General features: G+C 47.4%; 5 protein-coding genes and 2 long non-coding RNA genes across 18 annotated transcripts; 2 read left to right on the forward strand and 5 right to left on the reverse strand.

The window, feature by feature from the left end:
* Positions 1 to 5,675: 5,675 nt before the first annotated feature.
* On the reverse strand, positions 5,676 to 158,792 carry rerea (arginine-glutamic acid dipeptide (RE) repeats a). Of its 6 annotated transcripts, none has more exons than XM_069183826.1 (23): positions 158,515 to 158,792; positions 135,675 to 135,755; positions 103,799 to 104,255; positions 90,975 to 91,045; positions 67,710 to 67,815; positions 66,334 to 66,430; positions 65,057 to 65,161; positions 56,239 to 56,287; positions 53,787 to 53,911; positions 52,839 to 52,938; positions 49,107 to 49,205; positions 39,050 to 39,130; positions 19,876 to 20,038; positions 19,263 to 19,355; positions 18,281 to 18,480; positions 16,710 to 16,871; positions 15,815 to 15,928; positions 13,998 to 15,439; positions 11,714 to 11,936; positions 10,658 to 11,378; positions 9,514 to 9,654; positions 8,662 to 8,842; positions 5,676 to 8,059 (listed from the first exon to the last, which is right to left on the reverse strand). In XM_069183826.1, the coding sequence occupies exons 3-23, from the start codon at positions 104,109 to 104,111 to the stop codon at positions 8,026 to 8,028; spliced, it is 4,620 nt and encodes a 1,539-aa protein (XP_069039927.1). In that variant the 5' UTR covers positions 104,112 to 104,255; positions 135,675 to 135,755; positions 158,515 to 158,792; the 3' UTR covers positions 5,676 to 8,025. The 6 variants fall into 6 exon arrangements, with proteins under 6 accessions (XP_069039927.1, XP_069039924.1, XP_069039926.1 ...); XM_069183823.1 differs by having other exon boundaries at positions 10,562 to 11,378; XM_069183825.1 differs by lacking the exon at positions 135,675 to 135,755 and having other exon boundaries at positions 10,562 to 11,378.
* LOC138225062 (uncharacterized) lies at positions 39,955 to 52,729 on the forward strand. 2 transcript variants are annotated; one of them, XR_011183624.1, is made up of 3 exons: positions 39,955 to 40,095; positions 47,990 to 49,355; positions 51,591 to 52,729. It is a non-coding gene; the product is annotated as an uncharacterized lncRNA (long non-coding RNA). The 2 variants fall into 2 exon arrangements; XR_011183623.1 differs by having other exon boundaries at positions 47,990 to 48,168.
* A 10,173-nt stretch (positions 158,793 to 168,965) lies between the features above and the next one.
* eno1a (enolase 1a, (alpha)) lies at positions 168,966 to 183,300 on the reverse strand. Of its 2 annotated transcripts, none has more exons than XM_015337189.2 (12): positions 183,190 to 183,300; positions 179,157 to 179,251; positions 176,947 to 177,042; positions 175,880 to 175,938; positions 174,881 to 174,950; positions 174,517 to 174,650; positions 173,894 to 174,116; positions 172,342 to 172,539; positions 171,442 to 171,643; positions 170,755 to 170,863; positions 170,216 to 170,274; positions 168,966 to 169,448 (listed from the first exon to the last, which is right to left on the reverse strand). In XM_015337189.2, exons 2-12 carry the CDS (start codon positions 179,239 to 179,241, stop codon positions 169,379 to 169,381), a joined length of 1,305 nt encoding a protein of 434 aa, XP_015192675.1. In that variant the 5' UTR covers positions 179,242 to 179,251; positions 183,190 to 183,300; the 3' UTR covers positions 168,966 to 169,378. The 2 variants fall into 2 exon arrangements, with proteins under 2 accessions (XP_015192675.1, XP_015192676.1); XM_015337190.2 differs by lacking the exon at positions 175,880 to 175,938 and adding an exon at positions 176,300 to 176,358.
* A 5,712-nt stretch (positions 183,301 to 189,012) lies between these two features.
* Positions 189,013 to 198,660, forward strand: ca6 (carbonic anhydrase VI). 2 transcript variants are annotated; one of them, XM_015336881.2, is made up of 10 exons: positions 189,013 to 189,209; positions 190,064 to 190,246; positions 192,075 to 192,223; positions 193,313 to 193,408; positions 194,494 to 194,560; positions 194,664 to 194,821; positions 195,545 to 195,671; positions 196,136 to 196,222; positions 197,255 to 197,287; positions 197,750 to 198,660. In XM_015336881.2, exons 1-10 carry the CDS (start codon positions 189,089 to 189,091, stop codon positions 198,364 to 198,366), a joined length of 1,638 nt encoding a protein of 545 aa, XP_015192367.2. In that variant the 5' UTR covers positions 189,013 to 189,088; the 3' UTR covers positions 198,367 to 198,660. The 2 variants fall into 2 exon arrangements, with proteins under 2 accessions (XP_015192367.2, XP_015192368.2); XM_015336882.2 differs by having other exon boundaries at positions 196,139 to 196,222.
* A 1,089-nt stretch (positions 198,661 to 199,749) lies between these two features.
* On the reverse strand, positions 199,750 to 214,464 carry slc2a5 (solute carrier family 2 member 5). The gene is made up of 12 exons (XM_006642100.3): positions 209,790 to 214,464; positions 208,972 to 209,070; positions 207,828 to 207,988; positions 207,291 to 207,415; positions 206,409 to 206,561; positions 205,315 to 205,440; positions 203,995 to 204,182; positions 203,451 to 203,561; positions 202,786 to 202,887; positions 202,188 to 202,263; positions 201,941 to 202,068; positions 199,750 to 200,092 (listed from the first exon to the last, which is right to left on the reverse strand). The coding sequence occupies exons 1-12, from the start codon at positions 209,832 to 209,834 to the stop codon at positions 199,850 to 199,852; spliced, it is 1,557 nt and encodes a 518-aa protein (XP_006642163.2). The 5' UTR covers positions 209,835 to 214,464; the 3' UTR covers positions 199,750 to 199,849.
* A 434-nt stretch (positions 214,465 to 214,898) lies between these two features.
* Positions 214,899 to 222,519, reverse strand: gpr157 (G protein-coupled receptor 157). Of its 4 annotated transcripts, XM_069184045.1 has the most exons (6): positions 221,198 to 222,519; positions 218,310 to 218,523; positions 217,503 to 217,697; positions 217,013 to 217,113; positions 215,364 to 215,451; positions 215,126 to 215,275 (listed from the first exon to the last, which is right to left on the reverse strand). In XM_069184045.1, the coding sequence occupies exons 1-6, from the start codon at positions 221,569 to 221,571 to the stop codon at positions 215,270 to 215,272; spliced, it is 978 nt and encodes a 325-aa protein (XP_069040146.1). In that variant the 5' UTR covers positions 221,572 to 222,519; the 3' UTR covers positions 215,126 to 215,269. The 4 variants fall into 4 exon arrangements, with proteins under 4 accessions (XP_069040143.1, XP_069040146.1, XP_069040145.1 ...); XM_069184044.1 differs by lacking the exon at positions 217,013 to 217,113; XM_069184043.1 differs by having other exon boundaries at positions 215,126 to 215,451; positions 221,198 to 222,516.
* A 5,101-nt stretch (positions 222,520 to 227,620) lies between these two features.
* On the reverse strand, positions 227,621 to 229,166 carry LOC138225060 (uncharacterized). Its single transcript, XR_011183622.1, has 2 exons — positions 228,761 to 229,166; positions 227,621 to 228,238 (listed from the first exon to the last, which is right to left on the reverse strand). It is a non-coding gene; the product is annotated as an uncharacterized lncRNA (long non-coding RNA).
* Between the last annotated feature and the right edge of the window lie 35,158 nt (positions 229,167 to 264,324).

Below are 264,324 nucleotides of genomic sequence, written 5' to 3' on the forward strand. Positions count from 1 at the left end.
AACCTTCAGCAGCTGTCACTATTTGGAATGGGGATTTTAATGGTACGGATGAAGGAATTTCCCGGAACAGTATTTTCAACATAAATCAGACTTCCAAAAATCCTAATCAGCGAACGAGCTGATCTTCACCGAGTGTGCTTGCTGCCTCATGACGATGAGGTATGTGATGAGATGAGATGAGATACAATACAATAAAGTCAGGGGCGGAGCAGTGGCAGTGCGGCTAAGGATCTGCGCCTGTGGCTGGAAAGTTGCTGGTTCAAATCCCATGGCTGGCAGAGGAATCCTACTCCGTTGGAAATATCAGTTTTTAGTGAGTCACAACAATGATTCATTATGACAGATAAGACTTTTTATCAAGGTATCAGAGTGGCACTCTAATCACTCTAGACAATCACTCTAATGCCCCGTCAGATACCCCGTGTATTGTAAAATAAACAAAAGAGCACACATACTAAACACAAATAATACTGACACAGGTAGCGCTCATCATCTCTCTGGAGCAGAAGAGAGCCACACAACTCTTTCCCTCCCTCTACCGTTAGAAGCAGCGGCCGGTTGGTTCGGCAAATGCCGTGTTCAAACGCGAGGGCTTTCAGATCGGCTCTGCCCGAAGCTCCCCGGCGCAGCGCCTGCCAGGACGCAGTACCGGGGCGCCGTGCAGCGAACAGCGGGGCTGCACAAGCGCAGTCCTGCTCCACCCTCCTCCTGCTACGCAGCTCTTCTGCCTGCGTCCTCCGGGCCCGGTCACGTGGCCTGGCCCAGCGCAACCCTCGAGCTCCAAGTCCCCCCTCTAAAGAGCCCTCCCATTCAAAACCATCAGACCCGACAGGGGAGCACAGCACCCAGCAGACGCCAGTACAGCACGGCCCTGGGCAGCACTCAGGACTCCAGCCCTGACCTGGAAGCATGACATACTGCACACGGGTGTAGTGGGAAAAACTGGACAGCAACGGTTTCAGGAGGAGTGTGAATTCTAATGAATGAGTAATGAAGCCAATTCATAGATGGGGATTATTAGGAGGCCATGACTGGTAAGGGCCAGAGGGAAATTTGGCCAGGGTTACACCCCTACTCTTTTCGAGAAACACCCTGGGATTTTTAATGACCACAGAGAGTCAGGACCTCGGTTTTACGTCTCATACGAAGGATGGTGCCTGTTTACAGTACAGTGTCCACATCACTATACTGGAGCATTAGGACCTACATGAACTGCAGGGTGAGCGCTCCCTGCTGGCCCCACTAACACCTCTTCCAGCAGCAACCTTAGTTTTTCCCAGGAGGTCTCCCATCCAGGTACTGACCAGGCTCACACCTGCTGAGCTCCAGTGGGCTGCCAGTTAGATGAATTAAGCTAACTTAAGGTAACCACAAAAGTGAAACAGTTCAGGTGGGGTGAAGAAACAAACAAGCAACACCTGCAATGTGTCCTCTTTCCCTGACTGACTGGGATATCGAGGTGTTCTTATTTTTTCCCCCTCACAAAACAGGGCTTAAAAAAGGCTCACTTGAAATTGCTCCAGATGGTTCACTTGACGTTGCATGAATTTCAAGCCCGCAATGAGAAAAGAAAATCGAAAGAAGAAGCCAGCGTTGAAACGGGAGGCTCGTGATGTTGCCTCTCATCAAAACATCATAATGAGATGCTACTCTGCAATGGGTGTCATTAGCCTGGAGTCAAGACCAAACACTCAATAAGCGACATGTTCTGAAATGCTGCACTGAATCCTTCAAAGGCTCTGAAAAGGAGATAAAAAGCCTGAGATATGACAGACTGCCTCTTGAATCTCGTGCTCCAGTGGGACCACACACTCCTCGCTTCCCTTTATCAGTATGAAACACCAATGGTTTCTAAACCACCATAGACCACAGCAGCACTCTTTAATTAAAGACCAGCTCTTATTTGAAGTGTCCTTTTTAATAAATACTGTACACAAACAAGTATTCTCTCATTCCAAACACTGGACTTAATTAATGAACCTCAACGTGCAGCCCAATTTAATAGGAAAGTCAAGTTGCTTACTTTAAATCCTTGCATAATTGCAACGCAGGCTGCTGGTTTTTAATTTTTTAAAGATATAATGCCATACCCAGCGTAATTATCCGTGCTTGTCATGAACAGATCTCTTTTTTTTTTTCCGGCGCTGACACCAACTGTAGAAGAAAGACTGTGTTATGTAAATGTGCATTTCGTTCCCGGCCCATCTAGCACAAGAATTATACATAGCAGCAGAACATAATACAAAGACAAAAATTAGGTTCAGAGTCACACCATTAAAGGACACTATTGTAATCAGGGTCACCTTTGAACACTGGTGATTGGACAATTAAGGTTTTAGACGCAATAGAACATAAAAACATAACAAAGATGAGCCATTTCCACCCTTCAAAGTCCACCTATTTTCCAGTACTGTACGTAACCTTTCATTCATTTTCAACCACATTATCCAATACAGGATGCAGCCGGAACCTATCTCAGCAAGAGAGACACAGACACACTTACTATAAGTAACCCTTCTTTGTTTACCTGAATTTGGGGGAATCTACAGTTCGACTCGTCCATCTTTTGCAAGGCAATAGCATCAGAAGTAAAAAACGTTCAAACAGCATTATCGCAGGGACGTACAGCGAACACACCTCCCTGTCTTTCTCGATGACACAGGTCAAGGAATTGGACTGGAAGTGCGGTTCGCTCATTCGCGCTCCAGGTGACTCTCTATGTGTGAAAGCAAATATCTACAGTACCTATATTCACCCGCTGTTCGGAAAAAACCCCTTCAAGCCATAAAAAGCTGGTGGGCTGTATCGGTAGACACACCCGTATTACACCTCTGACAAATTTTTAAATCGTACCAGAGCGAGAAAAAGCTACTGAGCACAGCAGATCGTGGACTGTCAACAAATAAAAAAAATAAAAATATGCCCAGACAGGTCAAAACTGCAAATGGATGGAGTCCAACCATGGTACTTTTGTCATTTTATGGTACATTTAAGACAATCCCCGCAGATTTCTTGCACTTTGCCGTTGACGTGTGTAGTGATCTAAGGTTTTAAAACCTTGCACACCGAGGACAGTGCTTGCAGTGCTGTGCACAACTATTTGAAAGATTTTTTTCCTCGCAATAATAGTATACGGTTTCTTTTTGTTCATAATTAATATTATTATGATGAACCATTTAGGCTTGTATTGGACAGCTCCGTCCTACAACCGCCTTGCATTTCATCAATTAGCCTCCAGTTTGTATAGACCACCATTACCGTGGCTCATTAAATATAAAACTATAAGCAGTACGTCTCAAACTGGGCAATAAGGCAATGAATTTGCTACGACACGCCGCCACCTCCGTTTTATCGGGTAATTTCATCACATTGACGACCCCATCAAACAACAGGCGAAACTACGAACCTTGAGCGCCGCCATGTTGATGAACCGCCGACAGTCCGCTGCCAAACGAGAAACTTCAGCGAGGCCCGAATACTGGTGCTTTTATTCCAAAACAACCCAAGTTTCTTATTTTTTAAAGTGCTTTTTCCCTCAAGTTTTTTCAAAATCGTGTTAATTTCTACAGTTTAGACCGATTTTTGTGGGGGGAAAATACCGCCTGTTAGTCTCCAGCCCTGCAGGGGGGTGCAGGCCGCAGTCCGGATTAACCAACCGTCCGAAAAAGCGATTTTACCGCCTTTTTTTTAAAAAAAAAAGGCCTTCACGTATTTGGTAAACAAAAGTTTTTTTTTAAATGAACATCTTACTCGAATATAATATAATGAAACAGGGAGTAAAACAAAAAAGACTCACCGCTTTACCGAAACGTCCGGCGCAAGACAAGGGGGGACGGGGTCGTTATCAAATTGGCATCCGTAGAAAAAGAAACATTGCCAAATCTGAGGCATATTAAATCTTAATCGCTAAAATTACCGCTTTTTGACTCTTTCAACGATGTTCAAGTTGTGACCATAACTTGTTCACCGGCGCCGCTACAAGACCGTCGGCGGCGCGGAGGAAGCGGAGCGGCTCCGTTCCTCTCCGCCAGGACCCCGGACTTGAAGGAAAAACACGCACTTCTCTCAGAAACACGGGTTTGTGTCGTGTGCGTAGCTCTGCTGCTTTTTTCACGGGCCCCGGGTGCCACTGTGGACTGTGGACTGGAGCGCCTTCTGTGTGGAGTTTGCATGTTCTTCTTGCGCTCACGCGGGTCTTTGGTTCCCTCTTCCAGGCCTCGAACATGCGGTCTGACCACGTGGTCAGCTCTGGCTCGTAAAATAAATGCAAGATCCCCCCCCCACCCACACACACACAGGGCCCAGTGAAGGTGGAAGAGATTTTAAACGGCTGACTACAACAATAAAGGGTGAAATGTATTTGCAGCTCAGTGGCAGTTCGTTGGGAGGTCCTAACCCACTCAGAAGTTGCTGCTAGGAAACTCGGCTATGTCAGCCACTCTCACTGGCCCCCCAAGAAAGAGCATTTTCACTCCCAGGCATGACCCCTGCCCCCCTCCATCAAGGCTGGTCTATCCAGACTCGATCGCCAGCTGTTGAAGCCAGATGTTACCAGGTAACTCGAAGCAAGGCACGGTCAGGTCGTCTTCTGTTCTGGCATGAGTGGAAAGCATCCCTTCTCAAAGGGCGATTTCTGTAGATTGTCCATGAGCTCATTTTGGAAAATGTATAATATCAAAATATTGCAAACCTGTTTTTTATGAAGTCATATGACTTAAGCTCATTATTGTTATCCTAAGGAAAAATTCCTCTCCAGCAATAAAAAAAAAGAGCTATTGATGTGAAACTTGAAACGTCTCCATTTTCATTGTGCATTAGCAAATTCTTCTGGATTTAAGTTTTATCTTCTCTCCTGGCTAGAGGGCCAGCTGGATCCAAGTTTGTTTTTGATATAGAGTTCAAGTACTGTAAATTGTTCCCCCGCCCGAAACCTCCAGATTACTCAGCTGCATGACTTGTTTGTAACAAATGTTACCATGGAAAACAAAGCCTCTCCCCGTCTATAAAGGATTCTGATGTTTTACAATCCTTGGATTGCCATTAATCCCTCTGCTGTACCCTGGAGATGGCATCCACGAGTGTGAAATGCTTTGATTTAATCCTTACATGGTAAAATCCCCAGTCGTGCTGTTGGTAAATGAGCATGCCCTTAATTTAACTACTGTACACAGCAATCTAGATCACCTGTTCCACAAGCTGAAGAACTGGGGATATCGCATATAACACAGACATGTTGCAAACAATTGTCTCCAACAATAGTGTAATAGTTTTTGCTGACAGAGATGTCTCTTAAAGTTTATTGAACACTCACTCATCTTAAGACTTTTAGGGAGCACCGGTAATCATTACTTACACTTGTTTTTTGGATAACATTTACAAGAAATCCCAAAGCCCCCTTGCTAGGAAAAACAAGAAATCAAAGCCCCTCGGACAAAAAAAAAAATAATACAGAGAGTTTAAAAATATAGCACTTGCAGAAACAGGAAATAGCATTGATGGACATGAAGGATGACAATCTGGTTCACAAGTGGCTGCTTCACATGCAGCAACACAGTTGAAGGCACTTCTGCCAGCGTGCAGGTAGTGGGGAAATCAAGTTCTTTTAAACACCTTGAATAGTATTGTCAAAATCCAGCCAGGGTACAAAAAGCAAAAACACATGGGAAGCCCAGATGTGCTGTGGTGTAACTTAAGTTTATTTTTAATTCCACAAATTTTTCAAAAAAATTACAAAATACTCAAATGGAGAAAACACAGGACTCACAATTGTTTTAATTGTTTCTACTTTGTTTACATTGTGTTATCCCATGGCAAACTACTCATATATACAATAAGCTTCAAGATACCATTATATATATAAATTTAGCAGTCAGAATTTACATTCTGCTATTGCCAGTTTGAAACAAGAAGCTAAACCATTGACAACACTTAACATCATAGGTTTGATACACGGAAGCAAAAAAAAAACGAACTGAAATCTGATGCCAATTCATGGTACTGGACACAGTGACAGGGAAGTGGCCATGTAAAATTCAGGATGTAGCGCTCATCAACTCACAGCTTCTCCATTCTGTGAGGAAAAATAGTTGTAAAACGTAAAAATCAGACGGGCGTGCATCTCTTGCCCAGGTCTTTCAAGAATCTAGGTAGTGTTCAGACTGACTCAAGAACGACCTTCGGGTCGGTCTTTTCCACTGAGGAAGTCAGAGATGCACACAATTCCCTTGGGGGTTAATAAACATTTCTGATGTTCATGAAAATCACCCAGAGGGGCTCAAAAACGAACAACTGGAACGGGAACAAAACAAAACAAAAAACAGGGCAACGGCCCATGAATTATTCTACACGTTCTGACGTTAAGTCACGTGAAAGCGATCACACTGAAACCTAAGAAGCCTACAACGGCAAATAAAGCCCTCGACTCCGAAGACGCGAGAGCCCTGGTCAGCCCTGCGCCTCGGGAACTCTCAGGCCCCCAGACCCACAAACCCGAGACTCGAGTCTCTCCGCCAGCCCATGCTGCCGCCCCCGCTGATCCACTGAGCCTACATTCACTCAACCGCCCACATCATCACTGCCCCTCCCACCAGCCAGCAGGGTGCCCGAGGGGCTCTTCTGGGGGGAACCCTGGAGCTGGGGACACCCAGAGGGGATTAAAACCTACTTCTAGGAAAGAAAAGGTCCTCACCGTAGTCTTTAAAGAATCACAGTACAACACAAAGAAATGCCATGAGACCAAAGCCGACAGACTGAAATGAAGTTAAGTTGTAATGGATCTGCTTTGTGAAGAGATCTTGACTTCACATTCCACTACTCACCTTCTCCCTCGCTGAAAAGGGACTGAAGGATGACTAGCCTTAAAAATAATTCTTTGCTCCTTTCCTTAAAATAACCTATTAATAACCTAAATAATCTGATGGATTTCTTTTTTAAAAAAAACAACTTTGGTACTGGGAATATCTCCAAGCAAGGTATCAAATCGCAGACAATTTAAAAGTGCATTTTCTTTTTGTAAACCCAATTCTGCATTCCGTCTATGACCACTTCATAAAGATCCGAACCACAGACTGCGTGGCCTGTCAGTGCAATTCACCCCTCCTGACAACCTTCCCATGAGCCTCTCGGAGCGAGTTCCAGCTGGAAACCTGCCCTCCTCGACTCTCACAGAACGTTAAAGATGTAAAAGAAGACATGAACATGTGCTTGGGTTGTTTGGAAATGAATACAAAGGATGGCAGTCATGTACAATGGGAAAAAAAACCTGCATTTTTGACTGCAAAGCATGACGTCTTTAAGGATGACAGGAAAACAATTACAAAAATAATTTACAGAGTTGTTGATCAAGACGTACTGTACCGTTATGCCTGTAACCCTCTACTGCACACCAACAGCTTCAGAAACCATTTTTCCTGCTGAAATAATGCCATCGTGCTCCCCTTTGAAACAAAGGGATAATGCTTTAGAACAATAATATTTGAGGTCTAACACCTTGGTTAGGAGTCCACACCTAATAATAATAACAATAATAATAATATATATTTATATTTTTATTTACAGACTCAAAAAAAGCCATGCTGCAGAATTGAGCTCTCTTTAAAATTATGAAAAACTTCCTACAATGTATTAAAATAACTGTTGAATTTTAGATAGCACTTGAAGATTTAGGATATACTGCCTAACTGCTTTTTTATTTTTTTCTTTCGTTAAGCACAGTGACAAAGTGACTTGTATTCTAGCACCTACAAGAACTGCCAGGAGGTTCTCCAAATATCGTCATGCAGGGAGTCGCAACCAGTCTTGAGAAAGTGTCTTTACTCAATGAATATCGTATATGAAATAAAGTCCTGTTTCTGTTAAAAAAAAATAAAAAACCGAAAAAAGATCAAAAAATCTTCAGAAGATCTGTCAATCTTTTTTTTTTCTTCTTAATTTAAATTGTTCATAGGATATTGACTGGAGATCCTTCCACAGAACCTTGTCCATAAAGGTGTGTCCCACACTCACGGCACCGCCTTCCCTCGCCGATTACAGCTGCTTGTCACTTTCTTTCTTCAGGCGGCTAGAACAAAAACAGACGGTTACAGCGAAACGTTAGTGCCTGCTCCGTGGCCATCCTGAAGGCTGACATCTGAACGCACAGAAGACATGGTTCCTTGGACACAGGCCCAAGCACAGCCAGGACGGCGACACTATACTGTAACGAGGCGCTGTTCTTCGGATGAGACATATAACCGAGGTCCAGACTCTCCGTGGTCATTAAAAACCCCAGGGTGTTTCTCGAAATAGTAGGGATGTTACCCCTGGCGCTCTGACCAAATCTTCCCCTGCCCTTTACCAATCATGGCCTCCTAATAACCCCCGTCTCTGAACTGGCGACATCACTCTGCTCTCCTCCCCACTGAGAGCTGGTGTGTGGGGAGCGTTCTGGCGCACTATGGCTGCCGTCACATCACCCAGGTGGGGCTGCACACTGGGGGTGGTGGAGGGGATCCCCACGACCTGTAAAGTGCTTTGAGTGGAGTGTCCAGAAAGGCGCTATAACAGGTGTGAGGAATGATTATTTATGATGTTTGTAATGGACTGTCTACATTGTGTGGTGCTGCCTGGTGCACTGGGCACTGTAAGAACTGCTCTCCTCCGCTGTCCGCAGGCTGGCCTCACCTGTAGTAGTCCTCCTGGCCGGGCAGGGGCCCCCCGTGCACGTGGTGGTGGCCGTGGAGCCACTGCTGCTCCATGGCCAGCCTCTGCAGCTCCGCGGACTGGGCATGCATGGCCTGCAGCTGGTGGGCCGCAGACATGGGGGGCGGCAGCGCTCCCGGCAGGTCTCGGGGATACGGGGTGCCTACGGAGAGACGCGGGAAAAAAAAGCCTTTTGGAAAAGTCACCCATAAAGGATGAAAGAGTACATTAATAGAGGTTTATCACTGGGTGAAAGTATAGTTTAAACTGTGCCACGCATGATGTGAGGGGTCTTTTATACCAGCAGGATTATCTTTCATTTAAGTCATAAACCAGGTTTCTACTGTATAAACTTCCAGAGATATTACAAAATGTTTGAGGGGACATCATACTAGGTGGAAATGGACTCTTTTTCCGATGAAGTGTCTTAAACTCTCCTAGAAAGTTCTCAACTACGTAGGGAGGGAAAAAGCATCACTTCCCATATTCATTAACAAAGTCCCAGCTCCCTCCGCAACACAGGAACAGTTATTTCTATTTCACACATCCACTTCGGGGTGGGTGTAAGATCTCAAGACGAGCTGCAGCAGACGAGGCTCAAAGCTTGCGGAGGAGATCATCCCTCGGAGAGAGAGAAACAAAGCGGAGGAACTGGGGCAGAGCCAGCTGTTCTGGGGGCTCGTGGGCTCTGTAGCCGGGGAGTCCTGGGAGGGAGGCCGGGTCGAGCTGCACAGCCACCTGAGCCAATTCAGCGCAACACTCACCAAGTCCAAGCTCTGAGCACATCTGCTTTAACGGGTAGCTAAAAAAATGAAACAGCACGCATGTCCTTACCAAACACAGGATGCCGGAGCATCTCATGCTCGTGGGGGGGCTGTCCCAGCAGCGGGTTGGGGATGGTTCCGGGAGGGTAGGGGAAGCGGGCCAGGTGGGGTCCTGCTGCCAGGGGGTCCACCAGGGGGTGAGCACCAGAACCTGCAGCACACAGCACAGCCGGGTCAGTACAGAGCGCCGGGATCCACGCTGCACAGAACCCCACACACACAGCGGCAGACAGCAGGACCGACTGCCTGTCCCATCGGCTCTCACTCGCTTAGGACAGACTCTTCAATTAACTCCCCAAGAGCCATCAGTACCAGACACGGACACCATCTCCTGAACAGAAACCGCACCAAGAGAACACATGCAAGTACAAGCACAAGGAATACAAAAGAACATGATCTGAAATACAGTGTAACTGTCAAAGACTGGTACATACGTTAATCAGATGAGTACAGTTTTTATAAGCTGAATTAATGAAGGAGTCGATGCATAAACACCCCCACCGTGAACGGAGGTGGCAAAGGTAAGCAGGGTTATCATCCATTACACACATCTTGCATGAAGCACGGACGAGCCGTTTAAAAACACCGAAGCATCTCTACGGTTTTTAGGAGAGCTGGACAGTTTCACCGAGGTGCTGTGAGGCAAAACCATTCTAAAAAAAAAAGCACTGACGCACACTTGATCATGCCGGTCAGATGCAAACCGACCACAGGCGCATCTCCGGCTTCCTCTATTGCAGAGTTGCAGGTTTAAACAGCCCGAGGGACTGGGAAACCAGAACCCTCCCCCCCACCCTCCTCTCCCACAGCAAGCTCTCCTCAAACCAGGCTCTTCGAGGTCCATTACCAGTGCCGACTTTTTTTTTTTGGAGTCGCCTTCCTCCCCGCTACGGAAGGCTTTTTGCTTTGATAAGAGGAGCCACCCCCCCACGTCGCCTTCACGCGCGTGACACCGCTCACCGCTCAGGATGTATCATCGCCAAGGACAAAAATAAATAAATATAAATAAAAAGAAACAAAGAGTCACCAGAATCAAAAATGTAAGCTTAGGAACTAACCCTCAAAGTGCCTGGTTATGGGGGAGCAGGTCCCACATTTCTGAACCATGTGCTGCTTTCCCGCTCTGATCCGTGCTGGGGAGTCAGTGCCCTCACCTTGATGCAGCGGGTCCTGCTGGTGCAGGTGCAGGTGCGAGTGGATGTGCGAGTGCTGGTGGTGGTGGGGGGTGACGTTGAACATCTGCAACCGGGCGATGGGGTCGTTGGCCACGGAGGCCATGCGCTCGGCGTGCAGCCTCTCGGCCGCCAGTCTGTCGGGGTAGCTCATCTCCGGCCGCAGCTGGGGGCCGGCCAGCGCCAGTCTCTCCCTCTCCAGAGGGTTCAAGCCCGGGTGGAAGGAGGCGAAGGGGTGCGGACCCGCCATGGGGGGGAGGGTGATGGCCCCGTGCCGGGCAAAGTGCTCCATGGGGTTGGCGGCGGGGTGCAGACTGTCCAGCTCGGGGGGCTTGACCTCGAACCCGGGCTTCATCCTCTCGCGCAGCTCGCGCTCCCGGATCTCGCGCTCCCGGATCTCGCGCTCGCGCAGCTCCCGCTCGCGCATGCCGGGGTCCGCGTTGTAGAGGCCGGGCATGTGGTAGGCGAGGAGGGGGTCGGCGGGGTTGAGCGACACGAAGAAGGGGTGGTTGCGGTTGGTGGGCGACATGACGTGGGGCCGGGCGTACTCGCTGAGCGTGCGCAGCGCGGGCGTGTCGGGGCCGATGTAGGGCGGCACGGCGGCGATGGTCGTGGGCGGCGGCTCGAAGGGCGGCCGCAGGTGGGCCGGGCCGGCCATGGGGGCGTCGCCCATCCGGCCCTCGTGGGAAGAGCTGGAGGCCTTCTGCGGGGAGAACAGGGGACAAGACGGACACGCCGCCATCAGACACCGCGAGCTTCCCGGCGGAGGACTACCGCTGCAGGCCGCCCAGCTACAGCCGTTCAGTACGGCGTGAAGGCAATGCCTTGACGGCAACCAGGGCGTTAAGTTACCTGCAAAGTTACCGATCGGTATCGCGCTGGGGGAAAATGAAAGAAAACAGGGCTCCGACAAACAGGCAAAACGGAAATGACGACGGGCAGCGGGACGCAGACCAACGGCTTCTCGCCGCTGGCGAGCTGCCGCATCCAAGCCGCGCCCGCGGGGGAGTTAGGGAAGGAGGAAAGGAAGATACGTACGGCAGCTCTCTCCACCTCCCTCTCCCTCTCGCGCTCCCTCTCCCGCTCCTTCTCCTTCTCCCGCTCCTTCTCCTTCTCCTCCCGGGCCTTCTGCTCCGCCTCCCGCTTCGCCCGCTCCAGCGCCTCCTCCCTCTTCTTCGCCAGCTTGGACGCCGCCAGGGGCGTGAAGTACAGGTCTGACCGGGCGCAGGAGTTGTACCCCCGGTCCAGGTGCTTGTAGAACCTGGAAGGCAGGGAGGCGCCCCGTTAAAGCAATGCCCCTTCCCTTCCCGGGATCTCCGGAATGCAGACCCGACACGCGCGACAGAGGTCCCTCGTTTTTCGGGATCGGGGAGAAACGGGGAACCATCTGGTACTGAAACCTCTCCTCGGCGATCGGGTCACCGCTCCGCTTAATAATGCGATATTCTTTAGATGACCGCGAGCACAAGGGTGGACTAAGGCAAGTCACCTGAGACCAGCCGCCACCTCCTGCACCCTTTCCGATGCCCAAGCGCTCCTGACCTGCCCTGTTCCTGGACTAAGGCTTGCATTTAAATGTCCCCTCACGGCCCGCTGAAAAGTACCGCGGCTCACCATGTGAATAAGGTTCTCCAAGGGCTCCGTATGCATTTAAAATTTTAAATGCAATTACTTTAAAATAAATAAAATAACCTTAGGTATGTTACCTCGTTATTTAAGCTGAAAACCAATCAGTCTCTACACTACGGTCTCCGCAATACGCTTTGTCTCCTTGCACTTAGGAGTTTATTAGTATTCATTACTAGTCTCTCCAGCACTTAAGGGATATCAGCCACCCAGACTTGACAAAACATTCATATTCCATAGGAATCAATCAGTGGAATAATACTATAATTAATCTTTTGTTCTATATAAATTCCAGCAGTAAAAGCACACTTGTTATTTTACTGTTTGGCTCCACAATGTAATTTTTTATGCATTTAAATCCAAATCTAGCACTCAAGATAGCTGAATCCATTAAGGATCCCTGAAATAACATCCAAACCATTCATCTCCGTGCTACTCGGTTACAGCACAGTAACTTTCCATTGTTTATGAGGTTGTCAAGAGACTAAAAATGGGGAGAGAAAGTTCAGAAACAATCAATCCGTTTCTCAGAAGGATGCGGATGAACCGCAGTGCAGAAGACTCCATGAATCGTGAAGGTTGATCACACTGAGCAAACACAAGCCCATCAAGCACACAACTCCATAATTTGGTCATCTTTCCTCTGGAAAATAAAGCTGACAGAACATACCCTTATACCTCCATTACATCCTTCCAACCTTCAGTTTTCCTTAGGAAAGCTGACAGCACAGGGAGGTCACATAAAGGAAGGGTTCTCACACAGCGCAGAAATACTAAGTCAGTGTTAGAGGGCTTGCACGTGCTTGGGTCTATTCGAGACCAGACGTCTAAAAACAAGAAGCCAGTATGAATCACTAAGGAGCCACGCCATACAAAGCACACAAACTGCAAGGGTTTAGGAAAGAAAACGCTGAAGCAGACTAGCCCAGGCTAACACATCATGTATGATGGGTCACAGCTGAGCTTGTGATTAGATTTTAAGAAGGCTGTGGATTCACATCCCAGGTGGGACGTTGTTGTTGGACTTTAGGAAGGTACTTCACTGCAGTAAATATGCAATTGCTCCATAAAGTCTTTAACTCTATGTAGGGGTATCAATTTAAGTCCCTTTCACCCCTTATTTTTGTGTGTTTATTTCCAGATTCGATCTGGAGAGGCAAACCAGGAACGGACAGAAGGAAAACTGAACTGAAACAAAAGCTGTCTTTTCAATGTCAATCCCCACCTCAAGCGGCCGCCTCGTGTGCGATTCATGAGCTTGAGGCCCCAGCCGGGAGGAGGATGGGTGCTCCCTTCAGACTAGCCCTGCCTGCACATCCAAACAAACTGGGCTTTGCCTCCTTCCCCACTCATGTTCAATTGAGAAGAGTGGCCGCTTACAGATAGAAGTGTATCAAAACAACTGAGAAACTCAGCGGAATACAGAAAAGGGATAGTTACACCGAGGTTAACGATGACAAAACCTTTTCACGCGCATCACTCGGTGCTTGCTTCGCTACTGACGTACTCGAGAGCTTATTCCTCCGGGATGAGATGTTTTTGAGCGGAGAAAGAAAGGGGACAGAACACCTCCAGCAACAAGAGCAAAACAGCTGGCTGGCAAAGCCTGAAGGGCGCACACCCCGAAAAAAACAAGTCAGAAAACCTCGTTAAAAACCTGGAGACCCCCCACCCCAGAGCCGGCTCCTGAACCTACCTTGCCGACTGGCTGGCGTGGCTGGGCGTGTTGACCACGGTGGGCTCGGGAGACGGGCTCCTTTGGGGCGGGGGGGGGCTCTCGGGCTCCTCCGTCTCATCCAGGGGCTCCTCCTTGATCTGAATGGGCGGCCCCCCCGGGGGCCCGGGGCAGGACGTGCCGACGGAGGGGGGCAGGGGCGTGGAGATGGAGGCCGAGGGCGGCTGCAGGCCGGGCGGCAGGGCAGCGGAGGAGGAGGAGGAGGACGAGGACGAGGAGGAGGAACTGGTGGGCGCCGAGGAGGGGGGCAGGACCGGGGAGCCCCCGGGGATGAAGGGGTGCTGGGAGAAGGGGGGCTGGGCCGGGACGGGGTGGGGGGCGGAGGCGGAGGGGGGCGGGGCAGAGGGCGGGGGCAGGGGCAGCGTCTGGGACTGCGTGAGGACGGGCGGCTGGGCGGGGGGGGCCTGCAGCTGCTGCCCCTGGGGCATGAGCTGCAGGGGGGGCGGGTGGGGCGGCGGGGGGTGGTGGGTGGACAGGGAGCTCAGCGGCTTCAGGGCCGGCGGCGGGGGCAGGTTGGAGGGCATCTGGGGGAAGGGAGGGGGCGCGGACAGGTGAGGGGGGTGCTTGTGCGGCTGCGGCGTGGCCATCTGGGGGATGGGCGTGGTGGGCGGGGGCTTGATGTGGGGCATGGCCAGGGGCGCCGGGGGCAGCGGCTGCTCGCGGGGGGGCTGGGGCGCAGCGGCAGCCTGCAGAGGGGGCTGCCCCTGGGAGGGCGGGGTGTGGGGCGGCGGCAGGGGCTGCGAGTGCCCCGGGGCCAGGGGCTGGCTGGGGAGCGGGGGGGCCGGGGGCACCTGAGACTGAGAGGAGGCGGCGGCGGCCATGCCGTACGGCTGAGGGGGCAGAGGGTGCTGCAGGAGGGAGGGGCCGCCCTGCAGCGGGTGGGGCAGCGGCACGTGCAAGGGGGGCTGCGAGGACTGCGGGGGGGCCTGGGGCGCGGCCTGTGCCTGAGACAGCCCCTGCAGGGGCGAGTGGGGGGAGGGCAGCCTCTGGGGAAGCAGCACGGGTCCGGGCTGCATGAGCGACAGCGGGGAGGGCTGGGGCTGCTGCTGGCCCGGGACCGAGGGGGGCTGGGGGATGGGGGGGGACACCTGGGGGGGCGCGGAGGGAGGGGTGGAGGCGGGCAGCTGCGCAGGGCAGGCCTGAGGGGCAGCCGCGGCCTGCAGGGGGCCGCCCTGAGACTGGATGACGGGCGGGTGCTGCGCCTGCAGCACCTGCTGCTGGGCCGAAGAGTCGGAGTCGCTCTCGTTGTCCCGGGGGCTGGGAATGCTGGGGGAGGAGCTGCGGTTGTCCTGGTCGATGTCCTTGGGGTCGCTGCTGCCCTCGTCGTTGACGCTGCGGCTGTCCGAGCTCTCCCCCTCGCCCTCCCCCTCGCACTCGGACGGGGAGTCAGGCCGGCTCATCTCCTGGAAGACCCAACCGCAATGTCAGTGTGGCCGCGAGCCGGCTCCCTGCCTCCTGCGCGGACACGGCGGTTTCTGACATCGCCACGAGGCCGCTCTGCTGAACCTTTTCATTTTCTGAACAAAACTGTGCACGTGCTATAAACATCAACTCAAGGACCACGAACAAGGCTTCTTGCTTTCCTCCAGCGTAATCAACTAAAACTACACAGACCCCGCAGCTCTAGGAGGTCAAATTAAATTCGCTCAATAAAATGCGAGGTTTGGGGTTAGAAAGGCAGCAGATGGCAGCACCGCGCTCAAGCTTCGTGCTTCTAGAGCAGCACCTGTCAGCCAATCACCGTGCCCGTGAGTCTCCCAGCGCCCCTTCCTCCTCACCTGAGTTTTTGATTTCTTTGTGGTCGACCTCTCTGGCTCCTCGGTGTCCGACGCCACTTTCTCCCTCTGTCGTTTGGCACTCTTCAGTGGCGAGGGCACCTCTTCTTTCATCTTCTGCGGGAAAACAAAGACGCCCCAAGATATAAAAGCCATTACCCTCGCCTGGCGACCTGCGCTAACCCCTGGCATGTGGGCGCATGCAGGAGATCATCAAGCTCAAACCACAACCCCCAGATTCCATATTAAAAAAGCAATCGTGTTAAACTCAGTCATTTGGCTAAGGAAGAGAAATCTCGGCCTTCTTTAATTACCCTGTAAAAATCATTCTCAAGGGAGTCATCTGAACAAATGAGAGCAGTTGAGTCTTCATCATTTTCAAATGAAATGTTTTTCAGCCTTAAATGCTTAATTGCTGGCCTTGCTTGTGACAAAAACGCATTACTTACACAGCTCTGTAGACAACTGAGCTCAAATATATTCATTTGGCCTGCAGTTCCATGAGCTACAGAACTGAGACCGTGAGTGTGCTGGGCACTGGTCTTCTGGTCACTCTACAACTCCACAGGCCAGAGCGCTGGCAGCTCCTGCTCACTTTAATCTTCTATTGCACCACCCCCGTACAACCACACTGTCTCGTTCTTCCCGACTGCCCTATTCATCCAACCTGTTTCTTGCACTTCGTTTTTGCACTCAGTGTCCAATTAAAAATATGGCACGACTGCCCCTGCGATGCTTCAAAGCGAATACATGTTTAGACTGAATTTCAGATGCTCTTATCCACAACGACGTGGAGAAAGTCAGGCCCCCTACTGAGGAGGATCCATGAACAAGACCTTCAGCGCAATGAGGCTGAGGCCCTGCAAGAGGAGCAGTGGGAAGAGTCTGGGAAGGGTACCTTGCTGGGCTTCTTCATGGAGTCCGCCTTGCTGTCGGTGCTGGAGGTGCTGGCGGCGCTGGGGGAGGCTCGCCCACTGGAGCGCATGTCCTCATTGGGGGGCGAGGCTCTGCCATCAGGGCTGGCTGTCTGCTTTTTACGGCCACTCCGGAGCGTCGACATCTGAAAGGATCCGGGAGCACAGCAGCGAGGCGTGAGCAGTGAGGCGTGAGCTACTGCCGGCGGTAACTGAGCCACTGCTCCCAATCGTGAAATACCAAGAGTGGCTTAGAGTGACCTATAAGAACAAGTGAAGTGGGGCTCTCCAGGACCAGGGCTGGGCCCCCCTGATTTAGAGTGACCTACAGGAATAAACAAGACTGTGGCTCTCCAGGACCAGGGCTGGACACCCCTGATTTAGAGTGACCTATAGGAATAAACAAGACTGTGGCTCTCGAGGACCAGGGCTGGACACCCCTGATGCAGTGATTATGTAAAACATCCCTAGCAGCTGCTGATGAATCTGTACGACTCCCTACAGAACACTGCATGCTCATTTTCTACCCGGCTCCAGACAGCGGTGCACCTGCGGTTTTACGTCGAGAGCCATCCAGTAAGAAATCAGTGGCAATAATAAGCAGATGAGACCGATATCTTTAACTGAAGAGCCTCAACTGGGAGAGCAAGTGTTCTGAAACACAAGCTTGAGCTTTCTGACAGGTTAGTGCTCACTGTCCCCGTGATGCAAACGCGCAGGTAGCTCGCTAACAAGAGCCCGCAGCTCGTTAAGTGCCCACTTTCCAAATGGCCTCTTCTCGGAAAAGGTTTGGGGTTGGCATCACGGGCAGTCTGCTCTAGACTGACAAGAAGCATGCCAAAGAAATCCCGCAGGAGTATTACACAGAACTCTCTTTGGCCTCGTGTTGATGCGAGACAAAACAGCAGAGCTACTAAAACTGGAATCTACCTGTTAAACTAAACGGTTAATAAACACTGAGGTTTTCAGATTTGAAATCACTCAGGAACCCAAAAAAAATCTTATATATCTACGAGGGAATATTGCCTTGACAGCCGCTAAAAAAGACTAACGGAAAAAGTAGGCTACGGTGTGGTTCTGCGATGCACTTGGGAATTGTCTAAGATTACGCCGTAATAAGGAACGCTGTTTACAGCTGTTTCTTATTAATCTAGCAGCTGTTTTGATTAATGACTCAAGGAAAGCTGATGAGGCCTGTCAAGCTCAGGTCGTCAGGCAGGACTGACAGAGCGGGCTTCTGGGGAGGCGGAGCTGCCTTCGCCGCCCAGTGAAACGCACACCCGCCCCTGGAGCGGGTCTGGCGGAGAGGCCGCGCCGCCCAGCTCTTCAGCGACCGCCTACGGCTACGATGTGCCCGTGAAAGATCGGGAGGAGCAGATGAGCGCTTTCACCCGAGCCTACAGGTGGCCCGCGGAGAGCGTCATCCGACCTTTTCTTTTAAAAAAATACAACGGGCTAAGAACGGCCTCGTGTTTGGATTTTACTCTAGCTGAGGATTCCGGAAAAGCAGGGGACTTTTGGCATTTTGCTGGTGTTTTCCAGGACAGGTATTTACCGAGCCTCTGTTCCGTCGGGTCCTCATGCTATGCTTGCCGCTAAGTCCATCGTCTTCCTCTTTGACGGGTTTGAACATAAAAGGCGGAGGGTCGACGGGCTTCTCGATGGGCGGCAGCTCCCCGTACTTCTTGAAGTGGATCCGGCAGTCCGTGCACAGCAAGATGTTCTCCCGCCCGCCGTGGTGCCAGTCCTTGGATGCTGGAAGGGGGGGGGTGAAAAAAACAAGCGCCGAAGTCTCAGGTGAGTCCGTCCCGGCTCCTGCGTGCCGCCAGGCCACACATCTCACGCGCACACGCACGCGCAGAGGAAGCACAAGCCATAGCCCAGGCCCTGACCCCACGCGCAGGAGCTCAAGAAGCAGCACACAAACGCGGGCACACGCGCACACACACTCCCTTCTGTCCAGACCCATCGGCGGCCTGTTACACACACGCGCACGCCGCCTGACGCAGGAGCCTTCTTTTAGGATCCTTGCTCTCATTCAGCTCGTTACTAAAAACGTACTTTACACCCGACGGCCAAATCGGCAATGGATTTGTCCCACTGCCATGTTGGGGAAAAAAAAACAGGAACCAGGGAAAAATAAAACAGCACGCACTGCGAGACCCAAGCTGTCACGGCTTCAGAGACGTGCTGGTACGGTTCTAACCCACCGGGGCAGAACGAAGACTGGTCTGGGTGCTCTGAACGCCAGAGACTGCACCAGAACACTGACACTGCTCAGGGATGTAAAGACTGCAGCAGAGCCTAATTAAATTAAATAAACAGCTGTACACGCTAATCACACAACCATTCGCACATCCTTAAGTCCCACTGTCAGAGAAAGCTATGATCAGTTTCCACTTCGTTAGAGAAAAAAAGGCTTGTGGGTGACCTAAATATGACAAACTTAAATCTGAAATTACTGCAATGTAGGATCCACCCTACCCCCCTTTAAAGGTAGCGGCATGCTTATTCTTTAAAGGAATAACAAAGCTTACTGGTTGTGAAACAATGACGGCAGGCGTAGCCTTTCAACTCCTGCTCGCTGTCTTCGCTGTCGAAGTCATCCTCGCTCGCAGAACTGAGGTCCACTGGAAGAGGAGGGAAGAAACAAAACACTGAGTCCTCCTCCCCGCGCGGAAACGCCTCTGCTGCTCTCTGCCCATCAACCAGGGGCGCAGGAGGGACACAGAGAAACGGGCACCCACTGATATCGGCCCCCTGCGCACCGGGTCATTATCTCTCAGAGCTTTCAGTGCAAAGAAGCCAGAGGGCGAGGAGCAGGCTGGTCTGGACTGAGGGCAGTGCAGGCTTGTCCCCTGCAGGGGGGGCAACAGTGATTACTGAGGTCCCTGTTCCTTATTTTGGATTAATCTGGCACTGCCAGCCATGTGAGACTATGCCACTTTGGGCCCTCTCCTGTAGCTCAGGGCTCCCTGGCGTGTCTCCTGCACTCCACACAGGGGAGAGGAAGAGGAGGAGGAGGAGCAGACACGATTCCCCAGCTCCGACTGGTCAGAGCAGCCCAGCCTTCACCAAGCCTCCCGGCCCACGTCGCTGCAGGCCTGTCCCGTCTCACAGCGTTCCCCTGCCCAGCCCCGGCACACTCACAGAACTCGCTGGAGGGCGGTCTGGAGGGGGTGTTGACGGGCGTGGAGGCGGTGCGCGTCTTGATCCGGCGGAAGACGGGCTGCCGGCGATGTCTGCGGTGGGCCCGCGAGCTGGCGGCCTCGGGGGTCTTCTTCCAGTAGTAATAAAACGTTATCAACTCGCCCTGCAGATGGGGAAAAGAGGAAGTCAACAAATCGCTCACTCTCAGTTTCTCTAGAGGGGGCCATACACCAGCATAAACCTGCATAAATCACATGCATATTTTCTAAATATTCTTAATTCACAACAGCAAAGAAAGGACTTTCAAAAATGGCAAATATGTTCCTTAAGTAAACAGAATAACCTAAGGCCAAATCAGTCGGTGGATGGCTCTCTAGTTTCCTTCCACTCAAGTGCTGTACAAACACACAAAACTCCAAACTAATGCAGACCCATCAAACTTAAAATAGTTTTGATGGCTTACAATGCAGTGAGCATTTCAGCAAAAACTAGACAGAAAGTGAAATCACTTGTGAAACAACTTGCAACAGAACACCTTTCTTTTAAAATGCTGTCAGCCTGCACAGCTTCTAGCTCTGGTGAATGTCTTGTAGCATTCTGGCAGCCTACGATAACATTTCTCCAATACAGATTACAATGAGCCAATAATATTGTCGAGCTCCTTTTCAAAGAACAAGGACATTTCACAAACTAGCACATGTGGAAGAAATTAGTTAAGAACGAGTTTTCCATCCCTTCTCTAGAAGATAATTTCTGCGATTTAGCTGGGACAATGGGTGTGGTCACTTGCAAGTTCTGCTCACTGAGAACTTGTTTTATTTTTGGCATGAGCAAGTTTAATACTACAGGAGAAATGTCATCAGAAAAGCAAATATAGACCGAAACGTTTTTTTAGAACATAAAAACAGTGATGCCCATTTAAAACGTCATCTTATCTAAACATACCGCTGTTGAAACACAGTAAAAACACAGTGGAAATTGCTCCAATGTCCAACCTTGTTCAAAAAACCTCTAAATTAAAAAAAAACGACATGCTCTTCCAAAACCAGAGATCACTTCAGAGCAGTAAAAGAGATTCGAACCTTTCCAGTTCTACAGAACTGCACAATTCAAACTTCCGCACAGAAAAAGCCAGAATCAAGCTTTAGAATTGTGAAAGGGTTTAGAAAATGCACCTTTAAACTGCCTAAGTTGCAAAAAAAAAGGGGAAAGGAAAAAAAATTCAGCACGTTTGAAGACAAAGAGGTCAGGGGTTGGCCGGGGAAGCAGCAGTGAGTCAGACACTGCTGGACTGGGAACGGCAGGTACAAATCCAGGGCAGGTTTTATCAGCGGGTCTGCACGCTGCTGCAGAAGTGCCTGTCCGCGGATTAGGCTCTGGGGCGCAGTGACTATCGCAGGATTAGGATGAGCGCGTTGGGAGACTGCATGGGTGGCAGAAGCTTGAATGGAAACAAAAGAACATGTCGGTAGAGCTTTGGTGCTACAAATCGGGAGCGAAATGGCTCCTGGCCTCCTCGCTGGCAAAGTCAATTGAACTTTAATCAAACATGCACAGCGTGCACTGCCAGAGCCCAGAGCGTATAAATTTAACGAACAAAAGCTAGCGAGGAAATCAATACCCTACTGAAACATTAACACATGCAATCACGGATCAAAAAGTGCTTAAGTGAGTCAGCCCACAAAAATTAACAGCCACTTCTGACAACACTCCAAATAATAAGCATAAAACAGTTGATTCGAGTGGGTGTAATTATTCTGTTTCCGGATTAGAATTTTTTCGAGGTTTTCTTTTTTTTCTCGTGTAAATGGCTATATTTTCTTGGTAGTCAACGAGACAACACAGTGGTAGCCAAATCGAATCAGCCGAACACCCTGTGTGCTTACTGTTCACAAAATAGGTACGGAAACTAATTTGTCTGTTTCCTTAACAAGATCTAAACCCTGCTAATCTCATTTACCACTGGATTGTTTTCGCTGAAATAGTGTTTTTATTTCGTACTTTATTTCCGTTAAGCACGTCTGAATGCCATTTCAACACGAGCCACACTCTATCAATAAAATAAAGATGAGAGGAAGAGGACTTGCCTTTCCCTCTTGACAAAAAAACCTCCATAAAAGACCAATTAAAGCACTGCCAGAGCAGACGTGTTTATAGCTGTGGCATCTCACACACTCTAATATGTACTATTTAGCCTTTAAATAATAAGAAAATAAAACACTTCAACATCCTTCAAAGTTATTTTTTGTAGCATTTGGAAAGCACTTGTTTTTTTAAAGAGCAAAGCTACTCAATGTTGCACAAGAAGGTGCACGTAAAAATTTCAAACGCAGGTTCAAGTTATTCACCAATCAAGAGGGAAACGTGGTGAACTGTAATCTGTAGGGTGTATAGCTGAGGAGCTGTGATCAGGTTTCTGCCCAGGGCTCAACTTGCCTGCAGCTATTCTGTCTGCACACACAGTTTAATATATCTAGTCCAAAGCCCAGCGTCAGCCGTCTCTCCAAAGAAATAGAAAAAAAACGCTTCTCGTTATCCCAGAGGTGGTGCAGTGTTCTGCACACACAGGCACAGGCTTATTAATGGGAACCTGGTGGAAAAGCTGGCCCAGGCAGGCAGACCTGCACAGTAACACTGCTGTAGGTGATACTGTGACTACTGCCTTTCCTCCTCAGTCCCCTTATCTCAGTCTGTGAAACGTTAAATACACAGAACAGGCTGCGCTTGTGTGTTTAGCGCCAAGCCTGTTCTTTGCCTTCAGTAAACAAAGGATTAACATCATGTGGCTTATTGTAATCAAAGGACCTGACAGCACCAGTGACATCAGACAAATGGAGAGCAGGACAGGAGTTGCACAAGACTGCGCAAACAGAGCAGATTTATCAACAGGCAAGGTAAAGTTAAAATTACACCAGCAGACAATAGGCCCCGTGTTTCCTGCGGCTATTCAATACAGATTCTGGCATGGTGGATACACGTTCCCCAAACGCTGTACAGGGCCCTCGTTTAAATAAGCCAGACAGGAGCATTTGCGTATCAAGTGTCCATTATGAAAGCAGTCACATGCAGCTTCTTGTTGAATTCTAGATCAGGACATGCCTTTTCATTGCACAGCTATAATAATTAACCTTTCAAGTGTTTCCTACTTTACCACCACAATTAATTTTTGCTCCCTATTGATTCTACCCCCCCCCAAGGTTCGCCGAGCTTTTCTTATACACTCTCCTGGCACAAGAGCATTAATTCCTCCTTTAGCGGCTCGCGAGAAGGATTTAACTTTTCTCAGCAGACAAGATGTCAAAAGAGACGCGACAGGCAAATCCGCAAGCTTGCAGCGTTTCCCCCGCCGGCAACGGGGAGCATCTCGTTAATGAAGAGATGACCACGTGCTCTCCCCAGCTGCACCCCTTTTGCAACCCACCGATGTGTTAACGAGTGCTAACGAGTTAACGCGTGCTAGAGGAGCCAAGTCAGTAAAGATTGCCATCGCTTGCACACACAGGCCAACCTGCATTATTCAGGGGTTCATCTTAGACACTGCTGTGCCATGCCTCACGATTTATCTGCACTTACAAAAAAAACCTCGCCGCCCCCTTCCCAATTGCCGCGGACTATTTATGAAAGCAATAGAAAACAGCGGAACAAGTCATCAAAACGTTAAACCGCTCGGGGCTGAAAGGTACAACTGCTCCAATTTGTGGCTTAAAAGGCCTGTTTGCAGAAGAGCAACAGATCAATCGCTCCTGTCCACTGTTGCAATTTCTTGACTCAATTAATGAGCTCTTCTCAAAACACTGGCGGGGCAGACTCCACACTCCGATGGCCAATTATACAGCTGACAGTGTACAACAGTGGCTGTGTACCTAGCACGGGTGAGCTCAGCGGAGACCATGCAAGAGGCTTCCTCATTGCTCTGCGAGATAATTCGCACAGCCATTCAACTAAGATATTGTCCCCCGCAGCAGCTACAGCTCCACAGGGGAACAAAGATTAGCATTAAGGAGCTAAAGAGTCTTCACGTACTACTCACACTTGCACATGTGTGCGTGAGGCAGGGTTTTCAGCAAGATGCTGCTTTGGCTTTGCACACCTATAAATTATGCATTTTTTTTGCACTGTGTACAGTCACTCTGGCTAAACAAGTGCCCGAGCAAGAAACAAAAGCAGCCACAGCTCCTTGTGCTCCTAGGGGGAAACGCGCTGTCAACACCCAAAATTGGGTTATGGTGCAACCATAAGAATCTCTGTGGTGTGGAACTGGAGTAGCAGACTGCCCCCGAAAAGCACAACTTGGCTTGGACAGTCTTACCAAATCGCTCATGGTCTCTAAGAAATGGCAAAAAAAAACTGAATAAAAAAATCAGAAAAATTATTTCCAAAACAACCAATCAGCTGTTATTGCTATTTTTCTTTGCATTAACAATAGTGCACGCTGCTGGAGCCTGGGCCTTTCATTTTAAGGCGCTGACACATTAGTGAGCGCTTCCGCACTCCCAGGCAGCTGCAGGTAGGAATAAGAGGCCGCCAGGTGCGCCTCAGCCACAGCCAGGCACAAGCAAGGAGCATGGCCGGCTGGAATCCCAGTGTGAAGCCCCACTCCAGAACGCAGATAAAGACTGTTCCGACGGGGCATGCTGCCTCTGCTCCCAAGCTAATGACTGCTCCCAGCACACCACAGGCTCCCTACCGCTCCAGAACACGGGACTCTGAACCCAAAGGAAGAGAAAGACAGAAAAGAAAGAAGATGGATCGAACAAAAACAGGATGGGGGAGGAGGGGGGCTTGGTGCAGCGGCGGCGAACAGCCTTGCTGTTGCATCTATTCCATCATTCACCCTCTGTATTTTACCAACGCGCTTCCTATTAAACACATAGCAGCAACACGCAGACGTACACAAGCCAAAACTGCTTCTATAACAGTGCCGACTTTCCTAACCAGGAAAAGAGCAAGGTGGGCGGTTTTCTCTCATTTGTGACCGGGCTTATGTTCCTGACTCACTGATCCTTCAAGGGGGACAAGGACTTCACCACCCATCAGCCCATCTGGGCTGCTTCAGGCCAGCGGGTCTCTCGGCGGTGGGTTACTTACAGTCAACATCTCCTGCTCCTTCCGTTCAGATCTAACATACAAAAGCAAAACCCCTCTCCCCACGGTAAACCATTTTATTTTTCTGGCTTTCGTCTCACTCACAATCCTATCAACCGTACACGGCGCTGAACTGACAGGTGTCGGGATCGCCCCATAAAATATACAGCAGCAAGCGGATGTTGGCGGGAGAGAGGGAGGAGGGGGGGGGGGCAGATGAAAGATAGGGAATGAATGCCAGGGAACTGTTTTAAGGGGTATCATCTGTTATGTCGCCAAATTTCCCGAGGTGATAATTGAATGACAGCAGCTCCAGGAAAATCCATTTTCAAGCCACAGAAAAGGATAGTTAAGAAAAAAAACACATCCCTCTCGGAGGCATGTAATGGCTGTCAGAAAACGAAGAGGCTGTCTGCTTCTCCCCGATTTTTTTTTTCCTGGTTATTTTTCTTCCGGTTTTGTCGTGCGGCATTCGACGATCCTCTTTCTCGAGACAGAAATAACGCAGATGATAACGCTCCGGATAATCCAATTTTGGAGCCCCTCCCCCAGGAATAACATGGATCCCAGAAGGAGAAAAGGAAATTGTGATTCCAGATGTGTGCAAGGATCTTGTGAACGTCCGCACATACAGATGCGCACAGACCGAGCCGGAGGAAATGCATCTTCCACACGATTCGACTGAAAGAACTGTAGGTCTGTTCAGAATGTTTCTTTAACGTCAAACACGGATCTTATAATTTGACAGAAGCTTCCCGATTCCTTATCTTGACATCAAAATGTCAGAGGATCTTAGGAGGCAGGCAGGAAGCTCAGGATATGCTGGGGGCTATGCAGCTAAATTAAATGGAATTCACTGCAGTGCTTTCTGTGGCTTTTCAGCTGTCGACTTAGTGAACAAGAATTTCCCTTTTCCAAATTCCTAAATTACAAGATAACCCACACAGCAAGAAGTCATATTTCTCTGATTATGTTAGTTTTGTTTTATGGCTAGCGGCACAGTAAGTCATGTGCCACACTAACACTTTCCTCTGTGGCAGCGGGGATGCAGGAGAGTGTGGGTAAGGCATGGGACAGTGGCCGGCCAGCCACCAGCCCTCTCTCTCAGCTCTGGGCAGCGTTACACAGGACTGCTAATAACAGGGAGGCAGACTCCTTAAGAAAATCATAGTCGCTAAAAGAAACATTCATAAAACTGATGAGCATACCAACTTGAAAATCTGTTCTGAGCACAGTGTCTGGGTACAACGTAAGATGTTGAACACTTAAGGAAACATTTCTCCCTCTGGAATTTGAAAACCGGTTTGGAATTTTGACATGACTTACAGTTTCAGGTATGTTGAACTCCATATACAGCTGGATCCCAAGTTACGCATCCCCCTTCAAACCACGTACTGGCAACCTGATTGTAACAAAAACTCCAGTGCATATTCAGTTTTTGCGGCATAAATAAGAATCAGAATGTGAAAAACGAATCGTCAGTACCGGATATGAAAAACTAACCTGTAAGGACATAAAGTTTAGAAACCAGAGGAGACCACGTGCTTGTTAGGAGCTAACTGGTCCTTACAGGTTAATGAAAGCCCTGCTAAAGTCACCTTGACCAATACTGATGGTCCATTTCCATGACCTTATGTTGTAAATAACATGAATGTGCACGATTTTATTATTGCTAAAGCCTTCAGTTACATTGTATCATGGTCATGAATTACATTTTATACAGCGGACGAACTGCTGCACTGAAACGGTCGACACACCCAAGAACACAGTGTCATGATCTATCAAGTCTTAAAATGTGCACATCAGTACAGAACAAATACGGATTTTAGTCAATTTGTCACTGCACTCATATTCATAACCTTGAGGTCCCAAGGAATCAGCCTTAATTTATAACCTGTGATTACACAGACGCACACGCCAGGATCGAAAACCTACCTTTTTTTATACCAAGGTCACAGCAGCCAAGTTGGCAAAATTTAAATTCGACATTACAATGTTTAAATTGGCATTTGAAGACGGACATCCATCCTTCCACTTTCCAACCGCTTCAGGGTCTGGCGGGGGGAGCCGGAGCCTATCCCAACAAGCAACAGGAGGGAGGCAGGGTCCGCACAGGACGGGACGCCAGCCCATCTCAGGGCAGGGCCCCGACGCCTGCAGGAGAAGGCTTGAGAAATCTAAAGGCCCTTTAGCGGAGGTCACTCAAAAATCAAATCCAGGTCTCCGACGGGCTCTTCCCGCCAGCCCCGACAGTGTCCTCCCGAGCCTTCCCGCCCCCTGGTCCCGCGTCAGGCCACGGCGCAAGGCAGCGTGTCGCTGGGGGTACCCCACCTCCCAAAGCAACTCCCTGCCACCACTTAGCTCCTCGCAGGTGAGCACCGTGGAGGCACAGCAAGCATTCCAGCGGCTGAATCGTGTGTTAACAGTCTTATCTCCACTCCGAGCTGTGCTGGGAACAGATGGTTTTTGTTTTCCTTACAGATTTGTGACGAACCACACAAGGCCCCTGCTTTGACTCGGAGCCAACGGTTAAGGCAACAGCTTTGCAAGAGGACATGAAGGGGGGGAGGGGAGGGGGGGGGGGGGTGGAATTACTGTCTTAAGCACAACTCCACAGAAAAAAGTCAGAAATCAGTGTTTTTAACATCCTAGCCTACGTCCCGGAGCTGCAGGGACAGAGGTTTCTCCAGCACGTTGGCCTCATGGAGCATAAAAATGTGGGCGTCAATAGTCAACTGTCCCGAATCAAACATGGGATTCGGTTAATTTAATAAAAAGCTGTTGTTCGTCCATCCTGCAAGCCACAGAGAGGGGTTTAGGAAGCTGAAGGCAGGAGAGTGCTGCAGCAGGGCCAGAAAAGAAGATTCTGGTTCAGCTCGAGTGACTGGAGGTCTGAGCACAGCCCACGAGAGCAGCCAAAGCCGAAGTCTATAGAGAGAGAGTCATTCGGGAAAGCCAGAGGTACACATCTGCTTCGGGCCCTGGCCAGGACGTTCATTCTGGAGCATGCTGGGGCAGATGGAGGCTGAAAGTGTCACAGAACGTCATGCGTGAGGGCGTCCGAGCCCTGTGCTCGATTTCTGCCAAGTCTGTGCATGCAGAGCCTATATTTCATAGGCCGTACTGCATACTGGGGTACGCACATTGCCAAGGAAAATGACCGCGCCTATAAATGAACGAATTCCTCCTAATAGCTCCTTTTTTAAGGTTTGGCATATCAATAACATACAAAAGCCCTGTGGTGAAATCAAGACTTAGGGATGGCCCATGTTCTGAGATGGGATTAAGTCCCCATGTCCTAATCTTATCACACCCAGAAAGCGTACATGAACCTATCACAGCAGCATCGCTCAGCACACAGACAGTGTCTGGATGTGAGGTTCACGGTTTTTAAGGGCACAAATGATGAGTGCATGCGTGATACTGTGGAGGAAAGAAATTCCAAGCAGACCATTTTAGTTCTGAAGTCACTTGGCAGTAACCTGCCATCAACTAGCACGCCAATTTTAATTTTCAGCAGCCCATTAAAAATTCAAGAGCTGAGATTTTAAATTATTCAGAACGTTAGCTCAGGAATTTTCCAGCTGAGTTATGGGTGCCCTCTCGCGTATTTTTGTCAGGGGATAAAAGAGGAAGTGGCTACAAGCTTCCAGTACTGCAACTGATACTGTTTGCTTTAACACCCACACCTACAATCTCAGACAAATGCCTGCTAAGACTTAGGTAAAATGAAGCTGGAGCTACCAACAGCAGACTCCAACAATAACGAAACCAGTTTTACAGAGCTGAGGAGATGGGGAATCATGTACAGAATGTGTTTAATGAGAACCTGAAGACTACATTAAAAATAAGCAAAACTGACATGAACCCAGTAACCAGCCAGCATGTTACATGAGCACTTTGGGAACTGAAATTGAGTTCTTCTGGCCCAATAAAAACAACTACTTGCTTGGTTGTTTTTTTTCCAAGGACATCGTCATCATTTAATTTTAAGACCCGGCTTTTTAAATTGTGAAGGCAATTGAAGTATCTCGTGTTAGTATGGTCTGTGTCACACTCCAGAGGCTTTGCCAAGTGCATTCAGACCGGGACGTGAAGCAGATGATGGGATAGGCAGACACCACCTCACAGGTGAATGCCTGTGACCTGTGTGCGCCGCGACAGACTAGCGTGGGTTGCAGAGCGCTTGTCCTCGGGGTAAAAATAACAGCGACTGTGGTAGATACCTTTGCCGAGGAAAAAAGTCAATTAAGGACCAGTTCACACAGCAGTTCCGACTTGTGTTTAAATAATGAGAACAACGTGCTTCCTCAGGTTAGAAGCGGCACAGAGAGTGCTTTCGCTGTAGCAAGTGCTTTTCCAAAATCACAACGACCATCTGCTCTTCCTGCAAACGCACAGTCTCGTACTTTATCTTTTTCAGGGTGTGGAGACATGATATCAAAGTACAAATCTTCCTCAGTGACTCACGTCTTACATGCGTTGCAGAAAATCGTACAAAAGTGAAAAAATAAATCTTGGTTTTTACAGTCTGCAAACAGGTCTTTATCGTGCAAAATGAAAACTTGGGGAAACACAGAGCCAGGGATGGAAAAAAAAAACTTGCCTGCCCACACAGGCTGAGATCTCGCCTCTATTTTTGCTGAAAAACAAGCTGTGATACAGGATATCGGCAGTTGTCCTCGTCTCTAACAGAGACGAAACCTAAACAATCGGCCTATTCTGTCAGTTTCAGCCAGCTGCCGCCACTGTACACAAGCCCCCCTCCCTCCCCCAGCCAATTTAATTAATGCCTGAAACAAAATATTTATAATCGAGGCAGTGACGGGCTCCTAGCTGAAGGGACGAGGAGGCAGCGATGAATTATGTTTGACGTTTGCCGGGCCTGCACTGGGGCAAACATCTGCTACAAGGTTGCAGTGAAAACATTTCTATCATCCCGGCCATCTTGTCTGGAAAATCACACTGCCTGGGGGGACGTGCTCTGGCAAAGGTAGTTTCAGAGGTCCGGCTCACATTTACAGCCTCTACTGACCCAAACCCCCCTCCAACACCCGCGCCATAACCCAGGCCTCCAGCTCTGCAGCCCAACCCTTCAGTGCTTCGCTGAACCTACTGAAGCCACCACCGGCCTCCCAACTCCCTTCTCCCTCCTTCCCTTCTCTTCAAGCAGCAGAGGAAAACGAGGAGCAATTTGAAAGAAGCCGATGACCCCCCAAACCGGGCACTGTGGCCCAGGTGCCCCCCCTTAAGTACCTTCTTGATCGAAACATGGAAATGACCCGCGTCAGAACCCACACCACGCCACCACTCTGTCCCTGCGTGTGCTCACAAACAGCGCAGGTTTAATGCATGAAATGTGTTTATATCCTGCCTTGACAAAGGCCTACAGGGAAGAGAAAAGGTTAACCAACTTTTAAGCGAAAGCCAGTCGGAGGCAATACTTCACATTCAACTGACAAAGTGTTTTCCCCCCGGAGACTGCTTTTCTATTTTATGTATTACCTGGATTCTAAAAGTAAAGATTCTAAGTAAAGACGACAGCTGAAAAGGACAAGTAATTTACTTCTTATTGTCTGAAAGAGTCACCAACATCTGCAGGAAAGAAGCTGGGTTTCTGTCCAGCTGTGGACTTAAGGCAAAAATTACAAACTGCTGCTACAAACACAACCAGATTGGGACTCTGACAAGCCAATCTCTTTCACTAATGAGCTGCATATTTAGCCGTTTTCTTAAATGTCAAAATGCTCTCCAAAGATTTTTCGCATCCGTTTTAGTGGTATTTTTTTAATTCTCAAAAATCGAAATAGCAGAAACGGCACAGGACAAGTCACTTCTTTGACGTTTCTCGCCGCACATCGCGATTCATTTCACAAGAGATTATTCAAATCCCATGATTCTGAGTATTACTCAGGCGACGCTCTTATGCAAAGCAAATTAGATCTGTACCAATATCCATGTTATACGACCATCCTGAGTGAGGCCCCTGGCCCCCAGCCCCCCAAGGCTCTAACCCACAACAATCCTGCCCACTCTTCACCCTGCTGCCTGGTTGTTGACCTGCGTTCATTCTACACTCTGCTCCATGCACATCTTGCCCCAAAGTGCACCCTGGACACAAAACTTCCAACAATTACTTACAGCCACACACCAATCTGAAGAATGTAGAGCTGACAATGGTATAAACTCAGGCTCACAAGGAACCAACTCTAACACAAGCGTTCAATTTTCTTTTAGATGTTAACGGCTGCAAACAGTGAAAGTGAGATTCAACCACTTTTTTTAAAACCTATTACTTGCATTCCACAAGTAATTGGTACACTTGCATTCCACAAGTACAACAGGCAGAACTTTTTGATGCTGCCTCACAACATCTCATACCAGTCAGTGGAGCAGTGACCGAGAGCACTTAAGATATGCAAGGATCGTGCCCCTGATCCTTAAAGAAACCAGACAAAGTTTTGTAAACACAGCAGAGAGATCAGGACAGTTTACTTATCCCTTGGTAATCCGCACAGCAGTCACCTTGAGAGCTGTCACACTACTGTATGCAATTAACAAAGAACTCTTAAATATGTATAATGCCTGTTAGCGTCACTAAAACGAGGGACTATTTTTAGGGTCTATAAAAATAAGCCTACCGTGACAGTATTACAATATAGCAGTTTTACAAGGGTTTTCTAGAAAAAGGACAACAGGCATACAGATAACATGCAGTACTGCAAGCATGGCTTGAAAACATACTTGAACATAAAAATGTAAATTTAAAATGCACTGTTAAAATACAGAAATACTCCAGGCAGAAAATGTATTCAAAATTGTGCAAAAAGAAAAATAAAACCACTAAGTCGTTCTAATTTTAACTCGACAGCTTTAAAATCATGACAATCTACGGAAAGAAAAATACTTCTTTGGCGCAATGAGGCGTTTAGATCTAAGCAAAACGAATTCTGCTGTGTCAAGGAAAAAAAAAGTTTCCGACAAAAGATAAATATAGATGAAGAAATAAAGGCATAAAAACCCACGAATCCTACGGAATTTCTGAAGTCAGCTCCATCAGCAGACAGCGCTGACTGTGCTACTGGACTGCTTTAAAGATAAACAGGAGAAAATGGAGGGTGCACTACAGTCAACAGCAAAGAAAGCAAACAACCTGCCCCCACCTCTCGGTCTTTTTTAGATTTTATATAAAGCATTCCTAAAACGCAGCCAGGCTCAGCGTGTTTACACAGCAGCGGAAGCTTACTTTTGGCACAGACCCTGCGATCAGGCCAGCGCTTTACTGGAAACAAAGCTAATCAGGGCTTGAAAAATAACAAAGGGCAGCGATGTCGTTTTCACTGTATCTACATCTTCAACACTGGCCACAGGCCCAGGGTTTTGTTGCTTCTTTTCAATATTATCACAATGGCGATATCAAGGTCCAGACTGGGGCGTCGTGCAGCAACAGCCACGTTTACGTGAGGTCAGCCTTTCACAAGGTCAAGAGCTCAGCATGTGGAAAGTGTTAAGACTTTCCCCTTGTCTTTCCCCCCATGAAGGAGCAGACTTTTTTTTTTTTTAAAGAGAAAAGGGGCTACTACTGCGCGCTCGCTCTCTCTCTCTCTCCCAGGGCTGTAAGATTCTTGAAAGATTTGCTGGAGCCACTGCACGGTATAAAAACGAAAAGGCGCTGTTAGGAAAATAAATCAACTATTCCTCGAGGGTACGAGCCAGCACTTACTCAGAGAACAGGCTTTCGGCACAAAAACGAGTTCAATCTTAAGCAAAAGGGAGGGCTGTTTTAGCTGGAAGAGAAGGCTGACTTTTCATTATGTCTAAAGTGCTTCTCGCTCCTTCCTCGGTGCTTAAAGGGCAGTTTTTCGATTTGGTGCAGAAAAACGAATCTCTCCTTCCCTCTCGCAAGAGGTGGACTTAATCAATCGTGTGGAAGGAACATGCACCATATTCCCCAGCCTAGTGGCTCTCTTTTGAAAGCTAATTCATACTCCGATTCATCTACCCCTCTAACAGGAGATTAACTGGGCTTATTTCTTCTTCGACAACATTTACAAACAAAACCTGAAGCCAGAGAAGGAGGAGGGGGGAGGAATGGCGATCACAAAAGAAATGGGCTTAGGACAGTGCTGGAGAGGAATGTTGTCCATTTCAGCATAATAAAGAAAGCTGTTTTTCCTTCACATTGATGGGAGTAGGGACTCTCAAAACTGTTACCCTCTGTTAACAAGAAAAAAAAAAACGATTTCAAATGTTTTACGTTAGAAGTATTTAACATACACAAGGGCAAAAAAGTCAACAATACTCAAAAGGGATATTTTTAAAACCTTACACTTAGAACTAAAAACAAGCTAGCTATAACAGGGCTGTATGTGAACTGTGGATTAAACCACAAGTAAAGAATACTAGCACTACAGTAGTACTATAATCTAAAAACCAGTCCGTGCATAAATTACAAAGACCTCATATCCCCTGAAATTTATTTTAAACTGTTTAAAAAAAATTGACAAATACAACGTTAGCAAATGCTCCATTCATGTCCGAACAGCTAAGTTAACATTTCAGGGAAAATGGAAAATAAAGAACCAAAACTATGAAATGTTTACTTTCCATGGATTTTGGAGAAACAGAGAACACCAGGTGCCTGCAGTATTTTTAATCTTGCACAGCTGCTTTCTGTAATGAGTACCCACACAACAGAACTAAATTCCCCTGCTTCCTGGACACAGAGTCATCACTCAAAACTACCGGCCATTTGAAAATGTGAAAGGATGAGAAGCTTTTGAGAAAGGTTTATTACGAATAAAACTACTTTCGCTGAACATTTAACAGAATTAAGAAATGGCTCTGCATCAAGAGCACCACCAAAACAAAACCACTGCAGTGCTATTTATCAATCACTGCTAATCTCGCACTGTTACGATATCTGGATTTGATGTCTGCTGTTCACCGAAAGAGAAAGGTTAAAAGTCTTCCAGCCCTTTACAGCAGCTGCTTGCTGGTTCGGAGGTGGTGGGGGTCTGCGTTACAGCTGTACATGTGCCAACTACCCACTTCAAGAGATGCCATCAGCCTGTGCATTTGGCTATGTAAACCAACTCCAGCTCATCACGGAGGTGTGCACTATATTTGAACCTGGTGTGTTACATTTATCTGATGATGCAGCTGCAGGCTCCCATGAATTATACAAAAGCACTTACAAAATGCAGTTTAAACACATTCAGAACAGCTAACCCACTTCATGACAACCTTATAAGCCAAGGGGGGAAAAAAGACAACAGCCCCACAGGCAAAGTTTCCACAACAATATTGCTCCTGACAGATGTTGGAAGGCCATACCACAGATTTATATATCTCTTTTTTAAAGAATGTTGTAATATTTAATGTCTTGTCTTTTCACCAGTGCTGAATCTGTTCAACAATAACCCAGACAGCTTGTGCAATTTTTATAGTGCCATGGACACAAAGCCCGAGTAAAGAGTACAGCCAGAATGCCAGTTTAAAAAGCTGTAATGTGGAAACAGCAGTACAATAAAAAACCACCAGCGCTACCGCAGTAAAAACGCAGTACTTCCACGGTTCTTGTCAGTTGGGTATACTCTGAATAAGCACCGTCAGCAGCCTCACCTAGTTTAACACACTGCAAGATCAGAACAAGCCGACAGCACACATGGCAATCGGAGATCACACACCTTCACAGATTACAGTGAATACAATTAAAGCACTCACTCCAATTTACTGGAAATGATTAATCCAGAAACACTCTAAACAACTTAAAAAAACCGAGAGGACACAGAAAGTATGGCCTCAAATCATTCTGGTTGTATTTCTTCCTCCCCCAGAGAAAGCTGGAATACTCGTCAAAAGTATAAACTTATATTTCACTGACGGAGCTCTGCCAGGCAGTGGCCCTGCATTAGGTGGGATCAAGCACACAAAGCAGGAAAGGCTGATCCACACTGCCCACAAAGAGCATCAGGTTTTTATCTCCACCACACAAGATCAGATGCTTTGAGTTTTAACAATGACCGCGTAGTCTAACAACTCCCATGGTTTCAAGTGTCGGCGCACAGCCTCACGGATTCTACATGTCCCGCCACCGTTAGTCTGAACACGACATTACATCACAGTCTCCCGTTTGACTGCGTTGTCACTTGCCATGGGGGCAAAAACTAGCTCTGTGTGGCTCAGACGAGGAGGGAGAGGAGGGCGCTTCCTGCTTACGCACGTGCACTCACTCGCACGCCTCACCAAAAACCACGCGAGCACTGCTCTCGGCCAAACAGGCCTCACCCTGCCCCCCTGTCCCTTCTCCAGGCAGGTGGGATATAACCGGGATCCGGGCGGACCTCCACCAGCGCTCCTTTTAGACTGAACCCGTCCCGTCCGGCGGAAGACTGCGGAGACGTGCCTAAAGGAATCGCACGCGCTGCTCCGTCACTTCTTCTCCCTTTTGAGGGATGCGGTTTTCTGACTGACAGGAAGCGGACGGAGGGAAGAAGTTTAGTGCTGCACAAAGTCGAAGACCTCAAAAAGACTGACAAAGAAAGGGAACACGACGCCACTCTGGATACAGATCCTGATTTTCCAGAGCACGATTTTTTTATTTTTGTGAATTTTGACATAGTTGCTCCTCCTCTTCGATGGGATAGTCAGTCCAGATGATGCACAGTTACTCATCACGATGAGCATCATCCCAAGGAGCAGAGATACTAAAAAAACATTCCACGTAGACAGCAGTTACCCAGAAAGAGCTATTTTTACTTTTCTACGTTTTTTTGGTATACTGACCATGAATGTTGCACAGAAAGGCCTGGTTCCGAGCAGTGAGCACGCATTCACACAATCACGTGAACTTTAGACATTGGAGAGAAACTGTTCACACTTTTAAACAACACTGCTAAACAATTACCTAGACTTTAAGAAAAGCACTTAAAAAGGATTTAGAATTGACAATACGTTATAACAATAAGCATGACAGCTAGCCAACACATCTGTTCCTTTGTGCATATCAGGAACAGAAAAGTGTAAGAAGGTGAGCATTCAGAATTAATTTCAGGTGCAGAGAGATGAAAATGAGAGCAGAGCACAGCAAGTTACAACCACGGTATGCCGGACTCGACAGCCAACAGCACAGCAGTGCAGACAACACAAAGACAGAAGAGAAGGAAGTGAGCAGCTGGAAAGAGAGACAGAGCAAACTCAGAGGGGGGAGATTCCAGTGTCAAGGTCAGGCCCAGGGAACCAAAAACAGCTACACAGAGGAGGGGAGTCCGAAGAGCAGAATCTGTGGCCTGGCCCGGGAGGCAAGTGGGAAGACTAAAGTCTGGGAGCCTGGAAAACAGGCTCCGGGTGCTGAGAGCGGGGAGAGCAGGGGGAGACGGGGGGCAGATGCCGCGGAGCAGCAGTCTCGGATCTGGGTCTCTAGTCGGAAGGCCGTCCCCTCGAACCCCAGGCTGCTACACCCTGGAGCAAGGTCCCTCACTCACATGGATCTAGTGCAACACCTAGCTGCAGAAACAGGTACACATGCCAGTCGCTTTGGATCCGAGGCGACCAAATAAATAACTGCTACCCTGCCCGCAAGGAATTAAAAGGGAAAAGGAACTTGTGTCCCATTCCGAACCCCCAAACACACGTCAGCACTCGTGCCAGGTGGGCTAGGAGGAAAACTAGGGGGGCCTCCCCAGACCGGGAAAGACAAGATCTCAAAAAGTACAGAAGGCTTGGAACTAGCGTCCCAGCTGAGTGTAAGAAATGTGAAATCTGAGGATGAATGAAGGAAAAACCCGCAGGAAACTGAACAAGACTGAGTCAGGCGCCTGACATAAACAGGAGAGTAATTATGAGGAAGAAGAAAGCACTGCAAACAAGTTAAAAGGGGAGGCCACACAAAACAGAAAATCGACAATAAAAGATACTTGTGAGAAAATAATTATGAGCCTGTCTATCTTTCACAACTGCTGGGGGGAGAATATCTTTGCTTAGAAATAGAACAAAACGTTAGAGTTTAATTTAGGTCTGCTCTTTGCCTGGACAAAAATGATAAAATGAAGTCCATGCAAAAACTAAATCAAACGCAATATTGCCACCCCCACCCACTGCCAAAAAAGGAAGCCATGGGGCACAGCATAACAGGAAATCAGAAAGGTGAGAAACGAGTCCTCGCTGGTCCACTGACAGTTCAATTTTGAGCAGCAGTCACTCTGCAGCCAGAAAAGAAGACATTTTAGAAATATTTCCCCACAAAGCATGCGAACAAAATGCATCCAAAACATACGAAAAGGCTTCTCAGCGACTCAGTGCACTTTGAGCCAAACAAAATACCACAACACACTGCACTCACGCTGCACAATCAGTGCTCTCTGGAACAAGGTTTCAACCGCTTACTACAACACATTGCTTAAGAAGTGAAACAGACCTGGTCTAGCAGTCAGCGCTGAGGATTATGTAACATTTGATTAAACATTAATGAGCTTGGGGGTGGCGGTGGGGAGTTTATCTTAGGTTTCACAAATCATGTTTGTAATTAAGGAACACAAAATGCTTTCACATCTAGAGAACCCCTTACATGCACAGTCTCCTTCCCTCTATTAAAGGAGCTGCAGTTCGGAGATATTTTCCAGGCCATGTGCATAAACGCGGCTCTTTTATATTACTCATTCGCTAGCGTTTTTGTAAGGGGTGGGCTTGCAAGACGTACCCCAGAAATTAAAAAGAAACAATGGGTAAAAACTGGAAACCCTCGACTACTGGCAAAAGAATTTCTCAAAACACCCTGGTTTTATGATTGAAGTGGTAATTGAGTGAAAGGTGCTAAGCAGGAGCTAGGAAAACAGCATTGCCCACAACAAACCACCTGACATTACTTTCTTACGACAAGCCAGGCTCAGTACGATGTGTTGGTCTGCTTCTAGATTGGAGAGCGAGCACAGGAAAGAAACAGCTGCTCTGGCACAGGAGTGGGGATCAGAGGTGGGCTTGCGAATCGAGGGCAGGCCCCCAACAGGGACAGCACCTTTCCTGAAATATGGCCACGAGCGTACCATTTCTCGAAATCTGCGCACTGTAAGGTACGCACGCCTCCTCCGCGCCAGAGAAATTACCCTGCTACCGTTTCCCGGGGAAAAAATTAAAGTCTTTGCGAAAAACCCTACGCTAGATTCCAAGCCAGGCGTCAGGTTGCCACAAGACGTGAATTACTTTAGTCCCGAAAATAAAGTTTCATGGAGACATGACAGAAATGCTCACTAATGCCACCTTCTTCCGTATCGGGCAGTTTCGTCTTTTAAAGACTATTCCCCCTGTCTGTTCCTGTTCGTAACGGAGCCCAGTGACCTTTGACCTGTCCTCCCACTCCTTATCTTCAGTCCAAAATTAGCTGAGATGTCAGGAGTGCAGCAATCACATCTGACTGACAGGCCTCAGCGCAGCCTGTCGGAGGGGTCTGTAAACACCTCTGGGGAAGGAGGGGTTACCAATAGGGAAACAAAAAGCCAAATCAAACCTTTCCAGGTCAAAGGTTACCATCAGGTTTGTTTGGGAGGCACAACAGGGAGCCTAACGCTTCACGTGGGTGTGTAGTGTAGTTCACACAGCACAGAGCGACTTCATTCTTACAACACCCAGAAAGCCTGCATTAAAATAATTTAAAGGTTAACTCCTTCGTAGAAAAAAAATCCACCAAGTGATTTAAAGGCTTCTAGAACTAGCTACGTCGTAAAAAAAAAAAGCACAGGAAGAAAAAAAGACCTCCGATTCTCTCCACTTCAGACCGAGTTGTCAAGTCCGGTACAACAAAAGCTAAAATAAAAACCGTCCTCTCTCGCCCTCGCTCGCTTGAGACCAAGTCTGTTAAAGCCCCGATAGTTTTTATTTAAAAAAAAAAACGAGGAGCGCTTTAAGCTTTGCTCCCTTGAAAACGCAAGCAGGTCCAGCGAGCTCAGATGGCGACTGCATGAGATAATGCAGACACCTACTTAAAGACAGCTTTCCCCGGCGGCCGCGGGACACAGCGGAGGCCTGGACTTTCAAACTATTTCCCGACGCCAAAATGACAGGGCTCGGCGCCCGGATACAGAGCCGGACTCACCGTCTCCTTGCTGGGCAGCAGGTCCTTGCGGATCCTGAAGAAGTTCTTGCCGTACTGCCTCAGACCCTTGATGAACCGCTTCTGTCGATTCAAGACAAAAACAACACAACAGCCGCAAGTCAGCACGGATAGACTGTACACAAACACACACACACAGAGAGAGACGCGCACAATATTTAACAAGCCGCGAATTGTTTTCAAACTTGTCTTGAGGTCTCCCCGGTCGCTCTCGATCGTAATCTAGACTCGGCTTTTAGAGAAAACGCGTTGTTGTTGTTGTTGGGGTTTTTTCTTTACGGAAAAAAAGGAGAAATAACAGAAGCAGGAAACGGGTTTTGACTATTTAAAAACCTCACGGCGAACCACAATTTAGAGAGAGAGAGAGAAAAAACCTGAGCAGGAGATGTCTCATTTTTAATGAAGAAAATCTCGGCTGATCCCAACTAAGTTCGCCGGCATGAAATAACTTTGTTAGGTCGCCGCTCGGCATTTCGGAGAGCCAGGAAAAAAAAACGTCGCCCTGAATGCATTCAATTCTTCTGCTTGTTCGGCGCACCGCTCCGGCACGAAAGTGCGGCTCCGGGCTTCATCCACGCCGCCGAGACCGGAGAGAGACGCACACGGACACCTGATCGCAGACCACGTCCGACGGGAGACTAGCTCCAGCAGCACCCCAGGCGGACGGGGGCCGATCCCCCTCCCCAGAAAAATAACTTTAATTGCGGGGGGGTAGGGGAGCGGGAGGCAAGCCAGTATTTGAATCCCAGGGACAGAATAAAATACAACCAGGAGCGGAGGGGGGGAGGTAGACGGAGGGGAGAGAGAGGAGAGGGGGGAGGAGGAGGAGGAGGAGGGGGGTAAGATCAGGGTTTCTTCTCCTTTAAGAGCCGCCGACGGAGAAAAAGAGGCTCAAAATCGCGAAAGCCGAGCTGCGCTGCGGAAGCCAGAGAGCTGCACCCTTTACCCGGCTCCTCGGCGCGGCAGATCCACGGCAGCCGCGGCGTGGGGGGGGGGGCGGAGATCTCCTGGGCGATCCACAGCCACAGGTACAGTGTGCTCCTGCTGCTGCTGCTGCTGGTGGTGGTGGTGGTGGTGGTGGTGAAGGAGGGGGGCAGGAAAAAAAATCCAGGCGAAATCCGCAAAGTCTCCGAAGGTGGGCAGCCCTCGCTCCCGTTTTTTTTTTTTACAAGCAAAGAAATAGCTTGTCACTCTCTGCTCTTTCACTACAAAGGGGAAGGCTCGTTACATGTGATCTTTCTGCTGGAGAGCCTTCTGGGCTGCGGCGCGTCGGAAAACCCGGCGTGGAGCCGCGGGGCTCCATCGCCGGCATCGGAGCAGGAGCAGGAGGAGGAGGGGGGGGTGGGGGACCGAGATCGCGTCTCGTTTTACACGACCACCCTCCCTCCCTGCCTGTAAACCGATTAACTGGCCGTTTCGTTAAATGCAGCCGGAGCCCAGCCTACACAGGAGCACACGACGGCAGGCAGGGGCTGTTTCAGCTGGGGGGAGGTCCCGGTTTACTGCAAGAGGAGGTCTGCGCGCAGTAAAACCCGGCATGGACCCCAACCGGGAGCGGGGACGGGAGAGCTTAAAACCGGGATTCGTCTCCACACGGGTGGAGGCGCTGACCCCGATTAGGAAAGAAACGCTGGTTTTATTTTAATTTTATTTTTCGTCTCACTTAACGTGCTCAGGAACCGGCAGTCGAGCCCGCAGTCCCGCTCAAACGAAATGCAAAATCGAGTTGTTTTGTTTTTTTTAAAGTTTTAAAGCAACTATTGAACGTTTTAAGACGGCACGAAGTAAAACAAACGGCGGACGGGTCGGGTCCGGTCCATGCACATGAAAGAGCAGCTCCAGGGAGCTTGAGGGGGCAGGAGGCTCACAGTCTCTGTTCAGCATTAAAAATTACAATTTACCTTGGCTACAATGTACAATCCCTCGCAGTAACAGGAGAACTTCAGTGCCTCCTGCATTGAAATATGCCCTTTGAAGGCCTCAGTCCACACAATTAGTAAAGATTACGGACTTGTATTCAGAAGGTTGTAGCTTCAAATCCTGTTTTATCCTGGAGGACTACAAGCTTTAAGCAGGCTGATTCAGTACAATACCCAACGGTTAGGATAAAATGTTAAACTTTAATTAACTTGGCAATAATTCTTAAAGTCAATGAGTGCACCGTTTGATAACTCCATTTTGGAGACCACGATGTATAATCCCATTTTCTGGGGCTACTTCCACCACTCAGTGTTATAGGTCAATGCAGTGCAACAGTTTTACCGGATTTGAGCATTTTCAGGAATCCTGACTATCTAAAAATGGTCCCTTTCCCACAATTAACTATTTCAATTTCACTCCACCTCCAGCAGTGCTACAGACTCCCAGTAGAGGGAGCTCTGTCCTACCTCAGGGGTATTGCACAGTCAAAACTACCTTTATACTTCAGCTTTATTAGTGCCCGAGCATTCCTAGCTGAAAGCAGAGGAGCGCATTACCAATACATACCTGAAGAGGCCATTATTAAGCAAGTCATCTTGGCACTGCGATTCATAAATTCAAGCATCGTCAAGGAAACCTCTTAGTGTGTTTTGAATTAAGGACAAGCAAAAACGATTTCAAGACCCTTGGGGGAAAAAAAAACCCTGATCCTTACATTTGGGTCTTCAGCTGCTAACGTGCAGAGGCCCCACTGCACGGTTTGTACATTTACTTTTTTCCCAGATTATCTGTGGAATATCTTTTTCCTTCCACATACAAACCCCGCAATCCCAGAATCCCTGAAGGCAAGGTCAGCCCAACCCACCCTCTGTCCTGCACATGTAACCCTGCAAGCCAGTTCATAAACCAATGGCCTCGCTCACTCGGTGAGCCTGCTCCTGCTGGACTTACCCAATGAGAGGGAGACAGCGCTCCAATGGGAGGCTCTATACAAGTGGAAACTACACAGGGGGCGGGCTTCTTTACTCCAAGAGTTGTGGGTGTATGGAACAAGCAACACAACCATGCAGTTCAAGCCGATACCCTGGCTTCTTTCAACAGACAGCTGCAGAAGATCCTGGGATCAGCTGGCTGAAAGTCTGAACTCCAACACCAGTGTGACATCTCTTTATATGCATGTAACATTTGTATATATAGCAATACATATTTTTTATTTAACCACATGATTTTATTTTTCTAATTAACAATGGCTGTTGACAGTTACCGATGCTTTAGCAAACCCAAAATGCGTCCATTTTCAACATCTGAAGCACCAAACTTAAATTTCTAGAACATCGTCAATTCCTCAGCGACACGCATGTCCTCCCAATTGGAGCTGTAAACAAGTTAGCAACTCGACATGCCTAAACACGGCTAAATAAACATCATTCATCTGTGTGTGTGTGTGTGTCGCGTACTACTTACTGGCTTTGAGCTAACCAAATCGCCAAAACCCATTTTTTATAGAAAAATGACAGCCATCTTGATTATAAGTGTATAACTTTCAGGAGCGAGAACGACACATCGGCTGCAATTGTCAGGTTATTGCGAGATTATCACATCTTCAGCAGGGCGAGGGCGCAACAAAACCAATTACATCCGCGACCACCACCTGTACTTTACTCTAATTGCTGCACCCTAATTATTGCCTCAGTAATATTTACGCTGCCGGCCCGGTTTCTCTGCTTTGCTGCCGGAGCGCTGCTCTCTCCCTCCTCTCTCGTTTTTTTTTTTTTTTTTCCACGTCGACTCCTGTTTAAGGCTCCATTTCAGCAGCCTGGGCTCACCATGCACACAGCCCCTGCTAATAAATCATCCACCAATCTGCTCTCGGAGCTGCTCTGGCCCCACGCTCTGATTGCTCCAGCCCTTCTGTTGCTAGGCGACCGCGCAAGTAGGGAAGTCTGAGGAGCCGCTGACGAATAGCCAGGGCCTGCCCGAAACAACAGGCTTCTCTCTGTCTGAAACCGCTCGGACAGAAACCGGCCCTTCTCCCTCGCCGCTGCTCTTTGCTTAACACTGCGCGCTTGCAAAGAAGGGGAAGAAAGGGAGAAAAAGAGAACCAAAAAAAGAGAACTCGGAAGGGCATTGTAATATATACACACTTCCTGCTCCACAGCTAATTGCTGAAAGCTGCACGGGGCTGCGAGTTCATTCTAGCGTGTGGCAACAGCCCTGTGACACCGCGAAGGAGCTCCCGTGCAGCAGAGCCGTGACTGAGGAAGGTGCCGCAGAGATCAAATCACAAAGCGGGTTCAACGCTTGGTTACGCACCCTCAGACAGATTGAGCAGAAAGAAAAACAGGTTACGAGTTTAACCAGTACAGTGAGGGGGGGGGTAAGGTCGAAACCGCCGATTTCCGCTGCTCTGGCTTCAGATGTCGCGCGCTTCACGTCTGATGGAAGACGAACTTCGGCGCTGGCTCGTCTCACACGCCCCCCGCCGCCCAGTCACAAGTTTCACAAGCCCGGCAGCAGCAAGCAAACTTTTTCAGAGCGGCCGTACAAAATACAAAATAAACAGCACAAGTTAGCCCGGCCCTAGATAAAGACTCCCGGAAACCGTCACTACAGATTCAGGACTGCAGTCTCAAAAAACAAAATAAAGTAAGAAAACCACACGAGCTGTAACAGCAGACGGCGAAGTCAACATTTCCTGTTTAAACTTGCACGTAGTAGCACTTGTGGAACAAAAGCTCACCTAAGACTTAAGCCAGCTGGGTCTAACGGGGTAAAGGGCGAGTTGGCTCAGTTAGAGGAGTCTCTCTCTGCGGGGCCTGGAGGCACGGCTCAGCTCAGCGCCGCCTTTCCTGCGAGGCCTCTGCTGCGAGCACGGAGGCAGGCAGCGCCAGGAAGCTCCGCTCACCGGCCACGGCCCCGTGCTGTAAACACGCCAGCACGCCCTTCCTGCCATCTACCAGCTGCGAACTCAAATAATCTGCCCAGGGCTCAAACTGGAGCAAAAGAACCTGCCTGACAAATGTTCGCTCTTATCCTTAAACGTGCAGTTAAGGAGAATAGGCCCAAAACATAACCGATAACTTACACTACTCTACATCTGTTTAGGCCTCCAAATATATATATAGGAGTTACATCAATACAGTGAGCAGCGCTACTTGAAACACTAGACTTCTTCCAGACCATTGTTGCTACAATGACCTTCATGCTTCCTTCCTCTCTCCCCACATTCCTACAAAGCAAAAAACCACAGACGGTCCAGAGGACCTTAGTATGTGTTTAGCTGCAGCAGCCAGAGGGGCCGAAGGCAGCAGCAATGTAAATAACGTACAATAATGTCTGTTCAGAGCAAGCTGGTAAACCGCAGTGCCTCATGTTACAGTCCACAGGGTGCACAGCAACATGTTTCGTTTAGAAATCATTAACCATACTGTAATTCACAGACAACTGCAGACGACAGAAGTGCACCACCTACTGCTAGCTGGGCTAAGGCAGAAGATAATGATTGACCCCGACTGGTGAAGTGCCTCCTTCACGAGACTCCAAAAACAGGGTCTCGGGACTTCAGTTGCCTGTGTTGCTGGTGACTCTACAGCACACAGTTCTCTGAAACTAGCAGAACCCCAAGCTGTGCATTATGGTTCTTCAAAACCGTCCTGAACCATGATGCTCAAATATTGAACTTAAGATCTGAGCAAAATTTCTGGGGCAGGAAAAACTCTGATTCCTAAAAATAATAATAATTCCTTACACTTATATAGCTATTTTCTGGACACTCCACAGAGCTTTACAGGTAATGGGGATCCCCTCCATCACCCCCAGTGTGGGGAGGAGTACAGAGGGATATAGCCATTTCAGATGGTTTTAGATGGAGATTATGAGGAGGCCGTGATTGGTAAAGGTGAGGGGGGACATATGACCAGGACACCTGAAGTAACGCCCCTACTCTCTTCAAGAAACGTGCAAGGACTTTTAATGACCACAGAGAATCAGGAACTCGGTTTTACATTTCACCCAAAGGACAGCTACTTTCTTTTTTACAATACAGCGTCCCCATCTCTACAGCGGGGCATCAGGACGAGACAGACCGCAGGTGAGCACCCCCTACAGGTGGCACTGACACCTCTTCCAGCAGCAGCCTAAGCTTTCCCAGAAGGTCTCCCATCCAGGTACTGGCCAGGCTCAGACCTGCTGAGCTCAAGTGGGCTGCCAGCTGTGAGCTGCAGGGCAATATGGCTGCTGGCACTTCCAGGAAGCTGTCCGTAGGCCTGGAAACAAGCCTGGGTGAGACCCAGTTGGCGACTAACAACCAAACAGGCCAGATGGGCCGAAAGGCCTCCTCTCGTTTGCAATCCGCTCTGAAGTTCTCAAGCATGACTTAAGCTGCAAAAGACAAAAACACAGCTCAGTCGACAGCACGGCACAGAAGGAACTTCAAGCGATTTAGAGATCAGTCACTCAGGAAGAGAGATGACATCTGTACAGCGAGCGACTGGCCGCTTTCTAGTACATGTTCTTCCCTGCACGGGAGAAACGGACCCCATGGCCAGAGCTGGCGCCGGTCACACTGCAGAGCCGTCAGCTCCAGCGGGAGAGGTCGCTGCAAGTCCAGCCACGGACACTGGGTGGCGCTGTTCTTTGCCAGCACCAACGTCCCCTTTGTGGCAGACCACCATGTCAGCCCCTAGGCCTGGTGTTTCTGCTTACCCTGAGCGGACAAAGTCAAGAAATGGGACAATACTGGTTATGGACCAGGTGCACAAACCAAGCTACAGCAGACCTGCCCAAATGGAATTCTCCCCCTTTCTGACAAGGTTCCAACGTTAAAATAAAAGTAGCACAACAGTCACAGTATTGTTCATTACAGCTGCAGTATATTCACAGACACAGGCGAGTTAGAGATCACATTCACCCACTGAGGGAGAGAGCGGATCCAAATTTGAATAGGAGCCGACTGAACGTGTTGCCTTTTCTCTCCCTCCATGGCAGTACAAAACGAGGCCCAAATGACAGCAATGCAATCCTGTCGAGAGCTTCTTCCTAGCAGCTGCAGTACAATCTAGCGCAGGAATGTGGTTGTTTTCCCACCCTCTGATTTCCGCCTTGGCGCAGTTTGGGTCGCCTGCAAAGGAGGGAGGCAGCCGGGAGAAATCTGGGAGGCCTCTCTGCTCCACTTTTTCCAAAATTCTGGAAAGACCATCGAGATCAGCAAAAAAAAAAAAAGGCTTCTGAACTGTTCAGCAATGTCCTTGGAAACCGTAATCACACAGGATGCATTTTTTTTGCCTCCGAAAATAGAGCATTCCTTCACTTGAGCCAGCATTGAAAGTTAAAATAACAATGGAATCGAGTTAGCTTATTTTTCACAGATCAGGTTTCATCTATCAGCATATAATGAACAGAAGTTTTAACAAACAGGGGAGGGAGAGAAAGAAAAGGTTTAGCAAGTAAGCGTATAAAAACTTGAACAATAATCTATAAATATACAGAAAGCTGTTAAAAGACCTCTCAGTGTACTGTTTTAAGAGGCTCTTCAATAATCTCATTCCAGCCGTACTTCAGATTAACTGCTTGTCTGTTACTCCTCATGCTCTTCATCACTCATCAAAAGGGATTATGTAAAGATTTCCTGAAACAGGCAGAAATGAGAATCCCACACCCTGCACGATAATTTATTCCCGCTAAAGAGACTGCATCAATCACATCCGGGTAACTCTGAACAAATAAAAACAAAAACATTAAAAACTGCACCGGCAGTGTCTGGGCTAATTAGACCCGACACGCCTGGACGGTCTGGAAAGGGGAAAAAATGAAGCAGCAGTTGACCCCAGCTACAGAAAGGATGTCATTGAGAAGAAAGTAGCTATCATATTTATTCATGTTTCCCAAGCGGAGGAAAAAAAAAACAAGAGAGGAGGGGGGGGACATGAAGAGGAATAAATAAGTAAATCAGACCCATCTCCCAGTCAAGGTCAATGATAAATTTACACACGTCCCTCAAGGCAACAGAGCTGTAAAGGCACAACCTGAAATCAGATCATCTTCAGCAGCACAGTGGCCTTGGCTGTGTGAGACTAACAAAGAGCACATGACAACACATGAGCTATTTAACACCTCACCCGCCCCACCTGCCTCTTCAGCTTTTCCAGTCTTCTGACCTCATTTCCTTCTGGAGGGTTTCTTCTGCTTTTGCTATGGGCTCCAAGTAATCTTTTTGTGCCTCACAGTATGAAGAAATAAACGCAGGGGCTGGCAAGCAGGCAGCAAGTACAGATGCCCAGAAACGAACAGCTCGAACTGCAGAAAGGACCTTGGTGCACAGATCTCCCTATTACATCTACCCAGTTCTACAAACCCCAACAATCTGGGCTGAATGTTTTAATTTTATGTGGCCTTAGCAATTTAAGTGCAGAGTTCTATAATTTGTCAAAAACCCTGATAAAATGCAGTGAAAAAAGAACTGTCGACATAATACCCCACATCTTCAAAGCAAAAGCCTGTCTATCGTTCAGTCTGAATATGGTCAAAATTTAACAACTGCAAGAAATCAAACAAAATCAGCCACATTCCAATTCAGTGCCGCCAAGTCACGCCTCCACTCGACAGGAAGGCTGTTCGATTTTTTTTAAGCTCCACCTCCAAACACCATAAAAAAACACCTTACTGGCCGGAGTGCTGCTAATTTCCGAAGGATAAGCAAAGGGCTGTGTTTTAAAGGCGATTCAATTACCATCTCCAGCGCTCCAGTAATCAACCATCTGAATGCTAATGAACAGCTTGGCAGCATGTGGTGACAACATCCCAGCACAATAAGCTGTACAGCACAGCAGCGAACTTTGCCTTCAGCTAGCATGCATAAATAAACAGAATTAATAACTATCTGAGTACGGACGGGTGACTTAATCTGTTTCGATTAGCTGCAGCCCTGCCCTGGGCTTCCTCTCTATTTAAATGTGCCCATCATGTTTAATTAAAAAGCTAATAAACTTTTTCTTCTTTATATAGGGGTTGGTTGGCGATCTTGCAAAAGAGGTCTGGAGGCCCCGGCTGAACGGTGCCATGCTGTGGACACAGGTAGGCTCTACTACCGGGGGGGGAGAGATTTCAGAACAAACCCGCTGGCTGGGCTGGGCTTGTTCTGCCCCGCCCCCAGAAAACCCAGTGGCAACTGCAAGACATCCCAGGTGGGTGACGGGAAAAAAACAGGAACAAAGATCCACCCGTCTCTCCTCTGCGGGTAACTAATGGGTAATCTTTTAAAGTCCCCAAACCCAGAGCACGACTTCTAGAGCGGCAAAAAAAAGACTTCTTGCAGAAAAAAAAAGTTCTGCTCGGGCCAGCCACTTATTATGCTACAGTCCCCACCCTCTCCCACGTCCTGCAGAAATAAAATTTCCGCCGCGGCTTAACTCCTTGAAGAAGTACCCCCTATATCAGTGACTGCACAGGCTGGCGCCCAGCCAGGTGGTTACCCGTCACATTCCCACACGGAAACTCCCAGCACTGCCTGGTCCTCAGGAGCAAGCTGTGGAATCCCAGTCTTGAGGAACCGGCTCCAGATTGGCCTCCCCCTTTTCAGCCACACGCCAGTAAAGCACAGCCAGGATTTGAAGTTACTTAGCTGCAGCCCAATCTGGTATTCACGCAGCACAAAATAACGAGCGTCCGCGATCGCCGCCCCCTCTTCTCAGAGCAAATTTATGCCGCCAGGTGTGGCTCGAGCCCGTAAACAGGAAGCAGCTGCTCGGAGCGCCTGGATCCGAGAAGTGCGCTTCGGCACGCCAGCCACACCAAACAAACCGCAGGGACCTCGCGGGCTCCCGATATTTGAGATTGTTTAGTGAAAGCAAGAAAAAAAAACCTCCAGCAGGCCTACGTGTGTGCTGGGGCACCCTAAAGAACACCGCAAACGCAAACGCCCGCATTCCCAGACCCGGCAGTTATACAACAGCCCACGGATTGGACCGGCCGCTTTGCGACAGTGAAACGATCGCAGCTGTCAAGTCTTAAGATCTGAAAAGGTATGGAAACTGAAATGGGGGAGGAGCGTTAAAGTTTGCAGCAGGGAAACGGAAGGAACGGCGCACCGTTGCATCGAACGTCGGACAGACCACGGACTTACCACTTCATCCTCCGACCAGCACTTCTCGATGAGCTTGGGCACGGGCTTCTTCACCAGCCTCTGCAGCGCCTTCCCCGCGTCGTAGTTGCTCTCGTGAAGCTGTTTCGAGCAAGAGGGGGAAAAGAGGGAGACTAATTTGCAAGGGAAATGAAGCATTCCTGGTCAACAGTTACACAGTTAAACACTGGTCCACCCCCGTCGGGCTCCAGCAGACATAATAAAATTAAACATTTACTCCAGTCTCAACAGGTGAGTCTGAAAGAAAATTACCACCAACTTTTCAGTCCTGACTGACTTAATTTCAAAGGCATCTTTGTGATTTACAAGCCAAGAGCAGGGAGCAGCTCCAAGAAATGTGGAAAGGAAACCCATACTAGAAGTCAGGGTTCCAGCCCGAAGCAAACGTTAAGTGGGTGTGGCACTGGCAAGGATATAGCACCTAGAAAGGTAACTTTCCCGAACCCCAAGAACTGCTGGGGACCGAGTGACCACTTGCTATATGGAATAAAGTAGAATTTAAATTCCTGTCAATGATATGAGTGAGCAATGAGGCATTGAGCATATGAAGATCAAGAAAGTGAGCAAGTCTGAAGCGTACTGTTATCATTTGAAGTGCAAAAAAACATTAACAGCCACTAACAGTTGTATCAGAAAGGGTTTTTGGCTACAAAAAATTCATTTGACCTTTATAATCCTGAAAGGGATCAGACGTGAAACAGGGCGCCTTTTAGGACAGCTGGAATCAAAACCAGTAACCAAATAACCAAACCAGTAACAAGAGTGATGCTGCCGCTGAGATGCACCAAGTTAAAGCAAAATAACGCACAGATGTGCTCAGCTGCTCCCACAATAACATTACAGCTCTAAATCATGAATTGTAATAAATCACGTACTGAGCGAACCCTCTAGAATTTGGATGGCTGTGACACAAGGGTAAAATATAAGAATTGCTTAAGGGACTGTATGAAAATCCTATTTGTACTTCTAGGTCTTCAAAGGTGTAGCATTTTCCCCCTTGTTTTTAGGTTTTGTACAAACTAAAGCTCAGTGGGTTTCGACAGTGTCTCACTTGATGACTTTCCCGAAGGGGATTTGTCTTTTAAAGATGCAGACTGTAGAGCTCGTCACACTAAGACAGCTCGCATCTGGTCTACAACAGGGCTGGGGTCCATTACTCTTACTACCCTAAAGAAACGGTCCAAGAGCTCGGGCCATTTTTTCCTGAGTTTTATTTCTGAACCGGTGTGAGCAATCCATGTGCGAGTCCCACTTACCACACCCTACTGTACCCCCCCCAAAGAACCCCAAACATCCATTGTTATGCGGCGCGCGTTTCTGTAAAAGCATGGTAGGGCCTGATTAGCATACCCCTACAATTTCTACTGCAAGGCCCCTCATTCCCGCTCCGGTTACTCATCTGATCTGCCAGAGTCTGTCAGTGCAATGCTGCAAATAAATTCTCCTCTTGGCATGGCTCAGCTGTCAGGCACCTCCGTGCTGTAATGAACCCATGAATTACATCTTGCCTTTCTGACATCTCCCATCTCACACATCAAAATATTGTTCTTCAGTCGTAATTTATAACTTCATTGAAATGCCCCTCTCTCACGGTGACCTTCCACTGACTCCCGAACCACTGAATTTCAACCAACAGATTCTGCTCAACACAAGAACTGCGAAGACATTATTAGTAATTACAATTAGACCTACTGGCTGCCAGGAATATATCTTATTTCATCTTCACACCAACAGGCTAAATAATTGGTGAAGATGAATTGTAATGCGCATTTTATCACAGAACATAAATTGCAGAACGACAGTGGCTGAACAGACAAACCCAACACAAAAGCAGTGTTAAAGCAGGCTATGCAATGCTTTATTCTCCTTTGGAGGAAAGAAGAATCACCTCCTCTGGAATATGAAGTGGTAACTGTGATGGGCATCTCGCGGTTCAATGGGTTACGGTCTCTGACGACTATTCCACCATCGCGTCAGGTTGTTTAGTAAACCTGCTAACTGATATAACCTGAAGTTAATTCTGCCTGCTTGAAACACACAGCACTGCTAAAGCAATCATCCCTGTAAAACCATACTCCCACAAGATCAATTACTGAAAAATGACTATTCCCAGTGGCTGTGTACAAACACTAAAGCCACCCCAAAAGTCTTACAGATGTCTTCTGATGTGTAACACCCAATGCTACTGATTCTTTTATTAAAAAAAGGAGTATACAACTTAAATTAATTACCCTTTGTGCATAAAAACAGGCCCTGACCTTGGCATTAGTGCATCCAGCTCATTCGAGGGCAGGGCAAGAGGAAAAGACAACTGCCTGTAGGCCGCAATTACAGCCACTTTATAAACAATCACATGATGGGAATCCTGGGCTTAAAAGAGCCAAATAACACAACAGCAATTTAAGGGGGGAGTGGGGGGTGATTTTTGAAGCTTTGTGCTCACATGGGACCCTCCTCTCTTTCCAGACTCGAATCTGAATCGGCGTTCCGGCTCAGGTCTGCCTGGGAGGCTGGCGTGTCGCGGAGCTCCTGAAAAGCGGCGCGTAATTCCCATGGGATTACACGGATAAAGCAGGAGCAGGTTGCCCTTCCTGTGAAACGTATCCCATCACCGAACTTTCTCCACACACTAACGCCGCCAGCCGCTGTCTTTACAGAGAGGCTCCAACTCAAACAGCAGAACTCTCCTCGTGCACAGGGCGCCAGGTTAAGACACTTAACGTCTTGTGCAGAACAGAAAGAAATCACAAAACGCAGCAACATCTTGCAGAAGAGATTTAGTGATCAAAAACAGTCCTGAAGTCTTTTGAAAGTGTTTTATTAAACCCATTCTTCCTAGCAAGAAAGTTTAATATTAAGCACAGCAAAATGAGCTTGAGTTATGCTCTCAAGCTTCGGCATTTACAGCAGCTATTCATGGAATAGGACAGCTTTTTATTCAATTTCACAATACAACAAACAGCCGTGATTTTTGCGTCCGTGTGAACAGAGCACCTGACGAGTGGCAACACTTCTGAATTTTTCACAGGCAAGTAGTCATTAAAGAGAAATTACATTTATAACCCATAATGGCTAACGCACAGCACTGACACCAGCAATTTATGGATGTTATTAAGCAAACACTCGTTTGTAGGCGCTTGTTATAATATTTGAAAACCCAGAGTACACATCTTATTTTTCATTCTTTTTTTCTTAGTCTGGTGCAATTAACAATAAATCGCCGCGCCGGCTACAGTGAGCAGTTATTACATAAATAAAACATCTTGGGAGATGCCTGTCTGCTTTGATTTATCCCAAGTGTTGCAACGCTACTGATAACTTCTCACTGGATTTCTGAAACGGGAAAAAAAAAATAGCTTTATCAAACCTTTCCTAGTTATAACTCCTGAGCTTTAAATCAACATCTTCACACATGCAAAAACACATTTTCCAGCGAATCGCTGGCCCTTCGAGGAAAGCAGAGCCCCTAAACACTCAGATGACTGTCGGCACCAGAGAATTGGAAGAAAATCTTAAATCTGGAGAGAGACAGATGGAGGAGAGTCATATCCCCCCCCATATAAAGTCCCATTATTAACCCCCACACTGTTTCTGCAAAACCAAAACCCTAAGGTTAAGAAAATAAATCCATGTGTTTTAGTTTAAGTATACAATGTATATATACATATATATAGTGTTGTCTGCTAAAGGGATTCACATGCAACTTGTACTTACAGTGTTTAATGCATTAAGTGTAGTGTCATCACGAGAAGCAGCTAAGCATCCATCTTCTGTAGATCCTCCATCACACATCCCAGCAAAGGCAGCCATGCTCCTGGATGCAGCAGATAAGAGAAATTTAGTATCCACCTCCAGTTCCTGAATCTGCAGATCCCATACACACTGGGAGTTCCCAATTCCACTCCAAACAGACCGAAACGCCACAGATCTGCCTTCCATATTGAGACACATTGATTCTTGAGAGAACGCTAAAACTGGCCTGAGTAAGTTAACTTCTCGCCACAGCTTTCAGACTATGGATCCAAGGACACCTGGAAAATACAAAGGGCATTCAGGACTGAGAACAGGACGCCCTCCTTTGCACAGAAGGTGGTTGTTTTCTGGAACAAGCCACTCGGCAGAGTTCCTGGGACCTTGCGAGAAATGTCGGCAAACGAGCTGAATCGCGTCACTTTGTATTTTTTTCCTCCGATTACCCCAAAATAAAAACAGCTGTGCACCTACAGAATTGATGGCGTCAGAACCTGGAGTACCTGTCAAGGCAAAACCTGTTCAGTGCTGGGATAAAAGGCTTCAGAGACGCCCAGCCAGCACGAGAGACAGAAAAAGTATTAAAACAAAAGACCCTGCGCCTCTCCTGGCCCAGGCAAGAACACTTGAAACACAGGACTCCGGTTCGGAGGGAAAAAAAAGGGGGGAAGACTGAAACACAGGACTTGGTTTACATGGCCTTAGCTCTACCAACGGATCTTTGTACACCTGTGCTCTTATGCATATATAAAGAGATGCATCTGTGTTTAAGATATTACGTCTTAATGGTATCCATCTCTAGCGTTAAGATTTTTTTTGCACTGAAAGAATCTGTTGAAAAGACGGCCTCCGCAGTGTCTCGTCTCCGCTACAGCAGTCCCCCTGCGGGGACACCTGGGGCCAGGTCCTCACCTGGCTGCCCGCAGGTACATCAGGAGGTCACAGTCGTTGACCCCTGGCATCCAAACCAGCTCCTCGTTCTCCGTCACCGTCTGCCCGTCCGGAGAGGGGAAGGGCTGCAGCTCTGGGAGTTTGGCCTTGCGACAAAGTAGGAAGACAAAAAAAAACGAGACAAAAAATAATTAACCCAGAACACCGTTATAGAGATACACAGCACATCCTTTTCATTTACTCTCAAATGCCTGGCGGGAAAACTCGGCAGTCTGTTTGGGCAGCCAGAAGGCACAGAGAAGGAGGGTTGGGCTGTCTTTCGGTTAGTTGCTGTGGTTTCCACTAGTTTAGGTGGTAGCACATCCGCGCTGCACATGGGCGAGAGGCCTGGCAAGGCCCTGGGCGAACAGGCCACTGTGCGTGTGATCGGTATCGTGTTGCTGTGTGCTGTGGCTGGCCAGTACAGAAACACATTTTAATTGGCGTGTGGGAGGAAAGAGAAAGAGATGCAGCAAGTGCTGGCATGACCCACACCCTGAAATTATTCAGGCATTAAAAGGCGCAGCTGCTGTACTTCCTGTACGAGCTTCCCCACACAACTCTCCGAAAGCGCTTGAAGCAGAACATCCTTAAAACATCACACAATCTTATTAGATTTGCAACCTCCTATTGAGAGGAGACTTTATCCGATGTAACTGTCTTTACAGATCCCATTGCCCACTGTGAGAAGTTCTACTTTAACACAAGGGGACTATATCAGTACTATGATTCACTTTAGACAGCTATTGGCTCTGTAGTTCATTCAACAGCGTGATTTGAACCTTCTTTTCCAAAATAGGAAACATCTGTTCTTCCATTTTGTCAAAAAAAAAGCCTTTTTCATGCTGCTGCTGCTGTTTTCGTGGCTTTGAAAATTGAAAGCTTAACGTTCTAATGATTCTCTCGGAACGCGTGACGACATCGCTGCTGCTTGAACTCTATGAAACCGATACCAGTGGGTACCTAGAGACCTCATTACCAGTTCTTTCTATCTGTGGCGGCAACATCCGATAGCGCGTCTTTCAGGCAGCACCGGGCTTCAAGCCTAATAATTATTCCACATGGCTGCATTTTCAAAATATGTTTGCAAAGAAACATTACACGCAGACAGTAATTACGAACGTCGCCTCATTAGCAGGCCTATTGGAAGTTCGTCTGAATAATGCCTTCGGTGCAACAGGCCGGCTGTGCTCTCTTTCTGCTCGGAGTGCTCTCTCTCTCTCTCCACCGCGTAAACATCGGATCACGAAGCTGCTCATCGCTGGCTCGCGGCGCCTGTGATCTCCACACTGTCGCTTCGTTTCTCATTTCTCCTCCTCACCACGAGCAACCGAGGTCTCGCCTTGGGTGGGTGGGATCCGTACACGAGCCTTGCCAAGGACAAAAAAACCTGCCCTGGCTACGCAGAGTGCTGATGGGATTTTTTTCCCTCCCCTTCAAGCCTGCGGCGCTGCTGGGATGAGCTCTGAAAGCCCAGTCGAGACCTTGCTGCGACACCAAAGTGCCGATTCCTATTCAGTCAGCAGGGTACACGCTGCAACGACCTGGTTAATAAAACACAGGGATGACTGAAGAGCTCATTTCCAGCTCTGTCTGCAAACGCCACAAGCCTCCCCACTGCCCCCACAACATGCAGTAAAATATTCCAAATTTGGCCGATTTCTGCCTTCCTCGCCCAGTTCCACAGCACAGACTGCTGTTTCATGTTCGGTTCTGCCAAGAGCAAACTGCAAATGTAACGAATCAACATAAGCACAGCCATTATGTGACTAGACGGCATTCTGTAATTGTACGTTACGAACACAAAATACCAGGGCTTTTTGCGGCATCTGCAGTTTAAGGGCACAACCTGCTGAAAACACAGGAAGCACAGAAAGGTATGTTTCTGAAACTGTCTAAACCTTGTAAATTATAAAGAACTAGCCTTTATATTAATTTCTGATCTGTGCTTAACCTCCACATTTTTGGTCACCAAAGGGAACAGCATTATGTTAATGCCTGGCATTTACCAAACTAAGTTTTCAAGGAACGTCTCTTGTTGTACTATAATGACTGCTTAAACCCCCCCAAAAATGTGATTGTCATATGCCAAGTTGTTTAGGGAGGCACTACATGAGCAAAATAAGCAATGTAACTTCACATTCTAGACAATGGTAATAGAGAGGAAATTGACTGAGGGAATAAAGTGCTGAATACAGATTAAAAAGTTCTGACAGAACCAGAGGAAGAACAGGAACCCAGATCTACTATGGGCGCGGAGGGGAAACGGTCTCTCATCTCTCCCCTAGTCACATGGAGGTTGGAGAAGCTCTCGGGCTTGCGCAATCCAGGCCAATGTGTGAAAGAAAACTCCACCCAATTCAACTACGACGCCTGTGCAAGGGGCTCCGTCGACACTGATGCTGCCCAGGCTCCTTGCAGGTAAGACACCCACCTGGTGACTGGGCCCAACGCGGATCTCCCCCTGCGTGCTGTTTAGTCGCCTGGAAACGAGAAAAAAAAAGTAAGGGTAGACATCAACGCCGATAACCGAGAGAGCAAAAGCCTTTGAAAGCAGGAAACTGATAATACAGCGAAAGGACTTCAACCTCCCTGTTCGGAAAAATGAACTGAAAATCTGAAGCCTGTGGTTAGCAGCGGTCTAGACGCCCCCGTGTAGCGCAGAGAGATGGGAGACAATTCACCACACTGCTGCGCGCCGAGTTTCTGGTGGTCAGAAAACTGGACCGCCGACATCACAAAGTCTGCCTGGGTGCCATCGCGACAAAGACATGCTAGCAGAGACCCACAGCTATCTCCCGAGTGACAGTTTAATGACGTGTTGGTTTTTTCCCTGTCGCTCAGGTGTTTAAGGAAGATGTCAACCTGGTGCCGGCAACAGACTGAGGCTACCCAGAGCGGTTAGTTATCGGCTGCTCCATACTGTCACACGAAAGCTTTTGTTTTCCTTAAGGAAGATGCGTGGCCTTCCACAGAGGTACCCACAGAGAGGGCACAATCTGTTCGACTCTGTAAGACGGTAGAGAAAGAGGGTATAAACTAGAATCACGACATTTAAGCTTTTTCATCTGCCAATACCTCCCGAACTGCAGGAAGATTTAAACTGGTCCGATAGGGGTTAATGGGCCCAGTCGACCTATTTGCAACAGGTAAAAGCCGTTGGTGACTTTAAGCAGCGGAAAATCCACGGGCGTGCTCAAGGTCTAGGAAACGGGACTTTTATAAAATCCATTCCGAGAAAACACTGCTTAACCTGTACATTTCAGTCTTCTGCAGAGGCAGGGATGGGACTGCATGTGTAGACATTTTCGTAGCAGCTTCTCTGACGTGGAATGCAGGGGTGAAGCACTTCGCCCTCACTTGCTGAACTGCTGAATCCCGCACTCTCAACGACAGCAGCCATCATGATATGGAGAACTATACATATATTTTTTTTTTAAATAAAGCTTTGATCGTGACGAGCCACCTGCAAGGCAAGCTGTTACTCTCGGATCCTTCGGGGAGAAGCCTTGCGGAGGCAAAACGGCAACAAAACGAAAGCAAACCGAACGGCGAAATGGTTGCTGTAACAAATGCACGTAACCATAGTAACAACAATTTAATAATAGTGTTCAGATCTCCCAGCTGCAGCGGATTAAAGAAAATGACAAGATGTTCCTTTTCAGAAGTAGCCCGTTGCCATGGGGACGGTGTGGATTCCACACAGCAAAGCAGAGCGCGCTGCCCAGAAACTGTCACGATGATTTGCATTCAAAATCTTTCTCCATCATGGCCGTCTGACCAGACTTAGAAAGGAGAAACCCTAGAGGGACTGTCCTGTTGCCATTTTAATGGTCTTTAAATCCGTCCTCTCTCCATCCCGGCCTGCTAGAGCCCTCTCCTCGCGCTGGGACACCCCGACCACCGCGCACTGCTGGACTACAGTTGAGGTGCCGTGTTCATTTCCCCCCCCACTTAGCGATTCTCCATCTCCATCAAGGGTACTGTAACCCTAAAGGCTGAGCCATTAGCCAGAATCACTGCCAAGCTTTAAATATTTTCAACAGCCATATCAGGTTTTTCGTCCACTTTATTATTTTGCACGGGGAAACCAGAAACGTACAGCTCAGGAGAGAGAGAGAGAGAGAGGGTGCAACAGTAATCCCATTCTGAAGAGTAAAGGTCACAGTCTGTTAAAATAGAAAACCATCTCTAAACCTTTTACTGACGTACTTTTTTTTTTAAGACGTGTCGTTGCAGCGCAAGGTAAATGCCTGCAGACCGAATATATTCCGACACCCGTTCAGCTGAAACAATATAGAAAACAAGACTGCAACCGAGACGGGGAAAAAGTAAAGTTTCGCCGACCTTTAGCGGAGAATGCACAGCGCATCGCTGCTGTTGGGTGGTGGGGGGGGGGGGGGTCACGCCTTCTACACCGCCCCCCACACGACACTTTCACTGCAAGCGAAGGCACTCAACACGGCACTTCCTGTCAACAGGATTCGCCTGCAGCGTGCCGAGAGATGCACAGGAAAACCAAAGCTGTCCGGCATCGGAGGCATCAACGTCTCTCGCCTTTCAACACACCAAGAACACTCATTTTGCGGTTTCCGTTTTCCTCAAGACGGCTCTGCCGCTGTGGCCTCTGTTCACACCTAGAACCCCCCCTGCAGATCCGCTTGAGTGCCTCCCGCAGGTTCCCGACCGACCCCCTGGTGTGCCGGACACTGTGAGCGGCAGGAAGCGCCCTGTCCCGACCAGACCGATCTCGTGGGGCGTGCGATTCCTAGTTTGCAAACAAAACAAGACCCTCTGCCCTCTTCCTAAACCAGAAACCCTTAAGGAAAGTGGTCTTCAAACTGCGCTTACTGCACTAACCCGGGACAGCAAGCATCTTTAACCTAGGGCACAGTCACATGAAAACGTTAAAGACACTAAATGGATGGATTAAGCAACTAAAAGCCAAGCTGGAACTAAAACCACAGGAGCCCCTGTCTGCCCAGGACCAGGGTTGAAATTGAGAACCCCAGCTTCAGGTTTCCGCACTATTGAGACAGCAGAGCATGAGACAAGAAATACAAACACCCCATTTTGCTGCCATGCGATAATGTGCAGTCTGCAGCTGTACGGTATCGAGCCCAAATGAATATTTTGTCAAATCTGCATCTCAGTCTTTGCAAAGTTACACACCCACCACCTTCTGCTAGCTTTGAGTACAATGAGCAGCACCTCCGATATCCTGTATCCGTGCAATCGGCTGTTCAACAGGAACATTACTTCTGAGCAAACACCACAACAGACTAGGTGTGCATGCGTGCTGGGACATGCATGCTTTACAGCCACATGACAAGGAGTTCCACAGCAGGACCCAGCACAACTAGACACCAGAAGGCCCGATTAGGTGATAATTAAAATCGCAAAGATGAGGCTTGGATCCGGGACCTGCAACAGGACAGACCGCCAAGCCAGATATCAGCGAGCACTGGGGGGGCGCTTCCTAACAGAGAGAGCATCCACCCAGCAACACTGCATCCTCTCTACTGGGGAACCTGGGTTTTGGGAACACGTCCCTTCTCCTGACTACTCAGACCAACCACAGGGTTTCCCTCCAGCCCTGTCTCCCCTGTCATCGCCCCGAGATCTCTAAAGGCGCCCCCCTAGCTGCTCAGCAACACACCCCAGAACTGGTTTCCTACCTCCTACCAAACCAGCTCCAACAGCTGGCCTGGTGAAATTTTTTTTCCCCTCCCTTTCCGACGCAGGTATGGATTGAGAAGAGATGCAAGAGAAGAGTTCATTCTGACTTCAAACTAAAACAAAACAATCATTCCACGGCAATGATTACGACATCAACCACGGGGAACATATTTTTCCAACACCCAGAAAAAAAAACGCGTTCCTAGATCATTTGAATAAAATGTGAAAAACGAGCTCGCCAGTGTGGCATATTGAGCGACGCTTCTATAATGTAATAATGTTTCTTTATTAGCCCTATACAATTTCTTGCATTAGGAATTCGTCTTTTCGCATACCCCAGCTTGCTCTCCATGGAGACACAGACACACAGACAGGGAGAGAAGCTGGGGGTCAGAGCGCAGGGTCTGCCATTGTACGGCGCCCCTGGAGCAGTTGGGGTGAAGGGCCTTGCTCAGGGGCCCAACGGAGTAGGATTCCTCTGCCGGCCGCGGGATTTGAACTGGCAACCTTTCCAGCCACGGGTGCAGATCCTGAGCCAGAGAGCCACCCCACCACTCCTTCTCCAGCGGCCTGCGCAGTCCAAAGCAGAGGCTGAACCACGGCTGTGAAGCACAGCTAGAACTCCAGCCCGGCTACAGCCAGTGCGCTGCCAGGCAAATGGGTCAGAACCCCGGGGATTGACACGGCTCCAGCACCCAGATCCGGACAGCAGACCCTGAGGCAGGTGACCACAGCGCGGCCTCATCCTCGACTGGGCAACGCTGGACTGCAGACCTGCATTCCCAACTGGAATGAAAGAACTTGTGCAGACACTGAAGACTCTGGTCCCCCCCCCCCACTAACCCCAAAAATAAAATTAGAAAAATAAATGAATGCAGATATTGCACGGTTCATTTAATTTGCATGCACATTTTAATTCAGGACCGTGTCTTTAATAAGCCCCCTTAAAAAACAAAAAAATAAACAATATCAGAACCAGGACAAGCCCTTCACTGCCCAAGGCATTAACATTACTCCAGAACTAAGAAAACCGTGGCTGTCAGACTACGTTTGCGAGACTGCACGGTGCTTTGATAAGCTAGTGCAAAAGGCGGCCCAGTAAAACGTTTCGTTATTAATAACTCAACGTTATAACACGCAGTTACCATCACAAACGGGGAGGGTGGCTATACCCATTTCCTGGGCTAGACCCCAGGTTTGTCAAAACACCGCCAACCGCGGCCTCCCATTGGCCGAGCGGGCCAGCAGTCACGACTCGGCCCGCCCCTCCGTCAGAGGCAGCCAATCCCCGCCCGCACGCAACACTCCCCCCCCACCCTGCAAACATTACATAAACGCAGCTCCTACAGGCCCTGACAGCCCCACGCAGCCACATCGGCACGGCTCCGACCCACGGGCGCCGCTCGGACAGCCGGTGCCAACGAGACGGAGCGCCCGGCCCGGCCTCGCTCCCTGCCGCCGCGCTTAACACACCACGTCGCAGGAACAGCGAAAGGATGCAAAATGGAGTCCTGGCATCCAGCGCCTTGCAAATTTACCCCCCTCCCCTCCTCTCCCTCCCCTCCTCGGCAAAACACGGGAGGGGGGGAAACTTAGTAAACAAATCGGTGACAAGTGTTTACACACGCACGACCCCCCCAGCGCCCCGCGCGCACAGCCCTCGGACCTGCGGGGTCCGGCGACGGGACGGGAAACCGCGGCGCTTCTGCAAGCAGGCTCGCTCGCCGAGGAACACGGCAGCCGGCGCTCAGCGCGCCCCCCGGCCTCGCTGTACCACATTTCATCCAGACCTGCATGCAGGCGGGCGCAGGCGAGACGAGGAGAGGGAGGGCGAGAGCAAAACGTAAACAGCGCGGTTTGAATTAAAAGGCAAGGCCAGGGGACAGGCGAGCCTACCTGCGAGGGCTGAACAGGTCGTCCATGTCGGGAAGCCGAGCTCTTGCCTTCTTCCAATGTTGACAGTTTGCCCGCTCTCAGCGCAGAAACAAACAAACTCCCTCTTTTTTTTCCCCCTGCCTATTCTAAGTACTCAAAATGGAGGTGCACGCAGTCTGTCACGGAGGTTTGCACTGAGCTTGTGCTATGACCTCAGCCTTTCACGCACAGCGTACAAAGTTCCCGTTTCTCCACAGGCACGGAACTGAGCATGCGCCGCGACCCTGCGCGCACACGCCCGCTCGCTCGCTCGCACACACCACACAGAGACACGCGCGCACACGCTCAGCGCGAGCCATCTCCCCGCTCCAGCGCTCCGCCGCCGCCGCGCCGCACTGCATACAGAGCAGGGGGGCCGGGGCCTGCGCAAGGGGGTTCGTGACATGCAACAGCCAGGAGCAAGGAAGAGCAGGGGGGCTGCAAGGGGGGTGCCAAGGTGAAAACCTGCCCTGTTCACGGAGATTCACGCAGCGCCCTCTGCGCTGGGAGGGGAGGGGGGGTATTTTGTTTTTATCTTATTGCAGGATTGTTGCTTTTCTTCTCATTCAACTGGTGCCACCACTTACAAAAAAAACAATAACTAAGAGCTGAATAAGACTGGGAGTTTGCCAGCCTTTTCATGCAAGAGGTAAAGTGGTCACTAGCACCACAGGCGACCTGTCAATGTGGGGGCAAAGACCTCTTCTCCGAGAGTAAAAGGAGCTTTTCACCCGAAATGTTCCGATTAAAATTACCACTCCAAAATTAAATACTGTACCACAATACCTGGTTACTACGCTCTAACTTTTGCTGAAAAGAGCTTGCTGCTCTATTTCAGACCTCTAGCACCTCTTGTTTATAAAGATGAAAGACCAGGGTGCCAAAAGATTTTACTCTCGTTACCATGGTCACCCTGCTCCTACTGAATACCATCAGACACAACATAACGGTGGCGTTTTCTCGAAGTGCACAACATAAAACAGCCAGCAGCCATATCACACCCTGCAGCTCACAACTGGCAGCCCACTGAAGCTCAGCAGGTGTGAGCCTGGTCAGGCTGGAGACAAACGTACAAATACGCCCCAAAGAGAACACGTAAATCAGCTAATCAGCCTGTGATTAAGAACTTGGCTGGAGCGATCACAAGACCATGATCCTCCAGGACCAGAGCTGGGAGCTGCTGTTCTATGGCTCCATGACTAAACCATTTTCTTTTACTTATTTGATACTAATCTATAAAGAGGATTTGTCAGATACTTGTAATACTTTGCAATACTTATAGCACACATGCAGCATCTGTGAAAAAGCACAGATGACCATGTAGTGTCTAATATTGGTCATTCCCACTGATACACCTCTGAACTCCATGTCAGAAGCCCGACCAAACCCCATCGCCCCAGGATCCCAATCCCATCGATACAAACAGAATGGGCATAAAAGCCGATTTACTGCCCAACAACATCTGCAAACCTTTGTCCATCTCTGTCATAAACTGCAACAATGTTTTGGCTGAAATAAGCAATACTACTTTTTGTACCACCAGTTCTAAGGATCTGGGTGGAAGAGGGTTTGGACTTTTCTTCTTCATAAACAGGGTTTCTATGCATCGGTCTCCAAAAACCTCTGAATGATACATGCTGATGCTTCTGCAACAGTTTCTATCCTTCATACCCATCAATTAAAATTGTAAATATGAGGAAGTAACCCAGGGAAGGTAAATGACTTGTACATAGCTCAACAACAGGGGCTGATATTCACAGCCTCGTGCTTCACTAACTTGATCCTCCTTGACGTATGCAGTGTGGTGTATGGAGAGTCCTCAGCAGCTTTAGGTCCTAAGTAAGGACAAGGCAAAAGCCACAAGAATGGGCCCATCTTGTCAACAGATGACTAAAAAGAAAAGTCTAGGCTGCGTGGACATGGGGTAAATTTGCCAAATACACGGGTGTTTCCAGATCAGTGCCAGCGCCTGGAAAAAAAGTGACTTGATCAAAGCGTGCCCCGCCCCCCACTTTTCTGCCCTAGACGAGCTACACTAAACAAAACCATGCAGCTGACCAAACAGGTGGAACGTCCAACACCCACTGGCGGATGGATCAGAAGACCAGCCCACAAGGGATCATGGGTAACGAGAAGCGTCTCGAGGGCAGTGAGCCACTGAGCTCCAGGAGTGCACGAATTGCACAGAGAAGGGGAATGGGCTAGAGACCATCGCCAGCACCTGGCCACCTAGTGAAAGAGCCAAGGGAAATGGTGGAGTAGCCCCTTGCAATGCAGGTGACTCAGTTTTCATACTGGACACTAGCTTAATAACAGGCAAGCGATTTAGAAAACTGCTCCACTACACTCTGGGACAACCTCACACAAAACACAAAGCTCCACTCGCACGCCAGCCTGGCCTGATGGGATGAGCCGGTGACAAAGGAGATCAGGACAGTGCAAGGTTTGCCTCACATTATTATTAACAACAAAGGAAAGACATACAGTAGCAAGCCTCATGGTGAAGTGCAGTTACACACAACAAGTAGATAAATCACGAAAAAGGGAAATCGCAATATTTTTAAAGCACTGATATCAGTTCACATCCGATGAAGACAAATTCACTCCATTTCATTCACATTTCAGAATCCTCTTGCATCCACCATAGATTCAAACTTATTCACAGACTATGATCTGCAAGCTTGTCAACCTTTGCAATATACATTACGCAGAGCTACCGATAAAGTCTGTGAACCCCTTTTGTAAACCAGCGAAGCCCTGGTCATATGGCCCGTCATCTGTTTCAGTGCATGCATCTATTTTTCTAGCAGGGCTATTTACTGATCTAGAGGCAGTGAGGTGGAGGGAGGACACTAATGTCAAATTACCCTCCAGATGGAAACACCAATAACAGGCATGAAGACAAATGAACCAAAGGGAAACAGGCCATCAAACAGCTGGGCACATGTGCGACTTCAAGGTCAGTGACGTGCCACTCGCCTTCTGAATTTTAGACATCTAAATCCTAGAACCTCAATGTGGTTGCAAAAACAGTAAGTACAATCCTGCAGATGTATTCTTCACCTTCAAGACTGTAGTCACATTTCTGTTTAGGATACAAGATCCACTCTCCCACAATCATGCCAGTTACATGCATAATGCGTTGACCCGTTAAGAGACGCTAGACCTGACATTTTTTAGTGCAAATACAGCTTTTTGAAGTCAGGGGAACGTGCAGGAAAAGCAACTCGTTGTGGAAGGTAACATTCCTAGAGAAAAGGTCATGCCTACGAATGGCCAGGCAACACTTCAATGTCACGTGCACACAAGCTGTGTGTTTTTTTTACTGGAGAAATCCTGGTGCATGTTTCAGATTTCTTTAGATCACTCAAAGAATCCAAGACAAAAAAAGTGCCTTGAGCCTGTGTTTAAATGTAATTAGCTTGTGTGTTGCTTGGCTTCCTGATGCAATAAGGAGCTAATTATGCTACAAATAGCTGAATAAGCTCAAACATTATACAGGCTTCTCTCCACACTTAATCACAATAATTAACTTCCATCACACTGTAAGCTCTGGGCCTTTTCATGCAGGTAATCAGCTAGGAGTTTTTCTTTCATGCCCAACTGTGACTGGAACAGATTTGTCAAGAGATCTCCACAAAACGGGGTCGAATTCTTACCTGGTCTCTGGATTGTAGCCAAGTATGTAGAAAAATGAGTCGATACGGGCTTTGAACTCTCTCGCAGCAAAAATGTCAGAAAAATGGGAAATATGGCATTTTCCTCTGAAAACAACACAAAAAAACAAATTCCCTGGATTAATACAACTGTAATATGCGTCAGTGCCTACAGGACCTAGTATAAATAAAACAAATAGGAATGACATCCTCACGAATCTAATGCAATCTGAAAGTAGCTACTGGCCCCATCAGCCCTATCCCTCATTAACTGGACTACCAGGTAGGATCCAGTCAAATCGCATCAGAAAAACAAATGAACAGCTGTAAGCTGTATCTTTGATGGGACTTGTAGATATTTGACATCAGGTGAAGCGGCAAGGGGAATGTTGCAATGCCTGAACCCCACATCTTGGTTTCATTTTAACCGTCTTATTTCATTTCTTCATGTCTAGCTCCGTAAGAATAACAGGCATCACACTTTGTTTGCTTTCATTTCTCTTCCAGCACCCAGAATCACACTGGAAAGCTACCTTCTCAAGAAGATGAAAGGGATGTGGAGTTTGGATGGGGAATTACAGCACACCACTGGAATTTAGTAAGTTTATCTAAAGCCCTCTAATAAGTCAAATCAAAAGCTCTCTGTGTAGCAGAAGTAGCAGCTAATTTGCCCTGAAATCAGTGGCTTCAGTGATGTGGCTTTGAAGGCTTCAGTGCCATTTCCAGATGGTTTTGGTTAAAAAGTCATATGAGCAAAATTGTTAAAGAAAGGAAACGATCTGGTTTCAAACTCAAGATAATAGTCCTGCAGTTGCAATTTTTTTTCTCTTCACCATGGTCAGTAAAGCACTACTTTATTTTTTTTTAAACGTGAAGTAATGTATGATACAATGATTCACATATCACATGAGCAGGCGAGAGCACAAACGATTAGCATCTGTTTTGATTTTTTTTTTTTAAAAAAAGCTCTGCATGGCCCTTAATACCAAACGCAGAAAAGGGCAAGAGGGACAGATGTGCTGAGACAAATGTACGCCCGTCTACGGATGTAAATCTAACAGTTCACCTAAAATTAGAGCTTACAGGGTACAGCCCCATTCCTTGCACATGTTCCCATTTTTTTTTAAAGACTTGTCATCCAATTACACCAAAAAATCTAACATTCCTCTGTTGCACGAAACAAAGGTAACACAAAGAGAACTCTGCTTCAATCCCAACTCCCTCCGCCTTCAAGCACATTTCACCCGTGTGCCGGCCACTGGATGATCCCTTTCACTTGCCTCAGAGCGGCAGCATGGTACGTGTCCACGTAATCCGAAATGAAGAGCTCTCTGCTCTTGACGACAGGGTCGGTGATGACGAGCTCCCGGCCAGAGTCTGGGAAAAGAAGAAGCGTTTTGCAAGTGGTCAGCCCCCAGCAGAGCTTGGGTCAGTCCAGCACTTCAATCGCACCAGAAGCAAGAGACGGACAGAGACGGGGATGGGGTGGGAGAGATCGTGGGGTCTCTGGAAGCTGAAAAACCAAGATCTCTGAGGAACATCCAGGGGCGAGACTGCAGAAACGTAGGAGGTTCCCTCACCGGGAGAGCATTAGCACAGTCTACAGGAAAAAATAATGGTTAAAGCCTCCAGCACCTAGACAGGAGAAAAGAAAATGGTAAAAACGAAGAGCTGGCACGCTTTCACCACAGGAAAGAAAAATCCTGTAAAACCGTTGTATTGAGCAAGACAAACTTTCAATAAATGTTCCAATCACCCTTTGGGAGACACCTATAACCTATACTTTAAGCTACAGCAGTCATGGGATAAGGGTGGAAGGTGACCGTGTCAAAGGGTTTAACCCGCAGGGAAAGTCTTTTTTCTCGGGCCTGCCAGGACAGACGTCAAGCACAATCCCTCGTGTGGTTCTGGTTTCTGGCGTTTGTCAAAGTGCTTCCTCGTGCAGCAGAGCCACTGTTGCAGGCCCGGCTGTCAGCTAGCGGTCTTCAGGTTAAAGCAGTGCCACTGTTCTACAAAGCCGGGGCAGTCGAGTCGTGACACAGACAAGGAAACAGTTTAGCAAATTTGTTTTCAACACCGGCACAGTGCGCATGTACATCAAACAGGGCTCCAGGGGGCTTGAGCCTGGGATCGTACACAGCCTGCTGTAGACAGGTCCATATTGCACCAGAAGAACAAAGTACCACTGACATCCCGATATGAAAAATGTCGTCTTCTGCAGAAGATGAGGCCGGGGGGGGGGGGGGGGGAGGTGGGGGGGGGATGGGGGGTCTAGGGAGGCCAACCATCGGAGAAACGTTTCAGGGAAGGATCCCTCAAATGTCGCCCCAAACGAAGTGTTCAGAACTCTTTGTGCCCTGTCCTTCGGACGAGACGCTAAACCGAGATCCCGCTGCCTGCAACCCTGCAGGGGGCAACAAAGCCTTTGCAAGCTGCACTGGATAGAAAACATAAAGACGACTTTGGTTCTGTGCAAAATTAACCAGGCAAGAACGGTCTTGTAATTTTGGCTCCGTTTTTTTTTTTTTACTCTGTACCTCCTCTAGTTTACGGTTGTGCCCCGTTTCTTAGAAAAAGGGAAAAACAATTAACGGCAACCCACACACAGGACAAAGTCATGAGGTCCTCTTGGGCTGAAATAAACAAGGAAACGCACCGTTTTCATTGTTGCGATCCTGGACCAGGTGTTGGTACACGGAATCCGGCACTTCAGACTGGCGGTAGTACCATTTCACACTCATCAGCAGATGGTCCCGTTTACTCTGGGGGAAAAAAATAAAAACATTCAGCACACTTGCAAGCTTTTTCAAATGACTGTTGCACAGCATAGAGCCCAGTATAACCTACAGTCATTGATTAATGTTCCACTAGGCAAATGAAGGCGTCCTTAAGTTCTACATAAAGCACAGTGATAGAAATACAACCGCATCTTCAGTGCATATGACTAATTTTGTTTATATACGCGACTAATTTTATTAACCACACATTTACATAAAACCATCAAAACATCCCAAGAAGCTTTCCATCACCATGTTTGCCTTAACCCTGTCCTGTGTGGAGAACAGCTCTTGGCTGTGGTGTTCTGGAGGGAGTGGGTGACTTAGTACACTGCCACCTGCTGTCACTCTGTGGCATTGCACCCCTGCAAAACCCAGTGTGGAAATTCAAGAGAAGTAACAGTGGGTGGCAGCACTGAGTCAGAGATCAGTGTTACAGGCTAAGGAAAGGAAAACAAATGTTTTCATTCATTCACATGAAATATTTATTATTCCTCCACACAAACCTGGCTGACCATTGAGACGGTTTAAAGAACATTAGGGGAACCACAGCTCTGTATAACAGAGGCAATGGAGCTTTTCTATTACAGCCAGAAATCACTGCTGCCTTCAACATTAACTGTACATCATACCCTTTCAAGCAAAGCTGGCTGTATTTATTGTGCCAAAAAAAGGTATTAATTTCACCCTGGAATGATTCTAGAAACCAAATGCTTTTAAGAGCTACAATACTAGCTTTGCCCACTGCTTTTATGGGACAATATAAAGTTATTCTTAAATTTCTGATATCGGGGGTCCTTTTCCAAGCGCTGCGACCCCAGCTGAGGGAGTGCGCACAGAAAAGAGGGGTCTGGTCCCGAGCCGCTGATCCCCAAGGCCTTGTCTGTGGGCTGTAGCTCACACAAGGAGCGGGGGAGCCCAAGCAGGACGGGGCGGCCTCTTCCTCGACAGCGATAAAACGCGGAGGGAAACGCCAGCACCGAACACACCCGCGCCCGCAAAAATAAACCCCGGTTCTAAAACAACATCGCTACATTGGATAGAAAAAAAAAACAACTGCCTCCGTAAAGGGAGAAGAAAAAAAACGCTTGCACTGACAACGCAGTTTATTCCACTCCCCCTCCCCGTCAATCACTGCTTTCGGACCGCCACACAGCTCCAACCCTCCCAGATCCAAAAAAATGCCCGTCTTGTCCGATTACTGTCAGGGCACACGTCCGCCATCTACCTCCTCGTTAGGGGAAGACTCACGGTCACCCCGCGCACATCAGCCACCGCCACACACCAGGAGCACTGGAAGAGGCTTATTAGCGCAAGATCAACGATTTCAATTTCAAAATTTAAGGTCCCCCCCCCCCAACAGGGGCCTCTAATTAAAAATGATTTTGCTTTCAGTTATTTGGAATTCATATTTGGAGCTAAACCTTCTTAAATAATACAGGGACAGGGTAGCTGCAGCCCTCCATCAGAGGGATTAGAGCTGAACTCTGGCTCAATTAATTTACTGGAAGCCACTGGCTCTCCGCCCCCTCGCCTTCCCCACTGCAGCCGCTGCTGTGTAATTTGCTAGATAAAGTTATTAAAGCACTGGTCTACAGCGCTGTAAAACATGTTAATGGCATATTAACCGCTTGCAATTTTCCTTCTCTCTTCGGCATGATTAAAAAAAAATAAACACGCTATATTTTCATGGCTTTCCCTCTTAATCCAGTGCTTAAGTCCTTGCACTCAAGCAAGCTTCTGGAAGAAAAGAGTGAAACCTGAAAACACCCCAGGCACAAACGGAGACTTTTTTTAACCATAAAAATAAATGAACCTGAAACCCCTGACCTTTCCTTACTAAGTCTAAAAGACTGGAAATGACTGTTTCATTATTAAACCCTAATTATGTTTGCATGTTGCATGGACCAGATCATTGCACAGAATCAAATTATCGAGATAAGTACTCTTAAGCACAAAGGAAGGAGAGAGAGGGAGAAGCAGCAATTCCATTAGAATTACAATGCTGAATTGATTAGTGGCATTCCAAACTACATTAGAGCAGCGAGCACTGCTCGCTTTGATAGAGCTCCTGTCTGCCTCTCTTTCCCCCATCGTTGTTAAATTCTCAAACCGTGTTTTGTTTTTTTTTGAAGATGCTACAGTAACGTAGCAAAAACTCACACTTCACTTCAGAAGGGTGGTGTTTTATCTGTAGCTCGCCTCAATCCGCTTGGCGCAGACCTCCTCAGCTGGACGCAGGCCGTGCGGGGCGCCGAGGCTCTGCCGCGGACAATGGCCGACAGTCTTACCCCCAGCAGATCCCCGAAGGGGGAGACGGCGCTGACACATTCCTCTTTGAGCCGGCGGGCAGCCCCACTTGTAACTACCTCTGCTGAATCGGCCCCCTTCTGTCTCCATTCCCCTGCCTTCTACACACAGTGTGTTAACCTGCCCTCTGCAGAGCCACAGCGCTGTTAAGAGAGCAGCTGCCCAATGAATTGCGAATAAAAACAACAGGCCATTTTGGGGTTTAACACTGAGGGGGGGCCAAGAAAGTACAGAATTGGCAACCTGCCTTTGTGCTGGTTAACAATGTCCCTGGATTCACCTAATAACACAGCCTCCCAGAGCCAAGGACCTTAAGACGGGAATATGGCTGCTATCCCTGACCGGTGCACTGAACTGTCTGCAAAGACAAATTGAAAGCAGCAATCCCATGCACTAATGTGGTGTGTGTCCGATGTGTATATTGTCACTGGAAGGAGAAGCGTTCGATATTTCACAGGCAGATCCCTCCGCGCGCATGTCTTTTCAATATAATCACTGAAGCATGCCCATCGCGCTGATGACGGCAGATCTGATTTGAACTGAGTAATCCGGCTGCCCCCCCCCCCATCCTTACAACAAGCCATGTGATCTCCAAACTGCTCGTCAAACAAAAGGGGGGTGTTGGGGGGGGGGGGCGGGGGTTCGGGCAGTGCGTGCAGTCAAAACCGAAAAATAAAAACCACAACCAAAGGACCAGCGGTTAAGCAGGGAGCTGCTTGTTCTCAGAAGAAAATGAATGGAAGTTAAGCAAAGCCAGACTTTTTTCCCCCCCAACACATTAACAGGAAACCATTGTTTATTTTTAAATGCTGAACTGAGCTTCTCGCACACTGCTGTAACTTGTATAAAACAGCATGCTGTTTAACAGTGAAGCATGAATAAAATCATGCATTAAAAATTAAATCAGCAATGCAGAAATCTCATGTTTTTAAATACTGAGGGTGGAATAATCGTTTTTAAACCCAGGACGTCAAGAACAGGCTGTGTACTGAGTACAGAAACTCTCCAGAGGGAGTGAAGCAGGAAAGGGAAGAGCATACCAATTTACCAAAACTCTTCTAGAAAACCACCAGTCAACCAAGGCGGCACTTCAAGACCAAGTTACACATCTAGATGCTAAAGCCGTATTTAAAACAAGATCACACACCACTCTTACTAAATGAACATTGCAAAGTACTATGCAAAGTACTTGTAAAGATCACTACAGTATTTAAAACCATTTGGCTGCAGCATTTCAGTATTTAACTGTGAAAAACTGCATACATCTTGGTGAAACTGGTACCTCGTTATCCTAGCCTGTACTTAATTATCCAAGACAAACCCAGGGATTAGCGTGATCTAAACCCATGTAATACAAAAGCAAACAGTGTATAACACGGTAAGGATGGACAGAGAAAACAGGTTCCCCGGCAACCTTATGGAAGACAAATGTTTGAACAAGAGCTTTTCTCTCTTTTTTCCTCAGCACTGCCAGCTAAGAGCTACACTACATCTACTCTGTAAGCAATTCCATATGGATTTTAGCAAACCATGAACCACAGCACAAAGACAGACCTATAAAGAGCACAAACAGCTCAGTGTCAGACCACTTCTGCATTTCACTTCCTAAAATGCAACTCATCCTTGTCCCCTGCCAAGGGAGAATAAAATCTCAAAATTAAAATGCATTATGAATGATCTCCAGCATATACCAACACTCGACGAACTCACAAATGATGGCAGTTGGTCAACTAATTCTCCCGTATTTATCTTTAGCGACGCAGTGTTTTAAACAAGAACACCCACTCAAATTCAGAAACAAAATCGTTTAAAAAAGGGAAACGACGGCAGCAATGCAAATTTGGATCAAACGGGTTTTTTTTGCCTCCTGCCTTCTCCTTTTGTAGTAAGAGCTATCAAAAATAAAAGCAAAATCTCTTCAAGGTTATGAGCTTCTGACACACTGCTGACGGGGCTTAAAATAATTGTAAACAACTGTTAATTACAAGGCTTTTTTTTTTGTTCTCTGAAAGCCTCCCCCCTCCCCCCAGCCCCGGCAATACAGAACAAATGGAGTGAGTGGTCACAGATGTTAGCCAGACTCTGACAAGCCCTTTGTGCAGTTTAGCCCATGTCTGTCTCGCTGCTCGCACTATTTAGATATTAAATCGCAGCTCTCTTTGAAGACAATCTGCCCATCTGTCATCCCCAGCTCTGTACTGGGTTTGATGAGCTTTAGCCAGTTCAAAGTAGCGATTTTCACTGTAACGAAACCCGGCATATTTCTAGGATTCTTGTTTTCGTCGTCGCTGAAGCGATCACCGAGTGAGCGAGAGGGGTGGGGGCGGGGGAGGGGGTCAGTGCTCCATATGGATCTGCTGGTGCCGGTTCAGACCGAGCCGATTGTCTTTCAGGCCACACGGGCAGGAGAGACGGGGAAGGGGATCGGGGATGCTTTAATTTTCTTTGCAATGCGACACGTTAACAAGCCAGGCTAGATAAACCGCTCAAACAGAAGAGGCAGCCCCCCCCCTTCTCCTTGATCCCGTAAATTAGTTTCAATCGAGTTCGAAGCAGGGCCTTTTCGAATGGTCTTTTGAGGGGGTGTCCCCCGCCCTGGTCCTGGAGTCTCAGTGGGTTTCCACTCCCACTCAGATCTCAGCAGCTCCTGTGAGCCCGTTATCGACTTGGTGGGGAAAATCGAACAGCATCTCCCAGCTCTTCAGGTGCTGCTGCTTTAAATAAAAAAAAAAACAGAAAACCTACAGCCACCAGCCCCAGCCCTCTGGACCAGAACTGCACCCTCTGTTAAGTTAAAAACAACGTCATTGCCACCAGGAATTCAAGATCAAACGCTACATCTGAACTGACCTCCCAAAATAACATCTACCTTGTGTTTGCTTTCTCAACGTCAATAGATGGCCCAGATAACCACTTCCACACTGGCACACAATACTGCTTGGGGATGCTAGGAGAATATTTTGCTTAATACAACAAAAAAAATCAATTGAAGTCTCCACTGCAACTTGAGCTCTGACAGACAATCGTTAAGTAGCCTGCTTGGTATTAACATTTCATTGCTTGAAGAAAATGACAAGATAGATTTCAAAAGCAGCCGGTTCTCTAGGAATCTGTTGTGATTTCACCTCACATGTCAGAAGGAGGGGGGGGGTGGGGGGTGGCTCCCATCTCTCAAAGCACCCTGGTTCAGTGTGGAACCAATCCAGGAGCGTCAGCAGTGTGATTGCACTGCTCTGCTCCAGCTGCAGAGGGCAGTGTCCCGGGTGCTCTCGACCTGCACCAGGCATGTCCTGTTGGTGGTGGAGGCTGTCGACAAAGCATGGCTGTGCCTGTGATATTGCAACCGAGACTAGGCAAGGAGAGAAAAATGATTGAAACAACGGCCATCTTCTTGCAGAAAACTGACTGTTTGGGAAGGCGTGAATGTGTGTGTTTGGGCGAGTTGTCCCCTTCATATACTTGCAATAATCTTTAACCACGGGTGCACCGCATGTGTCCGTCTGTTCATTTTCATATGCAAAAGAAAGATGCTGCCAGTGCAAAGTCGCCTCCCAGTGTCAACACACAAAAGGCAGAATTCACACCTGTCATTCAGCTCCTTTGTTACAGGCTGAACGAACAGGTTTTGTCACATCCTGCAGTCAGACCTAACGCCTGGGGGAGGGGGGGCAGCAAGATCTGCCTCTTCGAAGTTAAAAAACTAAAGGTGAAAGAGAAACATCACCCTGGCACTGTGGATTCCTGATAAAAAGCCAGAGCGGTAAGAGAATGAATTTCAAAGCCTGGCGGTTTCTCAGCAGGTGAAGCGAATTAAAAGAAACATTTAGCTCTCGTTGTGCTTTTGCTATTGGCAACTCTTTACAGGGCATTTAGAACGTGGCAAAAAAATATGAAAACAATTTCCAAATTGTCAAAATATACTCTTACCCCAGAACTAAAAGTACAAAATACTGCCAGAAAAAAAAAAGTTTCAACAGACCAACAGAGTGTTTCCACACTTCAGAACGAAAAACAAAATCAGGGTTTTCCAGCGCAGTGTGGTAACTTTTTAAAAATATAATCACCCATTAAAATGCTCACTGGGGAAAAAAATGGCTAGGTTACCACTGAGAGCATCATTGCAAAACAACTTCCTCTACCATGAACACATCATGAAGTCACTGGGGTGCATCATCACGATAAGAGGACCTCAATCTCCCAGGACAGCAGACCGGACTCGCACAGCTTTAGAAAGACTTGGGGACAAGCTCATCTGCCACATGCGTCTCGAAGAAACCAAGAATGACAGCAATGGCCATGTGTAAGGCTCAGTATTACGGAGTGTGAAAGAGTGGAATGTAATCTCACCCTGCAATATCAGTGAGGCGATAAAAACAGCACAGACACTGGTGGCGTGTAAATTCAATCTGAACAGGAACTACACTTGCCACAATTCAGATCACACCGCAGAAGGGTGCCAAGCTGTAGCCTTATTCTTCTCAAATCATTCAAAGCAGGTGACTAAAAGATGTAACAAAATGGAAAGAGAAAAGACTTCGAAAAAAGCTGAGCATTTTCCCCCGTACACAAAGCTACAGTCTATCAGCTGCAAAATTCATTGCAACGATATTGGCAGCTACTTCAGAATCACCTGTCAGAACTTCCCCTTCATGACTACTGATTGATAAGGTAATTATCCAGATCTGGGAAAAGCACAAATGACAGAAAAAAAGCTACTAGGAACGCAAGTAGGTGTAAACTCCTCAGGGGAGAACGTCCACACTCCTGCTGCCTGTGGCTGGTCACCAACACGAAAAGCCACGCTACAGTGCAGAGAACCGGCGGTGATGTCTTCACTACATGTCAACCAGACAGTCCCAAACACAAGCAGGAGTCAATATGAAGAGACCGCTGCAAACCAAGGGCAGTGTCCTGAGGAGGTCCCTGGGAGTGTCTGGGAGCCCCAGAGCACAGCTGGAAGGAGTGAACTCGGCACCCCAGTGAGTGAGTTTAATACTTCAGGTGTTGTCTGTGGTCAGGGCCTCGGCGGTTCTTACTGCAGAAACGGCTGCTTTTTTTTTAAAAAAAGGCCCCTGTCAGGACAGGACTTCAAACAAGTCTTGCAAGAGACTGGGGTGGGCCATTAAGAAAATAAGCAGCATTCAAAGATGCTGGATTTCCAACTGAAACGCAAGCGGGCGCTAGCTCTCCCACACAGCGCCCCGGCATGTACCCTCGCCGTTGCCTCGTTTCCAAAGCTGGATTCCCCCCCCATTTTCCTCGTCTCCCCAATCTGTCCCAACACAAAAAGCCACATCTTCTAAACCTGTTAGTGCTATCTAATGACCGAGCCATGTGAGGAGAGAGCTTTTCAAATCGAAACATGCCTTGATGGCTTATCTCGGCGCAGAAACCCCAGCCACAAAGAGCCAGCGGCTTGATTGAGCGCTGTAATGGAAGACAGGAAATGAGAAGTCTTGGTTAAGCCACAGATAATCGATCAGTATATTCAGTCAAGTGTGAGCTGAGCTGCGAGTAAGCGGCTTGGAGGTATCAAATATTGCTGCCAGGACAAAGCAGCGCTCTATGATCGGTCTAGTATAAACAACGCGGTATCTGTCAACAGAACAATGAGAAGAGCAGAGTGCTTTTTCTTTGCGCTGTTTAATTGTTCAGGTTCTTTTTTTTTTTTTAAACCCACTTGCACAATGCTCACCTCCGAGGTCGAGGCAGCCTGAAACAGCCCAGGAGTCATCTTTTCTGAAGGGGAACGGGCTGCGTTGATGAAATGGCTTAAGACTCAGGGTTTTTTTTTATTAAAACAGCAGCTGTCAGGGGTCTCTTCTGGAAAAAAACAAAAAGCTCTCTTGTGGTGTCTAGTCAGCCTGCTGCAATACAGCACAGCTGAAGGCAGTGTTTATAAAATACTGTTACAAAGAATAATGTACACATGTAAAGAATGCCAAACTGATTAAGTCGGGATGGGAGTGAATTCCGGGCTAAACCTCAGTAAACCAGCTGCAGCACTTGAGCAAGCTGACAGCTCACCCCTCACCTTGCTGTCTGACGAGTTTACAGATCCCAACCTCTTTCGGTCTCAAGGTGACCCTCCTCGTTAAAACCGCAAATCTATAGGGTCTACAGGGCTGCTGCACAGAAAACCGCTTTGATCCATTCGAAAGCCCCCCCCACCCCATGAAGAATCCAAGGAACTGCTTACATCCTGTACATGCAGGAGAGTGAGCAGAAACACAGACGTAATCAAGCGTCTGACTGAAAAACAGCCAAACGGAATACAAAAACAAAAAAAAAAGACCAGCTTTGCGTTCTTGTGTTTAACCGGCGACGCACACTGAACAGCTGACATAACACTGCAGTGATACGAGTGGGTTCTACATTTACAGAGGTCTTGACCACGGCCTCTTGATCTGGACAGCCTGTAATAAAAGTGTCTTTCCCTGGACACTGGCCCGTGCCCCACACCAACCGGCACAGTCTCCAAGTCTGACATATGCATCACACACAGCTAATCCAGCACAACCTCCACGATGGGAGAGCATTAAACAAAAAACCATCAATGCCAGGAAAAAGAACTAGCCAGTTCGGTTTTATATTCTGGGTTCAACAAAGGAAAGAGGAAAGAAAAAGGCTTGTTCTTCCACACACAGCTTATGACACGGTCATCCAGAGTACACAAGGACACAGGAAAATGCTTGCTTTAGAGAACTCGGGAGATGAAAATGTACCCCGGAAACATCACGCAACCATTAACACAGAATGATTGCAACCTTTCTTTAAGAACTGTGGACAAGGTAGCTACACGCCTGCCCAATGGGCCATGACTGGCGGAGTTAAAGCACTGCAGAAGCAGCTCCGTGCTCCTGTGTCCCTGCGCTTGGCTTTTAATAAGAATGTCATCTCCCGGCTGTGAACGCTACATTTCCCCTCACTCTCGCTGCATTACTAAACGGTGTTCAGCTGTAAAGAATGGATGAGCCTGACCCCAGCGAGACTGAGAAGAGAGCACGAATCTCGTTATCTCCGCTTCAGAGCCAGGATGCAAATTATTTTTTTTCCCCACATCGCTGTTGAAATGTTTAGAAGCAGAAAAGGGACGATCATCAGTCTAGCTCTTCCCCTCCCGTAGTTAATTATACAAATGTGCAGGCACACATACAGCACGGAAAACAGACATCTCCGACAGGGAAGACAAAAGATTAACACCCCCCCCTCGCACGCACACACACACACACACCCACCCCCCACCGTGCACATTAATGCTGCAGGCCAGCCACATCTGAAAAGAAGGGATTGTTTGCAAAGCAGCAAGGTGCGTTAAAAAAATAAATGCGCATTTGGATGTTGAGGAAGGTCAAGGGTCACTCCTTCTCCCTCCCTCGTGTGCTCACAGCGCAGCACCTTTCAGCTCCGCTGGGCTTTTCATCTGGGATTCAGGTCAGGCATGTTTCTCCAGGAGCCAGCCACAGAATCCGACTTGGCACATGTGTCTGACGCTCATCTCCCGACACCCCGACCTAAAAGCAGCCCAGGTCCTTCTCATGTTCACAGAGGGCAGTCGGCACCAACCCTCGAGATGAAAGGCTCGTGTCGCTCTTTAATCACTCAGTCAAGATGGCTGGCCCTTTGTCAAAAGAAAAGTCCTAATACAAAGAATTAGGAGCCTCGTTGTCGAACTGGTAGATACTCTTTCAGCATCTCTTTTGGCCAAAACTTAAAAGGTGACCATCTTCATTCGGGGGAATACGCAGCGGTATCCCTAGTTGTTCCAGCTGAGTGCAGTTGATTCTCCAGCAACATAATGCACATTTCAAATGCAACATGTGCTGCAAACAAAGGATGGGTGAAGGGCACGCACTAAAACCTTGGAATAAAAAATATTACTATACGCAAAACCATATTGCAGAAAATGGCTGAAAATTTGCAAGGCAAATGAAACGGTTACATCAATTGGGGTGGGGGGGGGGGGGGGAGAGATGGAGACAAAGATCAACTAGACAGTACAGGAAAGACTAATTCTTCTATGTATAATGCATTACATCAGCCTTTGATTACAGATAATGGTTATTTTTTAAACCAGCGTATATACGCTGGTTGCTGGTTGACGTATTATTGATAGCCCTCCAGAACACTGGTCCTCATTAGCATTTCTATGGCTGCGGAGCATGAAGCCAGCATTGTAAATTACACACCCCTTCTGTCAGGCATAATAAGCTAGCAGTTGCCTAACAGCGCTTTCACAAACATCCATCCTCCCTGGTCATTCATTTCTATTAAAGTCTCAAACCAGTCTGCAAATATATAAAATTTTATTTACATCAACATGAGATTACTGCTTTTTTTTGTCAAACTGTCTATCTTTACGACACACACACACACCCCCACCACAACGATCGCCACCTCCTCCAGCTCTAGAAAGCTCAATCTGTGAAAAATTTCCATCTCACTGTTCCAGTATTGATCCTCAATCTCACCGATTCTGCTGAGCCCAGAGAAACGCATGGACTGGATCCGTACGCTCCTGAGCAGCAGTCCTGATCAATCTCAACACCGAGCTGCTCGGATAAACACGCTCAGAAAAGCTAAACAAAAGACAGTCAAAAGACTGTCAAAACACATAACGGCGTCTGTCTCCAATCTCTTTCCAGGATGGATAGGAACAGGATAACCCGAACAATTAGATGTCAGCTACACTGATCTAAGTCTTCAGTAAATCTACCTGACTAATCTCAGTGTTACTTTTCCTTATTGCTATGATTATACACAGATGCAATCTTTGTGGACAAACTCAAGGTGTCAAAGAAGGCTTTCTCTTTTCTTAGGTACCTTACAAGCACAACAAAAATATGAACTGACATCATGTCAGGAATAAAAAAGCTTGGAGGATCTTGATGGCTGTATATTCACAACAACAACAACAAAAAAAAAGACTCTCAAGCCTGCACCATAAAACATTACTGCTGTCTGTCTTCAGAATTCTTCCTGTGAACCGCGACCACCCACATTTGACCGATGTGTTGTTTACAGCGTTCGCTTTTCTTGCAAAACTTTAGGCACATGGACCCCTACAAGCCACCATGCTGTACACATCAAAAATATCACCCTTTGGCAATATTTACCAGCAAATCACTAAAACGTTTTTTTAAAATACACAGGTTCTTAACCTGGTGAATTCATTCTCCTGATTATGACTTGCTGTTTACTTAATTGGTTTCATACAGGACTGTTGCTGATAGTAATAAGGAGCTGATGACAGTATGGTTTGTATGTCTGCACAGCACAAAGCACGATTACACACGGCACAAAATGACTGGCATTTAGCAAGCTCTGCCCCTGTTTCTCTCTCTCCTGGCACCCTTTAACAACAAACCTGCTACCATGCAGAAAAACACGCTATAAGCCCTGATATTATATACAAACGTGCTACCATTTGGCATTTAAAAGCCATTTATAGAACTGAGTTCACACCCAATTACTGAACACAGCCAGCTACAATATCTATCGCTTACATTAAAACAAGCAGAGCACAGCAGTCCAGCCCTTTCAAGTCATGGTGCCGTTTAAACAGAAACCTCACCTTTTAAATACCAGGGGGCAGTTTGCTCAGAAACGCTCAGCAAGGGGCCAGGTCTGCCTGCAAACACACTACAGCCTCCCTCTAAGCTCTGCACCCACAGAGGTTTCAGCTGGGCACACACTGAACTAGACTGGGAATCCAGTTCCAGAAAAACAACTAGGAAAATAAAACCTAATGCTTTTACAGCTTGGGCACTTTCACCTGTTGGTACAGCACATCACACATCCCTGACAGGCAGGGGGAGTGGTGGAGATGCCCCCAAACTGTAATAAAAGAAGCCTGTGGTCAACTTCAGAGACACAGACACTAAATCTAGCTGAAATCCATTACTCGCCCAAGTGCTTGAGAAACCTATTAACGACCGATCAAAAACCCTGGGACTGTGCAACTTTGTTCGCTTACCACTTCCACAGATTTAAAGACATCAAAGCGCTTTCTGACTGCGTTCGGCGTTTATTTATGGAGTTGACAGCTCAGGCTGTGAAGTTCCAAACAGTCTGGATTTCCAGGGACCGAACAGAGAGGGAGAATGGCAGCGTGTCAGCGCTGCGTGTGTGGGTGGAGGGAGGCATTTGATCACATTTAATCAATTTATTCTTTTAATCGGTTTATTAATGCGAGGACGGCTAATTAGGTAAACAGAAGTTGCTGAATCCTTAGGATTCAGTTGTGAACAAAGTAGTTAAGCCCAAATATCTTCCACGACATGTTTTCTGCAGAGCGTGGATAGTAGCTTTGCAGAAGCCATCCAGATGCTGCAGAAAAGCCTTCAGCAGCCGCGTGTGGATGTCATGGAACATTACCTGTTTCATGGCAGTAACATCTGTAATTCTTTGCCTTTTTTGCCTCCCCTGAGGAGAGATTTCAGAGGGGCGTAATTCACGTCACTCACACTTTAAGCGCTTAAAAGCTTCCCATAAACACCTCTCTCCTAACTTTCACATGGGTTTATTAGGCGCGTCTTTTCAAAAACAAAGCAGTGCACTGCCGCCCACACCAAAAACATCCAGCACAATTTCTTTTAGTTGGGCAGTGCATAAAATATTCAGGAACACAGGCTCTCTGAAAATCTGCAACATTTTCGTCAGCCACGTTCGCCTACTGTCTAAAATTAAAGATGACAAATGAATTGAAGACTAAGTAATACGACATGATTAATGGACAGACGTTACACAAACAAGACCTGAGAAATCACAGTCTTCGACCTTGTGAATCAACTCTGGGTGTGAGCACTGCTGCACCGGTGATATAAATTAACTCCAAGCTCTGTATTCCCAGCATGCCTTGGGGCAAAGATTCATCAATACCACCAGACAGCAAAATTGCCTCTTTAAAGGCAGAATATGAAAGTACAGTAAATGATCTGGGCTTAGCACTTAGTACTTTATCTTAAACCTATAAAGAGTTATTCTCTTACAAATGGGGAGGACATTCCAGCAACCTATAAGGAATGTTAAGTTCAACAAACCAAGGTTAGCGTTCTCAAACCTATTGTGTACCTTTCTGCACCCTTTCTGTACACCAGACTGCCACAAACTGAGACGAATCGTGCCCTTCCAAGGCGGACTCTAACAAAAATCACACCTGTTATTTTAGAAGGAAGGGGGCAATGAACCCAGGTTTCAAAAACGCTATCCATTTAAGAAAGCGCCTGGAGTTTTTTTAATAACAGATCTCTCTCAACAATTGACCCAAAGGAGCTTTCACAGAAGAAAAACAGATCAAGTACAGCTAAGTGCTCATGTGGTCCTGGTCTTTAATGCAAGCACTCGTGTCATAAAATCCATTAGGAAAGGAATTAGTTTCTGCACTACATACTGTGCAGAATCTCATGCAAGTACAAGAACAGCCCTACTACCAGAACAAAAACTGGATTTCAACACCACAAAGTAATGAATAGTTAATCACTGCTGCCGTTACATTTTTTTCCAAAGAACAGGAAATCTTTTGACAGCCTACAAACGCGTTCTTAACTGTAGCATTCTGTAATAATGTTGAGATGCAAATGACTACATTGATAATGCCAACATACAATAACCTTACTTGCTGCTGCAGCAGAAGGTCTTAATCGTTTAAAGAAAGTTGTTTTTGACAGTAACAATGTAGCGTTCTGAAGAGAGGCAAGAAAATGACGACAAGGTTGAGTTACTAGTTTGTGTCAAGAGCTGCTGTAAGCGAAGTTATTTCAGTTCATGTTGGCTGTGAATTCGAAACCGTGGAGCACACAGCACGAGAAGTGTAGCCAAGCAGTGTCCCTACGACGCCCTCATTCTGCTCGGCGCAACCTTATTCCTGAAAAAGCTGCAAAACCTCCGGGCGAGACTATCCGGAATAAAGGCAGCCAGCCAAGACAAAACGCAAAACTCCCAGCTGGCAGCCCACTGAAGCTCAGCGGGTGTGAGCCTGGTCAGTACCTGGATGGGAGACTCCTGGGAAAGCTAAGGTTGCTGCTGGAAGAGGTGTTAGTGGGGTAGGGGGTGCTCACCCCGCGGTCTGTGTGGTCCTAACGCCCCAGTATAGTGACGGGGACACTGTACTGTAAAAAGGTGGTGTCCTTCGGATGAGATGTAAAACCGAGGTCGTGATTCTCTCTGGTCATTAAAAATCCCAGGGCATTTCTCGAAAAGAGTAGAGGCATTACCCCAGTGTTCTGGTAAAGGCCAAAAGTTTTTGGCCAATAGTGGCCTCCCAATAATCCCCATCTCTGAACTGGCTTCACTGAGAGCTGGTGTGTGGGGAGCGTACTGGTGCACTACGGGTGTTGTTGCATCATTCAAGTAGTGCTGCACACTGGTGGGGGTGGTGAAGAGTCCCCATTACCTGTAAAGCCCTTTGAGTGGAGTGTCCAGAAAAGCGCTAGGCAAGTGTAAGGAACTACTACTACTAACTAATAGTGTAATCACTGAAAGAATGCCACTCAAATCACTTTTAAACATATGTGCATCTTAACAGAAGATGTACATTGAAATATTAAAAGATGCATCAACACGCAAACATATCCATGAGCAACACAAATGCTTCAGACCGTGTCGCCATCTTAAATGAAGACGGCAACCAGGCTTGACAGGGACAGCACAGATTCCCCAAGCAGACTGCACTGGTCTCCTTTCAAAGCCATGTGATGTGGCTTTGAGCCAAAGAGGTGCTCAAGGTCCATGCACACATTGAGTAAACCCTTGGTTTAATAGACAAAATCAGCTGAAGACGAATCTGGTCTATAAAATCTGTAATACCGGACCTTCCCCACCATAACAGACGAGAAGGCTAGGATTACTCTTAAAAACAGAAGAAACTATAAAAGCACATAGTGACTGTCACCATTTGACACTGAATAACTGTGTACACAAAATGATGAAATACATTATGCACTGACAACAGTCACAGTAATGAGAAATATGTAAGAAATCTCAGTAAAATAAAACAACATCTTTTGTAAGACATAGATTTAAATAGGCACGAATACCAATAAAGCCCTATAAGGGTAGACGAATAGTTTACGGAGGGCATTAGGGTTGAGTGTGCTTTATTGAATTTTATACAGTCCATTTACAACACATAAAACAAGAGTGAGTATATTTATGATAAAGGCACAGGAATGATTTACAGTGACGGTGCTGATTGTAATTGTTAAAAATAGGTGTAAGGAATTATTATTCTATATTTAGGATAAGTCATTTTCATATAATATTGTGTTCTGGGGCAGAAATCCCTGATTTAGAAGACATTTAGACACAATGGGCCCCCCAACTTGTGCATGACACGGGGGGCTCTCTGTCCTGCACGCTTCGCACCAGGACCACGGCCATCAGTCTCCACCGCCACGGCTGGTTATTTTTTGCCCCCCCCCCGTGAAAAGTTGCGCTTCGGACAGACGTGAAAACGAGGCCTTCGGCGCGAACCCCGCCGCAGCCCGGGAGACGCGGGCGGAGATGGTGAACCCGGGAGAGCGTGCCAGCCGAGGGAAGCAGAGAACCGCGGGGGGAAACGCTGGGTTCCCCCCCCGACAGACACGCCATTAGCAGCTAAACCAATCGCACCCGAGGCAGGCAAATCACTTGAATGAATTATCCTAAGGAGTCGACCTTTGGAAATTGCTCTAATGGATCTTGGAAGCACTCCTGTACTGACAGACATGATGGAAAGCCTCAGATCTCCGTCCGAGGGCCACAGAGAAGATTTCATTTCCAATAATCCAAAAGGTCAGCAGTGTTATTAAAAATGACTAATACTGTTACCGCGCAGTCGGTAAGAGAAAGAGAAGGATAACAGGAAGGCTAACAGGGTGTTAGACCTTGTCAACCGTCGGATGGTGGAGAATTAGTTAAAAACACAGCAGTGCAAACCCGCGTCTGCTCAGAAAGCCCGTCAGCGATGATGCCACGGCACTACAGTTTGTTGAAAGGATTTTGAAAATGTCTTTGAACCCCGTTCAAAAGACACCGCGTGTCAGCTGAGAGGGGAGAGACAACCCCAGCAGTGTCATTAAAATTCCAGTGATTAGCTCTTTACAATGGGTGGTTTTATTACAGTAAAGCAATACGACTTCAAATATTCTGAGTTACCTTCTGTGACAGATCACATCTTACTCCACTTATTAGAGAACAAGCCAAAAAAAAACAGTGCTTGCTTTTGAAAAGAGGAAGCCGTTTTAATTCTATTTAACTCTTAATTCTAATTCCGTCACGAAATACACCAGAAAGCTTTATTTAAGACATCACAGGATCCAATTTGTTCATTATGTGCCAAAACAGCTAGTGCGGGCAAACTGACATTTTTTTGAAGGTTCTAAGACAAGGGACAAAATTTACCTAAGGGGATTCATGTGGTCTGAATAATTTGAATACATAAATACCCAACCAATCTCCCCCCCCCCAGCTGACAAAGCAGGAGCAGGGGGAGGTAAAACTGGGATAATGAAACAGCACAAGAGGCTGTGTTTAATAATTTAGCCCTGCGTCAAGGAGATGGTATTGATCCACGTTCCCAGCTCAGTATGAAAACATTATCTTCAGCCTTGCAGCCAGAACGATCCCCCAGCCAGCAGGTTAAATCACTGCAACGATTCAGCCACATGATCCCAAGCTCGGCCACTCCGGATCTGGTGTCCCCCCCCCAGTATCCCTACGGCACGCAGAATTCCTTCTGGCCTCGCTAACGGTTGCCATAGCAGCTCACACATGCTGCATTTGATCTAAGCCGGTAAAGACTTTAATTCTAATTTAAATAATTTAGTCAAGATCCTTGAGTCGGAGGAGAGGGGGAGGTGGGGGGGTTCTGGGCTCGGGCCCCTCCAGGTCTCTGCCCGTGCTCGTGTGAATTCATACCTTCTCTTCTCATCTTTCCCCACGAGCGAAACCCCAAAACACGCCCCCCGTCGGAAACGTGCTGCACCCATCCGAAGGGAACGGAGGTCTGCCTGGGGGAAAAAAAAAGGCGATCCGGCAGCCAACCAGGAGGAGGGAGCTTCCTTCACCCCTGGAACAGCGGCGCGATTTGCAAAACGCACCCAGCCAAGGACCTCCTGTCGTTACAAAGAACGACACTAACGTTTCCTTCAGCGGTACACCAAGTGGATCGGGGAGGGGGGGGGGGACAAGCCGTGTGTCCCATTCAAGAATATCCCCATTAGCAAACATTTGGAATCTTACAACAGCTTGGGATCTAGCATGAGTGCTGGCAAAACAAGCCTGGAATGTTTCCGCAAATGGGCACGGGACGTATCCCCAGCGTAAGCAGTTTGAATTGCACGGCACACACGAGCCGAACACGAGCCGGCAGAAGATGAGGACGAGCCAATACCTACAGCCTGAACAAAGCTCAAGTACACTCATGGGCGGAAGTGAGGAGGCCTTACTGGTCACAACCTATTATTAATGGTTTAACTATGCAGGCAGCAAATGCATATTTTCAAAGGCAGCACATGCGAAACACACACCAGCTCCGCTTTAAATGAGCGGAGAGAACTATACATCTGTTGCATTGTGCACAATAGATACCAAACAAATTAAGGTTTTTGATTTAATTACCATGTAATTACAGCAGATAAATCCTATCGGACAAGGAAACTAAAAAATGCAAGAGCATTTATTTTCTTTCTTTAATCACAGGACACCAGTGGCATTTCTCAGCTGTCTTTTTATACACTCCAGCCTTTCTATCCAGACTATAAATTGTTACAAGGCCCCAGGGCCCTACAGCTGTATACTCCATTCAGATCAGGCTTCAAGGAGACAGCGTCAGTGTCAAGATGCTTCAATCAAGTAAACATGCAGGCTCAGAAGGGCATCTGAATCACAAACCATACTTTTATTTTCCTTTGATATTGCAGGCTGGAAAAAAAGCACCATTTCCAGTATTAAAAGGTTCATTTTCTCCAGCTTGCTCACAGAGCTCCTGAGCAGTATATAGTCATCTATATCATCTCATCACAAATTTTCACTTGTGCAACTGGCTCTTGGAGCTTTAAGGGGAGAAATGTCAAAAGATGACAAAACCTTCTCTTTCTAAGCAGCAGCAACAACCTGGCTCACTAAATAACATCAGGAACTGCAACTGGTAATACGTACATCTGATCCAGGTATTGCACATCAGTACTTAGGAGAGTGCACTAGACCAATGTTATAAGTCTTAGAATCATCTCTATTTGGATATGTCGACAAAAGCTTGCATGCTCAATTTACAGACAGGCAGGAACTTAATCCCAGGTGCCAAGCCCTTGAAAACTGATAACAAGAAAACTGTTCAATCTAAAAACTGAAAAAGCACCCTTTGAGAAAGGTGCGTTTAGCGGCTCAGCCTGGTTTTTGCATAACTGATTCCCTGCCACACGCAGTGTGCAGCTGAGAATCCTATTTAAATAAACTTTTGTTAGGTCACACATTAATGCAAATTTATTTGCATCTTTATCACACAGTTTTTAATTAAAGTTTTGAATCATTAGCTTATGAAGGCTTCATGATAAGCACTGCAACACATTATGGTAAAACCGTGCATAAGTGCATTTCCATTTCAGGCATAAAAGAGGGACACATTTTAGTCTGGACTTCTTTTAACTACTCTTCTAAATAACACTGGCACAAAAATCTTTTTTAGTTTTAAATTCCACCAGCCATTTCTGTAGAAGGCCTCAGGATGTGTAGTTTGGGATATGGATAACGTGACTTGTTTTATTGTTGGTTTCACTGTGCTTCACCTTAAAGAAATATCACTCAAAGGGGAAATGATTGCTTGAAAATACCAAATACGATATTAACCACACAGTTTGTCTGGCTATTGACAAAGATAGAGTGCACACTAAGACAACCCAAACAGAGCTGGATATGTAAGAATACTGATTACTTACATATTTATGATGCAAACATCTGATTCTCTTGGGTTTAATGTTGAATTAAGACGCCTGAATTCTCACCTTTCGTTAGTACTGATGTGATCTGCTTCACAAGCAACCCAAAGACCTCAGACAATTACCTTTGCCAGAGATTTAAGAAAAAGAAATCAACACTACATTCACTCCCTTGTTCCCTCCCTCTTCTCTTCCACCACTATTTCCAGCATTTGGGAATCTGAATCCTTGAAGACAAGTGTATTGTACATCACACCTAATTAAATGTCCATAAGCGAAAATCCCAGGAAGAGCGAGGTGCCCTTCTCTCTGGCGAGAGCCCCCAGAGAAAGCAGCAATCACCCCATTAGTGGAAAAGCCATCCAGCAGCTGATGCAGCCAATATCTGCAAATGAGTTTGGCCACAGGGAAAGATCGGAGAAAAACAAAAAGACTGGGGGTTGGAGGGGGGGGACAGGCCTCAAACTGACAGGAGCTTGACCTACTCCTAGGGCTCACAAACAGCAGGCCTGGAGCGAAGGGGGTCATGAAAACGAACAGGGGACGGGTGACGACAGCCTCCCTGCACTGTATCGTCTTGTGGAGACTGACAGCGTGTCACTGCGCCGCCACTGACATCGGCCGGCTGCGAGGCGCAGATCTCGCTTCATCGGACAAAAGGTGTTCCTTCATTCCAAAGAGGCCAGGTCACACACAGAGAGCAGGTTAAAAAGAAAAACTTGAGTGAAAGCAATCGGACAGGCTGAGCACGCTAGCTTATATTACATACAGGCCTTCGGGAGGCTTTTAAAAAAAAATGTACAACGCAGCAGTTAAATTTTATGAATATCAAAAGACACATAATGGACATAAGCCAGGATGTACATATCCTAATGGGCGCAGGCTGCCTTGAAATCAATATGCGTTTCTAGCCGGAGGAGACTGTTGCAATATTTATTGAGAATATGCTCAACTCGGTTTGTTAACTTCAGTTCGAAACGGGAGGCCTTAATCGCAACCACATCAATCACGCGCACATCATCCCTGACTGCGGGAAGGGTTTAAAAGAACAGACGGGTTCGTGTCACGCACCAAATTACTACTTCTTGGATAACGTGGACACGTTTAAGTTTTTGGAAGCTTTAAGCAGTTGATTTCCACTCCTAGCTTGCAAGCTTCAGGAGTGATTATGATCGCAGCGTGGCTGTTTGCTGAGAGGGAGCTCTGCATAAGAAGCAGCATCATTACAGCCAACAGGCAGGGAGGAAGTGGCACTGGGTCACAGGAGTACAGCGGTGTGGTCTGCTGCTCCAGACGGCGGCCGCACCGGTCAGGATGCTCTCCATGTTCCAGACCAAACACGCGCACAAGGTGTCCGACCTCCTCAGCCCTGAATGTAACACCCTGCGGTGAGCAGTCTGTCTCATCACAGACACCTCGGCACAGAGCTTACTGCACCAGCCCTGTTGTAGATGCAGAGAGCACCTCCAGTGCCAGCAAGCCAAGCTCCCACAGAGCTGCACTGAAGGGGAGAAAGACTACACACTACAAGAATACTGCAGAGACGAGCCGTGGAATCGCTGCATAACCGACACTATTTATCTGACTAATACCTGGAACCTTAAACAAGCAAAAAAATAAACATTCACACAAACAGCAATGCTAAAATGAAGTCACTTACACCAACTCGCAGACTACTAGAAAATGCTTCTCCTGCTGAACCTCCCCGAAACCCATTATTGCCACAAAAAGCTTTTGAAACTGCAGCCATACCTTAAAAGTCACCCCCTGTCTCAGAACCCATGAGCAACACTCTGTAGACAATACCGACGACTCAGTAAGAGCTGTTTCATTCCATTTTTTTAAGCGATTGAAACAATCAGTTCTTAACCGGAGAGGAAGGGACCCATTCCGCTCTCCACAGACCGCCACACACCATCAGCAGTCAGACGCGCCCGACACTGTCCCACTCGCTTGGACAAATGTTTGCTGTCTAATTATGGAAGATGAGTGACAGCCGAGGTCAGAGGTCACCACCGGGGGCCCCCTGCTCTGCCACTCCTGCTGGTAGCTGAAGACAATCTAACTAACAGCACGATCGGCCCTGCAAAGAGTAAGTCATTTTGCAGGCCTTGTGATAAAACAAAGCGTGTATTAAGGAACAGAAGTGCATCCAGCAGCCATGTAACTGTATACTACACTGCACACAGCACTCATGAAGCCAATGCTTATGCACAAATAATTCTGTCGGATGTCCATTAATTACAGATGGATAAAAAAAGAGATCTTATAACAGATCCCTGGTTTTCTCCAGCAATTCTACACTGCTGCACACAGGCCCTTAAACCACACTTAATCAACGAGCGGATTAGCACACAATACTATATGTTTTTATTGGCAGGCCGAGCCAACTGATCATACGTTCCTGCCATCCTCAGCATTCTTTCCAGCAATCCGATTAGCGTTACAGAGCTGCTTTCCCAACTGTAACACAGCTGCGCCTCTCTAATGCACTATGTAGTTCATAACACAGCCTGCATCTTTTGCCTTGTGACCTGAGATTATAACTCTTAATGTCCTCTGCCATTAAGGCTGTCCCAGTGGGTGGTCTGCCACGTTAAGAGTGTGGATTTATATGTGCACTTCAGTCCCAATTTACTGATTAATGAGTTTATAATCACCTTTATCTCTCAGCAGAAATGTACATAGGGCCGATATTAAGATGTGATTATTCCGCTGTGATATCCCCGTGAATTGACAAAAAACGCATCCTAATTCGAGAGTGCATTTACACGGCACCGTCCTGTAACGGACAGAGCCCAGCTTCCAGGGAAAGAAAAATAAGAAAAGTCAAAGAACGGCTTGTTACACATGCTCTGGCTGCAGCCTAAGGGCTATTTATATGCATGGGATTCAATGCAACCTTTCACGGTGCTTCATTTCTGTGTACAAATGTTCTTAAACGGTCTTCTACGAACAAGTAAACCATGATAAACTTTATACTCTGCATCAGGAAAAAAAAAAAATCGATCCTGTTCCCTACTGTTGTTTTTAAGCCTATGAACATTTATCGTTTTCTTCCCAAGCTTGTATTTAATGCAGAGGTAGGATTCAAGTTAAGCACAAACGGTAACGAGGTGGGAGACGGGGGGGGGGGGGGGGGAATCTCTGATTAATGGGCCTGCTCCGCCGATATATACATTTCTTTCCTTAAAACTAATTCCTCAGCATTTAACATAAAACCACAAGGTGTGAAAGCAATGTAATATATATCGTTCCATTAACTCTGAAACCAGTGAAATCCTTGTGTTTCAGGCCGTTCTCTTCCTTGGCAATGTGCGAAGCACGGCACAGCTCATAACCACTTATTTCAACCCCTGTAATAAAAGAGGGAACTGTCAGCTGTTCTCACAGGCAAGGCTGACGGCTGTAACTAATGTGCGCTACATTTGCTAAAGGTTAAACAGACGCAGTAAAGGAGTGGCCCACTTCAACGGGGCACGATCGTGCGCTATCGTTTCCATGTAGTGAATTTCTAACACTTCCACGCAGCTGCTTTCGAAAAAGGAGAGAGGATTTACCCCCCCACCTTCTAAGATAAATATTTTTTTTCAGGACTGGGTTATAAATTATATCAAGCTTTTCCCCCTCGTTTTAATTTATTCACAAACAATTATCAAGCTTCTGAACTGAGGCCACTGCCTCACCGTTTTCACCTTTTTTGGTTTCCTGCAAGAACCGTGAAGTGGGGGGAAGCAAAAAAAAAAAGACTTCTTTCCTTCATCGCAAGCACAGCCCGGCATCTCGACTACACAGCAAATTATTCTGCATCAAAGATCTGTTTGATCTCGCTTTCACAGAACGTACAAAACAATTCTGAAACCTCCTGATAAGAACCAAACTGATCATGAAGGCAAGACCACAGCACAAGGTACTTACCAGTTTGAAATCTTGAATGCTGCAGATGAAGTAGGGAGTGTTGGGACGCCGGCTCTCAATATACACACAATCTTAAGGAAAGAGAGAACAGAGGAGATTAAAGTTAAACAGGAATGACCTCAAAAGTGGAATAAACTGCAATTTATTGTTCGACTCAATTCACATTCGTGGTAAGTTTAGACAAAGGCATGTTCTGAGCGTTTTGCAACAAAGCTTTTCCAGCAACCCAGAGAAGCTGATGCTCGAGTTCTACATGAATTGGGCTAGGCCTTTCCAGGGAAGCCAAGTGGAGGATCGGCATGAGGTCTCAGGACGACAAACTAGCAGGTTGTGGGTTCAAATCCCAGGTAGGACACAGCGACTCTCGAGAAAGGTACTGCACTCTGGTTGTTCCAGTAAATGCTCTGCTGTATTAATGGGCACTTTCCAGGTCACTGCAAACCAGAACTTCTCAGTTGACTAAACTGGTTAAATAAAGGATTTAAAATAAACAGGAACAGATTTAAGACAACATTTTCTTTTTTACTAAATAACAGGGCAATAAATCAGTTCCATTCATTGTTCTTACATTCACAAATGGTAGCTGCAAGGTATTTAGGCAGAGCAGCCAAAAGAGAGCAAACAAGACATCTACTTTCTCAGCATGAGACTCCTCCCCCCCACCCTTAGTGTGCAATAAATAGATCAACAGCTGATTCCTGCAAACAGAAAAACTTAATGCTGCCAAATTACATAACCTTTCAGTTACAGCATCCAACCCGGATTACCATGCAGTTAAATGAAAGCAGGCCGGGCTGGCTGTGTTGTTAAATTGAATGCGACCAGTGGTATAACCAGGTCATGAACCCTCAACTCCTTAAAAACCTTCACACTTCTGAGTGCCAACACTCAGATGGGCCCCTCTCCTCGCCTGGCCATTCTAAAGGTACAAAAAAAGAGGTTTGCTATAAGGAGAATAGAGAAACAGCAGACATACACTTACAGCTGTGAAACACTAAACCAGATCACAGTTTTCCTCTGGGCTTTTAAGTGTATTCTTAATCTATGCTTGACACTTTGGAAAAGCTATAATCATCTTCATGCTACAGCAACTGCCTAACCGTAATTTGACTTACCTGTAGCACAGTCTCAAGGGGAATCTATTTTTAAGTACAAGGAAAAGACAATCAATTTGATACATAAACCTTTTTGCAGATGTTCACTTCACTAACCCTCTGCAATGTAGTTACAGACAAGTACTGGCCCCCCAGTTCTGACATCAGTGAATTTACTGCAACGTCTGAGATATCTTCAGACTTAAAGATCATATAAGAACTTATATCACGTATCACTAAAACACTTACAGACTAAGCTGGTAGGTTAGGAAATTAATGAACCCGATTTTGTGTACAAAACTGCTGTACATTCCCTATGTATCGATAAAACGAAACAAAAAATGTTTATTATTGCACACAGCAGTTTATGTACACGACTAACCACGGGGTTGTCTGCACCCCAGCAGTCGAAACCACATGAAGTCAGTACCTCTGCGGACCCCATGAGCCAGAAGAAAGTTTACTCCCTGGACAAGATGCCCGGGGGCAGGGGTGTTGCTGCACTATAACCAGTCATGAAAATCCCCCCCTTTGCATCCCCTTCTGAATAGCTACGTGCACTGAAATCCACAACTCCAACCTGCCTTCTCACAAAACCAAGGGGCTTTCCCACCGCAGACGCTGTGGAGCGCCCGAGACGGCGGCGGAATTCACCAGGACCTGTTTATTAGGATCCAGCTGGTTCGATACGAGAAGACGCTGTTGCACCCTTGGGAAACCCGAGGCAGGTTAGAGGAGCCACTCTCTTAAGTCTCTCTGCCTTCAGTACAGACAGAAAAAGAAGCGCCTCTTGGAGAGTTCGCCACCAATTAAGCCTTCGAAAAACCCTCTATAAAAGAAAGAAATAGATGCAAACAACTAAATGCATCCTCATTGCCTGAAGAACGAGCAGGAAATAGAAGCTTCTTTCTGAGATATAATTCTCAGTATAATTTAATTCAAAAGGCATTACAACACGATGCGAACCAAAAAATTTGTCCTAATTGAGTGTTTTGCATGATGTGTCACAAAATAAAATAGCAACTATTATGCAGGGTTTAGTTAAATAGGTAAATTTTAGACAACAGATAGAAGGAATCAAACATCCAGAACAGCTACAACTACTGAATCATACTTTGTAAGGATCACATGCCCAATTGTAGGTCCTACATTTTTGCCCAAATTACCCCCCCAAGCGCAAGTCGATCTTAGGCTGGACAGTTTATAGCCTTGACGCGCCACAGCTTTCATGCTTTTTTTAAAAAGCTTGTGCCAGAAAGGAAAGGCAAAAGATCGCATACAAAATAGAAAAGTCTACAAATATTTTTTGCAGCAAATAAAATCAGAACTGAAATCACTCATCATGATTTGGCACAACGAGCAGCATTTGGAGCGACATTAAACCAAGGTCCCATTAGTGTTGGCATTCATGCTCCCCGCTGTGCTACCACCGATATGGGGTCCCTGAGTTATCACTATACCCCTTATCTCCCAGAACCTCAAACAGTTTGTGTGCATTTCATATTAGCATCACGTTAAACCTGCTAGCTGTAACTAAATTCGCACAAACAGTGGCAATCCGGGCAAACCTCAATCAGTAAATCCATACAAATGCACTTCACTGCATTCATAGCTTTTACAGAAAGGGAATACTTAATCCAACTATATTCACTCCTTTACGCACTGATCTGTTGTCACAGATTTTCCATGTAGGGTTTTACAACAGCAGAAGGAAGATTTAAACAAGTTTAACACAATCTGGAGCCATAATGCCCACAAACAGGTAACATAAAAAAAGCAGAGAACAGATTATGTAGTGGAATGCGAATTAAGAAATAACTTGTCCTCCCAGGTCCGCGCTGACACCAACCACAATCACTCATTTACAAGAGAACATAAGGAGGATGTTTTCCAGCTCCACAGAGATAACAGCATTCGTCACAGGATGAATGAGACATTCCCAGTCACAGCCACCTAATGGCAGCCAGAGTCAAAGTGGAACGTGCAGAGCCGTTCAGAAACAGCCAAAGACACACCCACATACCTGCTCATATAGCCATATGCAGCCATGTTCTAACACTTTCATCCAGTACAGGGTTGTGGGGGAGCCAGAGCCTATCCCATCAAGCAACAGGTATAAGGCAGGATACACCCTGGATGGGACACCAGTCCACCACAGTACACACACATACACTGGTGCCAATTTCCACAAAAGGCCACTAACCTACTAGTATGTCTTCGGACTATGGGAGGAAATCGGAGCACCCAGAGGAAACCTACGCAAACTCCGTACAGATGAGACCCCAGTTCCCAAATTAAACACAGGATCCCAGCGCTGTGAAGCAACAATGTACCACATACAACTGGGGAGGATTTCTGTAAGGCATTCAGTCCCCAAGGGCAGTAGGAATCTCTTGATTTTCATTCCACCCCTGATCTTAGAGACTTAACTAAACAGCCCAGTGCTCCTGGACTTCAAAGTCCTGATGATTTGTTTACACCTTCATCAAGTCTGTCTGCAAAGCCAGTATTTCCCCAGCCCTCAAGGACTGTTACAGACAGCTTGTAATAAAAACTGACTCAGCGTTTTGTACAGCAATTTAGACATAGGTGGGGGAGCCACTTCATCCACCAACACCACTACCAGCAGCAGCCTGATCATCGTCCACAGAGGCTGTTCGCCCCAGGACCGAGCAGGCCCAACCTTACACAGTTTCTAGACATCAAGAAAAGCAGGATACAAGGTTGAACATTCAATAAGTTGCGTCCTCTTAACTGCCTGAAGCCTGCAACTAGTCATTTAACATTCAGACAACCTCCTCCTGATGTCAGAAATCACACATCAAAACTCAGGCTAGAAGGTTGATCAAATTTAACTCAATACGTCAACCGTTTAGACCTCTGAGATTGCAATGTCTAGCTTGTTCCACATACTTTGGGCTGAATGGGTCTGACAGAAGAGAGGAACTCGACTTCATTTTTAAGTCCAACCTGCCGCTCTGTACTTCACAGCACACAGTGCACTGAGGACCGTTTTCAAATTGCCGAGCTCTAATTCTGTGAACGGAAATAAATTCCTATTGAATGCAAGCAGATTGAGGTTTTTGAGTTCTTTCAAAAGGCTGGTGGATTAAAAGCCAAGTAAAACTCTGCAATGTTTTATTAGTCATGTTGCTAATAAGCTCCTGGTGGAAAAAAATAAACATTATGTTCTTGGGAGGCTCTACACTTGTTTTAATGTAGCTTTTAATCACTTTATGAAGCCCAGATTTTTATTAAAATCTCATTTAGATCGGGGTGTCAAATTCAGTTCCCGGGGGGGGGGGGGGGGGGGGGGGGGGGGCACTCTTCTGGTTTCGTTCCACCCAAGTTCTCTGTTGCATAGTTGTCCTAATCCTTTAACTGCGTAATTGCAATACTTGTAACCAAGCTCTGAGGAGATTCATTACACCTTTTCTGAACTGAAAGATTTGAGTAAACAGCAGCAGCAGGAGGCAAAATCCTAAACATCTAAGAAAATCCGCCTAGTTGACCGCCTTCTCAGGTTGGAACAAGAAACAGAAGACAAGGCCAGGTGCACTGATCCCTCAAACAGTAAGCAAAGGTACAGACAGATCAGACCGAATCCGATTTCTTACAAGCAGTCTACGCAACTTCTAAAACGAGCAGGGATCTTTACGGAAAGGAAGAGTAAATTTGAACGCTTATCTAGGCTGCCTTGGACTAAAACTAAACTGGCTGGCCTACTTGAGAATCAGCTGGCCACCTGTAGATCAGCATGTGGTTAACGCAAGGAGACTTATAAGGTCAACGACACCCCACGTGGACGTCTCCCTTCTCGGAGACGACCGCCCTACGGCGTCCGCTCTTCTTCCATGGCAGGCAGAGGGCCCCCGCAGCAAGCGTGCGCTTGCTCTTGGGAAAACACCACCACACGAACGTCACACCAGACAACCCTGCATAAGCTGTTTACAAGATTTCACCCCTAATTGTGCCGGCGTGGCGGGGCTCAGAGCGGTGGAGTTTTTCCCACGGACCGCAGTGGCGCCAGCAGGCAAGCCGCCTCCCTGCACAGACCCTGCAATGCCAAGCTTCAGGCTAACAGCCTTTTATAAACAACCTTAAAGTAAGGGCAGGAGTATGGAGCAGCGCTGGGGCTTCTGGGAAAGAAACTGGAAGGCCGTGTGTTTGAATCCCAGGTGAGGCAGCGCTGTTGCATCCCGGATCAAGGGACTTCACCTGAACAGCTCCAGGAAACCACCTAGTTGGAAAAGGGGCCACAAAAGTAAGGCGCTTTGGAGAAAAGCATCAGCCAGACATTAGTGAGCAGCAGGAACCTACCACTGCTTATTTCACAACCTCACAACGCTTCCATACTCATTTATCTCCGTTGCCTTCTGAACTAGAGCCCAGGTTTGCCTGGCAAAGTTGGAAACTATAAAGCTACAAAACACCTGCACTGCATTCCTGGTTGTCAGATAGTGTCTGATCGAATTTAGCGCTAGATTCCGATTCTCTGCGCAGTAAAGTGGACACGCTGCCTCCAGCCTACCTCCACTAATGTCGGAAAACCGCCAGGGTTTTGTCAGACAAAGCTTTTACACTACAGTACCTGACACTGCACAGATCATAAACGCGTACGATTTGCATTAACATCCATTCACTGGTCAGAATGACTTACAATAACAGATCATTTTGCAGGAGGAAAAGGGGGAGTACAATTTGATACCGAGATATTTAGCTTAGATATGGGTCTCCATGGAGTCGATAAATGCCAATCAGCAGGGAAGGGGTTCATAATTTTTTTTTTTTTACAGCCATCATGTCCAGCCTGGTGTGTGAAAAGGAATGAACCAATCAACAACAAAAAAATCCATGCGGTTTAAGCACCCAGAACCAGACCAGAACATTCGGGGGTTTTACCCAGTCCAGAATATTTAGGATCTGCGCCTGTGGCTGGGGGGTTGCCGGTTCACATCCCGCGGCCGGCAGAGGAATCCTACTCCGCCGGGCCCCCGAGCAAGGCCCTTCACCCCAGCTGCTCCAGGGGCGCCGTATAAATGGCTGACCCTGCGCTCTGACCCCCAGCTTCTCTCCCTGTCTTGGTGTCTCATGGAGAGCGAGTTGGGGTACGCAAAAAAGACAAATTCCTTATGCAAGACACGGTATATAGCTAATAAAGTGATCTAATCTTACTTGCAGATGTTTTAAAAGTTACCCCCCCATCCACTGATTTGAACAGTCAGCACTTGCCACCCCCCAACACACACAACCCTGTTCCCCGATGGCTCCAGCAGGCAGAGGCCGGGGGCCGCACCGCCAGGCCAAGGGAGTGGACGTGTGGCCTGTAGTCTTCCTGGTGGCCTGGCCCACCCCCAGGTGCGCCCCCTCCACCAGGGCTTCGTCAAGACAGGAATCCAGACTTTACATCTTATTAGACCCAACAGTTCATTTTCAGCTCCAGCTTAAGGCTGTTACTGAACTGTCCCTGGCCCCGAAAATCAGATTCTTTCCAAAACCCTGAAACCTAATATTTGCTTTTATTACTGTTGATGGTTCTGCAGCGCAGTACCAGCAGAACAGTTATTTAGACAATTTAAACCCCTTTCCTTGGTTCAAGCTCAGCTCATTTTAGCTCATTTTCCTGAGGTTTTCAGTTACACCTCAAGCACTGGCAATTTAAAACACTTAACAATTCTGGGGGGACACCCATATTGTGTTTTTTTTTCCCTGAACACAACAGGGAAAATTAGCAAGACATTTGCAAGGTAATGAAACGTCCTCTGCATGCCAAGGCCTCGGGTACCAAATAAGATAAAGAAAAACCAGTGAATTCATGTGCAAACCATTCAGTGAACAACAAACGAGCAACCCAGGAACATTGAGATCATTCCGCGGATTATGCAGGGAAAACCCACAGTTAACAGGTCCACATTAACAGGACGGCTAACACAAGGAATAAAAGATACAGCAATACTAGGCCAACATTTTTCACAAACAAAATCCAACCCCCAGCCATTTTAAACCACACAACTTAAAGGTTCTTATCAGGACCTCAACATTATCTAAAAATACCGAACAACAATCTTAAAATGGTAAAAACAATCTAAAGAATTATTTACAGAATAGTAGATTAAATAATTCATTTCTGTATAAATTAGACACAGTAGTGAATTAAAACTGTTTCTGAACAACAACCCCCCCACCACATCCACAGTGAGATCTCCTAATTAAACCGCGCAGCGGGCGTGATAATTAAACTCCGGGAGGCCACAGTCGCAGTCAGGCTGCGACCACTGTCGGGGCCGCTGGGTCAGCGTTCACACCCCCATCTTCCCACATGCCCGACAGCGGACAAACCGTCTGCCTGCTCTGCCTATGTCACTTCCTGCTGAGAGCAGGCAGGCTCGCTCCCTGTAAACACAATGTGTCGAGGTTTCAGCTGAACAATAAACCCTTCATCCCATTTACGCTGCTCACTTCAGAGGCGCCGAGCCGCTGAAGAAAAACTGATTTCTGTCCTTTTTTGGCCCAACGATTACACTCCGAACTGAAGTCTTTTTCTTCTTCACAGTGCAAGAAAACGACACTTTGTAAGACACAGCTCTAAAAAACTCTAGGGGACAAAGTGCTCAATAACCGGAGACGATTATCTCCAAGTGTCTGGTCTCAGCCTGGTGCCTTACAGTTGGGCTTTACCAACGGGACATCCTCTCAGATTGTCTCAAGCGACTGCGTTTTAAATGATGCATAGGCACTTTACTCGCAGCCTGAAAACCTCGATTCAAATTCAGCACTGGAAAATGATTTGAAACTTCACATAAAACGTCCCAAAAAAACATGTGAATAATTGCAGGGCGATGTCCTTCCTTCTCCCCGGTTCTGAAGCAGAAGACGTGGAATGATTAGCGGGGAATACCAAGGCTGACTGGGATCACAAGGGGCTGGTGGAAAGCAGAGAGACAACACTATACAGGCAAAACCACTGCCCAAGTCCTTTCACTCATAACCTGGGCAAAAAATGGGTCGTGCTGCACAAAGCCCAGCAAGGGGGTGTTTTGTCACTGGCTTTCATTTCCACAACTGGAAACGTCAGCGTGAGACCGGGATGCGTTCACCAGACACAGCGTGCCAACGTGTGGGAAAGGGAAACTCAGAAACTGTCAGGAGGACAGAAGTTAGACCAGTGCCGAGGGCGCTCGGGAGAGTGGCACGGCGGTACTGGTCTTAACGCCAGTGAGAGGCGTATTTATAAATCCAAGGGGTGACTTGACCTCCATGACTCGTTGGCTCCAGCACCAGTGAGCGGCTGCCTGCGCAAAGCCCGGCCCAGGAGGGAAAACGAGACCAGCAGCGCCCCCAGGAAACTCGCAGGCCCCACACCTTGCGTCCACAAGCTCGTCTGCAACAATGCATGGTTTTTTTTTTTATTAAAACGCCCGTTCAAATTCCTTGTCAAGTGCTCAGGGACACAAGCCCAGTGGACAGCGGAGCCGTCAGCTCCTGACAGCCCCAGTTCCCACAGCAACCCCAAAACGCGTGCGGCTTCCCTGTTGCTGAGCCACTTCGCTCAATGGGCTTCCTGCAGCACATAGAGCAGAGCTACAAGAATAGCCGAGCACCGCCTGTGGGTCCAGATCGCTCCATGAGCTCTTCCCAAGCCAAGGGAAGTTTACCTTTTAGACCTCTGCAGGTTTCTTTTAAAACGTACAGCTTGGAAATCTGATCCCACCCCACCATACAAACTGGGCTGGGAAACTCAGGGGTGTGGCTCACTGGGGTAGCTGGCTTGTACCCAGGGAATGGCAGAATCCCATATCCTCACACGGAGAGGCCTCACCAGCTAATGAACTTGCTGTCATTCAAACTTGGAAATCCACTTACAAGCCATAAAAAAAAAAACGGAGACATTCAAATGACACGCCAAGCATGCGAGAACATTTTGCTCTCTGACCGCAGAGTCGCAAGAACCCCCGGCTGATCTGAAAAATGCAGAGCCCCATGATCACACAGATCAGGAGACTCCAAGCATCTGCAGTTCTTCCCTGATCTCCAGCCTCATCTCTCTCACTGCTCGGGGTTAAAGGTTTCTTAGAACTTTGGGAAAAAGTTCTCCCCTCCCCCTCCTCCCCAGTACACCAAAAACCTGAGCAAAACGAACAAGCCCTTAACACCTTTGACACTAAGGTGCCACCTGAGACCTTGGTCTTTTTCCACTTACTGCGAAAGCAGAGATGAAGCAATGATTGCGTGTGTATTCAGGGGAAAGAAAGAAGGAGCCAAAACATTTTTTGGGTTGACAAGGCTGCTAATTCGATCGCGTGATTCCCGGGATCTCTGCAGTTCAGTGGATTTTGCGTCGTTCAGTGCCCGCTCTGACTGATTCCGAGTCGTGGCGCCCAGGAGCTGAACGAAAGCGTTCACCTGCTCCATGCGCTCGTGTTGGATGGACACTTTGAAGCCTCGTCCAGTTTACGACCCCGATTTCTTCATTTTGCCTTTTCAGCGGAAGAGGCGAGGCTGCCAAACGGTAGCGTTCCAGCTGGGGTCTGGAGGAAACGTGGAGAAACCTAGCAAGAGCCCCGGTCCTCGGCAATGCCAGAAGGCAGGTCCTAGTGAGCGGAATAAGTAGGCAACAGCTGCCCAGGCTGCCGGAGAGAGCGGTAGAAAAGAAAGTCAAGCCCTGTGGGTAAAACGAGTGGATAATTTAAACGCAGAGCAGCCCAGACTAGACTCCATGACGATATTTGCCTAGAAGGGATGCATATTAGACACACTGAAGCTAATGGCCAAATCAGAATTTTAGAAGAGTCCAACTTCTTATAAACACAGATTTGAAAAGCTAAAGCTGTTAGGTATGACTGGTGGTGATTGGTCTTAAGGAAGAGGAAGGAGGGGGGGAGGGTGTCCTGTTTCTTGCAGATGGTTCTAGGGACAGGGGGAAGGGGGCTAAAGCAGAAAATGGGATTTGATGTAGCAAGTTTCGCATTGTTTATACCCTGAAAAAAGAAGAACAAAAAAAAACGCTCAAGCCGTATCAGACTGGAGAGGAGCGGTGCATGGTGGGAAGGTCTGCTCAAATAGCACAGAGCAAAGCATCACATGGCAGCTGTGCAGAGTGACCAGTGGACTTCAGCTACAAACAGGAAAAGCTGTTTAATGTGTGCTGGAGCCCAGTAAATTATTTTCCCTGGTTGCATGTTTAGAATCTCTTCTCCTAATCCATGAACTGCCTCTTTGGAGGAAATATCTTACATAGCTATTGAGCAGCAGGACAGGAGAACACAGCATTTAAAGTCTGCTTCAATTTAGGTAGCTGGTGAACTTTGTCCACCAAGCCAATGCCCAACACTGGCTGTATTCCTGCACAGCACTGCATATCAGCGAAATGAGGAGCAGTATCTATTCAGGCACGTCTTTAAATCAAGGCATGCTGAGCAGCCGAAAAAGACTGCTCCCACCTCAAAGGATCAACAGATAAGCAGCTACTCTGAGAATCTGTGTGCAAATCCAGATTCTGTGCCATAATCTTCAGAAATCCTTGCATGTTCGTCATACCTCAGCACGCCACTCCCTACCAACAAGGGGTGGGGAGGGGGCAGCTCACACAGTATCACTAGACAAAATATCAGGTTTTTGTTTTATTTCATTAGACAAAATCCGTCTCTCTCAAAGAGTTTCACGCCGGCATCGCATTACAGACCGATGCACATAAATCATCTAAAGGGGTGAGCTGTCTAGGCCACTGAATCCCTTGCCAAACACACCCCAATAATCACCCCACAAACAAGTCACCTCTTGACAACATGCTGGCCATCATTACACGCAACCAGATCTGTCCAGCACGTCTCCGCGCCACGAAGCATGCTGGGAAGCTATCTGCTGGATTAAAGCATGAGCCACACCTGGGTGGAAGCCTTTGCTTTCACTAGACTGGCCTACCAGGAGAGCCTGTTTCTACTGGTTAACGTCTAACACCGCCAGCTAACAGAGCACATGTAACAATTCAGAACTGGCATGGAACTGTCTCTCTTGAGAGCCTGTTCATGGACAAGGAGTGCCACTTGCTGTTTTATCAGGAGACTGTTTCAGTCGTTTAAAAATAAAAAAACCCAACCAGAGAAAGAAAAAACAGTCAATAGTATTTTAGGGAACAAACTTTGGCAGGAATGAGACCCTTGTCAAGCACGGTGCAAAAGGACAGCCTTTTTGAAAGGACTTCCGATACCTACAGAGAGCACTTTATCAAATCTGACAGACACCTGGCTTTGCAATTCCTCTGCATACTTCACATACTTCACCATAACCACTTCCCTCTGAAATGCACAGACAGACTTGGTTTTAAACAAGGAAAAAGTCATTCTGCAAGATGACGAAGCCAGCAACACTGTTATCCTCACATGGTCTTAAGATTGAATAAGGAAGAACTACAACCAAGCTTCTACTTGACCTTTAAATTCCTGGAAGATAAATGAAAGACACGACAAAAGATTTAGTTTCAATAGCACAGTCTGTAACTTCACAGAAGGCAACAGGGCTAAGCACAGTCTTTGTTTTTAAGTGTTGACATTTTCCAAGTCTGGTATAAAATCATTTTATGTATGAAAAAGTAGCCCAGTGGAAACAAGCCTATATTATGGTTTCAGAAAGGTTATGCTCCTCTTTCATCTCAATCTGTACCTGGAACAAACACATGGCACCGAGGATGCATTATGTCTGCTCTGTCTTTATTAGCATTAAGGCTATAATCTTTTCAAATGTAACCTATTATATTTAAAATAAAATTCAAGTAACTGAAGGCCATTGACATTTTTCTTCACAGTGGATCTGACTTGACAGCTCAAATCTCTGCCCTTACAACTAACAACATTATGATTCAGCCACAACAGCTGCTGCAGACTGGCAGGCTGTGACCACATGGCATTTGCAGCAATGATCACAACTGAAAATCACACTACAGGTCGATTTTGCATCCAAGACCGATGGGTAGGACTGGGCAGGACCCACCAGGAAGGCTGAATCTATGGCGTTAGTCTCACCAGGTCCACCACCTGGATCAGTGTCTTGCAACTGGCAGACCTATTAGGGCAAAAACTAGTCCTCTGGAGAAGGAATTCCCTCCTATATCTATACAGGCCTTGCTGTGTCGGGGCTCATGCCATTTCCTACAATCATCTATATAGAAAGAGCCATGTGATTTTTTTTTTTGGCATGGAGGCAAGTCCGTTTATCATGAACCTGCTGGGCTAACGATACATAGCTCACACTTTTGCAACAGGTCAAGAAACTGGCTGCTTCCTTGCTACATTTTAACATGATGTTGCCATGCATGCCTGATGCATCTCAGTCCCGGGTTCCCCTTTCTCATTTCCACTACCTGGCTCCCGTCACCTCTAACCCACCTCACCCTCGTACAACTCCCTCTCGTGGGCTCCAGTAAGCTGAGGCTGGTCCTTTACTCACTGTGCCTTGAAGGCAGACCTTCCCTTCCCGCAGACTGCATGAACGACAAATTCTCCGACTCAAATCTTAAATCAAAGCTGATCTCTCTCCTAAAGCCCACTCCTTGTGACATGACCTACATTCCATCTGTTTGAACTTGTATGCTCTTGTTATTTTTTTTTTCCTTATTGTACTCATTTACTCCTTTTCTTATCCGCTACGTACAGCCTCACTGGGTTTGGAAAGGCGCTTTAGGGATCACTCAGGACCGCTCGGCCTCCGAGCCCCCGGAGGCAGGACAGCGCTTACCGCCAGGCCTGTAGACGACGTCGTCCTCTGTGATGAAGGAGGTGATCTCTCCGTTCTCCGTGCGCTCGTACTGGGACTTCTTCTTGGGCGGCTTCTTCTTGCTCTTCTTGGTGGACTCCTCGGTGGTGGCGCTGGCGTTGTCGTTGTCCTCGTCGTCGCTGTGGTCGCTCTCGGCGTAGTTCCTGGCGCCGCCCTCCAGCGTGCAGCTGCGGCGCGGCCGGGAGCTCTCGTTCTCCCGCGCCTTGTCCCGCTTGTCCCGGTCCCTGTCCCTGTCCCGGTCCCTGTCCTTCTCCTTCTCCTTGTCGGCCGTCATGATTCGCCACGTGCCTTCCTCCGTCCTCTCACGGCTGGGCCTCCGTGAAAGGTAGACAGTGAGCCTGGGCTTCAGTCTTCTGAATTTACCACTCAGATCCAGGAAAAATTCAGCCACACCAACAACCCCAGTGTTTCAGAAGAGCTGTAGCAGGAAGAGGGACAGAGAAACAAGCGGGTTAAAACCAGTGAAAACCACTCTTGTCTGGACCACAAGAGCACGATCCTTCATCACGGACAAGTGAAGATGGGGGGGGGAAACAGGGCAGGAGGAAAAGATAATCACATGCAGGAAGGAGTGTCTAGGGCTCCGTGACAAACCGAAAACCAGGACTACTGAAAAACCAGAACACAACACGCATGGCTTCTCAGTTCAGTTTTTTTTTTTTGGAGCTGGACATCTCTATACATCAAGCAGGGAGCTGCGCCAGCATGCGTAGGCTGCAAAGGAACAAGTAAAGGTTTATTCCCAGATGAAAATAGAAGAAACAACATTTCAGCCGTGGAGCCTTCTTTGGGTGTGTTCTTTACCTGTTCCTTTGCATTTCTATATATGTTTCCACAACTTAAAAAAAATAAATGAAACAAAAAAAAAAATGCAAGCCTCGTTTGCAAATCCCTGGCGCACACACACCGAAACGTTCCCTACATGGGAGCCAGGCGAGACTCCCACTGTGTAAACTCCCAAAACATTCTGGAGCCGGCTTGCTCGTGATCTCGATCAAAAGTTTTTCCTCGTCTCAGAGCTTCATTTTTCCTCTCCCGCCTCGAGCAAAATAAAACGAAGCCCAGCAATGCCTACAAGACAGTCTCCCTACAACAGCCACGACACAGTAAATTAAAATGCTTAAGACAGAGCGAGTTGCTGGGCTTTGGAATTCATCTGGAATGGAGAGATTACATCCTGTGCCGAGAAGGAGCCTCAGTGGACTCTAACAATTATGGCAGGTGCATCTCTCCGCCTTAATATGAGGAAGCAGATCCCCCAGAGCTCTGCTCTTTGAGGTCCATTTTCAGTGCAAGCTTTCGTATTACTGAAAGGATCTAAAAATCACGTTAAAGCAGCCATTTTCCCACACACAAGGCCTCACAAAATTAGGTTCAAAAACCAAAGCTCGTATCTATTTTTAAAAAGCAGCACCCTACTATTGAACCCTGGCTTGCGTCTCTGGTTCATTAGGAATGCCCCATCCATCTCAGAGCTGAAGAAGTACAAATGAGGTTAGGAGGAGCCGACCGGATGCCAGTTTTCATTTCTTTGCGCAAGGCAAACCACACCTGTGATTACGGCACTTGCGCGAGACCAAACCCAGCAATCACCTCGGATGTTTATGGAGACAGATTTAGAAAACGGGGGGCCAGAAAGAAGAAAGGGACAGAGGCACGAGAAGACGAGCGTTTGAAAAACACGCTCAGAGTGCTTCTTGGCAGCCATGGCAATAACATTACTCACTGGCAGCCTGTCATCTCCAGTGTGGAGAGCAGCTGCTTCTGTCGTCATACATAATACAAATAATACCCCCTGATTACAGCTCTGCAGGTCAACCAATATTAATCACCTAATGATAAGTTACCCAGGCGCCCAGCAGGACTTTTCTTGCACGTTCGTTGTTGCTCATTGAGGACGAGACAAAAAAAAAAAGCCTATCCCAGTCCTGTAACAGGCCAAAAACAGACCGGACTGATGGCAGGGCGCTGAGCTCCTGGCTGAAAGCTTGATAAACACACGAGCTCCGCTCCACAGCAACATTTGATACAGCTGATCACAAAATACAATATAAAGCGACTGTTGGCGATAATGCGGGAAGTCTGGACCCAATTGGTACCTCCACACCAAACAGCCGGGTGACAACTGCCTGCCAGCTGGGAACAAGCATCCCAGTGCCCACTCACAGCATGGCTCTCTGAAAGCTGCAGCACTGCTACAAATAAGCACTGACACTTATTTTTTGATAATTAAACTTGACACTCGCTTCCTGGAACAAATGGCCAGTGTGTTAACACGGGAGAAGTGAAACATTCAAAAAAGTATAGTTTCTTTTTTTTTTTTACTTGCCAAGTGTTGTAAATAGCCGCACTGCAGAGAGTGGATGTGAATGCTTGCCTTCAGCGATATGAATGACTCTGGACCGAAGCCGCCACCTCCCCCCACCGACTGCCTGCAGTTTTAAAAGCATTTACACCCCAGACCATCCCAGAGTGCTGCCCCCACCCAGGTAACACTGCAGCCATTCTGCACCAGCAGCTCCACTACAGAGCAGATCTGGGGGAGGAGCGAGAAACCGCTCCAGCACTCCATCTTTAGAGGGGGAAATTTTGGGGAGGCCAGGCTCTGCAAACCCAACGAGTTACAAACTTCGCCAGGGCACTCTGATTAACACCCCTACTTTTATGAACAGTGCTCTGCGATTTTTAATGACTAATTAGTTAATCAGACGTCCTGAAATCTCATGAGAAGGACCGCACTTCCTACATTAGAGTATGCCCCATGTCAGCCTACCGGGTTATCGATTTGTGACTTCTGGTGTGGGGGGGGGACACTGCCTACTGCCCCAGCAAAAAATCTGGTTTGCCCCCGATCAAACCAGTACTAACGGGGCTGTATCAAACGCAAATGCAGCACACACCAAATAAAGCAATTTGTATTTCTTTCTTTCCAAGACAGGAGCTGTTGAGGGCTGGGGGAGGGCAAGGCAGGAATAAATGGAGCATTCAACACCACTCAGTCATGCCTCCTTGCAGGAAAAGTCCTGGAAATTGATTCAAATGCCTTGGTTGTTTGTTCCCCGTCTTCAAAAGGATTGGTCACACTTAACACCTCTAGCTTATGCTGTTGGCGCCGATTACTTATTGCAGCTTTTGTAGAACCTCTGTTCAGGACAAACCCCTAAACCTCTTCTTTGAGAAAGAGGCCAGCTGTCTTAAGGCATAAAAAAACCCAAATGAAAAGCTCCTGGGTATTCAAAGGCCAGTGCCTAACTTTACCAGTCACAATCCTTACTCACTAAAATCAAAAGGTGTGAGCAAAGAGTTTAGAGACAGATTCCTGAACCTACTCGAGGTTTGCCTTCCATTAAGAGGCCTGAAATAGGGCTTTCTTCATGTTATAAAGAGCCATATCTATATCCAGTGGTTGAAACAGGAATTTACAAGTCCCAAAATGAAACCTAGTAAAAATATTAGGGGGTGGGGGGAGATGTGAACGAAAAATTTGGAAGGACACACAGATGCAAACAATATAAAACCCGAACACTGGGGCTTTGTACAACATTCAGCGTGTTACATTTGGCACAAGTCGGGCACTGTTTCGAGAAGAACAGAAAGGGAGCCTAGAAAATAATGAACCACAGTAGAATTATTCAGTTTTATATTCACCACGATGAAGTCACTGTCCACTGCTCTAACAGCTCAGGCGGACGTTTATGAGTTTCGTACTTTGGAGAGAGCAGTTTGCACAGCGGGCGTGCAGTCAGGTGACCACAGCACATGAGGGCCTGTTTACAGCGCACTACTTGAGCAGACGTGGAATAAACAACTCGCCTAATTACAGTACAGAGGAGCGCTTATCAGCCGTCTCCCCAGCGCTGAACAGGGCCTGGCGAAAGTACAGTCAGTGGGCGGACGAAAGCCGATCTCCCAACATTTTCCCCCAACAATACTTCCAGTCACGATGCCACATCTTTACAAAACAGTGCAATCTGACACCGTCGTAACACTGACTAACACTCCATTTTCATGCACTGGAGATCATTTCTCTGCTCTCGAAGTGTTCACGAGTGGGGGGGGGTGGATGAAACGCTGTACACGTCTGTGCAGACTTTGGTCAGCGTGATAAGAGCGAGGAGGGTGACTAACATTTCAGCGGGAAGAGGCAAGCCTCTATCCGTCTGGGACATTTCTCCTCTCCCTAGTCCTTCAAACTCCCCAGCTGGAGCTGTTCACCACACACAGGTGTGGGTTTCGAGGGGAGCGGGGCAGGTTGTGACCATGACCAAACGGCAACAGGAAACCATAACCCTGTTGCTGTGCTCTGCATCTAGCAGCCTGGCCTTTTTTATCAGGTAAACTCGCTTATCTTCAGGCGTCAGCACGCAAAACCAGCGTTGCTGACAATGAAAACATTCTGCAAAGCGTCACTCTACACAGCACACAGGCCCGCACAGAGGATCAAGGGCTGGCGATAAACCTCTCCGATTTCAGAGAAGAGGCACCCCTCAGTTTTCACTTTTTAATTTTTGACCAAACGCAAATGCTCACGAGATTTTATTCAAGCGCACCCTTTTCAGATAAGAAAGGCGATATACAAGTACCCTTTTCTACCACGTGCAGTCGTGTAAAAAAAAAAAGAATGAAACCCCACACTACAAAAGCCTGATGCTGTTTCTCTATCAAGTCAAAAATGCGGTTCACCGGGAGAGAAAAACAACACCAGGCCGTGCCAGGACGGAAAAACGAAGTGTAAGAGCTGCGAAAACCTCAAACTGAGAATTATAAAATGTCAATTTTTGCGATCGCAGATGCTAGAAATGATTTTTAATCCGAGTTATTAAGAAAATATATGACTGCCACACACATTTGCACTGGCTTTCCGGAAGAGCTCCAGAGCGCCGAAATACTCTAAATTGATTAAAAGCAGAATTAGGCTAATCTTCCCTTCTTTCTTGGGACTGTTACAGGGACTGAACTCCAAGAATCTGACAAAAAGCCAAACCCATTACGTCAACTTGCATTTCACTGTGCATTTCACAAAGGCAAAGCAAGGGGCACTGCTGGAGAAGGAATTTATTCTTTTTTTAAACTAAGCTGGTTCCAGAACAGCGTTTCAGAACGCAGATGTCTGCCTCACTAGGACCGGCTCCAGTCCCAGTTTCTGTACTGTTCCATGCACTGACAACACAGGGCTTCTCCCTCACAGCCTGACCGGTGAGCCTAGTGTCCAGTCGAACAGTTGGGCACAGTACGGCACCTCCCACACGGGCCCACTGCGGGTCCACACAGGAAGCACAGGCTCCCAGCTCTTGTAATGAGTCCAAAAGCACTGGCCCCACAAGCAAATCACAAAGCCTTACAAACACCATTCCATCCACCACATTGCTTTGGTAGGCCTTTCTATGCTGGTGTTCGCTCAGAGGCCATGTCTGGACCAAGCTGGTCCTTGCTGGATGTAGGTTAGGGTCACCAGAGGTCAGTCCAGCTCTGCAGGGAAAAACCTGTCACCAAAACCTCATCGTACAGGACTGCCTTCCTTCACATCTGTTGAAGGTTTAGTCTTTTGTCTGCTCGTGAATACAGCTCACATTACTCAGCGACTCCTACATATTGATTTATGAACTTGGGAGTAAGAAGTATGAAACGCTTAGCAAACGAACGCGGTCTAACTCTTGAGAGCTGCCCGACGCACAGATACAATTTAAAAAAAAACTGGGAGTTCCACTACAAGCCTCCACATTAACATCTAGCACGGCGACAGTACCTCTTGTGAAAACCATCTAGCCCTCAGATTCAAGCCAGGAACACAGTCTGCACATGAAGAAACATTGCATAATTCCTTGTAAAGACTCGACGCGCGCACCAAGAACAGTATTTTGTGCAACAATGAATCACTAAGCACTAAGCTAATTTTTTTTACATCACTCCTGCATTACTTCATAACCTAAGGGCAGAAACACTTGTCTGCAACAGCTGTTGAATTCACTAAAAAAAGTCTCTTAAGACAACTTTGCAAAAGTCATGTTCAAGACTCCTGAACAAATAATTTGCCAGGTAGCTAAACAATGCCATACAACGTGTGGAATCAGACTTGGGTAGCGATGAACCGAGTCCACTACTATGTGGTGCTTCACAAGGCTTCTCTCCCCAAATGCTGCTCTAAAGACTAAAGCAAGCAACATCCACAAAGAGTTCAAAAACTATTTCCTTCATCTCTCACTGGAGAAGACCACGAAAAACCTAAAAGGATAAACACAGGTTGCTGTACGTATTATAATTCCATGTGTTTAATTTTAAAACAAGCAACCAGCTGGCCCAGTACTGCTGCTGACTGTATTACAGTGTCACTGCTCTGAGGGATCAGGGGATTTCTGCACGGACATATAAACATGTGTAAATAGGAAGGTATGACTAAGCACAAGCAGTATAGGCCAATGAGTGAAACCACTTCCATTCCTGATAACGTGGGCCGAGCTGGCATTAAAGACACCACAGGCACACCTCAGCTCAATGTAAAATCTGAAATAAAAACATTTTAAAAGGATACTGGACTTTCAGGTGATGGTAAACAAATTTCAAATGGCTTCAGGACAGCAAACATTTAGTTTGCCCCTCAGCCTTACACAGCTGAAATGAAGGGCTCTTTCACACTCCAGGATAATCACACTCTCAGCGTTTCAACTTCCACATGCTTCACATGAGGCCACACTGAAGCACAATCTGCCCCACTCATGTTGCACGAGTACTAGAGAGAGAAAAACACCTACCAGCCATCTTCTCACCACAAACAGAAAACAGAATATGCTGTAAAATCTTAGCTTGCACATATACCAATCTCTTTCTAGATACTCCAGGCATGTGTGAAAACTGAACCTACTGTATTACATCCCTTTGCTTTGAGTGCAGAGGCCTCACAATCACCTCATGCACCGCAGCTGTGCCACAGCATCTGGACTCTGAACACTGCCTGTTCCCAAGCCAACACGAGACACACAACACAATAACATCAAACTGCAACACCTTGAACAAGGCCGCGCGACGCACACCTAGTTTTAAAAAGCCTTGGGGACGTCTTACTGAGTGCAATCGCCACCTCCCCACATATGAAACTGCCACAGGTACCGTTGCCTAAAACGTAAAAGAGCTGAAAATTAACAGCTGAAAAGAGCTGCATTTCCAAACGGCTCCCGACAAGTGCCACCACACGGCGAGCCTTCCACAGGCACCACAGCTCGAAGCCCACTGGTGACCAGTACGGACGTACGTGGAGCAGCACCGGGATTCCGGGACCCGGGGTCTAATTGCCACTGCACCCGTTTCATTGCTCCTTTCCACACTCACCAGCCCCTCGGGGCACACAGACAGAAGCACCGCCCTGGTTAAAACGGATCGACCTGCACAGCAAAGGAAGAAAAAAAAGAACACGAGTCCAGATATTAAAAAAAAAACAGACCAGATACAGAAAGTAAATTGAAATAATTGCAGCTCTTTAATGACTCCCTGTGGAGACCTATTATCTAGAATGCAAGGGAATTTCTAAGCCGCTGTTAAAAATCATTAACTTGGGGATTCGCGTGTGCACACATAACATCGGCCTCAGCTCCAGCTCCGCTCCTATATGCATGTCAGAAAATGGCGATTGTTTACCGTGTGATCCAAAGCACCCACTCCAGCCTCCTCAACAGACACGTGTTTTCAATCACCCCGCCCCCAAAGCATTTTTGGAAATCTTTTCAGGCACGTATGTCTAGTGCATGTATTTAGCAACGTTGCCCCCCTCACGTTCTGTTAACATACGGCAAGAAAAAAAAACCACACAAGAACATTGCTCCTTCCATTTCGGCTTGCAACGTAATTAATCTCTCTAAACATAACACACCGACATGAGAATGAACTTCCAGACAGACAGCAGTGCATGTAACAGCTCAATAAAAAGAGCCTTACAGCCCAGCGAATTTCGCAATGAACCTCAGTCAGGCCAATCAGTTTCATGATGAATACAATGTGAAATCAAGTTTGCTGGAGTGTATGCAATCCAAAAAAGTAGGGACAGTCACATGTATACTAGCAGGTGAGGAGACACCGAGCATCAACTTATTCTTAAAGGGGTAGTCCAAACTCAACTACTCTTCCAACCTGCTTTGGAGATTGGCATTGAAAAATGGATGCTCCAGAACTGGAGTCTCTTGTGGTCTGCAATGCTCATGAGCTCAGAAAGAGTGCTGAAGTCCCTGCACGGTCTTTATAATTCTGAAAGATTTCAGGGGGGGGGTGAGGAAAATAAACGGGTATTCTGTATAACAGCAAACAGCAAGTCCCAGAGGAACCCATCCATTTTCATTTTCTGCTCCTCTTTTCGTCTTGTTCCATAACATCATACCTCATTTGCCCTCAAACCCTGGCTGAGAGGAAACACGAGCAGCAAAGCCATTAGGTCAGCACATATAAACATTTGCCGACTAAATTATTTACAGTTATCTGGTGGCCTTTTACTCAGCATCTCCTAGCAGATGGTCCTGGAACAAGCCCTGCATTCAAAAAGCCACTGCAGCTCTGCCAAAAGCACCTCCACCCTAGATACCACAGGATGGTATTACCTCTAATTAGGCAAGGGCTTTGTTTCTGAAACGGCCGTCTCTCCTACAGCTCACTGAGCAACTGTCTTTCAGGAGCCTCAAGCTCGGTGAAAACCATTCCATGAAACATTGTGTTTTCACTGCGCTATTGTTTAATAAATTAGACGTTTTCCAGCCATTAATGTAACAAAAACAGACGCGCACAGGGCAAAAGCTCAGAAACTGTGCCGCTGTCCATTTTTCATTCATTTCGTTTTGCACCTCCCCCTGTGTTGCAGCCCTAGATGCTGGCACCATTACCGACCCTCCTCACTCACACCAGTCCAAAAGACCCTCTTGAAAAGTGGAATGGTCTTTTTAAACAGCCTACGCAATCACTGGCTCCAGTTATAGCCTCAGACAAATGCCTATCCTACAAAAGAACAGGAAAGGTAATGAAACAGATGTAGGGACTAGTAGTCGAAGGTCCCTGTGCTCTCTGGATTGCTCATAAAACACACTTCCCTGTTCCTGACTCTTCCCTGTAGCTCGCCGAGCCAAAACACCGGGAAAAACAGACAGATGACTTTAAAAAAAACTTACCCTGAAAATGCGCTTTTTAATCTAGCATTACCTGAAGATGCTGATGTTTGCTACCATTATTTTTTAAAAAGGAGGTCAGAACAAAGGGAGGCTTATGTTATCTAAATTCAGGTCCAAGTTTTTAAGCAGTGTACAGTAGCGCTGTTGCAATCAGGAGATTAACTCTGCTCCTTCATGTGTGAAATGGAGACTTGATCCCTGACTGATACAGTATGCTGCCTAGAGCAAACACAGGCTGCATATTTTTCATAATTTCATAATGCCTAACAACTGTAATATATTAGATTACATATCGCATCCCTCACTGCATCGGCAGAAAGCAGCCCTATAAATACCTTGTGTTAAACATGACAGAAACTGGCTTTAGGAAGCACAACCCCTGCACTTGGATTTTGAACCATATAACCACCTCCCTCTCGGCACCACAGTCTGTCAAATACGGACATGGAAAGCCCAGGCACCTCGGAGCATGTGCCAGTCCCAGGAGGACACAGACTGGGTGCAGAGACCAACGGACAGAGCCACAAGTCCCTTCTCTGCCCCGCCTTCTTTACACTGGTAAACCACACTTTCTGCAAAACACGCCGCCCTCCCTTTCAAATTCTGTATTTTTAATTTCAAGCAAACAAGAGCAGTCCTGCCCCATACTGTGTGCGCGCTCAGAGATGGAACACAACTCTACGCTCACGCAAGGAGGACGCCCATTGTCCCCAGTCTCTCTCTCTCACAGCAAGGAGCTGCCCAGAAAAACCAGACATCACAGAATTACTGATTACAGCATTGGGACAAAGCAGCTTCATCAAAAGCAAACGCCACCTCCCAAAGCAACGCAAATAAACGCCAAATGGATTTCAAGCTCTTGAGCTGGGAGACAATGTCTCTCCTTCTCTATGTCAAACCATGTCAGTTTTATCCCAACATGCATATAAACTGGGTGTTTATATGATTTGCACTTGGTTTTGAAATCCAGTCATCAATAACTTTGGTCAGCAGAAACAACTGCATGTCTGGCCATGGAAAACACCTCTAACTATATCAGTCTAGTTCATCCTGGTTTAACGAAAGAGTGCCAGCATCTCAGGGCTGCAGTCGGGGCACAGTGGACAGATATGAATCTTTAACCAGAATATTTTTAGATGTTACAACTGGCTGGTGGTCTGAGACAGCGGTCACAGGGGAACGCTGTCTCAAGCCCCCAAATATATTTATCCAAGTCCAGGACACAGACAGTTCAGATCCCCATAAGGGTCATTTCTATCTGCGTCACACAGCAGGAAAATCCCCCAGTTGAAGCAGATTACGCGCGAGTCAGAGGCCGTCTGGACATCCAGAGCATGTCGCCTGGAGAAGAAGGTTCTTAACCCAAACAGCCAGACCAGCACATGCGCCGTCTATTTGTCGACAGACTAAAAGAAGCCTCTTCTTCTAAGCTCATGCTTTCTTGCAGAGTCTCGTGGGGGGTATTCTGTATGTGCTCTGCTTTGACAGCCAAGGCATTGGGCCTGGAAAATAAAGTGTAATGCAGGGCAACACCAACAACTTAAACGAGGACCCTAAGGCAAAAGGAAAAGTATACATGTTAACATGCACGTGATGCATACATACAGTGCACATCACTCAGCTGTGAAAAGGTCCGTTTTTAGTTGGGGGGGGAGGGACAGTCTTGATATTAATATCAGGCTAATGAAAGACCCATTTATAAAACAGCAGCACTGCAATTATATAAAAAATAAGTAACTCAAGAGTCTTATAGGACTATGTATTTTTGTTAACCACAGCATGGTCAAATAAAAGTTAACAACAAGGCCCTCACTCTATGTTTACACAGTATATATATAAAAAGTGAGGTGGTATTTTTAGAACTGAAAATATCCCTCAAACTCTCCACCGAGTACCCCTATCCATTGAAACCGTATTTTGAGCTGGTGGGCTGACAGGGCTCAAACAGCCACCAGTGTTCTGACCTGAATCTGTCTGGGGCCATTCAGGACCACCCCCGTCATGGAAAGCAGACTTGAGACTTGGTAACGTACCTCATACCAGGTATATTGTTGCAGGAACACTCGTCATACCTGATTTAACTCAAGAGAAAAAATGCACAAACTGGTAATGATCAACATAATGCAGTCTTTTACCAGGCTAATATTTATATTGTGCCAGTTTACCAATGTCATTTTACCATTAAAACTTTGACTGAAATAGACCTTATCTACAGTACTCAAAGACAACAACACAGGACTGAGTAAGTAAGAGGGGAATGAAGGGAGATGTTTCTCATTTTGTGACCTTTGGGATCTTTGGTCCAAATCATTCCAGAAAAACCCATTTCCAGCCTGACATCTAGAACAGTTACTGTTTCCAGTCTGACAGCACTGGTCTGTGCACATCTGCTCAAGAGCGAAGTCAGGATCATGTCGTCTGGTGCAGGCTTGACCGTTTCTGGTCCCCAATGGACCAGCAGAGCAAGTCCATGCTGGTATGCATCAGGAACCTTACCGGTCTCTCTGGAATCCTCCCTTGCTCTTCCACAAACCATAAAAGTCGATCAAAACAAAATCCCAAATTGTGCTCCATATGCACAACACAAGCAACCAATTGCTCATGTCGGTTGTCACACCCTGTGCCAGGAATAAGCAGCTTTTTTGGATGAATATTTCATATCTGAATGAAAGGGAATCCAGTTTTGCTGCTGGTGGGCTACATGATAGAAATGGAACAAAAATAATAAAAGCATCAGACAGCATCGAGCTTGTATTTTTTTAACAAATGCTATTATGCATTAAATTACTGCAATTTCCATTTTATATTAAAGACGTACCCTGGGGAACTCACACTTGATAACAGTAATCGAGACAACGATTGGGGAAATGACATAAATTGGAAGAGATCTTTGCACCGACATCCATAAAGACAGGAGAAAAAAAAACTATTTCAAGCCTAATCATTTCTGTGGAGTCAGAAACATCCCAGTGACAGTCAGCAATTAATTTACTTCAGGGCTGATTCCAAATCGCAGCTCTTAAGCACAGGTTCCCCATTCGCAGAAACACGTTGTGAAAACTCTGTTACCTTGGTGCCATTGCGCCCAAGCTCCGGACTCAAGTTTGATCCCCGTTTCCCCAAGGCAAGTTGGATCTCAGGCACCAGAACCAGAAGTGATTGTGAGAGCACCCGTGGTATTACTACAGCTGAGAAAGTTGAAAGGTTCTGACCCAACAGGCCGCGAGGGCAAGCCCACCCGCATGGCAAATGGTTAATGATAAAGCAAAACGGCACCTGCAAAACCTAAACAGGCCAAAACAGTTTCAGGTCTGCTTTCATCCCCTGTACAGTCTCATTTTAGGGGAGGACGGAAGTCTAAAAACTAAACCAGTGTCAGTGAGAGGTCCTCGTCACCACAGAAAAGAGGAAACGCGCGTGCGCTGAGCACATGGCCTGGTTAGAAGACTGAGCCCTCAATAATCCAGAATCGAAGTCAGCACCCAAACACTGTGAAGTTACCCTATGCGACATTCTAACCATGACAGGGTAACTGCGACAGAGTGCCGACTTCAGAAGGTCCGCCACCACAAAACAGCTTTAACCAAAAAATGTAAAAAGCAAAACTGTTCTTCTGTACTGACGGACACAAAAATCACTTGTGTGCCTGCTCGTTTTGCCAACTCGCTAACAGAAACAAACTGAGCAATACTTAAGGACAACAAAAATGACCAATTATTCCTGCTGCTGTAGCAACTGGGCCCAAAGCTCAGGGCTCACCAGGCAAGCTAGACAAGACAGATCTTTAACACAGAAGCACTGAGCAAGACTGATAATACAGAAAAGGCTGAAGTTCCTCCTAACCTCACTTTTCACGGACTGCAAGACTCCTGTTTTCAAATGCAAAGAGACTTGCCCTTGCTGGAATAACAGATCACTCGAGATGACCTGGGCAGACCTGCAAAATGTAACCTCAGCCCTGCCGTTAGCAATCAGGCCAGAAAAAGACAGCTCTCTCCCTGGTTCATTATTGCTGACAGTAATTTAGGTGAAGGCGCAGGGCAGTCCGCGACTATGCCCGCTTTTTCTCCTTGCAGTAAGTCAGCGATCTGACCTCTGTTTTACTCTAAAGCCATGAAAGGAACAGCTTCTGTTTTAATGTGTATTCTAAACCGATTTATTCCCTGGAGAGGCGGGCTGATGTCAACCTAAGCGCAATACATTTTCAGGACGACTCTCAACGGCCGTTATTACAAAACAAACACGGCTGCAAAAGTCAAGAACAAAATGTATAAAGACGTCCTGTATTTTTTTTTTAAAACCTTCCTGATCAGTGTTATAAAGTAAAGGCCAAGGCGAACAAGAGGAAAACCCTGCAGCGGGTATTTCTCAATGCTGACTGGAACACCAGTTTTCCTAAAGGGCAACCAACCACATTTGGACATTTGGGAAATGTAAACAAAAAAATACCTACTTCAATTGTTAAGGTTGTTCTAAGATAGTTTAAGACCTCCACGTGGGAGCTGCTCCGAGCCCAAAGCCTGAAAGCATTAGTGCTGGCGAGCTGTCCTGAAGGTGGACGCCATGACAAGATTGATCTCCACAGACGGGGTGTTTTATTACAGCGCAGTCATCTGGATTGAGCTTCAGCAGCCCAATCTGCTTATCTGATCTTGTTCATGTGAATGAAAAAAACCTATGAAAAGTGTCAAGTGGGCGTACAACAGGCATTTGGGTCCGGTAAAATTCAGGCAGTTACAACACTCACTTCAGGGTGGCAAGCCCATTTAAAAAAAAAACAGATGAGCAGACGGAGAAAGAGAGAAAGAATGGATCAACAAGAAACAGGTACAGGTAAAATACCCAGAGTACAATTGTGAAATACTTCACGTCTCGTCTTTTTGCTCATTTTCACAGGAAGCACTCTGAACCACACTGCAACCTAAACCAACAACAAACAGGATAGAAAACCTTCTGCTTCCCCTGCGTGAAGTTTCATGGGCTCCTTCAGCAGGCAGTAAAACTGGGAAGCACTCGCTAAAGAAACAAGAGAAGGGGCAAAAAAAAGTCTTGCAGTGCTGCTAAGGTTCAGCACAAGTAATTGAGAGAATGTGGAGAACAATAACGCCCATTAACATCAAATCCGAAAACAGGCGCCAACACTTGCTTTCTCCCCTTCGTCAACTATTTGCCCCACTATTAATGAATCTTCAAAACATGTTCTACATCCTGCAACTTTGGGTACTGAAGAATCGATTTTAAAAAAAGTCTCAAATTGAGGCCTCCACTGGCCAAAAAGGTCAATCCCCACGGATTTGTTTTTCTTTTAAACTTTCAGATCTCAGATGAGTTTAAGAGGTGCAAAAAGCCGAATGAATCCGTTCTCATTTTACAGACACGGCCTCGTGACATCAAGATTGAGCCAGGCAGGAAAAAAACTTCCGAATTAATCCCAAAGAGCGGGGGATTAGGTTTCGGCAGGTCACGTTATGACTGTAGCGAAGACTGGGGGGCTCAAAGGCCAACCTCCAGAAGGGACCGAACTGACGTGCGCGACAGCCTTTCGGCTGGCATCAAAAAAAGCAAGATGACACACCAGCCTGAAAGCCTTTTCAACACATGCATTTCTTCAGAGCACAGAGACACGCTTGCAAGCAAGTGAACAGCTAATCTCAAACGCACTAATAACCTTGGGCTGTCTATTAAATCCATTACTTTATGGAACGTTATGGTGTATAAATAGAAGTTCCATTTCTCACCATCAGTCTGTTATAACCATTTCAGTTCCCTGCCCCCCCACTCTCCGCCTCCCATCATTAAATATTTATCCTTGCACAGTGGCGGATCACGCAGAGGTGATAAGCGTTCAGAAACTGAAATCTTTTTTTTTTTACAACAAAGGCACGTTTATTCAGAAGGATTATCTACAAGTGTTCATTTAATCAGCACAAGCCAGGACTGCGGAGAAATCCTTTTCCAACACTGACTCTCAAAGGAATGCATTTTTTTTTAACGCTTCTTCTCGTGGAGCTCCATCAGGAAGGAAAATCACATTACTGGGGTATTTGTTGGAGAGGGAGGAAGTATGGGGGCAGGGGGGGTGGGGTATTCAAATAGGGAACTGAGCGCCTACAGTGTGTTTTGACTGCTTGTAAAAGTAATCTCAGTGGGGATTTGTTAGTCTGTCAGATTTTTAGGATAGGACTATTTTTTTCCACTCTCCTGATTACAGCTCTTGCTCTCCTGGCTCAGATATTACTCTGCTTCCTATCACTGCTTTCTAGTACAAACACCTGCAACTGATGCCTAAAATAATGCCTGAGCAGAACCTGTTATTAAGTTATCTTCTATTCCCACAGCTATTAACCTGCTTCATTTGGACAACTGATCGTATACTTTACTTGTATATTATTTTTTCTTTCATCATACATGCCTGTTTCCTGTTTGTCAGTGGGTTCACGTTGTGTTAAATGCATTGCGTATTGTGAAGTCTTTTACCAGCCCGCAAAGCAAATTCTCCATCTGGACAGTAAAGGATACAAGTGTTTAAACCTGATGAAAGGCAGAATCTTCACAAGGTAAAAACTCCATTCAGAAGCCACAGCAAAAAAAAAAGAGAACGCTTGGGGAAAAAAAGCATTCAGCTGTGCTGCAGAGGCAGATATTATTTACACAGTCAGGGTGTTTTGACTTCTCTGTCCTGCTTTTACACCTTTTCTTAGAGAGGCACATCTTGGGTTCCTTAACAAGACTGTCCTTGCCAATAATCTCAATACCACAATGGCGAAAGAAATGCCCAGTTTGTGGTGGCTGAAGTGAGGCCCACATGACAAATACCCCTAATGAAGTGGATCAGGCTTTCTGTGGGCTTCACGATACAGCGTCTAATTCAATTGTATCAACAGGGCTGCAAACGGTAGCGCCACCGTCAATAATCAAAGGACAGGCTTCAGCTAAAAAGGTAAACTGCAAGCAGTGAGGTGTAAATCTGGTACTGATAAGGTACATTTTACCCACAGTGCTCTCTAGCAGGCGGTGGTTGTTTTCCGAAATATACAACTCTGGCAAAGCCTCAACAAGCTTACCGGGGCACATCAACACCATGTGGGTCTGTACAGTAAGCATGCAAGCACAAAAAGACAGCAGGAAACGGAAAGGTTCTGTAAGCTTGCCGAGAGTTCAGCAAAGACAGCGGAGATGGCAAGACAGCACGAATTAGCACCAGCTTTGAGCTGGAAATGTTTTGGAAACGCAATCTTGTAAACAGTTTGCTGCCGGGTAAAGGAGAAAAATCCTGTTTGTGGCCAGCTCCCTGAACGCCTCCATTCAGGGCGATAAGAAAAGCAGGAGAAAAAAAAAGCTGTTGGCAGGGGCGCCTTTCAGTGTTTAACACTGGTTATTTCTGACCTTTATTAAAAAATAGCTCCTCCTCTCGGGGTCAGTGCTAAACTGTGAAATCTCTTCCCATAGCTCGTCTCCGTTTGAACTTTTAATAGTTTGCAAGCAGCTCGCACTGTGGCAATGCACACCTTCTCTGAAATAACAGGCTGAGAATGAGAGAGCAATCCACCACTCCCCCCTCCCGTCTCTTTTCTCTTCCTGCTTATATCCCCCCCAATTAACACAGCTGTAAAGGGGTCCAGTCACATTTCATTTCAGTCACACAAAGCCATTTCAGTCCACAGAGCCAAGCTGCCACATTCTCAAAACCGGAGACATGTTAACAGATAAGGCAGACTGCAGATCAAAAATAAACACACTCCGGTAACCTGCAAACAAGCTGCCTCTGCTTGTTTTTGAAGGGGAAAAACAGTTGATAAACAGAGCAGCAAAGTGCATAGAACAAAACGTTTACCGACTGTCTGCCGTCTTAGATTGCAGCAACAGAGTGAGAAGAGAAGAAAAAAACCTAACCAGGATGCCAGAATTACTGAAAAACAGGGGTGTTCAGGAAACGCACCATGCAACTAGACTTCAGCGTTCATTCATGTGGGCTTAGTGCAGGTCCTGAAAGTCCGGATTGAGACTTGCACAGGAAATCGACGAATCTCCATTTGTATTTTCACCTTTCACCTTTGGTGATGCAAATTAGCTACAGTAATCTGGGGGGTTCCTCCATGGAGCTCTCTAATGCTATAGCTGTGCACCGGTTTAAAGTCCAAAGAAGGTAAAAAAAAAAAGCAATTGAATGAATGAAAGCTTTGCAAGAATGGAAAAATTAACAACTGGGCAACTGCTGCCCGTGATCTACAGTGAGTGGCTAAAAACCTGCACATGGATTTGATAAGCAGGGACGTTTTTAATACAAAACCATTAGGGCTAAATTACCCCCATTCTGCAGTCTTGAAAAAGAGTGACAAACTAAAGAAGCCTAGTATTTATTTTCAGGGCAGAATGGAGTTCAATCTCCATGTTGTCCTGGAAGAAAAAGTCTTGGCAAATTCTAGGTGCTTATCAATTTAATTGCTTTGTACTCCATATAAGAGTGAGAGGAGTCCTCATGTTTGCCTCTGATGAACAACAGCTGTAGAGGAGATGGTTGTAAATTTTGCATTAGCACAAGGTAGCTGAACACAGCTCTGCTTTCTCAAGGGGGGGTAGCTGTTGCATCTTTAAAAAGGGAGACAATCCCATGGGACATCCAAGAGGAGCTCAGGATCTGTGTAAGGATTGTTGAGGGTGCAGAAACATTTTCAGGAATGTTCATCTTTCTAACAGTTTCAGGTTTATTTATCCACACTGGTGCTTTTAAATTTACCAGAACACGGTCCTTCTTTGGACCCATTTTCTCTTTTGCAAAACTTCCACAGATGTACTTAAAAGGCCAGGTGACTCCCTTTCTGGTTGAAGAGAAGTGTACAGTGCCTGGTTCAGGTTGAGCACAGAAGGCACTTTACCCTAAAGCTGGTAGGAGCATGGAATAATGTACCCAACCATGTTGAATTAGATACCCTGGATCTTTCCAAGAAACAGCTGGATGAGATCCTGGGATCAATTAGCTATCGACTACAAAAGGGGCTGAACGTCTCCTCTCCTTTGTAAACTGTCTTGTTGTTACAGTCCTGCAACATTCAGACAACTGCCTGCATGACACGAAATCACCAGCTAATAGCTCATCACCTACTAGCGTTACTCACTTCTGATCCATTAACTCATATTACTCAATGCAAAACCAGTACTCTCCTCCTTAACTGTGAAGACCTGCAATGTTCAGGCTGGTCTGACTAAAGACTAACAACTTTTTCTGTTAACATGAGACTATTGTTCCCGCTACCAACAAGATAATTACCGTGAAGACGAGTGGATCCGTTTTCATTTCTGCAACTCCTGAACCTTCGTACTGTGACACTGCAATTGACATTACTCTGTCTGTTAATTTCTCAGTTCGAAAGGGGTCCCCATCTACCAGAGAGGCCTTGGGCATCTCCTGTCAGAGTACTAATTAATGTGAAGAATGAGATCACATTCCAATCAGAGAGCAATGTGTTAAAGTGACTTTAATGATCGTTTAGCTCAATAAGGCTGCAAAGTGTTAAAACTACAGTCTTGCAATACAAGATCTGGCTCCATGGAGAAAATCTGGAAGAGTTTTTCAGAAAAGCATGACAAGGTGCTGTGCTCTACCTACAGAGAGGGTCCCCATCTTATCTATGCAGAGCTGCAAAGGACGTTTGTTTGGTCACTCCATGTAAAACATCTTAAAACAAAGAGAACACTATGATTTTCAAGATCGATAAGGCCTATTTAGACCATCTATAAATATGGTAAAAAACTGTCTATAAGTTGTTAGATGCAAATGAACATTACGGCATCAATATACCTGATTACTGCAGAAAGCATTCATATTCTGCATTTAACACGGCAGACAGCTATCATTAAGGCATGTGACAGTGCATCAGTTCAGCACATGTATAATTATTAAACATCGGGCCTGAATGAATCTACAAACCAAGGAATGAGAAAAGCCTATATCCCCCCCACCCCACCACCAGAGTTTATACTTTAATCCTACAGTTTAAAACACCGAAATTCGAAGAATTTTGCATCTGCGCTCATTTGCCAATTTGCGCGTCTGGCTCACTCGGGCCGCCCCACAGCAGCTGGCCTCTGCAGCCCAGCGGTTGCGATGCGAAGACTTTTCTTTCTGCTGCCCACACGGAAGGGCCCGGGCACAGTCGACGCTACCTCCCCGGCATCGGGCACACAGGCCTGCAAGGAGCCTTCGCTTTTAAAATCTATGGTTGGATTAACGAGTCCAGATGTCCGCACGGGCTCAGCTGTTCGGGAGTGAAAAACGGGAGGGTGCCTGCATTCCGGCGTTCCGGTTGAAACCGAGACGATCACCAAGCTCTGATTCACGGGTCTGCGTGCAGAAATGAACTGGGGCGGGGGGGGGGGGGGGGGGGATGCTTTACTTATTGATTAACGCACTTGAAAGCGTGGCAGAGCGGCTGAGTTAAGTGATCACTGCACCGCCGACAGCAGCCACAACAAACAGCACAGGAAGTCGCAATGAGCATGACATTAATTACATCTGTCCTTCCTCTAATTCATTAACGGCTACAGCTGGCCCTACGGGCTCCAGCCTGGCTCCAGCATGCATCACTTCCCGGGCTGAGCCACTCGCTGAAGCATCGCTTCCCAGCCATCTCTGTGGGGGGGGGTCTTTCAAAAAAACAAAAGTATAATCCTGGAAAATTCTACCCCGAGAACCGATTAAATAACATTCCTTCCACGCCCCATCAATCACTCAACTGCCACTACACGAGCGATTTTCCACACAACGCTTAAGAAAAACACCTGTCCTAAGGAAAACGAGGACTTCCTCAGATCTGACTTCTCTCCCTTGGTTCTGTGAACGCTGGATTTCGGGAAATGTGAAAAGCATTAATGCTTAAGGGCTCTCGTTTCTGAAACGGGGCTCAAGTTTTTTTGCCACCTCATTTTTTCAGAAGCCTCTGCTGAGTAACAGCAGTTGAGCCTCCCTGGGAGGTGGCCTGGGGGGGGGAGCTCAGTCAGGTGTTTTAAATATCATCCTGTGCTGTAAGAATGCGTCTGTTCACACACCCACACAGACAGTACAGAGAAACACAGGCACACCAGCTCTCTCATTTAGTCACAGGCAGCAGAGAGGGAAAAAAAAAAACTAAACGTGGTTCATTCATTATTTCACACAACACGGCGCATATCTGAATCCACCGAGACCTTCTTAACGACACCCCCCGGAGCCACCTGCGCAGCAACACCCTCCACTCCAGAGCTCTGGAGAAAAGGATTTCAAGACCTTAAGGAGCCAGGGTCCAGTTCAAAAACATTGAAACGCCTTTAAACAATAAAATGGTGTTTTTAACATCTGTGTATATCTCATATTTCAATACTTTCGTGCAATGATTAATGATGACGTCCCGACTGGGGCCTGAACTTCCACCGTGCGACAGCTGAATCAAACAGGTTTTTGCCACGATCGGAGCTGCTGACCTTTCAGAGGATATCTCAGGGGACGAACAACCACATTAACTCAGGCCGTCGAAGAATTAAACAGCCCTCCCCAACTCCCCTATCTTCTTCCTGGGAGTCACCTCTCCTCGGGCCAAGCCACAGCCTCCAGGATGACACATTCCAAAACCCTGAAAGCACCAAGTGCAAGAAAACCACGCCAGCCTCCTCTACCCCTCAGCCAGGACAGCTGTCCCAGGAAAGGTTCCAGGGAAACCTCCACAACAGGAAAGCCTGCTCCCTAACTACAGTCACGGGTGACCTTTGACCCCCCTCTCTGAAAATGGCCGCCCTGTTCTCACAGTGGCTGCACATGCTGGTCTTCAGAAGCCCAGTTTCTCCAAGTGCCGGGAAACACTGCAAGTGAATTTCAGGGGCAAGAAAAAAAAGACTCCAGAAGTCTTAAGACACCAGTGTTCAAGCAATTATCTCCACCGGCAACAGGGCACAGAATTAGCAAACCGATGTCCTCCCAATTAAGCACATTAATCCCATCTGAATCATTAATCCAGAGGTCACAGATTCTGGCTCACAAAAGCTCAGAGACACTGGGCTGAAGAGCACTAAATCCTTACCACCACGCGATTCTTCTACGTTATGATTCATTAAAAACCCGACCCCCCCCAAAAAAACTAAAAATGTAAGAGACCCGCAATAAAAAAAGGAATAAAAAACAGAAAGGTTAACTAAAGATGTTACAATTCTAAACTACCCCGCAAACCTTCAATGGTCGAGTCTGATGAAAGATCAGCCCCAGTTCGACACTACAGACGCGTCCTGTATTCGCGAGTCCTGACACACTCGGAGGTCAGAAGGCAGCCCGTTAAAAACACAGTAAGAGCTCTTGTTCCCCCCCGAGAAAAAAAAAACTCCCAAGATTTCCCCTTACGCGTGCAACGCGTACGTGTTTCACCACACGGGAGAGCAAGCCGTCGCAGCGCCTTTTAACCACAACACAATAGCAAAACCCTGAACACCAATCCTTCCTCACAAACACCACCCCCCAGTGCCTTATCAGGAGGGCAGCTGCACGCACAGCCCCCCCCCCCGGAGGGCCGCGAGTCGCTCAGTCCTGCACGTGCTGCCCGGTGCGCACCGGCGGCAGGGGGCTCCTCTGCACGGGGGGCATTTCGGGGAACCCCGGCTCGCCAGTCAACCACACGCACCGGCATTAGAAACCTGTTTTTTTATTATTTCAGGATCGTTGAAACGTTTCGAGAAACGCACTCGCGACCCTCCCCCCCTCTTTCCTTTCAAACATCAGTGTTTTGTTGTTGTGGAGGAAAAAAAACTTTTCGTTTTTAACCAACGTGCACGGATGCAAATGAATAGCTTCGGGCTGTAGTTACGCTTACGCCCGACGGAGCTTTACAAACAGATACTTTAAGCCCGAAGTCAAACGTACAGACCGGATCCGGCAACAACAACAACAATAAAAAAAAAAAAACTTGAGCACACACGTTAAAAAAAAAAAGTTTTGCTCCGCTCCTGGTGCGATGTCGTGAAACACGTCCTGAACGGCAGCACGCCTCCGTGCCGGGTGCCGTCGGTGCGAAAAGTGAAACACTCCACAAGCGAGCTCGGCGTGCACTCCTCCGAACTCATCAGCGAAGCGGCGTAATTGCGAACAGTAGGTTTTTAATTAAAGCCCTCGCTGCCGTGCCACCGTCTCCAACCCCCAGAAGCACCCCCCCCACCGTCCTCCTCCTCCTCTTCCCGCTCCCCCATCCGTTCCTCCTGTCCTTTAATTCCCAGGAACAATACTCACCCGCCAGCCTGCCGATGCCGAAGTTCCGCGAGGTGCCTTGCAAACTAGTTCACCGCGATCCCGGGCCAGCCGCTCCGCACTGACCCCTCCGCTCCCTGGGCCGGATCCAACAACAAGAGGGAGGCTAAACAGACGGACCCCCGCGCCTCTGAGGCACTCTTTTTAATCCTCTGCCCGTTACCAGCCGCTGCCCCGCACAAAATGGGAGAAGGAGCGGGAGGAGGTGGTGGTGGTGGTGGTGTTGGTGCTGGGGGGGGGTTAAGCCACTTGCCTAACAAAAAGGCGGTCCTGTTTCGTTATTTATTCTCACACGCACGGACCGCCAGAGACCCGAGTGCGGGGACTAACACACACACACACAAAATAAAGAAACGACAATCAGTTCTCACACAACTCCTCTGCAGCCCGGTGTGTGCAGCGCGCCGGCGGTAGCCGCAGCAGTAGTAGATGAGACTGTAGTTTGCGTAAAGGAAATCACTGAGTTCACCGTTTACTGACTCCCCCTTCCTCCTCTCTCTCTCTCTCACACATTCACTCTCTCTCCTCCTCAGCTGTTCGGCAGACACACACACACGCCTGACCTAGTCTCCTTATCCAGACACTAGTGAAGGAGAACAACTACATCACCACCACCACCCCCTTCAACACACACATACACACACACACCCCAACACTACAAAAACAGCTGCCAGCAAAACCCGGACTGGAATCCTGCCTTTTCCGCTCCTCGGGACAGCGTGTGTGTGTGTGTTTTGGGAAGGAGAGGGGGGGGTATCTTGATTGATGGGCGAACCGTAAGAACGCAGTCTGCGCGAAAATGCATCGGTAAGCAATATATTAAACTCAGGCCAGGCAAACCGGGAGCTATCAACCGTTCAACATCCGCGGCTGCTGCGAGGAATATTAACTACAGCGGCCCTGACGCGAAACTGCAGATCAAAGGGGTATTCGGCGGGGGAGAAGGAAACGCTTTTTGTCTAGGTTAATTAAACACATCAAGAACGGATATCCGTCTCCACTCTAAAAATGTAGGTCTTACGAACCTAACGTAAGGAGAGAGAAAAAAAAACAGGGTTTCAGCGCATGTCTGGTGAATCTAAACACGAACTTGTTTTGGTGGGGGGTCTTTATTTGTCTATAATAAAGACGATCGATAAGACGTGGTGGACCCGCGCTCTTCTGGCGTGTCAGGAACAGCACGCCTCCCATTACTTGCGAGAGAGAGGACAAGCACCGCCAACTGCAGGGATGGATGACTAGTGCATAGAAAAATAAGCTGGTTTTGACACGGTTTGTACACAATCGCGGATATTGATCCTCAGAGAAAGCACATAAGAGGCGGGCGGGCGGCATCTCTTTATAACTTAAAATGCTGCATTAACTTAAAACCGCTTAATGATCTTCTTTAAGAAGCGCTAGGTGTTGAGCTACAGGCTAATGTGCATCCATTTATATCGTCTATTGATCTCCCCAGCGTTACCACGACCAGGAGAAAAAATGCACAATTTACCCTGAACTCCGTCCGGGACTGTGTTCCACTTCGTGCAGTTAAGTAGAGGACTGGTGCTCTTTGATTTTAACATCCCAGTAAGTGCCAGCATTAAAAATTAAACCACTTAGTTCACCCTTTGTAAACAAGCCATGGTGCCACACAAGACGTCAGTGATGAATCAGTACATTTACATTTATTTAAGGCTGTCCTCAAAGCTCATAATACATGACCGTCAAGTTCAAAATAAAGGAAACACAATCCCCAGGTACTGTAATGCACACACATTTTACCTGTCAACTACTGCTTTGAGAACAGGGCTCATTTCGCAGAACTAAACAAATACTGCCCAGCTTCAAAAATGCAAAACTCATATTGTCCCTCACTGGTTAGCTGCAGGGTTTAAAGCAACTAACTGGAAGATCCTATTGCACAACCGCCCAAGCAACCTGCTCATTTTAAATGACCTTCAAGATCGTGGAAAACAACAACAACAAAAAAATCTCCATGAATCTCCCCAGCCACGGACAAATATGGAGGGACATAACCGTAATCTCATCCAGATACTTGGTCCACATTAACGGCTCATTATTCAGAAAGGCTTAATCGATCAATACAAACTGAATCTGTTTTGCGGGGTGTTTGTTGCTCCACGACCTGATGCTGCACATTGGGTTTTCAATAAGAGGGTTTCCCTGGTGATTACATCACTCGAAAACACGATCCCCTCCAAGCAAGCAAGGCTGGAGCTTGCATTTCGCAGCTTGCAAGGAGGAGCGCAGATGCACAGGTCCTTCCAGCTCCCCTGCGGACCCTATGCCAGTTCAGTGTCCATTTCTAGTCGCAGGAAAGGAGTGTGTATTGAGCCCGTACAGCACTGTCCCTTTTTTATACAGCTCCCCCTCTCAACTCAGAAGGGCAGACCTCCCAGTTGTGTGCAAATGCACGCCTTATGAGCTCCTTTGGGGCAGCCCCAGCTGGCCTTTAAAGGAAAAAGAGCTTCTCCCCCTGTCACAGGGGAAAGGTGGAACATCGGGCCAGCAGGATGAAGAGGACAGTGTCGAGGAACGTCTAGCCACTCATCTTGGAAAATAAATCGACCTCCCGCAGATCCCACTGTGTCAGCCGGATGTCCTGGAGTCGGGACGCGTCACCTGGGATAAAACCCCTTGACTGGAATATTGGCACATCCACTCCATACCTCATCGCCCCAGCTACAGACTGCACTTTCAGGACACACGGCCTCAAAACGCGTCCCATCTATCTGGACTCAAAACTGGGAAGGTTGTAGGTTCGAATCCCCCATGGGGCATTAACTGTTACACCCCTGAGCAAGGTTCTAGTAACGCGCACATCAACGCACATGAGTGCAAATAGAAACCGCTCCGGATAAAAGCGTCTGCCAAACAATCACGGCAAATTGTTTCCTGAAGCTACACAGACCAGGGTTATTGTATTTTTTAACATTAATGTCAGGGACAAGAACTTCACTCTCTGAGCTGTAAAAAAAAAAAAAAAAAGGCACCAGGTCTGTCTAACAGAACGATCTGCTAAGGAGCTTGACACAGTTTCACTGGAGCCGTGTCATGGATCCCATTCCCGGGCCGCTGAGCTGGAACTCCACCTCCAGGATTTCACACAGCCCCTGTTTATCACACAGCCCTGTCATGTTGAGCGCCATTAACAGATAATGAAAGGAGACAACGGGTGCAGTTACAAGCAAAGCACTCTACATTCTACAGGCCTAAGCATGTGTCTGGGAAGCCGACTGTCTATTCAGCCCTGTTTAGTATCCAACACCACCACCACCCCCAATCCCTCCCTTTACCCCCTTGAGGAAGAAAAATATCCTAAAAATCAATTAGCTGCCACTGTTTTGCTTGCTTTAAAAAAAAACTTAATATCATACAATGACCCCCTTCAAAACAAAAACAAGTACTCAAGTCAGGCAGGATCAGAATCCTTCACTACGTAAGGAAAGGGATCATTTCTCAAAACCCGAATTCCACAGCAGGGGACACAACCTAGGGGACCCCATCTGAGGAGATTAAACTCACACAAACCCCTTACATCCTTGATAGTTGGAAGCCGGAGATAACAGCATAAATTAAAAATGCAAAAGAGAATTTAATCCCGATTATTTAAGCAGTCCAAAAAGTACAGGCTGTATTGTAATGAAAAAAAATACTTCTCTAAGTCAGCCGTCATTTCGCTGGTAAAAGCTGAAGCCCTGCTCCTGTGCATTTGGACCTGGCTGAGAGACCATGCTGTATAATGCATAAATACATAAAACGCACAGAGAGACTCTGAAGGAAATGGTCTGCAAGAAAAATGTCAGGCAGCTCACAGAGGGGACTTGAAGTCACATGGATGAACGAGCTGAGCATCTGAGAGACTTGGCACTGTGTTCAGGCACCGGCCCCTCAAGTACTTAGCTATCTAGTAACAATTTAATAAATACAGCGGGGGTATGGAGACAAGTCACAAGGAGGCGAGCTCAGAGGAGAACAGAGCCTGTAAAAAAAAAAAAAAAAAAAGCTGGGAACTTTCAGAGCAGGACGCAACCTAAATGAATAAAGCCAGCGCGGGCCAGGGTGAGCAGAACCAGCACAGAAGGCAGGTCGCACATGGGCGGAAAGATCAGCAGACCCTCGCCACCGTCTGATTACGGGTTCTGCTTCCCGGTTTCCAAACCTCACCGCCACACAACTGCAGCGGCGTTTAAGGGAATGTGGGAGCCTTTCAGGAAAGGAGTGGAATCTGTCAGGAGAAGGGGGGGGAAGTACATCTTAGCACAGATGGCCAAGAGACTTTTTTTTTCTGTTCCCCGAGGCCGACAGGAAAACCAATGGGAACGCAAACTGACGGGATTTCAAGGATGATCTCAGCCCCGGCCTCTTTTATTACTCTTGCTTTCTCTTGAGGTCACTGCCATGCACTGCTGCTGCCGTGAGGAACACACAAATGTTCTCCTTCAAGAACCTTGCATCCCCCCCCGACTTCCCCCAACATGCACTCCCCCTCTTAGCCCTCTTGATCTTTTAATTAGTATTAGACAAGCACACAGCACCCCAAGAGGGACATACAGTAGGTCAGGAAAACTTGGAAGCCAACCCAAGCTATTTATATATATATAAAAAAAGCTGATGCTTGAAACTGTGGAAATGGCTGGAAAATAAACGAAGATGGAAGGGATTTTTTTTTTTTGCCATACCAGCCTCATCCAGGGAAGGAAAACATCGAATGCACGACATCTGCATTTGCACTCGAATCTGCACTTCAATTGTTATTTTAAAGGAAGCCCTTTCTCTCAAGCTCAAGGAAGCGCCTGACATTAGTTTCCTCCAAAGCCTATCCCAAATAAGGAAAACATTTTTTACGCACACTGTTCTCTTGTCATACTTAACCCAGGAGGCAATATACTAACTTGCAGATGCTCAGGCATCTTTTGAGAGACCACAATGGGATTTAATATACTTACATGAAGCTCTGCCTACATCAGAAATTACTTTGAAGACTTATCATTATAATTGTACCAGAACTCCCCCTGAAAGAATGTCAGGAATTTTTCATTACTTAGGTTATCAATTTAAAGCACAGCTGAAAAGTTCCTCTATTTACTTTGCTACTGATCCACATTTGGCAAAGCCCTCAAGCCTGAGAGTATGAACTCTTGTATTTACATTCTGTTCATGGCCAGCTATATACATGCATGCACATAGGCCTTCTTCAGCACTTCCTTAAAATTGTCAACTGTCGCAAATCAAACACATTAAACCAGCCACACAGAGACCTGTTTTAGGGGTTCTGACCCCACAAAAAAGGACATTTACAAATGGATGGGCCACTATTTTCCATTCCTTGTCGTTCACATGCTTGAAAGCCGCGGAGGAAAAAAATCTGCAGCTCAGAAAGAAGCTGACACACTCCCTCACAGACTGACGGATCTCAATTAGAATCAACCTGTTTAAAGGAAAACACTTTTTTCTCCCTCAGACTATACAGACTAAGCGGCTCCTGTCTGCAAAACCTTGTGAAGCGAGATCTGTTAAATGCCGTGTAGTAGGAGGAAGTGATTTATAGCAGATACACGAAGATAAACCACTGCCGGTGTTTTTCCTCCCCATGAGGAGACAATGTAATGCTGTAAAACTTTCAGGGAGTCTCAGATGGGGAGGTCTTGAAAGAGCTCTCATCCTCATCCAGTTCTCTCGGAATAACACAGGTAGCACTTCAGACAGGCCTCTGGGCGTCTACCCTCCCGCTCAGCAGCTCACCAAAAACGCGTCTTTTTAAAGACTGAATCTTTAAAACATCGCTTAACGAGCAAGAATCCTTTTGGAAAAAAAAATTCTGCTCAAAGAGATTTTAAAAAAGTTTTTTTTTTTCTTACACAGGAACTTAGTAGTTCAGAAAATCAGAATCACCTGATGCAAAAGATTTCGGTAAAGCCACACGTACTGAAATGTGGTTTATGTGGAAGGTTGTAGGTCCAAATTCCAGGTGAGACACTGCAGTTGTACCCTGATCACTATACTACACCTGGATTGCTCCATTAAAATACCCAGATATACATGTCTAAATGTAAGTTGCGTTGGATAAAAATATGAGCCAAATAAATTAGTAGTTAGTAGCAATATGTAATATTTCCATGCACTGGAGCTCTTCTTATGGAGCTTAATGACGATTCCACTTAAAAAGCTAAACGCTGCAGTCGATCCACAGAGGAAACATGGGAAACACAGATTTAGTGTTCACAATTACCAATGTTAATCCCAAACTGCCCCATCTGCTGGATACACAGCAGAAGAGCAAGTTTAATCATCTCAGATGTCTTGTGCACAAGACAGTAATTACCGTTGCTGGTGAGCAATGGCCCCGTGTTCAGAAACTGGTGTAGCGATAAAGGACGAAGAGATATCCGACCCGAGCCCTCGTCCTTCAATTTCATTTACATTCAAACTATAATCACAATACCGCTGTCACACTGGCTGACTCCTGTTACAATGAAGAACATCATATGACGAGAGGCTCAGCTCAACTGCTTTTAACATTTATAAAATCTAGCATGAACCCAGGAGCAGCTGAGAGGAAAAAAAAGCATGAACACATCCTTTTAAGATATTTTTTTTGCACCAAATGAAATCCTCATCTCTGTTAGGATCCCTTTCTCCAACACTCCGATGTTCAAATATGACACCTGTCTTTAGTCAGCCCACTCCGAGATCAAGTTGTTGAGTTTTAATGGGAAATGTTTTGTCAATATTATTCACTTACTCTTCCCCTACTTCATTAATAATCCATTAGCAGAACTTAAAATATAACTTGGCAGCCTGCCCCTCGAAACAGAATCGGCTTCCTGTGTTTTCCAAAGACAAGTGTCAGTGGTTGCAGAAGGCGGCGAGGAGAGGGAATTCTAAACTGGTTTTGTACAAGAGAGTACATTAAAATAAACACTAAATCCCATCTGCGTGCCAGGATTAAAAAAAAATGAAAAGGATTTTTCACGTCTTTCCCTCTAGAATAATTTCATAGGGAGAGAAAAAAAATGCATCAGTGCAGCTTGTGCAAATCCGCATCGGCCCAGGAATCAGCGATTCAGGAGATGCCCACGTCTGGCACTCAGTTCTCAGAGCCAGCTACTGTCGTGGAGCTCTTCCACTTGTGCTTCATTACAGGAAGCACTTGCATATTAAAATCCTGATGGTTTTCGGCTGAAAGAGGAGATCAGATTTCCATTCGAGATTCAGATGGTAACTCTCAAAAGAGAAGACTTATCAACAAGAAAGAATAATCCATCTAGAGATATGGAGATGGGCTCAGTCCCTGCTTATGGACTGCAGATGCTGAAACGCAAGAGGCAGAGTGAGCGCTATCACATTATATGCTTTAAAAATTGAGTGTTCCCAGTAAAACAAATAGAGCATTTAAAAGCACTCTTCACATTCTCATATATTTCAGATGACATCAGCTGGAAAGGCCAAGGGCTTTTAAAATGCTCTCGATTTGGTAAGAAAGGCCTTTTTACTCATCAGCAAACGTGCAAAGGGTCAGTGTTTTTTTTAAAAAGCGCTGAATGCAGACAGGTAAATTTTTTTTTAGCTTGTGAAGGATATTGACCAGGCAAGAAGACTGTGTGATTGAGGGTCCCATTAACAAATGGGAAAGTGCTTGCAGCAGTGCTCCAACTTCATTTGCAGTGCAGCATTAGAGGGGACTAGGGCCAGATTAACTATGATAATGTAAGTCTGTACTTGCAGCTTTGATTGAAAACACAGCCATGGGTAGTGGTTGGAACATATGGCCATAACTGCACTTCCTCTAGAAGGGGGGTGGGAGGGGGGGGGGGGGGAAGAACATCTGTTTTAACTGTGGTATCCTTCTTGTGTTCTTATCCCTACAGCCACAGTGCTCAGAGAGCAGCTCAGCACAGTGCAAGAACTGTGCCTGCATTTGTGCAAAACATTCCTACTCAGTTAGACTTTTTTTTTTAAAAAAACAGCAAAAAATATTACAATAACTAACCCCAGGCCACTTCTCCACCCCCAGCTGTGAAATTGCAGGGAATAAATTCTACCCAGCCTGTATTTTGTAAATCACAACTCTTAAGCCTCTCAACTAAATATAATGCTAAGAAAAAAAAACTTTTAACAAATGTTCCAGTGTTTTTTTTGTGGAACGCTTCCACACCTCACCAACATACACCTGACACTTACATTTGTGTGCATCTGTACAGCCCAGTACAACTCCTGGAGCCTTCCTGCAGCGAACAAGTCCAGATAACAGCCCAGTACAGACAGGGACCACTTTCCCCTGACTTTCAAGTGCGTCTTTCTGAGGGGATCAAGCCGGCTTCAGCGCCTTGTAAGACCCCTCAGCGAAGCCCGTTTCAACATCTAACTCTCGCTGCTCAATTGACAGGGGAAGCAGCAGTAAATCTGCTCTCGACTTGTTCACTGGGTGACCACCTAAGGGGCAACCACCCCCCTGCGAATGTTGAGAAAGAACTTGGATGCTTCCCTGACGATTCTCGCTGCAGAAAACCCAGGCTGAAACGAAATCGTCCACGCCGCTCGGACACGTGATGAGGGCCCGCCGTAATGAACAGCAGCTCGTTTCATCCATTTTATCGGACAGCTGCAACCATGAACCACTAACGCGCACAGCCTGAAGAATGAGCACCGCTGTATTCCAGTGGCTCCGCAACTAAAAGGCCGACTGGAAAATGAGGAACAACAGCTCCATTCATTGCCAACCAGCGACTCTGCATTGAAAGCCTCTTTACATGCACTCAACCTATATTTACATCAATGTTAATTTATCAGAATCTTACTTCACAAAATGAAAACAGTGTGACAAATCGCTAAAGAAATCGCCCCCTCGCCCCAGCTCGAGTTCAGAGGCCTCTGGAAGAAAGTGCAACTTTTAACACATTCACACACCACAATGGCACTTTTCAGAACATTTGTGTCACGGCAGAAAAGCAGGACTTGGAAGTTTTGCATTCGTCTGCCCCCCCCCCCCACACACACACACACACACACACACAAATACTCAGATATAAATGCTTCAGATAAGGTCACCATACAAATTACAGCACTTGTTACCAGGCAAACAAACACTTGATAGCTCGGAAAATAAATGCCAAGGTAGAAGAGCACGAAAACATTACAGAACGTTTCACAGATAGAGAGAGAAATATTTAGGTCAGAAAGGAAGTGATGCCAGATGTGTGCATTGTTAATGGAGACGAGACAGGGCACATCTGCACACTGCAGAGGGGACAGGAGTGTCGCATGATGGACACCACACAGAGCAGCAGGCAGTTCGGGGGGGGGAGGGGGGGGTGACAGGCAGGGAGATGGTGGAGAGAGAGGTCTGGTTGTTAATCTGGAAGGTCAGGGAAGTGGGGGGGGGGGGGTGAGAGTGATCTCCTGCTCATATCACTGTCGCACGTTAACTAACCTTGACTGCATTCAAGTATTTCCTCAGTACTTCAACATCTCCCCATCCAAATCCTAACAAGCACTGAAACACAACGAGATTCTGAAGGGGAAAAAAAAAGAAAAAAAGCAAAAGCATGAATCAAACAAGCCAGACCAGCAATCGTACCTTGACGGCATTTGCACGACGTATTTACATAGCTGCTGCGTGACAAATCAGTGTCTCCCTACTAGAACTTCATTAGACTGCTTTGTTTCAACATGCCAGGGAAGCGTTCAAGGCTGTATCACCCTTTTACACCATTCAAGATTTCATTTTATGTTATCATAAAAAAAAACAGCCTTTTGATTTGATGACCCCACATTGTTATGTGACATTTCAGCAGGCCTGCCAGTAATTGTGTTGTAAAGATGAGTTTCGCAGATATTTACAGTGCCCTCTAGAGCTCACTGGCTCTCTCCCCTCCTCCCCTCGCACAGCTTGGAAATGAAAACATCACCATCCTGCCTTGCAGCACCCGTTCAATAACACTGACATTTTACATTCGCCGTCCACAGCCAGGAGAGATTCGGAGCGCTTAGGAAGGAGCCCGCTCTCAAACACCCCCCCAAAAAACATGAAAACAGCTTGCAGAAGCTGATTTATGTGCGGAATGGTGCACTCCGGCTCAAAACCAGAATTTCATTAGGAAATCCTGCAATTATTTTAATGTGCCCCTGGGAAACGGACAAGCTTTTCTTCTCTTCTGCGTTTTTTACATCTTTGTTGACTTTAGACAAAAAAAAAAGATCACCGTTTTCATCGCACATCACACATCCTCGATCTGTCAGTAGGGACATCTGTCTGATGCCACTGAAGCATTCAGACCTATGCAATTACCAGAGCTAAGGGTTATTAAGTCTCTGGATTAGACCACTGCATTAAAACATTGATTTTTCCCAGCAGCAGGCGTTTCATAATAACTTACCCAAAAAAGGAGCCGAGTACGTCAAAGTACCAGTGGACAGATTTTGTGTGTCACTAATAATGACTTAATCATCAAAATGCTGTAATCATAATATCACCATTTTTCAGGAATACACTTACTAGCCTAAACAAGGCATGAGATTTCTGAGGCTTTGGGGTTGTTTTTACAGATTAGTTATCAAGAAATTAAAAAAGCCTAACGTACACGAACAAAAACAGAATGAATTACTTCCCCTCGGGCACACACACACACCCTATATGTAAAATCAGATTCCCCCCAACCCCCAGAAACAATAGACAGCAAAGACAGGATGGGAATGGCACTCTGGTATCATGGGAACTGTCTGTATTCTCAAGGTGTTAAGTGGTAGGCAGAGCAGTGGGGAGATAAAGACATCTATTCCTTTGCAGATTCAGACTTATTGCACAATCTCCACAGGCTCTGCTCCCTCGCGCTGCCTGTGCCTAAAGTCGAAATTAAGTCACCCTGAAGGCAAAAACTAAAACTGTTGTGTCGCCATCCCCACCAGCTCCCACAGACACTGTACAGTTTAAAACACGACACTGGCAGCTTTAATGACTCAGCCTTGACACCCCCAATGTATTACACGCAAATATAAGTCTCTCTTAAAAAGGCTCTCATTCCCTCAAATGCAGGTACAGTGATAGATTATGATAATTACAAAGCTGTAAAATATGTTCCTTCTCATTATTTTTAGCATGAACGCACATGCAGTTTGTGAGCACACACAAAAAAACAACCAAAAAAACAGTGGTGAGCAGGAAAGAAAAAACAGTTGAGTTTAAAAGCACATTATGCCTGCTTGTTCTCATGCACTTGCAGGACTCCGCGCATTTCAGATACATGATAACGCGCTCACAAAATATTTATGAACTGCTTTTATTTATGCTTCTGGGGAAAAAAAAAATATTGTTCAATTTCGGTGTACGTTTCGGTTTGCCTTTTCACAAACGAGGCAGGCTTTTTCTGCCGAAGCTGGAAGGACACAGATCCTCAGACTCATTATTCAGCCCACTTGATAGCTGTAATACAAACATTGCATGCAGCTTTCAGCCTTAATAATCACCCCATCACCACCCCCAGCCCTCACACCTTTGTTGCCTAAACACGGCCGCTATTTATATTTCTGCAGGACAGTGGATCTGCACATAACAGCAGAGGATCAACCATGCCGGGCCTGCTGTCATCATCCAGGACTTGGCTGGATCACAGCGAGATTAGTCAGGTGATTACTGCATATACATCACTAGGCGAGAGCGCATTAGCCTTCCCGAAATGGGAAGGCAGTGGCATGCTTAGCCAAGTACGACCCCTTTACCCTGACAGCCACTCCGCAGCCAGATCACCGCAGCGGAGCCAGAGCAGGAGGCCAAGCAGGCCGGCCGGAGGGACAGGGCGAAGGCCTGTGGGTCTGCCTCACCCACTCCACACCAAGAGGCCACGTCTCAGCACAGAACTCCCCAGAACGCACCCGAACGCGACCGATTCGCCACAGCATGCCGTTTCCTTGCACATCGCAAGCAGGCCAGCACTTAAGCACTGTGTACAGCTTGGAGGGACTGTATAATGTTTCCAGTCTGCACGCATTTTAATCCATAATTAAAGACCTTAAAGCAGGTGCACAACTGTTACATAATAGCAATAACTGTAGCTTTATTTATGGAAAACGTGAGGTTGTATCACTCCATACACCCACGGCAAAGCAATTTCAATTTCAATTCTAAGCTCATCTGAAAGTGACCTTATTTTAATTGCCTAGAGTTTAAGTCCTGTGTTTCTGCCCTACAAAAGAGCACTTGTGCCCCTACCAGCGACAACACCTCGGCTTCGCTACTCTGTAATAGAAATACTGTGTCCAGACATCTAAAACCAAAACAAGACCTGACAAACAGCTCGGTCATCTGACAAAGTGCAACCACTTCCCAGTCTTCTGTATCTGAGCTGATGACTACTCGTTTATTCCAAAAATCCAGACTCGGTCGCCTTTTTACCAACCTCAGTAACACTGCGCACGAACATCAAACACAGGGCTCTTCATAATAACACAATAATAGAGACAAGAGGACAGATATCTGCTACGTTCAACATTTAATTCATCCTCGTTTAATAGTTTTCCGAACTAAAACGTTTAGTAAGAACTAATGTATCCTTATGAGTGGCATTTAATAACCTAAAAAACAGGGTTTCCGCAACATGCTTTCGCTCATACACCAAGTACTGGCTCCACCTATACGGGTATAAAAATCCTCAAATGGTACTAGACTGCTAAGCGGTCTCTCTCCTGGAAAAATAAAATAATTTTGTAATCCTTCTTGACTTCCCCGACCTGCACAGGGAAATAAAAACATGCCTTTCACTTACCGAGCATCTCGGCAGCCAAACCATACATCAGCATTATACTGAGAAGGGGAGAGACCAAGGTCAGCTCAATTTCCTCAAAAAGTTATTTTCTATCAAAACCAAAGGAAGAGGAGAAATCCGAAGGCTTAAGAAATAACTCATAAAACAGAGAATGACATATAGAGAAGGCAGGGAGGGAGAGAAAGCAGGGGGTTGGAGGTTCAAATAATACTAGAATCCTCAAATGTTGCAGGAAATGTATCTGGAAACTGGAAAAAAACAATAAAAACTAACAGTACCGAAAACAGAAGGTAGGGAGATAGTGAGAAAAGGCGAGAGTTGAGGAGAGAAGTCACAGAAAAACGTGTTTTTAACTGTAAATAACTGAACCATGAGAGAGTTTTTACGTGGGAAAAACTGTTTTAAGAAGGTCAGTTCTGTTATACTTATTATTCAGCAAATATTAACTAAGAAATGAAATCCTTCTAATAGAGCTCAATTTAGTTCTCCTTAATTATCTCCAGTAGATAGGGGAGCTGGAACTATACATAAATTAATTTTTCATTTCTATGCATGTTCTGAAGATTAATGAGGAAATGGAAAGCATGTAATATTTATATTACATAAGGGGTTGTGCGTGTGCGTGTGTACGGGGGCGCAGGCTTATTTAACCACATGTGGGGAGCAACAGTATAGGCACCTGTGACAGGTACGCTCAGCAGCTGGGAGAAAACAGGCCGGGATTAATTGGAAAAAGACCGCTTCTCAAATGCCAAACCCAAGCTTTCCGTTTTCTTCTCCGTATACATCTCCCTTAATCCATTTTTACGCTGTGCGTTTCCCTAACAAGCGAGGGTTTACAAGAGGAGGGCAAAAGCTGGCCTCCATCTTCCACCATTTTCTAACCATTTCTTCCAACTCAGGGAAGCATCCCAGCAAGCAAGAGGCACAAGGCAGGGCGCTCCCTAGACGGGATGCCAGACTATCGCAGGATACACACAGACACACACCCACTCACACCAGGGCCTTTCCCAGAAGCCAGCAGACCCATCAGTACCAGTTATACCGGAGCACCTGGAGGAGACCCAGGCGAACACGGGGAGAGCAGGCCCTTTTCTTGACAGACTGCGATGTCTCTGTACCAAGGTAAAGAAAAAAAGGCCGTTCGTTAGAGGCCGACTAGTTCACACACCCTAATGCTGTAATGTTTAAAAACCCTGAAACGAACTGGTGAGCCAGTAAAACATCCCACCACCAAGCTTGCTCTGCATTTCCAAGGAACAAATGTCAAGTCTTCTTCTGCCCACGTATGACGACACAGCACACCCATCTAGGATTCGTATATTCAGTCTGCACCTCCTTTTTCTCCTGCGATACTTGACAGATATCAGCACCTTCCCCATGCTGTCCTGCCGAGGCTTAATCTGCTCTTTCTCCAAAGGAACTCTGCGTCCCAGGCCCAGCAGGTACTCCGCCCGGATGGGACAACACTGCTTCCCCGGAGCAGCAGTCAGGCGCTGGGAACATGGGCAGGGCAAAGGTCAGCACTCAGCCATGGGAGAGGGGCGAAGGGGTATAAACAAACATCACTAAGTCCCGTAAATCAAAGGGGATGTATTTCTGCACATCAACGCATTAAATTTCTCAAAGGGCCTACAATTATTTCACATACGATTTACTGAGCAGGTCCGGATACGAGAAAAGCAAATTACCCCTCCGCTTAAATAAGACTGATTGTCTGGCTCATTTCGGCCAAGTGTTATTACAGGGCGATATTTTGCAGAATCACCAAATCAATCCAGGGCCAAAGAATTAACGGTCACGTTTCAATCAATGCCCCCAAACCGTTCTTCCTAAACCAGGTTTCATGGGCTGATGTGTTGCACACTGTAGCTCAGCTGGTGTGCTGAGATTACCAAACACACACACCTGATGTGGGTTGGTCATTTTCTACCTTGCTGCCCTTGATTGACCTCCGTTCTCTTGCCCCCTTTCAGTAATGGATGTCAAATCCATCTACACGGTTTCTCCTTTTATAGGGCTATCTCTCTGACACTGAAAGCCCTGAAATATTTACTACTGCCATTTCAGAACTACTGTATTGAACCAATACTGTGGTATCCTCTTTATTTGGACCTTGTCTGAATCATACCAATGTGTGTTTTTTTTAACTCTGCCATGTCGGCATTATTTAATTTCCAATTACAGGTCTCGTGCTCTACAAAGCATCCTCCCCCTGATTCCTCTCTATCTGCTCTGTTTTGGTGCCCCTGGTTCAGCAAATTCTTTCTGATTAAAACAATAGAAAGATACACCAAGCAAGTGTTGGAGGGGAGTTTCCCTTCAATTAAGCAAAGGTAGGGTTATGCCTAAGGAACAGACCTGAATGCACTACAGTCCTCTGTAGCCTCCTAGAGCCTACAACACTTTCAAGCAGGGACACGACAGGACACCACAGACACTGTGGACGTGCACGGTGCGATACCAACACTTAACGGAAACCATTCCTTCAGAGAAATCGGCTGTTTCCCTAAATGATGGACAGCTTTCCGCCAACAGCACCTCCCTCCCACCACCCTTTCTCTCCCCCCTCCAACAACCTTCGACGCCACATCCCTCCAGCCGACTACAACATAAACACAGATGTGCAGCACGTTGTAGGACAGCATTTTATCTGCGGTGACAGTTTTGACAGTGTAGAAATCTAATATACGGTGCAGGAAGCAAGTATTTCTTTTAATAAACTGCCAGGGTAGGAGAGTATAAAAAGAGCTGCTTGCAAGCTGAGGACATATTGATGGGTACAGAATCCTCCAGGCATTAGCCGGTATTATGCGGCTCACGCGAGCTTAAGAATCAGTATCATTGCAGCTACCTGTATCCGTCAAAGCCAATTACTCCTGGGAGTTCCCAGCAGAAGGAGCACTGGCCCTTGTGAACATGCATATAGCCATCCTGCGCTGCAAAGACCCTAAGCAACACATCTGGGTGTCTGTCAAAGCCTATTAACAGTACCCTGCTTCTAATACTCTCATTTAAAAGCAAAAAAAAAACAACAACAACTTGATGGCATTGCAATATGCTTGACTATTACAGATGTCATGATGTCATGTTAACAGTGTGATCTCGCAAAGCCGGGTCATAAACAGAGCCTGCCTGGACAGCGAAGAGGAGCGGAGCCGTTAGAAACGGGGCGCTTTTTTTGGGGGGGGGGATCAGAATCAGCATTTGGAACAAGGCTCTCAAGTACGTGGCTAGCTGCCCTCTCACGTTATTGACATCGTGAGCAGGGAGGGCCGAGGACAGGCCGAGGCCCGACGGGCAGTGGGAATGCAAACTGCAGGGAGGCGTCTTTGGGCCAGGGGAGGGTGGGCTGTGGGGGCGAGACAGCACCAGCATTCCACTATTTACCCCACCCCTCCAAAAAGCAACAATGATCTAATAAGATATGTCTGCGTGGGTGAGTATGCATATTGTACGTACTTTACATAATTGATTAACACCCAGCTCTAAAAACCTAAAGGAGGGGGGAGAGAAAATGAAAACGCCAAAATACAGGAAGACCTAAACAAATGTACGATGACACTACAGGGCAGACAAACAGATGCGCACGACAAGACGAAGGATATTTAAACAAGACAGTTCTAGTCATCTTACTATGACATAAGCCACCCCCCCCCAACACACACAATTAATGTGATATGCAGGAGAACAGAAGCATGCTCTAGAGAGAAATGCAGCATGCTGTATTTGCAGATGCTTAAGCAGCCCGATTCCCTAATGTGGAGAGGAAACAGATTATGTTTGTATCAAACGCTGCCTAAGAAGGGGCTAATTATGGTAGAAGCCTGCCTTGTCAGGATTTTTATTCTTATATCCAAATATAATCTATGGGAAAACAAATCCTCCTGTTATTCAACATTCTGTCTAGTTTCCAGCTTCTGAGTGACAGGTGCAGCGTTGTCGGTGTAAATCACCCATTTAAAGGGTATTCTGGTCTCCCGCGGAACCAAGCAGGGGAAAATATCGAATTTTTAAAGGCGCTCAGAGAATTCGTAAGGAAATGACCCCCTATCACTCTTGATTCCACACTGGTTCCCCATTTAACACATTCCGATATCAAAGGAGAACAAAAGTATCAATACCTTCGCTCGGAAGGTCAAGTTATCTCTTTAAGCCCATGCATTTAAAAAGAAAAAATTCACATCCCTTAACCAGACAGGGGGAAAGCGAACCCCGAAGAGGTCGCGCTTTTTAAATCCTTTTATAATGTGGCCAAATGAACAGCGGATCGGTATTATTTTAATTTTTAAAGTCTGTTTATGAAATGCAATCATCCTTCATTAAAAATGCAAGCCGTGCTTCAGTGCAAGGGTAGCGTAAATGATTCATGGTTTGATATCTCTCCTGTATAATCTCCTTCTCGAGGGAGCCTCCTCTGGCTGCTTCGTCACACTCCTCAAGCTGCTATTATTAAAAACGATTCCCCGTGATAAAAGGAACGGCGCTGCAAAACAGAAGGATGCAGAAGAGGGAGAAAAGGAATAAAATAAAACAGAACCTCTGAAGTATAAAAACTCATCTGCACAGCTATTTATTCTGCACAAACGTTTAGTGTGAAGATTGCATTTGCTTTATGTCGTATGTCATCTACAGCTTGGGAGATTGATGTGGCAGTGAGCGCGCTTCTGATTTAGGAAAACTAGCTAATCATAATGTACAGTTTAGCGCAATCTTGCATAATTAACCGCTTTGCACTAACCGTCTAATGCATGCTAATTTGAAAAAACCTTCTCCTGTTACACACACACACACAGCCCCCACCCCCAGCAGATCGCCTCTGAAGCGAGGCTTTGTTGCCGTTCTTTCTGCAACAACAGCGGGGATAAAACTCACATTTTATGGGACACAGCGACCCAAACATCATTTGTGTTATCCCATCTCCCGTGAGGACATCAAAGCCTCAGCTCGGCTCAGCTCGTACACACATGAATATTTTTTTTTTCTGCATGAAAAATAGAAAGGAGCCGTGTTAAAGGTCAACCTAGGCATCAAATCAAAACGGCTGTACTTCATTAGGGCACGAGTAAATAAAGCATTCGCATCCAGACCCCGCAACAGCCGCTGCATGAGCCCTCCTGCACGTCTCTTCCACGCCCAATTTCATCTTTCCTTTTTTTTTTTCCCTTTTCGACACCACATTAGGATTATAATCCCCTACACTGATCCCAGGCCAAGGGCATCTTCATTGCTTATTCCACACCAAGTCACAAGGATCAAACCACTTACCCGGGTTTTAAAGGAGCATTAATTCTAATTGTGCCAGTTTCTAATGTGACAATGAAGCAAAGACGCAACTGTGCAAAAGCCAATTTAGTGCAACATCTTTTATTTTTGTGTGTATATTCACCACAAAATGCCTCAGCAGCCATACTTCAAGGATAAAAATGCTTTTTGTTAAAAAAAAGAAAATCCCATGTTACTGTCTGAGCTACTGTATAATCTGTCTTTTACTGCCTGGATTGAAGGTTCACTGAACAGGAGAGAGAAGAATGCATTAGATCAACATCAATAAAAAGGAATTCTAAAACCTATCAGTGGCCATAATAAAATACCCTAATCTAAAGTGCTTGGGGCCTTTCCTTTAACATCCCAGCTAACAGTATTCAATATTCTTCCTTATTGCTTTGAATAATGAAGGCTTCCCCCTTCTTTTAATTCTCCTCGACAGCTCATCATGATGAAAACATGACATATTTGTACAGACAAATCTTTTCCTTTGCTTTCCTGGCTAATAAAAATACGTTATCCTGGAGGGAAAGAATATTCCTCAGACTTTACACTCAACCTGCACCTTTCAGGTACCCCAGGACTTCACCTGCTCCACGCATGGCATTTATGAATCGGGATCAGGAAACAGACATTCGAAACTGCATTTTTTTTTTTACAGTGCATTTGTGCTTGTTCACGCTATTTCCCACAAGATTCATTATTGCGGCATTACCAAGTCTAATCAGGTAACTCTGCAGTGTTCACCGAAACACACTCTACATAGATTTAAGAGGAATAATACGTACAAGAATTTGGTTTTAAATGAGGGTTTTCTGGGACCCTCCACTGAAGCCATTAGGAGCTCGAGACTATTTTGCAGTCTAGATTTCACGCTTACTTTAAATTCAATTCTGTTACACTGCACCTCTTTTGAGGAAGATTGTTTGATATGAGGCCTGCTATAACCACATCAGTGTTTTCAGCTCTCACATGTCAAGGAGAATTAAAGCGCACTTGTCATTTTTCATATTATAACTCGCCCGTTTAGACAGTACATCTCGCACTCCCTCCCTCGGTTTTCCAGCGCAAATATCCACCTATCATTGGCTTTTATCACCCTCATCACAGCTGCAATCATTCAAAATGTTTATGAGCTTTAAATCAGCTTTTTAATAAAATCAGAAAAATGGCTAAAAGATGCATTTTTACACACTGCAGAGAAACAGGAGCAGGAGTACACTGCAGTCTTCTACAACACGTTGATTAAATTCAACAGCACAGTGGCAATCACAGCCATACCCATGGTTTAAAATAAACTCCACTTTGCATGGCGTACAGAGCAGGGATTCTGAATCCGAAACAGCAACAGGGATGAATACAAGGCAATTGGGCTCATGTCTCACTAGTGTAATAATGTGCCAGGGTTCAAAGAAACAAACGTGCAGTTCCTTTTATAAAGACAATCCCCACATACCACTGAGGGGAAATGAAGAGCTGGAGGGGTTGATTTGAAACTGCTTTTAACAGTAAACTGCCTGAAATATTGACTTATAAGGTAAAAATCATTTTCAAGATGAGCAATTATCAATCGGGCTGCAAACACCGTTTTACACCTAGTAAGTTACTGTCCTCGTGCTTTTTATTAGGAAAAAAACACCATCCGTTATTTTGTCTGGTTTCAAGATAGAGGAGGAATCTCTCGCTCTACGGTCATCTGCACCAGGATTTGCAGCTTGTGCCTGGACCGGGACAGCTGCACGGGAAGAGTGTCTTATTTCTACGCCGACTAATCTTTTACCTGGAACTGAACATAAAACACTAGTTTTGAAGTTCCCCACAGAAATGGATACACCTTCTGCATTTAGTCCTCGTGTGCGGTACTGCCTCAATAAGATTTGAATCGAACGGTCGACCATTTTCCTTCATGGAGGCAGGGACTTTACATGTATTTGCGTGAAGCAGCCTCCTTCCTCCTGTACACATTCTTCAGGAGTAAGACAAAACAAAAGAAAGATCACGTCCACCCAGGGTCCAGCAACTACAACAGAAAAAAACTGTCTTGCAGAAGCTCAGCTGAAGGATCGTTGACCTGTGCAAAATGCACCAGGAGAAAATCCCAGATCACCTGTCAGCTTTCTAGAGTTACATCTTTATAAAATGTAAAAATAAACCATTTGCAACAACAACAGCACTGGCAAGTGGCAGCATGATGCCTGACTGTTCCCCAAAACGTTTTTCAAACATCCCACCCACACAAAAAGGGGTCTTCCTCCATTACTGCGACCAAACATCCACAGGAAGAAAAAAAAAACTGCTGCTGGCTACATCAGGTCTGGGCTTCACAGAACCCTCTATTATGACAGGAGGTTGTTATGAAGAACAATAGAGGGCAGCAAATCAAGTCAGGCAGATACAGGCCATAATCTGAAAATCAATGTAAACCACCATCCTATCAAGATGAGAAGAGAAACTGGCAGGAAAACCCTTTACATAAGCATTGATAACTATCGCAAAAGCCATGCTCTCCACTGGCTTAATGTGCTGCTTGGGAGGACTGCGACAGCTTACCTCACGCACTCGGGCCAGAGCGGCCTAACCCAGCACTTCAGAGAGACCTTCATACACAGTGGATGGGACTTATTATTATTATTATAATATCTTACACTTATATAGCGCTTTTCTGGACACTCCACTCAAAGCGCTTTACTGGTAATGGGGATCCCCTCCACCACCACCAGTGTGCAGCCCCACCTGGATGATGTGACAGCAGCCATAGTGCACCAGAACACTCACCACACACCAGCTCTCAGTGGGGAGGAGAGCAGAGTAATGAAGCCAATTTATAGATGGGGGTAATTAGGAGGCCATGACTGGTGAGGGCCAATGGGAAATGTGGCCAGGACGCCGGGGTTACACCCATACTCTTTTCTTTATCAGCATTTTGGCTGCATTTAGTTTTGACATGGCGGTGAAGGAACACAGACGATCTGGTCAGAGCATCTCCATCTCCAACACTTTCAGCTCGGTACAATCGCCCTAAAACAGACCAAGGCGGGTGGGGTAAGGGAGGGACATCTTCTTGCGCTTTTAATGCTGGATACACGGCTTCGTCCGCTCGTCCGACGCCCTTTTCCCTTCAAGGCAAACGTGTTGCCCTTGGAAATGGTCACCAAGGATCACTCTCAATGCGAGGCTGCCTTTGATGCAGGCTTTTGCATACACATGCGACAGTAACCAGCAAAAAATGTTTTAATGGACTTTGTTGGCCTGACTCTTTATACATGGGGAGACGGGGACAAAGGCAAGGACTGGAAAAACAACCAGGCAAACAGGAGTGTCCTCTAAAGCAATAGAGCAGGGTGTCCAATTCTGATCCCGGACAGCCAGCCAGTCTGCTGGTTTTAAAGGTCTCTTGAAGGCACCAGGACGTAAAGAGCCAGAAACAGCTGTTAAAACTGACCCAGTCAAGCCAGTGATCAGCTGATTTAGCTTGTTAAGAGCCAAGGTGGAAAGACACCCCAAAGCCAACTTCACTACCTAAAAACAGAGCTGAAAATACTTTGTTGCCCAAAAGGTCATCTTCCAGTTCTAAGTTTTTTACCGAGAACAACAGTAGATGCATACAAATAAAAGGGCTTTTGACAAAAAATACAGTTTACAGATCAATGTCTCAGTGTTCAATGGTTTCAACAAAGGAACAGATCTGCAGGTATATTAGTTCTTTATCAAACAAATGAATTCAGCAGATTATGGTCCTTGTCCAAAAAAGTTTTAAAAAATCCTTTAAATTCAGGGATACAGAATAAAAAAGACTAAGTCAATCTCAAACATAAAAAACTGACATTGTCTTTAGAAGACAGACAACAACATTCCTTGTTCAGGCACTGTTCCTGTGCCAATATATGACAAATTGTCACCTTATCTGGTTCTGTTTGAACAGGGACGATGAATGCTTCCTTAGAGCAGTATGTTTACTGAGCCATTTGTGAGCAAACAGTGGAGAAATCTCAATTTAAAATGCTTTCCTAGAGAAGAATGAAAATGTTTAGCCTATCACTGTCCCGCGCCCAGAAGAAATCCAAGCTTATATTATGCATCAGTAAATTCACTAACAAACTGCTTTCTGTTCCCATTCAAGCAAGTGCTGTAAATGCAACTAAAAGCATAAATCCATCAATTACGAGCTGGCTCAAATCAGTACATAAATCCACAGAAGTGCTGGTATTCTTCTGCCTGACCAACAATGTCTTTTTTCTATTACAGGAACAAGACTCTTTTCATAAGAAAAACACCCAGGGTCTGTAATAAACAAGCACAGCATTAGGACACATCATCTAATTTAGGAGAAAGCAATTGAACTACACAAGTGGCCCTGCGATTCTGCACCACAAACGCCTGATAAAACAAGTCAGCTCTTTATATAATCTCGGTCTCCTAAATGGCACTTACTGGAAGGTGCTGTGCCATTATGCAAGAGCACTTTTCTTGTTTTTCCTGATAAAATCTCCCAACAATTATCCCAGCAATAAAGTGTACATCAAATGGATCCATATTTTGTGCATTACAAAGCATACAAAATACTTTATACTTTTTAGAATAAAATGTACCTCCAGATGCAACACATTGATTGAATGTAGACTGTTATAACCATGTCATGGTTTGTTTGGCTTTTGTTTGTTAGGCTCCTTAACAAATGCTGTGCAGATTCAAATGACCGGGATATAAAATGACAGACCTGAGACACTCAGCAGTCCAGCTGTCCTCTTAACACTTCAGTCTGCAGTATTACTGCAGTATTAATCAATATCATTGATTGGACTCCCTGTGACCCGAAATGCATTGCACGGGATAAACTAGCCTGCTCATTCTTTAAATCAGTCAAATATTGGGTATTGATCACCAATTACTTTTTATTAAGATGTCAGAAAAAATTCTGTAGAGCACGACCTTTTCAATGGAAAAGTAGGAAAAAAAGCAAGGATCGATCTGAGCTGATTTACAACATATCCAGCACACCAAAAAGAACAAGAAAGGAAGAAAAACAGCAGACAAATAAGGCAATGAAATTCAAGTGATCAAATGATTTATTAGTTCTATAGGACTAAAACTTTCTCACCATCTTATTTACTTATGAAATGGCCATTACAGCAAATCTGCAGGGCATTTTTCACAGAGGAAAAACATTCTTCTTACGCGCTCGAGTCTGGCTGTGTCCTCTGCAAAATAAACACACGGACTGGGCAGGTGGACTTTACATACAAACTCCACTGGTGCTTTTCTTGTTAAGAACAGGGATGCACAGAAGCCTGAATCCTGCTCCAAGGTGATGCAGCGCATCAATACTAAAGGTAAAAGCACACAGAGCAACCAATGCAAACCTAACACCACCCCCAGCCCTCCCCCCGGGATCAGATTACTCCCAAACATATTCCTAGTGGAAAACCTAAAACACACACAACACACACTTAACCCTTCCTCTTTTCTCCCTACCCCCAACCTACCGTCTGAATTAATACCTCCAAGTTGCAGAAAAGGAGAAGTCTGAGAGAAGACAAAAGCACAGCCTACGTGCAAATTTGCCAGAAAACCGCTGCAAATGTAAGAGTGGTGAAGGGAGGAGGGGGTCATCCATTTTTTTTCCTCCTTTTTGTTTCCCCTTCACAGCAAACAATCAGACAGCCATGGCTAGAACACAGATTTAAACTAATGCACCATCCAGCTGTATAAAACATGATAGAATGACAAGGTGTGCACTCAGTATAAATCAAGGAACTGTCTCAGGAAGCGACTACTGAGGGCATTATTTAAAGATGGTGCAATATTACAGGAGACTTAACAAAAACAGCTCCAGGCAACCATGGGGGAGAAGTAATAAAGCACCGGTATGCATTGTGTGTTTATGCACTGCACATGCAATGGTTTGTCATTCAAGATGACTCAACCTTCCCTTTGCAACACAGTATTGTTCTAAATCGCTTTTTCTCCTCCGAATGTAAAGGGTGGTATGTCATTCTTCTTTTACGGCTGAATATTCAATTCTGGGGTCCTAATAAGGCACTTGGCTCTTCGTAGCTGAAAAGGAAAACTGTCCTCAGCAGAGAAAACCATTTCTCAGTCCTTTGTCTTTTTACTGTGGCTAGAATGGCTTAGCATTGCAATTAAATCAGGCGCATGGTTAAAACAGAAACATCAGCTTGTTAATAGTTTTCATAACCAAAATAATCCCATGGCACTGTAATTTCCAGGCATCTGCTTTTGTTTTGCTTTAAAATTACAAATGTTCTTTTCCCAATCCCGCAAGTTGACTCCCAAGCTTGTATTTGTCTGATCTCAGATGACATCTTGGAGCGATCTAGTAAAATTCCTCACAGCTCTCTTATTAATTTTAAAGCGCTGGCTGGCACACACAGCCTAACATCTTTAACGCAGTGTGTCAGGACATGCTTTACGCTAGAGAAACACAAGCTGGAGCAAATAAAAACACCCATGTTTCTGGAAAAAAGACCTGTATGCTCAGAAACACCAGCTTTATCTGGAGAGGGGATTTATTTTTTTTATTGTAAATACGCTGAGCAGAGCCCTGTCACTTTTGATTAACCAATCTCCCTCTGTCACTGTCCTGCCTTTGTAAGGGCTGCACAAAAAAAAAAACATTTCAGCAATCTAGAAAGTGCAGGGTGATTTTACTGAGCAGTCCAGGAGGATGAATTGGAAAGAGGGCTTCATTCACAGTTCAGGGAAAAAGACAACTAACCGCAGTCCTCCAGTCTTAGAAAATGCACCGCCACCGCAAGTCAGAAAGCCTACTCTGCAATTTGGCAAGCCTAGTGCAATCTTTTTTACTGTGTGCGCACAAAAAAAGCGTACACGATAATGACACAAAAAAATTAAACCAAAACCTTCCCAGCTACCGCATAATGAAATCCCTTCCGGTCCACTCTGGGACTTCATAAAAAGACACGCCTGACAGTTCAGGAATCCTTCATAATATAATTGAGGTCCTAGCAGCGATAATCACCTGCAGAGCAACAGACATGGAGCTTGCAAATCCCTCATACTTGAAGCTGCAAATGCGCCAAAGAACGACTGGCATTTCACAGGGCGGAGTTCGGGTTCTGGTTTCACACAAGTTTAATATCTTCGTCTTCAGGTCACGTCCCCCCGAGGACAGCACAAGCACAGCAGCAGTATACTACAGCCCAGCGGGCGGCACAAGCCCAGAACGGACTGAAAGGCACAAAGAAACTCAATAAAGGCTGGCCACTGCCAACCACAGGCCAGAGTGCGCCTCTCCACGTCAAAAGAGCTCTGTTTTTGGTAGCGTACTCACTGCAGTATGTCAGGCTAATATCTTAAAACACACCACAGAGGCCTACACGGAAAAAGCTGTAGTCAGTTACAACTGTTTTGGCATGTGCAGGATAAAACCTCCTTTGAAACGAAGAAGGAACTGACATGTCATGTGCACGACTGTCAGCAAGTGTTGACAGACTGTTCAATTTAATGAGAGCACCGCACCTGAATAGCCTATCAAGCGTTGTTTGAAACAGCATTGTTACTTTGTCCAAAGAATTAACTTCTACTGCAACGAGTGAAAAGAATACATCCAAGACAGGTTATTTTTTTTGTTAAAAAAAAAGCATTAAGGGCAAACCAGGTATCCTAGAAGGTTGCTTTAATTTTTAATAACTCCTGTAACAACAGCACATGGAGGCTTCTGCACATGGCTGTATAGTCTTACAACCGAAAGTGGGTTAATAGGGATGATCCAAGTAAGGAATAAAGGAAACTTAAATTAAAACAGACGGCCCTGGCCTCACTCACATTAGCATGATCATTGGTGAGGCCAGTTCCAGCTGTATTTACACACACGGCACTCAGCAGCACAAGAGGGTCAATAGCTGGGATACATGGTGTGTTTTAAAAATGCAATAAACGATGCACACCATTTTAGCTTAATGGGTGTCGACAGAACCCTACAAGAGAACAGGATTTTGTTGCAAGGAGAAAGGCGGCCTCCCTCGCCTGTGGGCAGGATGTCACACTATTAGTGGCTGAACTGCACAAGCAGGAGGGAGCACTCGCTCCTGACGAGCCGAAGACAAACAAAAAACTCGGACCTATCGAGGGCGACTCAACACTACACGATCCTCGGTGCAAAAGCCACAGCCTAAGGAAAAGCCTTTTTTAAATCGGGAAGCTGCAAGATAGCAAAATTGCCAGTGCCCTACAAGCCTGTTCATTTTTCTTAAAAACCAGAACAGGTCTGGAATTAGTGCCGTATGAATTGCATACAGATCCCTCGTCCCCCCCCCCCCCCACCACCAATATTCACCACTACTGCCTATCTCATCATTTTATACTGGAGTGTACAACCTCTTTGTGGAATATTGATCAAGTGATACACCGATATAGCTAACATACTGTAGGTAGAAGTGATTAGTGTACAAATCCCAGAACCTTTAGAGGAGAACAGCTTCATACCAGCGTATTTTAAAGGCTGGGGAAAAAAATCCTGCCTTTATATTAAACGCAATGAGATTACACAAATCAAAAACAGCAACAGCACGCCAGTCCTTCACATGGGACACCCTACAGTGTCAGGAAATGTGACAGGAATAGACCTCCAGTGACAAGCTACTGTTTGTCACAAAGCCTGCCATGCAAGCGGATTGTGTTACCTATGAATAGGTATATAAATGTATGACACACATTTATGTCAAAGACCTGGATCAAGACTGCAAAAATCCTCAGGATAGCAGCCTGAATCTATTTTATTGCCTCAGGTTTGGCTGATATTGCAGAAATGCGTTTTGGGTTGGTTGTGATGCCCGGAATTGATATATAAGGAAAACCCAAATGTTAACTGGGATTATTTAATGGATTCCCCCCCTCCCCCAAAGCAGGGTTACATCTATTTGCACAGAAATTAAAAGCCAGACTCTGCACTCCACACCTGTAAAATCTGGATAAAGGGACGCATGTGTATTTATACAATGTGCACACTGATGCATACAAACGTTCAAAAACAATGTAACACGTCTACTTTAATTATTAACCAACCATCTGTTTAACATCACTGGGCCCTGATGTTCACAGGGCTACAGGGTCATCTTTCTAGTGATTTATGGGCTCCATGTGCTCTCGGTTACTGTTAAAACAGCCCCCCCTTCCTTCTCATTTGAAAATCCTTTGCAAAAACAAAAGGCCTTGGTACCAACAGCTACGTCACCGTGTCTACGCAGATGGATAATTAATTCAATTTTATTATATACTTACAGGCGACGTCCGACAAAATTAAAAGTCGGTTTGGATGAATTAGGTTTAATTGAAGCTTACGTTAGGAGTAAACCTGCAAGACTTTCAACCAAACCTTCAGATCTTGATCACAGCACTACAAAGTGAATTCTATAATGGTGCCCACAGATTATTTACATTAGACTGTGCAGACAAGACTATGTACTCTTTTACACAAAGGTATGTGGAAGGATGGCACAAGCTCCACATGAGGAAAGGTGATATCCTGGCTTCTTTCGAAACAAGTAAATTAGATCCGCAGATCAATTAGCTACTAGCAACCAAATAAACTAGATAGGACGAACGACCTCTTTGTTTGCAACCTGTCTTGTGTTCTCTATTTGTGAAACCAAAAGCACAGCAAGATCAGTCCAGCATCAAATGGCTCCCAGAAGATAAACTTCATTACTGTGTTCATACGAATAAATTACCCTGTGTAATCTGATTAAGGCTTGCTTTTTCACAAAGCCTTCAAAAATGGCTCGCAGCTCAGTGACGCCATTTAACAACCCCTAGCTATTTTATACTACAGAAAATGTTCTCAATAATCTCTGTATGAAAGCCAGTCTGTAACAGTGCCTTGACAGAAATATTGATTGTTGTGACGTGGTAAATATGTTAACCGCAACAAAAAATACAGATGATTTTTTTTTTTTAAATTAAGTCACTTACCAGTTTGTCAATGCTTCCAGAATGTGATCTCATGACACAATTTAAGTGCAGTTTTCCACAGTCCCATTAAAATGTGCCTCCATGCCCTTAAGCAAATCTAGAATGGTCAATAATGGGTGCGCACTAATGCATCCAATTCATTTTACCCTTCTTAACAAACGCGTAAACAGCCTGTTGATTTGCAAAAGCAAAACAATGCCAACAAAATAGCTTCGCAGGGTTGATGTAAAAAAACGGCATCCTTGTCAAGCTTACTTTAAATTAAACTTTCGACTCACACATTTCCTGCAACAACATTGGAAATTAAGCAAGAAAAATAAATAGATTTTCATTATTTATTAAAAGGCCAACAGATGCTTATCCAAACTGTAACAGTTGTTTGCAAAGCAGATTGGAGGTGTCTTTGCCAGAGACAATGCTATTTCTGTACACTGCTATAGCACGAACCATAAAGCAAAACAGGCACAGTGCAGGCTACTCAAGCACAACAAAACTTGTTAATGGATTTCAATGACAGCATCAGCCATCTACTCCATGTGTTATTACCGCTACAACATATTTCATACATAATACTAGAAAGATGTGTGAGCGCAGTAATACCAGTGTTATGCAATTCATTATTTATCACTATAAAGGTCGAACAAACACACCTCATGATTCCTCAGCTGCATAATTAAACAGCACACCTGTCAAGAGCCTTTTCTTGTATGCTAAACAGTACACTTGCTCAATTTGCTGCCTTTAACAGGCTACATGCCTGAACATTAAAACAGCGCAAACCCAGCAGTACTGCAAGGTGATGGACGTACTCCAAAGAAAACTGCCTGCGCTCAGGAGAAAGAACCAAGAAACTCCTTTTAAAAAGACAGTGGGGATGTTCAAATTAAGCCACACTGCTCTTTGCAAATGAATTTTAACGCGTTTCGCTGTCTTGCTCATGTGTGAAAAACACAGCTTCTCCTTGGGCGCACTTCAACAGGTTTGCTTAACATCCGCTTACCGGCTTTTGAAAACAGCAACTTAAAAATCACATCTCGCTGCTAGCTAGCACAGCAGGAGCATTCACTAGCTCCACTTACTGCCTTTTCATTAATGGCAGCTCAAGACTGGCCACTACAGTTCCATCCCATTTCTTGCCTCCTCCTACATACCAGAGGTCAGATTTAAAAAAAGGCATGAAGTCAACACCCTCCACACAAACCAGATTTAGTCTTCCAGAGATAAATACAAACCGAAATTTTCGACAACCGTTCCGAACAACTGTTCTCCTCCGATTTCCCTTTCCCCTCCAACAAGCCTCTATGTTTCACAGCACGATGCCGTCGCCACAGGCTACATGTGGCACGGACAGCCCCAGAGCCGAAATTAAGAGGGGCTCCTTCGCACACGAAGAAGAGGTGTCCCAGCCGAGCTGCCAGGCCAAGCCGGTGAATCCCAACACGCTACAGTCCTTCAGCCCACACCTGGATGAGCTGCAGGCAACCAAAACAAAGCAAGACAGGCCAAAGAGCCTTTGTGGTTCCGGACTTCTTCTTGCCTTGCAATAGCACTAAATTAAACTGGTCTCAGCAAAAACCTTTTCCTTCAAAGAGGATCCACGGAAATGTTTACACACTGGCTCACTTAGTCTTGTAGCAGAAGCAAAGAGTAGCAGAAGCCTGACTAGTCGAATTCTCTGATGTATACTACCACCAGGCTCATTTTGCACGCAGCGCCTTGTGAAGTATTTTTTTCTGTTCTGTAACAATAACTTACTGCTTAGTCAAATACACAGAGGAAAGCGCGAAAGTTTCCCATGGGAAATACAAACTCAACCCAAAGCACTGCTTCAGGTTCAAAAGTGAAACAGACCAGAGGACACCACTGCCAACTAAGCACATTTTAGCTCGAGACCACGAGGATGACGACAAAGAGATGTGGGAGTACGGAACAAGCTAGCTTGTCATGCTGTTGGGCTTCTGGAAATCTTATATGTGAAGGTGGATTTAAAACCGAGAAGGTAGAAGCACTTCTTTACACTAAGGGCTGTGGGGGCGTGGAACAAGCAGCTCAGTCATGTTGTTGGAAGCCCATACCGTGACTTCTTTCAAGAAACAGCAGGGGGAGATCCTGGGAACAGTTCACTAACTACCAAAAGGGCTGGCTGGACCCAACGAACTGTCTCCTCTCGTTTGTAAAACAAACAAGCGCTGTTGAAAGTTCCAGTACCAGCAAGTGTCTCCTCAACGGCCTGGTCTCTGCACATCCCGGAAGAGACTGTGTGCATAAACAAACAAAAAAATACTGGGGGCCCAGGATCTTACAATAATCTCACGGGGGGTTGTAAAGGCTTGTTTTAGCAGGAAACAGCGGGAAACCGTCCTTCACTAAAATAAGACGCAGAGTTCTTCATTCCTGCGTGCTGTAATTTTACTCCTCTCCCCTAAACCACAGGTTCTCGGTGCGGTTTAGCACATTGCAAGTGTTAAAACTCAAAATCGGCCCGTCCCCTCCTCGCTTAACAACAGAACTTTGTGAACAAAGCCCTTCATCCTCTCACTGTCCCAGCACGTTTCATTAAAGAAAAGGTGAAAAAAAATAGGTTTGTTTCTATAACACTGACACATGAGGGCAAAAAATTACATCAGTGCACACACACACCCCCAAACATACAAACACACAAGTCTGAGTGAGTAAACTTTTAAAAAATAAGCTTGGGAGAAGCAAGGCAAGCGAGCAAGAGAATATCCCGATGCAACCTTATCCTGGACACAACTGGGGGGGGGGGGGAACTGGAACAATAGAACATCAGATCGACTCCACGATTTAATATCTTTCACACAAACGATCCACCATCTTTAAACTGTTGACTTTAATGATCTCAGAGACTACTCATGAGGCAGCTCCAGTTTCCGTAGGCAAGGAGGGTCTGGACTAAAGGCAGCGGAGGGCGTCTTAAGGACTTTTCCTTTTTTTTTCCCACCCCCAACAGCCCAGACACTTATTGACACGATCAATACGCTTCTCGCCCTCCGCGATGGGGAACAGGGAGCTGAGATTGTTTTAAACCGCACAGCGCGTTTGTCTTACGCTATCTCCTCCCCCCGTGAGCCGGCTCACAATGGCAATCGTGCGCAGCATGCGTGAGGGGTGAAACCGAGTGCACGCAGCCATTCATAATATACACAAAACACAACGGCGTTTCGCTCAGACACCTCCCGGCCGGTGGCTTGGCCGGGCTTGGCTCCCTTCCAGAGAGCGAATACCGTCCTGTTCCCGTCCAGCCCCCCCAGTAACGTCAACCGGACGGACCCCGTCCGTCTCTGGACCCCGGCTTAGCGCTGCCGAACAATGACTGAGCCATCGTGTGAAGAAACTGACAAGGGGACCATTTAACAACACTGACATCAGCACCAGCCTGCCAGGGCCAATTAACACGGGGTTCGGACAACCTGGCTCTTGTGTTTGGTTGGTTTTGAAGGAATTTTTCTTCTTCTATTTCGATTTAAGTGAGGGCTTAAGACGTCTCGAAAAAAACATGCGGCTGCTCTTCACACGACTTCCCAAGAAACGAGTTTTACCAAATGTTTCCAAGCACGTTCAAGGCACTGGGGGGGGGTGTCGCACAGTTCAAAGACTGATTTCTGTTCTGTTTTTGTCCGGGTTGTACAACAAAATGCTTTGGTCCCCCCCCCCCCCCTTAAAAAAACCCACGAGGTGATAAAAATAAAAATAAATAAATAAAACACCGAAATTCACCTCGTGGGTGCGCAAGACTCGCAGGTCAATGTAACAATTACCCAGCAGAAGTGCGTTTGACTGTTACTACTGACAAACCAGGCGACCAAAAAAAATAAATAAAACTAAAACCTTCCAAAACCACTAAACGGAAAACATTCCCCGGCTGACCCGCTTTAACACATGTCAGAAAGATGGATCGGTTTATTTTATTTATTTTTTTTTGGTACCACCGTGCCGATTCTATCAAAAGCTTGCTTCTTTTGTCGCCGTTTCTGAGGGCAAACAAACCACAAAAACACAGTTTCCCCAAAGAAGAAGAAGAAGAAGAAGAAGAAGATGAGGAGGATGATCATAACAATACAGAGAGAGGGGTCTGGTCCCTTTCATTCAAACTAGCACACCAGCCTGAATTGTAAAAGAAAAACACGGATCTCTCCCCCGCCACCACCACCACTACCACTACCGCTGGCGAGCCCTTATTTTCAATGAAACCAGCCGGAAATTCACCGTCTCGTCCTCCCCAGACTGCCCACCGTTCGCCAAGTACACACGCTGGTGAATTTGAAGACTTACCTTTTCGCTTGTTCTACAACATCAGTGTTTTGGGAGCGCTCACCGCAACAACGTCAAAAAAAAAACAAGGCAGGGAACTAGAGGCAAGGGGGAAGTATGTGCCACTTTTTTGCGTGTTTTTTTTGTATAAAACGTCAGCGACCGTTCCCGATGATCCGTGTTTTTGTCATAAATATTTATGGTTCGGAATTAAGTGTGGCGTGTGTGTGTGTAAATATCAATGTTAGGAGATTTTTTTTTTCCTCTCCTCTCTCCGGATAAGACAGAAACCACCTTCCTGCGGGGAGGGTCGGAGTAACACAAAAAAAAAGAGGCGGGGGGGGGGTGCTTAGCCCACCTCTCAGTATCGGGCGCTCCGATTGGCCGCCTGGGTGGTCTGGGCGCGATCCCAGCCAATGAGGTGAGAGCGTGTAGTGATTTAAAAGAGTGTCTGTGCGTGCCACAGTGTGTGTGCACCCGTGATGTGTAAAAAAAAAAAGAGCCGAGCGCTTTACAATAAGGTATCGATTGTGTGTTTTTGAAACGTGAAGATGCGGTTGGAGAGATAGGTTCCAACCTTTATTTCCCCCCAGTGGACTCCTAACCGCTCTTTTCGAGAAATCACTCGCACTAAGGAACCCCCCACACACACACACACCATCACCACCTCTCAGATTAGACATCGATTTGAAGTGCATTATATATCCAGCGCTTCTGGATTTCAAATATGAAAAGGCGGACCTGTTCATCTACGGTTCCGCTGGGAGCTGCTACCTGCGAGTGTGCCTTGTTGTGCAAAAAAAAACCCAAACATTTCTGACCTGCCAGTTTGCGAATGATGTCTCTTTGTTTCGATTTTAACACCACTCCCCCCCCTCCCCAGTTGAAAATCACTGAATTGAGGTGTTAACTGTAGAAATTACCCGCCGCAGTCAATTCTGCGGCTACAAGGTGAGTGCGTGGTTTATTGAACAGCTCCGGCGATCACCGGGATGTCTGAGGCTCAACACACAATGCGAGACCGTGTCAACACTGCCGTTGCTCCTGAGAGATAAGAAGATTGCTTGGATGGGGAGAAGGGGAGATTAATTTGCGTCAGCGAAACCCATCTCCAGCTAATGGTCACCCGAGGGAATGTGGAAAAAGTAGCCCTTGGTGTGTCTCCCTTCTCTCTCGCCGACCCAACCAGCGACAGTGCAAAGTCTTCTCCGTTTATTACAATGTACATCACCTCCCGTGATTTAAACCCGGCCGCGGCTTCCAATCGCGTCTCGATTGTCGAGCAAACTGCCACAAGATTACAGCCTGCTTAGGCAGGAGTTATAAAGGGTTCCCTAGCAGACCAGCCAATAACACTACAGAAATCGATGGCGTCGTTTGCAACCAGTGCTACTGGACCGGTGTAAACGTGCAACTGCGGGAGACTGCGACCAAACCCATCTTGTGACCGTTTCATTTCAAGAGGTCTCATCAGTTGCATTCGAGAAATGGCGAGAGTTTCCGATTCTAGTTCGACGGTAACTGTGAGAACCCCATTTGGGCGATAAGCTTGTCAATCACCTGAAAATCGGAACAAATCAGATTTTACGGGCACCCTGGACCGCCAAACGTCCTTGCGGAAGCTCGGGTGATTTTTATTCAGATTCACTTGGGGGTTTTTCAAGTTGTCTTACATAAAGCGGGGGGGCGTTTGGGAATTGAACAGGCAAAAGATGATTCTGGGTAAAGCGACTTGATTTGATCGGAACTCGTGTATTTATTCGGGGCACAGGTGAAAGGGGGAGTTCAAAGTGTCGCAGCACTGGAGTCTCCGCCGCCATCTTCTCGCCGGTCCGGCACGGCCACCCTACCCTGCTCGTGGCTGTGGTCACTCCTCGTGTCCGGCGGACCCACTCGGGTGACCGCCCCCAGACCCCAGCGGAGGGGGTACCTTGCAACTCACCCAGGAAGTGTCCTGAGTCTCGTGTGCGGACCGTCTGTACCGCATCCTTCCCCATCGGGGCAGCTATCTTAGGCGGCATAACTAAAATGCCACACACAAAAAAGCGAAGAAGATGTATCAGTCTAGGGTCATTTCTACCCATTTAGGGTCTATCACCCCAACAGAAATGAACCTTCTCCGTTCCATGTAGCACTCCTATAGAGGTAATAATTATCTTTCCGTTTCTCACAGACTCAAACCCAGAGTACGACTTATTCTGTTCTGACAACAAAGGCGGCGTCTGTGCCCCTTCTAGAGATATTCCACTAGCACATCCCGAGTTTAAAAAAAAAACGAATCCAGGAATACTGTACCTCCGTCGACACATATGCATCAAAACTGAGCTTGTTTTCACACCAGCAGAATTATCAACTACCGTAAAAAGGGATGAACTCGCTGGAAAAGTGACTTAAAATGCGCTTCATTTGTAATACGCTAACAGCTGAAGGCAGAAGTCTAGGGAAAACACGGGACACGTGAAATATATCGGGTTATTTTTAGCTCATCAGGTAAACAGCTCTGAAATCGTAGACGGATCTTTCAAAACGGAGCAAATTGCGGCAGAGCACGGGGAAGCTTCCTCAGCTAATTTGCGAATTTTTCATTCGACAGCAGACTTTGCACGCCAGCTCTCGTAGGAAGTGTGCCGGGGAAGGAATACGCTGTGACAACTCTGTACAGCGGCAGGCATGAGGCTCTAGTGTCAAGTGTTTCGCGTCTCGATTCTCGCAGGCTTGGCGCGCCTCCGTGCCGGACCTGAGCGAGCTCCAGCTGGACGGCATGAGCTGCAGGCGAGCCCCGTGCTGCCGTTTGTGGTTTAAGGAGAGGAAAACGATAAGACTGCGGTCAAGTGTGCAACCCATTCCGCCGGGCCCCAGTGTGCATGAGCAATTCTGCTTCCCAGGGAAAGAAAAAAAAACCGTTCAAAGCGGTTTCTTAAACATTTTTTATCGCTTCCGAAATGCCTTCCGGTATTGTCTTAGTACGTGCTTTTTGTTTTGTTTTGGAACTCGGCATACAGAGAAACACAAAGCGACGACCTCCGCAGGTGGATGGGGCTCACAGTGCCGCCCGCGGTCCCGGGTGCGAGCTGGGCGCACAGCGAGCTGAGCAAGAGCTCTCGAGACGTGGTCGTTGTCACGGACGGAACGGGTCGACCCTGTCTGTGAAGCGCGGGGTGGGAGTCATTAGGACAAGGGTACCCGGAGGCCCGCCCTGCTGGCGAGGGTGGGCTGCTCTGTTCTACAGGCACACCACAGGGCGAAGGAACGGCGGAAACAAAACCAGGTGAAGCGTCCTCGCCCTAGTGAAGCAAAGAAGCCCAGACCCGTCGTGAAGGGGGACCGAGCGAGAGCGGAGCCTCGGAGAGACTGGCAGGAACTGCTACAGCTCCGGGGCAAGACACTGGACTGCGGAAAGGGGGAAAAAAAAAACAGGCTTCGACCTGATCGAAGGAAGCAACACAACCTTCGTCTGTAACTTGAAAGGTGCGCGTGTGTAATTGACATTCTGCGAATCCAATTCAATACCCCCGTCACTGCTGCCAGCACCAGGCAGATGGCCCGCATCTCATTTCAACGGCAGAGCTCCAGTATTTTGGCAGCCCTGCGAAAACCACCACATTAGTCATCCTTTATGTGCAAAACACAGTAATCTAAGGGATACTGAATCAGCGCGTCGTTTGTGATTATAATTACTATTATTGAAAATGAAAACATGATCTAAAGTATCCCGACAGTGTGCGCTCCACTGCAGTAATGTGTGTAGGCCCAAGCCATGAAAACTCCCGGTTTCTCACGGACGGAAGTCATAGCGCCCAGACCCAGGAGTCCCGTGGAATCGCCTGACCCCCTGCACACTCGTGGGGCTCGGACCCACGCTGCAGGCCTCGCGGTCACGGGACGGCAGCGATTGATGGGGGCCGCCAGACACGCCCCCGTTCAGCCGGGCACGACCTGGACTGACGTTCGGATAAATCAACATGCTTGTGTTTGCGCTGCTGCCCCAGCGACACAGTATCAAACCTGAAATGTCCAGGCAGGTGGAAAGAAATTAGCGGCCCTTTTGGGGGGAGGGGAGGGGCCCTCGCCTCTCATTGGTTTTCCGCAGGTCATGTGACAGGAAGCCCCATGAAGGCACGTGCCAGGCTGAGTCGCCCGCAGCCGCAGGCAGCAGGCAGCGGGTGTCTGCAGGGCACGGCGTGCGTCGTGTGCGATCTCCTCACATCAATGTGTCTTCTCGGAGACTTGAGCAGCACCGAGAGCCCTGTCGTTATATATTGAGAGAGCGATCACACGTGAGATACCCCAGGTCGCCGGTGGCGTTTCTGTTTGACCGCTCCTGTGGTGCAGTGTTCGATAATTAAGTTGTGTTTGTGTGTTTATATATACACACACACTCTGTATGTCCCGTCGGGGGTATACCCTGCCTCGCACCCGCTGCGCCTGCTCCTCCACGACGCTGTACTGGGTGAAGCGGTCAGGAAGTGGTATCAGACACACAAACAGTACAGTAGTGTGGCAACTTTCAAAACCTTCACAGAAATCACACACTACTGAGACACGGCCATTTGCGGAAAACACCGTTACAGATAAAGATGACTGAATATTGGGTATTATGACTGTGAGTTTAAGAAGTAAGGCAACTAGCCAAGGCATTGGATCAGATTACACATAATCTTTTGTGTAAGAATATCGTCATCCATTAGGGAAATTATTTTTAAACAGCCTATTTATAGGATGTCTATCCACCATGCATTCACAGGGACAATAAGACCCAAGACACCGCAGCGAGCACCGAGATAGATCAGCGATTATTTTTCTGTAAAGGAACCGAAAACCCGTTCTGTCCAGCCCCCGTCCTGGGGAGCCACAGTCCTTTCATTCCTAGAGGTCACCCTAAATCAGTGGGGTGCAGCGCTGGTTCTGGAGACCCCAAGACTGTCTCGCGAGTCACTCGTTTCGAACACCATGGCAAAAGTCACGCGAGAGTTTTCCCACGTGAGGCTGGGTCTCTGTTGAGTGACAACGGAGGCCCGGGTCCGACTCCCCCGGCGGTGGGGGGCCGACCTGATGCGGCAGCGACAAGGGCGCCCACCTGAACCCCGAAGTGTTACATTGGACTGATATGTACTTGTAACCTGCTCACGCCTCCATCGCTGAAGTGTGTTCACATGTTGGTCCCAAACAAGTGCCAAGGAGACTCTTAACAGCTCCCGTCCTTAACTGTTCACAGAAGTGTTCCCAAGTCCCAGGGATGGGAGACCCCAGATTTCATTAGTGGAGTCTTCCTAACCCCTGATCTTCTTCATGGGTGTCGCGTACCGTTCAGCTATTTACCCTGAAAAGACCATCCACGTACCGCCCATCGCAAAGATGCCCGTGGAAAGGAACGCGGGTGTTTGTTTTCTACAGTGTGGGTCATTTCCGTCTTCTGGCGCTTAACCGATTGGCAATTGGCAGGACAGAAACGTCACATCAGCTTCTAAACACAAATCGCACGTCAATGAACCGTACAGGGGGGAAAAAATGAAAGGGTGGGAGAGGATCTAATTTTAATACAAATAAGACGGGGGATTGGTCGCCTCGTCACGGCATCGCATTGCGAAAAGACCACAAGTGGGCTCGCTGCAAGCCGAGTCATAAACAGCGCTTCTCCGCCGGTTGCAGCCAGCGGTAGTGTGACGATGCCGAGTTAACTGTGCTGGGAATTTACCGCTGAGAGATGTGTCTTTCACGGGACCGGGGACACACGTCCAGTCGGGAAACAAAAGTATGTCCGGACAGCGGTGGTGTGTCTTAAACGTGCGCTCTCGCTGTTGCCACCTCAAAACTTTCCAGGCCCTTTTACACGGAGAAACGAGACTTAAAGAAAGCGAACCCCGACCACAAGCGTGATGATCGCTGAACGTGATTGATCCGTCTTTGGCTGATTTGTAACCTCATCTGGCGTGTTTACAAGTCGTGCCCCCGGTGTCCCTATAATTAACTCATTTTTCTCATCTGTACGCCGACAGCCCGTCTCTTATTATCGGACTGCACCGGGTAGCACTCTGTGTGGAGCAGAGCTTCACATTACAATAACTGATGTTGATTTCACACGCGGCGTATATGCGCTTCCTAGGTATTTAAATTAAATTTTAATAAAAAGGTGACTGTTTCAAGTGGGGTGTGATCAGCCTATTAATATAACCAAAACGCGCCTAAATTGAAATGATATGGTTATTGAAATCCTGCTTGAATCACTTTTTTTTTACTGGACTGCAAAATAATATATATATCTAATTATTATTGATTACTAAAATCACATCCTCGCTTCATGTGATCGATTAGATTGGATGGAGCACGTTTTTTACTTTCAGCCGTTCTACAAAGCCGTTAAAGGCACTTTCTACACCACCACAGTACTGCCACCTCATGAGGAAAAAAATACATTTTCTTTAAATCCTCGAAGTTGAGATGTTAAACATGTTTCCGAATTTAATTCGGAATTTAGCCAGCAGCCATATCACCCTGCAACTCACAACTGGCAGCCCACTGAAGCTCAGCAGGTGTGAGCCTGGTCAGTACCTGGAGGGGAGACTCCTGGGAAAAACTAAGGTTGCTGCTGGAAGAGGTGTTAGTGGGGCCAGCAGGGGGTGCTCACCCTGTGGTCCATGTGGGTCCTAATGCCCCAGTATAGTGACGTGGACACTATACTGTAAACAGGCACCGTCCTTCGGATGAGATGTAAAACCGAGGTCCTTACTCTCTGTGGTCATTAAAAATCCCAGGGTGTCTCTCGGAAAGAGTAGGAGTGTAACCCCGGCGTCCTGGCCAAATTTCCCATCGGGCCTTACCAATCATGGCCTCCTAATAATCCCGCTTCATCACTCTGCTCTCCTCCCCACTGATAGCTGATTATCCAGAAAAGCGCTATATAAGTGTAAGCAATTATTATTAATATTCTGTGCATTGACATGAATCTCGAAAGCTGCTCCTGTTACACGCTCCTCGCGTGTTTCTGCGGTGTCACCACCAGAGGGCGCTGTTTGGCAGGCCAGGGCGGCGGCAGAATCGCGTTGATCTCCCACCTGAAAGGTGAGGAACACGTGCAGAAAAGTAGTATAACACACAATATTACACGGAACACGGGACTCTGAGAAACACACCCTCTGACACACCTGGGCACATCATCAGCGATGTTGTTTCGGGTCTTTGAACCTCCTCCAGGTGGTTTCAGGTTGGTCGAGCCCCGGCTGGTGTCCAGGTGGCGCTGGCGCCTGCAGATCACCTGGATCCACAGCCATCTTGAGGCGCTTTCTGCGGTGGTTTCGAGTGCCGGCGTCTCCCTTCACCCCTGCTCACCTGCCGCACCGCGCCCTCCCCCGGAAACAGACGTGTGCTCAAGGTGTTGAACTGACCAGGCACACGGGCGCCCGTGCGATGGCAGGGGAAAGCATGAGCTACAAGAGGAAAATCAATTCATCGACGGAAAAGCCTATGTCCTCCTGTGGCCGCCGGTGCAAATGAACTGCGTTGTTGCATTGCTTAATTCCAGTCTTTACCGTTCTTTTACTTCCGGCGTGTGGGCATTTTCGTATGTTGTCTCACCCGCCTGCGACACCCGAGGCTTCACCCCGATTCCGCGGCGTTAAAAGCCTGGCCGTCGCAGTAGTGCTTGAGCGCCACAAGGTGGCGCCCCTCACAGCACCAGCAGTACAGCCAATAGCCAACGGTCAATATTTAAGATTTTCGTCCAGATTTACCGGGTTTACAGCCCCTAGTGTCTCGTACAGTCGTGGTGCCATTTCCGTTTTCATTAGATATTCAATTAGGTGTAAAAAGAGTATAAAACACAGCTCTGTACCAGACTGGCATTTCACATCTGTGCCAATCTTCTGTGATGCTCTGCAGGCTCCCAGTGTAACCAAACGAACACAATGAATAAATGCAATTTGCCCACCCTGTGGTTAAAGACTGAAAGCTTTCACTTTTTATGAACTATAATACAGGGAGGGAAAAAGACCTCATTAGATCAGCTGGGCTTTTTCTCGCAGCAACAAAATGACAGCTGTCTGACTGAAGGTTTGTCATGATGTAACAAGGACTGCCGATTCCCGGAAGGTCAGCTTTCAAAGTGTAAAGAAAGCACACAGATGCAGCTCCTCGGCCATTAGGACACTCCAGCTATTTATTAAACTAGAGCAGGAGGAAATATCCCGACTCCATAGGGATCTGACTAACATCCACAAGGATACTCAGCCCCCAAACACAGACAGCCACTATCCAGGGGTGCTTCGGTCTGAACTGCACACTGGCAAACTAATAAGCCAAAGTAAGTCAGGAAGCTTCAAGAAAACAACCTTCTCGGCTGTCTATTTTGGTGGGGATTTTCTCTCTGCGCTTTTCTATTTTTACTCAACACCAAACGCCTTGATAAATCCTGGCACCGGTTTAGGCTAGCTAGAGCCTCTGCCCCCTAATCCATCGACTGGCATCCCAAATCATGAAACAAAAGCAGGTTCATTCAAGTTTGTGGTGTCTGTGGCCCTGGTTTGAAGAGCAATAGGGCTTTTAATATCAACTGAGCTGCACTTAAACAAATTGAACAAATCTGTTTCATTTGTGCAGCATTAATAGACTTTTCATGCCCTATCTCATCATCCGTTAAAAAAAACTCCCAATAAAACCTTTAGGCTCACTCTAGAACCACAGTTTCAAACTCCTTCTGCTACTGTAAAAATACTCATGTCCCCTCATGCCAGAGTACAGTTCAAGAGTTCACCCAGATGTGGATGTGACAACACTGTCAGAACTACACACAGAATTTAGGACTACATTGTTATGACAGCACTGAACTCTGGAACCAGACGCATTTCATTCAGGAAAAATACTCAGAAATACACAGGGCAGCTAAATACTGCACATAGCAACCCTCCTTCCTTAGCCACCTAAATAATTACAGGATTTTTTAGCAGGGTCTGAAAAAAACTGTTGTCATAACCCATGAAATATGGAATGGATCTGTGCAATTCTGTTCTCTGTCCATCAACATGAAGGAGGTTGTGCACTCAGTCATTCCTAGGGCCAGTTTTCCCAGAAGCCAATTAACCAACCAGTTTGTCTTTGGAATGGGGGAGGAAACTGAACCCAGGGCACCAGCGCTGCAAGACAAGTCTTCAGTTCCTAACTGCCCCTGCAGGCGAGCAGTTTTAACAGTCAAGGTGATGGAGCAGCTTTTGTCTGTATTACCCATTAAGGTGAAAGCACAACGCTTTGTCTTAATTGCCCCCGATCCATCTCGCCATGATACATTACTATTGCAAGAAAAAAAAAAATTGAAATGAGCAGAAATGAGAGAAAATGAGTACTGCATTATTCTTGTGTAGCAGAGATGTTCTTTCTATACCTCCTCTACATCACTGGCCATACATGTTCCTTGGGAAACTGAACTGGTTTACAAAGCCGAGAAAGTTAATTTTACCAGTTAATGGAAAACAAATTATCAGAAGAAAAGTAACAGCAGGCTTTTTCCCTCCCCGAGCAGACTGACTATGCTGTGTAAACTAAAAAACTTTAGTCCAACTTAATTTTCCGGCCTAGCCCACATGGGTTAAAAATTATATTCTCGAGTATCTGCAGGCATGGTTAAAATAGCAGAGGTATACCAAGTCTCTGACATCTTTGTAAATAAGTACTAATGCATTCAATGAGGTACCCTTACACATGAACACTGAGGGAGCTATACCACCGCCACCCAGATCATCTGTATTCACGATCATTAAATTGCCAAATTTGTTATTCCCACCTGACAGACCCCTTGGAAGAGTCAGAGTTGTGCACTCCATACTTCCTGCTACAAGCACTGCAAGATCCGCATGGGAGAAGGAGAACCTACCCACCTTTGAGCCTCTGGACATGACCCACAGGCAACACAGCCCTGGCCTGGAGAAGTGCCACTTAGAAAACAGGCTCGTCCCCCCAACCCCTGCAAGCACCCAGCTGGCCACAGGGGGGCACTGTGCTGCTCTAAGGGCCCTGTCTGGATAATCCCACCTGACCCTATGCAGAGCTGTAGGACATGCAGTCAGTTGAAAAGCATCAGTAGGGGAATCACACAGTCACAGCGCGCTGGCGATACAACCAGACTTGAACCCGTGATCAGGGAGATCCTGCTGTGCACAAGGCAGTGCCTGCACCAGCTGAGTGTCTCATTCTTCAGACCCTCCTAAAACATTAACAGGGCAGCGCAGCTGAAACAAGTCTGGGGACTGCAGACTCAGCTTGGGCAGATCCAGCAAGTCTATAATCCAGTGCTTCTTAGTTTGGTCTCAACACTTGCAGTTCCCAGAGGAACACGGCTTTGTTCGAAACTGGACTGTTTTTGTGATGACAGAATCTTCCCTACGTTACAACTTTTTCAAAGCACTCTGTAGCGCTGAATCAAGCCTCCCTGTCCATCAGCAAAAACAGGGCTGCAGGGATGGGCGAAAAAAAACAACAAACAAGCATTTTTGTTTTGGACATAACCGTTCAAGGGAGGGTAGATTTTATTCGCCACACATACAGCAACACTACAACTTCTCCGATAGGCGGGCACATTGCACATAAATCTCTTTTACTATAATAGGTCATCAAGAGACAAATCACAACAGCTGACGAAGAAACAAGGACCTGTCGCACAGTTACGGAGTTACACACATTACAGGGCTGATCCCGGCATCAGGAAGCTGGAGCACGAATGGGGACCGCAGACGTCGATGCTTGGCCCTCTTCAGCGCGCCCCTCTCTCCGGGAAGAAAGTGAACTATGCTGGGGGGGGCGTGAGCGAGTGAGGTGGGCTGGGTGGGGGGGGCGGGGCTTTGTGTGCGGGCGTGTGGTGCCAGGAAAGACCGGGCAGGCCCCAAGGAAGCGGCAGCACACCTTAGTTGGTGAGGGGGTTTCTGAAGTTCTTGCCTGCAAAGCGAGCCTTGTCTCCGAGCTCCTCCTCAATCCTGTCAAAGAGACGGCACAAAAAAATATCGTCTGTCACTCCGACGCCTGAAACCGCCCACCCAAGTCAGGATTTCATTCAGCACAAAACTGCCAAGGTATCAGTGGGTTGGCTGCCAGCGCTACAAAAACTGTGACGAACGGATTTAAAACCACTCCCTCTCAGTCGGGCAGTGCAGTGAGATCCGTCTCACTGATGGTTTGCCAACAGCAGATTAGATTAGGTATTTTAATTCTGGAATATTTCATTATTTGCTAAAGAAACTTGCACGGAAGTAGAGGTGCAGCTTTTCAGCACTGCGGCCCGTGAGCTCTACCTTAATAGAATTCAACAGCCCTTTTCTGGACACTCCACTCAAAGCGCTTTACACCCCCAGTGTGCAGCCCCACCTGCATGATGCTCCAGTCCGCTCCCAACACAGCAGCTCTCAGTGGGGAGGAGAGCAGAGGGATGAAGCCAGTTCAGAGGTGGGGAGTATCTGGAGGCCATTGTTGGTAAAGGCCTAATGCTCACACCAAAGTCCTGCCAATCTGAGGGACAGGACTATGAGGGCATTTCAAAAACCCACAGGGCAGCTTGAATCCAGTGCAGAGATCATCAAGCAGGGATTCCAGGTCAAAAAGAAGGGAAGCTCTTCAAGGCTGCAGGTCTCGTCCAGTACTCTTCCCCGAGACCTCCAACATGCTCCTTCGCTTTGCGCACCCTGCTTCACACAATTCCTGCATTCAATTTTAAACCCTTCGGAGCCGAGACGCCCAGCGCCCTTACCTGAGAATCTGGTTATACTTGGCCAGACGCTCTGACCGGCAAGGAGCCCCAGTTTTGATCTGCAGGAAAAAAAAAAAATTGGTTTGCAAAACGTCATGTTGACCATAGTGCACCCTGAATTCTCGTGCATGTTAAGATGCTTACGTTTAACTGCACCACAAAGAAGTGCTTTACAACAGTGTTGTCGTTAATACATTGTGAAAATGTTGTAGATAAGACACTAGCTTCTCAATCATATTGCAACACGGTCAGTGAAAGGCTAAAAATTTCAAACAGTGTTTAACAGTGTCTGACTGCATACAAATTATTGAACATTTATGGGAAAAAAGTTACCTTCTTGTATCTTTGTGAATTTTATCTTACACAAAACAATCATGCAGGGCACAATTTCGGCAAACCCTGTGCTGGAAGGCGTGTTTAACAGCTGACCGCGATAAGTCTGTGGCACTTCTATAAGCAGAACCTGTACGGGTTTGGTTTCACCGTTTCCCTTCACGAATCTGTCCCTAGATCAGGTTCAGAAAGACAAAGTCCCTTGCCTGGCCAGTGCAGAGTCCAACCACCAGGTCAGCGATGAAGGTGTCCTCCGTCTCCCCCGAGCGGTGACTGACCATCACTCCCCAGCCGCTGGACTGAGCCATCTTGCAGCTGCACGTGGAAGAAAAGACGCAAGATCTTACACGACGGTTTGAAAGGCCGGCAAAGCTACAGGGATTTGTTCCCCAGTCAGCCTGTGCAGCTGCTGTGGTAACTCACCCTGGAAACACAGTACGCTTCACCAGGGCTTTATGCTGGACAATGACCACACTGAACCAAGAATGCAAAGATAGCGGAGTCAGTACTGAAAGACGATGGCCCACTGGCTTAAGGGGACCCTGTAGATCCTCTCCCCGCCCCAAAAAAAAAAAAAAAAAAAAAAAAATCAACCAACAATTCTGAAAAAAGTACACAGGAAGCGGACAGCAGTACATCTCTCGGCTGAACCCTCTGTTCTGGGTTTCATTCCGGAACGGAAACAAAGAGCAGCCCTGCGTGGAGGGAGTCCCACATGACCAACTCAACGGACAAGGGGCTGCGTCCATCCAGAAAGCCTCCAGCCTCGGGTGAAGTCCACCGCTTTTTGTAAAGAAAGCTTCCCCCTCTTCCCCAAAAAAATCTCAGCTCCCTTGCAGCTCGGCCCAGCGCCGTGAAACCGAGGGGGGGGGGCGGCCGGAGGGGACACTCACGCCTGCAGCGACTCGGTGACGGAGCCGATCTGGTTGACCTTCAGCAGCAGGCAGTTGCAGGCCTTGTCCTCCACGGCCTTCTTGATGCGCTTGGGGTTCGTCACCGTCAGGTCGTCGCCCACCACCTGGATGGTGGTGCTGCCGGTGAACTTGGACCAGGCCGCCCAGTCGTCCTGGTCGAAGGGGTCCTCGATGGAGACAACTGTGGGGGGGGTTGAGCACATGCGTTACACACACGCCAAGACGCTGCCAAACCCAGGGCCCCAAAACCAGAGAGTCACCCCATTTCTGCAACCCTACAGTTCAAGACGAGCGTCACCCACCCACCCTCTAACTGAGAGAAATAAAAGCCATGCAGGGTGCCAACTCAATCTGAGATATTCCACCCACGGGCCCCTCGACCACACATTCGAAATGCATCGGAAACAATCCCCCAGGGAATGAAAGGACCGGAGCGCCAGGCCGGGAGCTAGACACGGCGCCGCTCAACTGGGGAGGTCTTCCGAAGGGGGAGACACACAGGCTGGGGGACAAGCCGGCCAGCGAGGCGCGGGAACGGACACCCCGATATCCTTCACAAGACTGGGGGCGACGCCGGCAGCCACACGAGCCGACCGGGCCTCGCAACCTCCCGTCGTTCAGAGCCACGGCGGTGCAAGACGGTCTCGGACGGGGAAACGGAATTATAAAAGAAAGCTGGATTTTAGACGTGGCGCATCCTTGTCTCACAATACATCCTGGCCCTTGTTTGTTTGTTTTAGAATCTTTGTTTTAAGACACAACAGACGGCTGTGCGAGAGTAAACTTGGGAAAAGAAAAAAAAACGTGCTTCGGCAGGGGCAGGGAGAACTCGGGCGTGCGAGGAGGGAACCCTATTGCGTTAGCAGGGCAGAACCTTACCTGGGTAGTCCTTGATGAAGCCCTTGTACAGGTCAGCCAGCTGGTCCGGGGTGATGTACCTGCTGGGGTTGTCTGGGGACTTGAAGTCCAGGTCGTACTTCCCGTCTCTGTAGAACTCGGAGGCGGCGACGTCCATCCCGATGACGATCTTGTCCGTGTAGCCGGCCTTGCCGATGGCATTCTTCAGGAGCTCCAGGGCTGAGGAACAAAAGCCGCGGTCAATGCCGCAGACAAACTTTCACACAGGAAGTGCCCCGAGTGACACAGGACCACGTGCCTCCGAGATGGGTGGACAAAGATGCGAGTAACGACATGCTGGGGTGAGGTGCCTGAAAAACACCCTCCATTTGAAAAAAACAAGTGCAGTTCTTGTATGAGAGGACCGTAACACAGCTTACAGCATGAAAAAACTAACAATGTGCCTGAACAACGGCCCCTGGGTCTTTCTGGGCGACTGCTCTACAGCACCTCCCTCCAGATCAGTCACCTGCAGCTGCAAATCCAGACATCACTGGATCCTAATCTGGTAAAACCTACTTCAGGCTGAGTAACTACTTTAAACATTGGATCCACTGCCGCAAACAGCAGCCTCAATGGGCTGAAGAGGTGTGGATGATTCATTCTGCTGCTGTCCGGCAATTACAACACTGCACAGGCTGATCTTGGAAACTACAGGGCTGAGCTGCACATCAGGCTGGTTCTGGGAGGACTGGAGCTCCGCACGGCCTGGGAGCAGCTCTTCAAGAAGGGACGAGCAGCTGCCCCACCCCTCAGCGAGAGTATCCGTCCCGCCCTATTTCAGCGTTTCTGAACGGGGAAACGGCGTCGGCTGAAGTGAAAACCGGAGGTCATCGTGAACATACAGAACTCAACACCTCGAACGCCGGCTGCAAACAGCGAGGCGTTTCCGATGGGAGCTGGCTCCTGGGGCGCCGGCAGCAGTCAGATGGCCGGGCCCCTAACTCCTGTCTGCCGCCCCGCAGAGCTCGATCTCTGGGCCCCCAGCCCCCCGGGGCAGCAGCTGCTCTTCTTGCTTGTTCAGCACCCCCCCCCCACCCCTCCCCCTGAGCAGGGCGGGTCACAGTTGGCTAATTTAGGGGCACCCCCCCCTGCTCAGCTGACGGTATCAAGTTGAGGGCCTTAATTTGGAAACCATCTGCCTCCCTGGATCTGCCTGCTTGCTCTCGGGCTGCTGACCTTCCTGCTAGCGAAGACCCCTGGCCACTGAACCAGGAGGCTTACTGGGGGGCGGGGTGACCCGAGCCGGACACGCAGTCAATGGACACGAGTTTTAGATCCTCTTCAGAGCCAGGGACGAAACAAAGCAAAGGGGGGGGTGCGATTAATAAAAAATGAAAAAGGAAGCAGGCGGCCTCTTCTCCCAAGGCTTTATCCCCCAGCGCCCCACACCGCACAGGAAGTAAAACCTCCGACCTCCTCCACTTCCCCCCGGCGCCTTCACTGACCCCGGCCGTCCCCACGCCGAGTACCCCAGACTTCGCCCAGCCTGATCCCCGGCCAGGGCAGCCGGGAGAGAGGTTCCTTCCCTCACCTTCCTTGTTCTCCAGGATGTTGGGGGCGAAGCCGCCCTCGTCGCCCACGTTGGTGGCGTCCTTGCCGTACTTCTCCTTGATGACGTTCTTCAGGTTGTGGTAGACCTCGGCCCCGATGCGCATGGCCTCCTTGAAGCTCTTCGCCCCCACGGGCAGGATCATGAACTCCTGCATCGCCAACTTGTTGCCTGCGTGGGAGCCACCGTTGATGACGTTAAAGGCCTGCGGAAAACCCGGAGGAAAGAAAAGGCGATTGGCGATTGGCGATTGGCGATTGGCGATTGGCGATTGGCGATTGGCGATTGGCGATTGGCGATTGGCGATTGGCGATTGGCGATTGGCCGACTCCTCCGACCACCCCCCCCCCCCCGCTCCCTGCAAATGTTCTGCAAGAAGTCTTCATGCAGTTTAAGAAAACGCGTCACTGAGGAGGCGTGCGCCCCTTTCAGTTGCCAACGGACAATGGCGCACAGGGAACGTCACGTGAGCAAAAACGACCCCCGCCGAAAAAACAGCCAACTGCTGCCGAGAAGCTCCCAGGGGTGCAAGCCCGCTAAGGGGCGCAGTGGGCGACATCTCGAACAGTGCACGTCGGCGCCAGGCCTCTCCGCCGCGCACTCACGGGGACTGGGAGGATGACCTCGGGGTTCCCGGCCAGGTCGGCGATGTGGCGGTACAGGGGCACCTCCTTCTCGGCGGCGCCGGCCTTGCACACCGCCAGAGACACGCCGAGGATGGCGTTGGCGCCGAACTTGGCTGCGATGTGGGCAAGGGGAAAGGAAAGAAAAGAAAAGAAAATCACTGAAATGAGCAAGGCTTTCATCGTCGTGCACGAAGGGTTCCCTCTTCACTGTTTAAGGGCGCTGAAAACTTCACGCGCATTCAGATTCACAACCTTTCCAAGGCTACGGGTCGTTCTAGTTCCCCCCCAGTCACTGCTCTGATTCATTCTGAGGATTTCTTGGCACGCACACACTAAAACTCACATTTGTTTTCAGTGCCGTCCATCTCCAACATCAGCTTGTCGATCTTCTCTTGCTCGGTGACGGACACATTCTGGGGGAGAAACGGACGAGGCTGAAGCGAAGCAGCGACACGAAACCCCTCCGGCGCGTCTTGTGCGAGAGCGAACCAGCCTCTGTGCCCAGGCTGGTTTTCTAAGCGTCTACTTTTATTTTAGTGCAAAATGTTTCAGCTTTTCTTAAACTCGGGAGGACGAGAGCCCTCTTTAAGAAGATCCTCCTCCTTCAGTGTCTTCTGTACAACCGGTTTTCTGACACACATTTAACATTTCAAAGGATAAAACCCAAAAGAGATATGAAGGAAATAAACACCTCTTAACTCTCACCCTTACTCAACTAATTAAACTGATAGCTAGAAATGGATTAGGATTTGAAGAAAATGGTTCATATTGGGTACTTTTAACAGCTGCCCAGAAGCATATCCAAAACATCTGATCATGCAGTGAGATTAAGTGTTAAGATAATTGATCACGCAGACCATCAGTATTGCTTTGTACTTATCCAGTTCCAGCTCAGAGCAGCCTGAATACAGCACAGAGATCCATTATTGCTGTGGCTCACCTGCACAATGTCTCAGTTCACCACCTGCATTCATTTAAAATCAGGGGTCACAATTGGCTTTGACAAGGCCTTGATCTCAGAAACCAGGCCAATTTGGAATCAACATGAACCGAGACATTCAGCATGCTGGTTAGAAAACAAATCCATCATTGTGCTTTAAGTTGTTACTTTTATGCACCACTGATTAAACTGTTAAAATCCCAAAACCGTGCCCTTAAAGATTTCTTTGTTCCTAGCAGACTAGCTCACTCAGAGACCACCTCAGTCTGCGGAAAACCACTTGCTCATAAAGATACTAAACAAAAAAAAAACATATGCTCTGCCTTGCAAGAGGTGTTGCACATAACCTTCATCATTGCATGGTTAAAAGAAAATGTTAGTTCAAACAATAAATGTTCCTACCTTGCTAATCAGTGCAGGTGCAATTGTTTTATTGATATGCTCAACAGCTTTTGAGACACCTGCAAGGAACAAGCAAATCCATCACTGATCCCCAAAACGGACGACACACCCATGCGCAGCAGGCAAGACTAGACGATCACCGCACGCCCTCGCCACCCCCCTCCGTCTCCTTCCTTAATGTTAATCATTCTGATGCATTACAAAACAAAATATGGAGATGCATGGGGTAGAGGAGTGATGACGTTGATTCACGAAAATGATATAGGTGAAGACGAATGATTGAAAACGTGATCGTCTAAGACTGCCTGCGTTAAGGTTAGTGGTCAGAGCACAGTCCCTTTGCATGCTTTTGTGAATTACTGTAATCCAGCCAACCCCTGCCCCCCCCCCCTCACCCACAACACCACACACTTTAATTACCTGATTACACAAAGCTGGTCCCAAGAAATCATTAACATATTTAACGGCTCTGCCCACCCCTGACAGAAGGGAAAAAAAAAGATGAAGGACGCACAGAGCAAGCAGAGTAGGAGAGCAAAGTTACAGGAAATGAGAGAAAAACGCTCCCCACCCAGCCAGAAAACAAGCTTTTGTACAGCGATTCGAGATGAGGTGCGTTCTGAAAAACCTACTGGTGACAAACGTCTGTGTTTCCTCATTACAGTGCAGAAAAGCCTTGGCTGACTGATGTCACAACACTGCATAAGCCATTCACAAAAGAGATCACTGAATTAGAAGCTTAAATTAAGGATTTGGCAGAAAAGCTCAGCTGAGTGATTTTACTGGAAGGCCTACAAAAGAGGCTCGATTCTCCTCACAGCTCTGCTGCATCACGGCGTTTAGGCCATGACGTTCCGTCCTGCGCTCAACCGGGTTTTCAGAACTACAGGAGGATGCAAAGCACTTCATTTCTCATCTGCTGAGCTAGCAAGACAAATGGTGGCGCTGGAGACAAAGTGTCCCCTTTTCTACACAAAAGACAACAGTCTTGTAGCTCCGTCCCGCAGAGGACGAAGAGAAACAGCGTTTTGGGGCTCCCCCCGTCCCCGTCCTCTCCCCCAACGCACCCTTTCCCAAGTAGCGAGTCTTGTCGTTGTCGCGCAGCTCCAGAGCTTCATAGATCCCAGTAGAGGCTCCGCTGGGCACGGCGGCTCGGAAGAGACCTGAGGACGACCAACACAAGGGGGCAATGAAGGGCCAGAGGTGGGGAGAGACATGACCCGAAATTACCTTTCAACGGGAGGGCGCCGGTCTGGATATTTCACGGCGGGCGCCACGCACAACCGCAGGAAACTGAACTCGGGCGATCTTGCTCGCGGGCTGCCCGTGACGATTCGATTGCACAGATCCTTAGGATCGCCAGTCGAAGAATCACCCGCAATTTAAAGAACCCCAGCGGCACGCTGTCCCCACTTCCACCAGCACACCGAGATGTGAGCCAGAGACGTGGAACCAAGCGCCAGCCCTCTGTGACCTAAACCGAGCTCGTCGGCTGAAACCCCACGGCTCCCCCGACCCCCGGCCGAGGAGAACGAGCACCCAATAAGATGAGAGGCGCAGCTGTCGAGGAGCATCTCGGCTGACAGCACAGAGCCTGGTCGCCGTGGAGACGAGATGCCCGAGCTGGGCTGCAATTGCTTTCCCAGCTGTTCCCGGAGGAACAGCCGTGCCCCAGGTCCAGAGCGACAGCGGAGCCGATTGTGATGTCGGCAGGAGGCAGATCCAACGCCCAGCATTCCGCAAGGCCTGCTGCGGGAATAACGGGGAAAACACCTCACTCGGGAAGCGGGAGCTCTTTTCTTACGGCTCTCTCAAGCCCTGCAGAGACAAACACGCCCACGAATCTGCTATCCCGCGCGACAGCGGTGGTTTTTACTTCCTTTCAGGGTGCTCAGCTGCCCGAGAGCACATTGCTGCGTGATGTCAGGTCACTGAATTGATGCGACACAGCAGCTTCAACGGGGATTCATGAGGGATTTAAAACAGCGGGGCTAAGCTTTAAAGGATTACTTCCACCAGCAAAGCTCTCCAGATGGGAATGTCTGCCTTTCAAAACCGGCATTGTTCTTGAATGCCTTGAAAAACAAAAAATTCATCTGCGTTTCACAGAGCAGATCCACACACAGAAGCTGGCAGAAGCCTTCAGATTACGTTTCGGTTTTGTGCGGCAGTAATGTCAAATTCCTAGTTGCTCTTGCATCACGGATGACGACGCTTGCCAAGCACGTACAAGTGCTAACAGAAGGAGTATGAAGCCATTCTAAGCAGCGTCTGGAGAGGAGGGGGGGGGGGGGGGTTCCCCTCTGATGCAGTAGGTATGCAGGGTCTGACGAGTCACGCTCCTGCTTCAGGTGGGCTAGTACCTACACGGCTCTTCTCGCCCGCTGCCGCAGCCTGCCTGGCAGACGTGTGGACGTCTGGGCGCGTGCAGACAGCCACGTGCGAGAACGGAGCACGCCCGATACGTGACTTCCAGCAACTCGCAGCTCGGCTCGCAGACGATCCCCCCCCAAGATTTCCACGGACATGCAAAGCCCTTCCTCTCTCTGCTGCTTCTCCCGGCTCGCCGGCTGACTCACTGTCCCCTCCCCGAACCCTCCCTGGAGAGGTAGCTGGCTCCTCTTCAGAAATGATCTATTCGGATTTAGCCCCTCCACGAGTGAGTCACTGAAGAGTCTCGCCGCAGTCCGAGGAGTGTAATGTTACAGACTATTTTTATACACCAACAACCTGATCCCTCATTTCCACTCTACTGTACTGTACTTTATACGAGAGGCCTGAAAGGAGAGTTTCAACAGACCAGCTCTTTGGCTCTCAAATGGAAGAAATACCATCCCTTCGAACGGCAGACTAACAGCATCGTCAATCCTTGATTCACGAAACTCCCAGGCATGACCGAAGGCTTGAACCCTGTATTTTCTTCCCCTGCTAAAGCTCATACCTGTGCCTCAGCAGAATATTTCAGGAAAATGACACTAAAGGCATAAGGAGATGGGGTTCTGCATGAATCTGCTTAATTCGTCTCCCATACCAGAATCTAGAACCTGTGATTATTTACAAACTTGAGTCCATTACTGCGAAGAGGATTCTTCACTTCCTACCAGTGGACCTGACACGGCACGTGGAACCGATCCCTCATGACGCTGATAAGGGCTCAGGGTTAAGCCAAGCAGGACCTGACCTGCGGCTCTTCCACACAAACTCACGAAACATGCCTCCTTATCTCTCTCTCTCATGATAATTATGTCAACTCCTGCCCCCTCCCCACTCATTTTACCTTTCTTAGTGTAGAGGTCCACTTCCACAGTGGGGTTTCCACGGGAGTCAAAAATCTCACGGGCGTGGATCTTCAGGATGGACATGATGGCGGCTCTGGAACGAAAGGGGGGGGGGGGGGGACAAACGCCGGTGACCAAACCGATCTGCCTGGTGGGGCGCCCCCTGACCACGCTGCTGCCCCCGGTTTAAAACAAGCTCATGCAACAAGACCAGGGGGCAGCGAAACCTCCGAGCGAGTTTCCCCACGGCCCCCTCCTGGGGGAAAGGGGCATCGCATAAGGGCTACCTGCCTTCGGAAGAACAACCGAACGAGCCACGAGACAACTTAAAAAAAAAACCTTTGTGCTCCGAGAAGGAGCACAGATCCACCTGGAGCCAGAGGGGGGGTCTGCCCCCAGTTCTCCCCATGGCTGTGCAGGTCTTCCTCTCCTCGGCGGGCAGCTGGGTCTCCACCGGTCCTGTATTCCTACAGAAGCTCTGGCAGCAGCCTTGCTCTGGAAAGAGCAGCCCTGCCTTGGGCCCTCGCTCAGCAGGTTCTCCCCAGTCCGCGCTGGGGAGACCGCAGAGACACCCCCTCCCCCAGCACACCAGCGCGTTCCCTCCCAGCGCTCCACGGCACGACCCGACCAGCACCAGCACCCGGACAGACGTCTCTTCTGCCCCAACGGGCCGAGCGGTGGAACGCGGTGGAGACGACGCTCTTAAGCGCTCATGCAAACTCATTGTGAATAAAACAAAAACTGTTGCAATTCGTTTACAATCAAAAACTACACTGCTACATCCCAACTTTCAAGGATTATCGTCTATAGAGAGCCTCAAAGACACAGCCTCAGCTCAACAATTGATCCCGATTTGCGTTTTTCAAGAACTGGGTTCAGCGTCCAGTTTTAGATGTCTTCAGACGGACCTTCTCCACGTCAGCCGTCTGTCAGTGTACAACCTGGTAACAGGTGGCCAGCAGCCTATTTCCAGAACAGCGGTAAAGCCTAGATCAGATCGCCAATGTGCTATAAATCATCTTATCGATGCACTAATCAATCATCCTTTTCATTCTGACATGCTTCTATTGTTGTTTAAAACTAAACTGTCCTGATCCAAGGGCAACAGGACACCCTCAACACTGCATCTGAAAATGAGTCTAACTTTGCCAAATGAGACACCTCAGCTTAGTCCCTACAGCAACACATCAGGCATCAAAACTGGGGCCCTTTAACCTTAAGGCACTAGGGGCCAGGGAGACTAAAGTGCTTATTGGTAAGGATACCGATTTAGTTTAGGCTTCGTGGGCTAATACCTTTCAAGCTCACAAAATGAGTCAGTGCTCAGATGTCAAGTGAGGCGCACCCAACCAATAAAAGCCTATTTAGACTTTTAGCGAGATGCCCTGCGCAGCACTCCCTCTCGATCCATTAATGTCTGCGCGATGGAGATGGACCACTGGAAAACTGCCCCCGGCTGTCCCTAGGAGCTAGCAGACCCGTGCTGTCCTTCCCTCGTCCACACGATCGAGTGGGACGGCTGTTTGAATGGAGCCACAGGCTTTTAGTCGAGTTCAGCTTTTGGCCAGCCGGGGTTAAAAACAAACAAACTTGCTATTCACAGCGAGTCTATTCTAGCCAAGGTGCTCTTGGTTACAAAGCTGTAGGACAGGGGTCTCTGCTCTCGGAGGAAACAGCCAGGAAGAGAGACTGTTAAACTGATCAAACTGCATCAGGATGGCTAAGAAATGCACTTCCGAGTAAAGAACAAAAAAATAAGCTGTTGCATAGTAAATCTAGTTTTTGAGTTAGAAGCCTACAAGAAGCTTATCTTTTGTACCCTGATCTGTACCCACGGCCAGTGCAGGTCTCCGTGTCAACATTACGGTGTCTGCAATGGGCTTTCCTTCACAGCCAAGACTTCAATATTCCTCACCAACGCGGACAGCCTGAGAGGCCTGTATATAACGACTCGCAGCCTCGGCAACAGGCCGCCCGTGCTATCGAAAAACTTATTTCCAGGACCAAGTGACTTATTTCCTTAAACGCCAATTGCGCTGCATGAATCAGACATCTGCAATTTCACAGGAAAGAGCATTAATCATGGCCAGTACTAACAGAGTCATAACCCCCAAAGCACATTTTCAGGTGCACCCTCTGTCCTTTGGGTTTTATAGGCATTTATAACTAGTGGTTAGGGTTGAAGCTTGTTATATCAACACTTAGCTTCACTTCAACTTAGCCAATTACCAGAAGGTCCTACAGCTTTCCTGGACCAGGATGGGAGATCCCCCCTACTCAATATGCAGCCATTCCAGTGCTCTCCAGTAGTGAGCAGTCCTGCTCATAGATAAGATAAGATCACTTTATGAGCCCATTTCTTGCACTGTCTTTTCACATACCCCAATTCGCAAACAACCGGGGGGTCGCAAGAACTGAGGGACACAGACTGGGGTCCCGTGATGTTAATGAAAATAAAACTACTGGGGTCTCCCAAACGGTGCTGGTGGAAAGCAGTCTGAGTGGCTGAGAGGACAGCCCTTTCACCGCAAGAAACGTGGTTTCTGCTTCACATTGAGGAATCAGACCGCTAGAGACCTGAGTGGGCGGGAGGGACGTGTCCCCATTTACTGAACGCGCCGAGCATTTCCAGTTCCTGGCACACTGCCTCTGGAGGCAACGTGGTTTTCAATGTCGATCTGGGTTTCGGGGTCACCCCCGAAAAGTCCACTCGACACCCCTTTTTTTCCTCTCAGACACGCACGATGTCGTGTTTTTTCCACCCCCACCCTCCCGGGTGGTGCCGGGGACTCCGCACAGGTGCGGCGCTCGCAGCGCCTCGGGGAGGACGTGGGTGTTGAGGGTGACCCCAAAACCCCGAAAACACGATTGACATTGGAACCGCTACCTCCGAAAGCGGCGTTGCCTCCAAAGGTCGTGTCCTGGGAGCTGGAAATACTCGGCTTGTTCAGTAAATCAGAAAGCGTCGCCCGTCCCCTCCAGCCGGGTGTGTTAAGCGAGGCAGCCCGGAAGGCCTCGAGTCTTATATTCGCTCCAATTATAGTGTTTCTGCGTCTCTAAACCGGGATCTCGTCTCTTTCCCTCCCCACCTCCAGAAGTGGTCTTTTTTTTAGGAAAAAAACCCCCAACAACAATTAAAAAAAATTAACAGGAGGAGGAGATGAAAGTTACGTTTTAAACGCATTAAAAAAACTCACGTAAAAAAAACGCTACAGACAGACTGGCGTTTCCCAGGAAGCAGAAAAAAAGCCAGTCTATTTAAAGTTCCGACACGGACAACATGGATGTCCCTGGGATTAAAGACCCGCTTGAGAAGCGTTTTACTCCCGAGATACAGTTAACCAGGAACTACGAGCTACAGAGCAGAGTTCAGAACGACAGGAAAATTGCACAATGATATCAAACGTTGGTCTTGTAACAGAATGATCTCAGCATTTCTATACGGCTTTGTCAAGAGAGGAAACGGCGACCGCTTAGCGACAGACCCGTTTCAAACCGCCGGCAGCCCCGATATGACGCTCTCCGCTGGGGCTGAACTTGAACCCGATACCCCTAATTGAATTACACCCCCGGCGGTGCACCGAGCGAACCCTTCACGCTCCGCCCCCCAGACGGGCAAAACCTTTAAGATAATTAACAGGTTTAAAGAGAAATCGCCTAAAATGGGCGATTAAAACCTTCCAACTAAAATGACAAAACTTCCTCTCTGACACAATGTACTGCCGGGCCCCCTATTAATTAGCTGCAGCCCCATAGCGTCTCGACACCCGCTTACCTCCCGGAGCTTTCCAGGGGAAAGCAGGGTATAGAGAGAGACACTGATTCAGGTCACAGCATGTGAATTAATTCGGAACTTTCGGGAAATCAAAAATATTAAAGACGACGCGTGCATAGAAAGCGCACGAGATGGGGAACCCCCCCCCCCACACACACACACACCCCAGAAACGAATAAAACAGAGCTTACAAAACGGGGCCCGCTCATGATTAAACTGGGCTAAAGGCTTTATACGTGGTGCTGAGCCGCTCTTACCTGACTGTGCGGCGGTGAAGGAGAAGGAGAAGGACAGGGGCTCGCGCTGGCTGGCAGACGGAGAGAAGCAGGGCTCGCGCAGGGCAGCGCTATCAGGAAGAGGGCTCGCGCCTGATTGGCTCCTGCGGGGCTCACGCGACACGCCCGCAACTCGGGGTGGGGGGGGGAGAGGAGGAGGAGGAGGAGGAGGAGGCCGGTGCACGCGAGGCTGGAAGTTTCCACCGAGCGCAGCGGCGCCCGCCGGGCGGATGCGGAACACGTTACTGTTACCGTCTGCGTCAGATTTCTTTTTAAAAAGTCGCGTTTTCTTTCCAAACGAAACGAACGAAGCCCCCACTTTAGCGTCCCCTCGTTTCGCAGCATCTCCACAGGCCGAGGTGAAACCCGTTATCGGAAGCAATGCACGTATTTGTAACATTAAAAAAACCGCAGATAACGCCTGGAGCCGAACTGGGGCCGCCGTCGTGAGCTTTGTCGGGGCTCACCGCCTGTTGCGCACGTGGGTAGGGGATGGGTCCTTTATTTCGGGGTGCTGCACGGGTTTCAAGGATGTAACCAGATCCCAGGATGAAAGGTGCTTCTCCAGGGACAGTCCCGACCCAGCCCCCCCCCCGCTCGGGATGCGGTGGCGCAGTGAGGACTACGTGCCGGGAATCAGCAACGCTTTCCGCGCGACGGCGCTGCGTCACTGCACAGGGAGCAGACCGCCGCCCGAGCCAGGCTTTCCACGGCCGATTCACGATTCAGTCATCCCCAAACCACTCAGGGTGACCCGCAGATTGATACAGAACAGTCATTCTCCTTCGCCAGACACCCGCCGCAGCCCCGAGTGCGAGCTGACATTTTCCTCATCTTTATTTTCTCTTTACGTAGCCGAACACATAACATAGGTGCACATACACATGCTATAATACACACGGGAGATAGGCTGAGTGCCCCCATTATTCTTACACCCGAAGAAGGGTCCACAGCCGAAACGTTGTGTTTTCTTTCTTCTCCTTTCGGCAGGGAATAAACCCATGACCTGTTCCATGATGCATATCACTCGCGCATTTTCTCTGTCACGATCATTAGAAAAACGGTTCAAGAATAAGAAGGCGAGGGGAGATTCTCAAGCCCTGTAAAACTAATGCTATAATAAAGAGATACGTCAGTGATGAAATATTCTTCTTGTTCCTTTTTTTTAAAATAAATGAATACGTCCCAAGTCTAGGGGCGTGGGTGTCAGCCTTGGAGCTGTTGCGGTCTGGGCTCGACTGTGGGGTCGGGGCTCCTTCTGCGTGGAGTCCGCGTGGTCCTCCGGCATTCACGTGGGGTTTCCAGCGAGAGGCGGGCGGCCACGAACGAGGCGCCGTCTCCTCCCTTTCCCTGTCCCAGCCGGTAATAAACCCTCACCTGGTCCCCTCCAACAAGCCTGACGCAGCTCCCTGCCCCGACCTCTCTCACCCGGGGGGTCTGCGGCTTTCTGGTGGCGGGTGGGCGCCGGTTCAGCGCTTTCGGGGTGAACCCACGCTGCCGTGAACTGAGGGACAGACAGCTCCCGGGCCCCGTGTGTGGAGACGCCGAGGGGCTGCCTGGTGTGCTAGCGAGCAATGCGGAGGGATGGCGCTTCTGCAAACAGGGAACTGGAATCAGAAAACGCGCAAACCTTGTCTTTCCTAACGAGCTCGGCTCCGGGCGGAGAGACCTGTTACCCAATACCTGCAGCTTGCATAATTTATAACCGTGTTCGCCTCGGCGGCGTGTCTCGCTCACAGGCGCCCTTCATCAGAGCGATTGGAAGACAAAATGTCACTTTTTTTAGGTTTTTTTTCCGTCTCGGCAGGCAGGCGATGATGAGCAGATCTGCGCAAACAGCAGCACGGAATGGAGGACAGGGGTGTCCGGTCCTGATCCCGGCAGGCCCGTGTGTCTGGGTTTCGGTCCAGCTCGGCTAAACCGGCTGGTCCCTGGCTTAACCGGGCCGACCCACACCAGGGCCAGTCTTCCCAGAAGCCAATTAAGCTACCAGCATGTCTTTGGACGGACTGTGGGAGGAAACCGGAGCGCCTACAGGAAAACCACACGAACCCGGGGAGAACATGCAGACTCCACACAGACAGCACCCCAGGGCTGGAATTCAACCCTGGGGCCCAGCACTGCGGGGCAGCAATGCTATCCTCAATGTCCCTTCGGGATCAATAAAGTCTTGTCTATCTAACAACTGCACCACCCTGCTGCCCTTTTCGGTACCGACCTGTAGACATATATAAACACATTTGTAACGCACAAAATCTGAACAGAAATTGTAACCGTGCACAAGCATTCCTGAACACGGGGCTGATTCATTCTCAAAACGTCCTTTTTTTCCGCCATTGAATGATCAGCGGCAGTCATCCACCCCCCCACCCCCCCTCGAGGCCCTGTTGCCATGGCGAGGGCCCGTCCCCCGTCACCATGGCAGCCGGAGGAGTGCAGAACGGAGCATCAGCAATGGCGGACGCGCGCGGTGACCTTGAGGACGGCGGGACGCGGGAGCGCGCCGCCTGGTGGTTCGCCTGCGCCACGTCACGGACAGAGGCGGAAGAAAATGCGTTTCCAGGCAGGAACCCACATCATGACGTCCCAGGGCTTTCTGAGGGTAGAACAGTAGTCAGAAAATGATTCACTGAGATATTAGGAAGCAGTCGTGTTTTATTGAGACAGTTGTTCCATTCATTCTAACTTAACTTTGAATGAAACTCGTTTTGAGGCTTCAGAAGTAAGAACAACTACTGCCTGAATAAAAGAGCCCTTGTTTACTCTGGAGTCATTCCCAGCGTGTGTTCTAATATTAATGCACTCAATTAAAAAAACGCACACACACAATTGCAGCGGCACCCAATCTTTGCTCTCTTTGCCAGCTGTAGAAGACTCTTCCAGAGAAGTGGGGCACTGTTTGTATTAGTGTACCAGCATCCTGGTCTGGTCAGCCTGGACTGCATCAGCCCCACCACAGCACTGACACAAGCTTTCTGAGTCACTGCCATGTGATGGCTTCATTGTTCCAGCACGCCTACTCTGTAATCCGTTAAAAAGAAAAAAACAGTTTGAAGTTTTGTTTGCCTTGGAAGTTTAATGAAAGATGCCCATGGCTGTCTTGTGAGGGCAGGGGAGCTGACCCCAGTGCCTGAACTCTGAAGTCTGTCTGGGCTCTGGCCAATCAGACCAGGCTCTGCTGGGTACTGGGACCGCTGGTAGATAGCGGCTGCTGTGTGTCACCCAGCTGGGTCTCCTCCCAGGTGCAGAACACTTTGGGCTGCCAGGCGCAATCAGTCGTAAAGCTACTATTCATTTTTATTTATTCTCTACAAGGCTGGAAGCAAAATATTAGTTTTTTCCTCTCACCCAGTTCCAACCAGGCCAGCCCACTATTTCTTTCTCAAAGGTTTCAGTGAGGGTCTACACTGCCTCCTACTGGTCAGACGAAGAAGTGCAGCATCAGGGTCTCACTGTTCTGCCAGTGCCAACACCGCACAGCCCGGAGTTTCAGTGTACTTCTACGTCAGGGGGAAGCTCTTTTTTTTTTTTGAATGGAGTGTTCCATTAATTTAGTTCCCGAGGCAATATTTGCAAATAAGTTATGCCTCAGTGGTGCGTTTCTCACATTTGCCACCTCGTTTGAAAAAAGAAATAGTCATGTTCAATTCAGGCGTGGGGCTGGAAGACAAATACACGGCGAGAGGTGATCTATAAATCTATACCCGAGCCAGCCATGCCTGCGGCCCGACTCAAGTTTGTAAATAATTAATTTTATTGACTCCGGAAAACCCACACATTGCATAAAGGTTGATCCTTCAACCGATCAATACCCCCCTCCCCTTCCCAAATCAATTTCCATTCTAGACCAAATGAAAGCAGTGACCTTTGTCACCAGATGCAGGCTGAACATGGGTGGATATGACAAGATCACTCTATTGGCCACATACAATGTCTTGCAATAGGAGTTTGTCTTTTCGCAGACCCCAGCATGCTCTCCATGAGACACACAGATGGGAAGAGAAGCTGGGGGTCAGAGCACAGGGTCAGCCATTGTACAGCACCCCTGGAGCAGTTGGGGGTAAGGGCCTTGCTCTGGGGCCCTCCTCTACTGGCCGCGGGATTTGAACCAGCAACGTTCCAGCCACAGGCACAGATCCTGAGCCACAGAGCCACCACTCCGCCGCGGGGTGTCTGGGACCGTGAACAGTCGTGCATGCGACAGTACCGCATCTAGATGCTAGGAGGCATCCGAAAAGGCTCTCTGCGGTTAGAAGCAGAAGGGAACCCCGATACCCTGATTTGCTCACACAGGCCATTTCAGCCTCATGGTATTCATTTGCGAGGGGGAAGCCAAGACTACCTATAACCCATACAGGCCACATCCAGAGCTCGACTGAGAAAGCTTACAGCAGCAGTATAACCCAGCGGCATCTCTCGGAGAGAGCTTTCAAGATCTGGGTCCCAACTCAGCCAATTAACTAATTAAGCTAGTTAGGGGCAAAGAGGAGAGAATGGCGAGCTGCGCTGGTTTGCTGGCGAGAAGCACAAAACGTCAGCGATACATCTACGCTTCCATCCATAGGGTTGCGGAGCAGGCAGAGTGCAAGGCTGGATACACCCTGGATGGGATGCCAGTCCATCGCAGGGCAGGATACACCCTGGACGGGACACCAATCCATCGCAGTGATCTAAGCCTATAGGCCTTTAATAACTGACAGCCATGAGCCTAAGATCCAGGACAACATACAGTACTGCACTCATTTCTCCATTCTTACCCAGAACGCACCAGCTGCAAAAACTACACTCCGTGGTGCCAACGCTTGCAGTAATTCTTTCAGTGGGAACTGTTTCAGAACCATCAGTCGCTTGCCTGCTGCCTGCACAGTTCTCATACCTGGGGCGGGAGGAGGGATTGAGACAGGAGGTCTGGGGTCCGTGCATGCCTTTCTCTCAATCATTCTTCAGGACTTTCCCTTTCTGTCTCTGTGTGGGAGCATGTGACTCCCCGCTCCTGACCAGATGCCAGTCTGGTCAGGGGCTCCTGGCCGATGCCCATTCATGCAGCTGTGTGGATTGGGGGTGGGGCGGGTTCAAGTCACAGATGTCGGGTCACGAGTTCCTGCAAATAAACAATTAAAAATTAACATCATGTGTTGCCTAACGATGAACACAAAGGCTCATCCTACTCCACCGCGTATAGTATTCGTACACTGAAGGACATGAAAAACACCACACACGCATCGAAGCCACTGACCTTTCTTGTGTTTTTAATGTCTCTCAGTATATACTCATGTAGAGAGAAATAGGTTCATGCACATATTAAACCACTTTAATTTTAAACAACCAGTCTAAAAAAAAGAAACAGTTAAAATCATTTAAAATGAACTTTTGCAACAGCAGCAGGAATAGTCTCTTGCTGGAATTATTCCGGGTTTAAGGACGCCTAGAGAAAACAGAATGGCCCTGTCATGGTTGGGGCTCACAGATCACTAGCAATTTAAAAAAAAAGCCTGTAAAGTCAAATGCCTTTGGACCAACACGGCCTATAAAAAAGCTTCATTTTGTACTTATTCGTACCCTGGGAGGCTTGTGTCACGTGGCAAACCTAAAAACATGGAAAAATGTATGTTGTTTTGTAAAATGGACTTACAGGATCTCTGCAACATGTGCATAGACAAACAGCTATTGCCCTCAGTTCCTGTTTACTTTCCATAAACTCATAAAAGAGCATGCCTTCAGCATGCTGTGTGTAAACTATTAGCTAACCAGCCAGAGGGGGAATCAATATCCGATTCCCGGTCTTCACAAACTTATCCACAAGGCCAAAGGCTATCTCATCTGAGCATGCAGAGCGATTTCCCCCTAAACGCTCTCTCACACACTCAAAGCACAAGGCTGGATGTACAGGCTGTTGTTGTTTCGAAGCTCAGCCATGACATGGGAATTCTGTCTCTGCTTCTGTTTTCTGCTGGCGCGAGTCAGCTGTGACAAAATTCAAGGAATACACTGGTCCTACAAAGGTAAAAAAATATTTCCTTCAGTTTTTTTACTAGTGTTTAAAACAATGTAAAGGATGGATAACTTTCAGACTCGGCACTCGTACACAGAAGTTTCTTTGCATGAGTCTGGACCTCTCTGTAAGTTTCTGATATGACACAGTGTCTAGGCACTGCTCAATGCACAGGGAAGCAATACAGCACAGCAATCCAAAGCAAACAACAGAGGTGAACTTTACAACACTATTTACAGCTAGAGCACGTTTCACCTCACACAATAGTAAGAAAAGTAAGCTCCTTTTCTTTTTTCAGTAGTTTCCTTCGGCTAATGAATGTAAAACAACATTTCACACATTTTGAATTCCGTCTCACTCTTGATTAATAGCATAGGATGAAATGACGGGATGAGTAATAAGATGCGTTCTTATTTGCACTTGCGTGCCATGTGTGTGTCAAATACGTTTGCAAAGTGGAATTTTCCTGCATCTCAGACTTGTTTTTGAAAATGCATCAACTAAATCAATTCTAAATTCGTGCAAATTAACTCACTAATAGCGGGGGGAAATCCCCGAGTTCCCACGGTGTTCTGTTCTCCCACAGGTTTATCTCAGAGCCACCAGGTTCCCGGGTGGGTCAGAATTTTAATTCTACATATTGATAGAGTGATATAATCGATGTTAAGACTGCGCCCCGCGACTCGGGCGAGTCATCTTCTATGGAATCGTATTAAAAAAAAAAAACCCGACCTCGGTGCGGTGCCAGGTCTTTCTCACGATACAGGAAATTAACGCGAACTCCTGCCAGGCTGCGGTGAGCTCGAAGCAGCTCCGTATCCTCTCTTTCAAGAGTCACGCGTGTCTTTTTTCCCTGTCCGCAAGAGGGCAGCCTGGACGAGGCGCACTGGGCGGAGAAGTACCCGGCTTGCGGCGGCCTGAAACAGTCGCCCATCGACATCCAGAGGAAGAGGGTCCGATACAACCCCAAGATGCTGCAGCTGGAGCTGACGGGCTACGACGGCCCGCAGAAGGGAAACTCCCTCATGACCAACAACGGCCACTCAGGTGCAGTAGCGCCCAAGACCGAGCAGGCGACCCCACGCGTGACAGCCCCAACAAATAATCTCCCGTTTATTCTGGGACCACGGCGCCGGCTGAACACGGCTCCGTGTAGCCCGTGAGCTCATGCTCGTGATCCACAGCTGGGTCCAGTGGCCCGGTTCTGCAGTCCCATACCTGCTCCCTCGCGCTGGCCAGGGGCTAGCGTGGTCTCAGAGTAAAGGCGTTTTTGTTCTTGTTTTTTTTTTTAAATGACTGTTTACATGAGCTTTAAACACGCGCGCTGGAAATAAGTTCCTCTATCTGCTTTTAGTGTTGGTGTGGCGCCGCCTGGTGGGAAAACGCATCCAAAGATGCAGCAGGAAACGCAGAAGGATGTTGTTGGTGTGGAGCTTGTTATAGCCCTTGATGTGTTTATTTGACGTGTATAATTTGTACCATAGTGGTGCACTGGTTAGAGCAAGGTCCCTTGGTTCAGTTCTGGGGTGCTATCTGTATGGAGTTTGCATGTTCTCCCTGTGTTTAAGTGGGTTTCCTCTGGATGCTCTGGTGGCACTCGGTATGAGTGTGTGTCTGCCCTACAATGAACTGGTGTCCCATTCAGCGTGTATCTTGCCTTGCGCCTATTACCTACTGGGATAGACTCCAGCTCCCAGCTGGAATAGAGTATATGTATGTATCTGGAAACAAAAATCAAAATGTTGCTGCACAGGGGCCCTGGGTTCAATCCTGAACCTGGGTGCTGTCTGTGTGGAGTTTGCATGTTCTCCTTGTGTTCGTGTGCATTTCCTCCAGGTGCTCCGGTCTTCTCCCACAGTCCAAAGACATTTTGGTAGGTCAGTTGGCTCCTGAAAAGGTTGACCATGATGTGATTTTGTGTGTTTGTGTCCGCGTGTGTGTGATGGACTGGCGTCCTGTCCAGGGTGTACCCTGCACTGCGCACGTTGCTTGCTGGGGTAGACTTCGGCTCCCCCCGTGTGACCACAGCCTTCAAGGCCTTGTTCACTGAGCTCGTGCTGTTGCCGTGGTCTCGTGACTCTGCTGAAGTCCTCCAAGCTGGCAAGGAGTATTTAAAAAGCCTTGGACTGCCTGTTTGCTCTCCTGGTCCGCAGTGTTGTGGAACCCGCCGACCTGTAACATCGCGCCTCTCCTGTCCCCGGTCCAACACACACACACACACACACACACGGATCACTCCAATACTTACCAGAGCCATCGCTGGTGACCCTGGGCTCCTTTCCACACGCCCCTGTGTCGAATCAACAGCAGAAGGGCGGCCGATCTCTTTCCAAAACGCACTTTCGTTCAACTTTGACATAGCAAGCGACCCCAGGAGAAACACTGTCTAATCCGATTTGAAATGCTAACCTGGAGTAGGACAGGGACAGATTCTTGAAAGCGCAGGGACGTTTCCGCAGGATCGTGCTGTTTTGGTTCGGCAGGACTAAAGCCCTAATCCTTGTGTCGGGATCGGTCACTTGGCAACCAGGTACAACTGGCACAATGTTATGGGAGGAAACGAATAGCAGGGCTCAGGGCTTCTGTTCCTAAGTTACATTTTCCTCCTGGATAAAATCCCAAAACATTCAGTCACAAAAGGGGGAGGAGGAAGAAGGAGAGGGGGGAGTACATTACTAATCGTTCTGGGATACTGTCTCCAATGTTATTGATATCCATTAAACACCTCTTCATGTGTGCGCGTTGAACTCGTTAGCGTATTGCCCTCACGCTCCTGATTGAGTCCCAGTCCAGGCTGCTCCCGCTCATGCTTCCCAGAAGCCTTTGCACAGGCGACAGCAGGAGCTGAGGCCTTTTCTCCTCTCTGCTCCCACAGTCCAGATTAACCTGCCGCCCAGCATGGTGATCACCCAGGGCCTGCCCGGCCGCTACACCGCGGTCCAGATGCACCTGCACTGGGGGGGTATGGACCTGGAGGCCAGCGGGTCGGAGCACACCATGGACGGCATCCGGTTCATGGCGGAGGTACGGCGCGATCGGACGAACACGCAGCCAGCGCGGCTCAGCGCGGCTCAGGCCTCCCCATGCCTCCCCATGCCAGCCCCTTTCCCGTTTTTGCCTTGATCCCGCCACGGGGCCCCCGGACTTATTCCTGCTCTGCATCTGTGGAAAGCCAGGTGTCAAAATGCTCATTAACACGGAAATACTAAAGTTGAATAAGGGAATCCCAGCTGCCCTCTCTGCCATGATACCCAATTTCCCTACGGGATTAATAAAGTATTATCTATCTATCTACAATGGCATGGTGGTGATGCCCCTTACAACAACCTGTTGCCTAGTATTGGTAGGAGGAATTATGGTGGATTCTAGATGCAATTGCTGTTTTTAACTTGGGGTGCAAACCAGTCGACCGTACAAACAGAGTCAGTAATTCTCTGTACAAACCGTACAAACAGAGCTCTCACCAGCGTTGCCCGGCGCGGTCTGGCTCCTCACGGAGATACTCCTTCCTGGATAGCCAGCACGGCACGGGGAACTCTTGGAACGGGATTTCAGTTTTCCTCTCATGTGCAGTCGGGCTTGTTTGTCTGCTCAGTGACTACGGTGCCACAGAGGACGTTGCTCTCTGCTGCTGGAGAGCAGAGCAGCCCTGACCTACAGGGCTTGTGCCAAAGGTAGCATCTGGATTGTTTCCACACACATTAAGGCTAACGAACTATAAAAGCAATGCTTTATGACCCCCCAGAACCAAAATCTATTATTTTTATAAATGATTAGACTCATTCATCTTTACAATTTCCCCCTAATTTAACTGTTATGTTAGTACATCGATACAGGATAGTTTGCACTGTGCCGTCACTGCCGGTAGATGATTCTGGACTCTTCCTGTCCCTGGAGAATTCATTGAAACAGGTAGGAGTTTAAACAGACGATGTTTCAGTTCCTCAGCGTTTGAAATAGCCGTGAAATCACCGTCTTTCCTAAAGGTGTCTCGGATTGCATAGCAGGAGAGCCACACAGAAGTGTCGCACTCTGAATGAGTGACGCACAATTGGAAAGAGTTCTTGAGTATGCCTTTTTATTTTTAAAATGTTGTTTTTGCTTTTGTTGCAGTTGCATGTTGTCCACTACAACTCCGACAAATATAAGAGCTTTGCCGAAGCTGTAGACAAACCTGACGGATTAGCTGTGCTTGCATTTTTCTATGAGGTAAACTCACCTTAAGTCTTCTGCTTTCTCTCTCTATATAGATTATATGCTCAAAGTGCTAAGGCTACAATAGTCAGCCCTTATTCCCTCATGACCTGCTTGTGTGTATTGAAAAGGACTATGCACTCAGTTATCCACAGGCCCCTCGAGTTAAAGGAGAGATGAAGATAATTCATCACACTCCACACATACACACACACAGAAACAGCAGTATGCAGCATTGCTCTACATATAGTACTTCATGCCCCAGCAAACAATTATAGTAAAAACAGGGAACACACAAGCTGAAGACAAAATTCAATGACTGAAGCAACGTGCTTGTCTGCTGATTTCAAAAAGCAACAATTAAAAGCATGTCTGCCAAAGGGGTACATTCTTCCAGATGGAAATTTCAGAACACAGAGAGGCTGCGAGAGGGGGAAAGAGTCTGCAGGCTGTGAGCTGGAGAGTTTTGACATACATAATGCAACAGGAGAGAATCTGATCGCTGACCTGGCTGTGATTGGGTCAGCTGTGCTGCGTGGCCTTCAGAGTAACCCAGCACACGGAAGTGTTTGGTGACACACGAAGAAGTTTAGATTCAGTGACGCTAACGTTAACAGGCAGCAGCAAAGCTCCCAGACAACCACTGATCAACTAATCCGGGCCTGTATTCCGTTTGACAGCTGCTTCCCTCCAGGATGTGCTCAGGCTGTTAATAGCAGCTGGTGTAATACAGTTAGAGAGAGGTCAGAGAATGCATCAGCTCTGTAACGCACAGCATCATTTCTTAGATATTGCAACTCAGGGTGACAGCTGTAGCCTGAGTGCTTCTGAATACCACAGTATTAAACAGGCTTCAGTGACAGGCAGAAGGCAGACTAATTAAATGCATAGCCATACTGTGATGGACTATTTGTTTCATTTTTTTTATTTCGGAAATGTATTATTAATGCACAGCGTGAGCAAGGTAGGAGATCTCAGACTAGTTAAGTCCAGCTCCTGCTGCGACACTGCGCACATCTACTGCCATGTACCTGGTGTTCCATATTGATCAGGATTACTCCATTGTATAAAAATTGAACACAATCTTCCTTCCCTTCCAGGACGGGCATTTTGAAAACACTTACTACAGTGATTTCATCTCGAACCTGAAATATATCAGGTATGCAGGTGAGGCAATGTCCTTCGACAAGTGTTTGTTTGCGGTGTACCTCTCTGTGTCTCTCCGCTAGCAGCGGCGGTTTCCCTTGTCCTGTGCTCTGCCTCCTCGCAGGCCAGTCCATGATCATCTCGTCGGTCAACGTGCGCTCCATGCTCCCGGAAAACCTCTCCCATTTCTTCCGCTACCAGGGCTCTCTCACCACTCCCCCGTGCTATGAGAGCATCCTGTGGACGGTGTTCGACACCCCCATCACCCTCTCCCACAGCCAGGTACAGACCGCGGTCCGCCCCTCTCCAGCCGGCCTCCCTGCAGGTCTCCCAGGACCAAAAGCAACAGCCAGCATTTCAGCAGCTGTGTGTGAGCTGTGTAAATGCTTTACTTGAGCTCAGCACTCATTAAATGTGAAGTCCAGTTCGACGCCGTCATGGCGACTTGACACCCATGAGAAGGATGAGCAGGGGGGAGGCCTTTGCCCCATCGAGCTGTCTGGTCCCAGGATTTCATCCGGCCATTTCTGGGAGAATCCCACAGTAACAGCTTCACCAACGTGGGCGAGGTGGTCTGTTCCAGACCCTCACAACCCACCCCCCACAGTCCAGGCTCCTTTACAAGGGGAACATAGAGGGAGGTGAACTATAGGAGCTGTGGGTACGTGCACATGCACATCAATCCATTAGCTTCATTCTCTGCATTGTTCCCCCCTGCTCCCTGTAAGTACCGAATCTATGAACTGGCTTCATTACTCTGCTCTCCTCCCCACTGAGAGCTGGTGTGTGGGGAGCGTTCTGGCGCACTATGGCTGCCGTCGCATCATGCAGGTGGGGCTACAGACTGGTGGAGGTGGAGGGGATCCCCATTACCTGTGAAAGCGCTTTGAGTGGAGTGTCCAGAAAAGCGCTATATACAGTAAGTGTAAGCAATGATAATTCTAATAATTATTGGCCTCTGGCATCACAGCAGTCTGGTCTCCTTCGCTTTCTTGTGTTTGAAAGATCAGAAAGCTGGAAAGCACCCTGATGGACTATCGCAACCAGACGCTGTGGAATGATTACAGGGTGGCCCAGTCCCTGAACGACAGGGTGGTGGAGTCCTCCTTCCTGCCACGGCTGGGCAAAGGCAGTGAGTATGTGGGCACAGAGGCACCTCGGGCTCCAGTCACTAAACCGGCCTGGTCGGTAGCTAATTTCCCAGCATGTACCGGGAAGGGCACTGTTTGACTTTGTGCTGCTGTCTCACTGCGCAGCACTCTCTGGCGCCACCTAGTGGTGCCATCACTGCAACAACACAGAAGACCGACCAGTGTCGGGAATAGGTTTGCGATTAAAAAAAACAAAACACGATAGTTGTGTTTTGAAAAAAAAAAAACACTTGACTTTCCCAAAACACTGAACATTGTAAAGATAAAAAAGCTGTCACAAAAAAGTAATCTTGTATTCATGTGTTATGAATATTTTAGGACTCATAAGGAACACAAAGGGGATGTTTTAAAATGATCCCCTAAACATTTTTGCCATGCTGAATACTTTACTGTATTTTCCAACAGTTACCAGTGCTCAGCCACTGCTTTGATTTTCTTCTAAAAGCAGCTTTCTGCCGCCAAGAGGAGATTGAGTCCAAGTTACTGAAGATCGAGGGAATGATCAACTCCTTGGGGAAGCAGATCCAGACAGGTGAAGACACTTCTGCTGCTTTTGTGTGTCCAGTCTTGAGGAGGTTCACGTCATGTGCTCAGGACGTGCCAGTCACAGGGAGGAGGTGCTGTTAGGAGCATCAGAAAGGTTAGAAATGGGAAGTGATCTTGGTGGCCCTTTTGGTCGACAGCAGCTTGTCGATCCTTGAGATCTCACCCAGATGTTCCTCAAAGTAATCCCCCGGGAACTGTCTGCAACAGCGCAGCCAGGTGGCTTGATCCAGGCACCCTCAACTTCCTGCGTAAGGAAGTGTCTCCTGTTCCCAGGTTAAAGTGCACACCCCTTCACGATACAAACTCCTGGAGAAAAAGAGGTCATATAAGCTCACGAGGAAACTGGGACACAAGTCGTGAGCCTGCTGGGTTTTTGTGGTTCAGCAGAGATGCTGCTGTAACACCTGCGACTTAACACAACAGTGATGCACGACAGGGTTAGGGATGGTTTCGGTGTAACCGAGAGATGAGTTCTGAGGACCAGGAGTCTTTCTTTTAAGAACTGATAAGACGGATGTTTTAAGATCGCACTGGCTCGCCCAAAGCCGCCAACTTGACAACACAGACATACCGAAACACAGAAGGGCCCCCCAGCGGGCAGGGATTCTTCAGGAATAAGCGTGTCTGTGTGTGGTGATACCCAGCCCCACCAGGGATAGAAACACCCCTGGATTCTATTGTAGTCACCCGTTACAATCATTCCTGTACCCAGCTGGTCAAACCCAGCTTATTCGGGCACATGTGGCCGAGCAGCTGCTAATTAAACATAGGGACCTCGTACTCAAGTCATAGGATCTCTTAGGAGTCATTGAGCACTGCCAGAAAAGTGCTGCCATTCAATTATATAAGAAATATAAAAAGAGCTGTATCTTCTACTCGGAATGATCTTGGTGCTGGCTGATGGCGGCCAGCAAAGCGACTGTCTGTGACTGCCTGCCTGTGCATAGTCGTGTGGCACGAAGCTCCGGGCTGCAGCGGCGTGCTCACTCGCACCCTCTCTCCCTCTCCTGTCTCCCAGGCTCCCTCCCAGGACTCCAGCAGCATGACTGTGGTGAGCCCCTCCCTTTCTCTTCGCCGAAGAGCACGTTCCCTCCCGAGACTGCCCTGCACGTGCGCTCGCGAGGCCGAGACATCTCTGACTACTGGCAAAGGCCACAGGCCAGACTCGAGTCAGACTGTGTAGGCGATCACGTGACTAATAACAACCCCGCCCAGCTGGGGAGTCAGCCACAGCAGCCGTACAGGCAGAATAAACAGGACTTTATTAAGGTTCCCCTTGCCCACTGGTGTTAGTTCCGAGCTTTTAAGTGGAAGCTCTTGTCTCGTACATCTTGGTGTTGGAGAGGGCTAATGGACTCTGCTGAGTTTCATCCTCTTTTCATCCAGCACAGTGACTGTCCCATTGCAAGCACGGCCCGTCTGGGCTGTACCTTCCCCACTGTTAGTGCCACGGCGGGCTTGAGCGAGAGGCTGACCCCCTGCCTGCGACGTTAATTCTGTCCCTTGTGCCCAGGCAAGAAACCTCACGCCCCCTTGGTCTTCCACTTCCCCGAGAGGAACACGAAGAGCTACGCCGAGGTGCACCACGAGCACGGCATGGCGCTGTCCTCCTTCACGGCCTGCATGCACATCAAGCTGAAGGCCAGCGGCGTGCACACGGTGCTCTCCTACTCCAGCGCCGGCCACGACAACGAGCTGCTCATCACCGCCGGCTACGAGGTGGGGCTGTGGGTGGGCAACGAGTTCGTCAACTTCCCCCACAGCTTCCGCTCCCAGAACTGGGGCAGCTACTGCCTGACCTGGGCCTCGCACTCGGGGGGCGCGGAGCTGTGGCTCAACGGCCTGGTGAGCGAGGAGCAGTACCTGAGGAGCGGCTACGTGCTGCGGCCCGGGGGCACCCTGATCCTGGGCAAGGACCAGGACGGCCTGCTGGGCATCTCCGACGCCGACGCCTTCGTGGGCCACATGACCGACGTCCACGTGTGGGACTACGTCCTGAGCTCCTCCGAGATCCGGGAGCAGATGTCGTGCCGGAACGGCACCCAGAAGGGGAACGTCTTCAGCTGGGGGGCGACCGCCGTCAGCCTCCACGGAGGGGTGCGGCTCGAATCGGAGGACAGGTGCCCCTAGCCTCGGGACTGGACATTCCTCGGCGCGGCGCTGTTTCAGAACCAGGCAGGTACAGTAGATGACGTGAGCTACGGTAGGCAAACAGAGCAGGAAAGCGAACTTCCGTCAGGTGTGTCATGTCCTCACTAACAGAGGTTAGCTGTCCGCGCACGGCCCGGCTCTCCAACGGGAACGTGCCGCATGGCATCCAGGGATGTGAGGAATCATTACGGTGTTAAATACACTTTGATTTTATCTGCATACGTCTCTAAATCATATCTCTGCATCAACAATAATAAATACAGCTTCAGCAAAGTTTTTTTATGACGGCTCTGCTTTTTATGACTGTTAATGTTTGGCCTCCCGACTTTTAAAATCCAAAAAAGGTGTTGGTATTCAGGTGACGTGCTTTTTGTTAAGTGTGTCAGCAAACACATGCCAGTAATTACATGGTGAGGTGAAGAGTTGAGTTCACAGTATTGACTCAGTTGAGCTGGGAATTGAATTTGATATCAATGAACAGCTCCTAGGTTTTGCTTAATTACTTTTGGCTATTTTGTACACATTGGATACAAATCAATCTGATGTGATTATTTCTGCATGTTCAGCTTTGGAAAACCAGCAATTCATTTTGACATGTGCATGCACACCACGTAGAGGCACACACAAACATACACACATCACGCACAGGCACGCAAAAACATACAGACACACGACACACACAAACATACAGACACAGGCACACACAAACATACACACACACAAACTTACAGACACACACTACATACAGGCACAGTCAAATGTGGACACACACTACATACACAGACACACAAATGTGAACACACATCATATACAGAGGACACACACCACATTTGCATCACATACACAGACATCACACACACACACTCATGTTCTCTTTTGCAAGTTTGCACGGTGACCGACGCTCCATGGTGTGCGTTGAGATGGGACAACAGACCATCTTTCAGGGTTGCCCTCTCTCTCTCACAAGCATCTCTTTGAGACAGTTCAAATGAAAAAGAAACTTTCAAAAGGCAAGCAATAAAGTTTAATGAGGAAATAGGATATTCACAGTTATTTTTAGCGTGATCTCATTTGTGGGAGTGCTTCATGTAATAAGCCTTAGACACTACAGGCAGTTAAAAAGCTATTAAAGTGTTTTCACTTGGTGCTAAAGCAGGAAAGAGAAGAGCTCCTCACTTTTCCAATGTAGTGAACAGGTCTCGTTTGCGTGTTCAAGCCGGAAGTTTTGATAGCGCCGTCTAAGATGTCTTGGGAACAGAAAATGAGTGATCTTGAATAATGTTGCTCCCGTTTATGAAAACATGAGACACTGAAACAGCCGTGCAATTTAGAGCGTGATTCTGACGGAAAAATAAGTTCTCGTTTCTTCCTTTGCCATCACTTTAATATTGTTCACCTGCAATCAATGCAGAGGTCATCATCCAGACAGAGGACACCCCAAAGAGACGACAGGGGTTCAGGTTCACAGTCTGCTCGTTTTGAGCTCGTCTGGGTTCGATTCTTGCGCGCCGCAGACCGGTCTCGGGCTGCTGGCCTCGGGCCCTGCGGTCTCCATCTCCATGTCGGTCTTGTTCCTCTCGGCGAACAGCTGGCTGACTTCCTGGAAGGTTTTGTTTTTGGTCTCCGGCACCACGATGAAAATATAGACCAGCGTCGCCAAGCAGATGAGGGAGAAGATGATGAAGCTGTACGCGCCGAGCCCTTTCTGAAAAGACACAGATGTGAACGCTGGAGAGAGCAGCTTGTGAAATGTGCGTGGTGTTCTCTGAGCTTCCTTGTGCTTGTGGCCAAGCCCAGTCCCGGGTCACCCTGCACCAAGTTTTCATTGCAGCCAAGCTGAACGACCTCACCGAAGCCTTAATTGAGCTAGCAAGCTGGATTATGTGCAAGTTTTATCCCACTTGGAAGTTTGGGATTCTATTTCACTGGCAAAATGCAATAGATAAAAGCCAATCTTGGACGTGTTTAAGAGCTGGAAAAAATTAAAAGAGGTCAAACTAAACCAATTAAGAAGTCAATTAAGTGTTCCACTGAGTTAGCGAGAGCTTGGCTGGAATGAAAACCCGGCAGGTGGCGTGCCTCCAGGAGCCGGACTGGGAAAGCCTGTCTGAGTGGCTTTGTTTTCTTTCTAATGGCTCAACCCTGCATTCACAGGCCTGGGTGGGCTACTGTGCTTAAACCCACCACCCTGGTCTCCTCGCACTGTCCCTCAGCGCGAGCCCAGCGCCATGTCACACTCGTGAAAGAGCAGTGCCACCAGTTTCCATATAAACACGCTTCCCTGCTGCCTGCATGCTGCAAACCTTTTTTTTCTGCCGCTATAAAAATCAGATTGTCCGCCGTCTCGTTTCAAACAGTCAATCTTTCGCTGAGAGGGAAGTATTGATTTTTCAGAGGCTCTTGGGCTCCTTCTCACTTTCTCTCCCAGGATAGTGGAGAACAATTTTATATCTATTACAGATTTTTGATTGTTTTATTTATCTTTTCATTGCATCTGCCTTTGTTAAAAAAAACAAACATCCCCTGTGCTCTCTCTTCCTACAGCACTTCTGGTTTCTTTCCTGAGTCTGTGCACTCGGTGTACTTTATGAGTTCTCTCTCCAGCGGTAAAGTGCACAAGTTTGTCAATGTAAACTCCTTATGTTTCCAAACAGGATGTGACAAAGGGGGCTTTGGTGTTCGGCTGATTTCCCTCCTGGATTTGTCCTCTCGTACAGGATAATGACTGAACAGCCAATTTTCCTTATCAACCAATTAAAATAAGACGGTACCAAACAAATTAGCATCGGAACAGGGATGTATTCCCCCAAATTCTAAATTTCAGTGCCTTTCACAGGTCTCTAAGGGAGCTGATTGTGTCAGAAGACAGAAGACCAGTGACCTTTATGAAGTGACCTCCACATGGAGATGTGGAAAGTGTTTAGTTGTGGTTTTAAAATGAGGTGTAGTTAATAAACCATAAGCAGAGAGCAAAATATAAAATAATTATTTATCAAATAAAATTCCCTCATAGTTAGCAAAAAAAAACATGCGATGGAAATGTTCCTGGACATTACATAAACAATTTTAATTATCCCCATTGGCGGTTTGAAGATTCTTCACACTGCAAGGAGATTTTTGTCTTGGCTAGGAAATGGCTGACAGGTTGGTGACCCCCGCTGGTCACCCTGATCCCATACGTCCATTTTCTAACCTCTTTATCCAATTCAGGGTGGTGGGGGAGCTGGCTCCTATCCCAGCATGCAACGGTAGCAGGGCAGGCTATATCCTGGATGGGATGCCAGTCCATCGCAGGGCAGACGGACACAAACACAGGCACACACACACACTCGCTCCAGGGCCTATTTAACCCACCAGCATGTCTCTGGACTGTGGGAGGAAACCAGAACAAATTGAGAACATACTGACTCCACACAGATGGCATCCCAGGTCTGGAACTGTGCCCAGGGCCCCAGGCAGGCAGTAATATTCACCACTGCCCCACCCTGCTGCCCCCTGAGCCCAACACACCCCTCCCCCTCCCTTTTATTTGAGTGGCCTGGGAAGCCCTGACCTCCAGGAAGGGGAACAGCAGCCCGACGGTGAAGTTGGAGAGCCAGTGCACTGAGCCGGCCACCATGAATGCTGCCGGGCGAGAGGCCTGCCGGAATATCTCCGTCGTCACCACGTAGGGAATGGGACCTGGGGAGAAGGGAGGAAGGGGAAATAAGGAGAAACTCTCGCGGGCTGGTTTGCCTTCTTGCAGAAGTAACTAAAAATGAAAGCAGTGCTGTTCCTAACGTGGGAGGAGTTGTACTTACTGGGTCCAATGGCATGCCCGATCACATAGATAACTACACAGGCAATGCTGAGATAAGGCATCCACTGGACTGTTTCCTGTGAACACAGTGCAACAGCCTTTATCAGTCTCCCCTGTAATGATTATTAATTTGGAGTAATTACAGTGCTTCACAGGGGGGGATTAGGCAAAGACCTCCGGTCATACACGTATCGTAGGGCTGTGGGCAGCTGTTCCAAGGTTCAGACATAGCTACTTTACTGAATGGTGGGAATTCAAGAACATAAGAAGAATTTAAGAATAGAGGAACATTTAGCTGAATGGGCCAGACGTCCCCGTCTCGTTCACATGTGTTCTTAGGAAAGGTTTCAAACGAAAGGGGGCCGTTCAACCTTCTGTATGAAGCTTGGTGAACTGCTAGGAGTTAGCAGGATTTCAGGATCACACCCAGATGCTTCCTGAAGCCAGTGTATCGCCTTTGAACCCTGGGCAGCTCGTTCTAGACTCCGGCATCCACGGCGCTCTGTTCCTGCCCACGTGGGTCGCACAGCTTCGCTGAGCCAAGGAAGAACTCTTGTCCCTCCTCGGTGCTCCTGAGCCTCGGCGAGTGTGGAGCTCACCTGGAGGATGAGCGCCGCCGTCAGCACGGCACAGGCCCCACAGCAGATCCCAAAACCCACGAGGAGCAGCAGCCTCCGGCCCGCGGCCTCCACGACGAACACCTGCGGCGGAGAAGCCAGAGCACCGCACACACCATCACCAGGAGCAAGCAGGGGAGGGCGTGAAACACAGTTTTCATGGGCGCAGTACCCAGATGAGTCTCATCCTCGCTGAGCCATGGAAGGAGAGATTTGAAACGGGAGGCAGCGAGGCGTCAGCATGTATCTGGACCTGCTTTTTACTGGCCAGCGTTCTGTTTGACGCAATTAAGCTGCAGTGCAAAGATGGCAACGCTGATGATGCTCCTATAAATAAATACGTGGATCGTGTCTATAAACTCTGTCTAAATGGCTGTCGTCTCTCATTGTGCTCCCATAATGTGGGACAAGACAGCCTGAAAGATGGATTAATGATACAATTCATTGCACTCCCAAATTGCACGGCAGGATATTTCCAGGATAAGTCGGTTCCTGTGAGCTACACATCATGAAAATTGCTTTGTCGCTTTGGAGAATGGGCTGCCTTCGCCGTTATTTCCTGAGGGAGACCGTGCGCTGCCAAGACACTTGACACGCCGCACGTGTTGTGAATGAGATCAGCCGTACAGCCCGTTCCGAACTCTTACCGCTGCCACAGTCATGAAGACGTTCACCGCCCCCGTTCCAGCTGTGACGTACTGTATCTGGCTGCCCTTCACGCCTGCCGAGCTGTAAATGCTGTCGGCGTAGTAGTAAATCTGGAACAGGAGCACACAGGATGCTCTTTACTGGTTTTTCCCCGGGTTGGGAAGGAGATAATCCAGACGCTCCCTTCGCCACATCACATCACTGATCCAATTCAGGGTCCCGGGATAGAGCCTGGGACACCAGTCCATCACAGGGCACACAGGGACACAGACACACACTCACTCCCACCAGCACCGATTTACAGAATCAACTGACCTACCAGCATCAACCCCTGCACCCCCCGGCCGCCTCACTCCCTGCGTATAAATGCTAAATCCCTGTCTGTCGCTCCTGCTGCCATGTTCCCGGATAGACCCCGGAAGCAGGCCCAAGCACAGGACAGGACGAGGACAGAACTTCCCAGCTCATCGGAGCAGCTGGGAATTGCAGCAGGCGCGGCCGGGAAGCGCGTCCGGGGGAAGGAGGTGCACCGCTGCGCCTCACCGCGTTGATGCCGGACAGCTGCTGGCCCACGTTCACGGCGACGACGGAGAGGAGCTGCCAGCGCAGCGAGCGGACGCAGCACAGCCGCCAGGTGGACAGGCGGCCCTCCGACCTCTCCGACCGGTCCTCCAGGCGCATCTCCGCCAGCTCGCCGTCCACGTCCTCCCAGCCGCGCAGCCTCCTCAGCGCTGGGCGGAGAGAGCACCGGGGGTCAGGCCGTTCGCCGAGGCTCCTCCCACCAGCGGGACTCGTCCGCTAGCCTTTCCCACTCATTCTGGGATTCCGCAGCCCCCCCGCTGGTTTGACCCACGATACAGCCTGGCAGGTCGGCAGCAGCCGCTGGTACTGCGTTCAGGTCAAGATGAGCCTCTCGTGGGTCTGCCTGAGAGCGACCAGCAGCACTACTGCAAGCTCCTTACCCAGCATGCACAGGGCCTTCTTCGCCCCTTTCGCAGTTACAGCGGCCCTGAATCTCTTCGATCCACGTCCGCCGTCCAAGAACCTGCGCTCACGGCAAACAGGCTGATGTGACGTGGCAAGACCAGCCTGTTGATCACGGATGTTGTTTCTTTAAAGGAGTCAGGCCATGCTCAAGGAGAGCAAACCCCAATGAAGGTCTGAAAGGCTGCAGCGTTAACACTGATTAACATGTAAAGTTTACTGCCAACCCATAAAAATACAGCTGTTAGGAGGCCATGACTGGTAAAGGCAAGGGAGAAATATGGTCAGGGTGCCAGGCCAAACACCCCTACTCTTTTCGAAAAAAATCCCTGGGATTTTTAAAGACCACGGAGAGTCAGGACCTCAGTTTTCTGTCTCATCTGAAGGACGGCATCTTCTTTTACAGTATAGTGTCCCCGTCACTATACTGGGGCATTAGGACCCACACAGACTGCAGGGTGAGCGCCCCCTGCTGGCCCCACTAACACCTCTTCCAGCAGCAGCCTCAGCTCTCCCCAGTAGGTCTCCCATCCAGGTGCTGAGCTTCTGTGGGCTGCCAGCTGTGAGTTGCAGGGTGACGTGTGTGCTGGCCTATATCACTGTGGGTGTGTTGGCCCCAAGGGGACAGTGCAGGAAGAGGCATCATGCGGCCCCGCTGCTCCAAGGAGACGGAAGGCCGAGCGGACACAAGCACACAGGGAGCCAAACTGACTGTCTTTCACTGCACAGCGAGCGCCGAGCACGTCACCATGTGACCAGACCAGGCCTTTACAGTCCCGACCGGTCAGCCCGTCAGAGAGGTTAAAGAGGCCTCAGCAGAGGGACACCTCTCCTGCCGGGCCTTGTGTCACCTGCACAGTGCAAGTAAGGGCTCTTTACCTCTCCTGGCTTCTTCCTCGTCCTCCCTCTGGATGAGGCTGTAGCGGGGGCTCTCGGGGAAGAAGGGCAGGCACAGGAGCTCGAGCAGGGCCGGGACCCCGGTCAGGGCCAGCATGAGCGGCCAGCCTGCCACAGAGACAGAGACCTTCGCTGAGCCCGAGGCCCGTCGGACAGATGGAACCGGACGATGGCACCAGAGCCCCTGGCGTGAACAGGGGCAGACCATCTTCCTACCCCACTCCATAACGCTCCCCGTCAGCCTGGGAGCACGCACCCTGCTCCTGACCTGTTAGAGAGAGCGGCTGGACGGGAGGTGTGCTTTTATTCCTAGTTGTAGGGAGAAGGAAGAGGGCTGCTCTGCTTTAATCTCCCACAGGATAGACCAAAGAGGCCGTGATTCTTATTAACATCAAAAGGGTGCGAGTCCATTCAGAGGGTTTGACACAAACTAACAGCCTTTCCTTTCCCCCCTTGGCTCTGCTGCCAGCTAATTATTTCAATTTCTTTGATCACCTTTTCTGTCTCTCTGCCTTTGTGCTGTTGAAATCCCGTTAGGCTTTCGTTCACTTCCAAAGGATTTTGTTTGTTCTTCCTCTGGAAAGGGGGCAGTGAGGAGTAGTGGTCAGAGCTCTGGGGTGTCAGCTGGAAGGCTGTGTGTTGTCCCCCATCATAAGTTTGCATAAAGCTATGAAAACTGGGATAAGCACCAGCCTGATTAGTAACTAGGCTTGAGTGTGGACTCTATGTACCACACCTGAAAATAACAGGATAACAAAAGGCTTTAAGACTGCTATGGTTTAATGAGATCCCGTCTGAGATCATCTTAGAGAGCCAGATCTGTTATGATAAACCCTCAGACACTGCCAAGTCTGTCTCAGCCTGTTTCTTTCTCACTGGACACAAAGAGCCCAAGTAACCCAAGCATTCTTCTCCAAGGTACAGTGCGCATTCGAAAAGGAAAGACAAATGCTACAAAATCAAACAGAAACTGTTTAACCTGCCTATAGGAACTTTTGCATGACATTTCGAGAGATCAAGGAGACACATTACAGCATCACTGGGTCTTGTTGTGAAACACAAGAACGTTCGGGTACCTCTGGTGTTACCCAGGATGCTTCTGATGCCCAGTATCTGCGCTGTGAGGATCCCGATGGTGATGAAGAGCTGCGGCACGATCCCGATGGCCCCTCGCAGGTTCCTCGGGGAGAGCTCCCCCAGATACATTGGCACCACATTGGAGGACAGACCTGCAGGGCGTTAGAGAGGAAGGCATGGGGACGTCATGCATCCCAAAACCTTTTATCACGCCTGCCCGGCTGGTTCCTCCCCTGTCTTATTGATCCTTCCTCTTCCTTCAGTTCACTAGAAACGATGAGCAAAGCTGCCGGCTCATCCGAGCCCTTAGATCTGCTCTCAGCTCTGCCAGAGGGTCCTCTGTCCCGATGTCACCACTAGCACCACACAGAGGGGCCAGGACAGGGCGCCAGTTTCACCACAGCTGCCGAGCTCTCCTTGCGTGGACGCGAGCTTCAAGAACGCTGTGGTAGTTTCGTGGTTGAGACAAAGTCACTTCACGGGGTGGCGAGCGTGCAGGGCCAAGTGGCTCCAGATTCCTGAGCACATGATACTCACACGAGACACAGTGTAAGAAGGCTTTATTCTCCAATCACCCACCAACACCACGTCACGAGTTCCTTGATATCCCAAACAAAAATGATCTAAATTATCCCCATGTGGGAATGTGAATCTTAACCCTCCACCAATCAGCCTAATGAATCAAAACATGAACCTTATGTGAACCTCTCTGAACACACAGTGGTTCAGTTTGTCAACAGCCAGCACCATCGTCACTACAGCTGGCCTGCCCCAGTAAGAGACTGATTAAGGACACTGTGGATTTTGCATTTTGCTGTGCACAAGAACACAACTTTAGCTTTGCATTGCAGTTTCCAAGGCAGTCCAATTCTCTTCCTCACCTGCGCATATTCCCACAAACACCCGCGCGGCTATGATGATCTCGTAGGACTCGGCTGCCTCGCTGGCCCCCATGAGAACAGCCGGGACGACGGAGAAGATGTTGTTAAACAGGAGAGTCCCTCTCCTGAGGCGCAGGGGAAGGAGGATGTGAAAAACATTTAAACCTCAGTTATCGCAAAATCAAAACGCCTACCACCTCGATAGGAAAAATGCCTATGTAATGACACAGTCCCAGACTGGTGTCCACATAGCATGGTACCTGGTCCAGTAGAGCCTGCATGTCAGAGAACTTGTATCTCAGCTCAGTCAGCTTGTTACTGGCTTAACTGAACCAATGAAATAGCACCTCAGAGGCTGGAGCTTTAGAGAGACCTAGAAAGCATGAAGACACAGTAGATACTACACAGCACCACTGTGCTTGGTGTTTCCAGCCTCCCGCATCAAGAGCAACGCTGTGGACGAATGAGTAAGGCGCCAGACCACAACCTCCACTGCCCACACCCAGGGGCTTAAAAGCCCTCGACCTGTTCTCCTACCTTCCCAGCTTGTTTACCAGCGGCGCCACCATGAGGGAGCCGAGAAACCCGCCCAGGGGGAACATGGACACGGTCAGCGACCACAGCAGGGTCAGGAAGCTGTCGTCGATGGGGGCCCCAAACCGCTCGGAGTACGTCCTGTTGTAGAACTGCTGCATGAACTGCAAGAGGAACAGCCAACGGCCTCCCGTGAGCCTGCAGTCCGGGCTCCCGAGCTCAGAGGCCAGCCGGGGCTCAGATCTTCGCCTGGACTCCCCTTTCCGAAACGCTGCACTGCCAAGCAAACCCAGAACATGACCGCTCGCTTCGAATTTGACCGTTGAGTCTTTCAGTGCCTGCCTCCGAGTTTTCAAACCCGTCTTCACTGTCCGGTAATTGCTAAAGCCCTTAACTGGAAAAACTGGGGTTCCTGAATCCGCGAATCTTGACGATCTGCCTGGCCCCTGTGACTGACCTGTAGGTAAGTTCTCTGGCCCCTGTGTACCCCAGTTTACTGTAACTGCAAAGGGGGCACAGCAGGGGTCACAAACCCAATTCCTGCAGGCTCTACTGTCTTCTAGTTTCCATTTCAGCTGTCTTCTCTGCTACACGGCTGGTCTAATTTTTCAATTAGCTGCACAATCTTGCCTCCTCGCCAGGCCCAAAGGTGATTATAACCGTGCGTTTGTGAATATCTTGGGTGATCAACTGTAAAAAGGACCTTGAGAAAAATCGCTAGGTGGGTCCAATTTAGAAAACGATGAAGTTAAGTGTTTAGTTGACTATTCCTTTAGACCAGGAGGCACAAGGCCCTGCCGGTGTTTGAGACCCTGAGGGCAGAGTTTTCACTCAATGGCTACAGTGAGAAACTTGCACTAAAAATCTCTGCAGATTCTTCGTCTCTTGTGAAAATCTCTGCTGTAGTTCACCTCAGATTCTTCATCTCTCGGAAGCCTTTAAGTCACCATACAGGACATATTTTAGGATTTGAATGTCTCTCCTGTCAACAAACAGCCATAAAACAATAAGAACGATCATCTCGTCGTCTAATTTCCAGGCACTCCAGCCTCCTAACTACCGCCAGGCTTCAGCCCCTACAGCCCCTGTCTGCACGAAGATGCTGAAAGCCCGTTTATTGCCACGTCGGGGAGGGACGGCGCTGTACCGGGGCCGGCGAGTTCACCACCGCGATGTTGTAGCCATACTGGAAAGAGGACCCAAACGCCGAGATGAGGGTAGCCAAGGCCAGGACCGGAGTCAGCTTCTAGAGCAGAGAAGAGAAGCAAAGTGCTGAGTCCTCCGGCTCGCTCCGTGCCCCTCCGCAAATAACTAACAAGCTCCACGTCTGAGACGGCAGCGTTGTGCAGTTCAGATGCAACCCACAGGACTTACATAGCCCACGCAAGCTCAGGAAAGCATTATAAGGCGCCGTAACACATCAGTGTTCTGTTTTTAAGGTGAAACATGCAAAACCGAGAGAGCAAAGTCCCAGCCCTGGCAGCGCTCATCGAGGCTCTCCATTCACCAGGAGCAGTGCAAATTGAAATCAAATTGTAAAATACAATCCCACTGCAGCTGGCGTTTCGTTTTAAACAGTCTGTGAGTCTGTGGACAGTGGTGGCCTCATCGGTTTGGTACCAAGAGATTCGTGCTTCCACCAAGAATTGATCATTTTTCCCCTTCTTCAGGATTTCCGTTAATATACACATATGTAATATTAATTAATATTACAATATAATATAATGGTAATATACCCATTATATAATGGTAATATAACCATTCACACATTTATACTTAACTTCAACATTATTTGCATGTGCAAAATTCAATTAAGAACCTTATGCATGATCCTAACTGCAGGTTACAGCACCAGTCTGTCCTGGTGCTGAATCCATGTACATCCTCTCCCGTCACTCCTGCTAGCAGGAGTAATTCCAAATATAAAAAACAAACTCGGAGCGCTAATGAATCCAGCCGACTCACCCCTTTCCTTAGATCGGGGTTTTCCAAGATGTTTGTACCTGCCATTGTCTCGCCGTAGCTCTCAGGAAAAAAATCAATTTGTGCTTCGGGTGCACTTTGGACACTGTATCAGAGTTTGCCATGATCGGCAGTAATAATTACTGTCGGCGCTGCCCACAAATGTGCCTGAACAGTGACACACAGCTCAGACAATTATTGACTAGCCAGTGCTCAGGAAAGCTCGGTGGCTGCTGTAAATAGTGTTGATGGACCTGTAGGTGGCGCTCTTCGTAGTCAGGACCTAATTAAACATGAAGTAAAGAATTAAACATGAAGTAAAGAAACATCAGAGATCTGGAATTTTATAGTTGATAAATATTTCTCCCTGAGTTATATGTATACTATATTATGATTAATGTATTTGTACTGGTGGTGTCAACCACTGGAGAACTCTGCTCTTTGTTTTTCTCATGAACCTCATTGCAGAGTAATTCTGCAGCTGCAGGTTGAGAGATGAAGCACAATTCAACACGGCGCTTTGACATCAGCGTGCTTGCTGTCAGTAGAGGCACGCAGAGCCCAGCGCGCACTGGAAGCCATCTGCGCTGATCCAGGACATTTCAAATCACAGCACAGAAACGCTCCCACAAACACGGCCCAGCGAGACCAACGGAACACACTGCCGGAAAGGGAAAATATCTGCTGTTAAGCAGATGGACTCCTTATGAATAAACAATATATTTTTTTGCTATAATCTGTTCATCAGTGTACTACAATAAAGATAAGTGTAATCATAATAAAAGTACAATTCCATGACACAAACATGAAACAGGCTCTTACCATGATGACTCCACAGCTTCAGCTTTCCCAAGGCATTCCTGGATAAACAAAACTATCACAAAACCCCACAACTCCTGAGACAGTCAACCGGTTAGAAAGTCTCTGGTGCCCCCCGGTGGACACTATCGCACACTACAAGTGTCAGACAGAAGTAATGCATAGACTTTACTGTTATGTAAACAAAGTAAGTGCCCCCTGTTCCCAGTTTTAAAAGCACTCATTAGCAGATCGTTACTTGTGCTCTGCAGGTGCTGCACCAGTGCGTTCTGCTCATTAACACGTGGGGATTCCAATCTCGGACACTATAAGTAAATAATCAGCAATTCCAATTTTTTTTAGAAAAGAAAGGAATTCTTGCACAATTAAGCTCGGAATGTAACGGATTAAAAAAAATTTCAGGGTAGCATAACACATCCTGTTTAACAGGACCTATAATCCATTGTCACTCAATGTGTCAGAAATTAAAGGACAGAGCTCATATTTAAGACTAAGAAACAGTCAAGACTGGGCATGAAGTTACAAAATGAAAGTAATTAACGGCCCTGAAGGAGTCCGTCTCGCTCGGTACCTCGGCCGCGCTGAAGACAGAGCCCAGCGACACTCCCCTCCCACCTCACCCGTGCGACTCCAGCACCGAGGGAACATTTTCATTTTCATCCCCGTCTCAGGGTGACCAGTACCGTCTGCTCAGAAAGTCGCTTGACATCTTCCGAGTGAGACGCACCCTGTGCACGCGAACCGTGCGGCCCTGAGGCGGATCTCAACTCCCCGCGCACGGCCGTGACAAGAACCATGCAGCCTGTTTACTGCACTACAGCGGGGACGAAACACCAATTTGAAATGGATCACAAGAAGAATAAGGAGTCGATGCACCAGCACGAACAATATGATCATTTCGCCATTAACCAAACGAAGCCTGCCTCCCTGCAAGCTTGTGAATCAATAGCCTGACATCTTGGCTGCAGACGAGCTCGCCCACAGCAGCGCTTCGATCACTCAGACTCTGCAGCTCCTCTGGGGAGCCGCTGTACGGTGAGTACAGCACATAATAAATCACATATCCCCTGAATAAACACATTTTTAATGAAGACCTTCATTGATTGGTCTTTCTTGCTGAAACGCCCTGCTTTTGTTGGCTTAAATCTATATATCATTTACATCCATCAAGATAGAAAACCCCTGTACATCACAAAAATACCGTCTTCTAACTTTGTTTTTTAACACGAAAAGATGCCAGGGTGCCCACAGTTGCATCTGCGAGTCTAGACTAAAAAGGCAGAGTTACTGGGCAGGGTGCTCCAATGTGAACCCACACACCCGTCCCTCCTCCTTCAGGCCGATTCAGAACGGCTGGCCTTGTGTGTTGGAGAACAAGAGCATGTTAAATACTTGCACACGAGAGGCTCACCGCGCCACAGATACGGGACCATTACCCATCCTGGCCTCCCCTGGGCCCCGCCGGGACCCTACCCTCTCACTCAGCGGAGAGCAGGAAAGACAGGTCCAGTAGACTGAAGCTCTACGGACTGGATCAAGAGCGACCACGAGGAAACTTAATTGTGACGTTCCAGATCCTTGATACAGATACTGAATTCCAAATCACATTTAAAAAAACATGTAAAAAAAAGACAATCCCTAAAAGGAGCTGTTTCACACCCCTTTCTTCCTCTACCCACTTGGCTTTTAAATTATTTGCTCACAGTCTGAGCTGGGATCTTCAAACGGTGTCCCTGAGGACCTCAGTGTCTTACTGTGTTTGTGCTCAATTAAACCAGTCTTTGTTCTCAGTGACAGAAATAGCTGTTTACATTTTTCCGCTCACACCACACAAGAGAGCTCTGATGAGTTTATGGCAGTTCAAAGGCTCTTCCTGTGGTCCTGGGAGGGAATGAGGCCCCTTAAAAAAAACTGCACGACCTTCATTCTTCTTGGCAAACAAGAGGTGTGACTCTCACGTGAGATGGAGGCGTTCAGACCCACTGGACTTGTGGCAGACTGGGCTCATGGCACTCAGGCTAATGCACAGAGCCTCAGAGCGACAGCGAGCAGGAGGCAGGCTGCAGGTACAACATGAATACACGGCGACGAACACATAAAGGGATGAGCACACAAGTAAACGAGTCGCGTCAACAGCAACCACAGCTGAACTGTAGTGCCCCAGGCCGGGGGCTCTGCCCTGGAGGTTGTGTTTCCGAGGAGACAGAAGGACTGGGCTTAGGTTTCAGTGCGAAGAGGTCGGAGGCTTGGCGCAGCACAGAGGAGGCTGTTGTGGTGAACATGGAAGCGTGGCTCTGTGGCTCGGGCTCGGAGAGACCTCACATCTGAGAGCGCGCTCAGCCATCACAAGACAGGCTTCTGAAGGGCTTTTGGCCTGGCAGGATGCCAGAGACTCAGTCTTGCCTGTTGAAAAGCCTCACTCGAGGACAGTTGGTGTGTGTGTGTGTTAACACATCCCGCTCCCTTTCCACAGCAGGCACAAGGGGGCAAACTCCCCCCCACAGAAAACTGACCAATAAATAAGAAAAATCACTACAATCTTCACTGCGGCGCCTGTGTAATTGATTGTAGATTATTTTGATCCATATGAGTTCCTCCCACAGAGTTTAAAGGCGGCACCTAGAGAAAAACCCAGACCAGATGATGCACGAGGCACCCGTCCACAGACCGGACCTCGGACAGGGCCAACTGCTCACGGCCGCCATGGAAACAGGACCCGACAGGGACTGGGCTCTCCTTGGACTCCAGCCCCAGACCCACGAGCTGGAGATCAGATGACCGCTGGACACACAAGGCCAGTCTGAGCCACAGGACGAGCGTTAACGGATCCCTGCGCTTTTGTGAATGTAGGCAGGGAGTTGGAACACACTGAACGACTGGGGAGCAAGGCGGCTGATTATATCTTATCAGCAAGAGCCTGGGAAATTGAAAACAGGAACAGGAGGCCTGATCTTCCAACTTCAACTGCATGACCAGCAAACAATATTTACAAATGACCACCACAACTGGAGAGGAGAGTTTCAGTTTTCAACAGTGCTGTACTGGGAGACGTAATACATCCAGATGTTGGTAGTGCAAGATACTGCATATTCATGGCGATAGGAGAGAGCAACACACAAGCTTTTAGAACTTTTGTGGTCACAGCCCATTCACACCAGCACTGTGGCCTGTCGCTTGAGCTACAAACTGTCAAGTTTCCCTCTTCTGTTTCTCCTTGGTTTGGTTTCGAAATCAAAAGTGGAAGTTAACTGAGCGTCGGGGAGCTGCTGCTGCTCAGCTGAGGGGAAGAGAGGTTTTTCAGCATTTCCATTTTTTTTTTGTCTCGCATCAATCTTCATAATCTAAAGTGAGAGAAGATGTTTTTGCAGGCAACTCTTACGGTATAAAAAAAGATAAATGCATTGCAGGTCGAGTCCAGTTAGGAAGGAGAAGGATCCGAAACCCTGGCACGATCCCCTTGGTTGAAGAGGGAGAGCACCGGTGCAGGAGCAGACTTCCCGCAGTGCTGAAACACACCCCTGTGTTTTCTGTGCCCCGGCCCCCCGAGCCCGTACAGAGCTCCTCTCCGAGAGAGGATCGGGGCGTCCACACGACGCCTCTTCCTGTCCTTGATTAGTGGGATGCAGTGGACTTCCCTGTTCTTGGTTTTGTAATGAGGTGCTCATCGAAAGAGTCGGAAGAAAGGAGGTAAAAAGATTAAAGCCTCATTATTTGTGTTTTGCTCGGGTAGCTTGAATTCCCACTGGATTTTGCTCTAACCTGAAAAACATCTTAAAGCCTAGTCCGATGGGAGTATTCTTCAATGCACATCCTGGGTAAAGATAACTAGATCACCGTTATCCAGACGTACAGAGACAAAACAGTTCCTTTTCTTCTGGCAGTAGAGAATGATTCTACTTTCTCCCTGACTTGTAAGCAAAAAATAAAGTCACAAGGTTCATTACAGTGTAACTTTTTTTTCACATCTGCTGAACCAAGCAAACACACACACATAACAAATTGCATCAGAAACCCGTCTGATGGTACAGCTCGCACTGTGGCCTGTCGGAAACATACACTGAATCTGAGTCAGGAGGTGAAGTAGCAACCCAGCAGTGCAGAAGATACCGATACAAAACATCATCAAGGTCTCTCTCCTTTTCAAATATTTTTTTACATTTCAACTCAAACAGTTCAGCTGACAGTTTTAGGAGGTCCCGTGATGAAGTGTCTAAACTGATTATACAATATGCCTCCTATACAAAGAGACCCAAATAAAACATTTCATGCACACTCTGCAAATAAAAGACTATCTTCAGATTTCAAATGTTCTTTTACTTACATTTCAGCAAAGATTAGGGCATTTAAACTCGGATTTTTAAGGAAATCTTGGAAGGCCGTCAAAAAATAGAAAACATTTAGCAATTCAATAGCAGTGCAGTAATACTAAAATTATAAATCGCTTACAACATAATGGCATCATTTGTCATACACCAAAGTTTATAATTCTGTGTCTGATATAAAAATAGAAGATTGCAGTGTTCATACAAATCCCACCATTTAATATGGAGCTCAGTTCAACATGTTTAACCTTTTCTGCAGACAGGCAGTATTTTTCCTGCGCGAGACCACTGTGGTTTTCTTTGGTTTCCCCTCCTTCCTCTCTGTGCTGCCTGGTTCCGATATCAAAACTGGAAATTAAAAACACGTCAGTTTCACAGCTGTCGGTGTGAGCTGCTTCGCGCCTTTGAATTCTGGGAAAACATTCTGCGCGCTCACCTCTGCAGCTGCGCAGCTGTTGCTGCGGCTGCGCAGTGCGTGACTGTCTGGGAGCAGGCGGAAAACAACTTGTGGTTTCGGGGTTGACCTATTTCGGACAGGAACGAACATTTAAAAAAAAAAATCAATAGGAACGTTCAGTGTTTACAAAACGCTGAAAAAACCACAGCACACAATTATTAAAAACTAGAAATAATACAGAGGTTTTTTTAAAATAACAGCCAAACAAAGGGATCCATTAGCTACGTAAAAACAAAACCAAAGTGCAAACAATTTACTTTCGGACGCAGAACATTGAAATGGCTGTCTGTACAATTCAATGATCATCAGGCCTGCACAGACATAAAATTTAAAACCAAGTCTAGCAATTACTGAGACACCAATATTATTAATCACCCAACTGTACAAGCAGTAACACAAGACGCTGTGCGTCACGCTGTGGGGAAGCAAGCCCCCAGCAGCGTGATTGCTCTTTCAATTTTTAGAAGTAAAGGCACCTGTTTATGTGCTGTGAGCAGTTCTCGGACTGCACCTGCTCACATTACATCATTGGTCAAACGTGTTGACTAAGCAGCTGCAAAAACAGGGCTATGTGCAGGCCCAGCCCACTGGATGAATCAAGCCCTACTGCGCTGCAAGGCAACATTTCCAAACTCTTCACCCTATCGTAACCAAACTAGCTAACTATATATATATATTAGAGTCATTAAAATGTACAAACATATAAAACGATCAGTTATCCACCCAATCAAGACAGAGACACCTGCGGAGTGAGCAGCACTGAAGGGTGTGAACCCCTTGATTCGCAGGGAATCCCGTTTCTGGAAAGGAAGACGTCCAGACGCGACATTTTTGGTGTTTTTAACAGTTAAAAAAATGAAAGGGCGCCAATGACAGTAACTGCAAAAAATATGTAAACTTTTCTTTACAGATACATCACCTCAGGGCCCCCAGACTGTAGTGCGTATAGTTAAGCACTCCGATGAGCGGACTGATGCAACTTGTCCATTATTTTAAAGGGATACAGTTCTGCATTTTCTGTAAAATAACCCATCACTTTTAAAAGAAGTGTTTTTTTTTCAGTCACTCTCATACTATTGTTCGATTTATATTCCTTATTGCTCTCAGTGCGGTTTACAAACAGCGGATGGAAAAAGCGCTTAGCTGGAAGATCTCGGGAGCGGACCGTATCGACGCGCGCCCCACCAGCGCGAGTCCCAGCAGCCCCAGGAGAGCGAACTAAGCAGAGTGCCGCTGCCTTGCGGCGGCGTCGGACAGTGGCGAATTAATTGCTGATACCGGGGGATGTTGGTGCCAAAAAACAAAACAAAACACATGCAAGTTGCAATTTGTGCAGAAATATTAAGGAAAAAAAACAAACGGAAGTGACTGTCCTCTCCCTGTGCTTTTGTGCACCTGGCTGGGTGACGGAGCTGCGCGGCCGTGCACTGCAGTGTCAGCAGGAGGGCCCAAGGCACTAGTGCAGAGGCTGGCCCGGGACGAGAGGGGCGCGGTGCGTTCAGGCCCGGTGCCCCTGCGCCCCGTGTGCAGCCGGAGCGTCCCTGGGGTGCGCCGGCGCTCAGTACTGCTCCGCCCACTCGGGGGGGCTCATCTCGCCCCCGTGCGGGCCCCCCCGGCCCGCGCCGTACCTGCAGCAGCACAGGCTGGCCGCCAGCCGCGCCCGCAGCAGCTGCGTGAAGAGCACGAAGGTGATGCAGTTGGCGGCTCCCTGGAACGTGTTCCCAATCCCCTGCGGGAGGAAGCACAGGACCGGGAATGGGCAGGGCGGCACAGAGTCGGAATCCCGCCACGCGCTTCCTCCGAAACGCACGCTTTCCACCTGAAAACACGGTGAAACAACCTTCCCCCCACCCCTGCCTCATTCTGCAAGCCTACAGAACGAACGTCAGCCGCCTGCCTGAGCTTCTGCGTCAGGCTCTGCATGATGGTCAAGCCTGGCCTACGATGGAAGGGGCTTTGTCGCCAGGGGTTTCCTGGTTCAAGCCCCACCGCTCCACCCCAGCCTACTGCGAATTCAGACGACGCACCAAAACAAAAAGTCCTACAGTCTTGAGCCGAAGCAAACGTTTCCCAGTCTCCTTGTTTTGGTGGGCCGCGCCCCCCGGGGGGAGTACTCACGTGCAGGGTCACCAGGACTGCGTTGTGCACCGCTGGGGAGCCGGACAGCAGGAGGAAGAACCGCACGGTGCTCCAAACGCGCAGGGCGATGAAGATGACGGGGATGAGGGTGAGCTTCCTGTCCGCCAGGGAGGAGCGCGAGCGGGACAGCGGGCTGTTGGCCAGGATGGGGCGGTACTCCGACAGCGCGGCATGCTGGGAGGCAGGTCGCATGAGGAAAAGCAATGTTATCATGGGAAGGAAGCTGTATCCAGAGGGACCGCGCACGTGCGGCAGCTAACCGCACACACCTCCAGGAACTCCCTTTACAATAAGACAGTTCAACTGTATGATGGAATAAAACATTAGAAAAATATTCAAGTTCCATTACAAATCTTCAAAGTTAGCAAATTGTCTACCCTTTGCATTAAGCAATACTACAAACGGCAACTGAGCATTCTGCAGACTTGGTGTGGAAAGAGTTATGAGCTCACTGCCGATTGCAATCTAAACCCTGAATCCAGAGGTGTTTCCCCTCCAGTTCCCATCCTCCTCCCCAAGTCTTACATATCAAGGCCCCCAGTTACACATCCCCAGGTAAGGGTGCGGCTCTCTTATTCTCTCCTGTTGCAAAGGCATTAAACAGAAGCCAGGTTTATGAGCTTATCGAGCATCACTTATCCCTGAGCGGGCAGAGAAAGCACGCCGGGATGTGGGAACACCTTTACAGTGGCCGTGACCGAGCACACCAGAGGGCGCGCACATCCCCGCCTGCCAGCAGGGGGCGCAGTGCCGCCCGCCGGGCTGGGAAGGGGAGTGGCAGCTCACCGCTTTGCTGATGTGCTTCTTGATGAGGACGTAGAGGACGGGCAGCGCCAGGTAGGCCAGCAGCTCCCAGATCTTCCCCGTGAGCAGCATCCACAGCACGTGGTCGGGCGCCTGGATCCGCACCCAGCACCAGCCCACCGACACCTCGGAGGCGTCGTAGCCGATCTTCTGCAGCACCACGGCCGCCACGGTGATGCCCAGGGGCACGCCCCAGCTGGGAGAGGAGGACGAGGAGGACAGGTGAAAACCAGCTCTGCCTTCAGCGGATCGTTCTCAGCCAGTCCCAGGGGGCGCTGCGACTCGGAGCACCAGGACACAACCGCTGCATCTCAGCCAATCTCATTCCGGACCGCTGGACACGGGCCCTTCTAGAGCTGTGGTGACAGTGCAGTTACTGAGGAACTGAAAGCTTCTGACATCTCCTGCCCCTGCCAAAAAATACCCCCTGAAAAAGATGGACTTGGTCTTCCGCATTTCATTACGAATGAAAAGGGTTTCAGTGAAAATGTGGCTTGAACTGGACGTCACCCTCCCCAAAACTCGTTTTCTGAGACTGTGCTGGCTCCCACAGACGCACGCATGTCGCTGTGCTCAGGAGGGGGTCTGGTACTCGCCCGTGTCACATTCCCAGTTCTGTGGTTTTAAAGAATAACCCACAGCAACGAACCAAGGTGACTCTCCCTGTGGCCGCGCTGGTGCTCGCACGCCTGGCTTCTGGTTGTGAGAAGTGGGTTTTCTTTGTTCTCAAGTAGCTGCTCATGTCCGATTACCCCTTGACGTATTTACACAGCTGATCTTTTTCCAACAGATCAGTTTTTAAAAATTGAAACTGCGAGATAGTTACAAAAATCAAAGAAGAAATCAGCAATAGTTACCTCTTTGGAAAATGTGAGGAGATTACAAGTATCCCTACGAATGAGTTATTTTTTATAAATGGTCAATCCCTCGATGTTCTCCCTCTCGACGTCAGACTTCACCTGGAGCATCCTGACTCGCACAGCGTCGTGAAACGCACGGCTCTCGGCCGCATGCGAGAGTTTTACGGGAAATTGGGCTGACAGAAAGTAAATCAGACGTTTCTGAAAGCCCTGCTCACAGCTTGCATGAGATGGAAAATCCCTGCAGGTACTGTAGCAGCCAGTCTGCCAACTGACCCCACTCTCCTGCCAAAGAGCATCACATGGGCACATCAGAGAGAGGCAGGCGAGGGGGGCAGTTACGAGAGTCACACAATCCCCCAACAGCATTTCGTTACTTAATCAGAGACAGAACAGACGGCAGCTACCAGGCTGCCATGCAGCTGTTTAAGAGACGCAGTGGGTCTGTCCTGCGCAAAACAAGGAGCTGGCACGATACGTCACGAGCCCCAGCAGGACAGCAGGAGCGGAGGTTTCTGCAGAGAACACGATCGTGTCGGGTTTCGATCAAAAGCGACTGAGCCAGATTTAGAAGCCAGAACAAATCGGATTAGCGGTTCCTACTCTTTTTTTCTGGTTTTAAAAACTGGATTCAAAATTGAAAAGCTGTCCAAGTCAACGGGAAAGAAAATCAAACGGTGTCACAGGGCAGGACGAGAGCTGAAGTCGGAGCGGAGCATTTATCACACTGGGCACCTCTCAGCCTCCAGCTCCTCCAGGCTGGAGACGCTGGCAGAGGTCACGTGGTCACTGTTCCTTGAACCCCAGACTACATGAGGGCCGAGTACAGCTCATTTTCCCCAAAACTGCTCCTTATCTCTCATCTGCCCTGCTCCTCCATCCACCAGTCAAAACGCAGGACGACTGTCCACTCCCGAGCAGCAGCCTGACACAGCTGCATAGGGGCTACAGGGCCAAGCCCTCCTCCTGATCGCAGGTGAGATAAGGAACAACACAACTAGGTAAATGCTGTGGCTGAATCCACTCCGTATACACAGTCAGAAAAGAAGCAAGAGCGCTTGTTTGCCGGAGCCAGGAGAGCCCGAGATCAGTTAAGTGTCACACTGTACCTCAAAGGAGACCTCGTCTGAGGGGTCATTCGTGATGTTATGATTAGTAAGACAAAAACAAAGTTAACGTCTTTAAAAATCACAAAGCTGTGCTGCTCATGCCAAATCCTTTGCCTGAAGGGTTAAAAAAAGCAGTTAGACAAGTTTCTTCCCTATGCATGAGACTGCACTTTTTTACGACACTGAAAAGCATCTGAGTGCAAAGAAACAGTTCAACAGTCAAACTGAAGGCACTTTAAAATCCCACTAATGACCTGGCCATTTAACTCTCAAGAGGGCTGTGCAGAGCCAGAGTCTGGCTCGAGGACACAGGAGGACAGCATGCGAACTCCACACCGAATGTGCCCCAGCCTGGACTCGAACCCGAGTCCCAAGACCTACAAGCTGGCAGCGCTAACCCACACCACCGTAAATTAAGATTGAACTAAAAATCTGCTGCCGTGAATTATTTACGTTCAACGTGGTGACATTCTGAAGTCGAGAAAGTTTGCTACAGTACTAGCAAATTATTAGCAAATCTTTCGGTTTTTTCCTAATATTGCTCCACCATCTGAACACACACATCCCATTAAAAAAATATATCCATCACGTGAACCGCACGGTTACAAGATGAATTATAAATTAATTGAAGTCGTTGGCAGCGGATCCGTCTCGTTAATAAAAACTTGACAAACCAAGTTAGAACAACCGCGTTTTCGGGAAAACATTCGAGCCGGATGAGGAAGTTTCGAATAAACTTCTGGATGCAGTTACACTCCACCCAGCAGCTACCAATCGCAGAAAATACGACAGTTTGGTGTTTACAAAACGGGTTACGGCCGAGAGCCATCGCTGTCAGGCGACAGGAACAAAGACAGGACACGACAGGGACACGACACCGGCTTGCTGCCCTCCGCCGTACCTGATGATGTGGAAGAACAGCACCAAGCTGTCGGCCAGCCTCTGGTTGGATTTGACGATGAAAATATAGAGGTACACGGCTATCGCCACAGTCCAGAAGAAAGAGCTGGTGTTGGCGAAGGTGGACACGGCGCCTTGCAGGACACAGTCCCAGGAGTCCGTCTCGAAGACCCGCAGGACACCGTAAAAATAGGACGCAGCGGACAGCAGGTCAGCAGCGGAGAGGAACACCAGCAGCTTTCTGGGCTTGGTCCTCAGGTCCTTCCAGGCCACGTAGGTGACTATAATCAGGCAGGAGCCCAGGAAGGACAGCAGGCAAGATGTCAGGATAACCACCTGCTCGTAAATGTACACCTCTGTCCGGTTATCGGCCATTCTGTTTCGGACTCGGCTCTCCCAAACTTTTCGCTTAGCGCAGCCTGCTCGGGCGAGTGCCAGCCCTTGAGTGCGAGGCTGACAACATGCGTGCAGGGCGAAAAGGTCACTTGATTTCAAGTTTCTTAATACTTGCAATATCAATTTTTGTCCCCCCTCTCTCTTCAAGACGCCGGCAGATGTCTTCCCGTAGAAAACACAGCGCCAACAAGGCTACATCTGCGAAACGAAGGTTGTAAGGGCGTGTAGTCGGGTAGTCATGAAATAAATCCTCAAAAAAGTAGCTAAACCAGACCGACGCTGGCCAGGAAGTCCAAGAAGCTACACCGCTACGCTTTATTTTTTTTTTTGGAAAGTTTTGTTACTCAGATATGTGACCGCAGAGGGCAGATAGAGACGATAACATCTCACCCACGGAGGTTTTGCGGCTTTCTGCCTGCTTGCGTCTCCCTTTGCCTTCACAGTTTAACCCGGAAACCAGATTCCCCCCCAAAAAAATTCGGCCCCCGCAGTCGTGCGATTTCTTCATCGCCACCAGAAAACTGGGTTGCACACGGCCGCCTGTTTCCGTCTCCCCCCGCGTCGGTGGTAACGCCGATCTCCGGGTCCAGAAGGCTGTCGTGCAAATGTAACGCCTGTGCTCTCCGAGGCTCTGAGCGTCCGGACGATAAAGCAGAAAAGACAGTCGTCTTGCACCGCACCGCCTCCTAGCGGCCGCAGCGGGGGACTGACCACAGCCGACAGTGACCAAGCGGGTTTCGTGGTTAAACGCGCTGTCCGAAAAATGCCAATGTCATCCCCTCTCACTTCTTTAACAGAGTTTTTAAAATAGGGACATGATAATAAAACTCCAAAAGCTGCAATAGGTCTCTCCTTAGTCTTGTCTTTAGTACGTTAACATTCCAGATCAGAAACACCGCTGGCAGAAACTTCTTTGCCTCCTCTCTCTCTCTCTGTGTTTCAGTATGACTACGGCCGATAACAAGTCCAACAAACGTCACTGGCTTCCGTGAATGAGTAGTGGAAAGTGAAAAGTGAAAAGTGAATGGAAGTGAAAGGGTTTTTTTTTGTAAGATGGTAAAAGGAACGTAAAGAGAGACGAGTTTAAAAACAACAACAACAACAACAACAACAACGAGACACTTGCTTAAAAACCTACTAACAGGTTTTAATCTAATTTCCTATTCGTTTTAAACAGCCAGCCTCAATCTTCTCGGCTTCATTTAATTTAATTTAGCACAAAAAAAAAAACAACCGAACTGAAATCGCTCCGCATCTGGTTCATCTGGTGGTTATGTGCTGTAATGTAAACTGGTATCAGCTCGACAACTTTCGAAGATTAAGAACCGCGACTGTTGTTAACTTTTGAGGGCGACGATTCCTACGCGATAGTGTTGATAGAGCAGCATCACTCGACTAATTATAATAATTCGCTTTCCTCTGCGTCCTGCTTCTCCTACGCGCCAGGCGGTGGTTTTCTCCCTGGTAGAGAATTCCCCGTCCAGAGACACGGTGTGAGGACCAGGTTTCTTGTTTTTTCTTGTAGGATTCCTCAGAATACGAAGGTGCAGATCCAGGTGCAAATTAATTTAATTATTTATTTACGGGTAATGGGGACCCCTCGCATTACCCGTAAATTAGGCTCCATCTACCTCAGCTCTCAGCGGGGAGGAGAGTAATGAAGGGGATTAGGAGGCCATGATTGGTAAGGGCCAATGGGAAATTTGGGGTTACACCCCTACTCTTTTCGAGAGACGCCCTGGGATTTTTAATGACCACAGAGAGTCAGGACCTCGGTTTTACGTCTCATCCGAAGGATGGTGACTGTTTACAGTATAGTGTCCAAATCGCTATACTGGAGCATTAGGACCCACATGAACTGCAGGGTGAGCGCCCCCTGCTGGCCCCACTAACACCTCTTCCAGCAGCAACCTTAGTTTTTCCCAGGAGGTCTCCCATCCAGGTACTGACCAGGCTCACACCTGCTGAGCTTCAGTGGGCTGCCAGCTGTGAGTTGCAGGGTGATATGGCTGCTGGTGTTGTGGCCTCCTGATATAGCAGTGATACAGCTGCTGGTTGAATAAGTCGTCTCAGCAGTAGATGCTTTTTAACGTTAGCCACATAGTCCACAACGTGTATATCGATAAACGCCCCTTTAAATTAGGTGAGGTAAAAACGTGGCTCTTTTCATTTTTCAGTTATATTTTTCCTTGTATTCAAATACACAACGTTTCGAATTCTTCAGAATTATATCAGAAGAAACGAAACTGTGTGTCTCCTTTCTCTTGTGAGCAGGAATAAGCCTTTACCTGTTCCTCTACCGCCTACGCATGCTGAGGCAGCTCCCTGCTCGAACATAATAATAATGTATCGTAGCATGAATACTGAAGAGCACGAATTTGAAGAGCAAATTAGTTGTTTTCACATCTAACGTGGATGGTGCACATTGGTGGCGGTGGAGGGGAGTCCCCATTACCTGTAAAGCGCTTTGAGTGGAGTGTCCAGAAAAGCGCTATATAAGTGTAAGCAATTATTATTATTATTACAACATACATTTAAGTCTCAGACTAATTATGAGTTCTGTACTACTACATTGTCCCCAGCAGGGGGAGCTATTTCCTAAAAGAAACTCGCCATTTACCTGGAAACTGCGTGAATCATAATGTTTAATATTGCTACGAATCTCATGTATATACGGAGTTTTAATTTAACCTTACACAGAGGAAGATATATATTATGTTTACTCCACCAAGATGGAGTATGTGTATTTCCCATGTGCACGTCCTGACGAGAGCGTTTTTATACACCTCGCCGTGGAGTCAATCGGCCGTTCGGCTCGCGTCTTCTCTCTCGTCTATAAACAACAAAGAGAGACAGTAGGAATGACCGCCTCGCCGCAGCCCGCCCTCATGCGGGCCAGAGTGCTCCCCAGACAGGAGGGGTTCGTGGAGGAAATGGCTTCTGCTCAGCCGGTTTTTTAAATGTATCGACAGGAGAGCCTCTTTCACAAAGTACCACCGAGACTCTAAGGAGCGAACTTGGCGCACAGACCAGCGGTTGGCAAGTAGCGGTCCTGCCTCGCAGCTGTTGGGTCCTGGGTTCGATTCTTGACTTGTTTTTTTTTCCTTAAGTTTCCCACCTCCCAGATACACGGTGGCCAATTTAATCGGCGTCTCTAACTGGTTAGAATCACGCATTGGAATACACCTATACCACTAGACTGATTCTCCACACAGTATTTAATAATATACACACATGCATGATTATATTCTGAAATAACCTATACTGCGCTCCTAATTACAAGCATTATATTATTTAAAATTCATTTTGTTTTAGGATTATGTTCAAATTCATGTCATCAACCCGTGTTGTATGTTGTACGAAAATGTGTTTTCTCTGCCCGACAGTCCAAGTGAGAATCCTGTTTTTATTCTCCAGTCTGGACGGCCCATTTCTAAACTTCCAGTCTCTCTCCTCTTTTAATACTTGCTAGACACACCATTGAAGACTCGTGATGGCTTCCACTACATTCTCAAGCTCGCCCAGGAAGCTTGCCCTCTCCAGACACAGTGAAGACAGTATGATGACAAATAACCAATAGAAAGGCTTTCAGAGAACTCTCTAAAAAAAGGTTTTGTAAAACCCTCAGAATATTATGTGTATATGTATGCTCTCACTGCTGGTGAAGCAGATATCGCACAGACACTCAAGAAACTGCGTCTTCACAAATAGCAGATTGCAGTTTGCTCGAATCTGCTGTGACCCACTATGCCTTCCTCCAAATCTTTTTCTAGATCTCATCTTTCTTTCTCCCGCTACATTGCCTTTGCTTCCTGCCTTGTCTTCCTCACACCTGAAGAAGGCTCCACGGCCAAAACGTTGTGTTTACTTTCTTCTTTTTTTCCAGCATGGAATAAACCTATTACTTGTTCCTCTGCAGCCTACGCACACTGGCGCAGCTCCCCACCTACTGTACTACAGCCTGCTGAATAAAGGTGACAAAGATTGATGAGCCACTACCTGGTGCCAGAAAAGGAGCCAGAGGGACACACAATTGCGGATATATTTTATATACAGCACAGTGTATCCCACAGTGGTCCCTTCTGATGCCGTCTTCCCAGGCAGGGCTCCAGACCTGGTTGGGTACCCCTGGGTCTTTTTAAACCACAAGCACTTCCACAGTTTCGCCAGGTATGTCTGCACGAGTGTTATCAGAAGAAGTTACCAAGAAGAGCCGATGTGAAAAACCCAGCAAGACGCCCCTCTCAAGCGTGTTTCACCCTTGAAACAGAATGATAGTCACCTGGACCTTGCCTGGGGGGATCATGCGGAGATCGATCTGTGCGGCGGCGGAGGGCGTCATGCACTGGGGCTGAGACTGCGGTGATCTCAGCCTCACAGGCCCGTACGAGAATGTCCACGGCACAGGGTACGGATGAGAGAAGGCCATTGAGTCCATCTAGCTCAGTCGATTGGTAGCTAACTGCTACAGGGTCAACAGCAACAATATGGCTGGAGGGCTTGTTCCAGACTCCCACAACTCTGTGCGTAAAGAAGTGCCTCCCTGTTGTTGGTTTTAAATTCACTTTCCACTTCAGTTTCAACTTCTGTCCCCCGGTCCACGTTTCACGGCCGATTCAGAAGAGCTGCACTGGGCAGGCTTTGTCGGTGCCTTTGAGGATCAAATCTCGTCTATTCAAGACTAAAACAGTCGGTTCATTTGCCCTGTCGGGAGTCGGCCCGTTCATTAAACCCAGGAAAGCATTTGGTCGGTCTGCTGACCGATTCCACAGCAGCAACATCTTTTTGTACGCAGCTGAACCAATGCTTCAGTGTATCTATTCTGAGTTATCTTGGCTTCACAGCGCATTCCTGCTTCGTGGCTGTAGAGTGAAATGCGATTCGATACATTACCTGTCTCATTGTGATTTATTTAGACTGATTTTAAGCTTTTTGGTTGCTGGGACGTGGTTTGAATCAGGCTTTACCAATGCTAAGGCTCCAGACACATTTGCAGTCCCCATTTCAATTTATTCATTAAATAAAAACAACTTCTAAAACAACACATGGAGTTTAAGATTTGAGGAATGGTAAGCACGTTTTCCCATTAACCGTTATGCTTCTCATTGTTTGCCTTCTTTTGAAAGAATTGTTTTATTCCAGAAAATGCCTGCGCTTCATAACGCAGCTCGATCAAATGGACTGGGTTTTCACGCAGGTGGAGAGCGGCGTGCTTGGTTAATGTAGGGCCCCCTGCCAAGAGACGTGTCTGAGGAACATAATAGGGTTTTCTGGAGAGAAGGACCAGAGGATTCTGCTGCAGTTCTGTACTGATGCACTGCAGCAGCAGGGTGATAAGCTGTGCGGTGTGAAAAAGCATCTGACAAGCCCAGACAAGCCTGGGCGCTCTGCAGGGAAGAGACTGGGTCTCCCACACAGAAGCTGCTGCAACTTTCAAAACACCACTTCACCACACAGCAGGCTTAAAGAGAGCACGGTGATCACTTCTGCAGCTAAAAAGGCAAACAAAGCGCTAGGACATGCAGTGTAGAAGTTAAATAAAGGGATGTTATGTTAAAATTGTATAGCACTAGGAAGGCATCATTCGGAATAAGAAGTACAATTTGTTCACCACATTATAGAACAAATATTGTTGCTCTGGAATCAATCCAGAGAAGAGCAACCAGATACATTCTGGAGTTTAAGGGGATGTCCTACATTGACAGACTTAAGGAACATAACCTTTTTAGGTTAAGACTGCGAAAGAACCTGACCTGTACATTCAAAATCCTCGAAGGCACTGACAGTCATTCTGGTGGACTTTCTCTAAAACAGACAGTGAAGCACAAACCAGAGGACACAAGTCGAAACCGTGTCAAAGTGCATTTCAAACCAAGAACAGGAGGGACTTCTTTACCCAAAGGGTGGTGGGAGTGTGGAACAAGCTACTTACCCATGATGGATGGGCCGAATGGCTTCTCATTGTTCGTAACTTTATTCCTTCTGTTGGTATGTTCCGAGCAAAGTAAATTCCGAGACAAGTATTACGTATTTTTATTTTCTTTAATTATCATAATAGTGATAGCACAAATGATCATCGGCGAGCAACGTTTTCAGAATTAGCATCATGTGAAGAACACGTGTACGTACTGTGCCCCAGACAGCTGCCCTTCAGCCGGGAGCCTCCCTGCGTCCGTACCACGGTCGTCCCGGCCAGCCCAGCGACCCGGGCTTGTGTGGCACGCATGGTGAGGCGTTTCTGCGGCAGTATACTTGCTGATTGCTTCGTTCAGACTCCTCACAACAACCAGCTAAGACACTGCCAAAGAAGCGCCCACAAATGCCCAGGGCCCTTCTGGAGCTGGGAGGTGTTTTCTTTGCCTTTTCCGGTGGCGTCTCCCTGTGGTCTCCTGGAAGAGCTGGAAGAGGGGTGTGCGTCGGAGGCGCGGGGGTGGGGGCGGCTGCTGGAGAACGAGAAAGGCTGCCCAGGACGTCCCAGGGCCTGGCCCAGCTCGGGGCCACCCACCCCCAGGCTCCTGGGTCTCTCGCAGCCCAGGGGCTGGTTTCCGCTAGCTGAGGAGACGCTCTTCCAGGGTCAGACCGAGCCCTCGCAGGCAACTCGCACACACACACACCAGTCGACTGGGACCTGCGACGGTCTGTCCTTCTGCAAGCGAAAGTTTCATTCATCAAATAAAAATGAGCAGATCAATAAGCAAAAATATTACAGAAATAAAGTTGACTGGAAGAAGTTCTAAATTCACGGCTTAGAACAATTTCTTTTGTCAAGATCAACGTTCTGAATAGCTTGCTTTTAATAGCTTAAATGAGATATCAATGTATTTTTTTTAAATAGGTCCTGTAAGGTATTTTCCATTTGAAACGTAAAATGCAGACAGCAATATACGGCTTTAAATGGCTAAGAATAATTTTGGAAAAAAAAAAAGTTACATTCGGAAATCCACATCAGCCAGTTAGGGTAAAATAACTGGTGCTCATGGAGAATCAGTACTGAAAGCGTTTCTCGTATGTGGACTTGTTTCTGGATCTGTGTTTTATTACCAGGAGAAGGAATTTCCTTGCATGGCCGAAATATCATATAAGTAAGGTTGGCAACCGATAAGTCGTCATCAAAGAGAAATTGAAAAGATTAACATGGTACTTAAAAGTTTGGAATTTAAGAACTTACCAGTGCTGTCATAAAACCTTGTGCCTTATACAAGTGTTACTTTGATTCGAGATCTTCAGGCAGCTCCACAGCTATTTAACAGTGAGTAATCTGTCTAAAAGCGTTTTCTCCAGAGAAGCAGGATCTTGCGAGCGATTGCGATCACTGCGTCAGGACCGTACGATCACCAGAAAACAAGCAGCTTCACCACTGCGATCGCTTCAGACACTGAAAAAACAGCCCGAGTGTGAGGCAGGTCGCATTAAACAACGAGAAAATTCTCCTATGCGCTTTGATTAGAGAAAGATAAACAATCAGAAAAGAAAAACATCTCTTATCTGCTCGCCGGAATAACGCAAGATAGCACTGAGGCAAGGAGCAGAAGACTACTTCGTAGGCTGAGCTCATGAGATACCTGTTCAGACAGGAGAGCAGCACGGCAAATGTAGGCCATTACAACACACTTTATACTGCACAGAGTCCAGCCCAGAGAGAGACAACCACACCTAGGGCACTGATTAGACACACCTTTTTATTACAACTCTCCCAGCCCCCATCTAAAAATACTTCAGTACTGTGACTCACGTTCTTTCACAGAAAGCTGACTTTGAGCTGCAGTGAGTTCGGTTCTTACTTCAGTCTGAGGAGGACAAAGGGAGCGTGTCTGTGTCAGAGACAGAGGGAGACAGAGGGGTAGGAACAGACCACAGTCCGACACGGAGATGGAGGCTGAATTCCAGTGCTATCAGCTGGTATTCCCCACAGCTGAGTTATTTTAGGAAGGCAACCTCATTCCTCACACCCCTGCCAGAAGCCGCCCGATGACGAAGGCAGGCAGATATGAGGAAGCTGGGCTCCGTGTGCGCGAGAGAGGGAGAGACCGAGCAATGCTCTTCTAGCTTCTAGATTCTATCATCTCCCTGTCGCCTCTCACACCAAACCCTTGACATGGGACATGGGCACCCCAGCTAAGCGAATAAGAAAAAAAAAAGTCTAAAACACACAAGACAAGCACAAGCAGAAGCTAGATTCTGAAAATGCCATAAATTAGTGTGGTGCACAGATTAACTGGGCCAGCGTGACCCAACGCCAGACGAAGGGACCAGATTGTGGGCTCTGCTCTCTGATAAGAGAGGCCATCTTGCCCCTTTTCTCATGCTTGCAAGCCAGGATGATACTGGTAAAAAAGGAAATGCTATTTTTATATTTTGTTTTTCCTCCTAACCGAGGGGATATTAGCTAAGCCCCTGCTAGAGCCTTTAGATGACACTAAAGCCATGCCGTTTCTGCGCCGTTGTACAACTTTAACATTTGCTCCGCCGGGGGAACAGCGGAGATAATGATCTTCATGAAGACGGCAACATGAGCTGGAGAAAACGCACGGTTTCTCCTTTCAAAATTCAGCTTTCCAAAATGAAAAAAACAAGCGTGGATATACAGGCATGCGTCTTTAATTACAGTATACGCTTAATCCGCACTACAGTTTTGTTTAGCCTAGCGCCGTCAGTTTAGGCAAAACATTTAGAAACAATGGCACAGACAGTGTGCAGCTCCAGGTATTTACCTGTATTAAAAAGCATTCTAGGTAAAAAAACATTGGGAAAAAGACCATCAACAACTACCTTAAAAGGAGATAGCGGAAGCACCCAGAGAGAGAGAGAGTTCAGCAGTGTTCCAGTGAACAGTGATGAAAGTGCCACTCAGTCTCCTCTGCGCTCATTGTGAAACTCCCACCACCTGGGCCGGCTGTCTGGCGGGGCTCTGGGGAGGCGTCCGGCCACGCCGCCCCACTGCTTGCTCAGGACAATGAGGATGACAGGGAAGGAAACTAAGGGGATGTCAGGCGCACAGCTATCCCGCCTGCGGGATGACGGCCTCGGGTCTCATGCTATGCAACAGGCTTCGTTTTCTCCGCTGTGGTGCATGATTATCCTTAAGGTGGGGAGGAATCCCAGGAGTGAGACGAGCAGAACAAGAGACCATCTGAAGCGAGCATTCCCCCGATCATTCCCTCTCCGCGCCATCACGGCCTTTTTCAGGGTGTTCCCCTTTCGTCGTAAACCCCCCCCCCGTTTGATCACAGGCTCGTCTGGCCCACAGAGAGGTAGGGCAGGAAAGGAGTCTCTCCCTCGCTTCGTAACCTCACTTCTCTATATTTAGCCAGTTAAAATGCAAAACGCACAAATAAGTTTCAATCAATTCTTTTGCGAAGAGGGTGGTGTAGCACAGTAGATAAGCCACTGGGCTCATAACTGGCTGTAGGTCCGAGTCCCTCCTGCAGACATTGCTGTTGTTTCTGTGAATGAACCCCAGTTGCTCCACTCCACCCAGGGAACAGCATTGCTGGGAGGTTCATCCCTGCAAAGGGCCAGTGTCCCATCTGGGGAGGAGTCATGTGCTCTCTAGTCCACTTAACAGTACAAAAACTGAAATGAGCAACTGTGACTCTAATATGGACTTGACCTTTCACCTCATGCTATTTCCAATACTGATTCAAGCCCGAGAAGGAATAATCCCAAAGCCTCCCGAGACGGCAACACGTTTCAGATATTAATGATGCAAAGAGGTTGCAGGTTCCAGGCCCAGCTGTGCCACTCATTCACTGGGTGTGACCCACAGCGAGTCCCCTAAACGCCTGGTGCTCCTGTTGTCAGAGACGCGACAGTAAGCAGTTGTTCACATCAGCCATAGCCCAATCTTTGGAATACTGTCTAAATGAGTCATTCCTATTTATTATATATGCACACACTTCTACTGAAAAAAAAAAAAAAAATCCTGGAGAATGGCACTTGATATTGAAATTCCAAAAACATGGTTTCACATTTGCCATTGAAATAAATGCCGTGTGACAGCAGTTTGCCATGGGGTTATGAAGTGGGACTGGATTGCCAACCAATCCTGCTTTTCTGGTTTCTATTCCATCCTCATGAAAGCATTTTTTCTTTGTCATGAAGAGGAGTGCAATCTAGTTTCGCATTTGCGCTTTTTTGAGACACCCATTACGTAGTAAGGAATCCTAACCCAAAACCACAACAAAGTGGTAAAAAAAGTTTTTTTTTCCCCCGTTTGAAATCAATGTCTTTTTATTTCCCTGTTCAAACATTATTTCTGAATGCATTTTTCTCATTTAAAAGGGGGACTGCAGTCCCAATTCCTCTGACCTCTCGGTAACGAAAATCTAAACAAAAAGCAAAATCTTGGTCACAAAAAAAATTCATTGACATTCTAGAAAAAAATTACAATTTTTGATTTAAGCACAAAATCATTAACTTTGTGAAACTACTGTAGGTAGACATGTTGTCTCAAAACTTGTGGGAATCTGAGTTCCCACAAATAGCAATGCGATGCGGCCCTTCCCGCTCACTAGTCACTAGTCACTAGTCACTAGTGCAGTAAATGCAATGTGACGTGTCAGGCTGCGCAGTAGATATTTCACTGCAGAAATATTCCATTGTGATCTGTATGCCGAGTTAACAACTAGTATTTGTCGGCAAAACTGTCTCGAAAGAGCAGTATTACCATGGTATTAAAAGAAATGTGTTCACAAGCCTGCTTGTTCCCAATGTCAAAGGGCCACAACATGTCTCATGTTGCAAAACATGGCGCTGTGCATCCCTAGAAATTTAGGCTAATTTGCAATGTAAATTGGAGGTTTTACAAGTTACTGTGTACATTTTACTTTAACTGCCGTTTGAAATGCTGATTCTTTCTAACCCCCAAATATAAAAACAGTGTTGAAGTTCCCCTTTAAAGAAACACTTTCCTCAACTAATTTGTCTACGCACTAGTGAAACATGAACACCAAGCCAGGGAAATCAAAGTCACGTAGGCACACACTGGTCCGCACACCTTCAGATAGAAGTGCTAATTTCATATAAAAAAGTAAACTTTTAGAGTATGCTCTTTCACAAACAGCAGCTAAAAGTCATTTTGGACAGTACAGTCAATTTTCACGTTTACTTGAAGCATCCTGTATGTTCTCTCGCTTGAGAACGAAGATGTCGTACGCGTACGCACAGGTGGGCCTGCACAACTGCGAATCTCGGAGGAATATTTGTCCCTTCTGTGTCCGTGTCTCTGCAAACCACAGCGATACAGATAAAGGCGGACTCTGCGCACCCTTCTTCAGGGGACAGCTGTCCTTCGAAACACCGGGACGAACACGCTTTCTGTGCTCTATCAAGAGCTCTCACCTCCGCCACAGCCCTGACAACACAACACTGTACGTGGGCTTAATTCATTGTGTCCTTGCTTCCTGCCAGCACGATTTTCAGCTCCACCTGTTTACAGGAGCGCTGTAGTCAGTTCAGCAAACATGCAAGGCGCTGCCTTACCTAACCCCCTACAGAAAGAGGAAGCTGACACTGCGTGTGGGTGGCAAGCAGAGTTCTCATCGCAATTCACCAGCTAGAAATAACAATAATTGTGCTGGATTTCCTATCTGTTACTATACGGATACCACACACCCAGATAGCTTTTCCACGGCTGTCCAAATCTCTGTCACGTTCTGCTGTACGTGTCAATGTTACTGTGATCTCATTTCATCAGCCTTCATCTCTACCCGTACCATAGCACAGAACTAAACTCGAGCACGACAACATTAAACTTCAATACCATCCTAGCTTAAGTCATGAAAAACAAAACGCAGCTGGACCTGCTACAGATAAGGGGGGTACGCTGTTTCTTAAATTCTTAAGAATATGGAAATACGCTGCATGGGATAACTGTTAAAAAGTTCTGCAGCTTCTGAGATGTTTGTGTATTTTAACGCATTATTCTCTCTTCCAGACAGAATACCTGTGCTGGGGTATTTTTAATGAACTCACAGAAGGCAGTCAGCGGCAGGGAGAAGCCAGCTGAGAAACCGCAGGGTAAAGAGGGAGCAACCTGTCATCACGGTTGGGAAAACAAACCTCTCGGGCACCGAAAGGGACCCTGCCTGGGTGACAGGACGTCCCAGGCGAGTTTCCGAAACACCACCGGACAGGGGCAGGAGCTAGGGACCCCACCTCTGGGCCCTGCAGCGAGCGGTCAGCGCCGGGCCGGGGCGCCCCGCACATCTGCCTCCGACGGGACGGGCTGCACCCTACTGCCTCTTTCTCTTTCGGGAACCTCCATTTCTCACGCTGTTTCCAGGACTTCATTTCTGCATCACCCCCCCAAAGATCCGGCTGATGGAAAGACATAAATCTTTAGCCAGAAGGTCAGACAAAAGTGCACCGACAGCAGGGCACTCAGGAAACAAAATAAGGAAGCAGCATTAGCATGAACAGCAGTATTGATCCAGTAAGCATTTTCTACACTGCTGTGTAACACAAGAAACGCTTCATTTATCGAGTGAGTGAGAGCCGCTGTCCGAAAACGTCCCCCTTCGAAGTTCATGCTCGGGTTTCCATTTTTTATCTCTGGCTCTGGCAAACTGATTCTCTGCAATAACCCTGCCCCTGCAAGTCCGAATTTGTCAAATTAACACGGGGGGAAAAAAAAAACTGCCCTGGTTGCTTAAATCTCTGGAAGGTTGTTCGTACTGAAATATTCAGTACTTGGATGAAGCTCGGACATGCTCACTTTTGAGATGGCAGGGTACAAACCTCCCCTTCCTTTCCCTCCACCCTCTGCAACGTATTCCTCATCGTTTCAAATCTACAGACTTAATTCATTTTGTATATTCTGCTAGATAGTAATTGCTTCCCGTTGGGCATTTATCTTAAAGGTTTTGCCAGCGCAGCAGCGTGATGGCTGTCAGAAAGACAAGCTGCATTGATCAGGTCGGGGTTTTAAAAATAGCTGAGGTCAGACGCTCAGGAGGCTGTCTGTCTCTGACCTCTGCAACCGGCAGTGAGGAACACGTCTACCTGATTGAATGCTGAGCCCCCTTCCCTGGATATACAGTGTGGATAATAAAAGTTTAACAAGTTACAGAGAACATACTGGCCTGGTGGATCGTGCAGGGCCTGCTGCATATACTTGTGAACAAGACTCCACGCACACATGAGCACTCAGCCACAACTGGACAGTTCCACTTTGCTGTGGGAGGAGATGGGAGAGAGGTGCTATATTCAATGTGCTGTGTCTCTTGCGTATTCCCCGATTGCAACACTCCAAAAACGCACACACGCATCCATCAAAACACTGCTGAAAAGCACTGCAGCCCCTCATACTGTCCTGCTGTCTGCTCAGGCAGAGACTACAGTGTCCTGGCATTTAAAGACGCTCTCGGAGCACAGCTCGTTTTTTCTGTGTGTTCTGCCAGACCACAGGCGCAGCCTGCGTCTCCCCTGCGAAGCAGGAGCCAGATGGCTGCAGGAGAAATGAGGGCATTTCAAACGGCAGCCGACACTAAGGAAATGCATTACAGGCAGCAGGAGCGCCTGTGAGCTCCCAGCGCGGAGACTTAAAGAGACCAACGTAGAGAGAGAGAGAGCAACAAACTCATGTCATGAAGAGGCTCATTTTGCATGAGCCCAACGTTGTCCCTGCTGCACGTCTGCATGTCTTCCGAACGGAAAGGTGCGAGGATGGTGAACGGAACCCAAATGTCTTTGCTGCCACTTGGGCAGAAAGAGTGGCCGATCGGAAATGGAGACAGTGGCATCCTGGACAGGCTCCGAGCTGGAAGAGAGCCGCTCGGCACATTTGCATGGGGGCTTTTTCTGGTAGCATTTACAAGAGATCTGATGAGTGACGCTATGTAAAGGGTCAGGCCTCCTCCCCAAAAGCTCCGCCTCTCACTCCTCTGAGGTTTGGACCCCTGCGGAAGATTTTACAGAAGAATTCTGTACAGATTTCTGTAAGGTGTCACGCTCGGGCGACTGCTTCACCGATACCAAGAGAACTGGGAGGACGACCCCATCAGCGGTCAACTGCACGGCGCCGAGCTTCCACTGCGGGGGGCCGATGGCGAACGACAACCGCGAGGAGCAGAATCCCCCAGACGTCCACCACGAGCCTGAAGCGGCAGCACGTCCGCTCCTAAACTCAGAAATCCTGAAGCAAAGGCAGGGAGAGAAAGGAAAGCACAACACCGACCTCTTTATCGTGGTGAAGGACGCCGGCACTGCGGAAGAGACAGGCTGTCATCAGCCCGGGGCCCTCTCTCTCTCTCCCAGGCCTGTCAGCAGCGTGCTGCACTGATGAACCTTTCACCGGCTGAGCCCGTCTTCCTCGCAGAGGCAACTTCCTCCTCGCTGTGCTTGGCTCTCGATTTCCTCCGTCTCAGTCGGCTTTAAAGCGAAAGCTCTGCACATCCGCAAGGACCCAGGACTGCCCTGCTCAAGGGGAAAACGGGCACACGAGGAAGATGAACACGTTCCACGTCACCGGGCTACACAGTTGGGTTTTCCCAAGGAGTCTTGCTTAAAGACACAGCCTGCCTGAAAATGACCAGGAAGGTCAGTCTGCATTTCCAGCTCCTTAACTTGTTGGAACATTTCATCTTTCACAGCTTTAGGATCGCCGTTTTTGTGTCATGTCCCAGGTGACCACAAAACCATTGGTTTCTTAAGACCCACAGCAATGTACTGTGATCGGTCAAGCAGCTGGAGCTCCTTAATACAACTACTTGTGTAATTAAGCACAAGTGATATGCATCTTTAGAAATATTTAGAAATTATGTTGGGTCCCCTAGGAGAGTAAGCTGATTGACGGGTTGGAGACCCCTGTCCTTCACCCTAACGTACTCATTAACTATCTGCTTGACCTAGTTCATGATTCCATTCACCATGTAAAGTTCTATAGGTTTTAATGGCTGGAAATGACTTTTGTTCCTGAAAAGGACATTTTGACATTTTCCAGGATGCAGTGGTATCACTGGTAATTTGAAGGCCACTGTGCAGGAAAAGTCTGCTAGGGCTGTGGTTTTCAAGCACAATGACATTTAATCACAAATTTGAAACCACATCCTGTTTTTTTTGTAATTTATCAATTATCTCAAAAGGCATAAGAAAAGTATCATTCTTAATTTTACTTGAAAAACGTGTTGGGAGAACAATTAAATTTTTTTTAAATAGCTTTTGAAATGACTAATGCAGACAAAAGGTGTGTTTTAAAAATATATACTGAAGTACACTCCCATCAATTCTTCGTGCGTTTTTAAGGAAGTACAGTTTTAGACAGTGATGCAAGCTCTCGGCTAAACTCTCAGTACGTGCGGGTTTCTGTGCCGGCTTTGATAAACTGGACCATGTGAAACAATCCCTTTTTGTTTTGTTAGGCCATGAGGCAGCATTGCCAACAGTAATGTCTGGCGGCTTTTAATCAACGCAAGCAAATGGCTCGTTTGAAGTCTTTATCAACGCACTCCTGAACACGTCTGAAGAAAGAGAAGTTTTAATTCTGGGTTAACACTGTGTAGATTTATAGGACACGCATCACTGAAACATTTTTTGCCCGTAATTCGGCATTTAAACCCCAAAAACAAGTTGTTCCACACAGGTGGCGCTTGACATCACACCGACTGAACGATTCTATCAGAATTAACAGCTGAAATGCAGACGCGACGCCTTCCGTACAGAATAGTTATGTAGGAAAAATTTAGACTGTGTGACCTGAATGTAAAATGTTTTTCGCTTTGCTTTTTTTCCCCCAGAATTGGGAAGTGATGTTGTAGAAAATTCCCAGGAGGAAGGGTTAACTGCTGTGCCATGGGTACATTACTAAACAAAGAGCTGATTTTTTTCCAAATTCAGGCAGTATAAATGCCCACTATTCCCAAGGAAAGAAAATAAGCAATTCGGATCATAAAGTGTCTTTGGACTTTGGATATCTCCGGCTCCGTGTGACTGTAGTACAGTTTTACGCTGATCTGGCCCTGCCTGCGTCTTTTCAGTGGTTCATTAGGGCGACGTGATCAGTTTTACCCTTCGGACCAGACAAGCAGGAGCTGCTTATGCATCAGTGAGGGGAAAAAAAAAAATCCACCCTGTCCTTCTCCTGGTTCAAGGCGATCAGGAAAAATGAATCTGCACACACTGCACTGCTCAGCAAAATATCAGTTTACCCTGGATGCTCCAGATGAATCAAAGCCCTTATTGCGGGACACATGAATAATTAAGTCTTCTGGCTGTAGAATATTGCTGCAGATAGAAAGTCCAGGGACACAGATCCGCTGGTTTCGGAAGAGCTCAACACTCGGCTGGAGAATGAGTCAATATCGAAGACACGTCAGGCATAGCGACAAAGCCAGTTTCATTCACTCCCATAATTCATATCTATCCGGGCCTATTCTCTGCAGCATCTTCTGCATTCTCCACACAGAGCAGGCAGGACAGCCACGTCCCTCGGAGGGCTGGGGGAGTAGATCCGGGTACAATGACACGGCTCTCGCGATCGCTCGTGTTTGCAGGCACAGAGCCTCTGCAGCAGGAGTCTGCTCCTCGGTATTTCGACACTCTCAAAATCACCTTCCCTCAGAAGCAGCATCGTTGCATGACAAGAGGTTAGAAATGTCCTTATTGAATCACAATATGGACATTTCTGACCAATTCAGCATAACCAATTATCCTCAAACTAGGATCACACCTCCCACCTTCTTCCAACGACAGACTTGTTTCTAATCCTCTCTATTCATCTGCAGGTTTTGACTTCGCACCTCTCTTCACCTCTCTGGACCTCACACCACCTGAGTGTCCACTCCACTGCTCCTGCCTCCTCTCCACTCCAGGCTTTTGTTCTCCCCTGCTTTATCAACAGCCGATTGTCCTCTCTCTTACACCCGAAGAAGGCTCCACAGCCAAAACGTTGTGTTTCTTTTCTTCCCCTTTCTGCAGGAAATTAACCTCTACCTGTTCCTATGCAGCCTACGCATGCTGACGCAGCTCCCTACCCTAACAGATTGAATCATAAACTGTACGGTATGTCTTACCTGAATGCTTCCCTCACTGGCAGTTTTGTCTGTGTTGTTGTTGCCAGGAACATGCAGGTTAAGTGAATCCAGAGCAATGCCATGTGAAGAACAAGTTTCCTCTAGCTCTCAGCAGTGCTCAGCTGGGCATTCCTTGACACAACAAAATCAGATCAGTACACTGAGAAACAAGCTGTAGGTACACAGATATTTATACTGAAGACATGACTCAAGTGGGGAATTTAGTATTTCCAGTAAAACCATCACTTTTTCTTTACTGCTCTCAGCATAAATCCCCCTATGTTTACTATGGGGTGGAGACTAGGAAACCTAGGTAACAAAGAATCACACCTTTATTGTGGGAAACATTTGACGCCTGAAACATGAAACACAACCTGTGATCATGTACTGTAAATGTTGCTCGAGAAACAACAGACATTTTGTAATTTGTGAAGGAAGTCCTGAAAGATCCTGCTTTATCCAATTCACAGCAACAGAGGACATAACAACAACAGTATAATAATCGCTGAATTTGTCAGAGGTCCTGGATGATTATAATAATAATGGATAAGTAATTCCTGGAAAAAAGAAGATTTAGATTATTTTTCCTACTGGTTTTTACATTAGCAGGGGAAGCAGTTAGAAAAAACGGGAAGCTAGATGAGAAATAAAAGTGTTCATTTTTAAAATATCCATAGGCCTTCCTAACGGGTCTGCCCCTCAGCACCAAAAAAAAAGAAGAAAGAAAACAAAAGTTATCAAATGACAATTTCAAGGAATAACCCTGTCACACTCGTGGGGAAATGCTGTCGAGTACAAAATGGTGGGAAATGATCTTCTGGGATCACTGCAAAATTTCCTTTAGCGTGCCATTGTCATCATAGGTGAACTGATGGAATTTTAAAAAAACGATCCATTAAAACACCAGCCCGTGAATCACTGTGGTGTTACTGGCATTGCGTGGCGTAGTTACTGACCTATCGCTGGTACTTCCACAGGTGTTTTTTCCATAGGAAGTTTCAATTCCCTATGATGACGTCACATCCTCGCAGTGAGACGTCACCGGCCCATCTTTTGTCAGACGTCCGCCGAGACAGTACAGACCTGAGTCAAAGAGGAAACAAATACAGAAAGCAACTAGACCAGCTCGGAGCTCACGTTTGCTCGTCATCTTGAAAAGAAACCCTCTTTGAAAGCCACTGTTTTTTTTTTTTAAACTGTATGATGTCTTGTAAAAAAAGAGAGGTAAAAAAACAGAGCAACATGACCGGGATACAAACAGTAAACATTCCAACAGACAACAGCTAGGGTGAAAACCAACATGAACTTTCATGCACAAACACTCGCCGGCTCCTGGTGCAGACCTGTCATGACCCTACAGGGCAGTGCAGGGCAGTCAGGGAAAACTGGGATGACAGGGAGCTAAAGTTTAAACCTTTAAAGCTTAAATGCGTGACCTATCCCCCAGATGTCTGCTGGGGGGAACATTACTGTGGTGGGTTTGTTCTCAATTTGTGGCTTTACCTTCCTCTCTGGTTTTTAAAATGCCATGGCATACCAGAACAGCATTTTCACTGAAGGTTTACCACGGTACAATGTGGTTTTCCCATGGTGCATTGCTGGAAGTCATGGCGAAAGAGCTGCATAGTGAAACAGCACTGGCACATTCCCCAAGAGAAACTCTCCAGTGAGGGATTGTTAAACATGCTGAGGGTTCATTCAGTGGTGAAATCAGGTATGTAATGTCCATGAATGGTCTGAAACTACTCAGAGGCAAAAAAAACCCAGAAAAACCGTTTCACAGAATCTCACGCCTCTCTTTTGAGAAGCCTGTGCTTTTTGGGTGGAGCTGGGAAAAACAAAAACTTTCCTCCTGTGCATTACTGCTCACCATTCACTGCTCAGCTGCTCCTGCTTTCTGAGTTGCTGTAGATTTTCTAGGGGACCGATGTTTTTACACTTTCCGCCATGAAAGACAATGACCAAAAACAATTAAGTGTTGTGCATGAATAGAACTTGAAATTCAAAAAAAAAACTGAACCTGACAATTTAGGAAAGGAAAGAACAAACAAAATCTAGAAAGAGAAACTAAAACGGAATACTTTCAAGTAACTATTGATAGTTATTTGGAAGTAAAACATTATGTTTAACTAAGTAAAATTAAAGTTCGGTGTTGTCAGTGCATGCCCTCTGATTCATGCTGCTGAACTAATGTCTCCTATGAACATGTGCTGCTGTGTCTGACATCATGTCTCCTGCAGCTGTCCCACTGAGCATAAGTGCACTAACAGTAAGTAACACAGACAAATGCACATGCTGACGTCTCCCCTGTTCACATCTGGGAATTATTTTCCACATGAGGGGCAACGTGATGAAGACAACAACACAGAGGGGCATCTTAGACTTAGACTGGCCTTAATGTCTCCCTGGACAGGCCTGAGCGAGATACAGAAGGGATGTTACCTCTCTCCGAGAGCTGGACAGTGTCAAGCTCTGCAGTGGTGGAGAACCCAGTCTTGTAATATTATTATTATTAATAATATTATTATGATTATTATTATTATTAATTGCTTACACTTATATAGCGCTTTTCTGGACACTCCACTCAAAGCGCGTTACAGATAACGGGGACTCCCCTCCACCACCCCCAATGTGCAGCCCCACCTGGATGATGCGACGGCAGCCATAGTGCGCCAGAACGCTCCCCACACACCAGCTCTCAGTGGGGAGGAGAGCAGAGTGATGAAGCCAGTTCATTGATGGGGATTATTAGGAGGCCATGATTGGTAAGGGCCAAGGGGAAATTTGGCCAGGACACCGGGGTTACACCCCTACTCTTTTCGAGAAACACCCCGGGATTTTTAATGACAACAAGAGTCAGGACCTCGGTTTTATGTCTCGTCCGAAGGACGGCGCCCGTTTACAGTATAGTGTCCCCGTCACTATACTGAGGCATTAGGACCCACATGGACCGCAGGGTGAGCGCCCTGCTGCGCCTTAGTTTTTCCCAGGAGGTCTCCCATCCAGGTACTGACCAGGCTCACACCTGCTGAGCTCCAGTGGGCTGCCAGTTGTGAGTTGCAGGGTGATATGGCTGCTGCTGTTGTGGCCTGGTGGAGTATAACTGGAGCATTCTCAAGGGCACTGGCAAAGTTAATTCCTGTTGTTGAACCCGATACCCTGTCCTTCTTTAAGAAACGGCAAGTTTAGATCCTTTGATCAATTAGCTTCTACCAAGCAGGTTAGATGTGCTGAATGGCCTCTTCTTGTTTGTAATCGTACTTATGTTCTGAACCTACAAGGATCCAGTGAATTTGAATTCTGTAATAAAAATCCTATGAGAATAACTCTCTGATAACAATGGGTTACTCTGTCCTGGAGTCTAGGGGTATATTCAGGTTTCCTAGGTTTCTAGTTGGGAGTTGGGAGATGCTGTTTAATATCTCCAATTTAGCTAATAGCAAGCTGATATAGCCTGTTAAGAGCTGAAGGGGAATAAAAACCTGTTGACATGCCAGCAGTCCGGGACCAGAACTGGACAGTCCAGGTATACTGAGCTTAAGCTGAAGAGGGACACTGGAGTTGACTGGCAGCTTGAAGAGACCTGTGACAACACCACAGCTAACCCAGGGACTGCTGCAGGCTATGCCCCCACACCACACCCCTTTACACACTATATACAGTATGTGCAAAAATCCTCAAGACACAGAAAAGGGGGAAAAGGAAATATAAACTTATTTCAGGCTTATTTCAGGCTTGAAAATACGAAACCATTGTTCTGAATTATCGAAAACACCTAAAACAATAACAAAGAGAAATCTGCTTACTTTTATTCATATAGTTTCAGCTTTCCGAGCCCTGGTGATGCAACAACGATAGACAACGAAGACAAGGAATTTGAAGCACATACTGTAATAACCCCCACAAGTACGAATCGTAGCATTGGGCTCACAGACTCTGACCACATGCGCTGCACAAACAACACTCTTCACTCCCAGCAGCACTTGTTGAGATAGCTGGGGCGGCGCCTCTGGGGCACGATTGGAACAATCTGTGGAGCAAACTTGTTCGGTTCATCACCCTGCACATGAAAGCTCTGCAGCTCTGTCTGCTCCTCCCTCTTCCTCGCTGTGATTCAGTCTTGCCCCACATCTGGTAGCCTGGCTGCTAACCAGCTAAGCAAACACCCGCCTGCCCATTAGTGTCAAGAAACCCTGTTTGCACCGAAGAAATCTGAACATAACTTGTGCACAGGATATGTACAGTAACCTTGAAAAAAAAATCTGTTTTGCACTGCTTGCTTTATGTAGTTTTAAGTACAGAGGCTGAGTGCGTTCAGAGGCCTAGATACCAATGTCAAGACAATGACTGGTCAAGTTTGCTTTATCTAGGGTTTAAAGTCACTGAACAAGTTAAAAAACATTTTTACTAGGAAAAAAAAAGAGGTTGTCGGGTATAAAGCACTACAAAGTGAACTTGCTCTGATTTTACAGTTCACTTGTCGATACGCAGAAAGTGTAAACAGGCACAATTATTTTAATCAAAATGTTTTTTAACTGTAGGAGAACAGACCTTGTTTCTTAAACAAGCTTCCAGGAATCAGATCCTCATCTCTCCGGGAACCAACACCTAAAACGGATGTAGCACAGTTCCTTGGAAGTCTTGGACGGCTACAGGCTCTCTCTTTAAGTCACCGGCGGCTTAAGACCTGGAGGAAAGAGTTTAATGGGTTGAAAAAACATATATAATTAGTTCAAATTATGTAATCAGAAGCTCAGGTACAATGAAAACCAGAAAATCCACAGCAGGCCCGGAAGACCGGACTCGCACCACACAGCCTCTCCCGTGCACAGCACAACACAGCGAAGACAGCAGGAAATATGCAACTTCTTCCCCTGTACTCCAAATGTTCAAATTTAAAGTCGTTCGGCTTTAGGTCTCCAGCACGTCCAGTTTAGATATCCTGGAGAGCATACCCTTCAGAGTCTGGTAGGTTTCAGGCACAGGGCAGCTGGAAAAAGAGAAACTCTCGATTTCCGATGTCCTCATCCCTCCAAGAGGAGAAACTATGGAATACAGCACCCTCTCTCCTTTTTTTTTCTTTCCACACCATCACTGATGAAGAATTCCCTGCTATGCGTTTCTCAGAATCTGCTTTTGAGGTCAGCTCACAGATGCGTCTGACAGTGCTGACCACAGGCCTGCAGTTCTGCTGGGCGAGTCTCTGCAAGTTCGAGCAGACTCTCAGAGCTCTGCTGCTGCAGCGAGCAAGAGGCAAAATCGGGGAAAAAAACAAGCAAGAAAAACGCAAACAGGGATGAACCGATTAAAAATAAACTAGAACAAGCTTTTAGATACTTGGAAGTCCCTGGCCTTGTGCATAACAGCAGTAAATAAAATGTGGTTTCACTGGAAACCCGCCTTATTCTGCTGATGTACAACAGAGTTAAAAAAATTCCGTTCCAATGTAAAACATGAGAGACCTTTCATCTTGTGCGTGGAAGTTTTATACTTTCGTTCTCAAGGTTGGAGGTTAATGCATTTTTTATGCTCTCATATTTTTAGAATGATGCTGCTTCGGATTTCCAAACCTGCCTGGAAATTCTAAAGGTTATATCTGAATTCTGAAATGCCTGTGCTTTAGAGTGGGTGTACTGAGTTCTTGACCTGTAGTTCAGGTCAACTTAGTTTCATATGTAAATCCATCCGGACCCCGATTTTCTAACCTCTTTATCCAGTACAGGGTTGCGGGGAAGTTAGGATAAACCCCGGATGGGGCGCCAGACTGCCACAGGGAAGACACACACACACACTCACACCAGGGCCGATTTTTCCCAGAAGCCACTTAACCTACCGGCATGTCTTTGGAGTGTGGGAAGAAACCGGAGCACCCAGAGGAAACCCCCCCACACACACACACACACCGGGAGAACATACAAACTCCACACAGACAGCACCTTTAGGAATCGAAGCCAGAGCCCCAGGGCTGGGAGGCAGCTCTGCCAAGAGCTGCGCTGTGCTGTGCTGCACTCCAAGACGTAAGTCTTGTACTGTACTTTGACTACGGCAGCCATCGTAGCCTCCCTAACCAGCATTTATTTCAGCCCACCATGGTTAACCCAGAGGGACAGTGGGGGCGGGGAGCCGAGTCTGTACCTGACACAAGACAAGCAGACAACAGTCTCTTTGGGGGGTATCTTCCCTCAGGCCACCCTGCTGAAATTAAGCAAATGAACGTGTTCTGTCTTTGCTTCTGGTGGAACACAGATCTTCATAACAAAAACATTAGAATAATTACCGCTACTAGCGATGGACTAGCTGCATCTGAAAAGCTCCTTTGTGTTCAGGCGGAGAATAAAGGCACCATTTTCCTCTGCAGCGATGGAATTTATGGAGCAAGTTGAGGTTTCAGATTGATGCGAGTTTCTGGTTCACACGCAGGGATGTGGATATGGATCCTGTGCATTACTGTATGAATTGGATTCCTTAGGGGGACGCACTGTTTGGCACTTTGAAAGAATCACTAGGAGGTCAGGGAAGGCAGATGTGGATGTTTCTGTAAGGGATGAACAATAACTGCTGCATGCAGGAAGCTGGGAGTTTCAGACAGCTGGATGATTTTTCAGTGTGACATGAGACACGCTGGTGTTGTAGTTCCCAGACTGCAGTGGAGACGGGAGAAAATTGTGCAGTCAACAGTTGGAGAAAAAATGAAACATACTGCTGACCAGAATGTACAGCATTTTTTATCCCACACCCCTAATCTGTTTTTCATTCTGCTCTACAAAGCCAGGAACTGCAGATCTATCATTTTCATTACAGTCTATTCAGATGACTAGATCAGGATTTAATCTCCCCGTGTCTTACTGTGATCGCAATCAATGTGGTGATCGATACTGCTCACAGAGACATACGGGGCTAAAAGAACTGCCACATGGTTATTGTAAAAGGCACTCTCATTTTGTGGCAAAGCTAAATGAAGGCATTTGTAACCAGTGAAAGTGCCGCTGTGCACTGACAGTGCGACGATGCTCGGAAGCACTGATAACATTCGAACTGCGCCACCTGGTGACGCGAGCATGCAACTGCAAGACAATTCAAGAACAAACACCATTGCGGACTAAAGGGGTCATTTGATTAAATTTCAGAAACGGTCTGCAGGAATATAGGAATTGCAATGAAAATATTTTATTTTAAAATAAAGACAAAACGTCTAGATTGTTACCGCTTGAAATCTGTAAGTTTTGATTACTGCAATTGAAGAACTAAATACACACCGTAAATACCCAATAAAGGTCGCATATATTTAAGCGTTATATTTCAACCCACCCAGTTTTTCACTGCTGTATCTGGTACAGGGTCGCAGGGGAGCAGGGAGCACCCTGGACGGGACACTAGTCCACCTCAGGGCAGGCAGGCAGACAGAGCAGGGCCAATTTCGAACTCGGTGACCCAGTGCTGCAACACAGCAACGCCAACCACTGCGCCACTATGCTGCTTTGCCTTTTCATTGAGGTCATTTGTATTTGAATAGAGGTTGGAGACAACTGCAATGCACATGCTGGACTCCTACCATACTGTAGCTAAAACTTACTTGCACATACTGTATGTAGAGCAACCGCGTCGCTGCTTGCGTGAACCTGGTGGGGATGTGGCTCCAACAACGCAACTCCCAGCTGTCGGGGTACACATTCGAAGCCCTAACCCCTAGTAATGACCACACTAAACTCCAGCGATGCAGCCCTGAAAAGCGCAGTATTAAAAAGAAAGGAATAAGCGACGCTGCCCACTGACCATGAATCCGAGAAAAGCTGTCGTCTCGGCTGTTCTCGCCCTGTCCTCTGACAGACGAACCCCTTGCACTAAAAACACACGACCTGCCCTTTTCACTGTATTGCAACGCTACAGTATTTACAGTACACTTCATCCAGCAATCAGTTTAATCGGGAACGGAATTTTGTGGTGAAAACTCAATAGTTGACATGACACAAGAGCTCATATGGGCATCTATACCAAGACAGAACACTGAGGGAATGCCCTGTTTGAGAAAAGGGCAGGAACAGGGGGCGTGCACAGCTTTTCCAGCCCATCGCAGCTACCTGCCACTCTTCTTTGCGGGAATCGATGCTCCCCCTGCAGCGCCACCCTGTGGGCTCTGGAGCAAAGCGCTGGAAAGCATCAAGATGCTGGAGTGCGGCATTGCCTGGGTGTTTGGTGTGTCGTACACAACCCGGCCATACGTGCCCTGGTGGGCCGCAGAGGGCCAGGAAGTGGGCTGCAGTGCTCCAGGACGTGGGCTGCCATGGGCCAGGAAGTAAGCTGCAGAGGCCCAGGAAGTGGGCTGCAGTGCTCGAGGACGTGGGCTGCCATGGGCCAGGAAGTAAGCTGCAGAGCCCCAGGAAGTGGGCTGCAGTGCTCCAGGAAGTGGGCTGCAGCCATTTAGTGTTTCGATAACAAATACTGTCCCCCATCGGCAAGATTATACAAGACAACATCTTGCCCCCGGACCCTTCTGGCACTGAATCCAAGGGTCTCACTTCCTCACCAGACAAGACCCGCAGCGATGCACTCCAGGTAAAGAGGGGAAAGGCTGCGCTCCTCTGCTCTGCTCCATCCCATCGGAGTGCAGCTGCAGCCGCCTCCTGGACCACAGGGCTGTGAGCTTGCTTCTCCTTTTCATGGAAAGGCAAGGCTAGCAGGAGCAGTAAAGGATGTGCGCTTGAAGAATCGCAAAGGTCAAAACTTGTCCTTGAGCACTCAGATGCACATGCAATATATATATATACTCGATTGCCGTATGTATGCATGTACACATATAGAAGTGCCCATGTCTGAGGGAGTGCTGCTCACTTTACACTACTGCAAAACACAAACAGCTCTAAGTCTACGAAAAAGGACTTTATTTTTGCGTCCAGTGCAGTGTACTGGAAAGGTGTGGATTGCAAGCCTGCCTTTTGCCTCTTTGCCTCCGCTGACCCCTGTAAGCAAATTGCTCACAAGGGAAGTGATCATCTTAAGTGACGCCCCGTAACAGTTCCATTTTCACAGCGACGCACGAGACTTCGTACTGAACTTGCCAAAAAAAAACAGATTGCACTCTTGAGCTTCCAGGTCATAATTCACCTGGATAGTCAAAAGCACATATTGCATGGGTCTGTACGTGCTGTGTATTGTGAGTCTACTTAGTGAACTGCATTGTGCTTTGAATGTATATTTCAAATTATTCTATATTTCAAAAATTCTGCTGAAGGAACAACATTTTAACACACCAAGTCTGGCTGGGAAGAAATGGTGCAGGTTGTACCTCCAAAGATATCTTCCCGAGGAAACAAAAACAGAGCACAGACCAAATTAAATGAACATCCGTTTACAGCTAATGGCGAAGCCATAAATAAGAAAAACTGGGACAGCCTGCTTAGCATGGCGTTGTATCAGGAGGCCAGCTTGTTACATCAGCACTGCTGAGGGGATGTGCAGAGTCACCCTGATTGGGAGGTTCACCCGAGACAAAAACAGTTGTCTTAGTATTCACAGACATTTGGTCATATTCCTGGCAGGAGATAGATCTTTATTTTAAGGTTTGTGTATGGGAGAGCATATTTATTACAGGAAACATACTTTTATAGGGCATCTTTATTGGAAACTGCTCCCCATGGTGCCCACAGTCCATCTGTAGTGGTACCCAAAGCCACTGCATTTTGGAGCTTTGCAGCTTGGCAAAAGCCCTGCATGTTTAAGAAAAACAGCCCTGCTGACACCCAAATACAACATCCTCTCTCATATTCTAGAGTCTTACGACAGTGCTCGCGGGATGAGGGGAATAAAACCTGCTTTTGCTGTTAGTGCACACACATCTTATTTCCCAGGAAGAAACAAAGGCGTCTTGCAAGCAACAGTACTGTTTTACCGGCATCATGTGAGCTCCATTCTGGACAAGCCAGCCCCAGGTCTGAATCCGACCGTGCAAATCACACGGCACAAATTGGTTGGATTCCCAATGTTGTTCAGGAAAGGGTCATTGTGGTTCAGTCAATCACACCAAATTTTTTGGGGTGTTTTTTAAAAAAAGGCAGGCACCTTAGCAGGGGAGACAGGCCGGTTTCTGCTGAAGAGGAACTTTGCTGCCGGAATGAAGTGCAGCGCAGCACTTTGGGTAAAAAACGCAGAGCCGCTTGCAGCTGCAGTCTGCAGGGGGGGGGAGGGGGGAGAAATATTCTCCTGACCTTCCCTTTTAGTGAGAAGTACAGTACGAACCCTTTATTGCTTCCAAGGGGTACAACTGCCTAATTTAGAGAGATGAAGAGGTCCACTGCACTGCACCTCCAGGTCAGAGCAATCGAGCAGGAGCAGGAGGCTCACTCTGTCAGGACGTCCCGTGTAAATGCACACCTTTACGCTGTTCTGCATTGCTTGTCACCCCCCGCGGCGGCCATGCCGAGAGCTGAGAGCTGGCCGAGATCCTGCACTGAAGGAAAATAAACTCTTCACTGTCAAGACTGTATGCCAACGTCTGCTGCAGGAATCACTGTAACCAAGGCGAAAACGCTTTGTTTTTTTTTCCAAAGAAAAACGGGAAGGCTCCTTATTACAAGAAAAAAAAAGTTTTATATTTTAAAATAAATGTTTTAAATTTAATTCATATGAATAATTATGTGGAGTTATTTAACTATCTGAGTTTTCCCATCTCTGCGTTTCACCTGCACCCTCCAAAATCACATTTTCCGGACAATTAGAAATCGTATTAAAAAAATAAAAAAACATCACTTGAAAAAAAATATGGTTACGTTAATTATACGCTGCTATTTTGGCCAAAGTAAAAGTTAATTAAAGCGGAGTTGTTATTAAAAATAAATAAATGATGAGACGGTAAAAATGCAGTTTGATCCATTTTGCTCCCGATGGATAGATGCGATCGCAGCACAATTTGCTTAACTGACCCCTTCCTGGCCAAGACCCCCCCCCCCCAGAGCCCCCAACCAGCTGACAGTTCATCCATCATCACTGTCTCAGGTTTGCGGAGTACTGGGCCAGAGGAGACGGAACAGAAAAAAACTGGTGAAAAGATCCCAGAACACTGGAAAGTTCAGAATCTGCTGCAATGCTTGCATCATTGCGTCTCAACAACAGAGTGTGACAATGCACCACTGGCGCAAAAAAAAAAACCCTACTGCTAATGTGCCTCCTGTCAGCTCCCCCTTTACAGATGGAGGGCACTTTGGACTGCCAGGCTAATTGAAGTGCCCAGGACGTCTGGAGTCGGAATGATTTTTTATGTGATTGAAGTTTTGCAAGACTGTACCTTGGGATCTCTATGCGAGCCCAATGACCACAGACTGAACTGCGCTGCAGAAACTTTGCTACTGTAGCTCGCCACTGTCCTCTCTGGCCTTCACTACACAAGATGGATTTTCAAGCAATGCGGTGTGTGCTGCGTGGTTGTATATTGAGCAAACGCACGTACTAGGCATGCACACAACACACTACCACAACAGCTTTCTCTCTCACACACACACACATCTGTATGTCCACACAATATACTGCACTTGTTCTCTTGAGAGTTCAAGGGAACTGCAATGCAAGTCAGGTGAGTGCTGAGCTGCAGCAGTTTGCTCTCAGCCATTAAGCTGGATCTCTTTTGCGATTTAAAGAGCCCGTTGAAACATGGGCTGTCCAGCTCTCAACTCACTTGCAGGCTGCAGTTCTGCTACATTCATGATTTAGCAATTGAGAGAGCACCTGACCTTATAAAATAAAGATGTCTTTTACAATCCTACAAGGATGCCAAAAGCACTAGGAGCACAGTCTTTTTTTAAAGACAGCACCTGAAATAAAATAGTTCCGCCCGGTCAGATTACAATCCGACTGGATTTATTAATGAAATCGTTAAAAATCTCTATATATAGTATACCATGCAGCTTTGTTGAACTGGCTGCACTCAAAGTGTCATTTCATCATGCATACCTTCTGGATTCTGCTTTCATTTCTACATGGCTTTGCAGAAACTCCAGAAATCAATTAGACACTAGAAACTCATATCGATGGGTTTCCCATGCAGTAGGTAATTGGATCATACTAACCCATTTTCAAATGCTGCTGCTGGAATAATTGTGTTAAAGAACTCGGGAATAAAGGCTGGCAAAACTCTTTTTTTTTAAACATCATTCCCTGGCTCGGAATTTGCACCGACATGCGATTTAAGGTTTAGAAACGTCTGAGCAGAAAGTGTGACATGCACCTAAAGGGGTTCCTCGCTCACAGATCATGGCAAGAAAGATAAAAAAAGACAGAAGCGAGTCCCGCAGCAATGAGGAAACTGAGCTTTCTGACCCTGTTACGTCAGACAGAAGTAGAGATTCTGAGGCCTGTGCTGGTCTGACAGAGGAAGGCGCCGCATTATTAGAAAGATGTCAGTGTCCCCGCTGCTGAGTGAGCACGCTGCGGTTTGTACTTCACGGCCAGGAGGCTGGGCAGTCAAGAGAGGCCACCCTGTATCCCCATCTTCACTTCTGATGTCAAAGCGTTTAGCTCTTCCCTTGCACACAGTTATAAGCCGGTACAGTGAGGCTCAACTGCACACTCTGACCCTTTGCTAATGTGACAATCCACACAGCTCTTTAAGAATTAGTTTATGCTTTCTTCAGTCACACATGTGTATGTAATTTAAAGTAATCTGGAAAGACTGTCCTCCTCTAGAACTGACTCTTAAAGGTCAATTTAAGTCCTCTATATTGTTGCTATGTCTAAAAACAGTGCACAGTGTGAAGCATACTTTTTTCACAATTCAATTATTTTTCGTTTTCTCAACAGCTTACATGGGACATGCTGCTGCAACTTACTACCATGCTCTAAATCGAACCATGGCCAACACAGCAGTTTAGCAGCACTGACAAGACACTGGCGCAAAGATAAGGTCATTGATGTTAACACTTGTGATGTGCAAGCTTGGTGTGGCACAGGGACAATAACAATAAAATAAACACCACGCCACTTTAAGACTTCTCATCCTGCCCCGGATAAGTATAAAATAATAATAATAACAACAACAACGCGTTCTCCAAAGTCTCAGCATCCATTACAGGATGAGATGAGGGACAGCCCTGCAGAGAAAAGTTGCAAATGATTTCCAGAAGACAAAGGAAAAAACTTCCGTATACTTACAGCAATCCGGGATGATCTCTGAAATCGTAATGAGTGCTCATCGCACAATAAAGTTGACTGCAGCACTGCCTCCTGAACAGAATGACATTGTTAGCTCTCTCGCTCTCTCTTGTCTCCCTCGCTCCCCCCCCTCCTCTCCCTCTCTCTCTCGCTCACTCACTCTGGCAGCACAAACTGCACAGCTCAGCAGTGCTCCTCACTGCCGCAGCATCGACTGCATGGGCTCTGCATATCTGTGTGTGCCGTGACTTTTAAAGGGGAATGCAGCGGAGCCCAGCTCCAGCGTTTCCACGCAAGCGACGGAGTGGGGAACAGGAAGGGCCGAGGGGTCGCCCCGGACCACGTTTCGGGTAGCTGGAGAAGAATTTCAGAAATAGCTGGATTTTCCCCATGGAGGTGAAGGAAAAAACCCCAAGTCCTTCCTGAAGGAGGCACGGCGCACCGTGCCGCTGTCATCTGGAACAGTGAAAGCGCCGAGTCGGAAAATTCTATATTTAGGGTTTTCTCAAATTTTCAGGGGCACCTCATCACAGTTCCCCATCCCAAAAAACACCACATGACAGCACCTGGTTGGAAAATCAGTGCGTTCCTCTAAAATCCTTGTTAAAAAAAAACACAGGCAAAGTTTATTTGAACCAAAAGAACAAGAAGTGATAACTTACAGTAAGTTCATTGTGACCGGATTATCATGTGGCTCTCTGTGCAGTCACAGCTTGCCACAAACAGCCCGACTGATGTACACAAGGATCACAGTGTCTGATATCACCAGAGACATCCGTCTGCTTGCAGACAGTTTGCTCTTCTGGGGATTGGTCTAGTCATGACAGCACTCGACCCATCCAAAAATTGTCTTAAAAATATTTGGTTTTCTTGTGCAGTGTGTCTGGGACATTCTCAATGACCACTATTCCCTTCCCACAGCCTATAGAATTTTTCTACATCTTTACACAAGGAGTTGTGAGGGTCTGGATCAAGTGACCCAGCCATGCTGTTGAAGCCGATACCCTGGCTTCTTTTAAGAAATGGCTGGGTGAGACACTGGCAATAATCAGCTACTAAAAAACACAAAACCCTTCAGAAAGGCCAGATGGGATGAATTGATCACATGGCCTCAGCTTTCATTTTTACGCTGACGATACTCAAATATACATCCATACCAAACCCGACACTGACGTGGCTGTCTCTATCCTATCTAATTGCATCTCTGACATAAAAATTTGGATGACTCAAAACTTCCTTCATCTTAACTGTGACAAGACTGAAGTCATGCTTATTGGTACCCCCCATCAACTTCGTAAAGCCAGTCCTGTAACCCTGTCTGTAGATGGCTCTGTACTTGAGCTTCAATCAAAATTGAAAAACCTTGGGGTTATATTCGATTCTGGCTTAACATTCGACCCACATGTACAGCATACTGTCAAAACATCTTTTTTTCACCTTAGAAATATCGCAAGACTACGCCCTATGCTATCATTAACTGTGGCTGAAAAGCTGATCAACATATTTGTATTCTCTCGAATTGACTACTGCAATGCTCTGCTCCCTGGTGTATCTAAATCTACTCTGAACAAGCTGCAGTATGTCCAAAATTCAGCAGCCAGAATTCTGACCAGGTCTAGTACAAGTGTTCACATTACTCCTATCCTGGAGTCCTTGCACTGGCTTCCGGTCAAATTCCGCGTAGACTTTAAAATCCTCATGCTCACCTACAAGGCTTTACATGGTATGGCACCTCAATACCTGTCTGAACTTTTATCGCCCTACTCCCCACCTCGCAACCTCCGCTCTTCAAATTCTGCCCTCCTTACTGTCCCCCAAGCCCGTCTACATTGTATGGGCGACAGGGCCTTCTCCTGCTATGCCCCCAAGCTCTGGAACTCTTTACCCAAGGATATTAGAGAGTCACCTTCTCTAAACTCCTTCAAATCCAGACTCAAAACTTTCTTCTTCAGTAAAGCCTTTACTTAACTGGTTCCATTCTTCACCCCTCTGCTCTTCTTAATACCATCTTCCACGGTCTCCTCTATTGTTATTGTTGTATTGTTGTAATTATAATTATGTCCTGTCTTGTGAAATTTTCTTATTTATTGTTGTAGTCTTCTTATTTATTGTTATTGTCATCCTGTAAAGCGCTTTGAGAAGCCACCTTTAAAGGCGCTATATAAAATAAAGTTTATTATTATTATTATTAATTGCTTCCTCTCATTGGCAACTGTTCTTATGCAATGCTTTTGAGCCAAGTGAAGCTTCTTCCAGGACGATCTACCTTGAAGAACGTCCTACGTGCCCACCATCGTGCACAAGCTCCACCGGTCTACTCTGAACTGGAAAACGCCATGGGAAAAAACAAAATACACTCCCTATCTCAGTCCAAACAGGCCCAGAAAACGGACACGTACTGTACCCGAGACCCAGGAACTAGAAATGCCACTTGGAAAGGAAAACTTGTTAGCCCTCCATCCCTGAGAAACCGGTACACATGGGACTGAGTAAATACACAAATCACTAGGACTATGTAGAAATAGGCATAATGGGGCACTTTAATAACAACAATTGCTCTGTTTTCCCCTGTGGCTCTAGAGCTGTTCCGTATCTCTTTTTTGATCTCTGCAGCAATGTCAAAGTGTTCAGGAACTGCTTGGGAATTAAGCTTCCCGAGAAAGATGCCACCAACAAGGAAAAGACGGCTCCAATGTCACACCACTCTCTATTCAAAGGCAAATTCAGCTCGGCAGCCCAAGAAGGTTTTGTCCTGTGACAGGTCCACCCCGGCAGTGTGGCTGGGCGCTACGAGGGGTGGAGGGAGCCGTGCAGGGAGATCAGAGTCAATACCTCGCAGGGCTGTGGTGCAGATTCCCTGGCCCTTCAAGCCCAGCTTCTGCAGAAACTGCTGACCCCTTTAAAAACATTAAATTAGAAAGAGCAATTTCACTCTCCTGATATTTCCCGTTTTAAAAAAAAAAACAACCTTTCTTTATCTTTCAGATTCTTTCATTTGGCTAATCCCCTATTAACAGCGGGGTTTTAATAAAATTAATTCTCTTCATTATTGGGAGAGCAAGCTCCGGTATGAAGAGCATTTTTAAAAAAAAATTTTGTCACCTGGGCAGATTTTCTTTTGCAATCTGATGGGATGACTGGGTGGCTGGGGGCAGGAGTGAAAAAAGGAATTTAGTGGGAACTCGCAAAGCAATGGCGTCAGTTGTAAGCGAAGAAAAATGTTCATTTCTGGTTGAGAGAAAAAAAAAAACTATCTTAAGTGTCGGGCCTGCAAGTCTTACATTAGCCTCATATGTTACAAGAGTAAAATGAGATGTGATCCTTAAAAGCAGAACCTTGACTAGATGCTTTTGGTTAAATTTTTTCTGAGAGCTTGGCACCCTGTTGGAACTTCTTTTCAAGCTGCACAAATGCACAGTGTTGGATCCTAGTTAGAGCCCAGCCAGGAGTAGTAAAGCACACTAAAATCACAGTAAACGTATGGTAAATCATAGTGTAAAATACAGAAACCGTGGTCAAGCAAGCCTATGCATAGGCAATGATGCCTGTAGTCTTGGCAAAATATCATGCACAATACTTGACAAACTTTCATAAAGGATGAAGAGAAAACATGAGCACAACACGAGCTTTCAGAACACACAAAGAAGAAAAATATGAAATGAAAAACTTGTAGTGAAGCTGTGCTTTACATCTCTACACGTATGGTATATCTTAAGCTCAGAAAAGGGATTATTACACTAAACTGCATTCTTATCTGTCCCATTAGCTCAAATATTCATAAGGGAACTACAGTAAAACAAACAAGCTTCTTCTTCAGAACCTGCAACTGTATGGAGATGAAAATAAACCACAACAATAATCTCGGACACTGCTCACGTGATCTGCTTTAATAAATGAACCATGTGGCGGAAGAGATCAGGGAACAGCTGGATATAACCTCTGCCTCCCTTCCGAGTCTGCTGTTCATTCAAACTCCGAGGAAGATGAAGGCATGTAGCCCAGGCAAGGCCCCCTCATCTTCAGTCACGCACCCCGAATTCCACTTCCGTGCAGGCAACTGTAAAATCGCCACCCCTCAATCCTCTTTCAACAAGTGCCTCTCAATGGCACTTTTAAAGGATGTAGACAGGCATTAAAAGAAGAAAGAAAAATCTATAATTATATAATTATGCCCTAAAGGGCAGAGCGTGGGGTCTGTTAAAAAAAATTGACTCTAGGGGAGACGTCTGGACTGGTGCTTTTTTAAAGTAGCGCAGTGCTACACCATACGTTAAACAGCTTTTGCAGTGGTATACAATGGTAAGTTAAGTGCTGTAAAACAGCCAAATTGTGCAGAAAAATGATGAGACAACAAAGTGTGACAGACTGCAGAAAAGCATAGCAAGGCTCAGTTAACACACAGTGCAACCATGACAAAGCCATGCAAAACTGCAGAGATTCTGTACGATTTTACTGGGGTAAACTGCTATTCAATAGTCCAGTCAAACCACAATTAAGGCAGAGAAGAGGCGTTTTTCAAATTGTGATCAGTTTTGGGGTAACCTGTCTGTCTGAGGAAACAACAACCTGCCCGAAAGATCTCCCACTTTAATAAACGATGAGCCGATGAGCTGCAAAGGTTTATTTCAACATGAATTTGAAGCTCTCTTTAAAGTACACAAGGTGCAGGCTGAAATCATCTGCTACCCCAGGCCACCTGTACTGCACTGAGCGGCGGACACTGACCGAACAGAATGCGTAAGTCTTAACGAGTCTTGTGAAAGTTTACTGTGAAATCAGCTCGGTACAGCGAGGTAAAACTGGGGGAAAGAGCAGGTGAAAACACGCTCAAGCAGTGGAAAGCAAAGAAAAGAAGGTCAATGTGTTGCACAACCATATAAGCATAAACACGTCAAGTGAGAAACCTCATCGAGGACGTTGACTATGGGAATCACTCCTAAAGGCTTGGCCATCACAGTTTATTAAACTTGAGATTTCGACAGGGTGCTGGCGACGCCCCCACACTGAGTCACACTGATACAATGAAACTTCTGACACAATCTAAGCCATCTGTTCTCCATTATTCTAGTCCCCTTTTCCTTCTTCCTTTCTGTCAGCACATGGATGGTGCAGCAAGATGATGAATATTAATTGATTTTGAGAGCCAAGAGGGCAAAGATATTAACATCAAGATACAATGTAAAGAAGGGGTAAGTACAGTGAAGTTCACATGGCGATGAACCAACCAGATCAAGAAATGACCTTTTTTCAAGGCATCACTTTCAACTGGGACGGCCTTAAGTTTAATATGAACAAACCAGATAACGTAAAGCTGTTCTGGTTTGCTTGCTATGGAGTGAACTGACTTTAAGCTTTTTTGGGAAACTTTTGAATGTTCTCTTAATCGCCCAATATATCTTCGGAACCCAGTATGGTAGCCATTGGCCTATGATCATATTTTATTGCTTTTGTGTGGGACTTTTCAACTGAATGGATCCCTAGGTGCTTGACTTACAGGGGAGGATCCACTACATCCACTACTGAAGAGCTGCCCCCACCTGGGTGACAAACGGCAGCCCCACTGCACAGCAGACCAGCTGGAGAGGTGAGAGACTGCTTCACTAACTGCATTACAGAACTTCACACAGGGCTAGATTGAGTGTGGAAGTCCGAAGTGTTCTATCTATAGCCCATTTAGTACTTAAAGTATGGAAATTAAAGAAGGCTGTGGATTTTGCCAGCTGGAAGAGTGCCCCCTGCAGGTCCACCAACACCACATACAGCTGTCACCTTGCTTTCACTGGAGGTCTCCTGTCCCAGTACTGACAAGACCCAAGATCCAGTCTTGATGTGGTTCTACAGAGGTTGTAACACTGCCGTCAATAACATTTTGGGCTACAGCTACAATTTATCAATGATTATGGACTGTAACGCTGTATAATACTTATCTAGAAAAGTACAATTGAAAAGGCAATTCCGCAGTAATTATGGTCACTAAATACTGTTAGTTAGAATTCAGGAATATTAGTCTCTTAGTTGGAGCATTTAAATGTAATTCAGTAATCTATGTTGTTTAAGTATAATTTATAAATCCTGATCTTTATCAGGTCAGTTGTGTAATGCACTATAACTGGATTTCAGTTAAAACCAGTGACCTCTGAATGTACTATACTGTAGTCCTAGTTTAGCAGCAGTGTACTTCAGTGGTGACACTGGTCTATGGTATACTGTACAGCAGCTGCCATACAGTAATGACACTCTGTTATGTAGAGTACTGCAGTTGAAACTCATTAGTGGTAATGGTCTGCACACAAATTCTGTACTGCAATGTATAACTGAGAGAACACCAACACTTCAGCTTTGTAAATTGTCACATTAAGACTATTTACCAAGTATGCACTGATGTACTGCAGAAACATACATTAGTTCTTAACTGTGCGTGTACTGAATAATGCATGTCTTTTGATGTGCCTTTAAATAAAGGTCTGAGAGAAGCCCTTACAGTCAGTCTGAGGTCAAAGCCTTTTAAAGCCAGCTCCAGTGCGGTCTGCTCCAGGCCTGTTCCCGCACTGCATTAATCTGCAGGGAAGAGATAATCGACCAATTGATTTTCTTCTTCAGCAGACTGCTTGCTTTAATTATCAGCCGAGCTAATTCTCTATTTCAATCAATCAGTGGAGGATGAAACCAAGGTAAGTTTGCTGAGCTGCAGCTTCTCCACCCGGGGCCACGGCTCCCAGCCCCTGACCCCCACCCTGCCAACTGCAGGCATCAGGACGGGGCAAGTCAGCAAACCCCGAGCTCTCCCGAGCGAAAGAAAAAAAAATGAGGGACGTCAACAAGTGGTTAAAGAGCAGTGGGAATGCTGTCTAAACTGGGGAAAATTCCAATTACGTCTAAAGGAGTCAGTGATTTTTTTCTGGGAAGTTCCCTGATGTAGGCCCTTGCTTTTTCTCACGCAGCTCCATTTCTTCAGTCCCTCCACTGGCTTTGTAGTGCTGCACGCGATTCAGGAACCTCACTCTCGCAGACACCCCTGTTCTCGACTGCCTGTCCGTCTTGAGTTCTGGATCTCTCACGCCCCCCACTCGGCCATCTCTGCTACTCCTCTACCACCAGATCTCCTCCTGCGACCCCCCCTCCTCTACCACCAGATCTCTCCCTGCCCCCCCTCACCCCTCTCTGATCCTGCTCTAGCAACAGATCTCTTGTGCTCCCTCTCCTTCTCCTGGGCTCCTACTGTACAACTCCAGAAATGCTGCCCTTGCCCTTGCCTGCTCAGTGGTCTTCAGCACAAAAGGGAAACTCTCTAGGTGAACTGCCAGTCAGTGACCAAGATGAAATCTTCAAATGTGGGTTTGGTGACGAGCCAGTCTTTCCCCAAACCAGAATTGGTGCTGCATTTTACAATACTTTTATTCTTCTATACATTTGAAAGGAAGAGGCACTGTCCTGGCTTTGAGAACAATCAGAGTGCTCTATTAAAACAGCTGCATTAGCTTCTGATTCTTTGAAAAGAAAACGCAAAATAGGATCATTTTTACCACCAGAATTAATCTCACACACTCTATAATTAAATAACAAGCTTTTCCAATAAACATTTAACACCCTTTCTGCAGGGAAAGAAACACCTTTAAAAACGAGACAGCAATCATAAATACAGATGAAAAATTGCTCAGGATAAATAGCGTTCATTTTAGGTCAACGTTTTATTAAGTGGGGAAAAAAGGCATTTTACTGCTTGTTGTGGGAAATGAGCCATTTGCCTGCGATTTCATTAGAAGCACACTGCAGCTACCTGGGGAAGGAACACACTCTGCCCCACATAACACACACTGTAAACAGATCATTACTCAGCCCACTTCCACTGCGTGTTTGTCTGGCGTACTGATATACAGGTGTGCATTTTAATCTAATCCTGCTTTGAGCTCAAAATATGCATTAACGTCCTGTATGAGTCCCGAACAAGCAGAACAGTAATAAAGCTGTAAAGGCACAAGGTACAGTACGATCAAACACACTGTATTTGGGCTGAAGTTTCTGTGTCTTGGGTGCTTCGAATACCTGAGATAAATTTAAAGAAAATGACCTGGATAGAAATGTTTTACATCAGTATCGAAAGTCGAACAACTGTCTTTGCGAGAGTAATAATACGTGAACTAAACCTAGGCCCAGTTGCCTTAAATGACTCAATGCAATTGTATGAAAATTGAGTTATTTTAACAGGAGCTACTAAAATACAGAAATGTTAAATAAACATAAATACTCTGGAAGATTTTGCCTTTTTAAACATATTGTTTCCAAAGTAATACATAAAAAATTATTTATCTTAATTAGACTTAAATTATATCCCACGTGGGCTACTGCTGTTGTACCCTTGAGCAAGGAATTTGTTCTCAACTGATTTGGTTAAAACACACGATTAAATATACAGTATAGTGACGCCCTAACACGGTCTACTGTCTCCACCTGCTGGACGAAGCTGGAACTGCACAAGATGTAAATTGAGGACACGCATATGAACTAAAAGAGAGACGTGATCTGGCCGGTGCTGGCTCTCTATAGGGTGTCGTATGAAGTCCAAGGGATCATCTGAAAATTCTGGAACGTTTTCACTCAAACTTTCAAACAACACATTCCTTTTCATAATTAGTGCTATTATAGTGGACAGAAAGCATCAAGAAAAGCTGCTAATTCTTTCTTCCAGTGCCAGTACCTGGTGCTGCATGGGCTCAGTCATAAAAACAGTCACTACTAAAAATCTCTCTATTTGTAATTTGCCTTTTGCATTATGAAAAATCTGGAATTTCTTGTGGTAGTCCTTTTTACGTCTTACTGTACTTTAAAATGTTTTCCTGAGGTTAATTTAGAGTGCATGTAGTCTAACACGTGCACGTGTAAACAACACATTCACGAAGCAGGGACACCAGTGCATAAAACACACACGTGGAAACACAGCAACAGTTAACGTGCAGAAACTTGCTCACCTCCTGGAAAAGCTACAGCCATACAGAATACCCAGTTTTCCCTGAAACATTTATAATTTCATCAATAATGCCATTAACAGCATTGCAATACAAACTGAACAGAGGAAGAAGAAAGCACGAGACACTGCACACTTGCACAGATGTGCCAAAGTGAAGGACTGTGTGATGTTCTGCTTTTTCATTCAGTGCTTTTCCTTCTTTACACAGAATCACAGTTCTGTTTGACCCGTTGGCTGAAATTTTAATCTCATTCTGATTTAATCTCATTTAGTCGTAACAGAGCTGTATTTGTTGCAACAGATATTTTTATTTTAACTTTGCCGGTGTGCAGGAAATGATGTCAACGATGAGGTCCCCCCTGAGAATGAGTCAGTAAGATCTGTTAGATAACTGCAACAGCCAGGGCTGGATTTTGGTGTCCGTAGGCCCTCGGCACTTTCACTCCGAAATGTGCAAAAAGAAGGGTGAACGCCAATTGGATGACGTCTATTGACACGATGCTCTTTAGACTATTCTAATGCTAAACCCTGTGATTCATGGAGCGAGTCAAGTGACCATCACTTCGATCTTTCTGGTTTCTAGAACAGCTGCTAGATAGCGCAGGATTATTGATTTGGAGCACCTGGGGTCGATCGCAAGCGTGTTGTTCCAGCGCGTTTTTCGTCAGTCACGTTTCCCTCCTTCGTAGGCCCTAAAACTTTTGTAAGCCCTGGGCGCTGTGCCTACACTGCCTCATGGGAAATCCGGCATGGGCAACAGATTAGCTACTCCACCACTTCATATCAACAGCTCATTTACCATAACCTGCAGATGAGTTTTGAAACCGAAGATTTCAAATTGAAATAAAGATTAACTTTCTAAATGTCATGCTGGTCTGCCTTCAGATAAAAAAAAACAAACAATTCAAACATTTTCAAAAGAGCTTTCAAAAAAGGAACAGTTATCATGAGTGCTTTGATGCTGTGTTACTGTGCTAAGGACCCATGATCCTGTATGAAGGTGACAAACTACACCTTGTGATTAAGGAGAGGGGGAAAAAAAATGCATTTTGTGCTAAAGGTGCTGGTGTCAACAAAATATCCTAAGAGCATTCTGGGAAGACTCAAGGGCAGTGGAAAGGCAGCAGCAGATGAAATAAACACCACCAATCCGTACTGGCCTCACACCGCGGGACAGGTACCGTGCGTCTGGAGAACTAGAGGATTTGTCTCGGACGTATACAGTGTTGTCTCTCCTTCACACACAAGCATGCGCGTTTGTCAGGAAGGTTACTGCAGTGTGATGAACTCATGTATTCTACAGCGCATCTCGGGGGGGCAGCACCTGGTCCTGGATACTGGCAGGCCAGCCGGTTTTAAGATGTTTAAAGATCTGGAGCACAGGGTGTCGGATCAATTCAGCAAGCTGAGCTGCTTAAGAGTGGCCAGATGCGAGTGTCGCTTTCACAGAAAAACTGGCTGCTTTGGTAGTCAATTTGAAAGTATCCCAAGTGGGCAGATGTTTCTGAGTTTACTGTGGAAAAACAGAAGAAATATATTGTAATATATTAACTCCGTCAATCCTGCTGGAATGTGGCTGTCCAAGACCAGGGTCACCTGATCTTGGTATATATCAGGGATGTCGGATTCCTGTAGCGCCTGGCGTCTAATATAATTGCTTTAGTGGTCTAAACTCAGGTCAAAAACAGAAAACATCAGTCCCTGCAGGAGCTGCGCTTGAGAACGTTAACGCTTCCTTCTACAATCTCTTTCAACAGTCTGATCCTCCTGCTCCCTATAAATCCTCTCTGTCCCGATCTCCTGACTTCACAGGGAAGACGCGCTATTCCGAAGATCCTGCTTACAATCTGGATACCTTTTTATTCCCACAACAGCGTGGAAGCAGCTCCGCTCAGACGGGACAGGTGAAATCAGCCAGTTTTATGACTTCAATCAAGTCCAGGATCTGAGTTCAGGGGTGTTTGTTCACAGAACCCTTCCGGGGAGCTCGCTCGACTTGTGACGTTTCTCACGAGACTCTTTCCCTTGGCCTTTATAAGTGTGTTTCTACATTTATAGTAATGTACATTAATAGAGTTGCAGTTTAAAAAAAAACATCACGTCAGCCTTCAGCGAAAAAAAATCTTAATATCCGCAGTATAATACAGAGAAAAAGTGTATTATAATCATGTACAGTAGTGTCTGTTTGGACACAGGCTGGTGCATGACTTTTATAATACTTATTAACAACAATAATAAAACACTATCACTATTAATCAGAAAACCGTGATCTAACCGTCAAAGGGACGTATTACCAGTGACTTTTTTTTTAATGAGACAAGAGAAAAAGTCATATAACCTTTGATCTTTCAGGTGCGTTTTTACGGGATATAAAGACAAAAATAGCGTTCCTGCACGTTTGCGGAACTTCAGAACCAATTAGCTGCGTTGAGGAACAAGCAGGGGTGATATTTTGCATGACTGCACTGTTAAAGGAGCCGCGCGCCGTCTCCTCCATTCACATTCCAAGAAATTACCACGCTTAAAAAGAAATACGTTTTCTCTTCCCTCCCCCCCTCCGCATACGATAAACGTAACCACTGATCATAAAGATAAGGAAATACGCTTTAACTGTCATGACACGAACGGTCTGACAATGAAAAACAACAGGGATGATCAGAAACATGACTATACCAGAGGGTATACTGATTGCTCTCCTGCAGGTCTTGGTTAATTGCTGCACGAGAGCCGAGTTTTCTTTACGCGAGGAAACTCAATGACCAGGCTCTTGGACAGCGACCCGTCCCTGCCGGAGACCCGTCCTTTTGTGTTTGAATTAATTATGCAGCGGCTGACCAAGGCTCCAGCCAGTGGCGTTATAACGCGACCAGTAATGAACCGTCTTTGAGCTTTTCCCAGTGCAAAAGCCCCAGTCTGTTTAATCCCCCCCAGGCCACAGCAGTGCTCCCTCTTCACTGAAAAAGCAGATGACTTACCTTCCTGTGTCTGGACATTGAGGCTCTCAGCAAACCCCCTGCAACACAGCGCCACCCGAAAGTCGTCTAAACTTTAAAGAAACAGCCGTCCGGTTTGAACCCCTTCCGAATGCTGCAAATGACGTGGTGTGTAAAAGACACGAGTGTTAAAAACGGCGAGTTTTTCCAGACACTCGTCCGTCCGTGGACATTCTTCAATTGAAATAAATCTGGTGTGTGTGTGTGTGGGGAGGGTTGGCAGTGTTTCTTAATTCAAAGGTTATAGAAGGTTACAAGATAGCGCCGCAGAACATGTTGGAACTTGTTCAAGAACTCCGACACTTGCATGTTCAGGCAGAGACCCGACCGTCCGAGAGCCCTCTTCGCGTTCCGGGTCTGCATCTTTCAGATCGCTTAACATCGGACGTCGCTGGCGAACGCAGTTTTCTTAGTTATTATTTTAAAATCAAGAAAATCAGCTGTATTCTTCACGAAGGAGTTGAGCTCAGAAAACCGCGATGATACTTAGTTTCTGTAGTGGTATAGTTCATTAAAAACAACAACAACAACAACAACAACAACATTATGGCTCCACTGCTACCCAAAATAAGCCCACCAATAAGAACACGAAAAAAAATCGATTGAATAAGGAATCAGTTAATCCGTC

The sequence above is a fragment of the Lepisosteus oculatus genome, chromosome 25, assembly GCF_040954835.1.
Source record: "Lepisosteus oculatus isolate fLepOcu1 chromosome 25, fLepOcu1.hap2, whole genome shotgun sequence".
Classification (NCBI taxonomy): domain Eukaryota; kingdom Metazoa; phylum Chordata; class Actinopteri; order Semionotiformes; family Lepisosteidae; genus Lepisosteus; species Lepisosteus oculatus.

Excerpts from the sequence above, each read along its gene's own strand:
- rerea (XM_069183825.1), bottom strand. The coding sequence starts at position 104,111 with ATGACGGCCGACAAGGAGAAGGAGAAGGACAGGGACCGGGACAGGGAC. Across the intron at positions 66,431-67,709 it reads GGATCGCAACAATGAAAACG|ACTCTGGCCGGGAGCTCGTC; the intron begins GTGCGTTTCCTT and ends TTCTTTTCCCAG. Across the intron at positions 65,162-66,333 it reads TACCATGCTGCCGCTCTGAG|AGGAAAATGCCATATTTCCC; the intron begins GCAAGTGAAAGG and ends TGTTGTTTTCAG.
- eno1a (XM_015337189.2), bottom strand. The coding sequence starts at position 179,241 with ATGTCCATCCTGAAGATCCACGCCCGTGAGATTTTTGACTCCCGTGGA. Across the intron at positions 174,651-174,880 it reads GGACGGCACTGAAAACAAAT|CCAAGTTCGGCGCCAACGCC; the intron begins GTGAGTTTTAGT and ends CCCACATCGCAG. Across the intron at positions 172,540-173,893 it reads CATCCTGGAGAACAAGGAAG|CCCTGGAGCTCCTGAAGAAT; the intron begins GTGAGGGAAGGA and ends TTTGTTCCTCAG.
- ca6 (XM_015336881.2), top strand. The coding sequence starts at position 189,089 with ATGTACAGGCTGTTGTTGTTTCGAAGCTCAGCCATGACATGGGAATTC. Across the intron at positions 189,210-190,063 it reads AATACACTGGTCCTACAAAG|AGGGCAGCCTGGACGAGGCG; the intron begins GTAAAAAAATAT and ends CCTGTCCGCAAG. Across the intron at positions 196,223-197,254 it reads GGGGAAGCAGATCCAGACAG|GCTCCCTCCCAGGACTCCAG; the intron begins GTGAAGACACTT and ends CCTGTCTCCCAG.
- slc2a5 (XM_006642100.3), bottom strand. The coding sequence starts at position 209,834 with ATGGCAGGTACAAACATCTTGGAAAACCCCGATCTAAGGAAAGGG. Across the intron at positions 207,416-207,827 it reads CTGGTAAACAAGCTGGGAAG|GAGAGGGACTCTCCTGTTTA; the intron begins GTAGGAGAACAG and ends CCTGCGCCTCAG. Across the intron at positions 206,562-207,290 it reads GTTTGTGGGAATATGCGCAG|GTCTGTCCTCCAATGTGGTG; the intron begins GTGAGGAAGAGA and ends AACGCCCTGCAG.
- gpr157 (XM_069184042.1), bottom strand. The coding sequence starts at position 221,571 with ATGGCCGATAACCGGACAGAGGTGTACATTTACGAGCAGGTGGTTATC. Across the intron at positions 218,524-221,197 it reads CTGTTCTTCCACATCATCAG|CTGGGGCGTGCCCCTGGGCA; the intron begins GTACGGCGGAGG and ends CTCCTCTCCCAG. Across the intron at positions 217,698-218,309 it reads AGAAGCACATCAGCAAAGCG|CATGCCGCGCTGTCGGAGTA; the intron begins GTGAGCTGCCAC and ends CCTGCCTCCCAG.